Source organism: Gigantopelta aegis, chromosome 4 (genome assembly GCF_016097555.1).
Source record: "Gigantopelta aegis isolate Gae_Host chromosome 4, Gae_host_genome, whole genome shotgun sequence".
Taxonomy (NCBI): domain Eukaryota; kingdom Metazoa; phylum Mollusca; class Gastropoda; order Neomphalida; family Peltospiridae; genus Gigantopelta; species Gigantopelta aegis.
This window is the reverse complement of record NC_054702.1, coordinates 82,396,079-82,669,123: the sequence shown is the minus strand read 5'-3', so window position 1 is coordinate 82,669,123 and position 273,045 is coordinate 82,396,079. Positions and strand designations below refer to the sequence as shown.

General features: G+C 35.9%; 5 protein-coding genes and 1 long non-coding RNA gene across 13 annotated transcripts in view; 2 read left to right on the top strand and 4 right to left on the bottom strand.

The window, feature by feature from the left end:
• LOC121371216 (RAC-gamma serine/threonine-protein kinase-like) overlaps nucleotides 1-38,739 on the bottom strand; it is a 41,483-nt gene extending 2,744 nt beyond the window's left edge. The window contains exons 1-12 of one of the 5 annotated variants that reach the window (XM_041496941.1): nucleotides 20,602-20,739; nucleotides 17,558-17,634; nucleotides 16,462-16,587; nucleotides 15,398-15,509; nucleotides 13,509-13,605; nucleotides 12,314-12,445; nucleotides 11,599-11,664; nucleotides 10,411-10,602; nucleotides 10,057-10,185; nucleotides 9,216-9,430; nucleotides 8,188-8,275; nucleotides 2,658-2,902 (exon numbers count right to left, since the gene is read on the bottom strand). In XM_041496941.1, coding sequence (XP_041352875.1) covers nucleotides 2,675-2,902; nucleotides 8,188-8,275; nucleotides 9,216-9,430; nucleotides 10,057-10,185; nucleotides 10,411-10,602; nucleotides 11,599-11,664; nucleotides 12,314-12,445; nucleotides 13,509-13,605; nucleotides 15,398-15,509; nucleotides 16,462-16,587; nucleotides 17,558-17,634; nucleotides 20,602-20,621 — 1,482 coding nt within the window. In that variant the 5' untranslated portion in view covers nucleotides 20,622-20,739 and the 3' untranslated portion in view covers nucleotides 2,658-2,674. Of the gene's footprint in view, nucleotides 1-2,657; nucleotides 2,903-2,923; nucleotides 3,132-8,187; nucleotides 8,276-9,215; nucleotides 9,431-10,056; nucleotides 10,186-10,410; nucleotides 10,603-11,598; nucleotides 11,665-12,313; nucleotides 12,446-13,508; nucleotides 13,606-15,397; nucleotides 15,510-16,461; nucleotides 16,588-17,557; nucleotides 17,635-20,123; nucleotides 20,466-20,601; nucleotides 20,740-38,626 lie in introns of those variants that run through there. The other 4 variants (XM_041496944.1, XM_041496942.1, XM_041496939.1 and 1 more) reach the window with 4 other exon arrangements.
• On the top strand, nucleotides 20,799-61,547 carry LOC121371217 (AP-4 complex subunit mu-1-like). Of its 3 annotated transcripts, none has more exons than XM_041496946.1 (15): nucleotides 20,799-20,899; nucleotides 42,746-42,903; nucleotides 43,723-43,811; nucleotides 44,780-44,886; nucleotides 45,305-45,401; nucleotides 47,295-47,408; nucleotides 48,193-48,264; nucleotides 50,269-50,334; nucleotides 50,649-50,769; nucleotides 51,806-51,912; nucleotides 54,996-55,087; nucleotides 55,613-55,711; nucleotides 56,196-56,313; nucleotides 57,930-58,079; nucleotides 59,572-61,547. In XM_041496946.1, the coding sequence occupies exons 2-15, from the start codon at nucleotides 42,846-42,848 to the stop codon at nucleotides 59,635-59,637; spliced, it is 1,356 nt and encodes a 451-aa protein (XP_041352880.1). In that variant the 5' UTR covers nucleotides 20,799-20,899; nucleotides 42,746-42,845; the 3' UTR covers nucleotides 59,638-61,547. The 3 variants fall into 3 exon arrangements, with proteins under 3 accessions (XP_041352880.1, XP_041352879.1, XP_041352881.1); XM_041496945.1 differs by lacking the exon at nucleotides 20,799-20,899 and adding an exon at nucleotides 41,261-41,382; XM_041496947.1 differs by lacking the exon at nucleotides 20,799-20,899 and adding an exon at nucleotides 41,261-41,382 and having other exon boundaries at nucleotides 57,930-61,547.
• Nucleotides 61,548-62,103: 556 nt separating this feature from the next.
• On the bottom strand, nucleotides 62,104-72,453 carry LOC121371215 (DDB1- and CUL4-associated factor 5-like). The gene is made up of 9 exons (XM_041496938.1): nucleotides 72,102-72,453; nucleotides 70,664-70,807; nucleotides 70,043-70,079; nucleotides 69,454-69,593; nucleotides 68,295-68,424; nucleotides 67,842-68,055; nucleotides 66,582-66,648; nucleotides 66,235-66,353; nucleotides 62,104-64,852 (listed from the first exon to the last, which is right to left on the bottom strand). The coding sequence occupies exons 1-9, from the start codon at nucleotides 72,322-72,324 to the stop codon at nucleotides 63,371-63,373; spliced, it is 2,556 nt and encodes an 851-aa protein (XP_041352872.1). The 5' UTR covers nucleotides 72,325-72,453; the 3' UTR covers nucleotides 62,104-63,370.
• A 4,354-nt stretch (nucleotides 72,454-76,807) lies between these two features.
• LOC121371214 lies at nucleotides 76,808-82,014 on the top strand. The gene is made up of 2 exons (XR_005957779.1): nucleotides 76,808-79,035; nucleotides 80,039-82,014. It is a non-coding gene; the product is annotated as an uncharacterized LOC121371214 (long non-coding RNA).
• A 419-nt stretch (nucleotides 82,015-82,433) lies between these two features.
• Nucleotides 82,434-101,497, bottom strand: LOC121371213 (serine/threonine-protein phosphatase 2A regulatory subunit B'' subunit gamma-like). Of its 2 annotated transcripts, none has more exons than XM_041496937.1 (13): nucleotides 101,162-101,497; nucleotides 98,051-98,163; nucleotides 97,296-97,345; nucleotides 96,440-96,494; nucleotides 95,840-95,952; nucleotides 93,704-93,872; nucleotides 93,302-93,346; nucleotides 92,632-92,775; nucleotides 91,724-91,860; nucleotides 91,097-91,172; nucleotides 90,688-90,825; nucleotides 90,196-90,323; nucleotides 82,434-85,286 (listed from the first exon to the last, which is right to left on the bottom strand). In XM_041496937.1, exons 1-13 carry the CDS (start codon nucleotides 101,169-101,171, stop codon nucleotides 85,178-85,180), a joined length of 1,287 nt encoding a protein of 428 aa, XP_041352871.1. In that variant the 5' UTR covers nucleotides 101,172-101,497; the 3' UTR covers nucleotides 82,434-85,177. The 2 variants fall into 2 exon arrangements, with proteins under 2 accessions (XP_041352871.1, XP_041352870.1); XM_041496936.1 differs by having other exon boundaries at nucleotides 101,353-101,497.
• A 2,319-nt stretch (nucleotides 101,498-103,816) lies between these two features.
• On the bottom strand, nucleotides 103,817-186,934 carry LOC121371212 (cytoplasmic dynein 1 heavy chain 1-like). The gene is given in 94 exon segments (XM_041496935.1): nucleotides 103,817-104,913; nucleotides 106,110-106,206; nucleotides 106,605-106,662; nucleotides 107,376-107,486; nucleotides 108,401-108,543; nucleotides 109,002-109,194; nucleotides 110,501-110,515; nucleotides 111,035-111,201; nucleotides 111,864-111,967; nucleotides 112,593-112,714; nucleotides 113,086-113,187; nucleotides 113,810-113,980; nucleotides 114,322-114,435; nucleotides 114,921-115,105; nucleotides 115,531-115,642; nucleotides 116,073-116,233; nucleotides 117,078-117,138; nucleotides 117,794-117,865; nucleotides 119,925-120,027; nucleotides 120,498-120,592; nucleotides 121,418-121,549; nucleotides 121,931-122,096; nucleotides 122,751-122,838; nucleotides 122,997-123,057; nucleotides 123,508-123,597; nucleotides 124,255-124,401; nucleotides 124,631-124,700; nucleotides 124,983-125,167; nucleotides 125,940-126,179; nucleotides 126,409-126,624; nucleotides 127,183-127,300; nucleotides 128,670-128,865; nucleotides 134,897-134,957; nucleotides 134,959-135,051; nucleotides 136,608-136,787; nucleotides 137,237-137,428; nucleotides 137,900-137,993; nucleotides 138,202-138,293; nucleotides 138,913-139,125; nucleotides 139,657-139,920; nucleotides 140,319-140,505; nucleotides 141,429-141,592; nucleotides 141,900-142,065; nucleotides 142,452-142,605; nucleotides 142,883-143,057; nucleotides 143,801-144,034; nucleotides 144,800-144,964; nucleotides 145,445-145,648; nucleotides 145,952-146,179; nucleotides 146,458-146,614; nucleotides 146,931-147,016; nucleotides 147,307-147,459; nucleotides 148,399-148,611; nucleotides 149,028-149,211; nucleotides 149,972-150,212; nucleotides 151,661-151,829; nucleotides 152,244-152,344; nucleotides 152,815-153,097; nucleotides 153,636-153,836; nucleotides 154,304-154,489; nucleotides 155,015-155,180; nucleotides 156,100-156,273; nucleotides 156,825-156,991; nucleotides 161,834-161,980; nucleotides 162,265-162,474; nucleotides 162,976-163,086; nucleotides 163,398-163,543; nucleotides 164,043-164,166; nucleotides 164,686-164,925; nucleotides 165,286-165,405; nucleotides 165,867-165,977; nucleotides 166,323-166,395; nucleotides 167,018-167,121; nucleotides 169,122-169,259; nucleotides 169,682-169,828; nucleotides 170,330-170,488; nucleotides 171,400-171,579; nucleotides 171,850-171,933; nucleotides 172,224-172,295; nucleotides 172,711-172,845; nucleotides 173,778-173,906; nucleotides 174,605-174,760; nucleotides 175,081-175,167; nucleotides 175,552-175,768; nucleotides 176,361-176,452; nucleotides 177,027-177,177; nucleotides 177,683-177,852; nucleotides 178,227-178,277; nucleotides 178,656-178,876; nucleotides 179,401-179,587; nucleotides 180,005-180,260; nucleotides 180,769-180,942; nucleotides 185,101-185,191; nucleotides 186,618-186,934. Coding segments are annotated over 94 exon segments (13,923 nt in total). The 5' UTR covers nucleotides 186,844-186,934; the 3' UTR covers nucleotides 103,817-104,741.
• Nucleotides 186,935-273,045: the final 86,111 nt, after the last annotated feature.

Sequence of the window (273,045 nt, the reverse complement as noted above, 5' to 3'; positions counted from 1 at the left end):
TTGACTTTTTATGGAATATTCTTCAAGAGGGGTGAAAGGATAGGACTTAATCTAACAATGTCATAACATGTTAGATATAAAAGCAAACGTGATGACGTCATATTATTTATTATTATTATTATTATTTTAATGATTACACTAGAGATAATTGATTTCATATTAATTCTGTCACATACTTTGGAGGCTTTCACCCCTCTTGAAGACTATTCCATAAACAAGCAACATGGCAGACGGCAGAAAACTGCATGTATTTTTCCCTATGCAATCTCAGCAAAGACGATATCGGCAACATCGTTGTACTTCATTTGTGGAATCTGTATATTTGTAGTGGGTTTTTTTAGATTTGTGTCTGGACAAACTTTGGAGGAAATCTAACGGCAATTTAAAGGTATGAGAGTAATTTTTCGTAGTTGTTAACAATTTGGATCGGACAATAGAAGTTCTATTCTAATTCAGATACACTCTTTAATACACTCTGAGTAGTAAATGTCACACATATCATAACTGCGACACATGCTCTAGAGTTTTAGAAAAAAAACCCTGCTACTTTCTATCTAGCAGCAAAAGTTTGTTCAGTTTAACGACACCACTAGAGCACATTGATTAATTGGCTATTGGATGTCAAACATTTGATAATTCTGGCACATAGTCATTAGAAGAAACCCGCTACATTTTTCCGCAAGGGATCTTTTATATGCACTTTTCCACAGACAGGAAAAGACATATCACAGCCTTTGGTGCACTGGTTAGATTGAGATAACCCCTAATCAGTTGAATGAATTCACCGAGGTGGTTCAATCCTGCAACACAAGCACCTCAAGCGAGCACTCAACCGACTAAGGTAAATCCCACCCACATCAAGCAGCAAGGGATCATTTCTAGCTATTATTCAAAAGATAGAAAGTTTATTCAATTTAGTATATCGTTTGGTATACTAGTCATGACTGGAACATGTCAGGTCAATTTAAATTCCATTTGAAAATAACCCCTGCAATTGCCCATGGCAATTGGCAATGCTGTGGACATTTTAGTTCTCCACAGCACTTTTTTTGCCTTACACTATTCAGGGTTTTTATTCAATAGCACGTTTTTTGTCGTGGACATTTTCTTAACTGCAGGGGTTGGAAAGCATTTCATAAAAAGAACATTAATCAATAGATATTTATTACATATCTCAGTGGATGGTATATTAAAAAAGAAAGAAAAAAAGAAAGAAAAAAAGAAGAAAAGAAAGACAATAATAATACCCCCCCCCAAAAAAAACCCAACCTGCCTTCGTTTACACAATATCCAAGAATTCTACACAGCCAAAGTATCATAATGATACTAAAATACATTTTATTACAAACAATGACATACAGCACATTTTCACAAATCCAAAACACCGAGTACAGCACTTGCACTCTACAATGACTTACATTTGACAGGAAGATTTGTGAATTTGGATACCCACCTATGAACCAAAGCATGTCAGAAGATTTGCAACAATGGGCACAGATGGAAGAGTCTATATCTATATATATACACTGTATTTAAAAAAAAAAATGTTTGTGGCTATAAAAGTTTATTAATGAACACTGCAATGTTATTATTGTTTATTGGTTAGGATACTGTTATTTTACATAAAAACAAATATGCTTGTCAAAATTGAAATACAAACCAGGATATAATTTTGTATGGCCAGCAAGCCTAATTCAATTTTTTCTGTCATTTCTTCAATATTCTGTCTTTCAAATACATATACAACCATATTCTGTACTTTATAAATATATACACAATCAGCTACATCATTAGTTAACAAGATAAAATATGTGTTATGTTAATATACTTTGTTTTTTCATTCCTCTAGGGAAGTTAAAAGGTTTTAAACAACATGTTGGGATAACTTAACTTAACTTAAATCACTTTTCCCCCTGCTGAACCTTGGAAACTTACAAACATTATACCCATTTAACACTTTTCATGTTAAATGTGTGAGGTTTGCAATGCTCTGTACAGGATATACTATGCATACACAGTAGGAGGATATACTATATGTGTATGCTGATGCAAACAGAAAACATGCAGAGAAAAAATGTTAGGTCATTACAAGTATATTTTAAAAGAAATAGCTTCATGTAAATAGTACGGTATGCATAAAAAACATTGAGCTAAGTATATAATTTAGTAAAGGTATATACAGTACACAACATTAATAGCAAGCAATAACAACCCAGGGAATTTGGACCATTGAGCAACAAATAAATGGTGACTGAACGCAGTCATCACTGAATTATGCAACAGCTTTTGCAGTTACATTACTGATTGGCACTGTGAATTTTGAAAGCTGCAGCAGTTAGTTGTTGAGTTGTTAAAAGATGCAGAAATGTGTTTGCGACAGAATCAAGGCAAAGTAAGCAATAAAAATAGTTTTGCAATGAAATTTAACAATTTTTGTTAGTGAATTAACAGAAAACAACCAAAACCAAAAACTCAGTAAAGAACAAGAAAAAAAAGAAGAAAAAAAGAAAAGGATTACGATACAGACTGTTCATACAAAATTGTGAAACAAATGGATTAAGGTCTAGTAGAGGAAAATGCCCAATGTGCACAAACTCTTGTAAGGACTCCCCACTATTTTTATCTTATATGCTCAAGCTTCAAGCTGGGCTACCGACCTAGGCATTATCTAATCCTAAGCGGTCCAAGATGTTTCAAAGCTCATTCGGCTGCTCGCTAAACTGCTGCGGCTTCCGTGAAAGGAAAACTGCTCGAAATAAGGCATTGCCTCCATTTCTTCAGCCACTGGCTCCAGGTGTTGATGCATTGGTGGTGTCAGTTCGACGGGCTCCACAGTAAAAGTGTCATCAAAGTAGCGAGTATCCGTCTCAGATGTTACTTGGGGCTTGAAAGGTGGCTGAATCTGAGATTGACAGCATGCGAAAAAAATTAGGCAAAAAAAAAAAAAAAATGTTAAAAAAAATTTGAGAAAGCAGAAGCATACAGATAATAAAGCAATCTAAGGCAAAAGAATCCAATGAACCAGTGTTTACTGATGGCATTACAAAACTGATTACTCAAAGACTACCTATAGCAGGGGTGTACAAGCTAAAGGTCTGGAGTCCTCAGTGGAATGAGAAGGATGTCATACACTAAATGGATTGAAACACAGATTGCAATATTATCATAAATCAATAATTGAACACTAATAATAATCTTAACTAATGAAAATCTATACTGTCGTAATTTCTTCGTGGTGGTCATCAGTAGTGGTTGTTGTAGCAGAAGACAGCAAAGGAATACATGCTAAAATTACTGCTTAATTCATTACTACATCAGCTACTGGATATCAAACATATGTAACGGACCCTTGGTATAATCTTTAGAGACAAATCCTGCTACCATTAAACAGGCACCACCTTCCTAACAGGAAAAGAAAGAAAAACAAATATTTGCTTGACATTTTAAACTACCGATATGCCTATTTGGTGTATATCATAAAATTATTTTGACTGAGGCAATGATTGGAATGAGAATAAAATCCAAGTCCATCCAGGGCAATCAATCCTACGACCCACCGCACCTCATCATGTGGGACATAACCACTAGACTAAATCCAGTCCCTACCTCCAAATAGATGCAAAGGATCATTCATGTGCACATACTACAACTTTTAAAATACCAGCTAAAAATGTTAGTTGAAACAGAAAACCAGAGGGAATTGATCCTACAAATGAACACACCTCAGAAGAGTGCTCTACCACTGAGCTACATCCTAATTGTTAGTTACGTAAAGTGTCTCTGAACTGAACAGTCTGAGATTAATCTTAGGAAGAGGAAAAATGCAGACAAATTAATGAATAAAAAAGGCCTCCAGCCTGAAAGATTGCACACCCCTAAACTACATGTATATAAGAAAAAAGATATTTAAATATAATCAACTCAAATGCATGCACAAAAATAAGAGTGCTGTCAAAGTATTTCAGAAGAGATTTTGTTTAGTGGATTATGTGACCCATTCTTTTTTTTACCAAAACAATTAATCCCAAAAGATAATTATTTCCTAAATGTTTATAACTATGATCACAAAAGGACAATACAAATTGTGAAATCCTAAATGTAGCCACTTCCAAACTCATTAGGAAGCCTACATTAGACAAAATTTAATTATACTCTCACATAGTTTGACTTGAAAATCATCTGATTTGTAAAAACCTTAATATTCTACTGTATGATAGTTTCAAATGTGATAAACTTTTGACAAAACCAATATACTATACATCCATAAAATCTATACTGAAAGGTGGTGGAAGAAAAATTTTGCATTAAGTGTGTTACAATTGTTTGTTACGCGTGTTATGCCATCTTAATTTTTATTTGGACAGTTACTTTCAGAATACAGAATAACTGTATTATTTCACTTTTCAAACCTTCCATATATATCTTGATTATCTTTAGTGGTGGCTGAACTGATACCACCAATGGAGTATGGGCATCATCTTGTTATTTTCACATCTTATTGGCACATCTTCAGAATTCAATCACAAGTTCAGGTTAAGCTACTTTCCAGTGATTTCCAGTAAGCTTGACTGTACTGTAAGCTGGCAATTCCTCACATCATCGCATCAAAAATGGGTATTAGATGGAATAGGTGCGTTTGCTAAATCACTGGTCAGATCTAGTAATTTTGTGACTGTACAGACTTCCCAGGATTTTAACACAGTTGTCACTGAATGACTGCATCAGGTACATGTATCTTGTCTCCAAGGATGAGATTTTTCAAATTATTAAGGAGACTGACTGATGGTCACAGGTTGAAGACTGTCCAGGCATCAGTAAGGTTCATTCAATAACTTGTGATGAACATGGCAATGTAAAACTTGGAATATCAGATGGGCTCAAACTCCTACATTTTAGTACATTATAAACAAAAGAAGGATCATAGTGTTATGAAAAGAAAAGGAACATTTGTTTAGTGACATATCAACACACTGGTTAATAAGGGTTATAAGGTTTCTAACACAGAGTGTTAATAGCAACAAAAGAAACTAAAGCAGAGACAAGAAAAGAAACCTACTGCTGCTGCAGAAACTATACCCGATATGCTGCAAGGGCGCTTTCATATACACCTTCCCACTATCATAACAGCATTCAAAGTTTTGAATGAAAAAACAACAACCCACAACAGCTTCACAAAAGTGGTTTGATCCTGCAACCCATCATAATATCATATCTCATAATTTTGGTGGACAAAGGAAAGGAATGTAAAGGTCAGACTTATGGTTAAGGACCACACAGATATTGAGAGAGGAAACCCACTGTCACCACTTCATAGGCTACTTTTTTCGATTAGCAGCAAAGTATATTTTATATGCACCATCCCACAGACAGGGTAGTAAATACCACAGCCTTTGATATGCAAGTCGTGAAATAGCCCAATGGGCCCACCGATGGGGATCGATCCCAGACCGACCCCGCATCGAGCAAGAGCTTTACCACTGGGCTACGTCCCGCCCTGTTACAAAACAGTTGCAGATCTAACAGGAGACTTGAGTTTTCTGGAAATTTCAGTCTTTGAATTTAAGAATCTAAAGCCACTGTCAACTTTATTCAAACAAAGCTGGAACTAAAACTGACGTTTAGTAATACTATGTTGAATGATCTATGGGTACTGCAAAACGTAAGGTAATGCTGTTATTTAGGTTTTACAGTAAATAAAATCAATGACAAGATGCTACCTTGTGGTACACTCATCACATTTTCTTATGAGCCCTGAATATATAAAAAGAACAAGGGCAACCCAAAAGAAATCCCGAAAAAGTTGTAAAATAGATAGATTGAATAAAGGTGTTCTGCAGAAATGAAAATGAATTCTTGAAATATTTTTTAACACACCCATTGGTGAGAACACCATTCATTATTTATGATAATACCCACTAATAACACACATATCAATTTAAAGATGACTGGCTGCTCTTAGGGTGATGACCCGGGTCACCACAGCCATACCCTCCAATGAAATAACACAATCAAAATTGATTGGTCTGTGACATAGAAGTTAACTTGAAACTCATTGCTTTGAAATGCATAAGTTAATGCAAAGCGCAAGTGCTGTAAATATGTTGTAATTAGAAAAGATGTCTATTGTTTTAAATCTGGTTTTTAAGGGTAAGTGAAAAGCAGAATACTGAATTTGTATCCATTAGATACCATTTATCTGACCACTCATTGTTTAAAAATGTATCCAACTTGCTTTCACTCCTGTGAAAAACTCGTAAGATAAATGGTATTTTATTGCAAATCATGTAGTATTCACTACGGACCATAATCCAAACAAATATTTCCGACAAGCCAAGGGCAACATATAATTAATAAGTAAACTAATTAGTTCACTTTATTAAACTGTTATTGAATAATAAAATGAATATTTCACTTGCCATAAAATAAATCTACTTACTAAATTATAAATCTGTATTTGTTGATTGTATGGGAGTTTTTTCTTGTTTTTTCATTATTGCTTTGTTATTCAAGGGAAATAACTCTTCAAGTACAATTTAGTACTACAGAAATTTGTTAATCCACAATTTCAGAAAAAAAAAGCACTGTCTGGATTAACAATGTTGCACTGTACTACCAAATTAAACATTTTTTTTTAAATAAAGAAGTTAGTTAATATAACTCTACATGGGCAGAAATTTTATTTAAAAAATAAAAAAACACAAAAATAAACAAGCAGAAATCGATTTATGGCATTTTGGAAAAATAGCTCTTCATATCTACTTGTTTGTACGTTATACATGTGTACATGTTTGTGGTTTGTACCTTATATGTAATTCTTTTTTAAAGTTAATAATAAATCACATGGGATAACTTAATGCTAAAAGGACAGAGTGCAGACACATGTTATTCAAAAAGTTAAAAACAGGCTTTGAGAAACAATTAACAAGAAAAAAGTATAGCACTAGATATAGACCTACCACCCCTAAAAATACTGTGACAAATAAAATGAGTATTTTCAGTAAGGCACATGTATCAACTTCAAGAACTAATGGTAATAAAATGCACACACAACTGTTTTACAGACAGAAAAAGCTTCTTTATTATTAGTCATTTGTTTAAAGCAGCACAAGACAAACTCAAATCAAAGTGGTAAATGCTCTCTGCTTATTATTATTTTCAGCAGCCTGACAATTACTGTCTTCTTTTAATCACCAACAGCGCGGGACGTAGCCCAGTGGTAAAGCACTTGCCTAATGCACGGTCGATCTAGGATCGATCCCCATCGGAGGGTTCATTGGGCCATTTCTCGGTCCAACCAGTGCACTACGACTGGTATATCAAAGGATGTGTTATGTGCTATCCTGTTAGTGGGATGGTACATATAAAAGATCTCTTGCTACTAATGGAAGAATGTAGTGGGTTCCCTGTCTATGACTGTCAAAAATACTGTTTGACATCCAATACCCGATGATTAATAAATCAATGTGCTCTAGTGGTGTTGTTAAATAAAACAAACTTCTTTTTTTTAATCACCTACAGGTATAACAGTAAGAAACCAAGGAACTTGTTACTTGCACTTTAAAATGAAGATCAATAAAACACAAACATATGTTCACAATGCTTTATCCATTATCATTCAGCCTCTCATACAATTTGGGTGTTGGAATCTTGTTCAGTTGACAGAGCACTTGCTTTGAGGTCCCTCGGTCATTGGTTCGAACCCCCTTGATGGACACATTCTCTGCCTGGTCCTTTCCCATCCCAACTAGTGCCCCATGACTGGTATATCAACAGTTAGTGTATGTGCTGTCCTGTCTGAATAAATTCATACAAAAAGATCCCTTGCTACTAACTGAAAAATGTAGCAGAATGTCTATGAAGACTGTGTCAGAATTCTGAATGTTTAATATCCAACAGCCAATGATTAATTAATCAATGTGCTCTAGAGGTGTTTTTAAATAAAACAAATTTCAACTCAGATAATTTGAGTATTAAACTATAGAACTGTACATATATAATGCCAAATAACATGTGTTTTCAATTAATACATATCAAATTGCCTGTAATTTAATATTTTCAAAAAGAATAAAGGAAACGTACTAAGGGTTGATAGGTTTTCAGGAATATCCAACTGTGCTTTTTTTTAAATTATTACATGCAAACAGAAAAAAATTATCCTCAAAGAAATACAACATGTTGTCTTCTCACCTTTTTGTCATTGAGGTCCTGCCAGTTGATACATGAAAAGAATGGATGCACAACAATTTCTTTAATATCAGCTTCACTACCGCCCAGTCTGAAAAACAGGTTAACATAATTAGCAATTACAGAATTCAGAAAGCTTTTAAGGTCCATCATTAGTAAGACAGACAGGCTGTTGAATAAAAAGACTTCCAAAGCCACTGAGCAAAGTAGCTAGCTATATCTACTTAAGTTTAACTATGAATACTACACAAATGAAAATATGAAACAGGTGGCAGTGGCAGTACCTGAGGGAAATTGACACCTGCCACCTACTAATTAGGGGATAACCCTACTGTGCTTTCCGATTTGCAGACGTATATCGGTGGTTTTACTGTCGCAAATTTAGTTTTATTGGCTCCGCTAACATGTCGCCAATAAAACGGTAAATTTGCTACTGTAAAACCACCGATATACGTCTGCAAATTAGATAACGACTAATAAAGAATAATATGTTCATTTCTGACATAAAAACCTCTCAGTATTTAACGACTTCTGTACGTAATATGAACCTACAGAAATTGTCTTTATGACGTCATTACAAAACAACCCTGTTCCTCGCTTAACCTATGACGTATTTCTGCCAGAAAATTTGCGACCGGTATATCGGTGATTTTACCACCTGAAATTTTTAGCAGGGATCCAATCAGATTCGTTCTTACAAATGTGCTGAATTAGAATTAAAACTGAAGATCAAAATGATATGACATTTAGTTCGAAAATTTACCATACTTTAAAATAAATCATAAAATTATTGCACAAACATGTCCAATAATTACTTTATTTATCACATTTACACTTACAATCTCCCCAACAAGTAGCTGTGTGATAAAAATAAAATAAAATATATAAAACACCAAAATGTGAGCATTTTTACAGAGTATTCAATAAACATTGGAAAAAAAGGTGAAGCACTGAGGCACTAATAAAGTGATATTTAGAGATGAAATGGAAAATATTGCTGAGACAAGAAGTAAGATAAAATATATTAATACCTATCTCTAGGGTTTTTAGCTAAAAATCCACTAAGCAGTGACTTTGCATCATCTGATAAGGTCCGAGGAAATTTCACAGAAGTGGTCAATATTAGTTCAAATAACAAATCATGGTCACGATTGTAGAAAGGTAAACGTCCACACATCATTTCATACATAACAACACCAGTACCCCACCAGTCCACTGCACGGCCATAATCGTTGTCTTCCAACACCTGAAATAACAGACGTAGCTTTTTATTAGAAATATAATAATAACAATTCCGATAAGTTTCCATATGTATGAACAAATTCAAATTAATGTTTAAAAATACTGCTTTGATTCATTACAGATATTTGAAAATATAATAAAACAAAAATGTCAAATGCAGTAAAACATCATGAATCCTCTGGGCAAATGTACAGAGGCAATATCCGATTCCAACATTTTTCTTAAATACAGACGTTTCTTTAATAGCAAATATGCATATTACTTAATCACTGACTATTTGGTAACTATGACAATCGTAATGTATCTAGTAATAAAATCAAACCTGCTCCTACCATAGAAGCTTTTTTCCCCTCACATAAACTTCACTTTCTTACAAAACACATAGCACATACCATAGCCTGTTTAGCTCAACAAATTTAAATTCAAGCTAAATTTGAAGTAATATATTTCATAATGTGTCATAAAGCTAAAACAAAAATATCATGCTTAATGAACCTACATTGTGTTGAATTTTGTTTGAATAAAACAAAATAAAGTGGCTACATTTTAAGCCCCATTTTAAGAAGAAAAAAATGCAATGAACCAAACATAACTTAAGTAAAAGTTTAGTATCTGCAAACACGACATTACCTCTGGTGCTAGGTATTCTGGGGTACCACAAAATGTACTTGTGCTTGCTCCAAAGTGCATCTCCTCTTTACAAAGACCAAAGTCAGCTATTTTGATGTGGCCATCTTTATCAAGTAACAAGTTCTCAAGCTGAAAAACAATTTGTAAAAATAACACTAAAACCGTATAAAATGTTATTAAGTAATAAATGGAATTCTAACATGATGATCCTATATGTCTGTGCTTGAAGCCATTTATTAAAAACTATACTGACTAAAATCTTTGGTGCAAGACATCAACCTGCATAAAATAATTTTTAACATTACTAAATTTTCAACTTACAAACAAATAGATGAAACAAACCGTTGTGCTTACTTTCAAGTCTCTATACACAATATTATTTTCATGAAGGTATCCTAGTGCTGATATGATTTCCGCTCCATAGAACTTTGTCCTCTCTTCGGAAAACACTCTCTCTCTAGACAAATGGAAAAACAGTTCACCACCATTCACATACTCCATCACAAAGCACAACCTATCGGCAGTTTGGAATGAATATTTCAGTTGCTGAAAAATAAAACATAAAAGATTTTATTTAAACTATTAAAACATTTACAAATATGACACTAGTTGAGCGGATATGTAGTATATGTTATTTATTTAGGTTTGCTACAAAGTAAAGAGAAATCTAAAATAGATTTAAACCATTAACCTAGCATGCCTCATATTTACTGTGAATGCTGAGACTCAGTATACCTAGTATGAAAAAGGATGGTGCCAAGTATAATTATTTTAACCATAAAAAACTCTTGACTGCTGATGTATTTATATCAAAATATGTGTACTTTGTATGAGGTATATTCAGAAGGGAAATAAAAAAAGCAATTGGTTTACTAACTCCAAAGAAACAACAACATAATTGATAAACAAGAGTACTGGTAAGGTACATGATATGCCCATCAGGAGTTTAATGGAAAACCATATCTATATTAATTAATATGTTACGTGTATGATTCAATTCTAATTACGTGAAATGTTTGCAATGAGATGGATGAACAGTTTGTTTTGGACCAGCCACCATCCCAAGTTGTTCCTACATGTGGTTTAAAGGTCCTGTATGCAAGATGATATGATCTGGACAAGGATTAAAAAATCTATCAAACTGGCCCAGAAAAGTATGTTATTTTTATTAAAGTAATATACAGTTGAATCCGGTTAGCTTGAATCCCATTGGTGCTCGAGAAAGTGTAAGACTCATTGCGTAGTTCGACCTAACCATTTGGTCAACATCGTGTAAGTGTAACTCGGGACTTTACTTTTGGTTCATGCGTAGCGGTGTATTTGACCCTTCCGAGTTCGACTCAAAGATATTCTACTGTAGTACCGAAGTAAAACAAAAACAAAAACACAAAAGAATAACTATATCATGCAAGCAAGATCAAGTGAATTGCAATAAGCTAATAATATTATGTTAGTTCTTCAAAAAAAGAGACATATTCAACACACAAGAGGTATTGTTTTATTGTGCAGCTGTTGCAATTCGTAAATCACTTATTTGCTTACCGTTAGAAATGGATGTTTTGTATGTTGGAGGACTCTATTTTCTGTTAGTGTGTGTGCAACTTCATCCTACAATTAAAACATTTTCAACAAATTTTATAGTCATCAAAAAAAAAGAAAAGAGAAGAGACAAAGCATTACAAGAAACAAAGGCCAAATCTTCTAAAAAAACCTATTTTATTTAGAACATAAACTGGTATTTAATCTTTATGTACATTTTTCAAACTAATTATCTGAAACTGTTCAAAGACCAAGAAGTAAATAAAACGTAATACAAAGAAACAATAATAAACCATCAATAAAGATTTTGTATCAGAGTTAACTTTGAAAAATATTCATTATGATCATTCTGAGGTAGATAATTATATGAAATCAATTAAACATAAACAATCATCAAGGATTTTCAAATGGAAATATTTACTGAAATCATGGGAAGAAATTAAATGTGCATATTCAAAACATTAAGTGACATGTGTAATAACTGATCAATTGTTTTGATAATAAAATCCCCCACTATCTGCTGCATATCCAAAGATTTGAAAAATAACTACAGAAAACAATAATAGTAGTTTGATGAATAAGAAATCAAAAAGGTGCAATAACTAAAAAATTGGAAAAATTATCTTAATGACTTTCGACTCATCCATCAAAAGCAAAATATTAATTTGTACTATTAAAAAAGGTGAATGTTTTGCATCATTTATTACAGGACACTTACTTTGGCAATGATAACAGCTTTCTTCAATATCTTAATGGCATAAAGATGATTTGTTGATTTTTCCTTACACAAAATCACTTTTCCGAATGTTCCTTTACCCAACACTTTGAAGAATTCGAAGTCATCTAGGCACTTTAAAAAAATTAAAAAAGAAATTTTAAAATCCACAACAAATCTTATATAGAAAATGATGTCGTTTTAGTTGATATAAGAAATATATTACTTTACATATTCCATCATTAAAACAGTAAAACAATATCTGAAATAAACTAAAGTAAACTTCTATTTTAAGTTAGCCTAAACTAGAAAAAAATAGTAGCAAAATATTTATTTTAGGAGCAAAACTCTGCTTAATAAAAATAACAGTAATTTATGACACTTTACTAATTGTTTAAAATTATTTTGATATATCATTTGCATCAAATCTAAACTTAAATCAGTTCTGATACACAAGATTACAAGTAGTTTTCACTGAATAATATTAGAGAGATGGACAAGACCATGTGTAAATTAAAATTCCTGTGTTACATGCTACAAGTGCTTTTGGCCGTGCAATTGATAAACATACTTGAATAAATCATAACAGAACACTCAAAGTTTAGGTCTAAATCAATTTATTTAGAAAGGAAGGAAATGTTTTATTTGACGACGCACTCAACACATTTTATTGACGGATATATGACACCGGACATCTGGTTAAGGACCACACAGATATTGAGAGGAAATCCACTGTCACCACTTCATGGGCAACACTTTTTGATTAGCAGCAAGGGATCTTTTATATGCACTATTCCAGACAGGATAGCACATACCACGACCATTGATATACCAGTCGTGTTGCACTGGCTGGAACGAGAAATAGCCCAATGAGCCCACCGATGGGGATCGATCCAAGACCGACCGCGTATTAGGCAAGTGCTTTACCACTGAGCTACATCCCCTCAGATCCAGATATCAGATTATGATTGCATTATCAACTATATAGTTGCTAATTTGAGTCAGAAACATGGTACCAAACATCTGTAAAACTTTGCAGTATCTTGTAAATTAGAGGATTACTATGAATTTTCCTCAAATAACACAGAATAGCACTAAAATAAGAAAATCCAGAAAAAAATCGTTGAAAAAACTATTTTGACTTTCACCATCTTGTCCATATGCACATGTCAAGAGACACCCGTTACAAATGACCTACCACTTTCTTTTTAGACAAGGAGAAATCTCCTTCAGTATCTTCTTCTGTGACTTTGAGATTCTCTGCAACCGAACAGATTGCTTCAATCCATTCCTCCCTGAAACATGAATCTTGATTGTAATCAAAATACAAATTACTACAAAGCAATATACAGTCAAACCTGTCCCACTTGTAAAATCAGCGGTCACCTGCCGTAAGCGGCCACTTTTTTCCCTCACAAACAATTTTTAATGTACAGTAAATGTACTCGTAATAAGCGGTTACCTGTCTAATGTCTAAAAAATTGGATCCCAAATCACTAAAATACCTTTATTAAACGGCCACAGTAAATGTTTACTATTATATAACAGGGATATTTTAACAACAGCGACACGGTGCAGCAAATAAGCAATCTTCATACCTTTTGGAATACTAGTACCTATTCCGTCCCGACAGCTCTACTGTGTATCAATTAAGAAAGTAAGACTCTGGAATGCATCTATTTGCCTCTAGATAGGCTAAGTTTGTCATTTGTAGAGTCATTTACTATGACAATACACTGCAAGAAGTAGGAATTAAATAATTAAATGGAAAAAGAAAACAAACTTGCTGAGAACAGTTAAATTAATACATTCCAGTTACATTAATTCTGAAGGAGGCGACATGTTGAAAGTTGAAAGCTGATTTATAGTCAACTGAGGAGAACACATCTGTTAACTAGAAGTTAAAAAAAAAAAAAAAAGTTTCAAAGACTATATGTGGCAACATGTAATCAGGGGCCACCTGTCTTATGTGGTCACTTTTCTTTACTCCTTTGTATGACCGCTTAAGACAGGTTTGACTGTATATACCGTATTTGACCGGAAATAAGCCCAGGGGGCCAAGACAACTCATTGTGAGCTTGGCATGGGGTGGGCTTATTCCCAGACAAGGGGCCAGTTTTGTTGAAATTTTTTTTAATAATTATAATTAAAATAAATAACAATATTTAAATGAACTAGGAAAAAAACAAAAAACGTTCAGTAGCACATCTATTAATTAGTGTTCCATTTGTTATTAATAAATAATAATTGTTTATTAATTAAATTGGTTTTTTTTTTACTAGTATCTAATTATCAGAAACACACCTTCTATGTTACAATTACTTACCAGTGCTGTTTATTTACATCCAAAATTTAATGCTGAGAAGACTTGAAACAACAGCAATTAACAACAAACTCAATAGCCTATACACACGTTTCTGACACGGGCAGCTAGCTTACACTGCAAAGAATTGTCAATCTAAGGTCATTGTTCTTAGCCAATCAGAATACGGTATTTGCTTAATTAGCATTAACTGCGGACCCAGTGTGGTGGTAAAAATAGACACTGGTTTTTAGTTCATACTTGGCTTGGATACTTCAGAGAAATACTGCAGGCATGAAATTGAAAACAATGTTACACACTGTTATTGTTAGACTGCTAAATCTCACTGGTGGTAAAATATTGTGTTACATTTGTGTTTAATTATCTGCAGGAGGTATGACCTTTTAAATGAACTTTGAGCAAACTTGCAATTTCATGTTATTTATAAGGTGACGAAGTTGGGGGTGGGCTTATTTACGAATGAGGGCCTAATTTCTTAAATGCTATCAAAATGGAGGTGGGCTTATTCAAAGACATGGGCTTATTTCCGGTCAAATACGGTAACTGGTCATAAAATATATTTACACTAAGGTAAGGCTATGCTTTAAATCCATGTTATCATGTTTATTTAAATACTGTGTGAAACAACAAAGGAGAACATGAAAAATAGGCCATTTTGATCATACAATCCCAAAACCTGTGGAATAATGACTATATTCGCTGATAGTGATACACTGTCTAAATGGCAAGTCGTTTATGTCTGAGAAGCAAAGTAAATATAGTACCTTTCTTCAGGAGTATCGACACAAAACATCCGTTCAACCACTGTTGTCCATTGCAATCCACGGATTATAAAGGTGTTTGGTTTTGGTCTATCTAGTTTCATCAGCTGACAGTCTAACAAAAATAAAGCAACAAATTGTAAACAAATCTGACAAGGCACTAAAAAAAATTTAAAATAAATAAATTATATATATATATATATATATATATATATATATATATATATATAAAAAATTAAATCCATAAAAAATTGTCAAAACAACAAATGATGAAAAAGTGATTGGCTATTAATTAATAAAAATATTTAGTTTCAACTGTAGTTAATTTACATGTAAGATTGTTTTCTGTAAAGAAGAAAAAAACCCAAAAAACAAGCAAATAAATATACATACACACAAAACTTGTATTGCTAGGGAAAAATAAATGACACATGTATAATATATTCCTTGGCTTTTTGTTCCAGGGTTTAAGCATTGTGATGTCAAGATGTTCTGGGGAAAATCATCTTCATAAATCAAGGCCAATATTCGTTCCTCATATTCAGCCTTGATACATGTAGTCAAGATTACAGATATCCACTACTAGCGCCCTCTATTGGAAGAAAATTTGTAACACCGATTATGTCCCTTACACGATGACATCGCTGACCAATCACAGCATCGGTAACATGTGACAATCTTGAAAGCAATATCAAAAATTAACCGCTGGACGCTGACGCTGCCATCTTTGTTTACAATAACAAGGGAATCTATAAGGAGCGTTGCAATTCGTTGCAATCAGATCTCATCGCATCCAATGAAATTTAAGCATTTTGTGCACGATTTCTTGACGACATGTATCAAGGCTGAATACGAGGAACGAATATTAGCCTTGATTTATGAAGATGGGGGAAAATATACTTTAACATACTTTTACTAGCAGTGAACTTGTGTAGACATATATTATATATTCAGCACGATACAAAACATTCACTGACATGGGGACAGAATTAATTTTATTTTGACTCATCTTGAGTTATGTCGTGTCATAATGAAATTTAATTATGTATGTGCTAATTTACATGTACCTTTGACTGTAAAATCATTCAACGGATCACTGAGAACTCCACCCTCTGGCTTGGTACGAAACCCCAAGAATGATCCATCTTGGCGCAAAATAAAGTAACGTTTGCGCCAGTTCTTGATGTGTTCACCTGCAAGTCAGAACCAATAAACTGTATCAAATATTTTAAAATAAGATATTCAATGAACATCATCCACTCAGTGGTGTTCATTTAATATGAATAAATGCCCCTTGAAGACTGAGTCAATAATTTTTACCTTCCCCATTATCTCATTATGATGTTACTATTCACAAGATGATTCTTACACATTTGTACATAACTCATCTTCATTATTTTTAAAGTCGCAGACCATAGTTTGAATCCGTGGAAACAAATTGAATTAATCTACAAACCTGTAACACATCTGAATAAAGTTTGTTTGTTTTATTTAACGACGCCACTAGAGCACATTGATTTTTTATCTTATCATCGGCTATTGGACGTCAAACATATGGTCATTCTGACACTGTTTTTTAGAGGAAACCTGCTGTTGCCACATAGGCTAATCTTTTATAACAGGCAGCAAGGGATCTTTTATTTGCGCTTCCCACAGGCAGGATAGCACAAACCATGGCCTTGTTGAACCAGTTATGGATCACTGGTCGGTGCAAGTGGTTTACACCTACCCACTGAGCCTTGCGGAGCACTCACTCAGGGTTTGGAGTCGGTATCTGGATTAAAAATCCCATACCTACCAGTCTGTAGACCAATGGCCTAACCACGATGCCGGTTCTGAATAAAGATACAACAGTATGTGACACTGAAACAGGGATATTCACTCCAAAAATATAGTAGAGTTCGTCTCCACAACCGATCCTTCTCAGACGCAGATGCGTTTTTAGAATAATGAAAAATATAATTTTGTAGCATTACAAACACCAGAGTCACCATAAACACTTTGCATCTATGGAAATGGATATTCTAAATAATAAAATGTAAATAATGTCCGATATCAAAGATAAAAAAAACACTTTAATAGTAAAAAAAATCTGCCGTTTTGTTTAAAAACTAGGGTCAGTCACTTTAATGAGAACCAACAGAACATAATATTGGTACCAACCTCTTTTGGATAAATAGCCTTCTTTGATAATGGGGATGGGAATCCCATCTGTATTCATTGCGGTGGCTAGATCAGCCCTGAAATTAAACAAATCAGTAAATATTTATTAGGATACTACCACCAAAAACTACTACATTATGCATTAATAAATTATGAACATATGATGCCATTAGTTTATTCATTAATCCATCTTCAACCAGATAATATGGCAATAATTAAGTGTTCATAAGTGGAAATGTTTGTTATATCTTAACAACTTGAACCTGATATCAACCAAAGAGTGAGATGCTCAACTAGTAATGCAATTAACAAAATATTTTTAAAAAACCCCAAAACCCCAGTTTGTGAAATAAAAAGGAAAAATAAAAGGAGGGTGGGGTGGGGAATCAACATCACATTCCCCCCCCCCCCCATCTACTTTTTAGTGTTTGTACTAAAACAATTATCTAAAATGATGTCACATATATTATGAATAATGATAAGTCCTGTTTGTTTTCTAATAAAGTTTGTAACTTTTAGCATTAAAAATAGATTTAAACTGTAGAACTCAAGAGTGAATAATTTTATCATAAAGTTAACCTTTAACTCTATTTTTCACTGAACTTAAAGTTTAACACTGACCAAGGTGTGTGCATGGTGAAGCCTAATACATAAATTATTTTGATGTCCATATACAACTGTATATATATATATACATGTAGTGCAGTCTTGGTTTAATTTTTGGGCAAACTAAACTCTCAAAATATAGCATGCAAGACTGTCTGGATAATTCAACTACGTACACTGTATACACATTTACTTGATTAATGAACCACATACATACCAATAAATACAATTACAATTATTTAATTATGCTATTTAAATAGTTTCAATTAACATTGTGCAGATGTCTAACAAACTTCCTGGTCAAATGGTTGACGGATGAAACTGCACAAACAAACAAAACAGGAAGAGGAAATTATATATATATATTTATATATACATGTAGATAAATATATTGCTACTTGGCAATACAAAATGTCTTTGACTTTATATATTTTATATATAATAAAAGAACTGTTAATATTTAACAAGAGAATTACAATTACAAGTTGGATGTTTACAAGAAGTACATTATACAGACACACTCGTAACTACCGGTACTACCATCTATTATGCAGAATGGGGCAGGATGTAGCTTAGTGGTAAAACGCTTGCCTCATATGCGATTGATAACCATAAATAAAAATGTGTCGAATGCATTGTTAAATAAAACGTTACATGTTATAAACTGGAAGATTAATCAATTGAAAACAAAATTCAAATTAATGTCATAATAAAATGAATTCTAGATAAGGACCTCCCCCCACCCCATCTTTTTACTGGCCAAAAAAATAATAATAATATGGTCAGACATTTTTTTCTCAATTTAGAATAAAAATAAATTTGAAAAAGGTACCGTACTCATTTTATACCAATACCATTAATTTATCAAATGCATAGGTTAAATAAATTTTTTTAACAAGTTAGCATTCTTCGGACACTATTTCGGAGTACATTGATTTATTAATCACCATAACCAGATGAATGCAGTAAAATGTTATATTGCTTAGGGAGTATATATTATTTCAACTTTTATATTATATGACATTGCAATTTCCTGGTATTTTAAAATAGTTTTTATTCTGATTCCAGACAATGATTTATGTACCAGTAAGTATTAGCCAGTAAAACATAAAATACAAAATGTCGGGCCCAAAAATAAAACTTTTTTTTTTTGCTTGATGTGCAGTTATTTCCAATGTCTTGAAAATATAAATAAAAAATAACATCTTAAACTCACACCCACTTTAAAAAAAAAGCCCAAAACTGATAAAATCTAGCATCAAGCAAACCTGAGCACTTATTTTAGAGAAAAAATAAATATGAACCATATCAGTCTGAGAATGTATGGAGAAGGAAGGAAATGTTTTATTTAACGATGCATTCAACACATTTTAATTATGGTTATATGGCGTCAGACATATGGTTAATAATGGAGAAGACAAATACATGTAGATTGAAACTGGAACTAAATTGTGTTTCAATTATTCTAACAAATAATTTGTGAGTTATTATAAAACCCCTCTAAATTAACCCTTAAAATTACTTATTGAAAAAGGCTAATTTTGCAATTCAGATCCCACACCATGTCAATGACCCTCCCCCCCCCCCCACCACCACCACACACACACACATCACAAGTTTCAGTCATCTAAAATAAATTAAAATTATTCTCAATTACAATACCATGCAAAATAATCAGGGCTTAAATGCTAAAAAAAATTATTCTCGAAACCCCATGCTAAATCATTTGATAGCAATAGGATTTTGGTTAGAGTATGGCCTTGATATATGTAAGTCAAACTAAGTAGTATTATCAAATGAAAGACCGACAGTTCACACACCAATAATTTGAGTAAACAAAATCATCATCATAATGCTGCATAAGGCATAACTTATGATAACCATAGGCCTACTAGATTTCACACTATTACATGTATGACAAATGTGTCTTATCAGTTAATTACAGAAAAAAAAAAGTTACCTAAGCAGTGACAAGACAAGACAATAAAGAGCAGACAAGTACTCCCACAACCTATGGAATGACTGATTATCCACCACCAAACATTTGTGGTTAAAGAAGGCTAGATGTAGGTCAGAGATTTCTAGGAAAACAACAAGATCAATGCAAGTTGCTGTGACCCAGTAATAGCTGCAAGCCAAACACCAGCTAGTGTTGTCTTACAACAACATCATCTTCATACCAGGCTACACAATGACAGTGATATACACACCAGAGAGTATCCTCCTCTAGCCACTCAAATGACAGGATCAGGGTATTCAATGACAACACAAAACGACACTACACAAAATACACATATGCACCCATTTATTAATATAAAGACTCCCAATACATGGAAGTTGTTGATCACAATTCTTCCTTCTCAGACGCTGCACATAACGAAAATCAATATTTGAACAAAATACCAGATAATGATTACAAAAAGATAGAAAATCCTCACCTTGTTACATCTATCTCCATTTTGTAGAAATGTTATGCACACATCAGTGAAAATAGTTTGACAATTAACCACATAGAGTCAACATGTTTACAACCAATAAGACCCCACTGCCAATCAGAATTGTCCACGAGATGCAGTAATGAGCAAGAACTATCTAAAATCCTGCAAAACTCAACGGATCATTATCAGTGAGGAAATGGCTCCATTCAGCAGAGTGCTGCATGTACGTTTACACAGTGGCTAGACTGCAGGGCCCTGTAACATAAAGAAGTGTAGCTAAGTGACCAATACATGTGTGGTACGTGGACTTAATTATCGTTTTACTCCAGTAACTAGAAGAATGTGCAGAGCATGTTCGTAAAATACTGGCGTGCTTAGTGGCTAAGAACGTGTAAATATCGCTTTACGATGCAACAATTGGCTCTCTCCATGTAATGTATGTATGTATGTACGTACGTATGTATGCATGCATTCTTTTTAGCATGTAACTATTCCACATTTATACACGTCATAATCAGAAAAAACAAAACATGAATTTACCAATGTCAACAGCCTCCCCCACCCTCACCCCCCAACAAAAGAACTAAATTTTACAGCTGACGACAGCAATTTGTCGTCAAACATAACGGTATATATAAATATAGTATATTAACGCCCAAACATGTTATAACTTAAACAGTTGGGGTCGTTCAAATATCATGTAACGCTCGAGGGGTTGGTGGGTTTAGGTCCAAAATGCTATGTATCGTTACAGGGGTGGGTGTATTGAATAGCATTACATAACACACTTTTTTCATAAACGCTCTCACAGCGACAATGCTTGACATAGGTAGTTTTAGCTGGTGTTCGGTCCGAATATTCGCTCGCCAATTTGCTATGCGAAATATTCAAACAGTATTTTCAAGTATTTGAATATCTGAGGTTTATTAGTTCATATGGGGGAAATGGCTCTCAGGTGAAATATTTTTTGGGGTGGGGGTATAGTCTAACATTACGGAGCGTTACAAAGAGGCAGGGTGTTTAATTTTGACAAAGATGGCGTAATATTTGAACAGCCCCATTGAATTGGATTTTATTATTTTAAAAAGTATATCATAATATATACATATATATGTGTGTGTGTGTGTATGTATGTGTGTATGTATGTACATGTATATATACACAACATGACTGCACGACTAGTATATCAAAAGCCGTTTTATGTGCTATCCTGTCTGTGGGATGATGCATATAAAATATCCTTTGCTACTAACAGAAAAATGTTACGAGTTTCCTCTCTAAAACTATATGCAAAAGTTACTAAATGGTTTACATTCAATAGCCAGTGATTTATTAATCAATGTCATCTAGCAGTGTCATTAAATTAAACTTTAATTTTTAACTGTATATAACGGCCAAAGAAAGTTTGTTTTGTTTAACGACACCACTGGAGCACATCGATTATTGGATGTCAAACATTTGGTAATTCTGACTCGTAGTCATCAGAAGAAACCCGCTACGGTTTTTTTCTAATGCAGAAAGGGATCTGTTATATGCACTTTCCCACAGACTGAAAAACACATACTATGGCCTTTGTCCATTTGTGGTGCACTGGTTGGAACGAGAAAAAACACAATCAGCTGAATGCATCCATGGTTCGATCATGCGACGAAAGCACCTCAAGCGAGCACTCGACCGACTGAGCTAAATCCTGCCCATAATGGCCATTAAGAACAGGGGGCTGTTATATACTGATAAATAAAAACAGATGTGAAATAGTTTACTGTGAAAATTGCTACTAAAGTTGAATAAACAGTTGTTATAAAAATATAAAATAACACCAAAAAAAGAAAGAAAAGTTTTTTCTACGGTAGATAAAAATATATTCAAATGCTTTGAATAGCATTTTTATGTGGTAAAAATTATTTTTCTTATTTTATATTTTTGTGACGTTTGTTGATACTTTTATGCATGTATTCCACTTTAGTAGTAGTTTTCATAGTAAACTATTTCATATCTTTTTTTTTATTTACTTGTATATAACAACCATCTGTCCATCATGGTCCATTTTGTCGGGTCCTTTGAGCGACTGTTATATACAAGTTCGACTATATTGTAACATTCCACACAATATATACATAATTAATTAAGAAACAATTTGGAATGTTTAAATCAATTCTGGTCATATTAAAGCATCATTTTAATAACAAGAAAAGTACAGACATAAAGCATCATACTGGAACTGAAGATAAAATGATGTGAATATATTTACATGTCATAAACAATGTGTGTAGCCGGTTTTGATACTTACATGTATGCTACACCACCTTCAAAGCAGATGTAACTTTGTGGACATTTACTAAGCACATGTCCGTAAGAAAGTGTATGTTGAGATACTGTTTAAATCCATAAGTGTATGTCCAACATCCAACATAAGAGTTACAGTGCTTTATGTTTATGTTACCGGGGCCCAGGCTGACTGACGCATGCACTTGTTGACGTTCAAACTGGCTAGGTCATTCACCTTCAGACAAGCCTGCCAGCTACATGTAGCCAATCCTCTGGCTGGAGAGGTTGTGACCCAACCCTGGCATTAACAGCTAAATCAAAGGCTATTAAATTTCAGCACATTTCCACTGATACTTAGACCGTTATTAATCTCTGCTAAGACTTCACACCCGTTCGCTAGATTCCTGGTTGGTAAACGGCCAAATGTTATTACCAGTGTGTTCCATTATTGCTTGACTGGTGTCCATGTATTGACCAGGCAGAATATTATGTAACAAGACATGGTCTAACTGCCAGCAGAAAATGCGTAAACAACATGAATACTATGACCATAAATAACATCACAGCTGTCAAGGTTAACTGATCACCAAAGTTGTAAACATCCAAATAATAGAAGCTTTCATCAATGAGAAATTGATTACAGAGCATGTTTTAGAGTGTTTTTTCCCATCCAATACCACAAATTATGAATTATGTATGCATAACCATAACAAAACATCCATTAAATCCAACCTTTTAAAACAAATGTTTTGCTGTAATAATAACCATACACCTTTTTAAACAAGATCTATGGAACTAACAGCCACCTGAGTAAATTGTTCATCATATCGACCAGACTAAAGGGAGTGCACAATGCCCTTTTTCAAAGGGGGGGGGGGGGGGGGGAGGAGGAGTGTGTGTGTGTGTGTGTGTGTGTTTATCATGTCTTTTGTTTCTCCAATGATCAAGTTAGAGCTTTCTAAACAAATTGAGTTTGAAATGGTCTAGACACTGTGAAGAAATCATAGTTTAAATGCATTTCTCTAAGCAACTAGTAAACTTCACCCCTCCCGAAGCTACATTAATGAAATTCACAAGCTTGAAAAACCATCTAATGTTGCAATGACCTTTACATATGTGAAGATTATTCTGGAAGTAGCAGGGCTCAAACTTAATGACAGCATCCACCGCAATTGCCATCATTGAAGTAAAAATTGCCATTATTCACCAATGGCACTGTTGTGACGCTGGATAAAAATTATTGCTGTCGGTAAAGCTCCTCAACGACTGCAAAATGAACACCTGGTGTACATTATCTGATGATATTTAACAATATTTGTACAAATGATGCATTCTGCAAAATAACATTTCAGTCATGTTAATATGGTTGCAAAAGTCACTTTTTTAAAATTTATGTTGGCAGGCTCAAAACTGCTGTCAGTGGGCCGTTTCACCCACAGGATTTAAAAAATATATATTACCATGTACAACAAATTCTTAAGTTAGACCTGAAGTAGAGAAGGTGATTTTTTAAGATTTTTTTTTTTTTCCTTTCTGAGCTTTGCCCCTAAAGCACTTATGGGGTTAGAATGACCAGTTCATACATTTGCTTCTTTACATGCCAAGGAAGCTTCCAACAAAATTTGGTTGCAAATGCTGAAGTAGTTTTGCGAAGAAAAAAGTAAAGTTTGTTTTATTTAACGACGCCGCTAGAGCACATTGATTTTTAATCTTATCATCGGCTATTGGACGTCAAACATATGGTCATTCTGACACTGTTTTTAGAGGAAACCCGCTGTCGCCACATAGGCTACTCTTTTTTACGACAGGCAGCAAGGGATTTTTATTTGCGCTTCCCACAGGCAGGATAGCACAAACCATGGCCTTTGTTGAACCAGTTATGGATCACTGGTCGGTGCAAGTGGTTTACACCTACCCATTGAGCCTTGCGGAGCACTCACTCAGGGTTTGCAGTCGGTATCTCGATTAAAAATCCCATGCCTCGACTGGGATCCGAACCCAGTACCTACCAGCCTGTAGACCGATGGCCTGCCACGACGCCACCGAAGGCCGGTTTTTGCAGAAGAAGTCAAAAATGTGAAAAGATACCCACGATGACAGATGAAAACTGATTGCAATGTGTCACTTTTAAGTGTTCAAGAGCATTCAGCTTGGGTGACCTAACATTATAAATCTTTTCCCACATACCCTTAAAAAAATTACAATAAAATAATCAACACGCATAATGACACGACTGCTAAAATACTTGGTAGTTATAAAACAAAAAAACAACTTTATGTTCTCTGATCAAAAACTGTTGGAAACAGATATATATGTTTAATCTTTTTTTAACCCCTTCCAAAACACAATAGAACATATTAAAAACAAATGTGAAGTTGTCATCTGAATACCATATATTTCTTTGTAACAACATTACATATTCAAAATTCCGACCAATGAGGCCACTTGTAACTTGTTTTCAAGAACACAGTCATTTGTTATTTGATAGTCTGTATGTAGACTCATTCAAACACTAAATGTTTATGTTTGAAACAAACCATGTTTACAACACTCTTTCCAGGCATGGGACTAGCCCAGTGGTTAAGTGCATGCCTGATGCACGGTCAGTCTATTTCTCATTCCAGCAAGTGCACCACAACTGGTATATCAAAGGCTGTGGTATGTGCTATCCTGTCTGTGGTATGATGCATATAAAAGATCCCTTTCTACTAATGAAAAAATGTAGCTGGTTTCCTCTCCATGACTTTGTCAAAATGACCATGTTTAACATCCAATAGCCGATGATTAATAAATCAATGAGCTTGAACTCCCCTCCACCCCACCCCTCATGTCTATTACACTGAGTACTAACATATTTCAAAACAAATTTGTATAAATTTATTACTTTATCAAGGTACAATATTACACTGGTAATCCTTTCCCCATCTTTTATCAACAGTATTTTGACTAACATTCTACAGACTATCACTATGAAATATTATAACCATGCTGCCAGGGATCACAAATGCAGAAAAAGTTAAAATTAATTTTGTTTATTGACACTAAAAAATGATTTATTAATTAATAGCTATTGGGTGTCAAACAGTCTTAGAGAGGAAACCCACTATATTTTTCCATTTTTCCTTTATATGCACCAACCAAGAGAGGATAGCACACACCAGCACCTTTGATATACCACTTGTGGTGCAATGGCTGGAACCAGAAATATCCCAATGGGTCCACCAACTGGGATCGATCCTAGACTGACCATCCAATACAGAAAAATGCTTGTTTTTTTTTTCTTTCTTTCAGCATTCTACATTCTATTGAGACTTCCAGCATCCACCTTACATCATTACACACTTTGTACTCAATGTCTAAATATATATATGTAGGTTACTTTAGTAAATAATTGAATATTACATCTTGCTTATAGAAGTCTCAGCCTGAGGCTGGAGAGAACTTTCAGGATTTAAAGGTCTTTAGAAATCAAAAATAATTAATTTTCTTAATTATAAAGGCAACTGAAATACCAAGTTTTGCTCATTGTGAGTTTCCAATAATCCTTGTCATCGTAATTCATTATTTTACCAATTACAGAATGCAGCTTGGGTGGATAGTATTAAGTACTACTACTAGTATTAGCATCTGTTGTTGTTTTTGTCTTTTTCTACATAAGAAACTATACAAAACCCAAAAACAAAAACAAAACAGAGTAGTATTGGAACCTACAGGGTAAGCCAGCAAAAAAAGATGAGATGGATCCATAGTTTCAGGCTTTAATTTCCGAAATTTTTAGATCCTGCTGCCTCTGTTAGTAGTATGTAGTTACAAGTCCTTAACCATATGTCTCATGCCATATAACCGTAAATAAAATGTGTTGAGTGCGTCGTTAAATAGAACATTTCTTTTTCTTTTTTTCCTGTTACAATGTTATCGACGGCACACCCAGAATGGTATAGACTACACTTCAGGTTTAGAATACCAGACTGGAACACCAAACTTTTAACAGTTAAATAATCTACACATATGGCACACAAAAGGTTTTGATTTATTTTTATAAATAAGTATGACTGAGAAGAAGAACTTTTTTCCACGAGTATGTCTCTTTAAATTTAGCATCATGCAATATTAGCATCTTGTATGGCCTCAATAAATTTATATAAATTTTTGCTTGCCAACATTTCCTGATTTACAGTATTTTCACCCTAATGTACATATTTAGAAATAAAATAAATAAAATAACAATAAAATTCATGTCAGAAATGTTTTGGACAGTATATGTTGAGTGTACAAAATAATGTGCACACCTGTAATAAATAGCAGGAATTTCTAACTGCAGAAGCATGCACACACTGCATCTTGTTTTCTCCAGCCAAGTGCACTCAACTCTCTAACACCTGAAGATCTGAGATCAGACTCAACACTGCAAACACCAACCAGGTCATGTTATCCACACCTTTTTTGGCTTTTTCATTCATTGACGAGGATAAAACATAAATAACTGTAGAGCAAACCAAAGTCTACACATGGCCTGGATATTACATTACAAGTGCAACTGCTATTGTTGACATTTGATTAGTAGTCAAAACCACAGTAGGGGAAGGTTTTAGGGTACAAATGAACTAATTTTTGGCAAATATTTATCTGGGAAAATAATTTAATATTAGCCATAAAATGTACTAGATCATATAATCAAAATGAGCCCACTTCAAAAATTCTTAGTGATGCCCATAAATAAGGTACAAGATCAGCTAAAATCTTGGCATCTTCTGACTAAAGTTAATTTGTCTAATTAAATCACCAGAGCACATTGATAATCATCAGCCACTGGAGGTCATACATGTGGTAATTCTGACAAATAGTCTTCAGAGGAAACCTGCTACATTTTTCTACTAGCAGCAAGGGATCTTTTATATGCACTTTCTCACAGACAGCACAGATTTACCAGTCGTGCTCTAGTTGGGATGAAAAAAACAAACAGGTATGTCAAATAGATTCAATTCTAAGAGCACTCTACCGACTAAGATAAAATCCCACCCACTTTTGCCTGAGAACCGATACTATTCAAACCAGTCTGTAGCCCTGAAAAATGCAAGCATCCTTGTGAAGCTAAACGTAATTGGTTTACAAATTACAGCTCCTAATTGAGGTTCTCCTCCCATAAATTATATCAACAGATACACCCTCCTGCCCCGGAATTGGTCACTGGCGAAGTCAGAGGCTAAATCCGAGGTGGGCGTGCCTGAACCTCTGTGGATATGGGCACGTAAATAGAGTTCCCATCTCATCAACAGATACACATGTTCTAAGGCTAGTCTAAAAAAAATTAAAGTAATTTGATCTTGTGACTATAATGTTAGGGACTCTATTTCTTTCATTTTTGTTTTCAGTAGGTATTTTTCAAGGGTGGATACAGGATGTTTCCATGGAGGTGGGTGTAAAGTTTCAAAAGGGCACCTACAACAGCCTATTCAAGGAAGAGGTGCTACGTTTAAATAAATGAAGTGGCAGTGTACTGCATCACATTGTTTTAATGTATGACTGAATATAAAGAAGACCACCCAGTGATGTCATTAAGAATAGAAATAAGAGGTGCAAATGAAATTATAGCTGCCCATTATGTTAAAGTCATGTCACTAGGTTGATACTGAACCCAAGAGTGATGCAATTTCACTGGTTTATTTTAAATTTTAATATAACATCATACATTAATAATAAGCTAACATTAACCAATCAGGAACAAGCTTATAACAGGGTTGTCACGGTGCAAATTTGATTGTAAAATATATGTATCAATGTGTTTATTACAAAGATGGCAAAATATCACCACCTGCCATCTATTAATGACATCCCTGCTACCCCAAATTAATTTTATTTAAAATCTTAATAAATTAAAAATAAATATTAGTTAAAGCAATGGGATATTTCCATTTGTTTTTACATTGCTATACATGAACATAGCCAATCAGGGTCACACATTGTCTTGAGTGTGTTATGCAGTTTCAACTCATGTAATTATGTGTATTATGTACCGGTTCTTCAGAAATGTACCTCGTTACATTGTTGGGATTTTGTATTTCAATTAACAGATAAACCAGTAATAATGCCCAACCGTATAATATCTGATAAAAATAGCACACACAATATCAAGCTCAGCACACGTTAGTCTCAAACATTTTACATTGGTCATCATTAACCAAGAACATATAATCTTCCTCCTTTTTTTAAAACTTTGTTGACATTGGTCCCGATAACGAAGACAAAATGTGAAGCAGTTCTAAAATGTACACAAGAGCCTCAGGCCTGTACTATATTCTCTTCATATCAATCAACAACAGAAACTGCTTTATAATTGTACCATATTCAAACTAAGGCATATATTAAAACCTTTATTTTTAAAGTTCCAGTCTTCATTTGTTTTTGTTTGATACAAATTCATATTAAAAAGAGATATACTAATCCGACAGGCAATCTTCTTTGTTTTTGACACCTGTAAACTTGTTTTTTCCCCCACTGAATCAGTGATTTTGCATCAGCCATGTCAAAATTCCTAACTATTCAAACAAACTGTTCAGAATTATGACAAAATACACAATACATGTACCACGTTGACAATAGATGACTTCAGAGTTCCAAATTGTGCAAGCACAACATTCCGGAAACAGAGAATCAAATGTCAATACTACCTAGAAATGACTTTTGATTGAAAAACATATTTTATTACATATATATATATACACACAAAAGGATTGGGCACAAGTTATTCAACTTACGAGGCCCTCTCCTAATTACAAACATTAAATTGTACAATAAAGGTGACTACAATTTTCAATAAATCAATCTATCAATCAATGAAAGTAAACATTTTTGAAAAATGATTAAATAAACTGAAAGGACAGAAAACAAAAAATAAATAAGTAGGAGTAATCGATGGTTTAACAGTACTCATTATTAACATTTTATCTTCTCACACAGCCCAACTGGTAAGTAATAACAATATAATAGTAAACATAACAATAAATAAATAAATGAATGATTCTTAGTCAAATCGTTGTCTGTGAACATGCTCAAATATTTGATTATTGGTATCATCATTAAATGGGACTCAACCGTTTAATATCACATGAGATGTTAAAAGAATGTGTCTTTAATGGTTTTAAAATTAACATTCAAAGAAATAATGATGAGTGTTTTCAAAGTAATGTCCACAATTACATGAGGGATCCACATTAAGAGTCTAAGACCACAACGATATAGATCTGCATTCGAGTTTCGCATAAATGGAATGAGGATACTTTGTAAACATCCGGTGCTACTGCCTTTTTAAAAGATTATATTTGTTCAAAATGTCATATTTCCGCTTTCAGACTATTCCAAAGATCAATTGTTGAATATATAAATGATATTTTTAACACATTTGTTCTAGAAATTGAAATAGATATATTGGTTTGGTTCCTCAGACTATAGTGGACACGTTGTTCAACCCTAGGTGGTACACTGCTGGCTAAGATGTCAGTAGCCATACCATTCATTAGTTTGAACATAGTGTTGCCAATCCTGTTTCTAAATATAACATGTTTCTAGATGCAAACAATGGTAGACCGGTTAATAACCGTTATTATCCTTGCTGCTTCAAGTTGAAGTTTTTCAAAATTTTCAGAATCTATTACTGAGCACCCATCTTAAACTTCAGATGCATATTCAAGTAGTGGTCGAATAAAAGTTGAGTATATTTGCATCAGTATTTGTCGATCCAAAGAGCTTTTGTATTTCCTTAGAACAGAGATCATAGTTGAAGTTGAATGATATATATTTTGAATGTGATTTGTCCATTTTCCATCATTTGTGAAAGTTAAACCTAAATACTTAAGAAATACTTAGAAATTATTTGTTTATGTTGAAAGTATATTACTGATGTGTTTTGAATAGATAGTTCTGTTAAATATTTTCGGGATGCAACTTGAATTTTGTAAATATATATGAAAGAAATTTTTTAAATGTTCTTTACCAGAATGTTTCAAAATTTATTGTTTTGTTAATTAAGGTTTAGGCTTGAGTTTGTTTGCCATGTGATGTTCATTGGCCAACCAAGTGTCTGTAATAATGTTTTTGTCAAATTTGTATCTGTCATTTGAAGGGTATATTATAATATTGTTAAATAATAATATATTGTTCTGTGGACTGGCGGACTAGTAAAATTACTGTGGGCTAGTAAATTTTAGTTGGTTCTGGTCCGGTGGGCTAGTGAAATATTTTCCATTTCTGCACCCCTGTATATAGAATTGGGTAAAATTTGAAACTCTTGCTGAATAATCTATTGGATACAAGTCATAATGTATCCAAACCAAAATTTATCTATCATATTTGGTCAAAACGTACCCTTACTTTCATCAAAATGTACTCATGTTTATAAACGATTAATAAAAATATTATGCAACAAAGTTTAGTTTTTGGTACCAGGTTTAAATACCATGATGATGTTTATAACAAAGTAATAAGTAACGTGAACAACGAACAATGTACATTAGTCCCAAACGTAACGTATGTTATGTTACAGATTACTATACCCGTACACCTGACTAAATTGTTAATATGTTATGTACTTCTATGGAATTCACAATTATTAGAGACTAGCTATTATATAACATTTAGAATAACAACTTATAATTTAAAAAATATTTTCTCGTATTTCATATATAAACTGATTTTATTACCCAAGAGGAACAGCACAACAGGGTTCATATTTATCGTACAACTTCCCTCATATGTCATAACATGTCCGCTTACTTTGTCATTTAACGATCTTGCTATAATAAAAGTACACCACCTCCTGATTGGCTGATACAACATTCCTGAGTCTTTACATATCCATACATCATTTGAATATCAAGTAATAGCCGTTTACCAAAAAGATGTTGTATTAAGCTTGAGATTATATTATAATATGACGTCACTTTAGATCTGGACCCATATTCTCAAAAAAGTGTAAACTTACGTCTACGACTAGCACTTACGTGTGCTGTAGATTTACGTGTAAGAAGCACCTTATTCTCAAAGATGGTCGTAAATGTAAACGTAACTTAGTTGGACGTAAATCTACGATTTAACATTCTCACTGGAGTAATTAATAAAAACACATTAGAAACGATGGCTACCGGGTAAATAACAAATGCGCAAAACGCAATTTTGTTTGTCGTCTGCTAACAATAACATTGCGAACAGTGAACCATGGCATTTTGGTATTGGTGAGGATCCGCGTTTTGGTACGAACTTGAGGACATTTCTTAAAAAGGAAAAGATAATCGCCGTTATTTACTATTATTTACGGAAACTAGCAGCATTTCCAATAAATGAAGCAGTTTGCTATGGCGAACCCCACGGATTGAACATATTTTTGTTCGTGATCGAACGGATGTTTTCGACTTGGCCAATTTCTCCTGAGTCGTGCTTGATTTATTATATGTACACAACTTACGTGCAGCGTTAGTTGCAACCTGAGGCACTCTTATATTTACGTCCAACTTTACACGTAACTTACGTTTTCGTTGTTTCGTGAATAGCTCTTCAGTCGTAGATTTATGTTTACGTGTAAAACTAGGCTTACGATATTTTGTGAATATGGGTCCAGGTTTTTAAGATGTCCAGGCCTAATCTTGCCAACGGAATGAGCCTTGTTTTTGCCGAAAGTCTGCTCAAGTCGCCGAGTTATTAGTAGTAGTGAGAAGTCGAAATCACCGTAATATTTTGGACCTAATCCGATTTCAAAAAAGAAATAACACAACAGACGTCAAGACCCTGACTTGTTTAAATGTCATACTCCCTTGGCACCTTTTTCACTGTATGTCGGACTGTATTTTTACTTGGCATCAGACTACACATCAACATGTCGCACAGTTTGCTGTGACCAGTCAAGTCTTGGTAATCCTCGGCCACATTTATTTCAGTAATGCCAGAAAATACTAATTAATGGGTCATAACTCGTTAAAAATTGATAAATAGCCATGAAAGTCAAACTTAATTTGTAACAGTACATAATAAAGCTATACACAAAATTTCAGTTCAATATCTTAAAGGAAGGGACAATTAAGGCATTTGGCCTGGTATGCATAGTCAACGATATATAATGCACATTATTGCTTAATATTGATCAACAAGTATAATCGTATAGTTAATTAATAAAACGGTTAAATGTGACGGCTATTATATATAAGAGGCGCAGCCATTTTACCATCCCAATGAATATGCCCTCTGGCGAGCTGGTTCTTACGTAATACCTAATGTGTCATGTCAGGAATTAATCTTCAAACTGAAGAAACAAAACATACCTGATTTTTGCAAATGCATCGAAATGTTCTGCAATAGTATCCATCCCAGTAAGCCAGCAACAATTATATATTATTTTTCAATACAAAATAAACCACAATTGTGAAAGTGTTGAAATAACTTTTATGTTTTGTACATAAATTAACCCACGTACTGAAATAATAATCGGAGTGTTTTCTTGGTTAATTGGTCTTTTCTTTCCGTGGCCTGCACCTGTGGTTCCTGATTGGCAGGTGTATATTTAGATGGTCCCCAGACACTGCGTCTAGACACATTAAAAAGACGTGCCTCTTTTATTAAGATAACAGGGTATTGTGTAATAACCGTGCGGACACCCTTAACATCATAATGAACATTATCAGCCGTCCTGCTTTATTACTGTAAGTAATTCTGTAAAACTCTTGATTAAGTAGACTTTCCCATCTAAAATCACAAAACTGATCAATTGCGTAGTCACAAAGGAAAAGAAAATTATCACTTGAGTATCGTAAGTGGTCGTTTTTGCTTGAACGTACCCTACCAATAGGCCTAATAATATGTATTTTTTCTTTGGATTTTATAAAAGAGAAAAATACTGTAACTCCATTTCGTTCTATTGATGCAAATTGAAATAAATTTAGTTAAATAGTTTATTATGCTATCAAGTCATTTATGTTGTTTTTATGGCTAGCTTTGGGTGTACAAAACGTTTCGCCAAATTATGTCAAAAAATGCAAAACTCAGTTATTTTCCAACAAATATCAATTATTGCATGAATATTTTTTAGCCAAATTAAAATAAAATTCGCCAATTGTTCATAAAATTCGCAATCGGCAAATTTGGCGAGTTGCAGAGCTAGCCCTAGTTTTACAAGTCAGATTGATGAAAGCGAAGCGCCTTATCATAAATTTGCGTTTTGACGCCTCCCCACCCCCATTTATCTGCGCCCCTCTTTATTTTTCTGCATCCTGCTATATCTTACAGCATCCATCTGCGCTATTTCAAAACGCACACTTTTTTCACACACTGAAAGAAATCGATCAGTCTGCATACTAGATATCAATGGAAACAAGCTGCGGTACGTATGAAAACGGATCTGACGAAAAACTCCAGTAGCTTACGAGTTACGTTACGTAATTTAACAGTATTTTGAACAGTCTCTATTGTGTCCCATACCAGTATCCATTTATATGTTTAATAATAAATAATAAAAATTATATATTATTTGAGCAATAAAAACGATTTTTATCAATCTCAGCAATCTCCGACAAAAAAAAAACAACCTTATATGTCGTCAAATGTATCACGTAATCAGAATGATCATTCTGTCTTTTGTGTCCACTGACTCTCGTCAGATATTTTGACCTCTTTGCAGATTTAAATGGTCGTAACTGACTATTTTTACTTACTGTCATTTGTTTATTCCGAAATCCCTAATAAAATATAAGAAACTTTTAATTCTGTTAGGGATATCACCACTTACGCTAACAATGGAAGCATTAGTGTTCATCATTAAAATAAGTTATCTTGGGTGCCAAATAATATATACACTGCCTTTACAAAAACGGAACTACTATTGTCGGATCGATTCATTCGATGAAGATAGAAATAAAAATATAGAAAAATGTAATCCCACATTTGGGATTCACTTTGGAAAAAATCGTTGTTATTTTTCAGATATATTGAAATCTTTATTAAAATAATATTAAAACTGCGATTGGTTCACCAAAACGAATGCCTGAGAATGTCAAGACCGACAATATCTCTGGTTCAACTACATAAAAAATGAGTCAGCTTGTACATCGTACCACCTTGTTTGTAACAGATACTTCGGTACAAAATAAGGGGTAGATCTTTCCATAATCTTTTGTTTTCTTTCTTTCTTTTTCTTTCTTTCTTTTTCTTTCTGTTGTTTTTTGAAGAGTGGGGGTGGGGCGAGTCGCACAGTAGACCCCTTTCAATTTTCACCCACTGTATTGGGTACCCTGTCCAAGCTTTACATCTCACCAATTTGGGCACAACAGGCTTTTTGTCTGTTCTGTGTAGGCTATACTGGGGTCTTTTTAATAAAGTAATGTTAATAATAGCTAGTACATATTCAGAAATGCATTTCAAGTTATTTTAGTCTAATTATACCTTAAAAGGACACGCCATTGTTTTTCGCTATTAAACCCATTTTCTCACAAATAAAATTGCACTTTACTTACATTTTATTATTTAGAATATACATTTCCATTCACCTGAAGTGTTTTTTGGTAATCCTGGTGTTTGTAATACCACAAAATGCATTTTTCGTGTTTCTTAAAAATGCACGCACGTCTGAGAAAAAAACAAGCAGACAAGGTCTAATCTATTTTTAGAGGGGATCTTCCCGTTTCAATGTCATAGACATACCATGTGACCGTTATCATTTTGGTTCGGTTTGTTTTCTCGTGCACGGTTCGCGCAATCAACATCCGATTTGTTGTTGTTTGCTTGTCATTCATTTGTGAAATTTTTCTTCACAATTCATGAAAATTTTCATTAACAATAAAGTTCAGAAAAGTAAGTATCTCAATACAAAATGTTACAAACCCGTAAAACTAATAATTTTGCTAAGTCTTAAGATACAACCTTGGGGGGGTGGGGGTGGGGAGCACAAGCTATATTGTTACCTTTATTTAAATAGATCAGGACAAAAAAAACTAAAATTTTCGTCCTGGGGAGGGGAAGTGCCTCCCAACCTCTGGTTCCTACAGACTGTACTACTACTACTACTACCACCACTACAACTACCACTACTACTACTACCAACAATAATAAACGGTGCATCTAATTGCCAATAACAATAGGTTAGCCACTAGTACCTGGTGTCGAATAGCAAATGTCCAGAACAAAACAGTTGGAACAAACCCAGGAGAGGTGAAAGGAACGCACCCCAAGTCTGTGTGCACTCTGAGAAATTTGTCGTGACATAGGCATTTCTGTGCTTCGAGCCATCTACCGGTGACATCAGAATACTAACTTTCAAAATTATTTCAAGTAATTGGGTCACAGGGATTCCCATGGTATTTATTGATATAAAAACTGCTTTTTTACTCTATTTTATAAAAACGTGATCTAAGTGTGTTACAGTTTTGTAGATTAACCAAAATTATAATTAATCTGTGGGCCGGAGTCTGTTACCACAGAAGTGTGCAGCGTAGTCCACTTGTAATGCATATAGTTGGTGAAAATGTTGGCCCAAGAATAGAACAACTCATTAATTTTCCGTTTAAAAAAAAGAAGCTATTTTCCGTTTCATATTTTTGTAAATTCCATTTCATTTCCGTTTCAGACTACAATATGCAATTACTAGTAATAATTGAACTAACACAAGTTGTGACAAATTAAAGGGTCCAAAAATTGACTGAGTGACTAGTGTCGACATGCATCGCTATTTCTCATTAAATCAAAGTAAGCCTACATATTAGTAGCGAAAAATTACATCAGAAGCAAAGGCTACGATTATAATAACTACATAAAGCATGATTGTCCAACAATTAAGTGCACTGCTTTATTCAACGAGGCTTAGGGTTCACAAAACGTAAACATTTATTTTATCATCTCTTCGACAGTCTTAACGTTGTCTGCAAATTGAAGTATGTGCATGACACAGCAGAAATAAAGTAACATTGCAACGTTCAGCCAGCCGTTTTTTTGCTGCTGAACGTTTGCAAACATATTTTGACTGGTGGTTCCCGAAATAGTCATTTCGGTTTAATGTTTAGTGTAAAAATCTGTCTTACAAGACAAGCGTTAGCGACAAACGGCTGGCTAAATTTACTTCTGGGGAAAAAAAAACTGTCCCATCTGCGCAGGCGCAACAGACTAAGCAGTAAACCAGCCCCAAGTTCAGCCAGCAAACATTTTGCTAACGTTCGCGAAGTATTTGATTGGTTCCCAATGTGACCATTTGGTTTAACATGAAGCGCATAATCCAGTCTAGCGTTATCGTCTGCAACACAGACATCTGACCTGCCAAAGTTAGACGATATACCATGTGATCATTACACTGAACAATAAAAATTATAGAAGGCTGGTTGAGTTACCTCTTATGTCATTCACAGCAAAGTTCTTTTCGGTAATTCTGGTGGGGGCATGTTTACATGTGCATTTACATTTACTACAAATAAAGGTGGTTTGGTGGAATTAGATTTTTTGAAAATATACAATTCTGCATCGCTATCAGAGTACTTAAGGTGACAATCTGAATTTTGGTGCTGTTGACAGAGCCCTTAAAAGTACCCGGTCTCCGGTGGCAAATCGCCGCCTCAAACAGCTTTTGCCGCCGCCTACTTTTCATTGATGGTAAAAAAAAAAGTGCTTTCGCTTCTTTAATAAAGTCTCCTACAAAAGGGATCCAAACAAGGTGCCAAAATAGTTGTTTATTTGTCTTGATTTGCGCTAACAGAGGCCATGAGAATGCATCTCAGAGGTTTGATTTTTCAAATGTTTCTAGGGGAGGGCCCCCAGACCCCCCGCTTTGCCCCCTGCTATCATCACTGTTGTAGCCTACTACTTCTTAAACTATTGAGGGCGCTGCGTTGATACGTATAACAAGATGCTTAGACATTAACCTATGACGAAAACCTAATGTAAATATGTTTTCAGTGAACACGGTCTATTGGTCTGAAAATTATTCAATATTTTTTTTACGAGAACTTTACAAACATTTTATGATTTTATTTTCAAAAGAAGATTTTGATGTAAATTAATGCACGAAGTATAGACCCTATACTACCATAACATGGACAAAAATAGACAGCTAATGAAACTATCGAAAACATATGACGTTTGTGAAAATATAGCATGAACACCTGTACAACTTAGAAGCTAGTTTTTTTGTGAGAAAAACTTGGCGTTCATGGGAAATTATCAGTTTTTTACAATAAACTAATGTGACTTGAGAAAAGTAAAGTATTGTTACATGTACGTAGTATTGTTTTTATTATATTTTAATTTTTTGTTTATCGTATTGAAAACATATGACGCCAGGATATAATCATATATATATATTATGTATCTATAGTATTTGTATTAGGGGTTTCTGTTTGTGAGTACCTGTGGTTAGAACTTTCAACAGTGAGATTGGGAATCTCGGAATGAGACTATTAACCACCATTGGGGCATGGTTACAATGCATGGTAGTATTTTGGGGCGAGTTAACCAGCATTCATCCTGATATTTTAATGCTTGTGTATTATTTTTAATTAGTATTATTACTAACTACTAGAAAGGGTTGGGTGAGAAAACTGTGTATTCATTCCATACGGAATACCAGGAAGAGTTTATAGTTATAATACTAATAGATGCCAGTACTCAGTAGCCGAGTAGGCCTACGGAAATAGGTTTAATGCCCGAATCGGATGCAATTCAGCAAACCTTTTCAGGATTATAAGATAAAATAATATGGATTAACAAACACTGTAAATTTGATAGAGTGTATATTTACCTTGTATATAAAACAGATTTCTAGTCAGTGGTATAATTACTTTATCATTATCTTACAAATTTACAACTATTTTCAAGATATTTTTTTTCAATCCTACATTCGGTTTCTCTCGCAATATCTCGAGATCTCTCGTGAAATGATCTACGTTCAGCCAGTCGTATTTCGTTAAACGTTTGCAAACTATTTTGACTGGTTCTCGAAGTGTCATTTGGCTTATGTAAAAAGGAACAGTTTTTGAATCTTCAGCTAAGATTAATAGTTTCTGGAATAAGTCCTTTTGTAAATGGATTTTGCGATATGAGTAGCAGGATTTTTTTTTCTTTTTTTAATACGAGTATCAGAAAAACAACTTTAAAAAGCAGCTGCGGGGCCCATAGCAGAACGGTAGCATATTTATAACGCCACCCACCCTTCATACTCCCCGATGACTGCATTTTTTTTCAAACATATTAATAGTTATTTCTTTGACATTGTAATCGTTTCTTAACATTATTTTGTGGTATACTATAACCAAAAAAAGTAAAATAGAGTTAGAATTCAACATTAATATCCAGTTTTTATTAACTGTTTGTATTCATTATCTCACATGTCACCATGTGGTAAATAAGTAATGCAAGCCTCCGCGTCGGAAGACTTTATTATCCCCCCCCCCCCCCCGTCATGTTCTCCTTCAATGGCGTAAATTCTATTCAATGTACCCTCCCTCGTCACATCTTATCCCCATATGCCTAATAACCTCGAAATAAAATAAAAACTCGTTGTCTTCAATTCCAATTTTTAATTAAATGTACATTAAAAAACAATTCAACAAAACAACAACTGTCATTCAAAAGTTAACATATTTAACTTAGGGAAGGGCTAAAGATTATCTTTATTGGGCATATTGTACTAAAAACATCCTACGACATGTAACATACAGGTAGTTAGCGGTGCAGCTTTGGCGTGTTGTTTTAGACGCTACTGGATCCAACTTGGTGAAACAAGCTTAAGCAGTAATGAGCCTGCATTGCTAATTACTTTACCACATCATAATAGAGGACACCTGTACACTTAATTGGTAAAGCAAACAGAAAAAAAAATACGGGGTAAAATATATCTAATAATTTATTTAGCCCCCACGTACATGTAGTACACATTATTTAGTCCGTGGACGAAATGTACTGGGGAAATAAAAACCCAGTGGGCGAATCGTCCGGAACTGATTTTGTTTTAGTGGACGAATCGTCTCGAGTTCCTCAGTGGACGAATTTTCAGTGGACGAATCGACTGCATCCCCTAATATACACACTATACATGTATACAATAATGAAATTATATCATATTACTGCAGTCAGTAGGCCGTGTCAAAAATAAATAAATATATATATATATGTTTATTTGTTTTAATGAGTCGATTCGCGTAGTCCCTGAAAGCGCAGGATCCGTAGCATATGCTACAACTGGTACGTTGTTAATCCGGCACTGAGAAAAGGATGGGTCCCAGAAATATTTTCTAGTGCAATTATATAGTCTTATATAATATTTCGTATAATTAAATATAAAATTCACTGCATTGTTTTTGTAACAATGGTACCGCTCCCGTTCTAACCTGATATCATCTATATTACGTCACAAATAGCCTATCAATTAACGTAATTACGCAACAACAACTTAGCAACAGCCATGTAACACTGGGCGACGAGCTAATCATCCAATGAAAAGGGTGCTTTCACGAGGGTTTGTTTGTTTTTTGTTTGTTTTTGTTTTGTTTTTTGCACACCTAACTATCTATAACTGGAATTATATGCATCAGTCTCGGGCATCATAATTTAAGTATAACGGTTAAAAATCTGGGGGCAGGCACCAAATGCTGCTCAAAATGCGCAGTATGTTTGCCAATAATTGGTTTCGTAAGCATCTTTGCTTTCCATGTTATTTTGGAAATATTTAAAATATTTCGAGAATTTCTCATTTTCAAAAGCGATAATATAAATCATTATCTAGTCCATCCACATCTGACTAATATACAATTTTGAAACTAATTTCTAGAAATGCTTCTCACTTTCTAGCATAATTCATACTTCAATATATATATATATAAATAAAAGAAGAAAAAAGTGTTTTCAAAATATTTTTCTTTATAGTGAATTTTTTTTAGTCTTCACCTTGACCCATACAAACCATACCCAAGTATGAGTTGGCGGATATGAAACATCAATTAAAGAAAAATTATTTAAATAAAAATTATGCTATTAAATTTTCCCCCACAAAATCAGCTTGGTTGAACATTAACCCCCCTCTCCCCCTTTTTTTTTTTGGTGCAATATAGTTTAAGGAGGAGCGTGTTTTAACCTCTCTATACACTTCGCTCGCTACAGTTTGGACCACCGCTCCCCCACCCCACCACCCATGTAACAGAACTACGCACGAATAGGTCTTCGCTTCTGGTGAAAAGCTAAATGTAGCTTTTACAAATATCTCCTAATTAGCCACCACTAAGCTTACGGATTTATTTCATATTCCTAATAATTAGCTTTCAAACATGGATATCATATATGCCAAAAACAAAAGCTCTCTAACTGCTACCTACAATGTGTAGCGTAAAAAAAAGAAAAAAAGAAAGAAAATAAAGAAAAGCGTGTCAAGCGTTAGCGACAAACGGCTGGTTGAACGTAGCCTATAAAATAAGTGGACGTTTGTCAATATGGACCCTTTACAGTTTCGACCAGTAGCGATACAACCCTAAATGCCTTTTTGTTTGATGTTATGTTTTTACAGTGAATATATTATTTCTATACTCATTTGCAACTGATATCAAATCTCTGTATAATATACATTATTCTAGTCTGTCTTAGTTACCTCCCCTGCCTCTCTCTCTCTCTCTCTCTCTCTCTCTCTCTCTCTCTCTCTCTCTCTCTCTCTCTCTCTCATGTTTATTATTAAAGGCAATCATCGCCGCAATGATCATTTAAATTATAGTCCTTCCCACTCCCAGCCTCCATGAACAGTTTCTTTTTTGGTAAATAATTTCAGTTAAAATTTGACAGAAAAAGAAAATTACAAGTGTTTTGGAAATGACAGAAAAGAAACCCCACTATTTTTGTGTAAACCAATCAGTTAGAAATAACATGACATTCACTGCTGGGAAGGTCTAGCCTACAGACTCATAACATTAAGGTCAACGAAAGTAACTTTTTGAATCCTTGTGTTGGCATCGTACACAATTGCACAAATATATAATAAAATATACATGATATAATAATAACGGACTTTTTTTTTTTTTTTTTAGGTGTGCGTGTGTGTGTGTGTGTGTGTTTTCTTGTCCTACAAAATTGGATAGAAATTGAAGGATGTCACAGAAATTATTATGTTTTTGTTCACTAGTAAGATAAACCAATCTATACAGTGAAACTCCTTCAAACTGGATACCCATGAACCTAGCAAAAAGTCTGGTTTAACAGGTATCCGTGTATTGAGGATCTAGGACCTAATTCACTAAACTCTCGCAGTGCAATGCAAAAAGACTTGCAAAGAGGATTCTTTGTTGTCTAGCACAGCCTAAGAGATCTTTGTGAATTAGGCCCCGGGTTTTGAGGGGTTTCACTGTATATATTTAGGCACTGAATTTGAGAATTGTTTAAAGAATACCACCAAAATTGTAAAAATGATGCAATGTAGGGATTAAATATTTGGCGTTTCCCTCTCATAATCTTAAGCTTTCAACCAAAAATCTTGAATTCTTAGAAGTTATAACTTTGCAGCCTAATATATATGTGATAAATACTAGCTAGCATATCCAGTGTAATCAAAGTATGTGATATTTTTTCAGATCACATGTACTTTCAAAATTTGATAACTTTGCAAATTAGATGTAAATTAATTGAGATGTACTAAGGTGACACTCCATAACTGATATATGCATTCATAATCATCAAAAACCCCATTTCAATAGCAACTTTACACTGAAATGTTAAACACCTATATATGTATGGACATCATAAATGACATCATTCGAGTTTGACATCATTTCCATGATATATGTATGAATATGATAGATGGGATATATTACAGCATAGTCATTGCTTGTTAGTGCTTTTTGAGTGCCAAAACAATATATGTTTTTTCTTGTTTATTTTGCAGATCTACATGTGTGTGAAAATCAAGAGGAGGATGGATGAGAACATCACAGTATTGCCATGTAACAATGCTCTGAAGCTGTAGAAAAACAACTGAGTTGACAATGATTTCTGAAATAATAATATTATCCTCTCATTTGGAGCCACTGCTCAAGAAAGCATGTATCCTTTAAAACTGTTATAACACAATCCTGTCAATAATTGAACCTGGCATGCAATTCATCTCTACACCATACACTGGCATGTTTCTAATCATTTATGGAATGATTTTGATAGTAAATTGAACAAGATAAAACATTATTTCATCAAAATATTTGTACATTAAGACACGCAAAAAAACATTTCCCATTAATAGGTTGATTCATTATCGCTTCAAGATACCAGGTTACTGATTTGGACGGGAAAAAGCTTAAGTCCGCTGAGGGTGATCGATCCTGCAACCTATCACACCTCGGGTGAGCACTCTGCCACTGAGCTGCATCCCACCCCAGGTTTTTGTTGAAGAAGGAGCTCAAGTGACATTGTTATAAACATACATACAGGACAAATGTTCATCAAGATGTTAATTCAACTGAGTAAGAATTGTGAGAAACCATACACTAGCTTATACTAGCAGTAACTGTCTTCAAAATAGCAACTTCATCTCCGTGACACCTACCACTGACCTTGCTCATCTGCATGTTGAATGAGAACAAATTGTAAACATAATCAGGGCTGTAGCTAGGATTTTTTGTTTGGGGGGAGGGCAACTGAGTAGTTAATAGTCTAAAACTCCTTAAACGGTTAAGAAGATAATTTTCTTTAAGTTTCTATAATGCTTTCCGGATTTTTTTCTGGGGGTGGGGGGGGGGCAATTGCCCCCCTGCTAGCTACAGCACTGATAATACTAGTACACACACAAACAGATAAAAAAAAGTTCAGTTGTAGTAATATATCCATATATTACAATTTTAGCAGTATGCTTCTTTAAGTCTCCTTTAGATCGTAATGATGTAATTAATGCTAAAACAACACAGTTATTCCAGGAGAAGCTAAAAGATGAGGGAACAACACATGTTCCTCCACATTTTGTAAGTATTATGAATGCTGTTATTTTACTTACACTTTTGAATTGACAAATGACCTGCTACTTTCAAGTTCAGACCCCAGCCAGTGTTTCTGCCAGAAATAATATATAATTGAATGCAACCACAGTCAACAGAGGGTATGGGGGGCTTCCCCCAGAAAGAAACTGGGTTAAGTTTAGGGTTAGGGTTAAGAAAATAATACAGTAACAATAAGAGTAATTAATTTTGTCAAAAGGTTAACTTAAAAAAAATCTGCAAAAATTGTGAGTATGGGGCCATACTGTACTGGCCAACTAGAAACAAACAACTGATGATGTATGCCATTTATATTTTAGCAAAAATGTTTCCGAGTTCAAAACTGGTGTAACTGAATTAATAACAAAATATGAAGGTAAATTATGGATTAAAGCCAATATCACATTTTGCTGTAGTAATTTGAATCAATGTTTTACGTTTGTATTACTAATACTTAGCTAAACACGATGTCTCAATTTGTAGAGTCATTAGACTTTATGTATGACATATATTGTTTTTAATTAATAAATATGTACTACTACACCATATTGGTATATATACAGAAAGACAATGGTAATCTTATTAATTAAAAAAAAATGGGATACATTTTTTTACTATGTTCTCTGTATAACTTTTATACACTGTCCAAACAATCATCTATGTAATCCAAATTTCTGTCTAAACCAGCACCACTGTATCTTAAAATTTTGTCCAGTTAAAATTAATTTATAAAAATCTGTCTAATCTGGCTGTGTAAAACTATGCATTATGTCAGTCCAACAACATTTGGTTTGTGCAAAATCCACTATGTATGATAGTAAATTGTTTATAGTAAACATGTTACCAAAAAAACAAAACCCAACAAAAATACCCCAACTTCACCATACTAATACATATATGACATTCATTTTTATTTGTTTAGGGATGTAATTAAATATAACAAAATTGTTTTTCAGAAAGTTGGCACAGTCTTTTTTTTCTATGTTAGACGTAATGGTCTGTACTTCGTAGCTACTTCAACTAATGAAATGTCACCTGTTTGTGTCATAGAGCTCTTGAGTAGGCAAGTATTAATTTAGACATCATTTCTGTACCACATTACTCTTCTCGCCTTGATCATGAGGACTTGTTGATAAATAGTTGTTGTACTTAACAGAGAATATTCATGCATTTTTTATTCAAAGGCTGATTAGATAGTTCTTTAAATTACAATTTTAGTCATAAAGTTTAATATTTTTGTGATTTTATATAAACAAAATTTAACATCTGTATGTTTCAAATAAATTACATGATTTTCTGCATTACCATGGTATAATATTGTATTTGTATTACCTGGTAAATAACGTTTATGAATGATTGAAAAGTGGTGGTATTACTATATGTAATGCATATGTGCACATAATAAGTACACTGTAAATATGCATTGTTCTTGTTCCATTAAACTATTTGTTAATACATGTAGTTTCTATTTTGTTTTCAAGGATGTATTACATCTTTAAGGATTTTTGTGGTGTTGTGAACGAAGAATCTGTCAGACTTAATATTCTCCTTTTGCTTGAGGTTCTCAATGAAATTTTGGTAAATATACTGCTTTTGTACCTAGTGTTGTCAAAGAAAGTAACACATTTTTTAAATGTAAAATTTGAATATTAATAATAATATTTAAAATAAAAAAAGATATTCTGATTTATATAAGCTACATATAATATTTTATAAATACAAAAATACATTTTTGAATGTGTTCATATTTCCTACTGAGTTCGTAAAGGTGTTATATCATATTTATAAGTGCCATATTTTACTCTTTTACATGTATTTGTTGAAATAATCAGGGGTTCTAGAATATTTTTAAAATTCACTTGCCATGGAGCTCAGTAGCTTTGAAAATTCACTGGCCATGGTGAACAAATTCACTTGCCCAATTTTAACTGTTGATAAAACAAAAAAACAAGTAAATTAAAATAATTAACTTTTTAATGGACATTTTGCATACTGAGATCATGTTTAATCAATTTGTCAATTTACACAACAGATAGGCTCATTAGGCATACTTTATCGTTTGTTTAGAAAAACATGCAAACAATTTTCATCAGTTTAGAATAAAGTTACCAATTAAAATTTTAAAATAAGTTATGAAAATAATCCCTTTTACCTATTACAACAGTTAACAGCATTAAAAGCAAATAAATATTTTTTCATTTATAAATGAGTATATATTTATTTACTATATATATTTATTATGAATGGGAACTCCTCCCTACCCACCCACCTCCCTCCCCTCAAACAAACAAAAGAAAAAAGAAGCAACAACCTTTATTAGTATAAAGTGTACATGTATTACAGGTTAAGGCTCACAACTCCCCACCATCACCAAATTAAAAAAACTTCAATGTATGTACTTAGTTAAATTTATCTATTTCATTGTGCACTTAATTATTTTTATTTTTTATTTATTTTTTGTTTTTACAATTTAGGTGATATTTTATAAATTAAATTAATCATTTACAGTTTTGCAAACATAAATGGTGACATGCAGCCTTAAAACTAATAAAAGACGTTACCGTTTTGCATACTAGTATTACGATTGCACTATATTACTATTAAGAGTAACACATTTTTGGGTTCCAGTGTAAAGAAGAAAATGATGTTTTTAATGTGGACACTATAACTTGAATAAAATTATATTGGTAGGTATATTGATGTCATGGATGGGTCAAAGGTTACTGGTGGCCAACTATTTGTTAGTGATATGTTGCATGTGACAGCAAATCGAAAGATGTGACTTGTAGATGTTTCTTTTGTTTTCGTATGATTGTAGCGTTGTAGATTTGGTTTTTGGATTTTGATTTTTGAACCACTTGCCATTGGGATCACACAACATAATTTTTAGTGGCCCAAATCTAAAAACCACTGGCCTCTGGCATCGGGCCACCGTATTGTAGAACCTCTGAAATAATTACAAATTAATTAATCTCACAAATAAGCTTTGCATACATAATTTGTGAATATTGAAATTGTAATGTGCTTGCACGATGTGTAAACAGTTGTATTTAGTAGAAGTACATTCCTGACTGATCACTTCATACCAAATCTTATGAAATCTATGAACATGCTGGCAACATGCACCTGGCATAATGTTACAGAGTATTCAGCACAACTAAATGTGTTCAGTTCCATTGGTAATCCACTAAAGATTCTCCAGTAAATGTTTTTTCTTACTACTGAGTAAATTAAATTATTTGACTGTAATATGTTTTATAGGTGAAGGTATAATGTTAACATCTCAAAGCAAAACTTAATAAATACGTTTTGGCGGGAAGCCACCATACTGGTAGCATCATTAAAACACATTTCTGTATATATATTCTGGGGCATACTGTATTATGGCAAAATTTGTTTTATATGTCATGCTATAGATTCTTATTCAATACTGTTACAAAAAATTAAAAATCATATTAAATAATTTTTCAGGATTCTGGTTACATTCAGCTGGCTGTTACAGAGAAGATAAAGCCATACCTGACATGTGAACCAGTTGTCATGGAAACCAGCAAATCTCGACAGGATGATGTAGCTGCCAGACTGGTCAGTGTCATTGTGTCATCTCTGATATACAGGAACAGAATTTAATTTGATGATGATGATGCATCTGTTGAAAGTTCATTGTGATAGGAATATTTGTTTAATGACCCATCAGTGCTCATATTTTAAACTTTGGCTATTAGGTTACTAACATTGTTATTTAAATTTGAGAGAGAGAGAGAGAGAGAGAGAGAGAGAGAGAGAGAGAGAGAGAGAGAGAGAGAGAGAGAGAGAGAGAGAGAGAGAGAGAGAGAGAAAAAAGAAACAGAGAGAGACAGATAGACAGAGATGATGAAAGTCAGAGACAGAGAAAGATAGTGGTGGGTGGGGGGGGGGGGGAGACCAGGAGAGATCAAGATCATACCTCAGGTGAATGCACTACAATGTGAGCTACATCCTGCCTACAGACTGAAAGGGTCAGTCCTATATTATGCTATTCTGTCTGGTGGAAAATGCATATGAACAGAACCATTGTTGCTAGTAAAAGAATCATGTATTTTGACAGCATTTTTATTTTATCACACTAGACAATTTACCACCTATTGGATACAGCTATAATATATTTTTAACTAGAATTACTAGAAATATATTTCAGTTATAAGTGTATCTATGATAGGTACTATGTCATTTCTAAAGATCTAAGGGAGACAACTATAGTTAACAATTCTTACAGGATATTTACCAAAATTGGTGTTTATAATGTGTTGGTTCATAATCTAATAAATAATAGAATAAAGTTTACATCCAACAGTTCTTTGACAGAATTGTTTTTGTTACCATTTTTCAGTTTGGTATTGAGAACAAAAATGTTCCTTCGACTGCTGCAAACAAGACAGTGATTCGTTCAAGCTCAGACCTTGTGAGTGTTAACCAGTTTTATTTGTTTTGAAATACAGTACATACCTTTGTATTGGATCATTTAACATGGTAAAAGCTTAGTTTATCATTTGGCTGCATAATTTATTTGGGATGTTTTTTGTTAAAAAAGAAGCGTTTATCCAGATTTTAAAATTGAATACATTCTTATCAATTGATCGTGATTAATAAAAAAACAAGTGTGTTTATTTATGGGCTTTAATACGGTTTGAAAAAGTTGAGGGGTGTCAGGGTTGAAAATTAACATGAAAACCGTGGTCGCCAGCAGGGCCAGTTGAAGAAAAATCTTACTGGCCCTTCTCAAATTAAATAGGCCTCCAATTATCACATTGAAATTTTAACTGCGCAGCCAAATTCAAACTAGTATGTACTTTGTTAAGTAATAACAGTGGCATAGGAAGGTACCAAAAAATGTGATGGGGCAAACACACACACATATATTATATATAAACCTTCGCTGCTGCTACTGGATCAAGAAAAGTGGTGCTTCCTACACCAGTGAATAACCATATATAGTTTGTTTGGACCAAGAGAAAACCGATAATAAATAAATAAATAAATAAATAAAGTAAAAATTCATGTAAGAAACATGTTATTCAGTTTTAAACCCATAGCAATTTAAATAAAAAAATTTAAAAAAGAAATCCAGTATAAATAAAAATGTTTCTTTACAAATTAATATTAAATTATATACAGATTAAATCTCAGTTTTAATATATAGGGGTGAAGACTAAATGCTAGAACAACCAAGTAAAGGATGTCCTCGGGAGTAGCTGTCCTATAGATGAAGCATTAGAGATTCATGGAATCATCCCCTATTTTGCCAAATGCCCATTCGAGAGATACGGTCTTGATCATGTATTACAGTTTTGTCGTTCAGATTACCTTGAACGTTCCATCAATTGCCTTAAAACATGTATCAGAAGAGAAGATTTAACCTATGCAGTTTGGTGGTAATTTGTAAAGAATTTTCTTTTTAATTTACACTGAACCTTTTTTCCAATTTTTTTTAATTTAAGATGGTATGGGTTTAAAACTTAATGAATTAATTTGTTTTTATATGAATTTTATCTTTATTCATTTTGAAGTTACATGCCAGTTCATTGGTTCCCTTTTGACACAAATGTACAATAGTCTCAAATTAATATTTTCTGCCTCAGTAAAATGTAATAATACATGTGTGCGTGTGTGCGTGTGTGTGTGTGTGTTGGTGCACGCACACATGTGTGTTTAATATAGATACTGTAAATGCTACAGTAGTACGGTAGACCACTAATAAAATAAATTTTAAAAAAAACAATCTGTGAAAAATTAAAACTAACATTTTACCAAAATATACAATGTACTGTTTTTTTCATATTACAAAGCATAAAAGCGTACATATTGTTTCAGATTTGAGGCATATTTTTTACATATTGTTTATTACAGTAATCTTAGGACGGTTATGTCATCATGTCAGTCTTAGTGTCTTATTTCATGTTCCATGTCTTCTGCGGCCAGATCTGTAGTTCGTGACAACATAGACGCAGTGTGTTTTGTCACATTCGATTCAGTTTCAGTGTGTTTCTTTTTTAACTGGCACCAACCAGACCCTAAAATCGATAGTCACCCAATGAAATACCTTTCTAAAATTCTTTGTCGCCTTTAGCCAATAAAGGTCACCACGGGCGACTGCTAATTTTCAACCCTAAAACTGCAATGAGGCTGTTATTCTTTGCTTCTTCACATTTTGATCCATAGTATTACTTCACTTTGTGATATATTCTACGAGTGATGTGTTCAGGAGGCCAACAATTTGTTTGGTACATTGTCTTCTTTCACATCACATTTGCATACTGTTAGATGCGTAAACCAGACTAGTGAGCAACCGTGATTGCTCGCCCTTCTGAACATGCCTCTGATTAAACAATATCCTGATCTGATAGTATTTACGTAACTGTTATTTTCATGCTTCAGTAATGATTCACTTTAAATTATTGTTTTTCAGGAAAACAGAAAAAATGAAATATTTGTTGACGTTGTTGAGAAACTCACTGCTGTTGTTGAGTCCAATGTAAGTTAAAGATTGTAAATAATATTTCTATAGAGAGATTTGAGGCATATTTATTCATTCATTCATTCACATAATTAACCTGGGGTTTTTAATTTTTTTTTTATTGATTTTGTAAATAGCAACAGCATTACACAAATTTATGTTTTAACGAGAAAATGTTAAAAGATAAAAAGTTCATAAATTCTTAAATTAAAAAAAAATATATATATATTTATATATATATATATATATAAAAGTAGAATATGTGTACTATGTTATAAATATTTATAGCATATTGAAAAAATGTCAGACTTTTTTTTTCCATTGAAATACAGGGTACACCAAGTCATTTAGAAATAATTGGTTCAGTAAATATGAAGAATTTTGTCACTGGAAGTCCACAGATTAATATTGCTCTGAATGAAGATCTTGTAGTGAACAAAGGACAAATTAGAGGTAATTTTAAACTTATTTGAACTATACAAACAAGGTTCTTTTTCCTATGACAAATACCATATTGTTCCTATTTGTAGCGCCCCCTCTAATATAAGCGCCCCCTATGATCACGAGAAATGTATCATGAAACGGTACCCGTAAAATAGTAAAACTGGCTTACCTGACTGCCGACTTGCAATGATTATAATCGGTAAACAAATAAAATCCAAACAGGTGAAGCACTACGACACTAGTATGGGCGAACAGTATGTCAAACATGTCGTTTATCAAATGTATGTTGCTGTTATCTCCACGCAGAATGAACGCACGACACTCCGTTAACGCTGTTCAAAACCGGAAGTACAAACGTACCGGTAGGTATTTATACCGACACCGTAACACTCCGCAGGCCATATATGCCTACGTGCACAGTACCATGTATTTCGACAAATCAGCTGACGATGTACGCTACGCTACGTCATTTCAACAAGAAAACGTCACTGGTGGAGTGACTCGGCGGCAAAGCTTTTGATGTCTCAGCGAGCCAGACGCATTGACAGTTTGATACGAGGATTTTTCACACATATTACGAAACGTGTTCTAGTACTCTAATTAGCGCGCCCCCTTTGTGTTTTGCATCGTGCCCGGGCGCTACAAATAGGAACAATACGGTATCTACTTATCTATGGATGGTATGACTATGTCTTTACAAAATGTTAAATGGTATTTCTCGTACAAAATACTAAATAACCTGTAGTCCTCGAACAAAAAAGAAGGGATGTGAAATGTTTGCAGTTTGATTCTATACCGTATACATACACTTTGAGCATGATGAATTTCTAATTTTTATGAGCTTTAGTTTAAAAAAAATTCATTTTACAGCTGTTTACAGTGTTTTATTAATTTGTTTTCACATTGATTTTAATAATGTATTTTCATGCTTGGATGTCATTAAATAATACATTGATTCCCCCTAGAAATTTTGCATCATGAATTCTTGATGTCGGACATTTTTACTATTGTAAATGCTCACCTATAAATTGCCCTATATTTTCAGGTTTTGGCCACAGTGTTCAGCTAGATCACTGTAGTTTTCACCAGTGTGTCAGGCTAGATGACTTTGAAAGCAAGAAAATTCTAAAAGTTTATCCTCCTGCTGGCGAGGTAGGGATATACAGTAGTTAAAAAACACCCCAATCTAATGCCTTAATCTGATTAACACAGATTAATAATGAAAGTTAAAGATTTACCGTAGACAATCCCATGTAAAAGTTTGTGTTATTTACTTACATACTATTAAACACCCTAGGTGCATATATTAGACGAACGGTTTTATTAATTTGTAAAATCCATTGAACATGTTATAACCGACTTGGTTATGGTTTGTAGTGGCTTTATATGCTTTTCAGGGCATAAAATTTGGCACGAACGATTCTGTCGTTCGTCTGTCGGTTATGCAAAACCAATATCAACATAAATGACAGATCGTTCGTGCAAAAGCTGTAATCGCTCGTCAGAAAATTAAAAAAACCCGTGTGTTAGCTAATATCATCAATGTTTTGGAAAACTTCATGTGGTGGGAAATCCCTGACCTAGATGTACGTCATATGACAAGTGCTTGATGGTAATGTTCTAACCAGCTTTCCATCCGTCGTTCATCGTGTCCAGCTATTTTCTTCATGACTACCGTCACTTTCGTTATAAAACACTACCTACATTGGCATGTCACCAACATATTTACAATTCGCTGACATTTGCAGTCGTCATGATATTCGGTGTTTGAAGCACGTTACAGAACTTTTATGAGTAGTTTCTTAGAATATTACATTATATACCGATGCAATTTAATGACACTGATGAAAACAAAATATGTTTTGAAAATAAAAATAGACGTGTGTCATCATAAGTGTACGAGACGGGGGAGTGCTGGAGCAAAACCTCAAATTCGGGTAAAAATGGTAGAGATAATTGGGCAAAATGTGCTAACCTGAGACCGTTTTACCATATTTCCATCATTCTACCATCAAAATTAGTTGTAATCGTTTGCAACCCTATAATTGTGATTCATTTGCAACCCTATATAATTGTTTGGTAGTAATACTAATATAAATTAATGATGTTATTACATACCCATTCATTCTTAACATATAAATACAGCCCTGAATACAAAAATGAAATACACTTTTCCGTATTCAACTCAACTGCCGGAACTATACCGTATTCAACGCTACTATTTATAGCACATGGTTCCGGGAATGCCCTTCGCGATATGTAAACAAAGTTGGTGCTTGGTTTGAATTGCCTAGTAAAACATGTTTAAAATGCTATTTTGTGAAAAATTTGAACTGAAAACAGACGAAAACGGTGACAAATATTTACAATTTAATGAGCGCGATACCAAAACTTGAGACGGGAACACTACTAACCAACGAGCTTTTAATCCACAATAGTTTAGGTCGATGACAGTCACTTTTTGGACCCTTGTTTTGGCTTCGTACACAATAATTAAAAATCTCCAACCGTAATTTTGTGATATGATATATTTGACAAAAGGTACTTTTTATTTCTCTCATCTTTTAAAACTTCAAATTAATATTTTGTCCAGAATTATGAAAAATAAAAACAAATACCGACCTGTAAACAGCGTTGTTTGCTTGTTATAGGAATTTGACAGGGGTCAAGGTTAGTAGACTAGTTTTTATTTTAATGTGGCGAAGCATTGTAATAATACAGCTAATTTTGAATTTAAATGACGTCAGTATTCCAATGACGTCACTTTGCATCTCCTTACAATAACTATAAACTGGGTACATGGCGTTTCCTTTTTGGAAAAATTCCAATGTAAAATTGCTATTTTGAATTTTTGTTTTTAACATTACTAATGCACCTGAATGAGTTTGAACAAAATCTTGTGATTAAAAAATTGTACATTTTACGAAATATGGATTTCTAGTGAAATTACGGTAAGATATGCTATATTTATTGTGTACGAAGCCAAAACAAGGGTGTGAAAAGGACTTTGGTCGACTTTTGCAACAATGATGTCGCATGCACCGTCTCCTCACGTAGAAAACTTGGATGAACTGACAACCGGATTATTCAGTGGTGCGATGATTTATGGAGGCACATTTAATATAAACTTAAACTTTTCAGCAAGGAATAATTCCATGAACATCAATAAAAGAAAACACACCGCTACTCCAAGCCATCAGAATAAGTCGGCTGATTACGGATTTTTCTAGGAGTTCAACACTTGTAGCTTCTTCCAGACTGATTCGAGTCTATTAATAACAAACGTGATGACATTCTAGCGACTGTACCTAGTGTCGGGACAAAATGACTGCTATTAACCGTGCAGCTACCGTTAGACGGATTAGTTTAAAATCCATTTTGCCTGTCACAAGAGCATGTAGTATTATTAACATGCACCGCGGTGCGTGAGATCTCATGGCAGTCGTGTTCTCGTTACTATGAATAGCATTTTACAGAATTATTCCTCGAAACGAGCTTAATTTTTATTTTCGCCTGGCAGCTTTCAAGTTGGTCCTAGCACACAAAAAGTATATTTTCGTAATAGAGAAAAGCTACAAAAATCACTCTTAGATTCTCGTTTGATTATCGTTGCCCATTAACCTTTTCATTTTGATCTAACTATTAAAGAAAATCGTTCATGTAATCACTAAAACCACACGAACGACATATTGGTTGTCTGAAAAATTCAAATTTGATGCCGTTTTTTTAACAAAACTGTCTGTAGATCCCATGTCGTCATAACTTGATATGATGTAATGAATGCTTCATTGTATATTTGCACACAACTGTTTTGTTTAGTTTCAAGCATTTCTTTATTATTAGTCACCTACCGGTCCAACCAGAAGGGACTATAGGTTTCATCTGTCTGTCTGTCTGTCTGTCCGTCTGTCCCACATATGTTTTCTGGATGTTTTTTGCAGAAGGCTTTGAGATTTGAGCTGAAATTTTGTGTATAGTTCCATCATGTGTTAGCTGTTACAGATTGACTTTTGACTTTCATGATGATTTACCCATCTGTGATGGAGTTATGGCCTTGAACTTTGGAGATGTGAAAATTTGTTTTCCGGACTTTTTTTTCTCCAGAAGACATGTATTCCTTTAGCAGTACTCTCAAAATGCTTGTTAAAATAAAACATTGATAAATATTGCATTATTGTAGTTTGTTAAATAGAAATGACACTGGTAATTTATTATTGTTTCTCTCTATTTAACAGTTTTCTGTAATGACATATACAGTGTCTGGAGACATTCCCATAAACTTGCCTATCAGAATCATGACATTTATATCGGATATCAAGGACAGCAGGTTTGTTGTATTCATTATTTTGTCTAATAATACAATTATTCATCCATTTGGAAACATGTTTTTATTGAAAATATGCTGTAGTAGATTAATTTTCCACACGTGCCTTCAAATGCATTGTCCCGAGCATATTTTCTGTAATGTGTGTTAGCTCACACCTTGGAATGCCAGTGTGTTGCATATCAAGATAAAATCACTGACCTACTTTTGAACTTTAAAATCCAATTAAATGTACTCTATTTTCAGAAGAAAAAAACATGGCAAACCTTCACACAAATAACATTTTTGCATTGGTGTAGCCAGAATTTTATATTGTGGGAGAGAAGCAACCTAAAATGTGTTATGGAGCAACAGACAAAGGTGTTTGGGAGGGGGGAGAGGTGTAATTGGAAGAGGGGCTGTGACCTCTCCCCCCCCCCCCCTTTGGTGTATTAGTCAATATTTTTAATGAAATAGGAAAATGTATCTTACAGGTTATAAAGTGTATGTAATTAATTAGTTTCTATATGACTGTTTGTGGTTCTTTAGAGATGTGGATCTGACAATGAGACTGCGTTGTGAAATTCCTACCAGCTGCCATGCTGTCTTCGTTACAGTGAAGTTCAAAGTTCCAAAATCAGTAACCAGGTCATTCATTTTCTGAAATTTTTCCAATTACTGGTAGTCTGATTTGTAACATTAAAGTCACTGACTCTAGTTTCTGAGATATGTACATTAAAAATGCAATGAAAGATACTCTAATACCAGGATGGCCAGAAAGAAACTGGATTCATCAAAGTTGGTAATTTAACATTAAAAAGCTCTAATAACCAAATATATTTTACATTGCCTTTAATTATTCACAAATTATATAAGTTGAGCTTTCAATTTCTCAGTAATAATTGATTTGAGTTTCTGTAAACTTGTAAGTAATGTAATTAACTAGATTATTTGGACTTTTTATACTACACTTAATTACTTTCATTGTGCTGTAATTTGTTGTATAACATGAGGATTTCTTTATCATTGAAAAAAAAAAATTCTCTAGCTTTATGCCTGTTATTATTTATTTTCAAACAGTTATTTTAAAACTTATTTTTAAAGATAAACATTTTGAAATGTGTATTTACAGTATTTCTCAGCACCTTAGCCACCCAGAACAATATGCAGAGCTAAACAAAGGTGACCAGTTCATTCTGTGGAAGACTAGCAAACTGCGAGGAGGAACAGAAACAACATCTCAGTTTAGGGTTTGTATTAAAATGAATTCTTATCCACAAACAACAGCTCAATTTAGGGTTTGTATTAAACTCAATTCTTAGCCGTAGCTTTATCATGCACCATTACAGATCAAGTTTAACATTCATGGTAATTTTCCAATTGTTAACAGAGTTATGGCCCTTTAGAAGATAAAAAAAATGTGTTGGACTCGATAGGGGACATGTATTGCTTTAGAAGCACTCTCAGAATGCTTGTTTTATGGGCAACAACAGCTGACTGCAGTTCTTTTTAATGAAAAAGGTCACAGAGTTGCATTAATTCCTGTATCAAATGAAACTTCTTGCTGTCGAAGTAGGATTACAAAAACAAAAGCACACAGTAAGAGTAAGATGCAGACTTGTTTATTGCCAAATAGTAGCGTTCGTCACACCGTGTGGGGCTTTGTTTGATTTATTGCCAAATAGTAGCGTTCGTCACACCGTGTGGGGCTTTGTTTGATTTATTGCCAAATAGTAGCGTTCGTCACACCGTGTGGGGCTTTGTTTGATTTATTGCCAAATAGTAGCGTTCGTCACACCGTGTGGGGCTTTGTTTGATTTATTGCCAAATAGTAGCGTTCGTCACACCTTGTGGGGCTTTGTTTGATTTATTGCCAAATAGTAGCGTTCGTCACACCGTGTGGGGCTTTGTTTGATTTATTGCCAAACAGTAGCGTTCGTCACACCTTGTGGGGCTTTGATTTATTGCCAAATAGTAGCGTTCGTCACACCGTGGGGCTTTGTTTGATTTATTGCCAAATAGTAGCGTTCGTCACACCTTGTGGGGCTTTGTTTGATTTATTGCCAAATAGTAGCGTTCGTCACACCGTGTGGGGCTTTGTTTGATTTATTGCCAAATAGTAGCGTTCACCGTGTGGGGCTTTGTTTGATTTATTGCCAAATAGTAGCGTTCGTCACACTGTGTGGGGCTTTGTTTGATTTATTGCCAAACAGTAGCGTTCGTCACACCGTGTGGGGCTTTGTTTGATTTAGCATCAGACTAGCCATCAGCACATACACCACCACCTGGTTATCACTTTTATTTTAATTTACTGAAACATATCTACAATATTGCATGCATGGCCATTTTATCTTCACTTCACATTTTCATCTTCACAGCTAACCACCTTCTTTGTACTTACACTTTGCAAGGATCTTTGCTCAGGTTCTGTCGACTACCATGCATACATTGTGCTACATTTTGCATACAAAGATGAATTCACTAAAACATTAAAGTGACAGCTGTGTATATATAGGGCTGGCTACCTACTATACAACAGTCATATTTTGGGGGCAAAGCCCAGTAAAAGGCCACCACACCCCATCTAAAATCAGGTTAGTGTTTAAATACTACACAACAAATAAGAAATCCTTATTTGTTCTTTTTAACTTCAGAGTTACAAAGACTCCCACAAATTCCTGACTGTCTTAAACTGTTACTATCTATCAAGGATACGTAACAATAGCAGGGTTTCTTCTACTATGCTGTTACATTTTTCATTTCAGCTAACACTTTAATATTATTTCAAACTCACATATATACTGTAGACTTGTTTAAAGAAATCAGATGTTTATTGCATTTTCAATATTCTGTCATTGTTTTTCAGCTGATTTCACAAACAGGAGACATAATAAACAAGAAAGAGTTGGGACCGGTTATAGTAGACTTTGAAATTTCTGCGTACTTGTGCACAGGATTACAGATCCGGTTTTTGAAATGTTCTGATCAAGATCAGTCACATGTACCATGCAGATGGGTGCGCTATATAACTGTTAATGATTCATTTACTGTCAAACTGTAGTTATGACTTTTGTATGTTTTTGAACATAGTGAATTAACTTGTGCAAAATGTCTTGTCTGAATAACGAATTATGGAAAGTTGAACTTTCCACATTTGTAAGAATGAAAGCATGATCCCTTCAATCCAATCCCTGAAAAATAAATTTAGGTACTAATGAAGTAAAAAAAAAAAATACTATTAGCAGGGATGGAATGCTAAAAGATCACCATTGAGTACAAAATGTGTAAATGTTCAGCAGGGAATTGTTGATCAAATTGCACAGTGATGTGGCAGCAATTTTGCCGATATTGTTTTGCTAGCTATTGGGGCACATTGTAGTCTGGTGGTAGAAAACCTGCCTGAAGTGCAATGGGTCACAGGATCAATCACCCTTGATTGACTCTGGGGTCTTCCTCATCCCAACTAGTTTCCAAAAAAAAATGGTGCATCAAAGGCCATAGTATGTACTGTCCTGACTATGTGAGCATGCATATAAAATATCCTTGCTGTGTTTGTGGTAGCTGCAGTAGCTGGTTTCCTAATTCTTTCTCTTAACCAAGTGTTGAAATGATCATGTGTTAGACACCAGCAATAATTTAAAATGTACTGAGAACATATGAGTTTATCAAATCTATTGTCTAGGAAAGTAAACTCACCACCTAAAACAGTGTCTTCTGTTTGAAGTTGCCGATACTGTAGATTATGGTACATGTTTTTTGATAAACTGGTTTCCAAAGGTTTTTAATTTCCTGAACTCTTTGGGGACACAGGAATTGAGCTATTTATGACTTTGACATTCCAATTGTCTTCAGACTCTTAATCACAAAAATGACCCCCCACCCCCCAAAATGGATATATATATATATATATATATATCACAAAAGTAACATTTCTTATACAAGCTACTGTGTGTCAAACAATTGTAATGGGCACAATCCAGTTGCTGTTATAATGACCACTCTTTTCTATTACTAGTAACTAAATGTGGCTGTAAGCAGTTTTTTGCAGATACACTAGTCAGATTAGATGATTACGATCGAGTGCATTTTAGCCTTTTTTGTTAACAAAATGTTGACTCATTGATCGGCCATTCCGTGGTAATGATTTAAGCCAGGACGTGACATTCTGACTTGTGATCTCCTCAACTAAAAGTCCTTTTTAAATGGAAATGCAGTTTTATCATTTATAGGCTCATTACATATAGTAGTATTAGCATGTCAGGCCTAATTTAGTTTTTTGTAAAAAAAATTGACTTATAAAGTGAAAAGTAAAATGTACCAGGACGTGACGAAAATGGACATGACTTTTTTAACATTGCAGTAAATTCCAAAACTCTGCTCTCCTAGTAGAATGTTTGCTTATTGAAATACACTGTTTAATACAATATCCAGTCTATTTCTAAATGGCATATAGCAATTTACTAAAATAATATTCTTTATGATGTAACATTTACTTTTTAAAATTTCAGTACAAGCCAGGATGTGACGAGCCAGAACGTGACTTTGTTCAGTTCACTTATACAACTAATAAATGATATGTATATCAAATACTACTTATGAAAGCAATGATATTTACTGGTTTTAAGTATTTTTATCATCAAAATAAGTGCATAAAATCCCAATTAATTGATCTGTTGTTGTTCAAAAAAAAATTATCATACAATATTCATATAATATACTTTTATAACCAGTAACCATATCATTTGTCAACAAGATTGCTTATCCTCATGTTGCTAAGTCTGGTGATTTTTGTCCTACCTGTACAAACTAAAAAGATACACTTTTGCATTTAGCTCAACATTGATTGTACAAATGTAGCTTCATTTCTCATAAATTACATGTCCTGCATCAGTAAAGCTTCATTTATATTTCAATCTATGAATGTTCTCCTCAATGCAAGTCAAAATTTGTTTTTCAATTTTATTATTTAAAAATTTTAATTTAATTTTTTGAAGTTTGATTTATTTTTAATATGCATTGAGATGGATATCTACAGATGTACTATCAATGACACTGAATAAGTTTATGGTAGGCAAGACATTTAATTCTGAAGAATTCTTGTTTGCAATTTACCACGTTTTAGAATTAAAATATATTATATTTTGCCTTTTGCTGGTATTTTTATGATCATCTGATTTAATTGGAATTCAAAATATGAACCCCAGTCAGTATAGAAATTAGTTTTTGAACAGTTTCTTCTTTCTGCCAACAATGTATATTAATATAAACTGGTGATGGTTGACAATAGCAAAAATCTCAACAACACAATTGATTTGAAATCCTCCAACCCAAGTTTTATGATCAACATGTATCTTTACCAATTACATCTTTCACTGGAGGAATGTTGGTTTATATATATTCTAATTCATGTTTGGATACCCGTATCTGCCAAGGAATAAACTTAAGATTTTAGCAGAACATTCTATTTGAACAATTCTTTTACACAATATTTATTGTATGTGTACACCAGTTTGGATTTACAAAATGGAAAATTTAATATAAATACAATATTCCTTAAATTGGTAGATTATCAATAATTCACTGTTTGGTCAAAACATTTTTTTTTTTATCATAGTATTTTTTTTATCTACATAAATCCACGTTAAAATATTCGAACATGCTCCCCCGAACATCCACTTTCTCTGTTTCTGATTCTTAATGGTGAAGGCAAAAATATTGAAAATAAAAGTAATTTCTTTTAGGTACATGTGCATTAACTAGTCGGTTTTGCCAATTTCTTTATATAGAGATATTTAATATATTTTTAATCTTTACTAAATTTAACTTGCCATCTTGAATGTCACGTCCTGGCTTAAAGTTTGAGGTGGTTATTTTAATCATTTAATACAGTCATCATTATACCTTTTATTTATACTTGGAACATTGAGGAGAAGGAGGATTAAAAAGGATTTTTATTTCTGAAAAATAGTTTTTATATAAAACTAACTTTTATATGTCAAATCAGCCAGGACGTGACATTATATATTTTGAAAAAATAATTTAATATACTAATTATGATATGAAAGAAGGCAAAGTAGTATTTTCATGTGTAGTATATTTTAGATGTGATGTCCTGATACCTAATTTTTAAATTTGACATAACAGTAATGAAATATTACCAAAAAACAAATGTCACGTCCTGGCTTACAAAAACTATTTTTTTCCAATAAAACCGTCATTAAAACCCACAAAACATAAGTAAATTGGCAATAAAAGTATATTTGTATGATCCATAAGGGTGTTAACTTTAAGTTATAATAAAAACTTTGTTTAACAGATCATTTTGAAATTTCCACACCCATGGACTGGCCCTGATATGGATTGACGAGTTGTTTAAATGTTAGCAATACATGTATTGAATACAAATAGTGAAATATTAAATGTTTTATGGTAATTCTGTTGTTTTTTTATATTGTAAATTAATAAAAGGTTTGAAGTAAGCAAATCCATTTGTTTGGGTTTTTTGTTTATGTTTACAACTTTTAACAGCAGAATTACAAACAGTACAACATAGTTAAATTTTTATAAATTTACATACATTTCACTACACATTACATTTGTTTGTTTTTTAATTGAAGGTACATGTATCTCAGCACATTATAATAACAGCTATTGAATGTCAAAGGGAAATATGTTTTCTTTCCCAGAAAGTAATGATACCAGTAAAATATTAGTCCTGAAGCATTCACTGAAGAAAGAAAATGCCATGACTTTTAAAATAAATGCAAACAAGTGAAAAATAATGGGGAGGCAACTGGGTTCATAATCTTGATTTACATTATGTTGAATTCTGTCCATCCTACATTATATATGATGAATTCTGTCCATCCTACATTACAATTTAATCATGTTATATTCAAATACACAATTCTTTTCCAACTTCTAATATTTCAACATTACACAAAATTTAGTTTTTTAGGTATTATTAAAATATGATATTTTGGGGAACTGGCTGCTGCACTATATCTGAATTTGTGCAATAGTTCTAATAAACAATCTGCTGAATTTTTAATATTTATTGCCATTTCATAAACTTATTCAATTAAATATTACAATCTGTGATCAATTGTGAAAAGGTCAACTATGAGATGTTAAATAAATGACCATTTTACTTTAAGTATTGAATGATCCACATCAATCAAACTTAACAGTATGAATTAGAGCTAGTATGAATTAGAGCTGCAACAAATGCACTAAGTGTTCAAATATGATAAAAATATAAATATAGTGTCTGGAATACAAATAATAATTCATGAATATGAATAATTTAAAAACCTTAATGAGACTCCATAGGGAGTTTAATAAATTAAATATGTTTAAAATGTTACTGCATTCTCTCAATGGTATATTTCACAATGACATGTTTAATACCAGTACCCCTCACACTTCCAATTATCGTTTTCTCAAACTGTTAACACCAAACAGAAATGATATCATACAATATTCTTACCATGTTATTTCCCCACATCATCAGCCAGAAATGCAGAGGTAATAAATTAAACATCTTAAAAATGTGGCTGCTCCCCAGTTAGCCGGAATAATCATGATTTTGGGGTTTGTCCAGGTATACATCTTCTCAACATGTATGACTCATATTTGACCCGATTCTCCCTTTAACCAAGTTTTAACTGCATGTAAGTTTCTAAATTAATAGTAAAATTAAATTTACAGGGTGCAAAAACGTTTATGATATATGAACACTACACAACACATACATTTCATGTGAATTAATGTAACATTTTATGCATATCAATTCAGGGTTTTTTCCTGCTTTTCAATTACTATGCACTAATAATAATATTTTTGGTACAATCAGATAATTTTCCATGAAAATAAAAGAGCCTTGTAATGTCATGAACAATACATTTGAGAATCTGGATATAGTCTGCATTCGCCAACTGTTAACTTGTTTTCTACTTTATGCTAATGATCTGTTTGCCTGCTGCAAAACTTCAATTATCTGAAAAACACATGGTTGCAGTTTGTTCTTTTGATGACCATATTACTGCTCCAGAAGCACAATTTAATGCTTCCATTTATACAAAGTAAAATTTAGTGGAGGGGTGGACGGGACTATTTTGCCTGAATCAATTAAGTGTGATCCCTATAATTTATTATTATTACGTTATAAAAAAAAATGAAGTTTTTTTTTGTTCCAAATAATGAATACATATCGCAGACAGCTGGTATTCAATTCACCAAATATGTAAGTGAATTATTGCAGCTCTAGTTTGGGTTACATGTACCCAGTTTATTAAGGTGAGTAAACTACTGTGTATCATCATCACTGGAAGTGTGTTTGCGGTAATACCGTCTCGCTCTCTCTACCTTGTTTTTAAAGCGTTTGAACTCCGACCACACTGGCTGCTTACTGTCATTGTTGCTGGTATTGTTTTTAGGTTTACTGGTTTTCTTGTAGCTACATGATTCACTTGTCCTGGTGTTATCACTGTTACTGGTTGAAGGATCTGCACCAAGTGTTGATGATGAGATATCGTTATTAGACACTCTAGTCTGTGCTTCAATGAACACATTGTTTGCATTCATTTGGCCACTGTTTGCATTCATTTGGTCACTATTTGAAACAGGTGTGTTTGAATCACAGCTTCCTACTTTACTGGGTATTCCAACAACAGTACTTTTGGTATCAACAGAATTACTTTCACTGCAAGGAGGATTGTGGTTCAAATCTAGTTCATTTATATATGGGCCAAGTCTTGATCCATTGATATCTCTGCAACTGTTTGAACAGCCTGGAATTACTGAAGGTGATGCGTCTTCATTCACCATTTGCTTTTTACTGGTACTTGCACCTGCATCACTGCTACCACAATCTGTTTCAAGTGCTTCATTTCGGAGGTCTCTTAGTCTTTTTAGGTGACATTTCACAGAATTATTTGGTATTTTAATAACCGAGTCTGCTGAGCTATCATATGACACAGTCTGCCTTGGTTTCACACCAGCACTTTCTTGTTCCGAATCTGTGTCTGAACTTGTAGATGTCACAAACAGTCTTGACTTTGAAGAACTTTTCTTCTTGCTACGCAGTAATTTGTTTTTAATTTCCGTAACTCTTTGAATCTCCTGTCTGTTTTGGGCAATGATTTCAGCAATACTTTTTCTCTGAGAATTTGCCAACTGTCCATCGAGCACACCAGGTGCTTCTGCTGCATCACCTTCCAGTACGGCCTGTGTGTGAGTGTCCAGCAGTCTGTTGTGACTACTAGCAACACCTCCAGCTGTCTGGGCAGCCATGGCACTGGCAAAAGCCAGAGTGAAAGGACTGAATTCACGCTCCACCTCCTCGTCAGAGGATGTAGAACTTGGCATGCTGTCCTCCTCCAGCAGATTCACATGGTTTGCACTAGACTCTGGGTTCTGTGGAATACTCTCATTATTAACAACACTTTCATTCGGAACGTCTTCACTGGGAACACTTTCATTAGCAGCTGGCTCAGCATTTGCAGCTGGTCTACGGCTCGCGTACCTCGCTTGCATCATCAGCTCAAACATTTCTTCTTCATCACTGGAAAGTTCCTCCTCCGTGCTTCCATAGACCACTTCTCCTTGTACGAGACTGTCAAAGAACGCCATCATTCTCGGGTCTTCTTCCGTCGACTGGTGGGTGTAGTCGTGTGACATGATGTGTCCACTTCTCAACACCAAGTTGATGTATTCTTCGGGTGTATAAACAGGTCTGTCACTTTGTGAGTTGCTACTACATGCTGGAAGGACGAATGGACTCCACAACTGAAATGTAAATGATAATTTTTTGACAGGCAAGCATATTTATGATAATTAAAAAAGTAATACATGGGTGCAGAAAGTACTTGCCAAATGTGAGTAAAAATTCTAACGGACGAGTAAAAAAAATGCAACTACCAGTCCGATGGGTGATCTATTTTGTTCTTATTTATTTATTTTTACTATTATTATTATTATTTTTCTTTTTGCATTGAATCCGCAACTCCGCATTTGCCATGCAGGAATTCTAAACCATTCAAACAAACAGTTCAGAATGATGTCGAAATACACCACAATACATGCACCGCATTGCCAATAGATGGCTTTAGAGTTCCGAACTACACAAGCTCGACATTCAGGAAATGGGTTATAGTGAAAACGGGACCATGCCAAAACGGCCCCAAATGAAAATGGAACCAAACTGGATAAAACGGAACCTAGCGTTGGCTAAAACGGAACCAAAAAAACCCCACCAATATATGGCTAAAACTGTATGATTACAAGCTGTGAACGATGATATCTTCAATACAACAACAGCTATATTAAGCATTTATTACTTTGTTTTATTTTTATGTCTATATAGGAGTTCCCTTTTTGCCAACAAAAATGGTTCTGTTTTGATAGTGGTTTCTGAGGAAACAAGGTTGGTCAAAGGTCAATAGTTTTTAAAAATTATTTGTTTACGTTGAAAGTATGTTGCCGGGGTGTTTTTAATAGATTCTTCTATTCAATAATTGCGGGATGTCACTTGATTTTATAACCTATTTTGAAATCTATATGAAAGAAATGTGAATAAAGTAATCTTGATAAGAATATTTCAGCATGTATTGATTTGTCAATCAAGGTTTGGTTTGATTTCATGTGTTTGCCACGTGATGTTGATAACTTACCAAGTGTCCTTAAGAATGTTTTTGCTAAACAAAAGTATATTTTCTATAGGCTGGCAGACTAGTAGAAATTCAGGTGGGCTAGTAAATTTTAGTTTCTTATGGTCCGACGGGCTAGTGAAATATTTTCCATTTCTGCACCCCTGTAATGGTAGCCAGTTTAACCAACTGCTAATTTTAATACAAAGTAGCTGCAACATTTAGTCTATGGTGCATAAAATATTCCCTACATTAACCACATTTTAAAAAAAAAGAAGAAAAATTTCAAGATATCCAAGACTGGCTAAACCAAAACTTTTTCCAATGTGAGCCCTGAATGAAATTAATAAAAATAAATAGTTTACAGATATAAAATTAAGAACTAAAAAACTTAAATATGAATAATTAAAATAAACAAATAAAACATTTGTAAAAATGCTTTTTATAATTACTGCTTTTTACAGTGCCATTTGCACTCAAGTTACATCATTTAGTAAAGCATAAAGATGGGTAATCAGTCACCTTGATAACTTTTTCAACACCAGAGGAGATAATAAGACTGTCAGCACTGCTGTAGCGCACTTGGTTCACTATAGACCGGTGACCCTTCAGAACTGCATGAGCCTCGTTCACAGTCGTAGCTAAGTACATACAAAATTATAATTCAACATACAAATTCAACAGTTAAAAATTACATTCAACAAAAATATTAGACATCAATTCAGCATACAAAATGATTTAAAACAAACAAACAAAAATAGCAAAAGATAAAACAAATTTGCAAAAGGTAAAATTGTCATTTAAGATTGCACTAATTCAATTAAATGTTAGCTGAGATTTTTTACACCATAGATAACAATATGGCTTACTTTCTTCCAACTCCTCTGGAATCTTCCACATGTAAAGATTGAAATCATCAGACCCAGATAAGATATACTGAAATAGAAAATAACATGTAAATATTAAAATTAAAAGGCGTGCTACTGGTAGTACTGAACCAAATAACTTCTGACTGGGTCGAAGTTCGAGGTGGACCAAACGTTTAATAGAAAATTTAACACCACGAGTCCTGTGATTGGTGATAAATGTGAGTGTGTTGGTTGTAAAAAAACCAACAAAAAAACCCCAGTTTCATCTGGGCAAAAAATGTATGTAATTTTATTTTATCTAGTACCACTGTGTCAAGTAGCCTTGTGCTTGAAACATATATGGGGTACCTGTTAAAAACCCAGTACTCAAATTTTGTGCAGAACTAGGGTAGTCACAGACGCTACCCGTTATCTCTGAAATGAGCAGCTTCACCTCCAATTGTTTTTTGATTCACTTTAAGTTTGAGGGGTGGTAGTATTTATATGTGGTGTTTATACAATGCAGGTAGGAGTTTTAGCCACATGTTACTACTGTCATCTATGGGATTTGATTTGGTGGTATACACCCTACTAAATGACAAATTATCTTGTGTGGTTATTCCTGCAATAATATAATACTGTTATTTGGATTTGCAATAAGTTTTGACGAGGATTATATCTCACTATTCTAAATGTCCACTACTTGGAAACTGTATCAATACTGTTTGTCATAAATGTCAAGTCATGTCCTGAAAAATGTCTGATATTTCTTATATATTTTATGTGTACATGCGACTGGAACAGGGTTAAGAGTTTTGTGGTAGTGGACCTTCAGAGTAACAGATCTGCAGAATATAGACCTGCCACCTTTATAAGATAAGGATGGGAATCTTAACAGTACAAGTCAAACGTGAACATTACTTTGGACAAACAATTCAGACACATTGGCAGGTCAGTCTTGAAAAGTAAGAGATAGAAGGTTACTGTCATCTTTCAATCAAGAAACAAGGAAAAGGGTTTTCGGGTGGCACTCAAATTTGGAAATCCAGAGAATTTTCATCTCTGATTAATATGGCTGTTTAGCTTATTGCTGCATAGTGTCAATGTTTTATATATTTTTTTAAACAAGCCACATTTTATGGATGTCAGAGGAATTAAACTGAACAGCTTAGTTCATAGGATACCAGGAGTAATTTAATTTTCTGAGATTAAGGGCATATAAAATTTCACAAAACTTTATAGGATTATTTGTAAGATGCTGGAGATAATTTGAAGATTTACCTGGTCACGGTCTCCAGCAAAAGAACAACTTTTCATGGTACATGAGTTGTAGTATCCATTGTGGTCGAACTCACAAGCTGCCTTTGCACTGTGGATGTTGTACAAGACCGGAGGCTGGCGTCGGTGAAGAGCAATGATGTGAGTGCCAAGTTTACTGATTCGAACACTCATACAGCTGTCTTTTACATAGCTGCCACCATACCGCAACAGACAGCTATAAAATAAAGACAATCGGTCAGATCTGCTATCAGTAATAATTTTAAATATTAATTTTGTTGAACATTTAAAAAAAAGGGTAAACATAGGCAGCTTGCATGCATGTTACACAATTGCATGTAAAGCACTGTAATTTGCAATTATTACTTTAATCATATACAAACATACAATGTATTTTTCTGTTTAATATAGTTTCCACAGAATTATAAAAAAACCCATCCACAACTGCATACATACGTTTTAGGTTTTCGGATATCCCACAATCCTACTCCCTCCCATGCATTGGCAATAGCCAGCAACCGTGGCTCCATGGGGTTATACGTCACAGCATGCATGGATGAAGTGTAGTTTGCCAGGCAAAATGGATCTGTGGAATTAAAATACATTATGATAAATTGATATAGTAACAAACTTAAATCTGCAAAAACACTTTTAAAACTTACTATGGAAGCATGTTCAGCATTAGAAACAGTACAACAATATAATTACTAGATGCAATTTTTTATCTAAATACAGCGCACAATATGTCACATGAACCTTCATTCTGTTTGCATGTCGGTTATGCAATTGTAAATTACCATGAACCACCAATCGCTTATATCGTAAACCGTCACACATTCTGAAAGCCACTTTACCATGTATCAAATAAACTGTTTTTCAATGATTGCAATAAAATATTTTAAGTTCAATGCAAGTTTGAAGTAAATCATTAGGTTTCGCAAATATAATGCATGTAAATATAGCCTGGAGCTTCTGTTACAAACATGGACTTGGTTATCTATCTGGACCTGGATGTATCTCAGTGGTAGAATGCTCGCTAGAGGAGCCATAGGAAGGAAGGAAATGTTTTATTTAACGACGCACTCAACATATTTTATTTACGGTTATATGGCATGAGACATATGGCTAAGGACCACACAGATATTGAGAGAGGAAACCCGCTGTCGCCACTTCAAGGGCTACTCTTTTCGATTAGCAGCAAGGGATCTTTTATATGCACCATCCTACAGACAGGATAGTACATACCACGGCCTTTGTTACACCAGTTGTGGAGCACTGGCTGGAACGACAAAAAGCCCAATGGGTCCATCAACGAGGATCGATTCTGGATCAACCGCACATCATGTGAACGCTTTACCCCAAGGAGCAAGTGGCAGGATTAATCATCTTGGTGGACTCTGGGGTTTCATCCCCCAATTCAACCTGTGTCCCAAAACTCCCAGTCTGGGACAGTCAAGGTTGTGGTATGTACTATCCTGTGTATGGAAAAGCTAATGTGATGGCAGCAGGCTTCCTCTCCTTTTACCAAATGTTGAAATAACCAAATAGCCATAGTTTCGAATGAGCTGAGGGGTCATTATACAAATATTCAGACTGATTATCTAACTATCCTCACCACTGTCTGGGGGTTCTCTGATGTCAAATATCAAAACACGACCATCGTCACAAGCACTGGCAAAAACACTGTCATTGTTCGGATCGGCCGACAAGCCATACACAGCATCTTCATGGCGGAACACATCAAGGGTGGCACCACTATGTGAAAATAAAACAAAGCATATATATATATACATTTTTTTTTAACAGGTTAAATGCAGTTTCATTTCTCTTGAGAAAAATAAATTAAAATCATAACGTAATATAGCACTCATCTTAGCATACAAGTAGTCTTATTAAATGAAATTAAGAGGTATTCTCAATGATAGACTTGTTATAACAACTTGTAGTAACGACTTGTAGCATGTAATCAAACTGCATACTTACGGTAATGATTTTAAACATATACTACAATTATGCAGCATGAGAATTATGAAAATCACATGCTACAAGTTGTTATATGATTAACACATTGCAACACAAAAAGGTAGACTGCAAGGTGATTTGCAAGTTACTGACAGTATAACCATAAAGCATTATGGTCATTTTAAGGAACATTTATACTTTTGACAGTGAAATCAAATTCAAACAAATGTTTAAATACTCACGTCAGTACATCATGAACAACAACTTGCTCATCATTGCCTGAAAATATATTAAAATGTTAATTAATTTAATTAATATAATTAATTAAATACAAAAATTGGTTTAAGCAAGGTTGCCTATACTGGTACATGTATATCAAAATTAACCAATATAATAAAATTGCAAATTCATAAAAATTAATTTGCCCATATGTAGCAGAATAATATTTCTGAATAAAAAGTAATGTTTGTTTTGTTTAACGACACCACTAGAGCACATTGATTAATTAATCATTGTCTATGGGATGTCAAACATTTGTTAACACATAGTCATCAGAGGAAACCCGCTACATTTTTCTTAATGCAGCAAGGGATCTTTTATATGCACTTTCCCACAGGCAGGAAAGCACATACCACAGCCTTGCACCAGTTGAGGTGCACTTGTTGGAATGAGAAAACCCCCAATGAGTTGAATGGATTCATTGAGGTGATTCAATCTTGAAAATGAAAGCACCTCAAGTGAATTTTTAAACACAAAGGCCAAGACAAAAATTAAATATTCTTCATGTGAGTCAGTTTGAAGCCATGTAACAGTACTTGATAGTAATACTTCTGTAATAAAACATGAACACCAAATACACATACCACCAGAAAAAATCTTCTTGTTGCAGTTGTTGAAGGCAAGACAGAAAATATTACTGTTGTGTTCACCTTTCATACTGATTGGTTGGCCAATATCATGAATTGCCTTATACACATTCCAAAGCAAAACACGACGGTCATCACCACCTGACAAAATAAACCAGATATACCGTACACATTTTATGTAGAACAAAAATAAAATGTTCCAGGGCTTGAACTTAACGACGGCACCAGCAGCAAGTGGAATTTTCATGTGATACAGAAATAAATATGATGACTGGATATGGCCAGTGGCAAGTTATATACCGGGTGCCTATATTGCCAACTTGAATTTATATATATTTCTCTACCTTTATTGAATAAAATATGGTAAATTCAATTAATCAGCATATTATTGTTATATTATTTTATTTATTAAGACTGAACTTATGTGTCACCAGTCCAGTAAAAATAAAAAAAATTATACAAGTTCACATGTCTATAGATAAAATGCACATTATTATTATTATTATTATTAAAAAAATATATAATAATAATAATAAAATAAAATAATTTGAGGATGACTATATCATAGATGGATCATATGGTTGTAATATGTCTAAAAGGAAAGTCCTGAATGTTTGTTAACAATCTCAGTAGGGTTTTGTGCTAATATTATTTAATCAGCCACGTCTAACATAATGTAGCATATGGTCTACAAAATCAGACAATAGAAACCTGCTGCTGCTGCTATCTACCCTTCTGTTCTGGATGCAATTTGTATCAAAGGGAATTTTGTATGTACTTTTCTACAGTACTACATATTACTGCATTGTATTTGATTTGCCACTTATGGACTGTGGCTAAAACAATAGGAATAATCCAGTCTACTTAGGCAATTAAATGTGAGATTAATCTCATGATCATTCAGCTCTATCAGTGAGTTACAATGACTGCATGCCACTCCCATCCGGCCTCGGTGGTGTCGTGGTTAAGCCATTGGACATGAGGTTGGTAGGTACTTGGTTCATAGTCCGGTACCGGCTCCCACCCAGAACAAGTTTTAACGACTCAATGGGTAGGTGTTCAACCACTACCTCCTCTTTTTTCTCACTAACCACTAACCCACTGTCCTGGACAGACAGCCCAAATAGCCGAGGTGTGTGCCCAGGACAGTGTGTTTGAACCTTAATTGGATATAAACACTAAAATAAGTTAAAATGAATGAAATGATTCCATCTAAAAAAACATTGCAGTTCTCTGAAAATTGCAAGAGCGATAGTTTCGTTCGCGTATCGCTCTCAAATTATTGTTTTGCGTAACCCATTTTTCGATTTTTAGAGACCTGCATTGAAGTAAATTATATGGGGCGTGAATCTTTGGGGCAACATACTTAAAATTCATTCTTTCTACAAAATGTTTTATCACAATACCAAGTACTGTTACTGTTATTCGTATGTACCTGAAATAATATATTCTTCCCCATCATTTGAAAACTCTATAGCATTAATGCAGCCAAAATGAGACTTCAGATCACGAGAAAATAGTGTTTTGGTCGATGAAATGCGTTGTTGTACAAAATCCTTCCCAATTTGGGCCTCGCAACTTAACACTCTGTCACTCAAGAGATTTAACAAACTAGGTTTCCTTTGACATACGTTCCTCCGAAAATATGAAGCAGCCATGCTTTAGAGGAAATGATTGCTTAATCAATAGAATGATATTTCAACCCATGAATCTATAACATTGCAGATCATTCGACCAATGCACCATGTCATCGCTCCTTCCGTATTCATGACATAAATGGCTACTCCTTCGACAATCATCGGTTGATATCGCAAATTCCGAAATTGGAGCTTAAAAGAAAGTTACCGGACTTTGCCGAAGTCAATATATTACAAGTTCTAAAAAGTTAATTAACAAAGTCTTTTGTTTTTGATTTAGCACAATTGTTTTGGGGGTTTTTTCTTTTCATCCAGTTAGTTTTAGCTCTGGACAGCCATCATAACACAATGTGTTGGTTGTGGGGTGGGTTTTTTTTTTATACGTATGAAACGGTGGATTCCGAGAGCAGACACCTCGGTGGTGTAGTGGTTAAGCCATCGGGCATATAGCTGGTAGGTACAGGGTTCGCAGCTCGGTACAGAGCGAGTTTTAATGACTCAATGGGTAGGTGTATGCCCCCCCCCCCCTCTCTCTCTCTCTCTCTCTCTCTCTCTCTCTCTCTCTCTCTCTCTCTCTCTCTCTCTCTCTCTCTCTCTCTCTCTCTCTCTCTCTCTCTCTCTCTCTCTCTCTCACACACACACACACACACACATACAACTAACCCACTGTCCTGGACAGACGGCCCAGACAACTGAGGTGTATGCCCAGGACAGCGTGCTTGAACCTTAATTAGATATAAGCACGAAAATAAGTTGAAATGAATGAGCAGACACCTACGCCCATGACAGGCGTGGCCTACAACAGCTTGTTCTGAATATGCACGTTAAACCCTATATGACCTGACCTACCCTGTTTTGCAGTGGGGACAAGGACGAGTCCAAGACTTTGTAAACGGGGTCCACAACATTTTTAAAGAGCAAGTTTCAATTTGCCAAAGGCAAATGAGCCGAGGTGCCAATGGACATGCTCCTAGTCAAGAAAGGTTTATTTCATTTCAACTTATTTTCGTGCTTACGGTTCAAGCACGCTGTCCTGGGAACACACTTCAGATATCTTGGCTGTCTGTCGATGACCGTGGGTTAGTTGTGAGTGATTAGTAAGAGAAGAAGAGGGTATAGTGGTCTTACACCTACCCACTGAGTCGTGAAAACTCACTGGGTGGGAGCCGGTACCGTGCTGCGAACCCTGTACCTACCAGCATTGTGTCCGATGGCTTAAACACGATACCACCGAGGCCGGTAGAAAGGTGTGGGTTTTTTTGTTTTTTTGTTGTTGTTTTTTTTTTTTTTTTTGGGGGGGGGGGATTTTGTGGGGGGTTTTAAATGCCCAAAGACGCATTTTCAGTGCAATTTAGTGTTGTATATTGTTGATGATACATTGTCTTAAAGGTCACCACTTGGGGTCAGAATGTCACAAAAGGTCAATTCAATTTTCTATTTTTTTTATTGACTTTGAGCTGGACAGCTCATCAGTACAACAAAATATATAAAAAGATGAACAGTGGTATGTGATACTAAACAATATAAATGTAAGCTAGGAGAATACCAATCTAATTAAAATTAGCTCCACTATTATATGTGGATCTAACAGCAGCCAGTTGTAGCTCATGTCCACCATTCAAAACCTTACCTCACTGCAAATATTAATTGCTTCGAAAACCTTTTACACATTATACATTATATTAAATACCGGTATTTAATTGACTTATGCACAAACATCAAAAGTTTTAACTTGCGATTTTTGTTTAACGACATTACTAAAGCACATTAATCATCGGCTTTTCTGATATGTACAGTCTCGGAGGAAACTCGCTACAATTGTTTTTATTAACAGCAGGGGATCTTTTATATGCATTTTTCCGAAGATAGGACAGCAGATACAACGGATTTCGATATACCAGCCGTCAGACATTTGTTTGGATGGGGGAAAAACGACTGAGCTAAATCCCCTCCCCACCCCCGCACAAATGAAATGGCAGTCTTCCTGGTAGCGCAACGTTAGTGACTCGAAGCAGTCATGATATTCTCAGATAGGACTGAAAGTTTTAGTAGTATTCGATCTAATGTATGACCTAGCCAAATACATTTTGCAAATGATTGATTAGGCTTAATGTTATATCTACAAAGAGACCTCCCTTAACTTTACTGTTTATTACTTACAGAAATATGTATACATGTACTTTAAACGAACCCCTTGTTTTCAGTTCGTTTGGTTTCTTCTGTTCTGTCTTTGTTCGTGAATTCTCATACTTGTCCGTATGTACTAGAGTACAAATCACCAATACTTGTCATGCTGTGCACAAAGAGGTTCGGGAGCGTGACGAAGCCCAGTGTTAAAGCGCTCGCTTTAAGCGCGGTCGGTTTGGGATCGATCCCCGTCGGTGGGCCCATTGGGCTATTTCTCGTTCCAGCCACTAGTATATCAAAGGCCGTGGTATGTGCTATACTGTCTGCAGATATAAAAGATGCCTCGCTACTAATTAAAAAAATGTAGCGGGTTTTCTCTCTAAGACTAAGGGACGGGACGTAGCCCAGTGATAAAGCGCTCGCTTGATGCGCGGTCGGTTTGGGATCGATCGCCGTGGGTGGGCCCATTGGGCTATTTCTCGTTCTAGCCAGTGCACCACGACTGGTATATCAAAGGCCGTGGTATTTGAAATCCTGTCTGTGGGATGGTGCATATAAAAGACCCCTTGCTGCTAATCAAAAGGAGTAGCCCATGAAGTGGCGATAGCGGGTTTCCTCTCTCAATATCTGTGTGGTCCGACGCCATATAACTGTGGCCGCGTGCATAAAGCACCCTCACACAAAAACTACACAAGTTCGATCTCGATTATATTCTTTAATCCATTATGATAACATATAGACAATGTATATGAAAAGGAGAGTTGGCCCCAAACGTCTTTCTCTCTTGCCAGATATTCTCTCTCTGTGTCTCTCTCTCGGTCTCTCAGTCAACTATCTTTCACCCCAGTCACTCTGATAATATCACACACACCTGACCAATACTGGCAGACCATTACTGTCCTGGGTTCCTTAAGATAACCCCAGTGACAGTGTTTACCATATATTAATGTCCCAAGTGTCTTGGAGGAATTTCCCAATACCTTAAGTCTAAACAAAGAGAAATAAACCTCAGACGCCTTAGTGGTGTTTATGCATGTTTACTATAATAACACATTATGCTGGGTGCTTTAGTTGAATCCCTCACATAACCATAAAATAAAATGTGTTGAGTGCGTCGTTAAATAAAACAGTTCCTTTCTTACTCTAAGACGTTAAACAAAAACAAACTTCAACTTGTAAAATGCTGGGAAAGGCCTTAATATACGCTGTAGTCTGTTGACCAATCCCAGAACAGCTTATTTTTAAACGGCAGAACGTTAAACTAGTTTACTTCCCTCAGCATTCCTTTTTGATAAATTATCGAAGTATTGTGTTGAATATCATGTACAATAAAAAAAAAGTCTTACACATAGCAGATATGTGATAAATCTCAACAAAAACACGTCCATTTGTAGACATACGTGAGCAAGCAAAACATAAAGAGCATGGGCGGATCCAAGGGGGGGGGGGACCAGGGGGACGCGTCCCCCCCAAAAATTGTTCAAGTGCCCTCAAAATGTCCAAGTGCCCTTTTTGTTTGTAGAATTTTTTTTTTTTTAAGTAAACAATAATTATATTGTAGATAAATGAAATCAAGATTTTCGTGTACATGCGCAAGCTTGCAGATATGTGTCTGTGTTATTGAGTCTCAATGGGGCCCCATTGAGGTTCTAACGCGAGTGACGCCAATTTACTTCATTATTGCTAGTATATTATGACGTAGAACTGTAGGAATTCATATTAATTGTAAATATCAAAACTTGTAGTAAGGTGCCCTTTTGACGAGTCAATGTGCCCTTCTTTTTTGGCCCCCCCCTAAAAATATTTCCTGGATCCGCCCATGAAGAGCTGAATCGTTGAATCTTACGTACGTACGTAATGTTTTTAACATGCTCATATACAACTAAGGTTTCGAGCATGTCTACCTCGGGTTCGGCCTCTGGAGGCCAGGGGCCCAATCCGGGGCACAAATTACTTAGGTCAATTTTGAAATTAAGCCAATGGGGGTATGGGGACTTTACAACTATATTTTTGATGCGCCATTTCTAATAAAAATAAATAAAATAAATAAAAAGTTTGTTAAAAGTTTTGGTCGCCATTTTTGATCGGGCGTTTCTAAATATAAAATTATACCATACATTTTTTTTTAAATTAGCCCTAAAATTTTGATGAAGGTTAATTACCCAGGGGGTTGGGCCATGGCCACAGGAAGTTTATTTAGTGGGGGGGGGAGGGGGGGGGACAGAGTGTTATAAGGGGCACCCATCGGGAACTTCAATGTGGCCGAAGCAGTGGAGGGCCCTGAGGGGGGAGGCAGTCCCCCGGACATTCCTAGCTCCCCCTACGGCCGAAACAGCCTACGCCTATGGCCCTAACCTACTTCCGGTGGCATCCGCGCGCATTCGGATGATCCTCAAGTCCAGAGGCGCTTCTCTGTTGACCACGGGAATCTTACACATATATTTTATACGGTTTTGATCACGATAACAGGTCGTTTTCACCACTTACATAATCTCATGATCTGTATTCAGAACAAATTCTCTCATCGCTTCTATAACGGCAACTGTTCCATTTCTGTGGATGTACAGCAGATAGTTAGGTTTATTTTCTATGATAGTTGCGTAAATAGTTTTCACATGAAATAGAGTGAACAAAGACTTTTCACTTAAGCCGATGTTGCAGTGATTACCAAGAGAAATCGGTGCAACTTCGAAGATTGTGGAAAAGATTTCCTCCATTTCTAAACATGTAGTCTTAAACTTTCATCAGAGAATTCAATTTCTCGCATTGTGTAGTTTGATATCGTCCGTTTGTTTTGTTGCATGGTAGTGATTTATAATTTGAATGGGAATAAGTTTTTTTTTTAAAAGCCAGACTAACGTCTGCGTCCGTACTTATAAAACTTTAAATCTATACACTCAAAATCTCTAATGAGGTCTACACACATGCAATTTGTCTGCCGTTAAAGTCCAGATTCTACTATTCTGGACCCTACATAGTTTAGGGTTTTTAAAAATAAATATTAAAAAAGTGATACAGGCAATACCACCTGCGTCGCTCATGAACATGAGGTTGGGGGTGGGAGGGGAGGCAGTAACAAATATTCAGAACCCAGTAATATAGTATTCGAATCTCCAGCTAAACAAAAATGGCATGTCTAAACTTAAAAGGACATGTTTTTTTTTTTTTTTTTTTTTTACATCTCTGCAACTCTCCCTCGATCCACCTAAGATTAAAATAAACAACAACATTCAAATATAATATTAAGCTAGTTTAACCCGTGATATGAAGCAGCCACTTACGAGGGTAAAGAATGTGGTCTTATTAGGACAGGTGGCTGCTTTATACAGGTCAGTTTATATTCATGATCCGTTCTAGATGATTTTAGAAAATAATACAGTGGCGTTTTCAGACAGGCGGTCGCTTTATACAGGTCAGTTTATATTCATGATCCGTTGTAGATGATTTTAGAAAATAATACAGCGGCGTTTTAAGACAGGCGGTTGCTTTATACAGGTCAGTTTATATTCATGATCCGTCCTAGATAATTTTAGAAAATAATACAGCGGCGTTTTCAGACAGGCGGTTGCTTTATACAGGTCAGTTTATATTCATGATCCGTCCTAGAAGATTTGAGAAAATAATACAGCGGCGTTTTAAGACAGGCGGTTGCTTTAGCAGAAGTATTCACTTCAGTAGTGTTTGAATGTCATATTGGGAACACCATGACCTGGACCTCCGACAACCACCCATGACTACTGACCTGTGTGTTGAAAGTTACATGTCACGTGATGTTTATGTGCAAGTACAATCAATGGTGTTATACTTTAACTAAAACAGTAACAAGGGGTGGTCTTAAACAACTGGCTGGACAATACAGATGAACTTGTATTATACACAATTTTGGACAATCATACATTAGCCTCACGTTTGATGAGTTACTATAATTTAGATTTATCAAGTGTCGCTTGAGCTGGTTTAACTGTAAGTGGTAGGTACACGTTTGGTGAAATATAGGACACAGCGATTGTCATGTAAGAGACGAAAAAATGTCATAACTGTGCAGACGGCTTGATGTGAAACTATAATGATCTATAGACGACGAACTAGAGAACTGTGTAATATGATGTCAAGCAAACAATTGTATTTATTCACTGGAACAAGTTAACGAATAACTGTATCAAGTAACAGGTGTTTACGTACAGTAAATTACTGTTGTTAGTTTGTCAGTTTATTTTTAAGTAGACGTATTTGGGTTTTTTTAAAATCCTGTCCTGGTGTTATTCCGACAACAAGGTTAACGTAAACAGATCATTGACCTCAGCTCATTGTATTCTATTAACTCGTATAGTATACAACAGGTGAAGAGTTCAAAGAAACATGGAAGTGTTTACAGCAAATAACGCTTCGCAAGAATCAGATTCTCATGAACACTGGAGCAGTCTGGATGCGGTGGTATCGTGTTCTGATAGCGAACCTCTTTTACACAGTGAAACCAATATGAAAATTACAGGCGGTATATATACGGAGAGATACGGAATTACACGGACCGAGTGTGTAGACGAACAATTGGCAGACGAACAATTGAGAGAACAGAAGAAAACAAAACGGATTAAAAACAAAAAGGTACCGTATGATCAAGTACAATACCTTAATGAATAATTTAATAAATAAAATTAAGTGATATCTATTTTTAATGGCATAACTTATGCTTAATCAGTTATTAATGAAATTAGTTTTTGATAATATATACAAAATGTTCAATATTGTGAAATAGTTTTTTTTATAGTTCGATACATAGATCCGTCAGTTTGGCAGCAGATGTATCAAACTATTATAGTTTCTAGAGCTTTGAAAATGTGTGGTAAATTGGGTAAAAATAGTATTATTTGATATGCAAAACAATTTGTTGCATGCCAATAACTAAAATTACTTTAAAAAAAATATAGCATGCAATATTTCAGCGTACGTTATTAGAATATTTGATGTCTGATATTGTGTAAATAGATCAAAGAGACGAATATCCTGAAGTGAACTATTTTTAAACAATATTTTTACAAGTGGTCCTATACATGTATTTGAAAGCGGCACTAAAATGTTCAATATTTTGATAATAAATTATATTAACCTATTAATAGTTGTTTTATCTAAAAAAAAAAAAAAAAAAAAAAAAAAAAAAAACCTTTAAAAAATTAAGCTAACTGAAATCAAACTGAAATCGGATCTTACTGTCACCATTGCTTCTGTCAATTTTGTCAGTGGTGTTTAATTGGGTCTAATGAAAGGCCAATTAGACCTCTAATAGCAATGATTTTGGCTAGACGGCCCTATAAGATATTAAGACTGGGACAATGTTTGCACATCTAAAGCATATTTTTTACCAAACCCGTTTTTATTCTTGTAAATGTGGGGTGGGGGGGGGTGGGGGGTGGGGGTGGGGGGGTGGGTGGAGTGGAGTAAGAATAGGATTGCTGTCAATGTTTGTATCTAGGATCATCATCGGTAGAGTCCTGTTTATAAACTTTTATAACAAAGTTTAGTCACTCCCATTATCCTTAACCCTTACTGTGATATTAAGCCTATTACATGATTGTGTCCAACATGTAAATTAATTTTGTTTTAATTTTAGCTTCGGAAACGATTAGGACAAGTGGTGCACAGCAGTTGGAAGTGGCTGAAGCGTGGTTTTGCTGGTTATTATCTCTCTGCTAACTGGATGTTTGGATTTGCAGTTAGCCCGGCAGACATTTACAAATCTGCTTATGACAAGACTTGAACTGAAATCACTGTGTGCAGCTTGTTTTTTTTGTTTTTTTAAATCATCAAGAAACTACTTGTATATTATTTATGTATGCATGAAATATAAAAAACCAAAAACGAGAGAGAGAGAGAGAGAGAGAGAGAGAGAGAGAGAGAGAGAGAGAGAGAGAGAGAGAGAGAGAGAGAGAGAGAGAGAGAGTGAGTGAGTGAGTGCTAGTTTTAACAAATTTTATTTATTTAAAAATATATATATAAAAATTAATCTCAACAAAAACCCACTCCCAAAACAACCAGACCACACCTGTTATAAAATTTAGATTAGTTTGTGTTTAATAAGATAAATATAAATTAATATATTATATAATACTGAGTATTTAAACAGATGCTACCTGTTGACAGGCAACAGGTGCAAACTGGTTGTTGAATATATTTTGTATAAATTTATAATTTTATACTACACTATAGTAGGGTCTCCACGAGTACTCGGGCACGGGTCGAGTCTAGCAAAGACTAAGTCCATTCACAGGACTCGAGTACCCGTACAAGTGAGACAATGTAGAGCAACTAGTTCAGCGGTAACTAATTAACGATACAAGTTACACAATAATTATATGACTATTTGCTAGTTTCTTTTTTAACCTGGCTGTCCGTTCGTCCGTCACAATACTGAACGTATCAACGGGTTTCTAAATGCAATACAATGGCATGATTTGGCATTCATGTTCAGTGCTGGAATTAAGCTATATAATGCTATTTGACGTTATATTCCTTTGTCTCATTATCATCTTGTGTAAGCGTCGGGTACTCGGGTCCAGGTCGAGTTTGACTCTCGAGTACTCGAGTCCAATATATTGGACTCGTGGAGGCCCTACACTGTAGTGTGCAGTTTCATGTTGTATTTTATATTTGGGTAATGTACCTTTTGACTTTCCCTAATGATACTTGATTTGTGTTGTATATTACATTTTATCACAAAAGAGTATTCCTTTTTTAATTGTTCACTCATACTAAAAGTGCACGTCAAGTTATTTTTAATGGATGTTTTTATTTTAAATTTTTGTATTAAAGCATAAACATTTATTGCACAAACATCTCAAACTTAACTGAATACACCATCTTCTAAGCAGTTAAGGCCTGTACAAAATGCTACATTAATTGAAGATATTATAATAAATTTAATTGTGATGCCTCTATCCATATGTTAACTATGTTTAGTCAGCTCAGCAATTTTGGGGTGAATTTCTTTTGATAATCTGAACCAATGGCATAGGGAGATGATGCAAACGTCCATAAACAAAACTAACTCGTTGGTTAATCTAATACCATATTGTAGAAAACTGCAAATAGGAATACTGTATACAATGTGTTCAGAAACATTTGCATCTGTGCCATCTGTTGGTAAAATACCAGTTCAACATGTGTGCAAATACATGTATGTGTGTTTATACCAACAGTTAATACATAACATGTGGTAAATATTGTACAATATAGCACACCTGTGCACACAGGTTTTATTCTTAATATGGCAACAATGCTGAATTCATTTACACATGTATTGTGAAAAATATTGATAACAACTAAGATATCATGATTATTTAGTTGAATGAATAAAAATCTTTGCCATACATATACAATTCATGTAACCATTCTAGTCTGACATTGTACATACTCCCCAACATATCATGTCTATTCCTCAGAATATGACAACATTCCAATGAGTTATGGTTGTCCAGCTACAAAGAAGGCAATGGAAATAAGAAAATTCAACTAAAATTGATGTAATGTTGATTGGAATGACTTTCAAGACTGTATATATTTTTACTGTTAATAAAATGTTGAACAATGTCTTGGGTTACAAATATTAAAATATAAACAAAACTAAGGATGTTTTTTAATGGCGGTTATGCTGGGTGAGCATATTATTTCCGATTATTCCAGATGCTCAATTTACTGGCAGCTGTCTTTCTATTAATTTTGAATACTAGACATGGGAGTTTTCACCTGAATAACAGGATGACAAAAGACTGGTATAAAATAATTCAGATAAATAAATCCGATATCACAGATATTGGTTACTAATCTGAAACATATTTCAAACAAACTTAATGATACAGGATGATTCATTCAATACATATTTTGCCATTATCAAATTTATGCCAAATATTTAAATGTGTATTAATGCAATCTTTATTCACTTTCATTGGGACAAATCAATTATTTTATGTCATGGTGCACAATCATTTTAAAATGCTGTTGACACAAGATAAAAATAAAACCAATTAAAATATATGTCATATAAAATGGCAGTGAGCAATGGCATGATCACAATTTATTACCCCATAGTATGGTCATAATGTTAAAAATATTTTCTTACAGAGATTGCAAGACATTACATACTGGCATAGTGTACCATCTTGTAATGTTATTTGTTTTTAGTACTGATCAATGACCTTGTTGGTATTATATATGATAATTCTAACTTGCAAACTTTCAACATAAAGGAAAATAATATTTATCACTTTTTAAGCTATGGCATTTGGTATAATTAAGAGTACAAACCTGTTGCATCAAATTGCAGCAAGTGATTTTTATATACTTACCTATAGATAGGACAACACATACCATGGTCTTTGACATGCCAGCTATAGGGCACCATTTGGGATAGGGGAAATGCTGATGGATCCACTAAGGCCAATTGACCACTGAGTAACACCAAACCCCACACTGTAAACATATTATGTATTTCATTTACTAGTCTATTGCCAATGCTAACCCGATAACAAAATGGGAGTTATTGGAGTGTTTTTTCTTTCTTTTACCTATTTCTTTAATTTAATAAACAGACTCTGGGTTAAAAAAAAACCCGACTTTGAACATGAACAAATCACAAGTTAGAAATACCACTTAATATGTAGATTAATTTTGAGTTTCTATATAGTAAACATAAATATAATTTAAGGAAACATAAATGTCTGGATAATAAACAGAAAATAAACCTGGCCTGGTGCGTATAATTTTTTAGAGTCTAGACTTGAGACTAATAGAGTCTGGGACAGTAACATCACGGCAACGCCATACAAATTGCATTCATGTGACATCATTTGAGATTGAGTCTGGACTCTTAAAAGTTTTAAAAGCATGGGCCCTGGTACCAGTTATTGTTAAACCTAAGTAATGTCCTGGTAGACAAGATGTTAAAGTCATGGTCTGTTAAATGACATGTGAATTGGTGCTGTAGGTTATAATCATGTCAGTTGACACTTTTTTTTTAACATTATATCCCAAGTGAAATTATTTTCATTTGTCACTTGCTAAAGCTCATAACTGTTAAATTTTTTTTCACTGAAATTATTATCCTTTGTATACATACAAATTCACAATACAGTATTATAAAGAAATGTAAAACCAAGGCCCTGTTTTATAAAACAATTTTAGGTACTATCAAACTTGGTGATTTTAATGCAATTGTAAATGCCAACTTACTACAATAATGATTCTAAGGTTAAAATCTTTGAATTGAAATAAATTTTTTTTAGTAGTAACCACTTAAAGAGTTATTTTCCTTTGAAGCACACATTGCTGTTAGGAAGATCTTAGTATGATTTGTAAATATTAACCAGACTTTGTAGGTTTGTTTAGCAAATAGCTTTTTTTATCATGGCGAACTGATCTAGGAAAATAATTTTGGTGAGCAGTTGGACATCGACTCCAAATCTGCCCAAAACCTGTGCAACAGTTGCATAATAGCATGCTGTGGCATCCAATATGTGATATTAGTTCCTTGAGTAGCTATATGCATGCTTCTATCACAATATAAATGTTCCTGGCATAGCAAAATTAAATTTGCCATTTTGATATCTGGGTGTTAATATGCACTCGCAATATTAAAATTAGATTGTAGTCATTTAGTAGATTGTAGGAAAACATTATGGTCACTACCGTAGACACTTCAGGTGATTTTAATACTAAAATTGCTTCATAAAACATAGCCCTGGAGTGTACTAGTCACTGCATATCAAAATACTGAATCATTAGATTTGGATTAAAAAAAAGAAGACAATCACATAGGTTTTATCACAATTAAGTGCTATAAAATATCCATGCAAGCTTTCCGTAACCGAGCTATGAAGTTCAAGTATCTATACAGGATTAAGCTATTTAACATAATCCAACATAAATGTAAAAAAGTATATATTTTTATAAACAATTTTGCATAAATTTTGCCTTTAGAATATCAATGCCATGTTTGTCATCAAGAATTTTTCAAGGGTGTTTATTTTCATAATGAACTAGTACATTTTATGGCTAATTATTTCAAGGTGGAAAAAAGAAGGAAATTAACTGACAAAAGGGGGTTCTTTCATCACTTGCATGAGGTATGTTAATTTATAGACAAACATTGTCTAGATAATGAGAGAAGAATCCTGCTTGCCACAAGACACTACTGGTTGGTCACAAGAGATGAGTTATATGAATTTTCTTACAGACTGAATAGCACATGTCAGATGTAAAACACTGGTTAGAATAGGGAATGATAGTGAGTACTACAAACTGTAGTCGATTCTTTAGCTATTGTAATGACTTAACCACAAAATTTGTGGAAAGATGTTACAAATATATTAACAGCTAAGTTACTTCTTTATGATAAAATCGGCAACAATTTTTCAGAAGCAGATTAACCACATTAGCTGTTTAATATACTTGTGCTTTTACCGTCTGCATTGAACTATTTGTAGCACCATGGTTTGCTCCCACAAACTAAAATTTACATAATAAAACATGATCACATTTTTTTGGCTAGTACTTCCATATTTTATGCTATGCTCACAGAGTGCTATTAAACAATAAAATACATGTTAAAACATGAGACAAGTCTCACACAAATATCACATCAGTACATCCTGATTGTCTTGTGTTTTGTAAACCTTCCAATGGCAGTAATGCTTTGCAACTATTTCACAATGAGTAAACTCATAAGAAAACACGTATTGATTTAATATTGCTTTGTTCAGATTTCTGCTTCGTCAGTCATCTCTGGGGCCAGATACTCGCGGTTTTCATATGTCCAAAAGTCATTTAAGTCTATCAGAATACTGACAACTGTATCACCTTTGCCACTGAAAATACAGAAAACAAACATTTCACCTTCAATATATTTTAAAATATGTTTTACATTTTGAAATCTGAAGAAACAAAATAATAAAACAATCAAAACTGAGAATTACTAAACCAAGCCCCACACCCCAGTATAACACTAAAGAATCAACACAATTTATTTCAAATTAAACATTTTAAACACAAAAACATTATAAAGACTTAACATAATTAATGCTTTTTAAAAATATTAAACCCAATACGTGCTGTATTAGAAAATTTATTTCTAATTTTCATTATTATTCATACTTACCTAGTACTAGCACAACAACAATGCTATACGACCCTGAGTTATAACCTCCACTGCAGAATTATCTCCCCTTGCTGGATGTATAACCTACACCCGCGCATGGGTAGACCGTATATCCTCGTTATCGATTCAAAGTCCGGAATGACTGAATCAAAAACAACCTCCATCAGGGCGGGTGGGAGGTAATGGTTGTTGTACTAGGTGAGTATGAATAATAATGAAAATTAGAAACAAATTTTCTAATAGTCTTATTCAACTTACTGTACTAGCACAACAACAATGCTATAACAGACGTGATATAACACCGTTAAAGCACGAGAATTTAACATTAAAGGGAGGAGGTAAGAAAACAAGGAGGACTTACCCATTCAACCAGTAATGTTTGTCTCAAGTAATGAAAGTAAACCAAGTTAACAAGGTGAGGAAACCCGCACACCAAGTAATGGTAAAAGACACTTGACTGCCCCAGATAGTCAACCATCCACCCCCCCACTCTCCAAACAGGAGGTGGAGAACTATCTCCCAGAAAGAATGCCGCTAGCGACCGGACGAAATAAGGGTCTACTCATGGCCCTGCGCACCGAAATGACTTGCTGCCCTGCAATGACTGATAGAATCTGCGGAGTTCTGTCCGGACCAACAGCCATATCACGGAAATAAAACCAGTCAAACGTGTGTCGACCTTTCCAAAACCCCGCACTCATGACCTTGAAAATGTCCAAAGAATCATGGAAATTAAGGGAAGCAGAAATCGCCCGAATCTCATGAGGTCGAACAGAGAAATTCCGCAGAACATGATCACCCGCCTTCTCATATGCCAGTCTGATGGTTGCAGCAATCCATCTCGACAAAGCATTCTTCGTAATGTCTCCTGGTTGGTGTGTGAAAGAGATAAACAGTCTCTTAGTGTTTTGCCGGAGATTTCTCGTATGCTCCAAATAGAATTTCAAAGCCCGCACCGGACAAAGAAGTCTATCAGAATTATCGGCAGAAAGCGTACGAGATAAACACTGAATGATGGCCGGAGGAAATTCCTCCCCTGGCACCTGGTTCTTAGCCACGAAAACAGGATCAGTACATAATGTAACTGACCCGTCCGTATTGTAATCCACCAAATCATGCAAAAAGCATGAATCTCACTAATACGACGGCAAGCCGCTAGTGAGACCAGAAACAAAGTTTTCCACGTCAAATGACGAAGACTGGCGAATTTCAAAGGCTCGTAGGGCTTGCCTTTGAGTGCATGCAGAACCAGAAAAACATTCCATTTAGGCAAAATGGAAGGCTTCTCAACTGTGTTTTGCAACGACTTAAGCAAGTCGTGCAATACGAGATTCGTTGAGAAATCTTGATGTCCACACTGCCTCAGAGTAGTGAAAATGGACGACCGGTGACTTCTCACTGTTTGAACCTTCAGCTGTCTTTCTTGGACAAGAGCCAGAAAGTACTCAGCTAAGTCATTAACAGTAGGCGACAAGGGATCCACGTCCCTCTCAGTCGCCCAACGAACCCAAGCGCGCCAGTGACACTGGTAGACCCTCTCCGTAGACTGGCGCTTCGAAGAGGAGACGAGCTCAGCAACCCGTTTAGAAAAGCCTCGGTTTCCCCGACAACCGCCATGCGTGAAGTCGGAAAACCTCCGGCTTCGGATGCCACTCTGTCCAACGCAGTCTCTGAGCAGCAGGGACGAATTTCGCCGCTTCTTGGTCCATGACCAAGTTAAAATTGGTCCCAAAAAGTAAGGTTTCCCTTACTGAGCGACTACGAAAGTAGGTTTTAACCACACCCGTCGCTCTCAGTCCTGCCAGGTAGTGATCCCGACACAGAAGTAGACTGTTGGCAAAAACACGCCCAGCAAGCTGAGCGACGTGATGAGAGGCTTTAGAAGCCACCAACAAACAACCCTTAGCCATCGGCGGAAGACCCGTGACTACTTTATCTAACCCAAATAGGAACATACCTAAATGGTTGACTTGAAAAAGAAGTTTAGATAACCTCTCCAAAGTCTCTAAATCCATGAGTGGCACACTGACATTAGGAGATGGGTGGCAGTCTGCCTTCACCCTAGTGGAAACGACCGCTGGATGTGAAAGGAAGGAAGCTCCCAATGTCTTATATGAACACGTGGACAAATCCTTTGCCGCAGACAACAGTTTCCCGGTAGCTAACGCTACCGGAAACTCTTCCACCACCGCCCCCAAAATACGACCGCTACCTGCAATCAAAGCATCAATCTCCGCAAGAGATTCATGCGCCTCGTGCGCTAACGGCAAGCCGAAATCCTTCCGCAGAGCGTCCGTCGCTAAAGGCCGGTTTCCAAACGAAACACCCTTGTAAGACTGAACAGCCTCCTCCGACGGAATTGCATCCGCGCACACCAGTCGGACCTGTTCCCGTACAAAACCAAGAACTGCCTGGTAATCATAATCGCCGTCTGGCGTACCATCGGCCCAATTGGGAATCTCATAGCACCGAACCTGGCGCCGACCCTTCCCCCGAACCACACACTGATTAGGAGGGAAAATCCTCTTCCGAAGAAGAAATTTTTTCAAACGATGCGCCATGCGCTGACCGTAACGGAAACGAAACTGCATGGGCAGGACGATGCGGACCGGCCGAATCTGCAAACTGGTCCAAAGCCCGGTCTTGCTGGAAACCCCGGCGGTGGAGGGACTGGTGGAGGCGATTCCCCATGCTAGGCCATGAAATTCTCAAAAAGAGAAACATAGTCCCCCCCGAGTCCGCCCCTGAGGGCCACCCGAAACCATTGGACCCTGAACGAAAGGTTCCGCCCACGCAGTCGAGGGATAACACCTGGAACCTCTACCCCGATCTGACAGGTCCGGATTGACCATCGGTGTAGACACAGGCGCACCCAAGAAAGCGCCGAATTCTGAACCCAACGTACCACGTGTGGATTAGCCAACCCAGTTGACGCAGCCATATGCGAATGATCTAAAAGTTGATGACGCTGTACAGGTGCCCCAACAACAGAAGGGACGCCCACTGGCGTCGCACCCGTAACAATGCCACCCGCTCCGTGACTGAGACAACGTTGTGAGACTTCACGATTTCGCCAAACCCTGCACCAGAAATCTGGTGAGACAAACAGCGCCGCGAAGCAGACTTCATTCTAGAGCTAATCGACCCCTCCACAGACGGACCGATAACCCTGCCCCCATCAGCAAGATGGGAGTCGGAACTGAGAGACACAGTCATTCCTGCCACGACTGCACTCCCTCCGACTGACGCCTCCGTTACAACCGTAACAGGTGCCGCCTCCACCAACGGAGGCAAAAGCAAATCCCCAGGTGGAACGGAGCCCGACCTGAAAGAAACCTTCCCTGCTTCAGCAACAGCGCCCCCTCCGTGCCAAGTGGCGCTTCGGGTTTACTGGTATCACCATGAAGATGGCGAACAGACAAGGAGGCGCCATTGCACCTACCACTTGTCCGTGAGCTCTTTGAACTGGAGCACGACCCCGGAGGTTGCCACTGTGCTCCGCCCGTCCCGTTCACATCTAATCATCCTCTTAGCTTGGCGTCTTTTGACAGCTTCTTAGCCTTCCCCCATGTGGAGGGAAAGAAAGAAGTGTTTTATTTAACGACGCACTCAACACATTTTATTTACGGTTATATGGCGTCAGACATATGGTTAAGGACCACACATATTTTTTTAGAGGAAACCCGCTGTCGCCACATAGGCTACTCTTTTTTACGACAGGCAGCAAGGGATCTTTTATTTGCGCTTCCCACAGGCAGGATAGCACAAACCATGGCCTTTGTTGAACCAGTTATGGATCACTGGTCGGTGCAAGTGGTTTACACCTACCCATTGAGCCTTGCGGGGCATTCACTCAGGGTTTGGAGTCGGTATCTGGATTAAAAATTCCATGCCTCGACTGGGATCCGAACCCAGTACCTACCAGCCTGTAGACCGATGGCCTGCCACGACGCCACCGAGGCCGGTTACCACGTGGAGGGGGACCAATTTACACAGATATGACACTGGCGTTCAAAATAACAAGAATGACATAACAAATGCTGATCAAACTGGGGCAGTCGTTTAAGACAACCCCCCTCGGCACACACAACCAACCGGTTGGAGCCCGAGGAAGCCGTGTCAGACATTAACCCCCTGTGTAAATCACCCAAAAGACCTCGTATGACAGAGTAAAACAAAATTACAAATTAATAAACAATTTAAGAATTTGACAAAAAATTTACTACAGAACTCGAACACGACTGCAATGGAGGACTGCAGAATCAGAAACGAGGATATACGGTCTACCCATGCGCGGGTGTAGGTTATACATCCGGCAAGGGGAGATAATTCTGCAGTGGAGGTTATAACTCAGGGTCGTATAGCATTGTTGTTGTGCTAGTACGGTAAGTTGAATAAGACTATTCACAACTCTTGGACAAAACCATGAGAATGCTGTCATCCCTGCACCATGAGAATGAATAGCACACAAATACAGACTGTGATAATTATTTTCCATGACTTTCCAATACTTTATAAAAAAATTTAGTACATCAATACTAGAGTCTATAAAAATTATTAAAAAATCCCATAACTTTCCAGGTTTTTGATAACCATATTGTATTCATAAATGTACAAACCTATTGATTAAATCTTGTAGTGTCAGTTTAAATGGGTCATCTGGTTTCACCATATCAAATATCTCATCCTTCACATCATGAAAAGACACGGGTTCCTGACCATGTAACTTCATCTGTTCTTGTATTGCCTGCAAGTAAACACCAAGGTACAATTATCAGTAAACATCAAAAACCAACAATAATAATGTACAAACATAGTTGTATCATTACCAATGATATACTAGGGGGAAAATAATCTGTTTGCTGAGGGTTAAATGCTTCCATTTCTCAACTTGTACAAATAACATTTCATGAATAAACAACACAAAGTCACAGATATGGCCAGAACATCTCTGAATAAATTCTTGACATTGTAAAACTATAATGTATAAAATAAGAGCCTAAATCGCAATACTTTTAATTGTAGTTTAAATCATGTACAAAGAGATTACTTTAATTAAAAATACAACTTATTGCTGAATTTTGTGTACTTTAAATACTGTGCAAACCTACCCTAAAGAAGAAGTTGAGAGAAAACACATTCAGATATCCTTTGTGCTCTAAATCAAGGATTCGGAACAGATATCTAAGTGCTTGAGGTTCGCGTCGATTCTCCATGGCCAAAATGAAATCCAGGTATGTCTTATAGTCCTAAAAATAGAACAAATTTTATACAATGACTAATATGACATTAGAAAACAACTGTTAGATTTAACTAAACACTTTAAAAAAAAAAAAATGTCTTGCTGAATAAATCAATGTTACTGTTTTTAAGTAAAACCAAATATTACCTACCACCTGATTATATATATATATATATATATATATATAATAAATAGTCGGGAATTCTGCAATAATCGTTTTTATTTACGCACACTAATTCACATAACAGGAATTTTTATTTAAAAAAAAATACCCTTACCATTTCACCTTCATAGGTCAAGCATTCCTGGAATACACGATCCAAGAAAACATCGGTGAGTGTACTTGTACCATACCTGAAATAAAGAGCAGTTGTTACCATAACATGAAAACCCCCCAAATCCAAAGTATAATATATACTAGTTATTAAGAACAGTATATTCGATTAGTACATGAACAAATCATTCCCAAATAAAAGTTATGACAAAATTACAATATGCTAATTGTGTAATTTTTATCGGTTTTCCAATCTTTACAAAAACAAGAGAGACATAAAATTAGGTTTTAATTCATATAGAGTAGGGGGGGGGGGGGGGGGGGGGAGAGAGAAGTAATTATTGTAAGACTTGTCCCACTAAAGCCTACACACACTGATGCTGGATATGGGTCTAGTGAGTGTTGCACTGTATATAGTGCTTATTCTAGGTTGTCTGTTACCAGATCTGTAGTTGGCGCCAGCACAGACAGACAAAGTTTGTTTTGTCCTGTTCAATGCAGTGTTTTTGTGTTTTGACTTGATACCATACTTGCCAAACCCAGCTCTTTGTGTGTTGGGCCTTATTTGAACATTTAATCTTCAATGCAAAAAAACCCATCAAAACAATTCAGTAATTTCCTCAAAAAATACCTGGCCAATTCTTCTTTGCTGAGCATACCATTGCGATCTCTGTCCAGGTTCAGATATTGGCCGTACACTCGGAGAGCTGATGGAGCAGAGAACCAGTTTGACTCTTGCATCTCTTTAGACAGCTCTTCATCACGTAACTGTAATGACATACAAAACATACAGCACACCTGTAATTAAAGATCGATTAAAAAAAAAAAAAATGTTGGGATATGTCCAGTAGGATTCCAACACATTCAACTACAATTAAAGTTCTGCAGAAATTCCAAAATGTTCAGGTATTTCAGTTAGTTTATTTTTTTAACGACACCACTAAAGCACATGATTTATTAATCATCGGCTATTGGATGTCAAACATTTGGTATTTTTGACATATAGTCTTAGAGAAAGCCTGCTACATTGGTTCCATTAGTAGCAAGGGATCTTTTATATGCACAATCCCACAGACAGGGTAGCACATACCACATCCCAAACCGACCGTGCATCAAGTAAGCGCTTTACCGCTGGGCTAATTCTCGCCCAGGTGTTTCAGAACCCTGTATGAAGGAACTATACCTACACATCAGATGTCGGTGTTACTTGTTCATGATAATATTCCTGACAGTAGAGTTTAACAAATATGCCAGCCTGACAACCAAAGCTGGTGCTTTTTCAAGTGCTGTTAGTGACACACGCTAACCTACTAGCCTGATGGGCTAGTGCTTAACAAACAGGTAAAAAACTAAAGTTTCAGAGCTTCATTACTGAATATTTAGCCACCAATAATTTGTGATCCATCACCCGTCTATTATGGTTTCAAAATACATATTTACCTTATTTAATCTATCCTGTACTATAAATTAATAAATAATATATTAAATATAAAACAATTCTCAAAAATAGACTGTATAATCAGTTAATATTACAGTTACCTCCAACAGATCATCTAAGAAACTACAGGCAAGTATATCCTGGATCTTTATCTTGCCAGTTCGTAATGGGTCGAGGAAAAAAAAGAACTTCCGGACAGCAGTACACACATAAAATGAGTAGAAAGACTTCTCTAAACCATTCAGCTGAAAATACAGAAGTTCCATAAAATCATATATGTTTGATGGCGAATTTTGATTTTCCATATTTAAAAGTTAAATATTAGAGGATGTTCTTGTCACTTTCTAAATGTTTACTGACAAAGAAATTAACGGATCTACATAAACTATGATTTTTTTTTTTTAAGTGGCAAATTAACTAGTGGAGATATTAACTACATTCTTATTGTTATTGAATCTCTAATGAAAATATATTGTACACTACCAAATAGTTGGATGTTGGTGCTCGATAACATTGTTATATTCAACCAAGTTTCTCCAACTATACATTTGATTTTTCTTTTGTTACTTTTAGCAATGACTTATAAATGATGGGTCTGACAATTTAGTTAAAGAAAATAGCTTTAAAGAAAATAGCTTTCAACTTCAACCTTCATACATTATAAAATACTTTACTCAAGGAAAATGTGGGACATTGTTCTTGGTACTGAGTATCAGTATATTAAATATTTCTGCATTCAAGCCAACAAGATACAAACAATAAAATTATTACCTGAGGCAGTGTAGGAATGAGTTCTAAGATATAATTTTCTAGATCCTAAAAGTAGAAATGATTGCCCTCTTTATTTGCAAGAAACAACAACAACAACAAACAAAAAAATCCTTCAAAAAAGAAAAATATGCAAAAGATTAAGTATAAATATAAGATTTCTGGAGACTGAATGTATGATGAGAAACTTTGGCCACCTTAAAGACTTATTATTATTCTGCTGTAACAAATATTCCTTGGAATTTAACTAAACAGAAACCATTCAAATTAGATATTTATTGCAATACTCTATAATGGGACCAAAATACTACATTTCTCTCAATTGAAACAGACTGCAAATGTTGTATCTGAACCACCCCAAACACACACACCCCGCCCCCCGATGTAAAAATACCAAGAACTTACACACTCTTTTAAATATCCTTGACCAGCAACATCATAGAGTGACAACCCTATTCTTGTCTGGTGCAACCAAACCTTTCTCATTACATAGTTGAAAAACTGCATGATTGATATTCTGCCATATGGATCTGTTTGAAGTAATTTGCCAAACACTACAGCTCTGAAGAAAGGGCTGCAAAAAAGAAAAGAAAAAGAACATTAAATTTTATTATTATTATTATTATTATTATTCAGTTTCAATTAGCAAAGTTGATGACTAAACCTTTGTTAGAGTAGCATAGCTGATACACATGTATTAAGTTTTGGACATTGCAAAAGAAAAATGAGTCTAACTTAATGGCAAAACATTAAAAAATGTTTAAAAGATAATTATATTTTGGCATTAATGGTCCAAATAAAATGGATGATATTTGTGAAAAGTCTGGTTTAAAAAATGTTATTTCTAAATTGCATCAGTGCTCCATTTAAGTGGGGCGGCCTGCCCGCTATTGCATTTTGCTGCTCTCCTTTCGCATTTTACTGCTTTCCTTTATTTTTCTGTGCCCCTCTTTATTTTCCCACACCATACTATATTTTATAGCAACCATCTCCACTATTTCCAAATGCACACTTTTTTCCACACAAAAATGAATGGATCAGTCTGCACACTGAATAACGGAAGTGATAGTGTTCTTCATTAAAATCATTTATCTTGGGTGCAAATAATATATACACCGCCTTCACAAAAACAAAACTTTTTATCAGATGGCGATATCAATGCGATTGATTCAATGAAGATGGAAATAAACTAAACAGAATTTTTTTTATCCCACATTAGGCGATCACTTTACAAAAATCTTTAGTTTCTCATATATCTGGAAATCTTTATTAAAATAATAATATTAAAAGTTTGATCGATTCAGCAAAACAAATGCCCATGAATGTCAGACCAACAACATGTCCAGTTCAACTAAATGATAAAAGATGAGTTGTCTTGTGTTTTGTACCAAATACTGAGGGGCAAAATAAGGAGTATGTCTTTCCACAAAGTTGACCAACACTTCCTCTATATGGTAACCAAGCTTTCCCTTTTTTTCTTTTTTCTTTTTAATTTTTTGAAGGGTGGGGTGTCTTACGGTCGTCCTCCTTTAATTTTCACCCTGTTAGAACACTTGTTACATCTATGCACTGAAAAGTATGCATCTATTACAGTTGGGTTGTAACCAAAAAAAGAGAAGACAAAAAAGAATCTACAATGTATACTGGAATAAAATAAATACAGTCAAATCTGTCCTAGTGGCCACCTGTACTCAGTGGTCACTTTTTTCCCTCCCAAATGATTTATAATGTAAATGCACCTGTAATAAGCGGTCACCTGTCTGACGCAGCCAGCAAAATCGGATCCCGAATCGCTAAAATATCTGTATTAAGCGGCCACAGTAAAGTTTTACTATTACATAAAAGGGATATTTTAACAACAGTGATAAGATGCAGCAAATAACTGATCTTCACACCTTCAGGAATACTAGTACCCATTCAGTCCCAACATCTCTACTGTGTATCAGTTAAGAAAGTATGACTCTGGAATACATCTAATTGCCTCTGGGCAGGCTATGCTTGACATTTACACCGCATGAAGTAGGAATTAAATAATTAAATGGATATAGAAAACAAACTTGTTGAGAACGGTTAATTTAATACATTTCATTTGCATTATTTCTGGAGACATATCAAAAGTTGATTTACAGTCAATTGTGAAGCACACATCCATTGATTAGCACTATAGATGGTAAAACAAGAAACAGCAACAAATGTTTTAAAGACCATATATGTGGCAACCTGTACTCAGCGGCCACCTGTCTAATGCGGCCACTTTTATCTAACTCTCTTGTGACCACTTAAGACAGGTTTGACTGTATAAACATAAATATACACAAATCTCTTTATAAAAGTTTGTCAAATTTTCTTAAATTTCCCAATAGTTTGTGTTCACTTTTGTAAAACAATTCCCCATTATGTTCATTTGGTCAAAAACGACCCTTAGATATCAATAAAACCCATTCATTTGCATTCCTGGTCATCTTCATTAGAGGAAAAAGCTCCTTAACAGTCCTCTTTTTAAATAAGTGCACCAATGAATAGCAAAAAGAAAAGACTCACCGACATTTGTAACCAGCTTCTTCACCAACTTTCACAAAATCTCCATAGTTAATCATCTGCTCCTCCCCAAACAAAGGTTGGGTATGATGCTTGTCCAACAAATACCACAATTTCTGAAAAACAAAACATGTACAACTATTTAACACAATCCATGAGCATGTCTTTATCATTACAGTAACTTTAAAAACAAAACAAAACCAAGCTGGGGAAGACAGACATTTAATACAAAATATACACAATGTACCATTATTTGTATTTACACTTATTAGATTTAGTTAACAGAAGCATAACAGACTTTGCTGATTATATAATTCTAAATATTTTTTAACATTAAATCACTGATTCAATTAAGACTGCTAGCAAATATTACAGTTACATCACTCCTTTGTGTTAAGATGAAATTTATCTTTTAAAATTTGAGCACTAGTTTTTCATGTTTCTTTCTGACCCACCCCCAAAAACCCAATAACAAAACTAATATTATGTGTGTGTATGTGCGTGTTGTGTGTGTATTCTAACCTTAATCATTAAATCAATTCACATGTTATTATCAGTGTGATAATTACGAAATGTAATATTAATCATTGATAATAAGTTTACCTGTAATTCGTCATTGTCTAACAGTTCACGACTCCTTCTTTGCAAAAATATTGCCCTGCAAAATAAACAGTCAAAACTGCACAAATGTAACAAATATAAATACTCAATTTGTTATTTTCAACCACATTTTGTTTGACTTGTGATCATAATGTATCAAATATAAAAATCAAACCAGATCTATAAAAATAAGCAGACAAATGCACAATTGTTATTTTCTATGAAGAAGTTTGTTTTGTTTAACAACACCACTAGAGCACATTGATTTGTTAATCATTGGCTATTGGATGTCAAACATTTGGTAATTTAACATATATTCTTAGAGAGAAAACACACTACATTTTTCCTTTAGTAGCAAGGGATCTTTTATATGCACTATCGCACAGACAGGATAGCACATACCACAGCCTTTGATATACCATTCATAGTGCACTGGCTGGAATGAGAAATAGCTCAATGGGCCCATGAACAGGGATCAATTCATCAAGCAAGCGCTTTACCACTGGGCTTCAAAACACCAAAAACCTAACATATACAGTAGAATTCCGTTGGGTCAAACTCGGAAGGGTCAAATACACCGCTTTCTTGAGCACCGACGGGGTTCGAGCCAATGAGATTCAACTGTATATATTAATATTTTTCTGGTTAATACATCATAATCATATATCAACGGTGATGAGATCGAATAGTAAAGCTGTAATTTTCTGTTTCTTGTATCTACTTGACAGGGCTGGGCTACATGCTTGCTGTCAAGTAAATGGTACCATTGTATCACCCAACACCAGAAGCTGTAGTGTCTTGTGGGTAATCATGGTTCTTCCTTTCATGTGATTATACACTTGGGAGTATTTATACACACCTAGACTCCTCTCTCAGTTTCAACAATATAGGCTCATCCTCTGTAGGAAGCTGAAACAAATGTGGTACAAGAAATAAAAACATTTAATATTTTATAAATAAAGAGCAGTTCATAATTATCAACATTTTAAAGAGTGTACAAAAATTACTCTTTTTTTTTTTTAACTACCCTCATTTTATTTCAACTCCAACGAAAGACCTCTGTAGTAAACATTATAAAATGTGAATGCAGGATATGTAGCTCTATTAAGATTACACTAGGTCATTTCATGCATATATCTAACCAATGACTTCTGTCATACAATACAACATATCCAGATATTCACCAGATTAGTAATAACTGTATTTGCTAATATACATCTATATATCAGGCCATAGGAGTTCAAACTTCATGGAAAACACTTTTTTGGTTCCGTGTCTTGTGATTATGGGAACCCATCAGAAACTGTTTATATTATTTTCGTTTAATAGTCGTACTCCATATAATATATTAATAATCATGGGAAATGAAATTTCGGTTCCATGATTTTACCGACACAGTACCGGAAACGATCTTTACCTTGAAATCCGAAGGCCTGTATATATTAAATAAAATAAAAAATTCAAAAAGTAATTTTATTGAAACCTGCAAATAAAACTTTATGTTTAACCTCATTACCCGACTACAAAATATTTATGGCTATTTTAAAGGTATAATTTTTTGGTAAAATGTAATTATGCAATAAATAATATATTAGAAATAACAAATAAGTGTACCTTTACATACAAGCTGGGGACATTCTGGAAATCATTGGCCAGTCCTTTGTACTTCTTGTACAACTCAGTAAAGATATCCTCTTCACTGTCAACTTCTTTTGATAAATTCTTAACTGTAATCAAATTATTAAATATGCTGTAATAATTATATGTATGAAACAAAGTTTACCATTTAATAAATAATTTAAAATTCTACTGTACCAGTAAACTGATAAACACATTTTTAGTATAGATGACTGTTCTCATTAGTTATCTCCACTTTATTTTAATGACGTTTTTGGTAAATCTAACCCAAAATTAACTTCCGATAAGTATGACTTCTGATTATTTATGATTTAAGTAAGTATTGCTGTGTAACCTTCTTTCATGATATGACAGATATGATTGTCAGCATTTGTTTCTTTGTTGAACTGAAAATAAATGAAGACATTTACCGGTATCTGAAAAAGGAAGATAAAAACCCTGACAAAAGTATCTGAATAGTGTTGCTTATGAGTAGCCTAGACTGCATGCATTTTAAAATACATTCATTTATAATTATGATTAAATACTGTTGGAAGAAAACACATTATATATGTAGTAATTTTAATATTGAAAATATTCATTACACTGCAAACAAGTGAGCCTTTACATAAAATTTACTGATTTAGATGGAACTGCTATCAACTTTAGAAACAAAGCTCGCTCGTGCGCTCTCTCTCTCTCACACGGACACAAAAAAGATGGAATTTTGTAAATATTGGTATACCATTAATTTTAAGTTGTATCCTCCCCAATAATTTAACGAATGAAATGCCTAACATAGCGAAATCCAGGTATTACAAATTCCTGCAAAGTTATCGTCTGTAACACTAACATCTGACATGCCAAAGTTAGACAATATACCATGTGATCATTATACTGAACAATAAAATGTATGGAAGGTTGCAATGTTATGCAATAATATACATCCTTGTAAGCCAGCAATAAGTATATATTATTTTTCAATACAAAATAAACCACCATTGTCAAAGTGGCTATACAACAAGTCGAAACAATTGTACTATGTTTTGTCCATGCATTATTAACCTACGTACTGACATGATATATGGAGTGTTTTCTTAGTTAATTGGTCTATTCTGTTAGTTGCCTCTACCTGTGATTCCTGATTGGCAGGTTTAGATTTGATAGGTAACCAGACAAGCCAATTAATTACTGCTGTGTAGACACAAAAATACATACCGGTATTGTGTAATAACCTGTTGCCCCTAAAATGGTAATGGTTTATTACTGTAAATAGTTCTGTAAAACTATTGATTAAGTAGACTTTCCCATCTAAAGTCACAGAACTGACCAATTACATAGTCCCAAGGAAAAGAAAATTATCACTTAGGTATTGTGGGTTATCGTTTTTGCTCCAACGTAGCATACCAATAGGCCTAATAGTGCAACCCCTACAATTGCCCACAGCAATTGGCAATGGTGTGGAGTTTTTCATTCTCCACGGCACTTTTTTTTCCCACTGCTTGTTTTTTGCCATGGACGTTTTGTTAACTGCAGGGATTGTAGTGTACATTTTTCCTTTGGATTATTCAACAAAGAAAAATACTATAACCCCATTTCGTTCCGTTGATGCAACTTGAAATATATTTAGTTAAATAGTTTATTATATTATCACAGTGGAGGGTGGCTGCACAGCACCACACCCTTCACCCCCCCAATAAACGAAAGGAGGTTGGTTACCATATTGTTGTGTGATGGTAGACTTGTGGAAAGACATACTCCTTATTTTGTCTATAAAAAATTGCAAAAAGGTTTATCAAAATACAAGCAGACTCGTCTTTTAATTGATCCGAAGATGTTATCAGTCTGACATTCATGGGCAGTTCCGGTTTTGCTGAACCGACCAAAGTTTTAATAATATTATTTTTAATAATTATTTCAAGATATACGAAAAAACAATAAAGATGTTTGTAAAGTGATCCCCTAATGTCGGATAAATGTTTAGTTATTTCCATCTTCATCAAATGAATTGATTGCTGTGATAAAATATTATCGCCAGTTTCGTTTTTGTAAAGGCGGTGTATATAATTATTATTTGGCACCAAAGATATATGATTTTAATGATAAACACTACCACTTCCATTGTTTTTATAAGCAGTGATATCCCCCAAAATGAAAAGTTTATAATATTTTATAAAGAACTGCTCAATAAACAGAATGACAAAAAATAAAAATCATCAGTTACAACCAATTATATCTGCAATTGAGGATAAAATATCAGACGATAGTTAGTGGAAACAAAAGACAGAATGACCGTTCTGATCACGTGACAAATCTGGCACCAAATAAGTGAGGTATTTTTAATTGGAGATTGCCGAATACGTAAAAAAAAAAATGTTTTCATTGCTCAAATAAAATATAACTTTTATTGTGTGTATTAAACATACAAATGGATATAGGTATGGGACAAAATAGAGGCTGTTAAAAATACTGTTAAATTAAGTGACGGTAACTGTTGTAAATGTTTCATCAATTGCTTTTTCGTACACAATGCGGCTATTTTTCATTGATGTCCAGACTGATCGTCGGTTTTTTTATGTGTGGAAAAAAGTGTGCATTTGGAAATAGCGGAGAAAGGTGCTGTAAAATAAAGAGGGGCGCAGAAAAATAAAGGAGGGTGGTGAATGTAAAAGGAGGGCGGCAAAATGCAATAGCGGGGCGGGCCGCCCCGCTTAAATGGAGCACGAGAACACTGTATCATGTCATTTATGTTGTTTTACAAGTGAGGTTGATCAAAGAGAAGCACTGTGTCATAAATTACTGCTTTTGTTTACACTGTGCATACAGGAGTTGGTCAGAGCTGACGTCACTTCGCCCCAAGCTAAAGTACTGAACGCCTCAAAAACAAAAGAAAATGGCTGCCCCCAGTTAGCAGGAATAATCACGTTTTTTTTTATTAACTCTAAAATGACATGTTTTTTATTTTTAAAGTGTCAGTATGTGTTGGTGGTCCAGGTATGCATCTTTCCAACACATAAGGCTCATGTTTAAGTTTACACTCCCTTTAAGTTTAACAACAACAAGAACCCCAAATAAGCAAACACCAACAATTTGAAATGTGTTACTTACTTGCAAACATATTTTTTTCTTCAAAGCTGAGGGATATTAACAATCTGCTATATTCTTGAGATTTCTAAAGATTACACTAATTGCGAATTTAAAGGAAATAAAGAACAAAAACTAAATATATTGAAACTGGGGCCAGGCACCCGATACCTTCCAAGCAAATGGCTTAAACTAAGATGATGGACGAATCGCACCTTGTTTAGAACTTAAATATTTCCGTAATGTTTGATTCCACTCCATTTTGTATTTCATGCCACTATTTTACTGTCGTAACAATATAACTCAATTCATATTTGCATAAATCGGCACCATCAATAAACTTTTTTGTGTTTACTCCTCCATTTTGTATTTTCCAGTACCGCTTTGCATTCATTGGTCAATTTTGTGAAGAGTTTTTAGGGGGAGGCAATTTATGTCAAACAACGTGCATCAAGTTCAGACATGGTTTTAATTGTAGATTTGTAACAAATCATGCCATGACATGACATTGTGTTTACTTGTATACATACACAACGATAAAATATCACAATGCACATTGATATCGTTCAAAAAGGGACCAGGGTAACGATAGTAAAGCAGTACACGCTGAGATTAATTAACTAATTTACATTACAAGCACATATTCACTTAAGCCAGTCACGGTTCAGGCTTTCATCGTGGTATTTAATCACCTCATTGACCCCACCCCCCGTACCTGGCCCAATGCACCATAGCTGATGTACGGTATCCAAGGTTGTGGTATGCACTGTCCTGTCCGTGGGGAAGTGCATATATAAAAAATGTGGGAATTGCTATACCAAATGGTCGACATTTTATATCCAATGATAGTAAATCAGTGTGCTCTAGTGGTGTTATTAAATAAAACAAACTTTAAAAAGAACCCTTTCAATACTATGCAGTATTGACACTGCTAGTATGTGCTGTCCTGTCTGTAGGAAAGTGCACATAAAAGATCCCTTGCTGCCAATAAAACAAAATGTCAAATGTTTTTTCTCCAAGACTATACATAATGTCAGAATTAACAAATGTTTGACATCCAGTAGACAATGATTAAGAAAACAATGTGTTCTAATGGTTACACAAAATATATATTTTTTTTTTCTTGTCGATCAATGAATATGTGGGACCTTCAGCAAATTTTGCAAAAAACATTCTTGATGATACTGTACCTGTTAGAATTAACTTGATTATTTTTCCTGTACACCAGGTCATGGCAGGAACTTGTGGGATTTGACAATACTGACACTAGAAAAACGGTGCAGCTCAGTGATAGATGCGTACCCGAGTGACAGTTCTACAGTAATATCATTAAAGGGACATTCCCGAGTTTGCTGCATTGTAAGATGTTTCCCACAAATAAAATATTTCTATGATTAAACTTACATATTAAATATATTTTCTGATTTAGAATATCAGTGTCTGTATATTCAATGTGTTTCTGGTCGTCCTAATATTTGTAAGTAGTCCAAACTGGATTTTGTCTTCAAATAATTTCGTACGTACGAAAAAATTATATTTTAGGAAAAAAATGAAATTTAACCTAGTACAAATATTATAACGATCAGAAAAGCATTTAATATACAGCCACTAATATTTTATGCAGAAAAATGTATTTGATATGTAATTACAATCGTCAAAAAGTCTTTGTTGGTCGATAACATCTTACAATTTGCAGCAAACTCAGGAATGTCCTTTTAATGGACATACTCATAGATCAAATTGTCCCCAATTTAACCAATATTTCAAAGGCTCTGTTATGTACTGTCCTATCTTGGAAAATCATATGAAAGACCCCTAAAGGTCCGATTCAACTTGAGCATTTTACGTGTAGTGAAACGACCAGCAAGCACGAAGCATTTAGCACTTCGGTCAATGAAAAAAGTATGCTGTGTGAAGTTTTGCAATTACCTAATGGGCAGAGCCTAAATATACTGGGGATTTACAATCCTTTTTAATCAGCATTCAGGAATGGACCAGTGGACTAATAGTTCAAGCATATTTCCTCAGAACTACTTTTCTACCATTAGTATTTCAGGCTAAATTAATGGAGTGGGTAAAAAGCCCACTAATTTCCACTTTTCAAAGATGCATTGAAATTAACAGTTGTCTTCATCAGCGCATTTCAAGACACTTGCAATAGTCTGAAAAAAATAAAATTACAGCATATTTAAATAATCGATATGATGCACCTCTGCTAAAATAGTTAAATTCAGCATTTCCAAATTTGGAGTAAGTTTGTGACAGTTTGCATTTTTTTTACATTGTTCCTAAAGTGGCATTCTCACTTGTACTGAGAAATAGAACATGTTCTAATCAGTACGACCAACATGGTTTGTCGTATATGACTAATGTCGTTCCAATTCCATCACAAGTGACAAGTTGGTGTGACCAATTGCATGAGAACCTCTTAAGCAAGTTAATTAAAAACAACCATACATTTTCAAGCATAAATAACTACCATCTAGCTTTCATCACAGTAGTCAACAATACCACAATTATAAAAAGACTTTTGTAATTGAGCATACTGATGACAAATTTAAGTTTCATAAGAGTATCTTTCTTTTCAGAATACAAATATTTGGTATGCATGCATTTGTATTTCTCTCTCTCTCCGTCTGTCTATCTCTCTCTATATATTTTAAAACGTAACAACATAAGCTTTTATAGATTCTTTATTAGAAGCACAAAGCATATATTAAAACAAAAAGTAAATCGCCCAAAACAAGTTTCACATAAAATAGATTTCACATCTGCTGGCTCATTTTATATTGTGGAAATTTTAATTTGTTTTACACCATCATGATAGTACATGACCATGGTACACATTTTCATCCAATACCTAAATATTTTTGTATTTGGGATAGTCATTATGCTTGTAAGACGTCAATTAAATAACAAAGTTCCAAAACTATTTTCTAAATTAATATTTATTTAGCATTTTTTCCCCCATTAGGTTTATTATCTTTTAATCACTCTAAAACCGTCACTGAAAGCAGAATATCTAGTATGCAAATATTAAAACATATACTGGTCTTCAGTCTAAAACAGTCAAACAAACATATAGTATCCATAAGATTGAAAGAACAAATTATATGGTACACATTTTGTCAATATATATATTTTTAATATAAACAGTCTCTACTAGTAATTATTCAGAGATAATAATATATACAAATAAAAGCAAAAGCACTACCACATGATACCCCATCATAAAAGTTAACAATCTTAAACAAATGATGACAGAATTACAGCCTATATTACAATATCAAACGAAGTTCAGTGGTGTCAGAATTAACAAATTCTCTCTTTTCTTTTAAAATAACAGTGAATTTCATATTTCTCACCACAGAATGAACACCAAGGCATCTGCCTAAATTTTCAAGAACAAATATTTACTAACTTGTAAATAAGTCAAAGAACAGAAAAACATAATTTGTCCATTTCATAATTAGTCAGCAAAATGTTGAATCACAAAAGAACACCACCACAAAAGCACATCTATATATCATGATTTCCTCAGAAAAACTATTAGAATAAGAACTTGTTTGTTAAACAACAAATGTCCAAAGTCTTCAAAGTGTATCTAATTCAAATCTGAGGTGATAATGGCGACACCACGCTCATAGAAGCTGTAACCCTTGGCCTCAGGTCCATCCACAGATTCAAAGTCGAGTGTGAACAGCAACTGCTCTCTTGTGGCATTCAGATAGACAGGTAGCACAACCTTTGATTTGGATGGGTCACTGCCGTCATTTCTTAAACAAAACAAGCATGAAAGTTATTGAAAACAATCTTGTCTAAACTACATCATGGTCAATCATGTAACAAAATCACACAATACTCCCCCCCCCCCCCCCCCCCCCCTCCAAATTGAATATTTATCAATTGTTATTAAAGCTTACAAAGCAGTGATTATTTTAAAAACAATACAATTCAGGACACTGATAAAAGGATGTCTGTGTAATGTACATTTCCTCATGAAATGCTATGTAAATGTAAAATAAAAGCATACAAGTTTAAAGTTTGTTTTGTTTAACGACACCACTGGAGCACATTGATTAATTAATCGTCGGCTATTGGATGTCAAACATTTGGTAAATTCTGACACAGTCAGAGGAAACCTGCTACATTTTTCCTAATGCAGCAAGGGATCTTTTATATGCACATTCCCACAGACAGGGTAACACATACCACAGCCTTTGATATACCAGTCATGGTGCACTGGCTGGAACGAGAAACAGCCAATGGGCCCACCGACAAAGATCGATCCAAAACCGACCACGCATCAAGCGAGCGCTTTACCGCTGGGCAACGTCCCGCCCTGTGTAGCATACACTACAGCAAAAAGCCAAATTATTCTACACTGCATCCTTCATTGTGAGTCTTCTCTAAACCTGAGTGAATCAATTATGAAATTTATTAAAACCGCTGACTCCTTTATTTCAGAGGCATATACCTTTTTTTTATTTTGTATAAAATGTAATTTGTAGTACTACAAACACCTGGGCCCCTAGCTTATAAAACTTATAGAATCTTGACTCAATCTTTAATGACGTCACATGCATTTCAATTTGTATGGTGTTGCCATGACATTAAAGTCTCAGACTCTTTATTAGTCTTGAGTCCAGATTTAAAACGTTTTATCAGCAAGGGGCCAGAACAAGAAACACGTTGGATTTGTCAAACTTGATAATAAAAGCAATAAGCTTTAAATAATGAGTAAATTATCAATAAAGAAGCTGTAGTAACTAAAACTATTTTACACTGCTTAAAATCTAGCGTCAGTAGTTTTGAGAATCGGTGAAACAAGACTTGAATTATACTACAGAAATCAATGTGTTTACAAACAGATGGAATCATAACTTTTAATGTGGTACCTTGAAATAAGAATGAATAAATATTCAGTCTATTTGTATAGAATATTTCTAAAAAACACTTTTAAGCGTGCTACCTGATCCATCGCAGCAATGTCAAGGGCAAGTCAGTGGAGATGGTGGATGACAGCTGGAGTTTGTTTTGCTGGCATACAGCTCCTTGTAGTTTCAATCCTGCAAAAAATAATACAATTTTTTTTATTTTTATTATTATTATTTTTAAAATAGGAAATGACATTGGATGAGAACAAAATAACAACACTCATTCACAGATACATATCTGCAATCTAGGTTTAATGTCGAACAAGTACATTAGTCATTAAAAAAAAAAAAAAAATTCTCCCTAACAATAATATTCTAAAACAAATTCTACATGCTCTTCTAAAAAGGTTTGTTTTGTTTAACAACACCACTAGAGCACATTGATTTATTAATCATCGGCTATTGGATTTCAAACATGCTCTTCTGTTATTTTCAAGAAATAAGATGGATTAAGAGTTAATTTGAGATAAATATACGAAGGCATAAAAACTGATGAACAGGGAATAAAGCAGATATACAACTCATCACACCTGTTACTCCAAAGCTACAAGCATCCAGTGAACCAGACTTTCCTCCAGTAACAGTCACCTGGAAACAAAAATACAAGTCAACCAATTATAAGACAGTGTTAGATTTTGAAAGAATTGTTTTTTTTAAAGACATTAACAACCACATAATATTTAACTATTAAACAATAGTAATGTTTCTGTTTAAAACCACAAGTTTAAAATCTCAAAGTTTCGTCAACTAAATGTTGACATCATCAGAAGAAAACTAAACATAAAAACAGGAGTTCATCCTTTAAAACCAGTAGGATAAAAACAGTTCAAGTGAAATATCAGAGTTAAAAGATTAATCACATCTAAAGATAGGCCGACTGGGAAGACTGACAAAATAAGGATATAAAAACAGTTAACATAAAATAATGATCTATTACCACATATATTATTTTAAAACTAGCATTAAAACCTTCATGTCCAGATAAGATTTGTATGCATGTATTTTCCTATATTGTTTGTTCCACAATTAGAAAAGACAAACACCCTGTTCACTATTTTAACAAGAATATGTTGCATGGTACCATTTTAAATTTTTTTTAATTATAATTTTTATTTTTTTATTATCGCCCAAAACAAAAGCAATGTCAAATTTGGGGTCTTATTATATGCTTTATGCTTACAACAAAGAGCATTTCAAAGCAAATAATTTCAATGTGCACAATTTTTAAAACATCAGGCATGTTATAAGTTATGTTTTTGAAAATGATCATAATAGTGCAGTATGAAAGTCAAATAACATACGTCCAGGTAAAGTTCCTCCAGAGACCAGCTGTTAGCTTGTGCTACGTACTGCCTAGTTGCAGTGATGTATGCTTCAGGGATGAACAAACCGCCAAGCCAGACATTCAAATTCTGAAACCACCGAAACATATATAACTGTTATTTGAATAACACACAATACAAGAATAAGATAAACTAGTGTTAAAGATAATCACAACCTGCACATTTATATGCTTGTAAAATTAATATATTTGATAACTAAAATACAGCTTGCTATGATAGCAATCACTATCACCTGATCCAGACCCAACAAGCTGTTTTAAGATAAAAATTAGACTTGGACACAATCAACCTTGTATCTAAATGTTCAGTACATGACACATATTGGATGAATGTGATGTGATAGAAGACAATGGTACCAGTCAAATTGTTCGTGAGTGCTCAGCCTCCTGAACATGTCAGTGGATTGCCTAGAATGAATGACTCTTTTCTTCAGGAAATGTGATGACTGTTCATAAAGTTCAGTAACTAATCTACCAAGAGTGCCATTATCCATGTTTAACCATAATTCTGATCACTAAATCATATATACATTTACTTTTTGTCAAATTCACTCAGTTTTGATCTGCTATATTTCAACATGGTTTAAAAAAGTTAAAATTTGTTTTGTTTTAATGACAAAACCACTAGAGCACTTTGATTTGATTAATCATCGGCTATTGGATGTCAAACATTTGGTAATTTTGACAGTCTAAGGAGACCCGCTAGGTTTTTTAAATTAGTAGCAAGGGATCTTTTATATGCACCATCCCATAGACAGGATAGCATATACCACAGCCTTTGATATACCAGTTGTGGTGTACTGGCTGGAGCGAGAAATAACCCGACCCCAGACTCACCATGCATTACCACTGGTTAAAAAAATTAATCCTGTTCTGTCGGTCAATCTGAGTTGATGTATTGCTAATTAAAAGTTATTGAGAGCAAACTTATAAATTGTTCAGTTGTGTGTTTAGTTTTGGACAAGTATTATAGTACTCAGTTACCTTCAGCTCCTTGGTTCCATTGGCTTGAGTGGAGTGCACAATCTTCTGTAACTGCTTGATGCGCTCGCTGAAGTCGGTTATCCACTGGATCACGGTGAGTACTCCAGGCACGTTGTACCGACGCCAAAAGTTGGGAATGATTCCTAAAGACAGAAGCAGAAGTTGTTATCATCTGAATACTGATACCACAGTCAGTGTATGACATTCAATCTTTTCATTTTCATGCAGACCTCCAAGCAAAACAAGTTAAGCTTGTCTGTTGAAATACAAAAAAATTAATGGAATTCAGGTTTTTTTAATAACAATTTAGTGCATCAAAACATACACTTTTCATCTTGAAAGATGTAAAACTAAAAATAAATTGATACAAATCACAGGATACCCCAAAGCATTGGATAAAGAAACACCCTTCTCCAAATGACTGTATAAAATAACAAAACAAATGTCATGCTAATATAGTCTATGATACAAACCTCATAATTTCTTTGAATAAAACCTCAAACAAATTCTATGAAAGGGTCAGTTGCTTTAATTTGATGATATAACAAACAATAAATAAAAATAAAACATTTTTACCATAAACAGCTAGTGTAAAACACACCTTTAACGAGGTCAGCCATCATAGACCGATGGTGGTTGGTTGGCTTTTTCTCGCCTTGACAGACCTTCATGACATCTTCCATGTCTTGTCGTACATCATGCAACAAACGTGCTCCAGCATTGACTTCACGCTCAAAGAAGCGAAACAATGGATCCTTGATGTTTTCCACAGTTCTTTTCAATGCTCCAAGAGTCTAAATGAAAATAATAGAAATGCATGAAACAGCACTGGCTTCAAGTGTTGATTTAAATAGAATAAAAACCAAATGATAAGACAAAGTTAATGGATGTTTTTTTTCAAAACTCATAAATGTTAATAAACCGTAACAAAATAAAATCAACTACTAATCAGATTAGACAGGGCATCTAGATTATGGTAGCCCCACTCCCATGGCTAGTGATATTCAATGTTGGGCTAGTAAATAACTACTACTGCAATGCCCGATGGCTAGTAAAAAAGGAGTTGTCAAATGCTTCATTTTGTAAATTTTATATGAATATCCTGCCCCCAACACCCCCAATCTTAGTGTTTTTAATCGCTATCTCCCTCTTTAGGTAACATATCTGATTATTACTATTAGTAAAATTGTATAAAATAAAGTAGGGCAAGTGAATTTTTAATCATGGCTAGTAAATTAAAAAAATCACTGATTCTATGGCTAGTGGATTTTGTAAAAATTCTAGAAGCCCTGGATTAGACAAAAACAACTAATCGGTATTGAAATAAAAAGTAATTTTAATTCAACATAAATTTAACACACTTTTAGCAACAAATACTTCACAATTTAAATTTTTTTAAATAAAGGAGAAATATTCCTGTAATTCAAAATATGTGTAGTAGCAATAATACTCTTAAATCAAAAATAAATTAAAATTACAATAATAGCCAAAACTAATCACCAATGAAATCATATAAGACTAACGTGGAAAAGCAGGTAAATGAAGGGAATGGTAAACCAGTTGTCTCCAATGACTTGTTGGGAAACAGGTTAAATCAATGACAGCAAAATAAAAACCATGTTTGGAAAGAAACTAGGCAGTAAAGTGCATTATAATTTACCTAAAATCATTGACTACCATTTATCAATTACATGCAGGCGTGTGTTGCAGAAGGGAGGAAGAGGTGTTTGGGGGGGGGGGGGGGGGGGGGTGTCAACCCCTCCACTACTCAAAGCAAGTTTTATTTTTAAAATATATTTTCTGGGAAGCATGACCCAAACCCCCTAGAAACTGCTTGTCACAGTCTTGACCTCACTCACTGCATAATTTTCTGAACACACGCCTGACATGCAAACACTTCAAATGTAAAATCCAAAATAAAAACATTTTAAAAAAGAACCTCCATATGCATTTATAATAAAAAGCATTTTCTTTGTAAACAAAGTTATTCATCCATCATAAAATCTATCATTAAAAGCAATCACCGAAGAAAACCCAAGCTATTTTAACCAGTTAAGTGCTCTTGGGACAAATCTAGGAAATCACTTTCTGTCGACTTACCACTGCTTCACTGGGCTGTATGAAATAAGTAACATGACAATAACTATAACACTTTACATCACTCATTCATATTGCAAATTTGATATTGAAATAATATTTCAAAACAAATTACATAAATTAAAGAAAAGCTCTAATGTAAGTATGAGATTTTGTCTACGTTAGTTACACCGGCATCAAAATAAATTGAAAATGGTTGCACAGATTATCAGATCACCAGATTATTAAGGAAGTCAAGAATGGCACTCTGCATTCTTAAGCAAACATTATTTTATGTACAATTTTCACATTTAGTTTTTGTACAAAATTGCACCAATATTTTGGCACACTACATGCTTATTTCGATGCCTGATTATAGATCTAACGAATCTTAGATAAAACTATTGTAAAAATCTAACTAATTCTTAAATGAACAAAAAATGTGAATAAAATGTTCAGTGATTATAATTAACACAGACAAACCTTTTTTTAAATTAACACCGAGTTGTATTTTAAAGTAAAGTGAAGTTCTCTACACAAGTACATTGATATTCTTACTTGTGGTACAAGTTGAAGCCAAGTAGTGACAGATCCGTGCAAGGTTCTGATCCAGGCTGGCCGGCCATCAGCCAGTTTCTTAGTCTCTGGGTCTGAATCAGCATCAGGAATAATGTCATCATCCTCTAGTAGCTGCATCTTCATCAGCTTAGCAATCATGTTACTGCCTGTAAATAAAGATTGTTAATTATATATATTAATTTGTGAAGACTGCCCCAAAGAGTCATAATTCCAAGTTTCCGAATTATGAGATCAAAACTGTAGAAGCAAATAGACGTAAATTTTTAATATTAAATTTTGATTTAAAGTGTTTAAATTTAATAACAATTCACAAATTCAAAATATCTGTTAGTTTGTGAAGACTGCCCAGAAAATTATGATAGCATGTTTCATAACTATCCAATCAAAACTCTAGAAGAAGGTAGACTTTTAAACTTTCAATTTAAATTTAAAACAATTTAAAAATAAAAAAAATAAAAATGTCTGTATCTCTCTATTAGTTTGTGGAGGGTGCCCCAGAGTATTATTGTACCAAGTTTTAGAACTGAACAAAAACTGTACAAGATAAGACTTCAAAGGAAATGTTAATGAATGCCAAACAATTCAGTATCAGAAAAGCTCCATTGACGAACATCATAGAAAGAAAACCCCACTTTTACCTACCCTACTCGCTATAAGTAAACTTCTCAATCATGTAAGATAAACACAATCAAATAATGAAAACATTCCATACATATTATACTTGATAAAACTGTCTTTCACAGATGAGTAATTGAAAGAAAGTTTGGATATAAATATTCTGACAATTAACTGTATCAAGGCGACTAACCATATGTTGTCATAAGAACATTTTCTGCATTGTTTGGCAGACCCAACCAAGAAGGGGTCTGTCGATCTTCCATGTTGTCCACAAACTGAATGAACTGTTCTCGCCTGTGAAAAAGAAAACATTTGAGTAGTTTCCTAAATATAGCTATAACGCACAGTCATCTTATTGTAGATATATATTACTAAGAAATCTTTAGACAGGTGGATTTAGCTCAGTCGGTTGAGTGCTCGCATGAGGTGCTTGTGTGACAGGATCAAACCACCTCAGTGGATCCATTCAATTGCTTGGGTTTTTTTCTTGTTCCAACCAGTGCACCACAACTGGTATGTGCTTTCCTGTCTGTGGGAAAGTACATATAAAAGATCAATGGCTGCATTAGGAAAAATTTAATGTGTTTCCTCTGACGTGTCAGAAGTACCAAATGTTTGACATCCAATGCCAATGATTAATTAATCAATGTGCTCTAGTGATGTCCTTAAACAAAACAAACCTTAACTTTAAACTTTAGGAAATCTTTATTGTTTGTTTCACATTTGATTTCATGAAATGTTGAAACAAACATATATTGAAACAAACTTAATTGTAATAACATTACAAAAAGGTAAATACAAAATCTTATGAACAACAGGACTGCTATATTAATTGACAAGCACACACTACTTGTTATCCAAAACACTTTATGTTTGACATATAGAAACTAGTTATATGTAATTAAGTAAAACTTTGTACCTGACACCATCAGGCATGACAATATGTTTTCCCTCCTGTCCATCAACATTGGTCACCAGTTTGAAATCTCCTTCAAAACTCTTTGGTGTGAACAACTTGGCAACAAATGCATTTAGCAATCGCTATAAAAAAAGAAGACAAAATTAACATTTAACCTCTGGTTTCAATACTTCTAACATCACTATGTTGAGCCATGTAGTTAATTTATATTTAATATGTAATACATTTTGGCCCTGCAATACATTTGATTTTCAAAATTAATAAACCCCCCATATATAACATGGAATTAAGATTGATTAAACTATACATATAATTTAATCTCATTTTAATTTTATGCTGAATCCGTGGCTATATTTAGATCAATGACTCACAGAGTTGCATGATGCTGGTGCCAATCAACTAACCTTTCCATCAATTTATGCCAGAAACAGTAATTACCCACAGAACTTAGAAAAATTACCAACACGTGAATGACATCTCAACAATTACAAACCTGATCAAATTCATTGTCAATTTTGCCACCATATATGCACTGTGAGAGTAAAGTTCTGATGGCGTCCCATGGCACTTTCTCTGGTGGCAGGTTTGTACGGCCCTAAAAGACAAAATAGAAAATCACAACTATAAATATATATTGATGATAACGAGTTAAAACTTACACCAGTTAAATTAGTTCAGTATTATAATTACAAGTACTGCAACCTAAATGTGAAGTCTAAACTGGATTCAATGCATATTGTTGACAATTGCTGGTATACATGGATTGCCAGATTACACAGATTTCAACCAAGCTATTGGGCCTGAATGGGACTCATTGATCATGCTTGTTTACATAGAAATCTGGAGTACACAGTTTGTACAGAGTTCACTGTATATCACAGCTTTTAACCAATCATGTGTAAGCATGAAGATACAGAGCAAATGAGACACTACAAGGTACGTTTTAATAACGTAATTATTTGTCGATGGAATAATATTATAAGCAATAAATTAAAAAATTAATAAACCCGAAGTTATAGTGTGTGGCACAGTTAACCACAAAAGACAAACACTAGAAAGAGGTGGTGGACAGCAAAGTGCTGCCACAGTGGGAAATGAGATAGAATTCGAAACAAGAAAAAAGAAGACAAGAAAAAAAAAGAGAAAAAAAAAAGAAGAAGAAAAAAAAAGAGAGGCCAACGTGAAGAAAGAAGGGGTGGGGGGAATAAAAAAATTACCTTTGCCACAGAATTAATCCACACGTCCAGCATATCACATGCCACTTTGAGATCAGACTCTGTGTACTCATATTTCTTGGACCAACCAAGAGGAGTGTAACGCATCCGTTCCTGGATTATAGCATGGAGCCAAGCCAAGAGGAAGTACAGTCTTGCTCTTTCATTTGGAGCCTAAAAATATTTTTAAAATTAATAAAAAAACAATCTAACTTTTAAAAGGTGATTCTCAATTTACATTATTTTTAATATTTGTTTTTTTACCTTGACAGTATTAAATAAACATTAGTTATGAATTAAATGAAGATAATTTGTCACAGTTGATGATCGTCTTTCAAACTGTTACCAGAAATAACAAATATTCTGCTGAAGCACCTTGAATGCATAAACTAAAGTATTCCAGGCATTTTAGTTTTCGGGTTATTCACAGAGTCAGCAAATACACAGCAATATATGGAATTTATTTTAAATGTTATTTATTTTAAAACAGAAGTATAAGAAAATGTTACAGTTACCTTGCACATTCTGGCAGCAGGAACCGAGCTGAATGTCCTGGTAAGGTTGGCAGGCACACCAGGTGGAGGCTCAAACACAACAACACGACCAGCTCGCAGTAAATTGGTGGGCAACTGAAATAACATTTGTTTTTGTAATGCAAATAAAATATTGCATATACTGGAGTCATACTGAGCACAAGACAATCACTGATACTAAAATTAATCTATTAATTTTATTTAGTTTGACAATGATAATACCTAAAAAAAAAAAAAGAAAAAAAAAAAAGCCACATAAAAAACCCCAGTAACCCACCAACAAAAGAGACTTGTCAAAAAGAAGAAAATTGTATTCTAGTAGTTAAACATTCTCAAGTGGTTAACTCTGCTAAATGCATCTAGTATAGTACAAAACATCTTAGATTAAGTAGCCACCTGTCTTGAAAGGTCAACTTTCATAGCTCTCTTTGGTCACTGTACCTATGTACACAATATAAATATTTGCCATTTTAGTAAAAAAAAAAAAAAAGTCAGCCGAAAAAATACAAATTATATTTCATTGTGAACATTTTGCAAAAACCTATTCTAAGACACAAGATTCCAGTGATGAGGCAGCTAACCTTGGAGTTGATTTCCATGGTGAGGAAAAGCCTGAAGTTGGTGTGCGGTGTCAGGTTGTGCACCTTCTTCTCCAGCTGGATCAGCCACTGCGGTGCCAGGTGAACGTTCTTCAGCATCACCCACCGGCCAGACTTGCTCGACGAGTTGATCACCTTCTCGGCCTGGGTGAAACCCTCGGCAGAACCTAGAATTGGTTTCAAGGTGATCACAATGTGATATTATTAAAAATCAATTAATTTAAGCAAGTAATTTACATCTCATCACCTGCAGTAAGCAATACAGGTTTATAGAATACATCTTGTCAATTATTTGACTTAACATTTTTTTATTATTGTAAAAATAAATGGATTTGCTACTGGCCGACAGGCTGATGTCTATATTAATATATATGTCACATTCTTAGTTTTTTCATCCTTGATTAGAGGATGGATACGATTTATATTTCATCTTCTGTGACATAAAAAGGTGAAAAAATGCCCTCAACTTATGTCCATATGACAAGTTATCAACATTAATAATCTATCAACAAAGGAATAAAAAAAACAGTACTGTTTTACTGACAACAGCAAACATAATGAATTATTTTGTTAAATTAAATAGTGTTAGTACCGATAGCAACTGATGTCAACTGTTTGCCGAGCTCTGCAGCAAGATCATCAACACGCCCACTGGCATCAAATCCTGGCATAGAGCACATCAGAACTGGAGTGTTCGCCTTTATCTGTTCAACAAAACAATCAAACAAAATAAACAAAGTCCTGACCACATTGTTAACTACTTCGATAAATTACTCTCCTACTGTTAGATTTTCCTCACAAATTGTAACCCCCCCCCCCCCCACCAAAAAAAAAATCACCCATTACAATGACACAGATTCCAGTAAGAATTGTAACTATGTCACCTATGTAAAAATTTTATGAAAGCCTCTTAGGTATGTGACATAATTGCTGATGCCATAACAACTGCTTTATAACTTAGCACATGTCATGATGTTAGTTACGTCACATCCTTCCAAGATGCAAATTTTAAATTTTATAAACTCCATAAAAAGCAAAACATTATTTTTAAGTGACAATGTTCTGAATTGTTCAACACCACCTTTGTCAAGTCTAACAATGCTTAAATTCTGACGGCATTTAACTAACGCATACCTCATTTTCAACAACTTCTGACAGATTGAGTTCTTTTTCAGCAGCGTGAACAAACTCCGTTCCGAGGGTCTTCTCAACAAACACTCGAGCCATGGCAACCAACCGATCTGGTCGGAATGCCTGGACTACCAACAAACCATACACTGCTTGACCAATTGGACCTTCAGAAAAAATACATACATATGTTTTTGGTGTAATCTGATAAAACTATTTTAAATGGATCAAGTACAATATACACATGCATGCACAACATGCATGGACACACACAAACCCCAAAACTACAGTTGGTAAACCCGATATAAAAACAAGTGATCAACGAATTACAAAAAGAAAAAAGGAAAAAGAAAAAAAAAGAGGAAAAAAAAACCCAACAGAAAAAAGAAAGAATAAACAAAATTCAATTATGTTTACAAATGTAACACAAAATATTGTCAGTCAGTTCATGAAAGTAAAGTAAAGTTTGTTTTATTTAACGACGCCACTAGAGCACATTGATTTTTTATCTTATCATTGGCTATTGGACGTCAAACATATGGTCATTGTGACACTATTTTGAAGAGGAAACCCGCTGTCGCCACATAGGCTACTCTTTTTTCGACAGGCAGCAAGGGATCTTTTATTTGCGCTTCCCACAGGCAGGATAGCACAAACCATGGCCTTTGTTGAACCAGTTATGGATCACTGGTCGGTGCAAGTGGTTTACACTTACCCATTGAGCCTTGCGGAGCACTCACTCAGGGTTTGGAGTCGGTATCTGGATTAAAAATCCCATGCCTCGACTGGGATCCGAACCCAGTACCTACCAGTCTGTAGACCGATGGCCTGCCACGACGCCACCAAGGCCGGTAGAGTCAGTTCATGAATTCACAATGTTAAAAAATAATATTTGCAAAGTATTTAGAATACCCCAACCACACTATTTCTACAATGTGCGATGTCTTCATACATTTTGTTTTCAATTTATTCACCAACATCAAATGTGCTAATGATAATATGTAAACTTACTAAGCTCCTTTTCCCATAACTGTGGTACCTCCAACTCTGGGTGGTCACTATCCAGCCATTTCTGGAGAGAAAAAATTTAAGTATCAAGTATTTACTTAAGCGTAGGAGACAGGGTATCTGGTCAACTCCTCTCAAGTGCTGGCGCAGTCTATGCATTCGAGCAAAAACGATGTAGACATATGAGCAAAATGAACTGGCCTGAAATGTTCTCACCATGTATTTCCATCATTCTACGGACAATATTAGTTGTAACTGATCTAAAAATCAGACAAACATCAGCCTGCAGCCCCACCCACCCCTAAATTGGGAGCCAATACACCAGTCAGGGTTCTGCCAGAGGGTAAAACGGGTATGATGCCATACCCAATTTTTTAAACATTTTTCAAAGTTAACCGTTTGACAAAATTAATTACTCTTATCATTAATGTATGATTTTCTTAACCCTAACTCAATTCCATAGTGCCATACACAAAAATTTCTTCCTGATAGAAACACCGCCGACTTTATACATATTTTTGTTATAACTCAAGTTAATTAATATGTAACAGTAATGAAAAGTGATTCCAATCACCAACAGATATATAGATTTAAAAACTTAACCTTATTACATAAGAAAAGAGAGGCAAATCCTGAACATCTATTTGTTTTATTTAATGACTAATCCTTTAAACAATTCAGATGGAATGTCATTAAACTACCAAGTATAGAATTCTTACCATGTTGGCTTGAATATTCTTTCCTAGCATCCTGAAAGCTGGCATCTTGCTAAGTCGCACAAGATTGGCTTGCTGTTAAAGATATAAGTGGAAATTGCAATACAGATTTTTAAAACATTATATAATTTTTTTTTATGAAAAACTTATTATTCTACTAATACAAAACTGGATACATACTAGGCAGTTATATAAATAAATGTAAAGTCAAAATAAAATTGCACAAATAATTCAAGAATTTAAACTATGTTTATGCAAACAATACAATATGCACAGAAGTTGTCAAATAGAACTGAGTGAAATGACAGGTGAGGAAAATATATACAAATATTTAATGATGTTTTGCATTAGCAGAAGGCTTTAAATTATTAAAACAATGGAGAAAACTTGGGGTGTTTTCTCTTTTTTAGATACTTCAACTGTCTTCAACACAAATGCATATTCCCCTATGAGTTGTAGTCTGGTTTGAACATCCCAACAGCCAATGGGATGGCCTAAAATTCTTCTACTATATGCTCCCTCTTGTTCCAGTTACGTGACTGTAACTTCCTTCTTTTTCCTGAGCAAATCACATGGAGAACAGTAACTGGGGAGGCCTGGGGTGGTATAAACCCTCGAGGACAGGTGAGGTATCTAAAACAGATCAAACACCCCAAGTTTTCTCCATTTCTTTTCCTCTTCTCCTGTATGGATCTCAGACACTCTCGCCTCTGTAGCAAAGCCCAAAAGGAACACTGTCTTCCTTGTCAAGACATCTAAGGTTGCCGTAATTAAAGGCTTGAGACAAGGCCCTCAGTGCAAGATTCAGGTCCCATTCCGGTGGACAAACATGTTGAACCTGGTCTTCGTGTTTGAAACCTTTCATCATAGCATGGATCTCAGGAATTGCTGCCAATTTGGATCCTATGGCTGAATCACGGACTGTAGCTATGAACGATATGTAGCCCTTGAGTTTCAAAATTGTCCGGAGATACAGCAAAAACTCTGCTAACTTCTCCACATGAATGGTTTGAGGTTTTATCTTATGATGTAAGCATCATTGGTGAAAGCATAGCCAACGAACATTTTATGCAGCAGCTGTAAATACTCAATGCTCTTTCAATATCGCCTTTCTTTCTTTAAAAATTTGAAGATTAGATCCAAGCATTTTGTTGAATAAGCGTGGATGTGGATGGTGCCTTCTCGATGTGGTATGTATTAATAGAAGATCCCAATCAGGTAATGGCAGAAGAACTGGGTCCGCGAGACGTATGAGATCGGGATACCAGACACCGTTTGGCCACATCGGAGCAATGAGTAGGAATCGACAGCGATACTGCTGGAACCACTGCAGAATTCTAGGAATCAGGATTGATGGTGAAAACGCATAATCGTCCAGGTTTTCCCAACTGATGGCCAGTGTGTTCAGATCGAGTGCTTCTGGATACGTAAACCCGAAGCTGGCAATTGATGCATGCCATGAACAAGTCGACATTTGTCGCTTGTGGTGCAGATGGACATTTGTGCCAGTAAATTTGATACCCCAGGAATATGATGGGCTCGTAGCTGCAGCGGAATGGTGTTGACCAACTCGTACAGACAATAGGTGAGATGAAGCAAGCTGCTGGAATGTGTTTCGCCCTGCCGATTGATGTAAGCCGCTGCCATCACGTTGTCTGTGGCTACCATGAGACATGCATGTATCAGCAAATGGCACCAATGATATACTGCACTGAAGACTGCCAGAAGCTCTAGCACGCTGTTGTGGAGACTGGTTTCATCTGTGGACCACAGCCCCGATGTAGTCTGATTGTTGAGAGGTGCTCCTCAACCTTCCATCGATGCCTCAACAAACAGATGGTGCATCACTTGAAATGGCCACAAAGAGATCTAAGATGTTTGACGGGATCTGCCCCCACTGGAGACTGTGAAGATAGTAACAGTATCTTCCCTCTTACCTCAACAGCGACATCAGCAAACTGACTGTCAATGGTTGATCTTGGAAAACTGGCTGTGTTCTGATGATCTCAAGAATGATTGGCGCTGCACAGAAAAATCAGCTGTCAGATAAAGTGTCTGTGGCGAATCAAGACTACTACCCGTAGGAGAATATATATTTGTGTTGAGGACAGGTGAAGAGGAAAAGAAAACTTACTTGCTGCGGGTTCAGGCCTTGAATGGAGCTTGAAGGTTTTCCTGTTAAGAGATTTTCCTGGCTTCTCAGGAAATGATTAAATTCTTCTGTGTATGTCGACTCACTTAAAAAACAACGACAACAACAATATAAGGCTATATATACTCATATATAATACATTTTCCAAGACAACATAAAAACCCATTATTAAAATTATGGTCAAGCAAAATTATGTAAATTTAATTTAGCTAATTAAATTATCATTGTTGCCAATACAATCATGCACGTCTGTTTCCACATTAAGGAGCATTTACACATGATGATCTGCAACACACTTCAGCTGTTACAACACATGAAATAATGACTGAACTGTATAGTGAAATACATTTTAGTTTTATACCTTGGTCAATAGGGAGCTGAAACTATAAAAAAAAATCTTCTATCTTAAAATAGAAGAATGTTTGAACTAATCCAACAAAATAATACATAAAAAGTAAGAAAACCAGAAGCTGCCACATAGGTTACTTCTACCAATAAAGAGGCAAGGAATCTTTTGTACAGAATATATAATATAGTGGTCTTCACATAGAGTACCTTGACATTCCCTGCAGATGAATACGACACAGTTGTATTCCAAAGGTGATGCGATCCTCATGCAACATGCCTCTTCCGACACGGCTGTAAGTTTCCTGAAAACAGTTATAAACTTATTAAAATCAAAACACTCAAGATGTTTTAATGAAATTTGTAATACTCTTTCGTACACACACACTGGATCAAACACCATTGACATTTTTAGTATCAAATAGCACTGGCGTAGGAAGCGGGGGCAAGTACGCCCCACTTTGTAGCAGCAGCAATGGTTTTTATATATGTATACATATATAAACGTGTGTGTGCCCCACGGCACTTTTTAGCACCTTCCTCCGCCCATAAATAGTGATATCCGACTAGTGAGAAATCAATTTAAAGATATCTGATTGGCTGCGCCACAGTTATAACCTGGATGCCAAGCCATACCATCCACTGAAATATACACAACCAAAAGCGATTCTCTGTGAATATACTTGTAAATTAAATTGGAACTGACATTTTTTAAGACTTGATTTTTGAAGATATGAAAACAATAGAATACTACACTCATTTATTAAATGCAATTTATCTTACAGCTTAACATATTCCTGTCTGTGCTAACATGATGTCATGGACTGAGCCTTTTTATTGATGTCAAATTGATAGTGGCACGCAGCGTGCTATCAAGTCCACAATATAATTAAACAAATGGTGTACCGCATGCCATCTTGCTATATACGGGTACCACATGCCATCTTGCTATGTTAGGGTACCGCATGCCATCTTGCTATATAAGGGTAAAGTTTCTGACTGGACAAAAGTGTCAACTTCAAAAAGGTTCTTCCAAATAGAACAATCTTTTTCCTAACATAAAGTTGTTCATACAAAAGTCAAATTTCTGAAATTCAAGACATTTATTACCGTTATTAGTAAATACACACCTTGAATAATTCCTTTGTAATAATGGACAGTCTAGGAGCATATTCTTTGACATTTTTCAAGGCTGAACACTTCAGAACATCGTGGAAAATTTCCAGGAAGAAATGCAGTGAATACTGATACAGGAAATGAACCTAAAGAGTTTTAAAAATATATATTTACCACAAAGTATGCTTGAATAACACTGAATAAAAATGTCACAAATGTTTTATTCAACTTCCGTTAGAAAATACCTTCTATTTGAGGATTTCCCCAATTATCCAGACAAGTGTGTGGTATTGGTCTGCTTATATCATGTTAACTTCAACAATTATTAGCTAAACTTCACAAAATTTAGGAAAATTACCCCATTAAAACATTGCATTCTGAAGTACTTTCAAAATTAATCTTTAAAGCTATGTTAACATCAATCACAGGTGAAACTGACGAAAATGTATGATTAAAACTTAAAGCCACCATAGAGTACACTGGTTTGACCCGACAACATCTGTTTAGTGTGTGTGTGTTATATTGACCTGTTTGAGGGCCTCTTGTGTGAAGTAGATGCTGCTGCAGGACTTAGCCAGCGGCATGTACTGCTGAGAAACTCTCTCCACTTCAGCCATCACCACGTCAGTCTCCTCCACTTTCCTTGCCACTTCAGCAGCTTCCGTTTTCAATGTTTCCAGATGGGACAGAATTCTGTACGCAGAAAAGCACCCAGGTAATGGGAGAAAAACAATTAGGAATATGGCCATGCCAAACTGATATCAGAACATTTGTTGAATGTAAGGTTTAAGCCAGACTCCCAAAATTAATAGCAGTTTCGTGGATTTGATAAAAAAATCTTATACCAAATTATGGTTTTAATTAGCCAAACAAAATATAATAAAATTAAGGCTCTTCTAAAAAATATATTCATCCGATCTCTCTAAATGATATTTTAATGTGTTAAAGGCTACGGTGTTATGAATGAACTTTTGTTAGATTTCTGTGTTTTCAACTGACACATTTATCCTAGGAAATAGCAAAATTAGTAAAGTGTCAGAATTTACAAAAATTATATCAGGTACAAAATTATCCCAGGTGATCTGAATAACGTTATTAATGTATGTTAGCAAATAATGATACAAATGGCAACTGATTTTCGAATTAGCTTTTTAACGACCGACAGCTTAAACCCTGCAATGACAAGGCAAAACCCAATCCTAAAGTAACATGTCTTTAGAAATGTCATTAAATCTAATATTACTTACTTAAACAGACACAAAAAAAGTTGTTTTTTAAGAACACAAATAGTTGTAGCCGTATTAAAATGTTTGCACCACTTGTACATCATCTTCAGTGTTTTTTTACCTGTCATCATCCAGGATCTTTCCTTTGACATCATTAAGAGCTTGCAGCAAAGACTTTTCAAGTTGTCTCAAACGAAGCTGGAATTCACCTAGAAGAAAACAAAATGTACAGTAGTAGCAAGATCTTATAAAGATAGAAAATGATCAAATTTATTAGAACCCCACCTCCCATCAAACTTTGTAGATAATTCAAATGATCAAATAGTTATAAAATGCAAGTGGAATAATATAACAAAAAATAAATTACCTTGAAGTTTCAGAAGGTCAGACCTCTTTTCATCAACATCAGGTCTTTCAGATTTGAGAACCTAACAACACAGTAAGTATTTTCAATAAAATAAACACAATTATCAGGAAACTAGTAAACTGTTCTTAAAACTCATGTAATGAAATACACTACAGTTTGCCTGTCCCTTAAATATGCTGCCACTGGAAAAGTAACAACTATATATTTAAATTCCCTCCTATTTAGGAATGTTTGTTGCAAATAACAGCCAACATCATGATACAAAATATTTTTGTAAACTACTATAACTAACCCAGACAAGAAAAATCTTAATGTGAAGTGAATGCCATTTTAATATAATGTTAACAATGATGCTGATGATATAGCAAAGTTATTACAAATTATTATTTTATTCCCTTTACATAATTAACTGTTTAGCAGGCAATACCCCATAAAAACAAACATAAGTATTAAACTGCTTTAAAATATTTTATATTTTTTCTACAGTAAGAGAAGCAAAATGCTGCTGTACCTGGTTCAGACACTGACTGTGCAGACTGCTTCGTGTGACGGTGAAGTTCACAAATGTTACACGTGAACAGATGTCTGGTGGAAACTCAACCTGATAACAAACAATATGTAACATGAAAGCAACAATAAAAATCAAAGCATTAAGACAAAAATACTTCAAGCTTATAATTTAAGAGAAACAAACCATTCAAAACCATGTAAATGCTGTCCAATGTGCAAAAATTACAATCATTGTTACTGCAAAATATGAACAGATCTCCTCACATTTAACACACATTGCTAATATATTGAACAAATATATACAGCAGAATACATAACTTGATACACTATAAATAAAACACTATTAGTCATAGCAAATAACTGTTTTGGGCTCCCTATAAACATTAGCAAACAAAAACATTAATGGAAAAATAACAATCATGGAACATTCATTTGAAATTCCATCCCAAAGCCTTTAAATTAGACATTCCACTGCCGTAGCAGTACATGCTTAGGCCTATATCCCATGAAGGATGCACATACCTGTCTGTTTAAGACATAGTTCTGGTTAGTGAGAGAAAAGTCCAGGCAGAAGTCTTACATAATGCCCAATGCACTCTGGATTGGAACCAGTATTGAAAACTTAACAAAGAACACATTGGCCTGAAACCTAATGGCTTAACCACAGTATCAATGAGCTTGAGAAGACGAGGACAGGACAACGAGCCAGCAGCAGTTTATCACTATATATCATTGTGAATCATCTTACGTTAGGATCTCGGGTGGACAGGAAGATGGTGAAAGACGGCGACAGATCGATGTCCTGATCTCCGAGAGTGATGAGCACTCGGCCACCTGTTCGCCGCAGTTCACGGTTCAGCACTGGGTTCAGAATCGGGTCGTAATTCTCAACATCCTGTGCAACAACAAAAACAGTAGTTTTAGCTAAGTACACGGTGATATAATGACCATGAAAACAAAACTAGATCTATAAATCATTAAGGAAATGCTCTAAATATCATAAACATTGGACATAAACATTTCTCAAAGACATTTCAAAAATGAATTTATATAACAAATATTTAACTAAATTTAATAATACATAAATTAGAAAGATAATATCAAACTTGATTATTTTTACATACCTGCACCAAGAGTGGGTTTCCAAATCTCAATGCACTTTCAAGATTCTTCCTAAAAGCATCATCCAGGAAGCTAAAGAGAAGAAAGCAGGTACATACTGATCACCTTGATATCATTATTAACAACAATCAAAAGAGACAACTAGTTGCCCATTTCAAAATTTTCCATCAAAATGATACCACAAATGTATTTAACTTTGCTATTATTTTTTTTCAAAGCGGCTCAGAATAAAGACTATATAATAAAACATACACATAAGGATGCAATTAAAAAATAATAATCATGTCACCAATATCAAATACAAAAAAGAATGAAATTGTGTAATTTGACCAGTGTTAACATTTCTCAACTGACCTAGTCTTGGTTATTTTCTTTTCCTTGAACTCTTTCAAGAGGAAATTTGTGGCTTGACCTGATGGGTCAATAATCAGTGGGTAGCGGTTGAATCGCTTCAGCATTATGGCATTTTCTGTGCAGAGGTCATCAGTGGGCAGGTCATTAGCTTGCCATCGCAGCCTCTCGTCAGGATTGGACAGGTACTAAAACATTAACATTAAACACTTGAAAATCCTCAGCAAATCCTCATGCGTATTTCAAAAAACTGTAAAGTAACTCACAATCACGATATGATATTGTCTTTTACTGCTTTTATATATGAAAAGTTTAAGGTGTATAAAAATGATTGGAATCATATCAACAGAAAATAAAATAATATTTTTTTTATTTTTTTTATGACACATCAGCACTTTTCAAACCGTGGCTATTTAGTGTCTAACATATTTGTGCCAATGGCTTTTCATTCCCAAAAGCAGCAAACAATGTTTTATATGCACTTTCAGAAAGACATGACAGTACATATTACGGTTGTTGATATACCAGTCATGGAGCAATGGTTGGAACAGGACAAAACTTGTAATCTATCATGGTTGATCGATCCTGCAGTCCTTCACGTTTGAAAATATCATAAGCTCCAGGAAACATATTGTTTTGAATTGCACAAACATAAATGTAAATGATCCCAACTTATATTTATAATAATAATAACTCAAAGATGTGTAAATTACTGGGGCCAGCTGGCAGCATATTAAAGCAGCTTCTGTTCAAACAACCAGCAGAAAGAATGATTTTACCATATTTTTAGGTGGCCGCTAAAACACTCTCCTGAGATGAAATTAATGCAATTGGGCATACAAGCAAGATCGTGTACCTCAGATGTGAAGGACTGATCTTGTAACCCAATACACTTAAGGCGAGTACCATACACTAAGCTACCTCCGTCCCTCATAGCAACTGAGACAACTATTAGCCCACCTCTGTCCTTGCGAGGTCTTGTCTGTAGTGCAGGCTGCTCTGCTGCAGCTGGTTACACCACATGGAGAAGAGGTTGCGTCTCATTGACTGGTCGAAGTAGCCCGCGTACGCCATGAATGCCGACGAGAGCAGCACGTCGCCGATGATGGTGGCCATCTGGTTCTTGAACGTCTCACTACCTGCCTCCCACCGCTGTTTCTCACTGCTCAGGCTGCTCAACAGGGAAACACTTCTCTGGACCTAAGGTTAAACAGTTGTGAGAAATAATTATTATTAAATGCTTTTTGTTGATTAAAAGGTTACATGCATTTGGAAGACAAAGCCTTTAGTAACATCATTTCCATAAAAACCAAAATATTTCATTAAACAAATATTAAAAAAATTGCTCTTTCAACTAACTAAAAAAACATTTTAGTTCATTTTTTATTTCTGAGAAATAGTTAAATCCACTACAAGACAAAAGCTATACCTTTGCTTCCACGGATGCGAGATCTGCCTTGATAGCCTGGGCCTGGCTGATGAGCATGGCGTACTCCTCCTTGTATTTGGCAATACTTCTCTCCAGCTCGACGACCAGCTTGTTGACCTCGTCTCCCTTCATCCGGTTCTCCTTCGCCTGGTTCTCCAGCGCCAGCAGCTCGTTCCGCAGAGGTTCCACACGCTTCAACATGTCAGCGTAGCTGATCTACAAAACACATTGCAAGGTTTTTTTTTTACCAACCAGGGCCCACATTTTCAAAACTATCTTAACTCTACGATATCTTCAAACCATTGTAGGCTATGACATCACTATGGTGTGTCATAATGACGTCACGGTTTTATGATATTGTAGCGCTAAGATTGCTTCGAAAATCTCTAGCCAGGATGTAAACTCTTTCAGTTGCATTCTAAATCTTTAATTTGGGTTTTTCTATGTTAAAATAAAATTTGTTAACTAAAAATATACCCTTACATTTGTTTGTACAATCAAATGTATTAATACTAGTATGGCCATTGTAAAGTCTATACTCAAGGTTTCATTAATGCATTGCCCATATAAATAGTGTGCATTTTGTTTGAAAACTTTACAAAAGTAAGACTCTGGACTTAACTTTCATGCTATCTACCATTTGTATCATTCTATGGTAGAGGCAGAAAAAAAATGTATTCAAAGTAAACATACATGTTACTTTTGACAGTTCCGTAATAACAAACATTTCTTATTACTCTTTAAAAGAGAGGTGTCCAGGAGAACCCCACAAACCTGAGCTATAGCCCATTTGACCATAGGTCCACAAGCCAAACTGGCGCGGTTCACTTTCTCGTAGTTGTAGTCTGGGTTGGTCAGATACTTTGTCTTCATTTTCGTCCGGATTTCATCACTGAAATTTAGACATGTTACTGAATCAAACATGTTTGCACAGAAAGGGATCTCTATAGTTTTAATGCATGTCACTTCAAACTGAATTAAAATACCTTAAACCGGATTTTCATAATTATATCAATAGTTTTATAATACTGAAATTACCACTTCACAAAATGCCCACAACTATTAAATAACTGCAGCAATTTCAGGCTATTTTGCTGCTGGTACAGGTAAACTTGAACTATGATGCAAAGCAATTGTACGGTAATCTAACTACTTCGTTAACAATTAATGCTGTCTGTGCTAAAAAGTTAACATTTCCTTCCTTATTATTCATTTTACAACAGCTCAAATGTGATTGTTGGTAAATGAATTTTCTTTCTTATGTTTGTGTCAAAGTTGCACATAATATAAACAAGAAAAACTATGTTTTATCAAATGCCAAGATCAACTGCATGAGCCTAGAAAATATTTTGTGAAAATTAAAAAAACATTATCATTTAACTTTCATTTAAAATCTATGTTTAATGACTTACAAATGCCCCAGGCCTAATACAAAGTTGTATTTAATGCATAACGTATTTATGACAACAGTAAGCTATTGTTATGACCTGCAAATCACTGTCACATGTAACCCCGCCCCCAAGAATGTTGTTACAGTAGGTACATACAATAATGGTAGAGCTAAAGTAGTGTTGAGAATTATGGCCCGAGTCATGATATTCCCCAAACAACTTATGGTGCATTAAGGGGTAGGGAAGTAATATGTCAGGCTTGCTGACAGATTAAAATTGTGCATTTCATTTTTTTTTTCAATTTACAATTTACAATTTAAAATAAAACTACTGACCACCAAAAAGCTACCAAAGAGCAAGTGAGACAACACCATACACATCACTTACGGGATATCTTCAATTTTCATATTCACAATATTAGTGATAAAGTTGTCCTTCATGATGGCCGCTCTGATACCCTTCCAGTCCGAGATACTCTCCCCAAGGAGGAGGAGTATTCCTTCAAGAGCCAACTTAACCACTGGGGGTGGGTTACCCATTGTCCGAATCTCAACCAAGTGTTGCTTCTTGATTGATTTCACCGCTACGTGCAGCATGGCAAGGAAATAAGATACACCATACACTATACAGTTTATACAATGGGCGAATTTGGGGATTGCAAGTGACAAAATGGAAAAAATAGTAAACAAAAATATACTGCTTTCTGAAAAAAAGAGAGATTTTTAAGATATTAAGATTAATACTTGTGACAAGAATGAATTACACCCAATTGTTCAAATTATATGTTTGCCAAAAAAAAAGAAAAGAAGTCAACTTTTAGCATTATGTCACCTGCAATCAGCAAGAACCGTATTCCAACCTTTAACTTACGTAATATCGTCAGTTGTGAAGTTAACAATAGTGGAGATAAAATTGTCTCGCATCAAAATTCCTCTCTGTGCTTTCCAATCGAGGTCTGCTTCCCCAAGTAAATCACAAATAGACTCTACGGCCATTTTGACAGCAGCTGGAGGGTTGGCAAGGGATCGTACTTCAACAAGGTGTTGTTTCTTAATCGATTTCACAGCTGAACACAAAACGAGTAAAGCAGTGCAGACACAGTAGAGCAAAGCAAATTATTAACAGAAAGTAATGCAGTCCTCTTGCAAACTATTTCCACATTAAATAAAAATAATAAAAGAGAACAGCAAAATCAAAATAATTTGTAAAAAATAATTTGACAAAAAAAAAGAGGAGAAATGGTTAGAATGTCACTGCTACACAGAATTCTCTATAAATTTTATCATGCAAAAATCCAGACCAAAAAACAACACATTTTTGTTTGACTGTAGTTATTAGTGTTAAGTAATCACTTCAGTCACAAATTGGTTTTACTGTTAAAAGAAATGAAATAATCACATGCTACATATGTAATGATGTTTCATTGTGGTTATTACTGTTAAGTGGAAAATAATCCAGTTGGACCAGTCATTTCTGATCAGTGATAATTTAGTTTTTCTGTTTTGACTAGTGTCTATGCCAATAAAAGCAGATTGCTCTATTGTAATTTCTGCTCAGAAAATTTGACATCCATTACTTTACTTTCAGCTCAGACAATTCAGCAATTTTAAGTGGATTTTTATTATGCTACATTTCTAATCTTGTAAAAAAAAACAGTATTCAAAGCAACAAAATACAAGCTTTTATATCTCAAAAGAATATATGAAATGTTCAACTCAACTGGAAGTATTAAAAACGTTTGAGAAGATAACTCAGTTGGAAAACAGTGGTTTGTACAAGAGCACTGCATACAGTAACACTATTTTACAAAAAAACATTTACTACTAATAAAGAGTTATGAAGAACAAACACAAAAACAAACATTATTTAAAAATCAAAACCTCCCATCTAAGAAGTAAACTTCCAAAACACTAAAATACCATGCAGTATTACAAAACATTTCAAACATTATAAAAAAAATTCCCATGCCTAACACAAATACAATTAAAGAAAAAATAAAATAAAACTACCAGAGATAGAGCACTAGTTAAATGAAAGACTGATCCTGGTCCTTTCAACAAGCCCAAGGAATCACAGCCATAAAATACTATCAGTGAGAAGACTGTGAAAACTTCACTAGTGAAGGAATAGGTTTTGCAATCATGTTTAGAAAGGTGGTTTAAACCCACGCTTGCAGTGGGTCCTACCGACAATAAAATGGGCGGAGCTTCAAGCCAGAGATAATGATCACGTGATCTAAGTCTAGCGACAAGGTCACATTCTATGAGTTATAATTAAACAAATACACGTGGCCTCAGAGAAAGAAAGCTGTACTCACGCAACGTTAAAATGAAGAACCACATTCCCGTTTTTTTTTGTTTTTCATCATTTAGATTAGACAACAGAATCCCAAATATCTCGTGCAAAGTTGCGAGTCTTCGGTTTTAGATTTTTTTTACCAACTGTTCTGCGTGGACAACGTGGAACTTCATAAAATGTCACCGAGGTAAAATCGCGACCAATGTTTTCATTCCAGTCTAAGATGGCTAGGTTACTTCTTCGTTTATATTCCTTGTCAGAGAAGGAAATGCGTTTGTCATGGTATACCAGACAAGCATTGTTGAATGATTCCATGTGACGTAGTCTTCCGGTGTTTTGTATATGACAAGTCGCTTGATTGCGCAATCGAAAAGTTTGATGGCGATCGGGTCTCGCAATATGATTTTGCTGGGCTCGTAGTTTTATCAGTTTTGCATCTTGATTCAGGCAAACAGTTATCGTGTATATTTTGATAATGTAAAACTATATTGTCAAGAAGACTTCTCAGTTTTTCTGGCGATCCACCACAATATTTCATGGCGTAATAACAATGCGTTTTCACCGATGCCGCTTTGTCAGACAATTCACCGTGCCATTTCACAGCATGGAACTTAACAGGGCCAGTATATCACTTTTTTCACTTCTTTCCTAATTCCCTTTGTTGCATGTCGTGTGTCATTTGTGTTAGTAACACCAACACGGTTTTCTGACAAGTATTTATTTATGGTGACATTTCGGTCGTGTCCGTGGATGTTGACATTGATTCCACATTTATCGAAATGGTCGTATAATTTCTTTACACCGAATGTGCTTACTGGATTGTCATCTTTGGAGACGACTGCCAGTCCTATGACCTTTTTTGGTTCAAATCCAATGGCAACCACGTCAGAATGCCGTGCATTTTTTCGCCACCCATGCCTTGCGTCTGTCAGTATCGTAATTCCTTTGAAGTCAGAATTAATATCAGAACATTGAAGTGTTGTGATAGCCGTTTCTTCGTCAACAGCATCTTTAATAGATTGATCAGCGATGTTATTTCTTTTGCAACAGTATAAATCTAAAAATCCACTGATGAAAGTCTTTGATAACTGACCAAATCCTGCAGATGCAAAAATTTGCGAGGAATGATCCACCCGGCAAACGGGCTGATGTGTCCACTTTCATGCTGTGTTGATTCTCACAGTGCAACGAAATTTTTCCTGTGTGCCCTGAGTATTCTATGGTTTCAATTTCCATGTGTTTTGAACATTCATGGGCAAGCACCTGTAATCTGACACAAAGATTTTTTATTGCCGATTCTGTAATGAGACACATCTTTTCTGTACTCTGTTCCTTTGGACATGGTAAATATGTTGAACATTTGTGAGCGGTTCCCAAATCATCTGCATTGGTGTTGCTTGGTGGCAATGCATGTTGTTGAAGATAAAAATCAAAAACCTCGTGTAGAATTGTGCTGTTGCTTGTATTTGAAACCCTGTCATCCAATAATAGTTTTGCGTGATCTATTTTGTTGAAGAGCAAAGTTTTGTCATCATTAAATTGGGCATAGAATCGAATGTTTCTTGTCACCAGAGGAATGTCTTTTAATTTTCTTCGTTTATTTCTTATTCACATCTCATCACCCTCATCTGACTTACTTTTCTTTCTTCCGAATTCTTGTCTGTTTTCGTCTTTTATACGCTGCATTTTCGATTTTTAAGTAAGCAAGCTTCTAACTTGGAATATGTTCACATTGAAGAAACGTTTTGATTATTTTTAAAAAGGCGCCACAAATACAGGTTGGTGTTAATATTTAGTTTAGTCTATTTTTCTAAAGGGCAAATTTTCTTATCTACTGACAAGATACATATGAGAAAACAACAATATTATTTTATTTAATAATGCACAGTGAAATTAAACGTAGTACATATACAGTATAACCTCGATTTAACGCCAACCAATGTTCCAAAATAATTTTGGCGTTATATCGAGTTGGCGGTATAGGGTGCCTTGGGTTTACTACCAAACTTAATTTTTTTTTTTAAATTGCTAAATGTCAAGAATATGACTCTTCTTCCTAGTCATCAGTCGTTTCGTCGTGAATCTGTTTAACACTTTCAAGAATCTGCTCGTCGCTGATATTAGCAAATGTCTCTGCTTCGTTGTCAATGTTGACAAACTCATCAACATCCATTCTCAGCTGTTCGTCGATTGAAATCCGCCCCGTGACGTCACCAACCAGATCTCGCAACGCTGTCGTTTCATTGGCTGGTGGTTGGTGCAAGTCGGAAATGAGGGTTCCGAGGAACGACCCCTGTGTGAATCCAACAATTTTTGATGGTGGTGGCACTGACGATATCCCAAGCATGTTTCACAAAACGAATGCCGTCACAACGCTGAAAAGTGATTGGCTATATCTTGTTGACTTTTAGTTGAATCTATCTTCGAGTACTGAACAATTTATCTTTTTTTAACCGCGTCTAATACGATACGTTTTCGATTTGAATCCATTCTGCTGTAATAAAATGCGTTACCGGTGTCGTCGCATTTATGCCAAAGCTAAATAGCAACTTAACATGAGGCCATGGTAGAAATATGTTTGAGCATAATAAAACTTACCTAAAGTTTGTTTATTAATTAAACTTGAGTCTTTGTTGCCAGAACTTCAAAGACCCAACATAACAATCCGCGATTGAAATAATGAATCTAATGCACCCCTCTGTCATGTGATCACTATAGCGGCTGTTCTTTCTATACCGAGTGTTGATTGGACATAAACACCGCGCCTGCCTAAACAATTCTAGCATTTACATCCGTTAATTGCTAGACAATAAACAAAAACAGATTCAGTGTGTACTGCCAGAGTACAACGGAGTTAGGATTTCCCCATTCAACAGATCGCTAGTAATTATGTCACTATAATCAACTTTGTGACCAGACCATTGGCGGCAAAATCGAGGGAATTATAATGGCTAAATGGAGTTCGGTTCAAAAACGTCGTTGGCGAATGGTGGATACCGAGGGTGGCGTTATATCGAGGGAAATAAACATGAATGAAAACGGTACTTTAAAGAAACTTGGCGGTATGCGAGGTTGGCGTTAAATCGGGGGGCAATAAATCGAGGGTACACTGTACATGCATATATTTGTTTTTATTGCGACACTGAACTCACATTATTCGAGTCAGAATATAACATAACGGAAGAAAGTTTTAGTAGCTTTGTCTCGTTTACAGCGGAATGTCGCACATTCCTGGTAATTAAATTATCGGGGCTATTGTTTTAGTTTCCATCAAAAGTGTGCCAACGTTTGCTGACAAATCATGAGTGAAAAAGGAGAATTATGTTTTAAAATAACCAAGGATCAAGCGGAAGCTCTATTGGCATTCTGTCGTTTTAGCGATTTTGATTTAGACAATGATGTTATAAAAAATGAATGGTCAGTTTGTGAGGACGAAGGTAGTGCTCACTTTGAAGAAGCGTCGGAAGCGCACCGGTTGACAGCACCGGACCGGATTGCTAAAAAAATACATGTTCTGGCTCTCGGGAAGGGTCGCAGAGAATTCTCGAACAAAGTGATGGACACAGTAGAACCTCGGCCAGATAACACAGCACACCTACTGACGATGAATGTTCATCTTGTTTTTGTGTGCCATGTGTCACGTCCGATAGACAGAATTGGTTAGGAAATGGCGATGCACCCCATATTCGTAATGCTGGTTTACGGAAAGAACGTTATAAAAAATTCTGGAAAATGTTGTCTCGCCGAGGTGCATGGCTTGATGCCTGATACCAACAGAGAAATTTTTTTTATCTTTAGATACAGGTACCACCCACTGAGAGAAATGATGCAGCACTGTGTTCTGTCGTTGGTCAGGTCATTATACCCAAACCCCGATGGTATATTGTATATGGGTCATAAGTGGCAATAAACGATGAGTAGACACCTGTAAAGGCATTATTATTAAATGTATTTTGCAAATAAGACGTTTGCTACCTTGCAAGTGAGGGGCAAAAATACTATTATTCCACGTGAGCCTTGTTACTCATGGTTGTCATGTAACATAAACAAGCTACGTCACATGTCCATATACGACTATTCAATTCTACGCTTCGGAGTTATAAATTCCAGTTTACCTCTAATTACAATAGCTTTGTATAGAAATTAAAAGCATTCTTTATTTCTCTTACATTTATCTACAAGCGTATCAAATTTGGAATTATAATATGTTCTAATTGTTCTATAAATATTAAAAATGTACCCCCAATAAAGCTGTGTCTTCAAACTGTCAAACTTTCAAACATTTTGGATTGAAACTCCGCCCACTCCTATTTATATCAAAGGCACGGTTTAAAAGTATATGAAGAATAAAAACAAGGACAGTATAAAGAATAATAACAACAAAACCTTGGTCTGTGGATCCCGCCTACAACTTGGGTCAGCAGAAGATAACCAAGTACAGACACTTAGGAATTTCTTTAAGGAGATAATACTTAATTGTCTTCGCAACAAGATGTAACTCTTTTTAGTAACTATGCTACACTTCCCGACTATATTATCCTATGACCATAACAATAAAATCAAAAGCATTCACAAACAATCTGACATAATCTCCCTCTTCTTCAACACCCTCAGAAAGTCATTTCATGAATTACATTCTATACAATATATCATTTTGATTAGTATTCAATTTACAATTTACAACCGTTCCCTAAATTGTTTTAAGTATTACATAAACATTTAAAAACACAACATTTATTTCGAAGACCACATGGGTAATCAATAAGTTAAAATGATGATGAAATGACGTTTAAGTTTACCCTGTTGGGCTTCAATAACAGCTGGCTCCACCTTGGCCAGATCCTCTTTGACAAAGGCCTTGCTTCTCTTGGATTATGGCAGTTTGATCTTTCAGAGCTTGCTGTATCTCCTGTGATGTTACTTTTTTCCTTTCTGCCTCTTGTTGGTCTTTTACCTGTTAACAAAGTCATTTGCATTTTTAAAATTTTATATATGTTTTTGTTACACTGCAACAAACACTCCTACCCAAAACCCACCCATTTTATTAACAGTAGACCTTAAAATGTATACCTACATATAAGCCAAATCCAAAGTATATGCAACTGTAAGCAAATGATACTTAATACAAACACAAATTCTGTCAGGATTAAGCTGACATTAGCCAAATTGCAAAATGTGAATTAAAGTTGAATTTGGTGAATACATTTCATTATAAAATCTCCAAAAGCTATCTTGAGTATCTATCACCATTTTGTCCAAAAGGCCAATTGAAAACTGAAATGGACTTCAGATTTTCTGACCAAATTTACTACATGAACCCTGCTGTGTGCATACACTGTTTAAGTATATTTACCCCCCCCCACCACCCCCCAAAATACCTTTTCTAGCTGAAACAAAACACAAAGTAATACCATAGAATACCATTTATTGAGTTTGGCATTAGCAGCACAATGATAATCTACATAACTTACCATATGTTTGAGTTGGCACACAACAGTAATCTGACTTGCTTACCATCTGCTTGAGTTGAGCAATGGTGGTTGTAATTTGAGTAGTTTACCGTTTGTTTGAACTTGTTGTACACCACAATAATCTGAAGAGCTTACCATTGGTTTAAGTTTGGCACACAACAGTAAATTTGAATAGTTTACCATTTACATAGTATGACACACAACACTAATTTGGGTAGCTTACCATTTGTTTACAAAAAAAGAGACTCAAATAACATTCATTTTGCAGCAGGAGTCTAAATGAAAAGACATTTTTGGTAATTTTGAGTTTGGCACATAACAGTAACCCAAGTAGCTTACCATATATTTGAGTTTGGTACACAACAGTAAATTTGAGTAGCTTATCACTTACTTGATTATCACACGTAACACTAATTTGGGTAGCTTACCATTTGCTTGAGTTTGGCACACAACAGTAATCCAAGTAGCTTACCATATATTTGAGTTTGGTACACAACAGTAAATTTGAGTAGCTTATCACTTACTAGTTTGGCAAACAATAATTTGGGTAGCTTACTATTTGCTTAAATTTGGCACACAACAGTAATCCAAATAGCTTACTATTTGAGTTTGGCACACAATAGTAAATTTGAGTAGTGTACCATTTACTTGAGTTTGGCACACAACAATACTATGGGTATCTTCCCATTTGTTTGAGTTTGGCACACACCAATAATCCGAGTATCTCACCATCTGTTTGAGTTTGGCACGCAACAGTAAATTTGAGTAGTCTACCATTTACTTGAGTTTGGCACACCACAATACTTTGGGTAGCTTACCATCTGTTTGAGTTTGACACACCACAATTCTTTGAGTAGCTTACCATCTGTTTGAGTTTGGCACACCACAATACTTTGGGTAGCTTACCATCTGTTTGAGTTTGACACACCACAATACTTTGGGTAGCTTACCATCTGTTTGAGTTTGGCACACCACAATACTTTGGGTAGCTTACCATCTGTTTGAGTTTGACACACCACAATAAATTTGGGTAGCTTACCATTTGTTTGAGTTTAGCATTGGCAGCTGCGTTCTTCTCCTCGAGCTCGATGCGCTTGATGGACAGCGACTTCTGGAGCTCCTCCACCTGGTCGACCGTCTCGTGGATCTTGTGCAGACCCACATTCAGGTGAAGCTGCTGCTCCTCCAGGTCAGAGCGCTTCTCGTGGTACAGCTTCGCCTGAACACACAGAACACAGACAAAATAACACAGGGTCACAGACACAACATGGAAAACATAACCGTAAGACAATGCCAGGAGTATTCAGTCACAGAACGGAAAGTTTGTGAAATCAATGAAATGTTCCTGAACACCACCAGTGAAAAACAGTTGTGTATAATTTATGTATTTATATGTGTTTTTTGTCAAAAATTAACCCAGTAGTCTAAAGGTTAATTTCAGAGCAATCAAAATAAAAAGGAAAACAATTCAGAAGTCTTGATTTTAAACACAGTGTGATTTAGTAACATTCCTGAATTAAAACATTCAGAAGAAAACAAAATAAATGACAAAATTTCCCCATCTTGTGGACAAATACACAATTCTATTGACAAGAGTTTATGGAATATTAAATATTGTAAATCATAAAAACATGTTATGGAAAAGCACATATTGAGCTGTTCACTTACAAAATGGTGGATGAAATCGAGGTAATGTCTAGGAGTGATGGCCATCACTCTGCCTCCCCGTCGAGCCACTCTGGCATTGGCTTGATACAGAGAGATGTGGACGAAGCAGAATGCGTTGACCACAGCATCCCGGTGACACGGGGGCATCGGCAGATTCTCATAAGCAATAGGGAAGTTGCCTGGTGGCATGTACTGTGAAAAAGATAAAAATATGAAGATACTACATTTGTTAAACCTAAGACTGGATACAGGCAAATGTCCAGAGCACTAAAAATCCCACCTGGCCACCATTTTTCTTCTTCTCTATATCAAAACCAAAACTATAATGTTTGTATATAATTAAAAAAACAGGATATACTTTGAAATCAAGGTTGAAGATATGAATACAGAAATCAATAGACTTTTCCTGAACACTACCAATGAAAAAGTTTTTTTTATTCATTATAAACATGTCAAACCTGAGTAAGCATTCAAGTCAATAATTTAAACCATATACGAGACAATGCAAGCAAATACTCTTAAATATTGGAAATGAAAACTTCTTTAAACTTTAGGTTGCTTTATCTTAAGGTTTAAACCTTAGGATGCTTTATGTTAAGGAATCATTTACATTTTAACCAAGGAATACTAAGAATGTGAAAATATAACTGAAACTAGACTTACATTGCCTCTCTCCAGGTCTATCTTGTTTGTGAACTCCCTTCCCACTTGGTACAAGGCTCCAGTTGACCAGTCTCCAAACCAATTCAGCACACATCTGAAGTGATACAGCAATGTTAGACTCTTTCCGGCACATTCTGGTTAAATATTTAAGGCTACTAAATATTACATTACCAAAAGAAAGTGTACAGTAACCGTAGTTATCACCTGCTTGCTAGTGCAGGTTAGTAATGGTATTGTAAAGTAATTCACGTATGACGATAAGAGATAAAATTGACAAATCTGAGTAATAACTAAATGAGTACCTGTTGAACAGAGCTGGTGATGTAGCTGCCCTGTCCTTCAGTCCTTCTGACGATGGGTTCATTGTGAACACAACATGCAGGTTTTTCAGTACCTAGAACAGACATATTTATAATCAATAATAAACTCACCTGAGGAAAAAATTAACAGTCTTACGCAAACAAACCATAAAACTAAAACCACATTTAATCAATTTTTAGATAGCAAATTTTCTTTTAATTAATATTCCCCAACTATTCCATAAAATTTACATCTGCTTTACACATTTGCATGTTTCTTACAAAATTTCAAACATTGTCACTTTTTACTATAAGATGTTTTTTAAAAATCCCAATGTTGCATCCATAAAAACTTTAAGTTTGTTTTGGTAGAAAACACTTAATCACTGGCAATTGGATGTCAAACATCTGATTATTCTGACATAGTCTTCAGGGGTAGCAGCAAGTGATCTTTTAGATGCACTTCCCATAGAAAAAGACACCTTGCAGCTAATGACTAAATGCAAAAATATTTCTGATAACACAAACTAGTAGCTACAATTATGAAATTTTAAACAAATACAACACCTATGGAGAAAAAGGTGCAAAATAATGTCAGAGTAATAAACAGTACACAAGCAACATTTTGTACATTTTGTTAAGTTTGTAGCCAACAGCATCTGCTGTTATGGTAGTAAAGGCACTGAAATATATTTTAATGACTGTTAGTCATACCTGCTGTGTGAACCATTTGTACAGCTCCTCTCCCGAGTCCAGCATCAGACCTTCCCTCTGGGCGCCCTCCTTGCACTGGGTCATTAGTGTGGTGTATTCATCTCCCTCAAACAGACCGGGCACCTCACCGTTGGCCAGCAGTGTATTCATACGCTCAAGGAAACTAGAATCCAGCACGTTGGACTCGTCCATGATGAAACACATCTTCTCATCCTAAAACAATCAAATATAATGTTTATATGATGGTTGTACTCTGTGTGTTTTTCGGTTGAAGTATCATTTCAGTTCATATGTTTTGTCAAGAGCACCACAGAATGATATTACAGATTTCACCCTATCACATTTACTTAATGTTAAGTGCAAAAATCAGACTATTAAGTGTTTTGTAATACCATGGAGTGATAACATTAATTGAATGCAGGACTGCTCCAATGAATTTCATGGCACTTACAGTCTTATGGTATGCAGATGCTTTTTAAAAATCTCTTAATACATACAGTAATACTATTAAAAGCTGAAATTGTGAAATTGCTTAAGGTTGATATTTTGAGATTCTTTCTCATAATCTCATGTTTCCGTCAACAAAATCCGGAATTCTCAAAAGCCTGCTAAATTCTCAAAAGCCTGCTAAAAAAAGTGACCATCTATTAACCATTGCCATAATTATTCCCATATTTTATTATCTACAGCCACACATATCAGTAATTTTAATATTATTTACTACTGAAATTTGTAAGTAATAACCTTGCAGCCTGATCTTCTAAGCACAATTCTGAGATCCTCATCAAAGTCGAATGCTGTGTACTTATTATGTACTTTAATCTGGTAAACAGTCAAGCCATTCATCCAGGCTACAAATCGAGACAGGGTGGTCTTCCCTGCTCCACTGACGCCAATGAGCAACAAATGTCCCTGAGGCTGTCGGAATATTCTGTCAATTCGCAAAACATGATCCAGCACTTCGTCAAAGAGAACCAAGGGAACATCCAGTTCTTCTTCATAGAACACCTGTTGGGCAAAAACAAAACAAAAAAATTAATAAGATAGGGCCTTCAGTGTTATTTTATATATGATGTAAATATTAAATATGGATTGATATTCAAAATAAATACCAAGTAAAGATAAGAAGAAAACAATTAAACACTTTATGACTGATCCTGAATATAAATATTTCCAGTCATAATTTGTAATTTTGGATAACCTTACCATTGTGGATAAAACCAAAGTAAACGTTTTACCGATATATCAATAAAAATACACACTTTGTGAGTCTATTTATCCCAAAATAATATTATCAGGACACATTCCCCTCCACCCCCTCAACATATCTCAGTGACCAGAAACTGAGAATTAAGAATCCTGCATTTAATTTTCTGACTCAATTATTATTATAAAGTTTATATCACCTTTAGCCTAGCCTTTGTGTATTCACGCAGCTCTTCTCTGTCAACGGGTATGTAATCCTTGGACAACCAGTTACTGAAGAGGATGGGGCGCGTCAATGCCTCATCACGATTTATGTTGGGAAAGTGCTTCAGTGCCACCATATCAACATTCTGATCTGTCCACAGTCTCTCATCATCTTCAATTAGTCTGAAGTAAAAATCAAAACAAAAAACTTAACTGCAAAAACAGAAGGGGAAAAAAAGAAGAAGACCAAACTATATCAAGATATTTGCAACGTTTTATGAAATTAAGTGTTTATATATTTGATATTTTTTTTACTCATGCTGAAATGATGTCAAAGAATGCTTGTAAGATATAGTTCAAATAATTAATGACAGAAAGACATGGGATGGTGTTACACACTATTTACTACTAATGGTGACTAGGGTATAAATATAGAATATCAGGTTACTATGTTTTAATATGGTTATTTGACATGGTCTAGATAATGGTGTATCAGGCAAGTTTCAGTGAGCCAGTTACATCATTATCAAACTGAGCCAAATCACCATGATATCAAAATGTAGTAACCCGATTTTTCTTTTAATCATGTAATGCCTATCAAGCTATATTTTTTACTTTTTTTCTGTGAAAATAAACATAAGTTTAGGTGTGACTGGAGGAAGATCTATGTCACTGGCTGCTAGTGACTATGTTATGTCAGATGTTAGAAATTGGAGTAATCAGAATTCCATATGAACTATGCAGAATTCAGTTACATCAAGTTCCAACCTAGAGGTGGTGTAGGCAGAATCAAAATTAGTGGATGTTGGTGTTTACTTCTGCCCAATGCAGTGTTCACTTTTCTGTGTTGACCACTTGTTAACATTCATGAATGTAGATGTTTGTGGTTTTTAGCATTTTAAAACTGTGGTCTCTTTTGATAAACTCATTGTTATCATCAGCAAATATGCCCAGTGTTATACACAATGTATGCAGTACTCAAAAACAACAGTGGTTATAACAGAGTTCAAATTTAGTTCAGAGTGATGGAATTTCAAAAATAGTTTTCCGTAAATCCTGATGGTCCATCTAGTACTCCCAATATTTAATATTTAATCCGGTCTCACCTGTCCTGGAACAGTCGGAGCGCCTCGTGAACGTAGATCCTGACAAGTCCTTCAATGGGCAGCGACTCGAGAGGCCGCAGTGCTTCACAGATACCACGTACCCACCGCGTCATCTCACGAGGACTGTACACGTAGTGGGGCTGCATGTCTTGGGTAAACCGATCCTAAACATAATCAAGATGAGTCATCACATTTGACAGGCAAACCAGTGCACAACATTAATATAAAAACAAAATAATCACTATTTACACTAATGATTTCAGTAACTTGCTAAAATATTAGAAATCAAAATGCAGAGATTTTAGATAAAAAGAGTACCAAAAGATTGGTGGATATAATATGAATTATTCTTATTCAAAATGAAGAAAAACATTTAAAATTTAATGTCAAAATAAAAGGCTGTATTAAAAATAAAGGGCCTATTATAACTATAAAAGTGGTTTTATTTTTATAGTATTCATTTGAACTTACCTGTGATTTCATGTAGAATTCAACCATGGCGTTTGTGAGTGGTTCGGCATACGGTTTGAGGCTTGGCACCAGACGCAGCATGGCACGATTGAATGTTCCGTAAATCTGTTTCAAAGATGTCTCTCCAGGATAGTCCACATACACAACAGGAACGTGGCGCAGGAATCTGTCAGAGAAAAATCAATGATAATAGATTTAGACATTTAAAAAAAGGTCTTATTTCAACTTATTTATCCTGCTGTTATGTGTTAGTACCAAGCAACTCTGACAAAAGATTATTTGTTTGAAGCATATTTTAATTATTTTCCAGCTGCACAAAAAAAAAAAAAGAAAAAAAGAAAGTTGGATATATGTGAACATTCTGTTGATATGCTGACATTAAAATCAATCACAAACTTTGACTTATTTTATACTGTAAAAAAACCTCATCACATTCTCTTGATATGGTGGGGGGGGGGGAAGGAAAGAGAGAGAAGAAAAGCAAAAAAGGCAAATCATTTGTCAAGTATAAGATAACAAAATCATGATTCAGGAAGTGTTTATTGTGGTTACCTGTGTGAAAGAGGCTTCCTGCCAGGATCTGTGGGAGGATTACAAGCTCCAACGAACTGAATTCTTTCAAACTTCACAAATGTCTGGTCTGACGTTCGGTAGAATCCTCCTTGTTCCATGAGTTGTCGCAGGAATGATATCACACGCTGGGTTCCTGAGACAAAAAATTAAATAAAATAAAAACTAAACTAACATATAAAGCAATTGCAAATTTCAAATAATATATAATGACTAATTATACAAACATTGTTGATAATACAAATATTTTAGTAGCACTTTAAAATCACAATTTTTTTTGTTATTTGTAATTATGTTTTAAAAATGTGACAACAATTAACTAGTGTGCTTACAGTAACACAGGAATGCTATTACACTGTCTTACAAAATCAGTTTTCTCAAATCAATAAAAATATTAAAGAAAGCCATTATACCATATTTGTCCATGTCAGGCAGGTTGATCTCATCACAGAAGAGAATGAGCCACTTGTTGAGCTGTATCGGTGACAGAACCACTCCGTTTGGTGTGCGACGGAACTCACAGTAGTGGTCAAATGTTTTCAACAACAACTCGGGGGTTGTGGCACTACTGAAGTTCAAGCCCACAACCTAATTAAAGGAAATCAAGGAAAAGGAAGATCAGATGCAATTTCTACCTTGCAAGTTACTTTCTGCAATATTTTAATACACCTCAAAATAACAAAATTATATTGAGATAATAAAATACGAGAATAATTTAGTATTAATTAAAAAATACTGTACAAAAGAATTTTTTTTACGTGAACATACAAGGCCAATTACAACTCTTGAATTCAGTACATAGATAGTACAGAGACAACAATTAATGATGGCTTTATTGTTTAGACCACAAGTGGAAGCATGCACTTTAATATAATCCAGATTAAGCATGATATTTTTAGCCTTTTCAACAACCTGAAAATTCTCCATTAAAGGGACATACCCTAGTTTTTAAACACTAAGGCATATTTTTTACTAATATAACCGTTTTTGATAATTAAATCATACTTTACTTAGATTTTATGGTTTAGATTATCAATTTCCGTACATTCGAAGTGTTTTTGGTCATCCTGGTGTTTTTAATATCACAAAATGCATTTCTCATATTTTCAAAAAACATGTGCATCTGAGAAATAAGAGTTATAGAGTCGAGTTTTAGTCCATTATTAGAGGGCATTTCACCATTTCAAAGTCACAGACTCATGTTTTACTCAATTGTAATTTTATCCAAATGTGTTATAGGTTTGTAGATTAACTAAACTTAGTGTTAATTTTCATAAGTTGAAACTAGGGTCTGTCCCTTTAAAAACAGCATGTAAACAAAGAGTACAAACCTCCATGTCTGGCAGTGCTCTCAGTGCACTGAACAAGGTCATAGTTTTTCCTGAGCCTGGAGGTCCACACAGAACCAGCGGTTTGTGTTCTGCCAGCCAGGTGTACAGCAAACTCTCGTGTCGCACAGTGTCAATTGTCGGAATCACAACATCAGGGGAGGCAACTTTGTGTGTCTCCACTTCCACTTGGGGTACTTTGGCAGTCCATGGCTGCCATTCGCCACTGATAGCAACCTGATAAAAATAAAATGCAAATCATAAAACAAATATTACATGAAAGATATGTTACAGGGAATCAACTGATAATAATGATTGATATGAACACATTTTTGTATTTCAGCACCTTGAATAGTAAAGTAAAGTTTGTTTTATTTAACGACGCCACTAGAGCACATTGATTTTTTATCTTATCATCGGCTATTGGACGTCAAACATATGGTCATTCTGACACTGGTTTTTTTTAGAGGAAAACCGCTGTTGCCACATAAGCTGCTCTTTTATGACAGGCAACAAGGGATCTTTTATTTGCGGTTCCCATAGGCAGGATAGCACAAACCATGGCCTTTGCTGAACCAGTTATGGATCACTGGTCGGTGCAAGTGGTTACACCTACCCATTGAGCCTTGCGGAGCACTCACTCAGGGTTTGGAGTTGGTATCTGGATTAAAAATCTCATGCCTTGACTGGGATCCGAACCCAGTACCTACCAGCCTGTAGACTGATGGCCTAACCACGACGCCACCGAGGCCGGTACACTTTGAATAGATGCAAAGCAAAAAAAATTCTGTTGGTAACTAACTTGTGACTGGTTCTTCTTAAAAGTATTTGAAATGTACACATTAAAAAAAATTCAACACTATATTTCAATAACTTTTATGATATAAAACAATTTTTAAATACATATATTTAATACCATTATTTATAGGACACAAATAAAAGGATAAGTAACAAACAATTCATAAGATCACTTTCTATAAAAAGCAATGCTAATAAAATTACCTCAAAGTCAATAATTGACATGTTGGATGGTGGAAGAGGAACAGTTGTAGTTCCTCGGATAAAATCTCCAAGATCTTGTCGCATCTTAATACGTCCATCGCCAGACATCGACCAAATCAATGAGTATATCAGGTACTTGGACAAGTAGCGTTCCATCTGATCTTGCTATACAGAAAGAAATGAAGAAAATTATAAATTTATATTAAGATTATTATTATTAGTGTCTTTTTATAATGTTAATTAGCATGGTGAATGTTAAGACTGCTAGTCTATTTCAATCAATAAATATGCCAAAAGAAACAGAGGAATTTAAAAACTTTTATTATTACTGTACTAATAATATAATTACAACCGATATACAGTACTAAAATTGGTGCTTTGTCATGTTTGTCGATTACCATCAATATATTAATATATATCTGTTCATTACAGAAACTATTGAATTAATTTATAAACTATAGTTATTACAAGCTCCCCCCCACATCCTACCACAATTAACTATTGCCCAAATATTAATTTATATTAAAAAAAACCCTGTTGTACCATTTTTTCAGAATGTGCATGTTTAGTGTCCTATTTATTAATGAACAGGATTTAATATTCATGACTGGGCTGCTCTGTGTTGATTACATATAAAAATCGCACCTGCATTGGGAAGTCACAGTGGTTGCGGTTGTAAGCTATAACATTGCGCACGCCCTGGTTGAGCAGAGAGAACAGTGAGGTGAGAGCTCGTAGGCGGGTGAAGTCCATCACATGCTCTAGGGTAGCAGCGTACTCGATACTTTTGTTGATCAGTCCATTTGACGCAAAGAATGGAGTGAAAACAGCCTTAGCATCTTGCTGAATCTACAAAGAAAATGAAACATAAAACACAGATCCAAGAAGTCTGGCAGACATTTCATAAATCTAACATGACTAATTCAATCACAAAAAAGTGTATAACAAAATAAAAGCTGACAAAAATGTCTTTGGATCACTTATTAATTAAACGTAACTAAATTAACACACCTTTAGATGGTAGTAATAAATGTAAATTGATAAAAAAATAAAAGTCAATGGAACTATTTTGATTTGTTGGTGTTTGAAAAAGACATAAATAATTAAGTAGCCATTATTCATTTGACTGTAGAGTTATTAAACTAATTATACCCTTAATGTTGGTGACAGAAGATCGTCCTTGCCATCTCCACCACCTCCCATTCTCCGCCACGTGTCATCCTCAGATTCTTCCACTGGCACGTACATCAGTTTTTGGAGGTAGTAATCAAAGATCATATCGGTTGACAGAACGTCTTCACTGAACCACACCATTCCACAACGACTCACTGTTGCCAGTGTAGCAAACTTGAGATCCTGCACTTCAAACATGATCCGCACCTGATTAAAAGTAACAAAATAATAATTAAATTTACAACAGCTACTACAGTGAACTCTTCTAAACCGGACACGCTTGGGACCAAGTAAAAAGTCCAGTTTTAAGAGGTATCCGGTTTACAGAATTGAGAGAATTCCGGTTTTGAGAGGTTTCACTGTACTACAATCAGAGAGATTCAATGAATATACTTGCTGCATCATTTTAAGCTGACATCACAAAAACAATTCCTACCAAAATGTAAAATGCAATCTTGAACAGCCTAAGAATTGAAATGGCTTACATTGGGAGGGATGCCAAGACGCTCTCCATTGGGCAGAGTCAGCAGTTTGTTGTCATCAAGGACAGAGTTCAAATTTTCCACCCATTCAGGATCCACGTCACCATCAAAGATGATCCACTGCACTTTGCTCAGCTCTCCTCGCACATTGTCAATAATCCTGTAGAAAACAATCATAAAGGTCAGTGAAAATTCTTGGGTATATTCAGGTAATCAGTTAAATTAATTACCCAACATTTTTAAAAAGACACAAATGTCCCAGTGATTTTTTTCATGTTCAATTACTGGCTTCATTTAGTCCAGTCAAGTTTAACTGAAACATATATAATTTATTACATAACTTGAAAATGAAGGGTATTTTTTAAAAATGACAGACATTAACCCATGAAATTATTGTGCATTTTTTTTATGCAGACTTATTCCTGAAACATCAGTCACTAGCCAATTCAGAGCATAAAGTACAAACTTCAACTTACTTTCTCAGAATGTGAGTAAACAGACCATCTGTCCATTCTCTAGTATTGGGATCCAAGTTTCCATACAAAGCTTCTTTTGATATTGACTGGAAGAAAAACAAACATATGACAAACTGAATTTTAAATTTTTCTAAAATCACCAGACACACACAAGTTGACTACAACTTACATAAGTTAAAAATTAGGTCAAAGTCTCTTTTCAAAAGATTTGTGACAATATAAAAATTATTACAGACCACTTTTGTCAAATATTTGTGAAATATACTTATATATTAACAACAAGAGTCTTTAAAATTAAATTTCTTAGAAAATCTATTATATTGAAAATTATCTGTTTATACTATGTTTATATACGCAATTTTAAGAATCAACATACTTTTGGATCAATAACATGTGCTACTCCCTCAATGCCATTGAGTCGCTCCAGTGCTTTCAAGAGGACCTGCCAAGCTGTGGACTTGCCACTGCCACTGGGTCCAACCATCATCAACCCATGATGCAGCAGAGTGATCTGGTACAGTTGCAATACCTAGAAACAAAAACGAGTTCAGATTTAGAAGATTTGTAAATAATGATGGTATAATAAAAAACAAACTCAAGAAAGTTAAAACCAAAATGTATTTGCCGTAAACAAGATTTATACCTAAATTTATTATTAAATATGTTCTGTCAAAGAAATCTGAAAGACAATTAATAAAATAACAAAACAAAAAAGAACACAAGGAATAACAACACATTTACAAATACTTGTTTCTCTCTATTATTAATCACAATGTAATCAAAACTGGTTTTCACTAGTATTCATTCTTTTACACACAGGGCCCCATGATACAAAATGATGTTAGTGCTAAGATCTTCTATAACTACCTTAGACCGCTTCATAAAGCAGGGCTCTGGGTTGTTAAGATTTTATGAAACAATACTAGCACTAAGTCTTCAGCAACAGGAATGCACTACAGGTTTATAATAGTGATATATTTATAACAGGTTTATAATTATAGTGAATTACTCTTAACAATTTCAATTTTAACCCCCCCCCCCCCCCACACACACACACACAATATATGGTGACACACTGATGATACCAACAAAAATGTTTCTCTGAGTGATGAGAATCCATACAATAGTTTTAAAGTCCAATAATAAGAAAAATGACGACAAACAGGAGCATGTGACAAAGAATGCTAGTAATGCAACTTGTGGTCACAAAGCATGAATAGTTCATGCAATTGACAGGACACTGTAGGAATATCAACGGGAGTGGTTACATGTTTATTTACTGAAATTTGTATGACCAGATTTCAAGTAAATTATATTATTTATGCAATTATTTGGTGCACAGGAACTTTTTTCCACGAGTATATATATATATATATATACACACACACACACACACACACACAAACACACACAAATATATATATATATATATATATATATATAAAGACAGAAAGATAAAAGTATCCACCTTATCGACCCAGTGAGCTCCCTGTTCATCTCCTTCACCATACGACAGATGCATCTCCTCACAAACTTTCTTGATCTCTTTCCTCAGAGCCTTCATCATGTTGGGCGTGTACTGAACGCCAGGGAAGACGTCCGACAGCAGACTGTGCAGCAGTGGAATGTCCTCGGCCACCAGTTTGGGAACCATGGTCTCCATCACACTCTGGATCAGAATCTACAAACAAGCAATATAGCGATAGACCAAAGTAAAACTAAAAGATAAAAAAATATATCTGATTAGTTTTAAAACAAATTTAATCTTGTATATTTTAGTGTATAAATTTCACAAAGTAAATGAGTTTGATAATGATACAAAATGTGTTTTTCAGTGAGACAAAATGAAAATGAAAATAAATATTTGATTGGTCTTCAACAACAAAAAATCAAGTAGAATTTAGCGCCAAAATTGCACAAAAATATATGCATTTAATCATGAGATATTGCTTTATATTGGTTAACAATTTAACACCAATAATGCTCAATAAATGCCACCCCAACCTGACAAAACCCCCACATCAACATACTTATTTTACATTATTTATTTCAGTAACAGTATACCCTTTGAGTTTCTAACAGTGAATAATATCAAACCTCTTGTTCTGGGAGGTTTTCAGCAATGGATGTTTCGTCAACTGTCTCTCCACGTTCCACAATGTCCTCTTTAACCTTCTGTATGCATTCTCTCTTGATGTTCCCTGCACTGACCAGCACACTCTTCAGTGCTCTCAGACCAAAATCATAGTGAGATTGTGGGGACAGTTGTTCATCACACAGTCTAAAAAAAAAAACCCAACAAGATAAAACAAAATAACAGCAAAAACAAAACAAAAATATTATTATAAACTAGAACTCAAAACAACATTAACACAAGTAACTTTTTGTTGGTTTTAACCTTTCTAATATTAAACACAAAACATAGAATACTCCAAATTAACAAGAACTGTATTGATAAATCCATTAAACATCCTCATGGCACATCAGTTGAATATTGTTTAATATTCAATCTGACAAAGGTAAAACACAAACATTCCGCTGAATTAAATGTCTTGCCTACCCTAAAAGTATTACATTTTTCTTAAAGTTGCATTGATAGTTATGCATCTCAATGTACATTAAGAAAAAACATTCATCAAATTATTCGATTAATTTTATCGAAGAAAAAATTTGTAACGTAAATGCATGATTTAATTCTTAAAAAAACACCCAGGTAAAAGCGTAAATTTTTTATTTAATCAATTAAAAATTGTTTAAATGCACATTGAGTTAAACCAACATAGGTGGAACAATAAACCAAGTTTCATTATCTAAGACTTATAGCTTATGAGAATGAATGAATGAATTGTTAACGACACCCCAGCATGAAAAATACATTGGCTATTAGATGTCAAACTATGGTAAATGTATAGCTTGTGAGATATGAAGCTAAACACAAAAACTTAATGTTGGCACTAAAAGTTAAAGTTGTCATTAAAAAGTAATACCTATATACTGCCTTTTGACTTCATCAAAGCTAGACAATTATAAGTACTACTTACTTGAAGAAAGGTACGATTTTGCTGGCCAGTTTCTCAGCCATTCTGAATCCCTGTGAGTACAGCATAACCTGTGCGATGAGCTGCCGATCTGGCTTATTCATGGCCAGACTGCGGAACAGTTTCTTCAAGTTGTCTGGCAGGTTGGATCGGCCTGCGTAGCCTGGGTTCATCGTGATGAAGATAGCCATGTCTGCGTTCACCTTCACCTGCTTTCCAATGATCTCGGCAGTGATTGGTGGAACTATATTGAGAGAAAATAAATTCACTAACACCAAGTTCTGAATATGCAATTCAATATTCAAATCCATACCAAGTGTAGGTGCAATGTGGGTAGGGATCTAAAAAAAATAAAAAACCACACAAAACAACTGTGCTTTTTAGTTTCAAATGCTCCTTTTGCCTAGCTAGAAAAGACCATATATTACCATGTCCCAATTCTTTTTTACTGATCCTGTAGCTACTTCAAGTATGGCCCTAAAATTTAAATGGATCTAGTTCTGAAATTATATTTAAAACACTAATTTTTGTTTAACCATGTATATGTTACAGTCAATTTGTGAAACCAGTCATTACGCATAATGTCTGAACAAATCAGTCATTTCGCGAAGTGCCTGTGACCACCAGGCAATACGCGAAATGACTGAAAATTCCAGACATTTTACGAAAAATGACTGAAAATCATGGCCAGCCATTACGCAAAATGACTAAAGTGCTATCTATAATACCACACCACTCGAGTCCTAATGTAACGCTTTATTAACTCAAATCAAATTATTTCAGAAGTTGTACATGAAGATGAAGTTGAATGTTACCAAGTAGTCGGTGTCAAATTATGAAAGTAACATATTGGTATAGAAAGGTCACTTTAATAGCAGATAGTATCCATGTCTGCTTTTTATTCCACTATCAGCTGCTGCTGTTTTAAGATCTTCTTGCATTGTGAAATATGCATCTTTTGGAATGAACACTTTTCTACAAACTTCATACTTTTTGTAAGGCTCAGTTTTAAATTTATCTTCATAGGACTCTGCCATCATATACTGGTTGCAACAGAAGAACTTATGAGTAAATCACAGAAACATGTTTAGTTTTATAGAGATGAAAGTCATATGGTACTGTAATCACAGATTTGTACTAAAGGATTAGAAGAAGCCACTAAAAGTAGCCATGTCTTAATCCATTTGCTTATACAAATACGAAGCTCCTAGATAACAAGACATCAACAATATAGCAGATAATTCTGTGTAGTTTAAGAATAAATGAGAGAAACATTAATTATCAGAACCGTTTGTTAGTAATATTCAAGTGGTATTAAGCATATTTTTTATATGAATCTTTAATCTGAAACTATAGCAAAATTTGAATAATAATTAATATTAAGTAGTATTTTAAATCGTGTAATCAATATAGTTATCCTTGTTTGTTCTTAAAATGTGATTTTATCAATATTTAAGACCAAAAGCTTGTATACAAGTGTCACGAAATGACTGATTTGTTTAGGCATTACGCGTAATGACTGGTTTCACAGATTGACTGTAACATATATAAATAACAATGTCCTATTGTATTTCTATTAAAATCAGGTGATAAAATAAAGATTATTTGAAAAAGTTGTAAATATATTATCTGAGAAGTGGTGCTACATAAAACTTAACTTTATTGTGTCTCCTAATTACTTAATTATTATACCTCCTTTCTCGGTCTTTCTCTCTGGATCACACATTTCTTTGAGAGCCTCCTGAATTGTCTGAATCTGCTGTGAGACTGCCGACAGCATTCGTTCTTCCAGTCGATTGAATTCGTCAAAGCAACCCCATGCACCTACTTGACACAGTCCAACAAAGATGCGGCCCATAGCCTACAAACAGTTAATTTAAAAGACCTGTTACCTGACTAAACTAAAAGCTTGGACATTATGGATGAATGAAAGTAATATATCAATTGTTTAACATTATGAGAAAATATTTTAATTATATTAATGTCATGGCAGTTACATAAATATATTTTCTTTTTATGATAGATCAACATATTTCTGATGTTGTATTTGTAAGAAAGAATGTAAAACCAACATTTTCAAAATATACTCATTAGAATAAATTTCAAAATGATTTTAAAAAGATTTGGTTATAAAAAGTGTTTTCTTGGATCCTTAAAATGACAAAACCATATTTCTAATTAAATAAATGTTGTGAAATGCTATCAATTAAATCCCACTATATTTTACAATTCCAGAAGAAAAAAAAAAGAAAAAAGGAAGGAGGTATGCATTTACCTGGAAATCAAACGTTTCATCACAATTGAAGACCAGTACAAAGCGACCGAGCTGATTTCCTAAAGCTTTCACGGATTCAGTTTTACCTGTTCCAGCAGGGCCTGGAAAAACAAATGAAAATTGATATAATGTAAGTTTAGGTGTGTAGAAATGGAAAATGCTTCACCTGTCCAACGGACTAGCATTATACAACAGGAAACACATTGCCAAATAATTACCAACAGATGAAAAGAATAAAGTGGACAGTGTTAACAAGTTTGTGATTAACGAGCGAAAAACCCCAAACATGTCTTATTCTCTTTAATGTACTGGCAACATAGATAAATACCTATACTTTTTAACATGCCAAGAAATGCCAAGGTTCATGAGGAAACAAGCCAAGTAGAGAAATTGCATTTTTCCTTGTTTGGAGTATGGAACAAATCTAATGCTACTGATTATCTTTCATTGAAAAATGCTACTGAAAGAAGACTGCAAGAAAGATAAGAATGAAGAAATCCAGTATCAGTGGCTAAAAAATGTGTAGGGTATTAGACGATTGCTGGTGAAACAGGTATATCCCTAGACTTACCAAATGGTGAACCTCCAAGCCTGGCCTCGAGAGCCTGTGTCATTGTCAGATAGCACCTGTCAGTGAGCGGTGTTTGAACAAGCTTGTCCTGAACACCCAGATACTCAAAGCCATAGTTGAACTTCGCGTTGGCCATTTGTATAGACAGCTGCTGAAGCACATCAGAGTTCTTGGGGTCAAAGTAGAACCTCATCTGAGACAGCCAATCAAACGACTTGGGGGAAATCACATTGTGTTTCACCAGCATTCTTGTTATGTCTCTCTGATGGACCAACTCGGTGATCTGAAACAATCCAACAGACGTGTATTATTATCAAAGCTACTTCTAAAACATTAAACTAACAGTTAATACAGTGCTGGTTATTTTTTTTTATTATAGTTTTTTATTTCACTTTTATTATTAACTAAAGGCAATAATTCTCTACTATGTAAAAGCAGCAACAAGAAATGAAATAAATAACAGTAATTAAAAACTAAAATCCCCAACGTAGTGTTGGACAAAATGCTTATTTTCAATTTTTGTTTTTGATCAACAATATTTTAAGATACATAAAACTTAATTAGATTAGGAAAGACAGATACAATTATTAAGTAGAAAAACAACACCTTCCACTTACTCCTATAAAATAGTACACTAGTTGGATGAAAGATACTACACTGTACCGAGTATCTATACTGAGTATCTGATCTGAGCTGTTAATTTATAATATACGCATATTTTGTTTTATGCCTATAAGGTATAAGATGCAATTAATTAGAAATATATAACAGTAAAAATATTTGTGAACTTGTGGATAAATAAACTACCAGAGATGACATACCAGACTTTCGAGTTTCTTCCTTCTAACTGGGGGTTGCTCATACAGCACCATATCAGCGAGAACGTTCAGTGTGGATTCAACACTTCTCAGGACGTCTTTCAGTGGTGTAATATCGGGCTTGCCGCTGTTAGCAATATTCTGTAGAGCTGCTTCAACACTCTCGGACCAGGATATCTGAGCTGCTAGCACCACAAGTTGTGACTAAAATATGACATGAATGTTCACAGCAAAATCTCCGTATAAATGTGAGAGAGAAAAAAAAACTGAGAGAAAAAGTTTTGTTAATAATGATTCCAATTACATTTTCTAATTATGCAACACCAATAAAAAAGGAAACTAAGCATATTCTAAAATACTGATTGTAACACTATTAAAAAAATCAAATGGAATTTGGTTACTAATTGGTATCTCACACTAGTTTATGCAAGATGTTCAGTGATCTTCACTGAAAATCACCACAACCAATGAATAGTTTATTTACAATCTGGATGTGCAATGAACAATGTTACATCTAACTTTAAACATCAATTACTTATGTTGAAATAATGGGTCGTATTCAAGTGCAGGTGTTTATACCGACTAGACAGTAAAGATATTTAGTTTCAAGAGTATAAAATTACCACACAACGTTAAAACTGATACTACTGTAATACACAGCAACTACATACCAGATATTTGTCAACCCACTCGATGTATTTTTGGGTCTCTATTTGGCCCGATTTGAAAGCTGTCATATCAACAATGGCTGATGCTAGTAACTTGGCCAATGTCACTCTCATCTCTTTTTCTGTTAGTGTGAGCCACTCATTGATCTTTGGGTGGGCAGCGATGGACACTGCTGATGCAAAAACGACCTGAAACAAAATAATTGAGACTTGAAATATTTCTTTTTAAGTATACTGTTTTTTAACTGATTACTCTAGTTATTACTCTACATCAAAAAATTTAATGAAAAGAACTTTTAACTGATTTGTCACAACATTGTTTTGTCAGACAATGATTTTAGAATGGAGAAATATTGAACAGACTAAATAAATGAATGAAAAATCTATTTGCAATGCTCAATCTGATGTAAGACCAAAAGTAAAATCCATATTCAACACCAAGATCTAACATATGAATTGAAAATTACATCTGAGCATGATGCAGTACACTACCAAAATGGTTAACTGTTCAACCATAAAGAACTTCAATATTCATAAATTCACATCAGTATTTACTGTTTACATAATGATAGCAATTAATATAAAAAATACTTAATGCACATGCACAAGAGCCTCAAAGTTCAGTTAAAACATAAGCTGTAGTAAATATTACTAGAATATACAACTATTCATATTTTATTCCATTAAAAAAAAAGGTTTTTTTTCCATGTTTACCTCTTCTCCTTCTTTTGACATGAGTCCTTTCACTTGGGAATCATCTTCGTTCAGTACGATGGAGTAAACGCCAGCAAACATTTTCTTGAAGTGTTTCTGCAGACGGGGAACGTTCTTGCTGTTCCCAATGATTTCTAGCAAATCTTCATCTCCAACAAAGTAAAATCTATAAAAAAGGAAAATAACATTACTCTCAACTTTCACATATCCAATATGCAAAACAAACCAAACACTGACTACAAACAGTGACTACATTTCAAGTGAAACTTGTACCGATAAACTGAATAAATTTTTATCAAACAAAACTGATGACCCATGTCATTTTTGAGTTTTAAGATACCACCATTTAAGGCAATACGCTACCATTTGTGATGCCATTACATGTTGTAATAGCTTTATATAGACCTGTTTAGGAAATAGTTCCTCATAAAAAAAATACTAAAACATTCTGCTATACTATTTGAAATTTTTCTTTGATGATTACACGTAGGTTGATCTCTGTAGTATTTAAATAACCCATTGGTTTGAAGTAACTTGTTATATGTAGTACTAACTGATAACAACTGCGCAAGTGGTATGGTGCCACTAGTATATAACAGCAACACAAGACGGTCGCCAGGCACAGGGGCCATTAATTGAAAATTTTCGTGATCGACCTATGTTGATTTTTTACAAGGTACATGTCAGTTGAGAGTACTCCCTAAAATTAGTAGTCACATAACCCTCTTGACAGTGTTGTGTTTTTCACAGAATATATTCTGACATAGAAACTGTATTGAACTGCATGGAGTATTTAATGGTGATGTGTAACCTTAAACAGTTTAATTTTCTGGCTGTGTGTTATTTTGCATGTTAATAATTGATCATGTGACTCCTGAAAGTTTTTAATTACAAAAACATGACTGTTTTTTTTTACTCTTTATCTATTTTGAATGGGTGCAGTTGCTACATTAAAACACTTGTTGATATTGGTCTTGTTGCCCTGCCTTCTGGCCATAACACCACCCACCTCCCCTCCATTTCCACTGGACTAGGCCAAATGGCCTTGCCCTCTTCTTTGCCAAATTTGAGGCCTGATTACGTACCTTGGGAAGGAGGCTCTCTCTCTCTCCAAGTATTCTCCAAGAGCCTTCTGTATCTTTCCAAGCAAGTCGGCAAGTCTTTCCAGCTGTCTCTGTACATTGGAAATGTTCAGCACATCCATAACAAGAGGTGATCTGGTAACTTTCTTCATGAGACCCAGGAACTCTGTGCTTACACTGATAAAAATACACAAATACAAGTCTTAAAGTCATAAAGTAAACAATAATTTTCAAGAACATTTATTTGGCAACGCAGGATAAATCTAACATGCATTATTATTATATTTATTCTAATGAATTGGACACGAGAGATAACCTATGTAAGTGTGCCCATATATGTAATACAATCAAATTTCAAACAAACTTTGTTTTATTTAACACCACCACTAGAGCACATTGATTTATTAAACATTGGCTATTGGATGTCAAACATATGGTAATTTTGACAGTCATAACCTGCTACATTTTTTCATCTTTTATATGCACCATCCCAGACAGAATAGCACATACTATGACCTTTGATATGCCAGTGGAAGTGCACTAGCTGGAATGAGAAATAGCCCAATGGGCCCACCAACAAGGATCGATCCTAGACTGACTGCATATCAGGAGAGCGCTTTCCCACTGGAGTACATTCCACCCTCAAATTTCAAACACTAAAATAATACTAATAAAAATAATGTATTTAATTCCAATCCATAGCTGTCTATACATCAGTTCAGGCTTACCCTTGGAATCTTGTAGTTTCAACTGGCAGAAGGTGTTTGATGTCAGCACTTCCAGTGAATATCCCCTCCAGGTACACCCATCGTCTTTGCACATCAATCCACACATCAAACAGAGCATTGATGCGGTTTAGTTTGTCCTCCCAAGACTGAGCTTCTTCTTCAAATTGCTGCAGATAACACAATTATAAATTTTCACTCCTGAATGTTTTCACTTATTACATACATAAATAAAAGCCCAATATGAATTATAAATACAGTAGAATCTCGTTGGCTCGAACCAAACACGAAGTCCCGAGTTTTTTGTTCGGTAAACCCTTATATTAACTAATGATGGGTCGAACACGTCCAGGGTCGACTGTAAGCCTTCGCTCGAACTAAATCATTGCAATTATCGGTCCCTTCTGTGTTATTAGCTATATTTTCCTCGAACTGGTGATCCATCAAATATCAAATGGAAAACCATTGAAAAGGATAACAATTGCTGTGCTTGTGCAGGCGGAACGAGCTATAGATGAATCGGAGAATTGCAACAATAGCCATGCAATCCTTTCTTTAACATACCTGTCATGTTGTGTGTTAAGCGGCCATCGGTAATGATCTTTCAAGTACAGCTAGTGGTACGGTACCTGTTCGATGAACTGTGATACCAATCAAACAATTAGTGCACAAAATGGTCTCGGCGTGAAGCGTTACTCTGAACACGTCTACAAGACCAGTTTGAAATGAAACAATGGGCGAGTTACTCAGCTGTCATCACTTCAGCAACCACACATTTAATTAATACCAACAAGGGCTTCGGTATCACACAATCGGAGTAATTTGTGATAAATTCTTTCACTCTGATATTTTGCTATATAACACCTTGATGAAATTTTTAACTTTGCAGTTACCAAAATAATATGTATCTAATTCAACTTTCTAACTGATGTTACAGAAATATCCAATGTTAACCAAATGGTTTGGTCAAACTACCCGATGGGTTGAACACTTTCTCGAGCACCGATGGGGTTCGAGCCAACGGGATTCAACTGTATACAGTAAAACCTCGATAATCCGGACTCCAGTAGTCCGGAAACCCCGCCTTACGGACAGCAAAACCAAAAAACTAACTTCTTATGTTGTAAATGTGTTCGTTAATCCGGAAATTCGGCTTCCGGAACCGGACGGCCATTATTCAAAACGAACTGTAAAAAATAACAGCTTAATGCTTCGTTTAACCGGAGGCCATTTAAGAACTTGAAATCATTTGATCGCAGATTAATTAGTAACTGCACCATTATTGTGTGAACCGTAGCCGTCAACATGGCTGCACAGGGTATCACACATCGGTTTTGTTTGAAGCGTTGCTGCGTAGTGTTCACTTATCTGCGGTCGTTAACACATGCCTTTGAACAGTTAATTAATAGGAATTGTCTATGCTTGGTAATGCTGGTTTGAGCAACAGTAATCAACTGGAGATTGCATCCGTGGATGTTACTTTGACACAAATCACTTTTTATTGTCATGGCTAGCCAACAGAAAAAACGAAAACATCACGAAATTACAGCATTTGAGAAACGAGAAATATGTCAGTACAAACTAACGAATACGAAAGCGAGTCTAGACAGCATGTCAAAACATTTTGGTAACACCTTTGGTCACAAAATCGGAAAATCAATGATTGGTGACATTCTCAAAAATAAAGAAAAATGGCTGAAGATTGCAGAGGACGAAGCGTCACTCTCACGGGCTCGAAATGCCAAAAACCAAAAGTTAGAAGAGGCGTTGTACTTATGGTTAAGTGACATGTCTAGCAAAAATGCAGCTATAACGATCAAATGTTGATAGAAAAAGCCAAAAATCTGGGAGAAAAAATAAACATCACTGATTTTGCCTACTCCCGGGGGTGGTTAGCACATTTCAAGCCTCGCCATAATGTTACCAAGCGTGTGTATGAAGGTGAAGCGGAAAGCGCTGACAAAACTGCAGTTGTTAAGGGAAGGGAAGAACTGAAAGAAGTATTGAAAAGTTACGAGCTTCAGGATATTTTCAATTTGGATGAAACTGGACTTTTCTTCAAACTAGGGCCAAACTATACATTAGCGTCTAAACCAGTGAAAGGTGTGAAACGTTCAAAAGAAAGGATAACAATTGCGTTGTGTGCTAATGCTACAGGGGATATCAAAATCAAACCGTTTGTGATCGCGAAAGCATGATGGCCACATTGTTTTGGCAGTGATTTTAATCCGGACTTGTATATGCGATACCGAAACAACAAAAAGGCGTGGATGACTTCAGATCTGTTTTGTGATTGGCTGAGAGCGTTTGATCGGCAAATGAAGTCACGTGGCCAACATGTGATTCTCCTTGTTGATAATGCCACCAGTCATTTGTGTAAAGATACGGCATTGTCTCATGTGAAGGTGCATTTTCTTCCCCCAAATACCACTGCACACATCCAGCCAATGGATGGCGGTATAATTCGTGCGTTCAAAGCTCACTACAGAAGGTATTTAATTCGGCTCTTTCTAAAATGTGTTGAAGATGGGGAAGCGCAAGTGGTCAACTTGAGACAGGCGTTGAGATTTGTTAAACAGTCGTGGGGAGAGGTGACAAGTGCAACGATCCGCAACTGTTACAAGCATGTAGATATCCTTCCCGATACTGACGACGATGACGAAGATGAAGATGATTTGGTGCTTTCTGAGTTACGTGATTTGTTGAAGTCCTATTAAAATTCCGCTGACGAAGGAGGTTCTGTTCTGACAGAGGAGGAATATGTGGACGCCGACATCATGGAAGAAACCGGCCGCTCACTGACAGATGGTGACATACTGCAACTTGTAGGTGAACAAACACCAGATGAACCGGCTGAACCCAGTGACGACGATGACGATGACAATGATGTTTTACCACAACAAGCCCCTTCAACAAATGACGCAAGACAGCATATTGAATCGCTTGTGAGGTACTTTGAAATCATTGGAGATGAATCGAACTTAGAACTTGTATTAAAGATGCAGATGTCGTTTGAATCAAACTGTTCGGTTAGACAACCAATCATCACAGAATATTTTATAAGAGAAACTACAGGAACCCAAAGCTGTGTACTGTGTACTGTATACAATGTATGTTTTAAAAATAAAATGTGTAGTTGAATTTTATATTTTTTACTTTTTTATTAGTGGTTTGTAATTCAAGGGAGATTACTCTATGGACGATTCAGTACTCCGGAAATTCGTTAGTCCGGACGTTTTAAAAAATATTTCATACTATCCGGATCATCAAGGTTTCACTGTATATATATATATATATATTAAATAGAATCACACCGTAATAAAAATAAAACTTCAACTGACTGTGAACACCAACATATTTACCTTTATACAATAGGGCAGATGGACATATACATGGAAACATTGAGATGTTTAACACCCATACATTTTTAAAGAAATATATACTGAACAAAAAAAGAAACTTCCGATTTGTACATATAATATTTGTTGTGTTAAAGAATTCATTGTGTAATGAAATTATATAGGTAGTATTAGCCTTGAGCTGTATTATCAGGATTCATGAATTTTATCAATTATTTTTGCACTGTTAATCGTCGACAACGTGAAATTCAATTTGCACATGCATGCATGGTTCGACATGTCCCGTGTAGTATTCGGTCAATTTTTTTTTTACTTGTCTTACTGACATTGTTGTCAAGTGAACGAAAACACTTCAAAATTAAAAAACAAATTAACGTTTTTTACATTGTAACATTTTTAGTATGCCAATAATTTACGCGAACGGGCGATTGGCATGCTTGATGCTGGCATGTCGACAGAAGACGTTGCAAGGCATGTTGGGAGTTCTCGTCGAGCGATACGAAATCTTTGCGTTTCCAAACTGCCACTGCTACTGCTGCTAACACACCTGGGCTTCACAATAACCGAATCAGTGGGCAAACTGTTCGTAATTGTCTGCGAGAGAACGGTTTACATGCACAACGTCCTTACGTCGGATGCGTTTTAACGCAACACCATCGTCTAAATCGTCTTAATTGGGCACGTATACACACTCGTTGGATACGGCGATGCTGGAATACCGTTCTTTTTTCGGATGAATCCAGATTTTCTTTACAACGTGGTGATGGCAGAAATGAACGCTATGCTGACTGTTGTGTTCTTGAACGAGATTGTTTCAGGGGTGGCGGTTCTGTCATGGTCTGGGCAGCCATTGCCCATGGTTATCGTTCACCACTAGTCGTCATTGATGGCAATTTAAATGCTCAACGTTACCACGATGACATTCTCGCTCATCACGTCATTCCTCTGTTCCATAACAACGCCAACATCTCGATTTTTCAGCATGATAATGCCACCTCTCATACAGCTAGAGACACTGTAAATTTTCTTAGGACAAATAACATTGATTTCATTGATGACTGGCCCACTAAAAGTCCTGATCTCAACCCCATCGAGCATGCCTGGGATAGTCTGGACAGACGATTGAGGCGTCGTCCCAACCCACCCGCTAACATCAACGAACTTCGTCAAGCTCTCATTCACTGCAGTGGTCAATTCAAGAGGTGGTCATACCAGTTATTAAGTGGGTGTTTTTATTTTTAACCCCTACCACACTTGGTCAAAATTTCTCCCAGTTTCTGTTAACCTATGGCCATGATTTTTGCACCAAACGATGCATCATGGAACACTCTTTAAATGCATATATAAGAATTATTCCCCCAGTTTGTTTTCATCAAGTTATGTTCAAGCAAAGTTAGCGGAAGTTTTTCATTTTGTTCAGTATATATTGTTAAAAATTATATAAAAATTTGACCGCATCAAACAAGTTCATAAAAAAAAAAACCATGGTTTGATGTCGGAATAAACTACACTTTAATAACAAAGGTGTTAAATAAAATCTAAAAACAATGGTTTTGTTTGAATCGGACATGGGCTCAATTAAGATAATAGTCTAATTTTTAGATAGGAACACTCCAGTCATCTTCAAACATTCATCTATTATTTTTGGTTTACCTTGTAGTATGGTGAGAGTTTCATGGCTGTGACACTGTTGATGTGTTCCTTGACTTTTGTGAAGAGCTCATCCCAGCCACGGATGAGTCGACATTTGTTCTGGTAGCTGATAAGGTCCAGTTCATAGCTACGCCACACCTCACTGACCTAATGAATATTACATACACAATGTAGATTAACTTTACAGCAATACCATTACCAACAATGGATTTGTTACTCCATAGTTTTAGTTTAATGCATATAGATCAGTTATCATTTTATGGTTATTTCTAACTCATGTGCAGGATCACACAGAAAAGAACAAAACCAATGACAGATTTATCTTTACTGATTAATTTTATGATCTTAAAACAACTCAAAACATAATACAAAAATTACAAACCAAAATAATGGAAGTGCAGTAATTAAACCTAACAAGCATTGATGCATACCTGCTTCAAAAATTCCTCCAAAGCCATTTCACCCTGAGCAACCATGATGACATCACGTACAATCTGTTCATGTTTCTGGAGGTTGATGTCCCAGATGTGTCCAAGTGTGAGCTCAGACAAAACCCAATTCACGCCGAGTCTTCTCATCAGCTGTTTCCAGTGACGTTCCTTCAGAGCCTCAGATTTCAGCTCCACAATGATGACATTTACCTGCAATACAGAGGCCATGATGGTAACCATTTGTACAGTTTTATTAGTTTAGAAAGTTGATCATAACTTTTAAGTAGGCATATCGAGTCTACAAAGTTAAAGCACTAATATTACCTTTCAATAATTTAACACCTTTTTTTTTTATTACCATAAGAATAAAACAATGGAAAATGTGTTTGATATTTTTCAGGGCTTTAAATATTTCTGCAATTATTTTTTTTAACTGTTAGCTGTACATTTGTATTAATTAGCAGGCATTCAAAATTGTCAAAATTTTTACGAATGTACAAACCGTACCCTTGCTGGAAAGGGTGTTAATTTTATTATACTCTTTTAAAACAAAAAATGTTGATAAAAAAAAAAAAAAAAAAAAAAAGGAAAGAAAGAGAGTATAGTTTGTATGCTCATAAAAATGCTGATAAACTAAAATCAATAAATGCATTTCATAATAGATATACAGTAGGCTACCTATGTTTGTGAATTAATCTGCAGTATGAATACCTTGGCATAGCCTTGTAGAGCTTTCTTGACATGTTCATAAGATCCATATGCTCGGAGTCTGGCTGGCAGTTCCTTCAGCTGACTCAGCAAACCATCAATGGACTGCCGCAACTAAAATATAAATTAATGAAAAATTAAATAAATGTATTTCAATAGAACAGTGAAAAATATATTTTATGTATTCTCACATGACTTTATCAAACAGATATGTAAATAAAAATCAATAATTTCTGAAAAGCATAAGGTAATTAAATTATTATTCATGAATTCGTGATTTTATACATTTTTGTTTTTGCAACATGATTAATCATTAATTTTTCAGTTTTTCTCCCCCCCCCCCCCCCCCCCCAATCCACATCAGTTTATAGTTTACCACATATAGTCATATTTTAAATGTTTCTACAATTAATAATTCTGTTTACTTTTCTTGGTGCCACCGACAGCCATGGTTTCTCCTTGAGTTCATCAATTTGTTCCCAGATCTTGGCCAGTTCAGACCAGACTCCTTTCAAATCCTGCAGCTCTTCCAAGGCAACCTGCACTCGCTCCTCACTGGGACTAACTTGGCCTAGTAAAATAAGAAAATGAAGAATGGTTGAATGTTTTCTCTTTCTATGAATACTTAACCTGACATCTCTACCAAAGTGCATATCCCCCTGTTACAATTCATTTCATTTTAACTTATTTTATTGCTTATATCCAATTAAGGTTCAAGTACAGTCCTGGGCACACACCTAAGCTATATGGGTTAGTAAGAGAGAAGAGGAGGTACTGGTCTTACATCTATCTACCCACTGGGTCATTAAAACTCGTTCTGGGCGAGAGCCAATACCAGGCTGCGAACCCAGTACCTACCAGCCTTATCTCCGATTGGCTTAACCACAAACATCACAATCTTTGATTGTTCTGGTCATGTGATCACCTCTTCCTTCTTTCTTTCAAGGTCAGGGTTTGTATGAAAAGAACGTACCAGCACTTCTAATGTTAAACATTAACCTGTATAAACTTTTCAAGAGTTAATCGTACAGAGAATATAACTCAGCAAAAAGTAATAAAGCTCCATTTACCTGGTTCAGCAAGTTCGAGTGCTTCCTTGGCTTTTGAAACATTGTCTCGCTCTTCTTTCAGCCGACAAAATTTTCCTTCAAAGATGGTCAGAGCCTTGATGGCTTCATCCGGTCGGATTTCACCCTTAAAGTAAATATCATCTAATTAAAAAATTATGCCTTCAAGTATTTAAATTTACTGTGAAACAAAATGCAGCATCACAAGGAAAATATTTTAAAACAGCACTGTGCTTCCATACAACAAAAAAATTATGGCATAGTCCACATATTTGTTTTCAAATATTTCACCAATAATTTAAATATTTCAGACTAAAATAAGAAACAGCATTGTGCTTCCCTACAAGGAAATGATGGAATCAACAAAACAAAAAATTCAAATATTTCACCAATAATTGAAACGTGAAATGGCATCTTACAGTCAGTCCCATCATTCTATAAAAAATGTTTTTTTGTGTAAAGAATTTCATTTTGATTTGACGTAAAAAAGAAAGAAAAAGGAGTAAAAGTGTTTTGGAAATAAACAAGAAAAATACTATTTTTCTGTGTTCAATTTACAAATCAATAGGCTCAGAAATAAATAACTTGTAGTAAATTCCATAGTATGAAAAAAGGCATTCCCCGTGGGACGGATTATAGGTATTACCTCTACTGGTTTCTCCTTCTCCCAGTCTGTCAGCAAGTCGTGTGTCTTGCTCTCCACCACCTTGTCCTCTGACACAATCTTCATCTGGAGACTGGCCACCTGGGTCTGAATAGACGAGTCCTTGCGTTTCATGATGTCGCCGAATGCACCCCATTCTCCGTCAACATTGTCAATGTACAGCCAGTTGGAGGGGAACTGGAAGCGCTGCCTTTCCAGTATACGCTGTCCTTCTTTGTACATCTACAACAATCAATGTTATTATTATTAATATTTTATTTTTACAAATGTAAACAACAGAGTATTAATAATTTTACTCTGGATAAGAAAAAAACATTTTATTATGTTAAAAACTGATCTGATATTCTTGATGTTAAAATAATATAGCATAAAATACATTTACATTTCTTTCAACATAAATTATGATTGCTCAGCTTATATATGCAATGGTCAAGGCAATTAACAAGAAATAAATTTTAAAAGGTCATCAAAACCCTCCACCCCCAACCAAAACACATACCTGTACCATGGATTACATGCTATGTTAAAAGTAAACTAATCTGTTACTTAAGACTAGTTGACAAAATGATATATTTTGCTCACATCCACTTGTTTCTCCCAGTTCTTCATCTTCCTCTTGAGAGACTGCACGTGAGTGATGAGTCCAACAGCCTCACTGGTGTTTGCCGTGTCAATGGACTGCTGTTCAAGATCACTTCTCGACTGCAAATAACAACAAGACAAACACCATATTAAATAAGAAATTTAAAGCTAAATTTATTACTATATAAGAATAGTCAATTTTAATGACCTGTAAATAAGAAACTGTTAGCAAGCATAAAATTTTAGCAAATTCAGCGAGGCCATAGAAGACACTAATATATGATGATGCTAAATTTAAAGAGGAGTACAACAGACTGTTCCAAAACAACTTTAACACGATTGTTCTGCTGTTGAACAGACAACAATGGTTACATGTTACTGATTACACCAAAAGGATAGCAAATAACAATTGTTAGTTAGCATACACAGTACTGCAATTTTCTACTAAATTTAAGTTGTCTATAAGCTGTATAACGTCAAAATTCATAAATATTTTCTGATTTTGCACTGTACATTGACTGAATTAAAATAAATTTTAAAAATTTGTTTGATTTGAAGCCTTATTCACCAGTCTCACATACTTTTGAGATTTGTGCATGGAACTCGGACATCTCATTTCCAAGCAAAGATCCAAACTTGGTGAGCACCTCCTTGTGCCACGAGTCATATTTCAGTGTCACTTTAGATTGAACCTGTCAAAAAGACAATACATTTCATTGTTAATATGGACATCAAATATTGAGTGAAGGATTAACAAAGACCACTAGATCAGATTTGCTTGTACAATGTGAAATAAAAAAACGTATCATGCCACCCATGTACGTGGTTATCAGCTATTAGCCATCCTGACAAATGGTCTAAATAAATAAGAAATTATGTAGCATTTCAATAGAAAAAAGAAAAAAATTCATTTTTCTAGAGACAAAACATATACCAATGATCAATGATATGTCTGAATAAACCTAGAATTTCTCTTGCACCTATTCTCTAACACCTATTTAATAAAAATGTAAGAGACAATACAATAATGTACATACCTTTAAGAACTGTACAACTATTGGTCCAATTTCCTTGGCAGTTTCTGATGTGTCAAAAGTTTTTCTTGAAGCTCTGCAAATAAAACAAATATTACTTTTACCAAAGTGAAAAAACCTGAAATATATCCATTAGAAATTTATGACTTCTAAAGTTATCAAATACAAATAAAAATAAAAATCAGCATTTTCTGGTCTTAGCAAAAGAAAACCAGCCAAGAATAGTTTGACTGATCAATTACAAACAGTGCGATATGTGTTCATGTCCAATCTGAGACCAATGAGACTGACCACGTATACAAAGATTAAGCATGACACAGGCACGTTTGAAAGGTCAGCATGTTACAAGGTGGCAATAAACAAGTTGGTCAATTCACTTCTATGTGTGATTCTGTTTTTGAAATTAGATTAGGTCTAAAATTTAAAATAACTTTGATGTCTCACCAACAACTCAGCGAGATGAACCAACTTTTGGCGAATAAAAGAAATGCCATTTCAACAGACAGATTAGTGCTTGGAATGAATGAATGAATGAGTGAATGTTTAACGACACCCCAGCACTGAAAAGTACTTGGAATGAGTAATGATGATGATAATTTTAATGTCTTTTGAAAACTTTATGGAATAGAAAACAGCTTGGTTTTACTAATAATTACAATTAGTGAACTTGCTGAAGTAAAACATAAAGCAGTACTTACTTTATCTCCTCCAGTGTTGACATCCACAGTGTGAGGTTTGATCCCAGCCGTCCATACAACACATCAGGGTTCAGATCCCACAATGACTGGTACCGCAACCACACCTAGTGATTCAAATTTAAAATAAAGGAACTCAGCATTTTGTGAGACAAAAGGACTAGTACAACAATACACCTAGTGATTGAAATTAAAAACAAAGAAATTAAGTATTTTGTGACACACAAAGAAATTAAAGGGACATTCCTGAGTTTGCTGCAATTTTTAAGATGTTATCGACTAACAAGACTTTTTAACGACTGTAATTACATATCAAATATATTTTTCTGCATAAAATATTAGTGGCTGTATATTAAACGTGTTTCTGATCGTTCTAATATTTGTACTAGGTTAAATTTCATTTTATTTCCCAAAAACTATTTTTTCGTACGTACGAAATTATTTGAAGACAAAATCCAGTTTGGGCTACTTACAAATATTGAGACGACCAGAAACACATTGAAAATACAGATACTGATATTCTAAACAATTTTTTTTATTTAATATGTAAGTTTAATCTTAGAAATATTGTAGTAGTCGGAAACATCTTACAATGCAGCAAACTCGGGAATGTCCCTTTAAGAATTTTGTGACATACGAAGTCTAGTATCACAACCACAACCTGCAATTCAAATCAAAGAAACTTAGCACTTTGTGTGACACAATGACTGGTATTGTAAGCACTAAGAAAAGTATTTTCTGACTTGTACAGACCTCGCTGTGAAAAGTTGAGGGGAATCATTAACTACTCCACTAACTTAGATTATAGGGAGCCATACTGCTAACAAATTAATTCACGTGTTAAAGAGGAGCTACAAATTATTCAGTGGAGAGAGAGAGTGATAGCTCTGCTTAAAGGTTGAGACCTGCATACATGAACATTCTTTATTAATTATTCACCGATTCAATATAACAGGCCTTCTAGAATACGGTGGCCCGATGCCCGAGGCCAGTGTTTTTTGGATTCGGGCCAGTAAAAGTTATTTTGTGCAATCCCGATGGCAAGTGGTAAAAAAAAAAAAAAAAAAAAAAAAATCTACAACGCTACGTCCTACGATCATACAAAAACAAAATAAACATCTACAAGTCACTTCTTTCGATTTGCTATCACATGCAATATTTCACTAACAAATAGTTGGCCACCAGTAATCTCTGACCCATCCATGACATCAATATACCTATTGACATAACTTTATTAAAGTTATAAAATGTAAACATTGGAAAAACAAAAGTTCATTGTTTTGCCGCCTTTTTGTTTTTGACACTGGAATGCAAAGATTTGTTACTCTAATACTAATAATATGCAAAACGGTAACCAGTCTTTTATTAGTTTTAAAGGTTGCATGCCACTATTTACAAATTCTTTAAACATGTAAATTATTAATTTAATTTATAAAATATGACATAAATTACAAAAAGGTTTTTTAAAAAGCTTAGGAACACAGTATCATGAAATAGATAAATTTAACAAAGTACCCAAATTGAAAAATTATTATTAATATGGAGTGTGCGAGTGTGTTGGGGGGGGGGGGGGGAGCCTGAAACTGCAATACATGTACACTTTATGCTAATAAAGGTTCTTAATTGTTTCTTTTTCTCTTTTTGTTTTTTGAGGGGTTGGGGGTGGGGGTGAGTTCCCATTCATAAGTAAATAAATAATGTTGTTAATTGTTGTAATATGTCGGTAACATGGATTATTTTTTATAACTTCGGTGGTTTTAGTGGAAACAATTATTTTAAAATTTTAATAGGTACGGTAACTTTATTCTAAACTGATGAAAATTATTTGCATATTTTTCTAAACAAACCATAAAGCATGCCCAATGAGCCTATCTGTTGTGTAAATTGACAAATTGACTAAACATGATCTCAGTATGAAAAATGGACATTTAAAAAGTTAATTATTTTAATTTACTGTTTTGTTTGTTTTATTAACAGTAAAAATTGGGCAAGTGAATTTTTCACCATGGCCAGTGAATTTTCAAATCCACTGGCCCTATGGCAAGTGAATTTTAAAAATATTCTAGAACCCCTGAATATAATAAGTAATTACAAGAGCAACACTTACGGTAACATAGTTGTTGAATTCCAGCACAATCTTCTCAATGGCAGAGTAGGCATCTTCGAGGATGAGAGATCCCTGTGGTAACTTGGTCAGCACATTCCGATAGGCAGTCTCAGAAGCAGATTCAGCCTCCAACCCAACCTAAATAACAAATCACATGAAAGCACAAACACTTTTCATTTTATCTTCACGGGAAGAGTAATCAACAGATCACCTCTTTACTAAAACTAACAATGTATTTACTGAAGACAATGATGACAGATGATACGACAATTCATAACTCCATACATTTAGTTCTAAAAAAGAATAAATGCAATATTTTTTAAAACATAACAGCTATTTGCTATAATTATATATTTCAGGGATAGTGTTATAATATTAACTGTACTTGGGACACTAATAAACAAACTGAAATTGGGACACTAATAAAAAAAAAATATAAAAAAATACATGAAAGCAATTCACGAACAAACAAGTATAAAATACCAATAACTTAGGAAGTTTTGTTTGAAGTTGTCGTCTGAAAATCTAAGGAAAGATCACAAGGCAACACTGCAACAAACCTGGTATCTGGAGTGTTGTATTCTTGGCAGACTTGTGATGACAGCTTCCCACGCAAACAGCTCCTGCATGATGTTGGAACGTGCTTGAACAACTGGAGGACTGACATAAATCAGTTGGTTCGTAATCCTCAATTCATGGATGAAAGGCTGAAAAATCAAGAGTGATCAATTGAGCTAGACTCAAAAAAACTACTTTTAATAATAATTAAAAGCAAAATAAATTATGCATTATTTTCCTGTTTTTTACCTTTTGATAAAATACTATATAAAACATAAACTTAAATGTAAATACTATAATACCAATATTGCTTATTCCATAAATTGTTTGTATATGTACCATTAAATGGTTTTGGGAAAACATTTTTTAATTTTTTTTAATGAAAGAAGTGTTCAATGAAACCTGTCTAAACCAGCCCCTCCACTAACCGGAATCCTGTCAAAACCTGCAAAGTTTCACAGTCCCAAATTTCTCAATTTTAAAATGTGACCCTCTAAAACACAGGATCCTGTCTAAATCTAACAAAATTTAGATCCCAGGAATGATGCGATTAGACAAGTTTCACTCTACAATATAAGAAAACTGTTTGAATTTGTTTTACAATACGACCCCACCCTCAAAACAGAACAGAAAAAGAAAAAAGACTGTACCTTGATCTGTGGTTCACCACCTAGTTTGTGACCAACTTGTTTTGGCTCAGTGTCGGTGTCCATGTAGGATTCCATCTGTTCCTCTTCCTTCTTGCCCAGCAGACATTTTGTCCACGCGTCCAGACCAGCTTCCAGTCGGACAGCAAGCTGGTTTTCAACCTGAAGCAGCAGAAAACACATGTAGAATACTGTCTCATTAAACATGACAATATAGCATCTATATGAAAACGGTGAATACCTGCTATAAATATTTTATTAATAACAGTAAATTTTGCACAGTTTTATTTTTAAATATTTAATTTATTGTTTTGGAAGACTTAATAAAATCCACTGGTATTAAAATAACTGCCACAAAAAACCCTGCAAGTTAGACATAGAATATTGTCTTTAATCAGACAGAATACAGTGGTAAATACATTCTTCTCATTATCGTAAGTTTTTTTTGTTTAATGACACTGCTAGAGCACATTGATTAATTAATCATCAGAAATTGGATGTCAAACAGTTGGTAATTCTGACTCGTAATCATCAGAGGAAACCCGCTACATTTCTCAATTAGCAGCAAGGGATCTTTTATATATGCACTTTCCCACAAACAGGAAAGCACATACCACAACCTTTGACCAGTTATGGTTCACTGGTTTAATGAGAAAAACCCCAATTAACTAAATGGATCCGCCGAGGTGGTTTGATCATGCGACGTAAGCACCTCAGGTGATGCTCAACCGACTGAGATAAATCCCACCCTTAACACAAAACATGACAATGTAACATCTATATGACAAGAGTCAAAACTTGCTCTATTTTAATAACTATAAAAGTTACTAACCAAGTTTTATTTTTTTTAAATATTGTTTTAGGAACACAAAATAACTCTCAAAAAGAAATATTCCTGGCATAAACAGAATGTTGTCTTCAATCAGATAGAAAACCATAATAAACACATTCTATCAATTTTTTTTTCTTTCTAACTGAAGTATAATGCATTACAAATTTCCAGTATCCTCTCCCATACCCCTGCTCCAAAACCAAACTATAGTAAAAGCTGACAAGATCACTGGCCCTGTTACCTCTTCGTCCAGCTTTGAGACCCATTGTGGTAAATTGGAGAATGCGTGCAAACTGAGGTTGTCCACAGATTTCTGAATCTTGCTCAGAATCTCGCGGAATGTACTGGCATTGTAAGCACAGGTTTCCAGGGCCCGTAACTCCAGGGCTATTTCCTCCTCCATCACAAGAAGATCATCCACCTAAACAGATATATTGTATTGAAAAACAAAGTTTACAAAAAACAAGTACTAAATGTGTTTAATTCAAATCACATATATGTTCAGAAACATATCCTACACTGACTTTACTCTTTAAATTCACAATCACTAACAATTAAAAACAAAGAAAATCATGTTAGTGTACTTGCCTTTGTCCTATTTTAATGGAATTCACAAAATTATACACTAAGTTCTTGATGAATTATAAAACATCACACGCTAGTCATCTAACTAAAGTAAGTAAGTGGTTACCTTTTCTTGGAAATTGAAAACCGTGTCTGCCAGTCTCTGCACATAAGGATCCAATTTGTATGACTCCCACACCAGAGCACATCCCTGCAACAAAGACATCCTGCATTTTACAATATCCACAATTATCGTACCAAAAACACCGCTAGAATATATCAAAAATACTTCGTTTGACTCAAACAATATGATTATTAAAATGATAAATATTTGACTAACTTCTGTGAATGAATGACACTAACTGTATGAATGGTTTTAAACATTCTTGAAAAAAATTCATCTTTGTTTTTCTCTCTTCAGTAAGTATAAATCTATGTTATTGGGTATCCCTTATGTTAGATCATAATCTCTAAATGATCTTAAAGAAATAAAATTCTTACATCAGCTACCAGGTTTTGAACCTCCTTTCTGAGACCAGCCAGCAAAAGAGAAATGGATGGCTTAGCTGCAACCTGAAATTAAATAAGTTATATAAACCTAAAAACCAAAACCCAAACAAACATTAAAAACACCCCTAATCAACAAGTTACTATTCTAACATAAATTGAAGTAAGCACTTAATATTTCACAAAGTGAAATTTAAAAATGTTTTAAAATTATGTCTTTTTATCAACATTTGCGTGGTTCTATATCAAAAAGTTTACTTTTAACAGATGGAACAAAACAATTTAATGGATTTGCCAAGAGCTGACCTCACAGGATTGTTTTAAATCATAAATTTTTATTGTTTTTTTTACAACTGACACCAAGATTTATAAAAAATGAACTTAAATGTATAAATATCTTTTAACAGGTCCACTTATGTTAAACAATTGAAGTCAATAAACAGTGTATATGCCAAACACAGTATTTTCTTTTAATGCAAACCTTTTCCAATGTGCCCTCGTATGTGCGAACACTTTCAATGAGAGAAATGGCAAATGGGTAAAGCTGATTGGCCTGGTGAGCCTTGTTCACAATGGCCAATGGCACTCGGAATCCAAGCCATCTCAGGTTGCGCACCTAAGAAATATATATTAAAATATATTAACAAATCATAATAAGATGACCCAATATTTTATTAAAAAGACACGATCTGAATTCCTTCTTTTTACAAAATTAGTTGAGCACATTTGACTATCATCCGTGACTACCTTGTGATGGAAATATACGTCAACTATTTAGCAAGCAAAACATAATGGGCTGAATTTACAAAGCCTGTTTATATCTTGCATGTGTGTAACTACATACATTTACAATACTTAAACATCTGCATGTAACTACATACATTTACAATGTTTAAACATCCGCATGTAACTACAGACATTTACAATGTTTAAACATCTGCATGTAACTACAGACATTTACAATGTTTAAACATCCGCATGTAACTACAGACATTTACAATGTTTAAACATCCGCATGTAACTACAGACATTTACAATGTTTAAACATCCGCATGTAACTACAGACATTTACAATACTTAAACATCCGCATGTAACTACAGCCATTTACAATGTTTAAACATCCGCATGCAACTACAGCCATTTACAATGTTTAAACATCTGCATGCAACTACAGCCATTTACAATGTTTAAACATCCGCATGCAACTACAGACATTTACAATGTTTAAACATCCACATGTAACTACAGACATTTACAATACCTAAATCTTTGTGTTTAAGAGACGGGCTTTGTGAATTTGGCCCATTGTGTTCATCTGGTAACAATAAGGATTACCAACAGCATGCATCATGTAAAAAAAAAAAAAAATCAGCTTTTTACCTCCAATGTATCCAATTTTTTTTTTTAGTAAAACGATTTCGCTGGCTTGTTATTTTAAGTTATACAACATTATTTCTTTCTGTGTATGACATGACTAACAATGCAATTTAAATTTTTTTAGTTTATATTAATGTAGTTTCTAAATAAATTGCATATTTGTCACGTACCTCCTTTGAGAGCTGTATAATTTCACGCTGAAAGTTCACCACAAGTCGAAGGACATTTCCCTTGTTTGCTTGTCTTTGAGAAACTATTTCAAAAATCATTCCAACAACGTTCAACTGCCTATTTGTAACCTGTCATGAAAAAGAAAAATAAGACATTGAGGTTTTCATAGCCAAAATACTCTTCTAACTAATGAAACTTAACTCTAAATTAATGGGTAACTGTTTTGTAACTAGTTGAAAAAAGAAGAAGGGTAAACCACTGGGTTTCTTAAAAAAAACTGTCTATGTGCAAAAAGCAGAATTAAACAAGCAATATATAGAGGATACCTCCAAGTGTCTTGTGATGATAAATTATGATATCACAAAACACGAGGGTGTATTCTTTTTATCATTCTTTTTATTTGTGATAATTGTAAACAATGTCAGTAATGTGGGTTGAATGTCACTATATTTGGCAGCGGTAGACTCGTTATCTAGCAGAACGACAGTGGCGTGACGTCACTAATGATAGGTTTAGCGCTGAAACATACAGTGACGTAACAAAAGAAGCGATATCTCCTAGAATATCACAGAAGTTATCGCAAATAATAGTGCCAACGATATCTCCTACAAAAGCCTTTAATGGATGACAAAATAAGATGGTTTACATTATCATAAATACTCAGCTTATATTAAAAAATAGTTCTCTAAATTTGACACATTTTTATATGTATATATAATCAAATTTTAACAAGTTAAATTTTGCTAACTCAGTGTACTTGATAATCCTATACGTATCAGTTTTATACTATGGTCTGTAAACCTCAATGAAGACTATTGCTGCATACCTTTCTTGTCCAGTCTTCAAAGAGGTCTTGTGTGTTGAGCTTAGCTCTGAAGCTGTCACCGTCATTCTTCAGTTTCTGTCCTTCCACATGGTTCTCCCAGCCTTTGCCAAGAACATCCTCCACACGTTGCATGAACGCATTCAGCTGACGCTCAATCTGAGGAATAATGAATTAATTAATATTTAACGACACCCCAGTATGAAAAACACACCAGCTATTGGGTGTCAAAGATATTTATGTATTAGCTTATTAAAACTTGCAATTGATCCTGTGTGTCAAAAGAAAATGAATAGCCACCTACATCCTCTGCAAGATTGATATAGTAAAGCAAGCAACATGAGCATAATCCTTTCCAAGATGTCCTGGGATCATAGGATCAAGATAAACCCTTACCTTTAAATGTAACCTTGACCCAATTACTCTGAAAATGTTAATCACAAAATTATATTGTTAATAATAAATTATAGTTAAATTACCTGTCTTGCCCAGATGATGGATCCTGACACTGGAGGCAAATCTCGCACTTTGCTCATCCGACAGGCTTTACTTTGTGCATACTGAACCTGAAAGAGAAGAAAATCAAAGATGAATGAAACAATCTGCATTTAAAATTAATCCATCAAAACTGTTAAATGCTAAGAAAATAAAAATGCAGAAAAGAAACCTGGGTCAAAGCTTATACACTCAAGACAACAGATATGTTCACATTTTAACTACATTTGATTTGTACGAAATTAATAATCTTGAGTCTAAGACTTAAAAAGTTTAACAAGCATGGAGCCTGATAATACTCACTATTTAGGTAAATTATTATTATGTGTAAGTAAAATGTTTTGTTTGAATACAAACTATGTTATGATGACCATTTACCATTAAATAATGCTATGTTTCTTTCTTTGTTTTTCCAAATTGTATGAACTACAACATACTAAAAAATGTATTAATACCTTAAACTTTTCATGCAAGGATTCTATGTCATCTTTGACTCTCTGAATCAGCTGTGTCTGATACTCGCGTATTGCTCCACGAATGTGAGGTCGCACAAACAGAGCATTGAAGCGAGAGAAAATCCGGAACATCTCATTTGCATTTCTTGCTGTTCCCAGTTGGTCTCTCAAGCGAGCTGTGATCCTGGTTTCAACTCTATCTATTCTTTCATCATATCTGAAATAATAAGACATTACTGTTAAAAATCACATTATTAATATATCCGCAGTCAGTTTACTTAATTACGTTATCTAAAACCTCTTGTTCACAAACACATTATTTTCTCGCTCAATGTCCAGAGAAAACAAGATGAATAACTGATAAAGTAAATGATGACTGCCTGGTAACATTATACACCATCATTAAATCACCACCAACTATTCTAGGATGTAATGACAGAACACATTTTTAACGACACCACTACAGAACATTAATTAATTAATCATCAGCTATTGAATGTCAAACATTTGGTAATTCTGACTCGTAGTCATAAGTAGAAACCTACTACATTTGTCCACAAGCAGCAAGGGATCTTTTATATGCACTCTTCCACAGACAGGAAAACACATACCACATTCTCTGACTAGTTGTGGTGCACTGATTGGAACTAGAAGAAAAACAATCAGTTGAATGGATCCACCGAGGTGATTCGATCCTGCGATGCAAGCACGTTGGGTTAGCTTCAGCCGACTGAGCTAAATCTGCCCTGAAAACTGACAGAATACTATGCACACATGTGGAAGATGATAAAAGTTTTCACTGTTGTTACCTTTTGATGGCTGCTTCCCATGCTTCTGCTCCTTCCTTGGACGTGTCCACAACATCAACCTCCTTCACATTCTCATATGCAAGATTCACCTCCTACAAAAAAAAAAAAAAAAAATCTCATTCTCTTAACTAGTCACTTGCATGCATAAATCTGTATCTTTTTACAAAGTACTTCAAAAATGTATATGGCATGACCAGTGCAGTTTGACAATAACTTCAACACAACATATTTACAAAAAAAAAGAAGAAGCTCTGGACACAATACTTTCATAATTTCTCAAATATAATTATACAATTAGCAAGAAATAATTTATGTGAGCGGTCACCAAAATATTTTCCTTTAATATGGAACAGGTAGTGAATTAAAGTTTGTTTGTTTTGTTTAATGACACCACTACAGCACATTGATTAATTAATCATTGGCTATTGGGATGTCAAACATTTGGTAATTCTGACATTTAGTCATTAGAGGGATCTTTTTCTTTTATATGCACTTTCCCACAGAAAGGAATGCACATACCATGACCTTTGATCTTTTGTTGTGGAATGGTTGAAATGAGAAAAAAACCCCACAAAAACAACTGACTGGATCCACTGAGGTGGTTTGATCCTGCGACACAAGCACCTCAAGGGAGCACTCAACCAACTAAATCTTGCCTCTTCTCACCTCAATGGCATTAACATCAGCTGCTTCATCGACAAGTGGATCTTTGTTGTCTGGCTCCTCAACCATTGGAGTTCCAGCCCGCCCCTTGCTGGTGGATGGACGCAGCACTCGCATGATCACGGAACGCAGCTGCTCATGTTGGTGCCGGAATCTAAAACACCACGTGTAGTAAGCTGTTAAAACTATTGCAATCAAAGTTTAATGTAATTAAGTATTCTGGTTTTAAAGTCTATTGTATTTAAGTATTGAACTAATTTATTACCAGGTTGCCATTCTCACTCCTCGTGTCACCATCAAGTTCCCACCTTTTCAGTTGGTAAGTTGGGTCTGAATGCATTAATAACTTAATCTATACAATACCTTTCATTTCACAGAGTTGGAAAAAACCCCATTAAAAAACCCCACCCCACATCAGAACACTTTGTGTTACTCAGTAGAAAATTATAAAAAAACAAAAACAACATCAGTTAGTTAAAAAGTACAACAAATATTCAGTCATTTGTAAGTAAAAAGTAACAGTATACTAATAAAATACTTAAGAAAACTTCACTCATAAAACTGTAAAAATTACAAGTTAGGACTACAAATTCAAGCTGGTTTCAACTTTAGTTCCTGACATTAAAATATCTTTTTATGTACGTTTCCAGATCACTTACCTCCTCATGTGATCCAGCCTAGCCTGCAGTTTCTTGTGAACTGGATTTATCCTCCAAACCATGCGCAGATGTTCCTCCCTCTTCTTTTTGACAAGATCACGCAACATGCCCTGAAGCTTGTCATATTCATCATCCCACATCGTGAAGACCTCAAAGCAGGCACTCAGCACCTACAGGAAAAATCAGATGAGATTATATTTGGAATTAAAACAGCTGTGAGTGGCAGTTGTTAGTTTAACGTAACAATTTGCAGTGCCTATGTACTATGTAAATAGTATATTATTATCATCATCACCAAAAATCATTTTAATTCAATATTACTGCTATAAAGTTATATATTTATGTAATGTTTACAATTTAAGAACTATAAATGTTGTTTGCCATCACTTTTGCTCTGTTGCTGGGTTTTTTCCCAATATTAAAAAAAAAAAATCTCTAAAAGGCATGCTACATGTGATGCTGTTTTCCTCATTTTCATACATTTATTACAAAAAAGTTGAGGTTTTTAATTTGTATGTAATTTTATTAAGTTAACAAATTTTACCTTTTCAAACTCATCATATGGGATGTGCATCAACCTCCTGGTACCAAGCACCTAAAAACAAAGAATGCATATTTTATTGTATGCCCATCATGTTTCAAATAATTTTACTGCTAATCATATAACTACAGACTAACATGTTTAAAACATGATAGTAATAATGTGTTTGCTGTGTAACAATGCATATAATTCTCACATTTCACTTTTTTTCTTACTAATTCTGGATGTTCAGTAAAGTGCAATATTGGACACATGTCTAAAGCAGATAGCTGGCATTCCACACAATCAATATAATTATCTATAATGAACATTTATCATAAAATGCATCAGAAACAAAACACCAGTTATTGGCTTATTTGACAAGCATGTTGGTTACTTAAATTGTCTAAATAAAATAAAAGACAGCTACCAGAGATGTTGTCATCTCATTACCTTGAGCAGCTGGGTCTGCAGATCACGTGATATTGCCTCTACGAGTTTCAGGGCTCGCTGAATGGGATATTTGGTTGGCCTGATCTTGCGAAGGTGAATGAAGATGCCTTGTAGTGCAATGCGGATCCTGTCCAGCTCGGTGGCGGATAGCAAGTCATTGATGGGGAAATCTTTCATCAGCTGGTTGTAATCGTTCACTGTAGCCATAGCTTGCTTCAGTCCTACAGCATGTAATAAATAATAACATGAAAGGAGATGTCTACCATAGAATAACAAACAATTTCAATTCAATCATAAGGACTTATGTATGTAAACAGAATATTTTGTGGATTAAACAAAATTATTTTAAATAACTGATCCATTTAAAAAAATATTAGTGTGGCACCAAAGCAGTAATGTCACTTACTCAATGACCATATTTTCTACGACTGAGCATAGGCAATCTTTTCAAGTATATTCATATTCTGGTCAGAAATGTATGGTGGGTCAACATGGAGACTTTCATGGAGTGAAAGAACTATGGAAATTTCATGCTACTTAACTGAATATGTCTTATGTAAGAAAGGTACTTAAAAACTGTCTATTTTTGATGGGAACTATATCTACTATGGAACTGATGATAAGGGTTTAGTCAATATAATCTTAATCCCTATCAACAGCTTTTCAAAGTTAACAGCTTGGTTTTTCTTTTAATTTAGATCAAAGAAAACGTTATTTGAAAGATTTTGTAAAATAGTTATCTCACCAGTGTCTGTGTCAAAGCTGACTGTTGCATGAAATCTCTTGCCATGTTTGAGGATGTCCAGAGTGAGCACAACCTCAATGCTTTCCCTCTTTTCTTGGATACGCAGCAGCGCCCTCTCCAGGTTGAGCCAGAAACTAATCTCCTGCAGGGCCGTTCCTGAAGCTGGATCGCGATCAAGCTTGGTAACCTATTTAGAAAAAAGAAGAAAAAGATTTGCCTTTATATGCAGATAACAATTATCAATATGTCCATGAGTGTATGCCTAGTCAGCAAAAATCTGAAAAATGTGAGACGGCTTTAAAAAACTAAATTTATTTTTTCACTACATTTTCTGGGAAAGCATGACCTGTACCCTCTCTTAGAAACCAGTCTGGAGTCCCTCTAGCATAATCTGCTGGAGCTGTTTATCAAAGAACAAGGACAGGAAGAGTTTTCTGAATGATTTTCATCTTGTGTTAATAAAGATTTAAATCCATGCATTGACTGAAATCATATGACACTAAAGTAAAGTTAATTAATATCAAGGCAAAATATCATCAAAAACTAAGATGATATTCCACTGTTTGCTCTCCCACCACTATCTCCAACTACCATGCAGCAGTACCTTTTGGATCTCCCTAATCCACCGGTTGACACCACTCTGAAGGCTGTTCAAAAACTGAGCATCTTCTACTTTATCACCGAAGTCCTCCACCTTAGCCTTGCGGTTTTCCTCGGAACACTTCTTGATGACACTTGACACAACTGGGTTGATGGGCAAGGTGATCTCAGGGATGTCTATATTCTGCTGAAGGTGAAGTAAGCCCATCTCCAGTTCTGCAATTTTCTTCTCAACAGTCGGTGCCATTTTGTCTCCATCTCTGTTGAAACAATGCAAAAATTAATACAATGAAATCATGCAATATTGTTTTAACTAGAACTGCAAAGCTTAAATAAAATTCTGGAAATGCAAACAAAATATTCCAAACATATATTACATGATGTCTGCAAACACAGGGACCATAGCAGAAGTGAATAAATGGTCATTTTGTAACTTTAACCAGAATTTAACCAAATATTGACGTCAGTTAGCCAGTTAGATATTGTCTTTCTACTGATTCCCATTGTACATTGCATGCAAAAAATTAACTATATTCTCTTAAAATATTATGACGTGAGCTGCATCTCTATTATCGTACTAAGCAATTTAAAATAGCTGATGTGACATAATTTTTAGTTAGCCATAAGATTGCACTGCAATGCATTTCTTAAAGTCATCCACAATTCATTTAATAAAAAAAACCCCAACATCAGATCAAGATGTCTAATCCACATATAGTGGTTAGTAAATCCAATCAACTGTTCCAACTATAACAGTTTCCAGGATACCTTTCTGCTTTTCCTGTCTCGCGAATGTAAGATTTGAAGTACGGTCCCATGGCGTTACTGACATAGGCATGCAGCGTCTCATACGGCGACCCCTCACTGAAGTTCATCACACGCAGCTGTGAAGGGAAGCCTTTGTCAGCCTCAACAATCGGTCCTCTCTTAACCAACACCATACTAGAACAAGAGAAAGAGTAAAATTATAATTTTGAAACATACTAACTTAAGATAACAAAAATCAACCACCCCTGAATTTATCCAAGTACAGTGAAAACCCTCTAAACCAGACAACCACTGGACCAAGTTTAGTTACAAGAGGTAAACTATACAATTTACAACAGTCGACATACTATATACTGTATACAATGCATTCCCCCATTCCCCAATTTACAACAGTCGACATACTATACTGTATACAATGCATTCCCCAATTCATATTTTCCACCGTTTTGCACACGACACTCAATGGAAACGAAAATATAATAAAAGATTTTTTTTTCTCAAAATGGTGGCTTTTGTTTTGATTTTTTCGGCAAGTACTTTCGCTTGATCGATAGCTGATTGTGACAGCTAATTTGATAATAAATTTAATAGTTTTACCAACAACGAAAATCACCAAATATTGCAATATGAATTGTAGTTTGGGTTTAAAAAAAAAAATCTGGTCAGAAAACCACTGTTATTGGGAATAATGGACAAGTACTGGACAGCTGGCCACAAATGCCCGTAAGTAAATGCAACTTTTTCGATTTTTTTGCCTAATTTTAATCACCATTAGCTGATCTAAAAATAATAAAAATTACGAAAGCCCACGAAATTAATACTTACCGTTTCATATATGAACTTTATTTCATGTATTTATAAAATATTTAAGTGAATATATACTCTTCAAAAGAAGAAACGCAAAACCACATTGTCGTAACATTTGGAGAATTGATTTAATTATTGAATGGTGAGTCCGATAATTACCAAATGTTGCAGGATTGTTCACAATTCACTCTAGTCCATTGTGAGTAAGTGATAGGACACACCACCAAGGTCAAGGTCATCTGGAGTCAATACTGGGTGTGGCCTCCACGTGTGTTGACAACTGCCTGGCACCGCCTGCCCATTGAAGCAACCAGAGTACGGATGACGTCCCGGGGGATGGTGGCCCACTCGGCCTGCAAGGCTGCTGCCAGCTCGGGCAGGGTCTGGGGCTGTGGTTGTCGCTGTCGGTCCAACTCGTCCCATAGATGCTCAATTGGGTTCAAATCCGGTGATATCGATGGCCAAGGAAGGACATTAATGTTGTTGTTCTGTAGGAAAGCCGTTGTGAGACGTGCTGTGTGAGGCCTGGCGTTGTCATGTTGGAACACTGCGTTGGCGTTGGCCATAACTGGAACGATGTGTGGCCGGAGGATCTGGTCAATGTAGCCCTGTGCATTCAGGTTGCCCTGCACGTGGACCAGGTCAGTTCTGCCAGTGTGTGAGATGGCTGCCCACACCATGACACTACCCCCGCCGAATCTGTCCACTTCCTGCACGCAGTTTGCCGCATAACGTTCACCACGACGCCTATACACGCGACATCTTCCATCATGACGTCGGAGCAGAAATCGGGACTCGTCACTGAACCATACCTGTCTCCATCGCAGTTGGGGCCATTGTCGATGAATCTGGCACCACTGCAGTCGGAGTCGACGGTGTTGTGGTGTTAAGATGACACCTCGAACTGGACGTCTGGCACGAATTCCTACCTCACGTAGACGGTTCCGTACGGTCTGGTCGGATATCCTGCGCAAACCTGGTATTGCTGCGGCTGTGGAGGTGGCAGTAGTCAATCGTTCCCGAAGGTGGCGTACCCGGATGTAGCGGTCCTGCCCTGGGGTAGTGACCCGTGGTTGACCGGATCTAGGGAGGTCACGTGTTGATCCATGTTGCTGGTAACGGTCCCACAGTCTGGAGATGGTGCTTGGGGACACATGGAATGCCCTGGCAACGGCCGTTCTGGATTCGCCTGCGTCTAGTCGGCCGATGGCATTGTTTCTCTGCGGTTCACTGAGACGTGGCATGTCCTGGATTGTCAACTGTCGGCCAGATACAGAGGCCAGGCAAGCGAACACCCTGCACTTTTATACTGTCGGTGTTCATGTTGCACGTGCAGACAACGCACGTGCAGTGGTGACATGGTTTGCACGTGGCTGCGTTTTTGCGAATATTCACATTTTGGAACTTTATTGTACAGTAGCTGCGTTTTATCGAATGTAACCGTGGGAATGTGTTTGGGACATGCAATGACCTTATATTCACAAAGCATGAACCGGTAGGAAACATAAAATCGGAGGTATAACCCATTTGTACCCTTTTGCGTTTCTTTTTTTGAAGAGTATATCTGAGTAAAAATTATAAACTTGTACCCACTCAACGTGGTTTTTGTTAAAAATTAATCCAGTAGTCTAAAGGTTAAAAAGGGACCAGGAAAAAAAATCACTTTTAAAACAAACTGCCATATATAGGGAGGCTCAAAATTGCTGTTGGTGGGCCATTTCATCCGCACAATTAAAAAATCAAAATTGCCATGGGTGATAAATTCTTAAGCAGGGCTCGCGCTGTCGGTAGCCAAATTAGCCATTGGCTAATTTTTACAAAAAATGGCTAATAAAATTTGCAAGTGGCTAAAATTTTGGCTAAGCCATGTTCTATCTTCTGATGTGAACAAACGGTTACATAATCTATCCGACACCTCAAACATAATAATACTAGTAATACTACCAAATATTCAATTAGCGTAATAGCCATCTCGCGACCGGTAACGAGAAACGGTGTCGTGCAGAATACAGCGTAGGTCTTATAATGTTTGCTTATGTTAATAATCACGGTTATTAATTTTAACGGCATGCATTCAACATGTATGACAGCAATGTCTGGAAGATCTGTAACTTGTTATTTTCACTTAGTAAAATCATTGAACCAAAGTAATAAAAACAGACCGACAATGCGTGTCAATTTGAATACACATGCCAGTTCAGGGCCGAAAGACATGTAGGCCATCTCAAGGGATGAGTTAGCCAGACTGAACGAAAACAAAACGTTCGCTAAACTGGTTTGTGCGCTTCACGTTAAACCAAATCGACACGACGATCACCAATCAAATAGTTCGCGAATGTTAGGAAGAACGTTCGTTGGCTGAACTGAGGAAAGCTCTCGGCGCGAATATACGTCACGCTTCAGGGTCAGCCGACACCCTCATGTCAAGAGACATTGTTGCAGACATTAAACAATACGATTACGTAAAAGTAAATCTTGATGTAAATTTGTAAAAAAAACTAGTTGTTCGCATCAATGAATACCTAACTGCAGTTTTTGTTTATTCCTTTGACTTTGTTAATTTCGTACCCATGGTCGAGAGCACACATGCAGATCGCGATCGCCGAAAATGAAAATGCAGTATTTAAATTGTACAAATTGCAGTTAAATGTACACTGAATAAAATTAGTTTACAATAATCATATTTGTTAGATAATTTTAGATATAAATTTGTAAGACTGTGAGGTGACATTTAATAAGTTAGCTGGATTTTAAGAAGACCGTAAATTTTAATTTTTTTGAAGGTTGGGATTTTTTTTAATAAATGGAGTATACTGTGAAGTCGGCATTCTTAGCCGAGGTATTTTGTAAGCATAAATCACAACAAGCATTTAACACGACGCTGAAATCAACAGCAACAACATGGCACAAATTATGAAATTGTTTGGGGTGGGGAATTGATGGGTCACTTTAAAAAAATGTTTAAAAAAAAAAGCAATTCAAACTAACATAAAGATTGCTATTTAAAGAAATAATGAGCTCTATATATAAAATAATAATAATAAAAAAAAAAGCTCTCAAATTTTTATTTGGGAAAAAAGGAAGAAATAAAAAAAAAAAACCTCCATAAACATCCACCCACCCCCATATTTCTGTATGTTTGTTAATTTAATGTCATAGGCCTTAGAAGTGGGGGTGGGTGTATGGGTACGGGCTTCAAACTGAGGATATTGCATAACCCCATTCCAACCCCACCCCCGCTGAAAAACTGAAGTAATATATTAACTGCCCCTACCCCCATTGAGGTTTTGTTATTCCAATTTATTCCAGTTTGTACACAATTAGCTGAAAAAGATACATTTTCATATATAAACAGTACTGCGTAAAACAAATTTGGCTAAAGCATTTTCAATATGGCTAATAAAAATTCCATTTGGCTAATATTTTGGCTACAGGTATTTTTGATCCAGGGTGAGCCCTGCTTAAGTTCGAGCCTTGTAATGCACTTACTTTTAAACCTTGAGACTACTACAATACAGCACATACCTGGCCACCTTGGAGCTAATGAACTGGACACCAGTAGTAATGGTGTATGTGGTTGTCCCCTCCACCTCAGCACCACCTTCTGCCACCTCATCTGAAAACATGTTAATAAGGAAAATTAAGTTGTGACATACATATTAAAACAATGATGGATATTTGCATAAACTATTTGCATAACAATTGTCTGTTTATAAACAGTGAAATACTTTAGAACCAAATGCTTATGTCACCAAAACTGGTCTCCTGAGATTATTATTATCTTTAAAACAAGGCGCAAAGCAGCACTTTATATTTACTCGCCAACTGGCTAGTATTTAAATAGGGGTGGGGTGATTAATAGCAATATATGGAAATTGCAGTTTTAGGCCCACAGATCAATGCACCATTTTCCAATTTTTATTTTTAAAACAAGGTACATGTGTCAGCATTTTCACACCTTGCACTCTGCTGATAATCCCAATGAAGCAGTATGTTATTTTGGTCAATCACAGTGCTCGAATCTGTTACACCTGACATGTCTGCATGTGTGACGGTGACCCCAGGACCTGCACTGAACCTGTTAATTTTTTTGCCAAGACCATAAAAATTGTAACTCCCAAAACAGGAACTGACCTCTGTGATGAATCTGCCGATTTTAGGCATTATGCAGGGTGTTCGTTTTAAAATTTGACTTGATGCCCATGGCCTTGTTTTACAAAAAAATTGAATTTTCCTTTTTAATTTCAAAAATATCTCTTTAAGTTGTTAGAATTTAAAAGAGTAATAAGTACTATAATATATATATACTTGTATTTATGCAAATTAATATATTTTACATTAGGAAATGTTATGGGTGAGGGTAGGGGTGTTTGTCAAGTGTTATGTATGGTTTTCAAAATATATCTTTATATAATAATAAACAAAAGGAATATTTACATAATTTAGTCCAAAATTGGGAATATAAAAACACATCGCCTTTAGGGAATGGTGTGTTTAATGGTGTTTATCGGAGTCTACAAACATAGGTGATAAAATTCTGCTATGAGCTTTATAAGTATTAAAATGCAGTATCACCTGATGATCCACTGCATGTCCAAGTGGTCAGACCAATCGGTTACAGTCTCAACTTTAGCACTGTTGTTTGAAGTGTTTAATACAATATCCAGTTCATAATGCTATTTCAATATCCCAAAGGGTCATGGAAGTCTTTTCATTATTAATGCAGCATGCAAGTAGAAATCCACAAATTGATTTTAAATGTTTTAAGAATTCATTTACAATCGGAACAGTTTGATGACTCACAAGACTTTCCAAATGTGGTAAATAAAGCATTCAAAACACTCAACCTTGAAATATATAACCAATAAAGTGTAACAGGTGTTAATTATAGTGTAAAATGGGACTAGGACGAGTTGACCAATCATTACTGTGAGCAGTTTTGGGGCAAGATAACCTGCTCTGGCCAACAATACTTACTCCACCTCTTCAATTAGCCATAACACACCTACAAATAATTAAACATAAATAAAAATAATAATAACCTTTGGTCGATGTTCTCTGTATTAACAGAGTTGGACATTGAGAATCGCTCAAAAACTTCTTTATAACCTCAATAGTTTGCTTGTCGGATACCGCCTTTTGGAGTGCTGCCAAGTCTGGATCATCGTCGTCCAACAACACTGGAACTACTCTCCGAATGTAGCCTAAAAACTCAGAAGTGTCTGCTACAGACTGCACTGACTGATCTTGGTCAGTCGTTTCAGCCATTGCTGCAGCAAATGGCTGCTTAATGGGTGTACACTGTAATTAGCTTTTATAAACGGTCTCCTGACAAAAATTTATCTGGGCACCAGCATCACCGCATCAACACGTCACTTCCTATGAGATCATCGTCCGATATTATCTCCCCTTGAACACGGTGCAACATGAGGTTGCATAATACCATATCACTTCTCATTGATGACAAAGTAAAACCTTCTGAAAAATATGACACCTGAGATGCTATCGATCGAATATTCTCCCTTTTTTTCTCATACTATTCATGACTGGTATATCGGATGCTCTGATATGTGCTATTGTGCCCATGTTTTACATTACGTCTACTGTATGCGTGAAGGTGTGAAGACTGCTTATTTGCTACACCTTGTTATTGTAAACTTAATTTTGTGCTTATAAGGTTCAAACACGCTGTCATGGGCACACCTCAGCTACCTGGGATGTCCGTCCAGGACACTGAGCTAATTGTTAGTTGTTACTGGGTTAGTGAGAGAGAAGAGGGTGTAGTGCTTTTACAGGTCTGCCCTGGGTGGAAAGAAAGAAAAAAAGAAAGAAATGTTTTTATTTAACGACGCACTCAACACATTTTATTTACGGTTATATGGCGTCAGACATATGGTTAAGGACCACACAGATTTGGAGAGGAAACCCGCTGTCGCCACTACATGGGCTACTCTTTCCGATTAGCAGCAAGGGATCTTTTATTTGCGCTTCCCACAGGCAGGATAGCACAAACCATGGCCTTTGTTGAACCAGTTATGGATCACTGGTCGGTGCAAGTGGTTTACACCTACCCATTGAGCCTTGCGGAGCACTCACTCAGAGTTTGGAGTCGGTATTTGGATTAAAAATCTCATGCCTCGACTGGGATCCGAACCCAGTACCTACCAGCCTGTAGACCGATGGCCTAACCACGACACCACCGAGGCCGGTGCCCTAGGTGGAAGTCAAAATACCACTTTACACCGGTAGGCCTATCGGGCTGCGAACCCTGTATCTACAAGCCTTATGTCCGATGGCGTAAACACGACACCACATTGTCCGGTTTGTCAGTGTTGTTTAAAATAACCCTTTTATAGAACAGTAAACATTTACTGTGGCCGCTTAATACAGGTATTTTGGCGATTTTGGATCCACTTTAGATAGGTGACCGCTGGCCGCGTTAGATAGGTGAATGTTTATTACGATCCCGTGATCCCCTTTTGAAAAAGGTTATTGATCACAAACCTGCTAAGACCCCTAAATACTGTTTGATTCATCTAGACATATTACTGACATATATTGCATTTTAAAAATTCTGTTCTTCAGTCCATTCTCAACAAATTGAACAAACACCTAAATTAGAAATGATAATCGACCTTTTTTCCTTATAGGCTATATTTCGTAACACATCATAGATACCCATGAGTGGATACAGACGGGGGCCCCAAAGGGCCCGCCCCCCCCCCCCCTTATTTTTGGTCAAACAATGTATATTACAGAATACCCCCAAAATGCAAACTTATCCCGACCATCTGTCAAGGACCTTTAAATTATATTTTTAAAAACAAGAACGGCTTTTGGGCCCCCTCCATTAAAAACAAATCTTAGAACCGCGCCTTACACCCGCCGATGTAGACGGACACCATGATAGTATTCCACGTATGTCACATGGGCGTCAATCCGACTTTAAAAGTTGGGTGGGGGGGGGGGGGTGGGGGTACGTATTAGTGTTTTTGTGAGTGTGTGTACTGTGTGTGTGTGTGTGTGCACGCACGTGTGTGCGTGCGTACAGTGTGTGTGTGATAAAGGAATGTGAATGAAAATAACAAAGCTACACATTAATGGTTAAACTTTTAATTCAAGAAAACAAATCCAAATTGCAAATCAAAACGTTGATGTCTGACAGTTTAACAAAATAGTTGTCTATGTTTTAAAACCGACCAAAAACAGTACGTCGTGTGTCGCTTCTTTTTTTGGTTTGTTTTTTGTTGTTGCTGTTGTTGTTGTTGCTTTTGCTAAACGAAAAAGTGCGGGGGGGGGGGGGGGGGGGGGGACATTTATATAGATTGTCCCCCGGCGTTAAAAAGTGAGGGGGACGCTTCCCCCCTGTCCCCCACCGATCGACGCCCATGGTACTATGTCAGATCATTAACACACATTTCATATCAATGGCATTTCAGCATTCATACATTCATTTATATTAAAGAAGGATTCTCCACCCAGAATTAATTTAGAATTTTCAAAAACATTTTGATTTCTATACAGTTTTAAAATATTGATTATCGTAAAGTATGCTATTGTACATTCACCACAGCAAGGGGCGGGATTTAGCTCAGTCGGTTGAGTGCACGCTTGGGGTGCTTACGTCGCAGGATCGAACCACCTCGGTGGATCCATTCAGCTGATTGGATTTTTTCTCTCGTTCCAACCAGTGCACCGTAACTGGACAAAGACCGTGCTATCTGCTTTCCTGCCTGTGGGAAATGCATATAAAAGATCCCTTGCTGCATTAGCAAAAATGTAGCGGGTTTCCTATGATGACTACATGTCAAAATTACCAAATGTTTGTCATTCAATAGCCGATGATTAATTAATCAATGTGCTCCAATGGTGTCGTTAAATAAAACAAACTTAAAACTTTCCCACAACATTTACACTGTGTTTTACATAATTATACAATTTCAATTTAAATGGAAAAAAAGAGTAAAGTTTGTTTTATTTAACGACGCCACTAAAGCACATTGATTTTTTTATCTTATCATCGGCTATTGGACGTCAAACATATGGTCAAACTGACACTGTTTTTTTTAGAAGAAACCCGCTGTCGCCACATAGGCTACTCTTTTATGATAGGCAGCAAGGGATCTTTTATTTGCGCTTCCCACAGGCAGGATAGCACAAACCATGGCCTTTGTTGAACCAGTTTGCACCTACCCATTGAGCCTTGCAGAACACTCACTCAGGACTTGGAGTCGGTATCTGGATTAAAAATCCCATGTCTCGACTGGGATCCGAACCCAGTACCTACCAGCCTGTAGGCCGAAGGCCTAACCACGACGCCACCGAGGCCGGTCAATTTAAATGGAAATAATTATATTAATGTACTTACCTTGTTTGACGATCTCTATTTTTTATGCTGCGGTGTCGTTAAACAACCATTCATTCCATTCATTCCATTCAACGTTTTCCGTCAAGTTACGAAAATTGCCGGAAACGTTACCATGAAAACGTCAACATCCCTTTGACGGTGACGTCAACAATGCTTAATATGATTATTGATGTCAAAGCGATAAGTTACGTACATTCTTCTGAAGAGAGCTTAACTTCAGAAATGTGCAAACAGAATCGCTATTTGTCATTTATAAGAATGTTTATTTTAAATATGTATAAATGTAAAATGTACATGCATGGATAATGACGACTGTTAACTGCTAACATTGTGGGTAGAATGATGGAAATATATGGTGAAAAGGTTAGAGGACAGCTAATTGTATATATTGGCCTCACGTGAGGTCAAAATTATTGAGCGAAGTCACTTCTCTCTCAAACTTTAGAGAGGGCGAAGTTTTTAACAGCAGGGAGACTAAAAAAATAAAATACGCAAAAAGAAGTTATCTTAATATAGGTGCAACTTCTACAATTTGTATTTTAATTTATATTATTATTATTATTATTATTTGTTTGTTTGTTTACCGTCTGTACTGCTAATTGATGGATATGCACTCTATAGTCGTTTTTTAAAAACTTTTCCGCATGTCGTCTTCTTTAGAAATAATGTAATGTAATTGAACAGTACTAATTTAACCGTTTAGAATTCGTTCTCTCACAAATTTGTCTTCTCATTTCATTTAATAACTACTCCATGCAGAGTATTGTCCTAGTAGATTAATCTACCACGGTCAAGCGGGTGTGTGTGTGTGTGTGTGTGTGTGTGTGTGTGTGTTTTAAAGGATTTACCCTGGTCGCTTAAGTTTAGCGACTTGGGGATCCAGTTTAGTCTAGATCTCCACCCTTGTACAGTTTCCAGCACATTCGCCTGACAATACGCTTCAACAGTCAGTAGCACATTTAGGCAACTATTAGTGCCAGACACGGATGTGGTCTGAGCTAGACAGTCTACCGGTATCTGTGAGCCTGTCGCATGATTTTTTTGCGCCAGTCTCTTTTCAAACTCTCAGACACTTCACACTTAATTATTATCTATGAATAGGTGCTCCTCAAGTTCCTCGCCATTCATCCGTTATGTGTACATTGGAAGTGATGACTATTTTTAAAAAAGGCGACACAGATTTCACCTTACGGTGACTGGCACAGCGAAGTCAGACTGGTCAGAGCGAAGTTTGAGGAAATGACGTCATTTACAAAAATCACCTGATTCAAATAATTTAATTATAAGATTTGACCGCAATTATTTGTTGGTTCATGCAAGTATGAACCGAAAAAAAACGATGTTCACACTACGCGGACTCATACAGTGTGCACATCGTTTTTTCGGTTCATACTTGCATGAACCAAAAAATAACTACGGTCAATTCTTAAATATATATATAAATAGCTAATAGTTAACTAGGCGTACGGGCTCCCATTTGTGTATGGAGTGTATTCCAGATTATTATTTTAAAAGTTGTTTCTTTGTGTTACAATACATATACTCTAATCAGAATGATTAATAATTTTATAGACTAAAAACGTTAAAATCTCGTTCGACCACAATCTGTAAAATAAATACCACCCAAGTCTAATACTATACTGGTATATTATTAATTAAAAGAACATTATAATTTGTTCACTGAAAAAAGAAAGAGTTTAATATCAAATCTGACAAAGGCAGGGCTTGAAATAAGGAAATAAATACGACCTGTTTTTGTTTTGTTTTTAAATAGCAGGCCAAAAGAAATGTGTGTGCTAAAAAATAAAATATGGCCTTCTGGAAATAGAAAGGTTGGTGTGTGAAAAGCTAGAACATTATAGAATTAAAATATTTTAGAATTATTTAAATTCTAATTTTTATTTAAACCATATAATTTAAAAAAAATCAGTTTATAGTAGCTAGATTGGTAAGTATCCCTGAAATGTTTTTTCAATTTTACTCCTGTTTATGTTTTATAACTGCAATCAGGCTAGGATTGCAAAACGTTTTTCTTGTTTATAACTGCAAATATGACCACATATATAATTGGTAAACTTCACAAATTATTACACAAAATGTTCGAAACAGAACAGTAGCAAAACAACACTATATTTCCTCGAAAACGCGTCTCTAGGCATCTATATTTCAAAATTTTCATGGGGGTGCACGCCCCCTAGACCCCCTTTATATCTAACTCCCTTCGGGATCTTGATTCGTTTGCCTTTGGCAAACTCAGTGTTGCCCTTTTTATAATTTTTGAACCCATCCCTTTTCAAAATCCTGGATCTGCCCCTGGTTGGGATCATGCCTCCAGCATATTGGGAGAAATTTAAAAATGCATAAAAAAATTATCACGTTAGCACTCGCATAGCCCGTCTTTTATAAAGGAAAGTTTGTTTTATTTAATGACGCCACTAGAGCACATTGATTTTTAATCTTATCATCGGCTATTGGACGTCAAACATATGGTCATTCTGACACGTTTTTTTTTATAGAGGAAACCCGCTGTCGCCACATAGGCTACTCTTTTACGATAGGCAGTAAGGGATCTTTTATTTGCGTTTCCCACAGGCAGGATAGCACAAACCATGGCCTTTGTTGAACCAGTTATGGATCACTGATCGGTGCAAGTGGTTTAAATCTACCCATTGAGCCTTGCGGAGCACTCACTCAGGGTTTGAAGTCGGTATCTGGATTTAAAATCCCATACCTCGATTGGGATCCGAACCCAGTACCTACCAGCCTGTAGTCCAATGGCTTAACCACTGCGCCACCGAGGTCGGTCCGTCTTTTATAGTGCGACGAATGCATTGAGCACCCAAGCAAACATCCACACTAGTAAATCCTGTTAAGATTTTAAGACAGGCCAATATATAAGATAGGGGCGAAGATATGGCCCCATATCCCCACCCTCCACCGGCTATGCCAATGCATATTAATAAGACTATTCGAGAAATGTTCGCGAGGTTAATTTAGTTCAGTTTAATTCAGTTTAATATTTCAGTTTAACCATACATAAGTACTACCCTCGAGGGACTGCACACGTGAATCCGAAGTGCCCCGTAAAATCCATTGTTTAACAAATGAATATAATTAATGCAGAATTTATTGTATTTTAGTGTAGAACATTTAATTGGTCAGCTTAATGTCTCTAGACCCCCCCCAACCCCCCCAAAAAAACCCCACCCACCCAAGGTATATGTGTCAGTGTGTCTGTATGTGTGACGGTGACCCCAGAACCTGCACTGAACCTGCTAATTGTTTTTGCCAAGACCATAAAAATTGTAACTCCCAAAACAGGAACTGACCTCTGTGATGAATACCGGCCTCGGTGGCGTCGTGGCAGGCCATCGGTCTACAGGCTGGTAGGTACTGGGTTCGGATCCCAGTCGAGGCATGGAATTTTTAATCCAAATACCGACTCCAAAACCTGAGTGAGTGCTCCGCAAGGCTCAATGGGTAGGTGTAAACCACTTGCACCGACCAGTGATCCATAACTGGTTCAACAAAGGCCATGGTTTGTGCTATCCTGCCCGTGGGAAGCGCAAATAAAAGATCCCTTGCTGCCTTTCGTAAAAGAGTAGCCTATGTGGCGACACCGGGTTTCCTCTAAAAAAATCTGTGTGGTCCTTAACCAAATATATGTCTGACGCCATATAACCGTAAATAAAATGTGTTGAGTGCGTCGTTAAATAAAACACTTCTTTCTTTCTGTGATGAATCTGCCGATTTTAGGCATTATGTTCGTTTTAAAATTTGACTTGATGCCCATGGCCTTGTTTTACAAAAGAATTTGAATTTTCTTTTTTAATTTCAAAAACATCTATTTAAGTTAAGTTAGAATTTAGAAGTTAGAAGTACTATACATATACTTGTATTTATGCAAATTAATATATTTTGCATTAGGAAATGTTATGGGTGAGGGAAGGGGTGTTTGTCATGTCACGCATCACGTAATCATACCATGAACATATTTAGTAGACATCTGAACGTTAAAGCCATTGCCCGTGATCAAGACCGTTTCTCTGCATAATGATTCCTTCATAATACTAGGATATCATTTGTGAACTAACTGATAGAAACGACGCGGCGTTCTTTTTCATTAATAGTATTCCGTACTGTGTTTATCTGATTTGTGACAAATAAAATGATCAATACTGCATAGAAATTAAATAAGAAAGGAAATTAATTTAATTAATATTTATATATTCATTAAAATAATGTTTTGTTCCCTTTTAGAAAGAAAAGAAGAACATACCCATCCTTTAAAACACACACACTATAAACAACAAACAAACAAAAACAACAAACACATTTTGTTTTTGTGGGAGTGTGGAATACGCCGGTATTAATCAGTGCCACAGTGATACCATTTTTATAGCTAAGTTTTCGGAAATTCAACCACATAAAAAACCTACAATGGCTGAGTTATTGATGACACCAACAAAATGTGGAAATTAAATAGCATTGGAAATAGCTTGAAAATGAAACAATATAAATTCAACCAGGTATTAGCCGTGTAGTTTTAACGATTTCAAAGGAAGTTGTAAACAGAACAGAACAGAAGTTTATTACACTCAGACCGTTATGCACGGCGTAAGAGGAACAAGATGGTTTACAGGAGGGTACAAACAATAGGAATACATTGCTTGGTACATGTATGAATACAACTACAAATACAGTACATGGCATTACATTATAAATATATGTGTATTAACAATATGGATACATGGTATTACATTATAGAGATATGTGTATTAACAATATAGATACATTCCGCCATGTAACAGAGTAGAGATATATTGTAAAATATAATTATTCAGAATATTTCAGTTACAGCTGTGTACTTTACAATTCTTGATATTACAATATATAGATATAAATATTTAGTGCATTTCAATTTTTATAAACGTATATAATTTGATGTAAAAATGATAATAATAAAACAAAAATAATAAAGTTTCATAAATTAACACTAAATACGTAAAATAATGTAATACGATTTAAAATATATCAAGTATAGTTGTATGTTGACCTTTAGTTTCATTAGCTGGTTAAAGTATGGTAATTGTGATTGTTGTTGGGTATTGTTGTTGTTATGGGCGTTTAAATACTTGAAAAGTAATATTCATGAATTTAGCTATTTTTTTAGTGTGCTTATTCTTTTACTGCTCATAAGTTCTCTAAATTTATATATATTTGGTCGGATATAATAATATGGACGTAAATATTATTTCCGGGTATTATTGAAAAAACCCTACATACAAATAAATAATGAAATTCGTCTCCTATATCGTTTTCATCACAAGTAGTCTATCATCTAATAGAATTGTATTCCAACGTCCAGTCTCAACAGGTAAATAAATAGAGATTATTATACGAGCTTGTGTGTCATACTGAATTTACGAAACGAGTGTCAGGATTTGTGTATTGCCCGAGTGAGAGCGAGGGTAGTACATGAATCCTGACACGCGTTTCGTAAAACCAGTACGACTCACACGCGAGTGTAATAATTTCTTTATTATCCATATTATAATTGTTGTTTTCTTTATAAATAACAAGACCCAACTCAAAATGTTTCAGCCACAACTGTCAGTCGATTCTTGCAATCGATTTTTGCAGTCGATTCTTGCATTCCTAATTCTTGTTACGATGAAGCAGGACGTATGTTCATGCTCTCTGGAGTTACCCCCCCCCCCCCCACCTGGGGGGACTCATAACAACATATGGAGTGCTATTGGAGTACCGCGTCGCGTACACCGGGTCACGGGCAACCGTGACTTTGGTGTACGGCGACCCGGTAAAGAAACCAACTAGGAGGAGAAGGAGGAGGAAGACGGACGCGCCAGGGGCGGACCGGGGGAGGTCAAAACCGGTAGCTCAACTACCGGCGGCGACTTTTCCCGTTGAACCCCCCAAGCCCAAGTCAATACCAGCGAGGCCAGCTGATCCAGCTTTGCAGGATACAGTCGTCGACCCGCCAGTGGCGGACACGGTCCCTAACCAGGCCCAGATGGAGTCGCCACCAACAACTCCGACTACTTCAACCCCCGGGATTCCAGCGATGCCACCCCCACCCAGGAAGAGTGGCGCTGTAGAGACCCAGGCCCGACTGGTACTCATTGGAAAACGAAAGGCGATGGTGTCACCAGGCGACCAGACAGCCAAGCCAAGTCCGCCGATACAACCGCCCCCACCTACATCATCTCCAGTGAACGACCAGCCCCCTGAAGAACCTTGGTCACTGCAGGCCGGCAAGCTCCCAACACGCTACTCCAGGCTGGTCAAGACCAACATTGGGGATGTCCGTCAGCTCCTTTGTGGACCGACTCCGGAGTCCTACCAACCTCTGCCACGAACTGAGGGAGAGTTCTCGGTGCGTAGGATCACGATAAACGATGGGCGAGGGATCTGCCTTACCGTTCGCCGGAAGGGACTTTTCAACCAAGGGATGCTTCTCGATGAAATGGACAACCCGACCATCCACCGCGTCATCAAGACCGTTGCCGGGGATGACTACCGTCCAATCACCGAGAGCATCGCCAAGTCCGCAAACCGGTACGCCCTCACCCATCTGGACTCGTCCCTATTCATCGCCTCTCCGTGACGACATCCCCGCTTACAACCTTTCCTAGGACAGGTAACAACCTCTTTTTTTGGGCTAGTTAGACTTTAAACGTTTTGGAAGCAGTTCTAAATTCTTATGTTTATTTTTTTATAAATAGTCTAACGCATTTTATTTTGGCGCCCGTTCAATTGCTCACAATCACCTTAAAAACCTTTTGGCTGAGCAGTCTTAACTATTTTTGGTTAAATTTTAGAGTCCGGACATGTTTTGGATGCAGTTACTCTTTGTAGACTTAGGTAAAATACAGGCTTCACCGAGGAATCGAAATTCAGCCAATCAGAGCACGGCTCCCACTCGGTGTACTTCAAGTTTACGAAGTGTCTGCTATTTGGTCCGCGCTCGCGTCGACCTTACTAAATGGCTTTATTCCAAATTCCGCCCACCTCAAACTTACCCCCCCCCCCCCCCCCCTGCTCTGGAGTTAGTCACTGGCGAAGCCAGAGGCTAAATCCGTGGTGGGCTTGCCTGAACCTCTGTGGATAGGGGCACGTAAAAAGAGTTTCCCAGTTTCCCAGCCACAACTGTAGAAGCAACGTCATGTTATGACGTCGCTTTCCAAAATTACGTCATTACACTTGTTATTACACGTGTGCTTCGTATGATTATTATTAACTCGGTTATGTTGAATCATATGGATAATAATGGTTAGAAGTCCTAAATTTTATCATAACGGTCCATAATTTTTCAGGAATAATATTAAGATAATTTTCAAAATTTAGTTGCTGTTTGAAATGCTCGTACACCGATTTTCCTATCACTAATAACTGACCATTAAACCAGTGTCATGGACTGACAGATCATATTCATATTCTTATTTACTTACCTTTGTTCGACTCTCAATAGCCAAGGTGTATTTTTTTATGTTGAGGTGTCGTTAACCATTCATTCATTCATTTATTCAGAAGGACGGACCGCTTAGACAGCTGTAGTTGCAGCGTATATGAACTTTAACTGGATATAATGACGACAATCAAAGTAAAAATAAATAAAATGAGATGTTATTAAAATAAAACAAATTGCAAATGACACACACACACACACACACACATACACACACACACGCGCGCGCGCGCGCGCGCGCGCGCACACACACACACACACACACACACACACACACACACACACACACACACACACACCATTATATATTTATGTCTAAAACGTAAGGGACTATCCTGGTTTTGTAGCCATTTTGACAAATACAATATTTTTACATTGTTAAACTGACAATTTATTTACAGTTTCTTGATTAGGATATGAATATCTCTATAGCTAATACATTTCTGGACATCTTAAAGGCACACTGTCACATATTTAAGGACCTTATTTCTCTTTTAATGAATAATAAATAAAAATTACATTAATTTTTACAGACCAAATCTAACTATTGCATCACTTTGACTACATCATGATGGAGTAAAATCCATGTCAACCCTCTCAGCAATGTTAGTTTTTGAATTATGGACCATTGCCATAATTCAATTATTTTTACAAAATATCATTAATAAGTGGAGTATGGTGGTTACGTAGATGGTTGAATAAAGTACCTTTAGGGACAAATCAAATATATATATATATTTTAAGTAATACTTTGTTAGGCCATGAAACAGGTCAGTGGTCTGTGACAGTATGGCTTTAATGTTTTGTACGTATGAATTTATTATTTCTTCCAACGGTCAAACGAAATTTGAAATAAGTCGACCACAGGTCATTCCAAATGTATTTATCCGTGTAATGCTTTATATGTAAGATAGTGTTTTAAAAACAGGAAACCCCCCAGGATGTGTTTATTTTATTGGGGGGGGGGGGGGGGGGCAAACGGAAGTCTTGATAGGGCTGAAAACTCAGGCTTGTCCCTTTAATCTCGTATTTGAAATGGTAATTTTCTCATTTTGTCTTGTGAAGTTTATGTCTGAGTGTACAATCAACTATAAATTCGTCTGGCATTCCACAACTTAAAATGTTCAAATCTCATTTCGAGACGAGTAAATGATTTATCATTTCAACTGATCAGTTGACGTGTTCCGAATTTTCATACATCCAGAATACATGTAGTTACAAAATTCTGGATCGCGCCAGTCACTAATCAGTTCATCCATGCATTCACTGTTTCATTCATTCATTCATTCATTCATTTATTAATTTCATTACCCAGTAGCCGATGTGTATCTATGTGCTGGGGTGTCTTTAAACATTCATTCATTGAAGTTTTATTATCTGTCCTGAGAAAAACAAATAAGGGAACACTTTTTGTTTATTGTCCCAGATGACAAACAGCAATGTTAGGGAATAAGGGACACCAAATTTTATTCACCACTAGCATAGTACTGTCTGTATATAATAAAAAGATATATTGTGGAACTAAGTACTATGGAATTATTATTGAGTGTAACACGGCTAACGTCGTGAAACCATGGGTGAAGGATTTGTTTGCAGCCACTCTCTGCTGTCAGCCTTTCTGTGATCCCATATTTCTGTCCAGCAATATATTTACATACTAGAAAATCTTCAATTCAATGACGTGGGATGAGAGACCACTGGGAATGGCAGGCGTATCGAGAATCTGGCGAGGCGTGTACGCCCACAAAGTGGAGAATAAATCACACAGCACGACACGCCTATTTCTCAACAGTATCTCTTGTACAGCAGAACATGGATTATCACACATTTGGACTAGGGCCTCCACGAGTACTCGAGTACTCGGGCACAGGCCGAGTCTAGCAAGACTCGAGACCGTCCACAGGACTCGAGTACCCGTGTAAGGAAGAGTACTCTCATTTAATTATATATTTTTAGATCATTTTTCCATATGCTTGCCGCTGGTTAGATTATAGAGCTATGAGACATGGAGGGAAAACAAAAGTCGAATGTGTGGAATGTATAACAATGGCATGATTTGGCATCCATGTTCAGCGCTGTAATTAAGATGCATAATGCTATTTCACTTTATTCCTTAGTCTCATTATCATCTAGTGTAAGTGTCGGGGACTCGGGTCCGGGTCGAGTTCGACCTTTGAGTACTCGAGTTCATTTTGCACACCATCATTACTTACTCCGTGTAATTCATTACAATTTCTATGTCAGAATATATATTCTGTGAAAAATACAACAAGATCAAGAGGGCTATGTGACTGCTAGTTTTAGAGTACTCTCTCGTGACAACTACCTTGCAAAAAAAATCGACAGTGGTTGACCACCCGTAGCCACCCGTATGCCAAAGCATTGCTTTATTTTGCTGTTATACATATGGCAGTATACAACTTGAACAGTTGTCATCAGTTAGTCATAAAAATAAAAAGTAACTTCAAATCAAACAGGGGAGAGAGACACGTTTTAAAGTACCGTGGCGAGCTCCATACTGGAAATGGTTAAGTCACCGGATTTAAAATTCGTAGGTACTGAGTGTTGTTGACTCATTTGGTAGGTGTAAGGCCACTAGACCGACTTCTCTCTCACTAACCGCTAACAACTAACCCACTGTGTAGGACATTCAGTTCATATCACTGAGATGTGTGTAGGAAATTGAGCGGTTGTACAAAATACATGGGAAAAAAACAAACAAAATGTTATTGGAGCGGAGAGTTGTTCGACCACAAAACTCCTATGCACACGCGCCTGATGTGCCACGGACAGGCTGCTTGAACCGCAACTGCATATAATCAGGCGGTAACCGTTCAACATACAACTAACTCCCCAAGACACCCCCCCCCCCCAAAAAAAAAAAAAAAAAAAGAAAAAAAAAAAAAAAAAAAAAAAAAAAAAAGAACGAAAAACACATTAAAACAAAACAAAACACAACAAAAGTACAACAGCATAAACGCAATATAATAATTAAGCCTACATATTTTCACTGAACATGTTCATTGTCTGCACGCCAGCAGCTACCATGTCATCCATTAATCCACTTTGACAATTGTTCTGACAGTTCACCAAGTTTGAAAAAAGAACTGCTCAAAAGGTTGGACACCATCATTCTACTGACATGTTTAGTGCCCACGCATATAAGACCAGCGTGCTTTAAAAAAAAAAATACAGCCTTCTACATGTTCAATTAATGCTTCTCTAACATTATTGTGGAATCTTCTAAAGTTTTAAATGGATTTGTTGAATTTGAAAACTAAATGTGCCCCTGGTGTTAATCAAAATTGTGTTAACGTGACCTCACTGATGTTTCCTATAATCGATGAGCCTGTGAAAAACGAGTTGAGTGTTAATAGAACAAGATTAAATCATGTAATTCCTTGAAGGTGTAGCGAACAGACGTACAATGCGAAAGCAGGCAGAGGCAGTATGGTTTTGGAATTAAAAAAGGAGGGTTTCATAGAATTTTTCCCACAATACTTTAGCAAAATCCAGAACTAGACAGATTCAACAGGTCGGCTAGGGGGCATATTTACAAGCCATGACTTGCGAAGAAAAGTAGGTGGATGCGTCCCAATCATAACTCTTTACAATAACTATATTCGTTATGTTTTAATGCGTATAACCGTTTTGCTCCATGAGCTGCTGGCACCGTCCGACGCTTTTGTTTTATAATAAAATAGATAATACTCCCTCTCGTAAAAAGTAAACTACGGCTCTTATAAACTGACTACAGTTGGTCCGCAAGGAGGAAGTATAAAGAAAACTAAAAGTCTTGACATTATTGCGCCTGTAAAATAACCTACACCGTGTTTAAATTTTCCCAGTATGTGAAACATCGATGTCAGATGCGACAAAAACGCATTTAATGCCATGAGGTAATGCCGCGAAAAGATAGGCGTTTCTTTTTGTAATTTATGCTGAATACAGTGGGCGTGTACTCGTCGATACGCATGCCCATTCTAGTGATCTGTGATTGTACATCACTGATTAGAAGAAGTTCTATTAAGAAAATAGAAAACAACGATTCGTTAAAACAATATACGCTAAAATGAATGAATTGATAAATGAATGAATGAATGAATGAATGAATGGACGGATGAACAAACGAACGAACCAACAAAAAAACGTTGACTATTGGGTATGGCAGAAAAACATCAATGAACTAATTAAATACACGCAAGAGGAACTGCCACATCATAAATAAATAAATAGATGAATTATTGTGCACAGTTGTACGACCAGTTGTGAAGAACGTAATAAAGAATTTTCTTGCACACCCGTTGGTGAGAACACCATGCGTTATTTTGATAAGACATAGTTGTTTACACTCGTACGTGTGTTAATAATTTCAAGACATACGACTGGCTGCTTCCAGGTGATGACCAGATCACCAATGTCATATGTCCAACAAAAAAGACACAACAAACCCCCCAGCACGGTGGAAATCGATTACACTGTGACGTATAGTTAACATGGCAATTGTGTGTCTGTGACGCGTAAGTCAGCTACAAGTGCAACGGCTGTAAATAACTTTTAGTCGAAAAAGATGTTAAAATTAGCTTAAAACCTGTTTTTTTTTAAGGATATGTAAGCAATAGAATAATACATTCGTGTCTGTTAGATACCATTTATCTCACAACTCGTTGTTTAAAAACGTATCAAATTCGCTTTCGCTCTTTAGATACATTTTAAAACAACTCGTTGTGAGATAAATGATATTTAACGGCCACTCATATATTAATCTCTATGTAAAATATAATTTTACTGGTGGACCCATCCTCTAACGAAAGGTTTTTTTTTTTTTTTTATTTTTTTTTTTGGGGGGGGGGGGGGGGGGTGTGGGGTGTGTGTGTGTAAATAATTTTAGTTTGGCTTGACGTAAAAAGAAATGGTGTTTTGGAAAATACAATTTTTGTGTGCAATTTAGAAATTAACCGGCTCAGAAATAAATAACTTGTAATAAATTCCATAGTACACTGTGGGAAGGACTATAAAATGTTAATTCCCCTGCGTGTGCTGTAACCTCACCGTGGTGCAGGGGTGTAACATTCTCTTTGAGAATGGCCAATACAGCACAAAATTTAAGTTTTGAGTAAAATTCAGTATCCGTAAAATTCTGTGATATTTGTGTTTTTGCACAGTTCTTTAACACTGTTTTTGTTTTAAGTCTTAAATTTTTATATTGATGTTGATCATCACTTTATTTATTTGCATTACCATAGTTTGACACCCAATAGCCGATGTATTTTTCGTGCTGGGGTGTCGTTAAACATTCATTCATAAAATGTTAATTAAACACAAAGAGTCAATAATTGTCAAGAAAATATTAATACATTTGAGGAACTTAAAAAAAATACACAGAAAAAGAAACATCACTCCCAACCCCACTCCAAAAAACCCACAAAAAACCAAGACAAAACAAAACAAAACACCCGCCCCACCCCCCCCCCCCCCAAAAAAAAAAACCCCCCCCCCACCAAAACCCCCCACCTCAGCTAATATTATTATAGTTCCATTCTCGATGCGTGGATAAAACCGGCCTCAGTGGTGTTGTGGTTAAGCCGTTGCTCCCACACAGAGCAAGTTTAACGACTCAATGGTGTCAATGGGTAAGGCCACTACACAGACGTCTCTCTCACTAACCACTAACAACCAACCATTGTTCTAGACAGACAGCCCAGCTAACTGAGGTGTTTTCCCACAATAGCATGCTTGAACCTTAATTTGGTATAAGCACGAAAATAAGTTGAAATGAATAAATGAACGTGGATAAATGTGACTGATGACTACCGATAAGAGAAACGTCTAGCAGGTTTAATGCTTCCTGTAACACTATCAGCGCTCCAGTTGAACACAAACATTGCCCAATAATACACAGGTTTGGTCGTCTTGGGAAATCTGGCTCCTGTTTATGTCTTCTCTCCAGTTAAAAACCCTAACCATAAGACAGGCAAGCGGTACCAACATTACGAGAACACTGATCAAGGCTTCAGTAAATGATACCAGTTCCGCCAACTCAGCAAAAAGCCGACATAGAAGCTTATGGGGTGTAACAAAATTATTCTGAAGCCAACAGAACGAGAGTAATTCGTCAGGAGGAAAGAGGGTAGACATCTTCTCCATGCCATTCCTGTCTGACAAAAAGTCCCTTGACAACAAGCTTTTTAAAAGAAGAGGAAAACAAGTTAAATGAATTTAGTCCTTGTTTTCGAGGAGGTAGGAAGAGTCTGACTTATTAAGACGAAGCAATTTCGTCTAGTTATCTCTTAAGTCTTTGTTAATTTAATTTAATTTAATGTTCGGCGAGACGTAGCCCAGTTGTAAAGCGTTCGCTTGATGCGCGGTCGGTCTAGGATCGATTCCAGTCGGTGGGCCCATTAGGCTATTTCTTGTTCCAGCCAGTGCACCACGACTGGTATATGAAAGGACGTGATATATGCTATCCTATCTGTGGGATTGTGCTTATAAAAATCCCATACTGATGCAAAGATGTAGCGGGTTTCCTCTCTGAGACTCCAAGGCGAACGCCCTACTATTAAGCTACATCACCCCATTTCTGGTTTATAGCTCTTTTTCTCGTCTGCTAAGTCCAGCGGAAATGAGTTTGTTTTGTTTAACAACACCACAGAAGCATATTAATTTAATAATCATCGGCAATTGGATTTCAAACATATGGTAATGTTTTTACATATAGTCTTAGAGATGAAACCCGCTACATTTTCCCATTAGTTCCAAGGAATTTTTTATATGCACCATCCCACAGACAAGATAGCACATACCACGGCCTTTGGTATATCAGTCGTGGTGCACAGGCTGGGACGAGAAATAGCCCAATGGGCCCACCGAAGAGGATCGATCCTAAATCGACAACGCACCAGGCGAGCGCTTTGCTACTGGTCTGTACCCCGCCTCCTTTCTAGTTTATATGCTCAGCAGGTCTAGCAATGACACTGATTGAAAACATACTTTATTGCTTTCAACAAAATGATTGAGCACAAGTTATACATGGGCTCTATTTCTTTCCGACACATAGGCATTGTCGTCAACATTAGATTAAGAGAATTCACCTTTAAACTATAGTATGCAAAATGTTGATGGACAATGTGAACACCAAAGCGGTTAAAGCGTATGGGGGGGGGGGGGGGGGGGGGTGTTAGTTAATTTTACATAGTAGACATTGCAGAAACAATAACCACACTTATTATACGACAGAAAGAAAGCTGCAAATAAACGTCAACTGAAAAATGAAAAGATGTAGCCTACGTCAAAACTCCCCAAACATAACAAAAAATAGTCTACAAAATATTCAATGTTGAAAATGTTTCCTCATAAATTGATATAAAAACTTTAACTTTAGTTAAATCTTTCACTTTTTTGTATTGTTTTACTTCAGACAAAATCTTTTATGCACGGCATATTATGGTTATAACTGCACATGCCTTTTGCTGTTGAATACTAATTTAAACGATGTATCGCTAAAGGGTGGTATGGGTGGAGTTGGATTTGCATAGTATATCTTGCTTTTGGCTGTTTGAGTTGCACGTCATTTCTTTATCTTAATGCGTTTCTTTTTAATAGCGGCGAAATTTGATATAAATTTGAATAAATCGATAGTAAATCATTTAAAAGGAGCCCGGCGGTGACCGTCTGTCCATACAAGTTTTGATTCTCCCGGAACATTAGTTAGTCATAATTTCATATTGATTTTAAAGGTGGGTATACACTGGATGAGTTGTATGTACATGATCTGGTGAAGGGGCCGAGGTCGTGAACAAGGTTTTTTCCTCAAGTGTATTCATGTTTTAAGAGGTTTTAGTCAATAGTTTTTTGAATGGTGATATTCTGTGATGGGCGTGCACTTATATGTTAATTAATTTTACATATGTAAGAAGTGGATGCTTGAGAAAGTGTATTATGTCTATGGATTGTGGTATGAGTAAACCGGTTTGAACTGCTCAGGCCCGTGTACAGGACTTTATGCGGGGGGTGGGGGTGGGGTGGCGGGGTGGGGAGTGGGGGTGTTGCGTATGTCTAGACTGTGGCTAGCGAAGATTATAGTCGGATCGAGGTATGCTTCCCTGGAAAATATATTGAAAAGAAAACAACATTTGTTTAAGCGGGGGGGGGGGGGGGGGGGGGGAGGGTTTCGACTCCCGATGTAATTTTTTTATGAATAGCAATCAATATATGCGTTTTTGAAGTAAACATTTGCTTTTAATAACTATATATAGCTATATTAATTCAAAACAGCTAATACTCATACACAAATATAGCAAAACAAATAACCGTTTAAAACAAAGTAACAAAACAAAACAACCACTGAAAGATATTTCAATTTGTAAAATTGTGGTGATTTTATATTCCAGTTTTCTAGTCGCTTTCAAAATAGTTTTAATTTAATAATTTTTCGAAACGAATCTTCTGTCTGCCAATTAAAGCAATTCCCATTGCCGAAGTAGTGCTTTTTGTGTAAAATGGCTGTACTCCGGCCAGGTTTAGAGGGTGTGTCTGTTTAAACCAATATGCTGGGAGAAAGAGCTGGACAACAGGGGTTGTCCTTTTCAGGCTGTGTGTCCCCCAGGCAGGCACAGGTACATACAAGAATCCACGGGCCTGCTGATATTAATAAAAATGTTATAGCCACTAAGGCTATATAGAAACATATAGCGAAATTAATTGTGGTCTGTGGCCAGCTGTCAGAAAGATAGAGGGTATCCAAGGTGAGATAACTCTCTGGAGACAACTGGCGTATTAAATCATTCCTGGTTGTCTGGGCACAACAGGCTATCAGAACAAGTTAACTGCGCTGAAAGATTTGAATTTATATGATGGATTCCTTGATTCTAAATTAAAAGGAATGGGATTTATGTTTTTTTTTCTTGTTTGTTTTTTTAACGACGGCTCATTGTTGCATCAGTGGCAGATATTTGGGCTAGAATGTTGAAACCATAGGTCGTCCTTTCTGATTGACAGAATAATTTTATTTATGTATTTATTTATTTATTTATTTATGTATTTATTTATTTATTATTATTTAAAAATTATTTGTAAAATTATTATTATTGAAATTTTGTTTATTAACAAAAATAATATTGTAATAAAAATGTTGGAATAGTATGAATTCACACTATGCAACATTTATTTATAGCTACACGAAGGCCTACGATGCTTTAATTGGCGCCGTCTTCTCTAGGGAGGATTGTGTTGCCTGCGCTGAAATGACGATATCGAAATAAAGTTAAGTCGTTTTAAATATTAGTTTCTTTCCTTATTGCATTAGTTAATAACACTGATAGATTCAACATACATGTTAGTTACAATTGACAGATTCAGCAAATTTTTAGTTACAAAAGTAAGAGATGAAAATAATTTTAGACCTATCTTCACACGTCTTCGCTTTCATATTGGCAGTTTTGTGCGATTTAATTTTTAAATGAAATTCCACGAGTACACATTCGTGCCGATCATTACAGTGTTAATTTCAGTTGTTTTTCATACTGGACGTCAAAATATAAAATATGTAACTTGTTACTTAGGTAACTCTTTATCCGTTTCCTTTCCATTTTGATGGCATACTATTCCAGCCGATGATTAAGTTTGAATATATTAGGATATCGTTATCTTTTCATTTATTAATGTTATCCATTAATGACAAACTGAAATTTGTTTTTGTTTTCATTATCAGACATCAATAATGCACATTTTAAGAGCGGTCTCAAGGAATATTATAGGGAGGGGCCCAAAGGCAAAAGGGCACATAAACCAAATCCCTGAAAAGGGCACTTCAGTGAAAATTGTAAACAAAGGGCAATTAATTTTAATTTTAGGTAGAGACACAGGTCTTCTCATTTGGCTACGCCCTTGCTTTTTGAATTATTGAATGAATTTTGTTCATCAAATATCAGAGATGCCTTATTATGAATATTTATGCCTTCAGATGTTAAAACAGTTGAAGGAGCGACACCAAAAAAGACAAAAAAGAAAAGAAAAGAAAGAAGTTTGTTTTGATTAGCGACACCTCTAGAGCAATTATATATTTTTTTAATCATCGGCTATTCGGTGTGAAGCATTTGGTAATTTTGATATAGTCTTAAAGAGGAAACCCGTTACATTTTACATTTTCCCATTAGCAGCAAGGGCTCTTTTATACTCACCATCCAACAGACAGGATAGTACAAACCACAGCCTTTAATATACCAGTCGGTGTGCACTGGCTAAAACGAGAAATAACCTAACAAGGATCGATCCTAGATCGACTGCACATTAAGCAAGCGCTTTACCACTGGGCTACGTCCCGCCCACTGGAAGGAGGAAAACGGTACCAAGCAAGAGATGGAAGTGTGAGGTCCCATGGGCTAATCGGTCACATCTAGATCTTCCGGACTTTATCGAAACGTGAAATGTTATGTTCCGTGATCGATGACGAGTCGCATACGAGAATTAATAGTTTTATTACCTTCTCCACACTAAACATATTTCTTTATCACATGAATGCATTTGTTTCTCCCTCAGGCAGCACTTCCTATTATTAAAGCTCACAGCTCTGAGCTCAGTGTTTGTGTATCCTATCGCTACAGATGCTCTGACATGTCGCAATGCCCATTACTTGTGATGTGACTTAAGTTTGTGTATCCTATCGCTACAGATGCTCTGACATGTCGCAATGCCCATTACTTGTGATGTGACTTAAGTTTGTGTATCCTATCGCTACAGATGCTCTGACATGTCGCAATGCCCATTACTTGTGATGTGACTTAAGTTTGTGTATCCTATCGCTACAGATGCTCTGACATGTCGCAATGCCCATTACTTGTGATGTGACTTAAGAAGCAAAAACAAGGTTGAAGTTTATTTTGTTTAACTGCACCATTTATTAATCATCGGCTACTGGATGTCAAACAGTTGATAATATAATATAGTCTTAGAGAGAAAACCCGCTACATTTATTAATCATCGGCTACTGGATGTCAAACAGTTGATAATATAATATAGTCTTAGAGAGAAAACCCGCTACATTTATTAATCATCGGCTACTGGATGTCAAACAGTTGATAATATAATATAGTCTTAGAGAAAAAACCCGCTACATTTATTAATCATCGGCTACTGGATGTCAAACAGTTGATAATATAATATAGTCTTAGAGAGAAAACCCGCTACATTTATTAATCATCGGCTACTGGATGTCAAACAGTTGATAATATAATATAGTCTTAGAGAGAAAACCCGCTACATTTATTAATCATCGGCTACTGGATGTCAAACAGTTGATAATATAATATAGTCTTAGAGAGAAAACCCGCTACATTTATTAATCATCGGCTACTGGATGTCATTAACAGTTGATCAAACAGTTGATATAATATAGTCTTAGAGAGAAAACCCGCTACATTTATTAATCATCGGCTACTGGATGTCAAACAGTTGATAATATAATATAGTCTTAGAGAGAAAACCCGCTACATTTATTAATCATCGGCTACTGGATGTCAAACAGTTGATAATATAATATAGTCTTAGGGAGAAACCCGCTACATTTATTAATCATCGGCTACTGGATGTCAAACATAATATAGTCTTTACATTTATTAATCAACTATGTCAAACAGTTGATAATATAATATAGTCTTATATAGTCTTAGAGTCAAACAGTTGATAAAAAACATCCTACTGGATGTACAGTTTAATATAATTAATAGGGAGAAAATCGGCTACTTAATGTCAAACTGGATGTCAAACAGTTGATAATATAATATAGTCTTAGAGAGAGAAACCCGCTACATTTATTAATCATCGGCTACTGGATGTCAAACAGTTGATAATATAAACAGTTAGAGTACATTTATTAATCATCGGCTATGGATGTCAAACTTAGTCTTAGAGAAAAACCCGCTACATTTATTAATCATCGGCTACTGGATGTCAAACAGTTGATAATATAATATAGTCTTAGAGAGAAGACCCGCTACATTTATTAATCATCGGCTACTGGATGTCAAACAGTTGATAATATAATATAGTCTTAGAGAGAAGACCCGCTACATTTTTCCTTTAGTGGCAAGGGATCTTTTATATGCACCATCCCACGGCCTTTGATATATCAGTCTTTGATATACTAATGGGCTCATCGACGGAGCGAGCGCTTTACCACTGGGGTACGTCCCGCCCCTGTGACTTAGCAATGCCGTCAGCCCCAATGTATGAGTAAAATTATAGACAGGGTGCAGGAGACGCCACCTCCGACTGGTACAGTCGTTAAGCCAAGTGGAAGTCAGTTGGACAAGTTGTATATTAAAAAAAATTGCGCATGGTGAAAAATAAATCTAAGCACAGTGGCTGACTACTCATTGCAGATGTATGCCTCTTTGACTGTTTCGTTATATGCGCAACTCTTTGCGAACATTGTATTACAATAACCAGATTCGGTCGAATGATTTTTAGAAGAAAGTACATATTAATATTGTTATTATGTTTAAATCTTTACCTTGGGTCAGGCCATTGGTCATATCAGAGACTGGAACCAGAGTGGACTGCCTGAAACTAATGAATGTGGGCATGGAAAAACGTTTGGATATGTTTAAATTTGGCCAAAAGTTCTTAAGGTTTAAACAGCTTGACTTACAGGAGTGTGTGATCAGTGTTCCAAATGCGAGTCTCACACAATACGTATTGGTAAATTCTAACAAATCTGGAATGCGTGCGTATTGATATGTCCGACTTGTGGTAATCTGACAACGTCAGTGTTAAGCGAATGGCCCTGACATCGTTTGGAATGTTCCAGAAAGATCCTTGAGAGATGTGTGGGAATTTGTAATACTAATTAATAACATAAAATAAATAAATGACCCACCAGGCATAAAAAATAAATATTTCAGATGCAATCACTTCACGTGCTAGTTCTATAATGGCTAATATGCAATTTATTTTATACTTCTGCTTGTTCTCGTGATTATATTGTCAGAAAGGTATGAGTCAGTGGGTGTAGTCCCAGGTCAACTCACAGGGCCGCTTTGTTTCTTCCAGAAAGAAATGTTTGGGTATGGCGCTATGGAATTGAATGCAACCATAGTCAACAAGGGGTATGGGGGGCCTCCCCAAGAAAGAAAATGGGTTAAGTTTAGGGTTGTGGTTAAGAAAATCATACAGTAATGATAAGAGTAATTAATTTGGTCAAAACGTTAACTTAAGAAAGAAAATCTGTGAAATGTTTTGGGTATGGCGTCATACCCGTTTTACCCTCTGGCAGAAAGCCCCAACCCATGCCAGAGACCAGAACTGGGATGGACGTGCCTAAAACCATTGGGATACATGGGCACGTAAATAAAGTTCCGAGTCCGAGTGGGTGTCATCTGTAAATGCAACATTCATCACTGCATTGTTTATTATATCAATTCGTAAAACAAGAGCAATTTTATCAAGATAAACTAGACAGAAATTAGAATGTTTTAAAGATCTAATTACTGCGACAAATATATAATTATTTTTTTAAAGAAAAGCTTTCTAGTATAAAGTCGATTCTGCCAGTGAGCAGCGTTTGTTTCACAAGCTGTATATCACGCATTTAATTGCTCGCACGCCATTGCCATTGTTGTAAATGTTGGTGTATTTAGCGTAAATTGCTAAAAATTAACGCGATCTCAAGGGATTTATTGGTTATCAATAGTAATCAATATAAAACAGCAGTGTGTTGGCAAAGAGACACGGCGTCACAGGATAGTCGCTGCTTCGCTTACCATTTAAACGCCTTGTTGCGGGACTAATTCGGTACGGGTTTGGCAAATTCATTGTCTCTTTGGCTAAACAGCAATATTTTGTTACACCATTGTGGTTCATAGTTATAAAGCGACAATGATTCAAATTCTTTGTCAGATAAGGATCTCTTTGAGACAATAATGTAAGTTTCGTGTTTCAAATGGGTATTCGGTATACACTGGTGTTAGCACGCTCAGACGAACCAGTATCAGAAAATGCGATACCGGAAGAGTCTAAAGCTGTTGAAGAGTCTTTGGGATTCCCGAATGACTTGCGTGCTTAACGCGTCAGTATCATCTAGTGCAGTCATTAGTCAGACTATTCACAAGTAAAAAACCCCTCCCACCTACAAAAAACCAACCCCACATTGAAATCCAAGTTAATTTTTGTGTGGTTTAACGGAACGTCTTTAAAGGGCGTTCAAGATAAAAGACAGATCTGAATTTTTAACAAAGATATTTAATCGGATTGAGGTTATTAATCAGATAATTCAATCATCTAATTTTAATTATTTCATTTTATTAAAAAAAAAATTTAGCCCGTGAATTGCAGCCTTGACTTTTCACATACATATTCACCCATTTATTATTAAATTATTTAAAAAGAGCAGAATCAGCATACTGGTATTCATGTTATGGTGCTGTAAATTCCCATGGGCGAAGAATTCACACCATCACTTTGTCAGGACACCTGAAAAATGTCATGGTCAGTGGTAGATTCTGAGTCATCAGTGGATGGTATTATCATCTTGTTAACATTTAAGGATTTTTATTTCATACCTGCATATGCACCCCTCCCACACGCACACACACCACAAAACCCCCACCTCATGTAAAAAAAAGTCATGTGGAATACGTGTATCATTTCATTTCAACTTATTTTCGTACTTATATCCAATTACGGTTCAAGCAGACTTTCCTGGGTACACATGTCTCAGCTATCTGGGCTGCCTGTCCAGGACAGTAAGTTAGTTGTTAATTGTTAGTGGTTAGTGAGAAAGAAGAGGGTGTAGTGGCGTTACACCTACCCATTGAGTCGTTAAAACTCGCTCTGGGTGGGAGTCGGTACCGGGTTGCGAACCTTGTACCTACCAGCCTTATGTCCGATGTCATAACCACGACGCCACCGAGGCCGGTTACGTGTATTCTACACGGTTACCCTTAACAGTAGGGGAGCTAACTCTATTGATATGTATATATACTCGTCATTAGGCGTGAATAGGATAAAAGCGATATGTTTGTCCAAAAAAATATTATATCCCGCAATCCAACAATACTGTTCATATTTGGTACAGCAATCTAGATAACAAGCACGTTACGAGTTGTTGATGTGAAGTCGTCAGACAACAGTTCCAGACAGATCTTAAATATTAACACATGCTTTATAAAGGTTATCTGCTTAATTAGTAGGTTTAATGTTTATTTATACCAACCTGTTATATTTGATTTAATTAAGATAACACGATCAAATTTAAAAGTTACTTTTTCAGTCATCTTTGTCCGTTCGTATAAAATAATAGTTTATTTACCAAATGGAAAAAAGGATTCAATGATATGTAGTCAGATGGAAGACAAAAAATAAATCGTCAAATTGTGCCCCAGGTAAAAAGTCCAACATTTCGGGTGTACTTTTTCTATCCTACATGCCTGGATATGATGGATTCTTTTTCTGTTATCCAATCGCATTCGATGGATTTTCATAGTTTTCTATCCATTGATCATAAGAATATATATATTTTTTAAATCGTAGAAAATAATACGCAAATGCGCATTTGTTGATAACAGACAAAACCACAAAATAAGAGGTCATTTTTTTTAACTAACCTTTTAAAGAACGAACTTTGTGTATATATTTTATATGCAATAAAATATGTTTTCAATCAACGTTCTCAGAATCCGTCAGCAGTGACACATACTAGTATAATAGCCGTATTCAATAAAGTTTCGCAAATGATGAACAAAGTTCTTAAAAATACACTTTAAATAGACGATAAAACGATTTGAAAAGGAACAAGGTTAGTGAAAAAGAAATCCCATGTTTCTTATATTATAATTTCGTCAAGTCAGTAATTAATATTATTCAGTTCTGTATAATATTCCTTTTTCCCATTAAAATTATACAAATGATAACATTGATAGTATAATTAATTTATCTTAATTCAACCTAAACTTGGATATTCGATCAAATCTAAATCAAGGCAAAATTGATCACAAAATGATTTTTTTTTTTTTAACAGATATTATTTAGAAACTAAAATTACTGTATAATATGCTCTTTTCAATTAAAATTCTACAAATAATTGTGTAATGAATGTTTCTTTATTCAAACAAAATTATGATATTCGATCAAATCTAAATCAAGACAAAATTAATGACAAGTGAAAAGGAAAACATTTCTTGAACAAATATTCTTTAAAGAATACGATTTCACAATAATTTTCACACACTTACACACTCGCACACACACACGCTCACGCATGGGGCACATACACATTTTGTACCTATTAATTTCGAAACTAAAAGAGATTTATTTCCCATTTCTATTTTTTGTCAAAAAATATTATAAAATCATTGATCATTACAGGAACGACTAAATAGACCAAACATTATAAACAGTGGTACGTGGGTTAATTTTCATTAATTCAAATGGTTTTTGCTATTTCCTTTTTTGTTACCTTTTAAAATACCGGCTTCCCGCAAAAAATATTGAAATACCCCTTTCTTTGAAATGTAAGCATTATACCTTCAGCTATACGACTAAATAATTTAATTTAATAGTATAAAACAATTTGGACAATCTTTAGACGACTATCGATTGACTGGACTCGTACATTTGAGGCGAACATTCCGTAATGCTAACCCAGACGACGGGTGTTGCCGATTAATTTTCTGTCACTGTCTTTGACGACCCTATTTATTGTCCGTCCCACAGGGAACGCCTTTTTTATACTATGAAATTTACTTCAGGTTACTTATTTCTCAGCAGATTGTTTGTAACTTTGTGTTATTTTCAAAACACATTTACTTTTCATCTTACGTCAAACCAAACTGAAATTATTAACAAGAAATATTTTTGTAGACGGATTTGACGGACTATAGTCAATGTGTTAGGTTTTGGGGAATCATTGATTTAATAAGATTTGTTACCATGTGAAAAGACCATTAACATTTCGACAGGTAACGTCTTTTTTCATACTATGGACTTTACTAAATGTTATTTATTTCTGGGCCGATTGTTTTCTAAATTGCACACAAAAATAGTGGTTTTTAGTTACTTCCAAAACACTTTTATTTTTCTTCTTAAGCCAAACCAAACTAAAATTATTTACATAAACATTTATATAGGATGATGGGAAGGACTATAGTCGTAATGTTTACAAGGCGTCTAAGCAGTAAGCACATTGCAATTTCCATATCTCTGAGTTATTTATGCAAACATTACTCATCCCTTCCTCATCACACACGACCAAACATTTTCACACAAAAACATTACTGATGTAGCGAGTATTTCGTTGATAACTAAACTGCAGTAAAGTAATTTTCCTAGAATCCCCCCCCCCCCCCGTCATTAACACACTGAACACTACTTCCAAGGGCTGCGATCGGTAGTGAAAGCTTTTATTCTTCTCTCCCGGCCGAGAACTCTCAACACCAGCAACATCTCAATTACACAAGCTGAAGAGGCTGGAGAATCAACTTGATCCAACGTCAACAGAAGCTTTACGTTCTATACCGGAAGTGCAAACGATGGTCTGCTGCTTTCTGCGTTAACTCTGACGTAATGGCCCATCCTGTTTGTGATAGGAGTAGACAGAAACTGCAGTACACCGTTCACGATGGTCGACACACAAGAAAACGACTGTTTTGAATGAGTTATCCAATGCATGCCGAAACAAGCAACAATAACCTGTAATGTATATACACCGGATCATGGTGGGGACGTAATATCTATCCGATATTTAGACACGATCCGGTGTTTAGAGGATCGCGTTTTAGAATTTAGAAAATTCGGAACCATGATTCTGTATAATGTTATTTCAGTAATTTTCAAACCAGTTCGTTATTCGGTGCATCACAATTAATGTTCAGTTCAGGTTTAGTCTTCATAGAGTTCTTCTCTTTAAAAATATAAGTCGACCTTACGACCTACTGCGTATCAATCAAATATCCTGGTCCCGTCTTTAAAAAACCTTTAGAGTCTAGAATAAATCGTATGCATGTGACGTCATTGGAGCTTGGAGTCTAGGCTCTAAAACGTTTATAAGCACTTAAATATATCCCGATGGGACGATTTTAACTTCAGTTTGGACATAGGTATTAGGCGTTCTCTAATGATAGAAACACTTGAACACTGTAGCAGGAAGTGTACATACAACCAAAGGAAATTAATTATATGGAAAAATAAAAATACCGACGTCCACGTCACGTAAGTAGTGCTGGTGTGCGTCAGAGTTGTAATTACATTGTATATATTATTATTGTCCGTTATGACCTTTGCATTCAAAATCGCCAAACACTGATGGATTATTTCCCAGATGATTTCGTCAAATGGTGGTAAAATATTTATTGTATCGCATGCTCCACAGGTTTACTGCTTCCTGGGTCACTGAAAGCGTACGATCCGAGTCACACAAAGTAGCAAGTATATTTCTTATTACCCTAATAAATCACAATGGTATATAGTCTGCATCTCTGCAAATGCGATGTGGGCGTATTATGTGAAGTTATGAAAACATTTGTAGACAACTAGATCTTGGACAAAATTACAAAGTATGATGCTTCTGGTCAAACAGACTCAAGTATCGTTAAACAGTCGATAATAGTTCGAGGTTTAGTAAAACTAAAACAAAGACCAATGGAAAACCAACTAGCCAACCAGCCAAAATTAGTGGAGGAATAATATTCTTCAATAAATCTGAACAACAAAACCGTGTTCCGCAATCAAAATCGTATCTCTGCACAAGGCAAAGTCTACCATAATCCACTATCAGTTGCTCGTCCTTAAACTTACACACACACACACCCACCCACCCACACACACACCCACACTACACACACACACTACACACACACACACACAAACACACACACACACACTACACACACTCTACACACATACACATACATATATATATATATATATATATATATATATATATATATATATATATATATATATACATACACACACACGCACACACACACATATATATATATATATATATATATATATATATATATATACACACACACACACGCACACACACACACATATATATATATATATATATATATGTATATATATATATATATATGTATATATATATATATATATATATATATATATATATATATATATATATATATATGTATATATATATATATATATATATATATATATATATATATATATATATATATATATATATATATATATATATATATATATATATATATATATATGTAAATAGAGGTTATTACCAGAGTGTTTTTCGGTATCATCAATATCATATATTAGGAATAAAAATTGTATTATGGGAGCCTCTGGCGAGCATAATACATTATTTTTATTCCTAATATATGATATTAACGATACCGAAATACACGAGGGTAATAATCTCTTTATCATATAAGCTCAAGCTTAATACAACGTGTTTTTGTAAACTGTACACGCAACTTTAATTCCAGTCCGCCATTACTAGATATTCAAATGACGTAAGAACATGTGCCGCGGTGTATGTTTGAATGGAAATGACGTCAAACTCGAATGACGTCATTTTGGATGTCCTTACATCAAAATAAAGTTATGCCTAACGTTTTTTGTTTTCTGAACGCTGGACAGCTTTCAGTGTCAAATTGCCATTGGAATGTTTTTATTTGATGACTATGAATGCATACATCAATCATGGAGTGTCACCCAAGTACGTTTGCTTAAATGTCAATAAACCTAGTGCCGAGACCTCGACTAATTTACATCTAATTTGCAAAGTTATCAAATTCTTAAAGTATGTGATCTGAAAAATATCACATACTTTGATTGCACTGAAAATGTAAGATATTATATGATAAATATAAATATAAATATATATATATATATATATATCTATATATATATCTATATCTATCTATCTATATATATATATATATATATATATATATATATATATATATATATATATATATATATATATATATATATATATATATATAACTATAAGAATAAAACCAGAAGATATGTGTTATTATCGTGAACTATGACAATTTATTTAAGAATTGACCGCAATAATTTTTTGGTTCATGCAAGTATGAACCGAAAAAACGATGTGCACATTGTATGAGCCCGCGTAGAGGGTCATACAAAAGTGTGCACATCGTTTTTTCGGTTCATACTTGCATGAACCAAAAAATAATTGCGGTCAAATCTTATAATTAAATTTATATGCATACTTTAACAATACATAACTGAATTTATTTTGTTTAGCTTTAAATACGCCTGTAGTATTGTTTGTGTCAACTTCGTTGATACTTATGTCGCGTAAGAATGCGAACGTTCATTCACTATCATTTGAATCAGGTGATTTGTTTTGTAAATGACGTCATTTCCTCTAGCTGCTGTGCATTTTTACGGATCGTTTAGTTATATTGGAAGGAATTGTCCTATTCGTGTTTAGTTTATATTTTATGAAAGTGAACGAAGACAACGTGTCTAACATCACTGCGTATATAATATATATCTACATGTCTACTCTGCTATAGCATTTTCCATTAATTTATCGTGTATATTTTTTGTAGCTTTCACGTGTGTTTTCTTCAAAATATCTAAATATGATTGACAAAATAATCCGGCTTGTTGCACAGAAGTAGTGTGAGTCGGGGGGGGGGGGGGGGGGGGGGGGGGTAGTAGGCGTGGCTTAATTTTGTTTGGTTCATCGAGATATGAACAAAAAAATGTAAGCACCTCTGGGCCAATCAGATTGCCGTGTAGTGTATAGACGCAAAGAAAATTTAATTATTTATTGATACTTACAGCTGTTCTGTTTTTGATATTAAAGGTTGTGAGTTATGACTTTTGAAATTCTTGTATACTAAATGCTGCATCTCTCCCTCCCCCCCCCCCCCCCCCAGCGCGTGCTGTAACCTCACCGTGTGCAGGGGTGTAACATTCTCTTTGAGAATGGCCAATACAGCACAAAAACCCCTTTTGTTTCGAGATATAATTGAAATTTTGAGTAAATGTCAGTATCTATCTGTGATATTTGTATTTTTGCACAGTTCTTTACACTGTTTTTATTTAAATTTTGAATTTTTATATTGATGTTGATCATCATTTTATTTGTCTGCATTACCATAGTTTGACACCCAATAGCCGATGTATTTTTCGGTATTATTCATTCATTCATTCTCTCCCTTTTAAGCTATCCACACATTATGGAATATTATGTAAGAAAAAAATTGACAAGGCAATATGTTCGATTTTTAATAAAACATAATATTGTTTATTACTCGGTGTGACGGTACATGCTCTTAATTTTTGTTTTCGCCTGTGGCGTTATTAATTGTTTTAGAAGGCCGTGTGCAGTTTCATTGCACTTAGCTAGGTGGGCAACTTGTTACGTAATACTTCTGCGCGATGGTCGTCTAATACACACCCAGAGCAGTGGGGAGGCCATGTGGCCAGTAGTTACGTAATACCTCCGCGCGACCGTGGAATCTCTAGCGAACTGGCGACATTAAGTCTGACGATCTGAGGAAAAAAATACCGCTTGGTCGCGGTGGAAATATCAGATGATAAGATTCGGTGCCGCGATTTACCCCCAGGCGATATTTCGATTTATAATAAATAGCTAGAGTTTTAGAGTTATGGGGGAGAACCAAAAAGGAAGGTATCCCGGGGGAACGTGTCCGTCCGGACTGGTAAATATATTATTTCTGCTCTGTTGTATAACCTTGATGTGATTGATGTGACTTTTAATATTTAATACTGTATTATACCAATATTCTTTAGACAGTGTCTTCGGTCATCTGACGAAGTAAATCGTAGACTTTTTGTTCTAACATTATACGAGTATTTGGTAATATAAAGCTTAGCCAGTCATCCTAGAAGACCTAGGTAAACTGTAGGTTATTGTCTTTATTGTGATAGGTACCAGTATTAATTCTGTGTTACAAGGTTACTGAATGAGTAGTTAAGGGTTAATTAAAAATTAACCAGTTAGGAATAGTGTTGTAATTCCTTTATTAAATTAAGTTCTCCTGGCAGCGTTTCTCAATTATCACACGTTACTGAACGAGTAGTAAGGGTTAATTAAAAATTAACTAGTTAGGAATAGTGTTGTAATTCCTTTATTAATTAAGTTCCCCTAGAAGCGTTTCTCAATTATCACACGTGTGGGTGTTGTGTCACGGTGAAGTGATTCGCATATTGTGTAACCTAGAATTAAGTGATCAGTTCTGGGTTGTTATTATTGTTGTTATGAATTAACTACTACGGCTGTACATTTGTCAGCGTAGGTTAATACAGATTCGAAAGAGTATTGTGTTTTGTTGTGTTTTCTAGTGAACTAAACGTGCTATAATAATATATACTTTATATAAGATCGTATCTCTGATCATACCTAGACGAGCCAAAGCGGTTTTGAACTGCCTGTTACAGAGAGATCTAATAGATATACAGTTAGGAGAGATATTTTGATAATCGTGTTTTATTCAGTTACGGGTATTATAGAATCCCCGTGACACTCGGATATACTCGTTTTGTGTACAAACGCCATATAAACATGTAAGCATGACCCTTCTAGCTACAGCGAAATAAACTATCTGAATAATTTTTAATCGATGGGTTACAAATTTCCTCATCCTTACCAATGTAGGTTTAGAGGAAAACCCTGCAAGTGTCCAGACTAGCGACCCAACCTTAATGGAAGGCGTTGTATTTAATGTAAGGGATTCAAGAGTATTTTTGTGCTTGATCGTGTGTGATTTTACGAAATTTTAAAGCTTGAAATGACTTGCCAATTATGGCAGCGTTTACATTTGTCATATAACTCAATGCAGTCATGTGTTAGTTATGGTGGTTATAAGTCATATTTATTTCATGTAAAGCATGGAGTTGGCCCAGGCATAATCATATCTGCATGACTGTTTACGTTTTACATTAATTATTTATTAAATGAGCTTAATAATTCTGTTTGTGTACTGATATGCTTGCTGATGACACAACGATTACTTATAGTAACCCAAGAGCCATTAAAACCTACGTAATATTATGAAGATTAAGAAAACAAATTATGGAAATTACACTATTATGAACATTAATTATTTATATATAAAAAAACCAGTATTACCCATCAAAATTGCACCTGGGCAAAATTATGCTTCCTGTTAAAGAATCCAGTGTATATGCTTGTGGTTTTAGTATCCACAATATATGCAGGTGTCGTTATTAGTACAGCTACATTAAAACAAAAAAATCGAACTTGTGTAAGTTTCCCAGTTAAAATGACGTCATCGGTTAAATTATTTTACCGTGGCTAACATCCGTTGGATGAATGATTCCTAGTCTGGAGCTCTCTTCGGTAGTGGTGCATGTGCTTTTTGAGTGCTTGACTGTTCACTCGGGCGTCCCTCATTTTTGTTTTGACGACGAAATTGATTTGTTTTGGCGATACATGCGGTCGTTTTAACGGCCTGCATCACCAGGGTGGATTTTGTTTCAGCAAGATTCCTTGTCACCAAGTTATTTTCCGGCTGATTTTAATCAACTAATCCTTCCTTCCTTCCATCTCGCACCCTCCAGAAGCTGGACTGTCCGCACTACAATACCAAACACGACGACTAAATTATGCCCTAGTATGTTTCTCTCTAGTTGAACGAATCCTGCTTCTCAAGGCCTGTATTTCTACTGACTATAGTTTTTTTGACGTGGTGAACCACATCTCGTCTCTACCAGCCGTGCACCTTAATTTACCAGAACACCAAATAATATTTCACTGGGTTAAAGTTGGAACTGCACCCAACTTTTCATTCCACAATTAACGCTACCAGTCCTGCCATTAATAATAAATATGACACTGTTTGTTGTCATAGAAATGTTGTTTCATCCGTCCAGTAAATTCCTGTAATTTAATCTGAACTAGTGTCAGTGTACCAGCTACTGTTTTGCTCGAAACACATGTATATATATTAGATACATTTTTATTTTGTCCTAAAATATACATTTTGTAGGCATACACACATTTTTATAAATAAAATAATATGTGCACATTGCGGGAAATGGTAAGTAGCAACGGATTAGAATCGATAAAAGTCAACAATAAATTGGTTATACATACATAGTAATAATAACCAATATAATAACACATACCATGTGTCAATGTTGTCTGTTCTATGCGTGGTAGCAGTGATAAAATATTTTACATAATTTATTCAGCTGTTTTGAATTGTCGTTGGACAGTAGTTGCGTTAATTTAAATGTTGATGGTTATTATTATTACAATAAGGTTCAATATATTTATATATTATGGTACAATAGAAAGGACACACTAGAACAAAGTGATATTCGTCTTCTACTACATTCATATTGCAGAGACTACAAATTCTAGTATTCCTGTCAGAATTGCGGTAACTGCAGGTATATTATTAACAACAAATATATTTAAGAAAATATATATATATAAAAGGTAATAATAATAATAGTAGTAGTAGTAGTAGTAGTAGTAGTAGTAGTAGTAGTAGCAGCAGCAGCAGCAGCAGCAGCAGCAGCAGCAGCAGCAGCAGCAGCAGCAGCTGTAGCAGTAGCAATAGCAGTAGCAGTAGCAGTAGCAGCAGCAGTAGCAGCAGCAGTAGCAGTAGCAGTAGTAGTAGCAGTAGCAGTAGTAATAGCAGCAGCAGCAGCAGCAGCAGCAGTAGCAGTAGAAGTAGCAGTAGAAGTAGCAGTAGCAGTAGCAGCAGCAGTAGCAGCAGCTGTAGCAGTAGCGGTAGTAGTAGTAGTGGTAGCAGCAGCAGCAGCAGCAGCAGCTGTAGCAGTAGCAGTAGCAGTAGCAGTAGCAGCAGTAGCAGCAGTAGCAGCTGTAGCAGTAGCACTAGCAGTAGCAGTAGTAGTAATAGCAACAGGAGCTGTAGCAGTAGCAGTGGCAGTAGCAATAGCAGTAGTAGCAGCAGTAGAAGTAGCAGTAGAAGTAGCAGCAGCAGCAGCAGTAGAAGTAGCAATAGCAGTTGCAGTAGCAGTAGCAGTAGAAGTAGCAGTAGCAGTAGCAGTAGCAGTAGCAGCTGTAGCAGTAGAAGTAGAAGTAGCAATAGCAGTAGTAGCAGCAGCAGTAGAAGTAGCAATAGCAGTAGCAGTAGCAGCTGTAGCAGTAGAAGTAGAAGTAGCAATAGCAGTAGTAGCAGCAGCAGCAGCAGCAGTAGAAGTAACAATATCAGTAGCAGTAGCAGTAGCAGCAGTAGCAGTAGCAGTAGAAATAGCAGTAGCAGTAGCAGTAGCAGTAGCAGCAGCAGTAGCAGTAGAAGTAGAAGTAGCAATAGCAGTAGCAATAGCAGTAGCAGTAGCAGTAGCAGTAGCAGCAGCAGTAGCAGTAGAAGTAGCAGTAGCAGTAGCAGTAGCAGTAGCAGCAGCAGCAGCAGTAGCAGTAGAAGTAGCAGTAGCAGCAGCAGTAGCAGCAGTAGCAGTAGCAGTAGCAGTAGCAGTAGAAGTAGCAGTATCAGTAGCAGTAACAGCAGTAGCAGTAGAAGTAGAAGTATCAGTAGCAGTAACAGCAGTAGCAGTAGAAGTAGAAGTAGCAATAGCAGTAGCAGTAGTAGTAGCAGCAGCAGCAGCAGCAGTAGAAGTAGCAGTAGCAGTAGCAGTAGCAGTAGCAGCTGTAGCAGTAGCAGTAGCAACAGTAGTAGTAGTAGTAGTAGTAGTAGCAGCAGCTGTAGCAGTAGCAGTAGCAGTAGTAGTAGTAGACGACGAAATGATCACTAATAAAGCCACAATTTTATTATTGTTTAACGAAAGAAGAAAAGAAAAGATGAATGTGCTTGATTCTATTATTTTAGATCAATGCTTAAATCGTCAAGGACACAAAACAACAGTATTTTCTCCTAAAAAAAAGAAAAGAAAAGAAAAAAGAAAAAAAAGGTTCACTTTACTATGTAAACTGTTTTATATTCACCTTGTCCGTGCATGGTATCATATTTTAATTTCCAGCTTCAGCTTCGTCCTCGTTAATTTTTGCAATCTCTCTAGTACAACCGAATACCAATGTCTCGTGTTTGACGCTTATGCTTATGGAAAGTCTTTAGTATTAGTATTAGAGTATTTTTTTCTACATGAAATTTAATATTAATCAGTTATGACAGAAAAAAAACCCATCACAAAGGCTGTACCAGAATATGTCATTTATAAGACACGGTTTCAACAGACACAGTTCATAAAATACCTCCCCCACCCCAAGTAAATAAAAGTAAACAGAAATAACAATGTATTTGAAAGTTACTTGAATAAATAAAAAATATTATTAATTACTTTTTTGACTTCAATGCACAGTTTACTAAAGATATGAAATCAGTAGCAGATTTGAGAGTGAGGATTTGGTATTTTATCATAAGAAATTCATTTATAGTTATTTTCGTGTTTATATCCAATTAAGATTCAAACATGATGCCCTGGGCACATACCTCAACAATCTGAGCTGGCTGTATAGAACAGAAGGTTAGTAGTTGATGGTTAGTGTTGAGCAATACTGTATGCAATAAACTTTCTTCTTCCTATGGTTGCTTCAATCGCCGTATAATCTCACATATTGCCCACCACATAAATGATAGAGGTTTTCAACTATCTCAAGTGAGGGTAAGAATTATAACACAAACGACCGCATGGAGAGGTAGATAATCAAATTATTATTTTATTGGTGCTAAATGTGCGTGAATATTTAGATTGCTACTACTGTTAAATTTCTTTATTCCATTGTACATGTGATGAGAGTTGGAGCATATTGCCTCCAATCCGTTGTGACAATTTCTGGAGTTACTCTAGTAAAGGACAGACAAACTGACGGAAAGGAAGTCAGCTAAAGGAATGCTTAAGACCGAGGTATCGTCTTCTTGACTTGAACGTTTTGAAGTGTTTCCTTTGAATTACGTTTTATAAAAGTGTTAGTCTGATTTCGCTCACACTTCACCACCTATGGATTTGAACAAGATGTACGGTCTGTGTACTAATCAGATGAAAACAGTAATTGTTCGTTTTGTGGCGTTACTTGCTGCAGCACTTTATAAAATACTTCTACATTAAAAATAATATAAACCACTGAAATGCCTGTTCAAATCTTTCCTTGATGATTACATGTAAGTTGACCTTTGTAGTGTTTAAATAACCCACTGGTTTCAAGTTACTTGTTATTTTTAGTATTGTTATTTATAGTCCCTGGTTCATGGTCAACTTGTGTTGATTTGTTTTTCAGTAGTTTTAAATGAAAATTACTTCCTAAATATTGCAATCACGTATCCTTCTCGACATTGCATTTTTTCCACAAAATATATTCTGAAATAGAAATTGTTGCAATGTATACAAAAATGAATTGTATTGTGCAGTCTTAAAGAAACGCAAATTTGCAGTTAATATATAAAATTACGTTTGTGTTGAATTTAAAAAAAAAGTATTTTAAATGATGTATGTATGTCTAGGTCGGGATTGTGTGGTGGGGGTGGAGTAAAAGTCTGTAAGCGTGTGTGGAGAGAAACAAGAATCAATCATCTAATAAATCACCATTATCAAACAAAAAGTGTACACTGTTTGTAGTTTTATGTATGCATTTTTAATTTTTTTAAAGCTTTTTATACCAATGTCAAATGTTTAGTTTGAGTGATGTGCTGCATCATGAAATGACACCCGAGTATCCCCAAAGATCAATAACTCATACTCAAGCATTAATTACACCAAGCAGAGGATGGTCTTACACGTATGGAGTGGCTGGTGAAAATGATCTGTCGCAGTGCGTTACAAAAGCGTGACAGACATCTATCCCCCGCAGACGGCAGGGGAGAACCGTCGGAGTGATTGCCTTGCTGTTCGCCATTGAAAAACAACTTGAATGTGGACCCTAGACAATAGAAACCACCAACAACTGACAGACGAAATCATTTTAATCTCGCGTTTTATAAAATTCAATAATCTATACTGTATGATGGACGTTTAAAACGACACATGTTGGTGAAAAGTTGAGGCATAATTAATGTATTAACAAAGAGTATATATTATGTAAGTAGTGACTGACAGCTATTTACTGTTTTGTTACATATCATCAAAGTAAAAGCAAGTTGTCAGAGAATGAGTAATGATTTAGCTCACCATAAAATTGTTTTATTTTTACAGAAAAAATCCAATATTAAAGAAAAAATATGTATTATGTTGAAATTAATTTACTGAGACAGAAAACATGGTCTAGTTGACACTGTACTCTCAATTTAATTATTAAGGTCTGACTACACAGATGCCATCTGACATAGAAATCCATGTTAAATTGCCCAACTTCAAATGGAGATTGCCAATAGAACGGGTTCTCGTTGGAATTAACAACATACACCATTGCGAACATACATCATATAAGCATTTATTTTCACTCTAAAATTGAGAACATTTCATTCTCATTATTTTTTGCTATATAACCGCATCTGGCTGTAGTACCGGTCCAAACCACCTGTTTAGGAACCGAGTCACATCGGCCGCCTCTTTCGCTATACATCCATGTCCCAAAAAGTCAATACACATTATATTAAAAAATAACATGGGCAAAATCCAGCCAGAAGACTTAAAAATACGAATTGTTTAATACTTCCCCAATTACTAGATGTGAATATGTGAAAGACAACACATAATTATGAACTATAGTGGGCCATGATGAATGAACTTTCACCCGGAATTGGACAGTGTAGTGAGACCTAAAACAGTTCTATAACATTCATGTAAACAGATTGCTTGGGTTTTAAAGAATATTCATACTATAATACGATAACAAAGATTACACAGCACCCGGGAGTAAACAATAGCGAAGAATGGAACATAGTGTTTCAAAAATCAAAACTTGATTATTAAATACTCTTGCCATGTTCCATAACAAACACTCAAGTATATCAGTCAAATTTGTAGAACATGTGGCATGTTGAATATTTGATGGAAAGTTGTATTCACGATAGGGAACGGCCTACATCATTTGTTTACCCCATGATTACGGCCTCGGTGGCGTCGTGGTTAGGCCATCGGTCTACAGACTGGTAGGTACTGGGTACGGATCCCAGCCGAGACATGGAATTTTTAATCCAGATACAGACTCCAAACCCTGAGTGAGTGCTCCGCAAGGCTCAATGGGTAGGTGTAAACCACTTGCACAGACCAGTGATCCATAACTGGTTCAACAAAGGCTATGTTTTGTGCTATCCTGCCTGTGGGAAGTGCAAATAAAAGATCCCTTGCTGCCTGTCATAAAAGAGTAGCCTATGTGGCGACAGCGTTTTTCTTCTTCTAAAAAACAGTGTCAGAATGACCATATGTTTGACGTCCAATAGCCGATGATAAGATAAAACATCAATGTGCTCTAGTGGCGTCGTTAAATAAAACAAACTTTACTTTACCCCATGATTTGACAACTAGTATATATGGCTTTTTATATGCAATTTTTTTTCTCACCACATATTATGTCGTTTAGTAAAAAAAATTATCACTGAGCTTTATTTTAGCTGTTCTACGCTCCAACCATCATATATACTTATTATTAAGCCGGGAATAATACAGTGTTTAGACAGATCAGTGCGTTACAAAAATACTAGAGGACCGGAATTGAGTTTGGTTCACGAACGACACCTAGCGGAAATTCCGGCATGGTTCCCTATTGGATAAACCAACAATACGTTACTATTCCACTTCATATGACATATTCTGTATTTGAAAACGAATTCGTGGAGTTGGATATCTTTACGTTCTGTTAGTTTATATCAAATATGTTACACACGCATGAGCTGTCTTAGCGACACGTCGTGTAACAACAATGGGCTCATAAAAAATTGGAAATGTTAAAGCATCTCTCAGTTTATATTTTAACGGCAACTTCAGTCAACATAGCGTTTTAATCTGCTTTCAACTTAACATCCGGTTTGTTGGAAACGGCAATCAAATCAAAGAACATATATATAGTGTTACATTGAACATCGGCGAACAATACACAAACAGCATTATTATATAAAAGAAACCCCACAAAACCCCTAACAGAATCGCTATTTGGAAATATGTATTCATTTCCCCAAGCTCTGATTTGGATCAATATACATTTTTATATCTTTATTATATTCTTTTCATCCAACTCACATAATACTAGGATAGCAGCAAACTGCAAATATGACGAAAATCTGAATATATTTGCTGTCTGTGGTATTATTATTGTGAATTCAAGCGTCCATTACTGAATCGGCGTTTACACATATTCGCTTTTTTTGTCTGTTGAAAGCACTTAGAAACACTTGTATATGAACGGTGGGCGGGCTTTCACAGTCTCTCTGTATACATAACTCGTTAAAAAATACGTCATCCACCTTTCGCCGACACTCCTACGAACATTCATCAAATTTAGAAATGTCAGAAAAATACTACAGTTCAAAATTTAATATCCCATTTTTGTTGCATAAAATAAATATTCATTACATTCGATCACTGAGTAGTTTATCTTATTAACAACGTCGTTACGTCATTCTTTGACATAATGGATAAACGGGTAAATAATACAAATACAAATAAAATAAAATATACATAAATAAAAAAGTATAATTTATTTACACTTTTATATATTTATTAGTGGTTGTGTGTTTGTTTGACCCCTCTCTTCTCCCTCACAATTTCTGGATCCACCACTGCGACACAATAGAAGATACTAAGATTTATCCCAGCAACTGGGCACGTACTTATAAAACGTTTATAGTCCAGACTCGATCTTTAATGACGTAACACGCATACAGTTTGTATGGCGTTGTCATGACATTAAAGTCTCGGCCTCTAATAGTGTCTTGAGTCTAGACGCTAAAAGTTCTATAAGCACCAGGTCTGGTTTTACAAAAGTGCGTTCTTCCTGAACCAAATGCACCAACTGTAAGTACCGCTATCGACCAAACAGTATTACATTCAAAGCACGTCATCAAATTAACTGGTTGACAAGCTCGCCTTAAACAATGTATTCAAGTGTATTGCAATCTTGTCAAATGTTCTCGAAAATTATCCTGTGGACGCAACAAAGCCATGGAAGTCATCACCGACAACAATGTGAGTATTTCTGACCTCTGTTCACCAATTGTACCAAGGCACTTGTAAAGAGGGTACATCTAATAACGCTGAAGTTCAAGAGTATTGAGACAGACGCTGAAACTAGTTTTCCTCTCAGAGGGTCGAGTTTAAGGCGCAGACGTGGATGCTTCGTATTAGATGTTCCTTAATGGAGTATTCTGTTGATGGAGTTCTGAGGTGCAATTACTGATGTTGAAACTATTTGCTGAAACATTTGCTCTAATTTACAGTTAGACAATAAGTTGATGCAATATACAGAATACATTTAAACTTTTGAAATTCTTCGTGAATCGGGTGAAACATATTTCATTACTAATGTCGACAAAACGGTATGCACCACATCAAACACATAACCTCCTCACAAAAAAAACAAACGAACAACAAAAAAACAAAAAAAACAAAAAAAAACAAAAAAATCAACAAACAAACAAACAAAAAACACAACAAAAAACCACACAAAGAACATGCCCCCCAACCCCCCTGGTTGGGACGGGGAAATCCCAACAAGAGAATTGGCTCCACTGAGGTAGTTTGATCCTACGACGTAAGCACCTCAGGTAACACTCTACCAACTGATTTTAGATCCCACCTTGAACCTTGGTCAAATCAATTTTGTAGCCGTCAACAAAAACTTGTCAAAAGTGGATATACTCCACTTACATGGAGCTTTCGAGACATTGATGAAAATAATGGTTTGTATGTTGACTCGTGCAACACGCTCTACCACTCTGTTTGAATGGCAGCGATTCATATGGCATCGTCTATGAACCGTGTATAATTCCGTTTTAGTTAAATGTGTGGTGCAAAAGCAAATATAAATGTTTGTTACAACTGGCATCAGCTGATGACAGAATCGATATTTTTTAGTAGGAAAAAACATCGCTGCATGTCTCATAAAGCGATGTGAAGGGAGCCCTGTCAGTTAAAACAAATACAAGTTGTTTTAATGCGCAAATATTATTACAAATCGTAATGGTCATGAAAATTTCTGTAAGATTTAGCGAGCGTGTCAAAATTGACTTATGTTTAGTTGTTTGTTTTATATCTCGCTACATTAGAGAACTTGGATGTCGAAACGTGTACTGTCCCGGATATGTTAGCTTATTTTGACAGATATGACTTTGAACAAGAAAGAAAGAAATGTTTTATTAAACGATGCACTCAAAACATTTTTTATTTACGGTTATATGGCGTCAAACATATGGTTAAGGTCCACACAGATAGAGAGAGGAAACCCGCTGTCGCCACTTCATGGGCTACTCTTTTCGATTAGCAGCAAGGGTTCTTTTATATGCACCATCCCACAGACAGGGTAGTACATACCACGGCCTTTGATATACCAGTCGTGGTGCACTGGCTGGAACGAGAAATAGCCCAATGGGCCCACTGACGGGGATCGATCCCAGACCGACCGCGCATCAAGCGAACGCTTTACCACTGGGCTACGTCCCGCCCCCTGATTTTGAACAGGGATGGGGAGTAGAAGGAAAGTGCTGGCCTAACTAGTCTTAATAGTGAATACACGGGTTACATTACCAAGAAAGATTTAAAAAATATAAAATCATAAGTGCTTTTAAATGATTTTATGGGACATTGTAAATAACATTTGTTTTCTTACACACCCGGTGGTGAGAACATCATTCGTAATGTTTTTTGTAACACATTAATAACACACACTTTAATGACATACTACTGGCTGCTGCTAGGTGATGACCCGTCGCCTCAGCTACTTCATCCAATCAAAAAAGGCACAATCGACATTGATTACCGAATTGATTTCTCTCTGAAGCATACGCTAACCAGAAGCGCAACGGCCGTAACTATATTTTAATTGAAAAAAGACGTTCTAATTTATATCAAACCTATATTTTTGAGAATATGTAAGAAATAGAATACTAAATTTGTGTCCGTTAGATATTATTTATCTTGCAACTCGAAGTTTAATCACGTGTCTAACTCGCTTCAACTCGCAGTATGCTGAACCAACTCGTTATAAGATAAATGGTATCTAACGGTCACTCATGTAGTATTGTTTATTAATTTAATAGAAAGTAAATGTGTGGGATAAGGTATAAAGTAAAGTAAAGTTTGTTTTATTTAACGACGTCACTAGAGCACATTGACTTTTTGTTAGAGGAAACCCATTGTCGCCACTACATGGGCTACTCTTTTACGACAGGCAGCAAGGGATCCGAACCCAGTACCTACCAGCCTGTAGACCGATGGCCTAACCATGACGCCACCGAGGCCGGTGCCACTCATGTAGTATTGTTTATTATTTTAATAGAAAGTGAATGTGTGGGATAAGGTATAATACGGACCCATAGAGTCTTACGGCATTACATTACAATTTACCCATGAAGCTGAACTAACAGTCTGTCAATGAGTCGCGATCGACTTTACAATCAGAACTTAATGGTTTCTTCAAAGATTAGAACATTGCGAACACATTGTCGAACACGTTTGTAAATGTCAAATTTAAACATCGTATTGGTCTGTGATGCATTATATATAACTGAACTGCCTCTAAATCAATACCATATAAATCGAATTTGATTTAAAATGTTTAAAGCTGTTACATCAATGATCACCAGTGACAAAACTGGTTTAGTAAATATCAGCCAAGTGATTACTATACATATATTAAAAAACCCATCATCTCATCAGTATACTGGTATAATACCGGCTCTGGGTATTCGAAAGTGCAATTGATGGAAGAACACATTTCAAGTTTAATTCATAGAAACACGAACATGCTAGTATTGACGCTTTTGAAAAGGTCAACTGTATGTTTAATGAGCATTTAGCTAATAGACGAATGCCCACAGGAGCTCACATGCTCGTAGATGTTATCAGAAGCAAAATTATGGTATATATACTGAGCGCAAGTAGAAACTTTACAATCATATTTTTTATCGTAAATTATTTTGGAGGAAAACAGTTGAAATTTGCGTTACATAATGGATGATAAAGGTCTTCCTGATGATACTGCACGGACGGGGCGGAGTGAAAACGCACATATTGCCTTTCTGCACGTCTAAAGCGCAAAACCTGACAAACACGTGCACAGGGTCACGTGATCAACACAGTGAACGCGTATGCCTTCAAATCAATTCACACGTGTATTGTTTAACAGGAAAACACATTAAAATTTCTGGTGACAAATTAGTGACTGACTGCCACGCCTCACAAATGCAGAACGTGAGCGTGCTGTGGGTAGGCTGCACGCAGGACAATCCGTTGCAGCAGTTGCTCGCACACAATGATGCAGCCGACAGACAATTCATAATCTCAGAACCCGTGTGCAACAGACAGATGTAGTAGCGGATCGTCCGAGGCCAGGACATCCGCGTGTGACGTCACGCCGAGAGGATGAACAAATCAGATTACGTCAAGAATAAGAATAAGAATAATTTATTTGCATAACACCCGAATATGGGCAGAGCAAAAATAACAATATAATATACATTTATCTGCAGTAACAGTAACATAAATATACATTAATTACATGAACAAACATCTGAATCAACAAATACATATGTAATTTAAGCCTTAATTAATATTTAGGTAAAAGCAAATATTGTCAGAAGTGCAGAGCCATAAAAAAAAAAAAAAAAAAAAAATAATAATCGGTTCGAGACGGCCGCGTCCACAAGCAGACAATTGTTCAGTGGTCGGGTATCACAATCCACCATCAGGAATCGACTGCGGACTGCTGGTCTGCGAGCTAGGAGACCATACAAAGGACCCATTTTCACGTCATTTCACCGTCGTCAACGTCTGGAATGGACCCGACGACACGTTAGATGGAATCAGAGACGCTGGAATAACGTTGTCTTTAGTAACGAGTCACGTTTCACACTTAGGTTTGCTGATGGCAGGGTACGGGTGTGGCGTAGACCGCGAGAACGCTATGCGCAGTGTTGTGTTCAGGAGGTCGACAGATTTGGTGGCGGCAGCATAATGGTTTGGGGTTCATTTTGTTCCCATGGTCGTTCCCGATTGATTGTCGTCCAGGGCAACCTCACTGCCGCACAATACCGTCATCAAGTGTTGACACCGGAACTTCTGCCGTCCATGCAACAACACGGTCCAGGATTGCCATTTCATACAGCGATCTTGACGCGCAATTTCTTGCGAAACGCCGGTAACAACGTCATGGATTGGCCGTCCCGTTCACCAGACCTGAATCCCATCGAACACATTTGGGATGAATTGGGAAGACGACTGAGACAGCAGGTCAACCCACCGCAGACCCTTCAAGCTCTTGGACAGGCACTGATCAACCAATGACGACGACTTCCGGTACGGATGTTCAGAGGAGTTCTTCGGTCGATGAGAAGACGTTGTGCGGCTGTGGTGGCTGCGCGAGGCGATCACACGCGTTATTGACTTCAGAACGTGCCACGATCTCATCATGTGAAAATCGTTTTGGGGGGTCACATGACATCAGGCGGTAATACGCAATAAATTGATCCCCACATCGACTTGTGTCAATCTGTATTGCTTCTCAAATGATATCGACATCCTTATATAGAAGTTTTATAGTCATGCACCCTGTATTTAATTTGTGCGGTCAAATTTACGCAGTGTAAAGTTTCTATTTGCGCTCAGTATATATTTGTGGCAAACAAGAATCGATGAATTGGCATATAACTCCATACTTTTAATGTATAGATGTAGCTCGTGCTTAGCACGGGGGCGTTTAACATGTGAGTGTTGTGGCCTGAAACTCAGCTTTCCCCTATAGGTAGTATTAAACCAAATAACATCCGGCTGGGTCAAAGTTCGAGGTGCACCCAACTTTTGATAGAGCAGTTAATACCACAAGTCCTGTCATTGGTGAAATGTGAGTGTGTTTGTTGTAAAAACAATTAGTTTTATCTGGGCAAAAATGTATGCAATTTTATTTCATCTAGTACCACTGTGTCAAGTAGCATTGTGCTTAAAATATGTATGAGGTACCAGTATAAAAAATGCTAAAATTTTGTGCGTGTTGTAAAAACATCTGGTTGTACCGAAAATGAGGCATGAAAGGTACCATTTTCTTCAGTTAATACTTTAAAGGGACATTCCTGAGTTTGCTGCATTGTAAGATGTTTCCGACTAATAAACTATTTTTACGATTAAACTTAAATATTAAATATATTTTCTAGTTTAGAATATCAGTGTCTGTACATTCAATGTGTTTCTGGTCGTCTTAATATTTGTAAGGAGCCCAAACTTGATTCTTACGAAAAAAATAATATTCAGAAAATAAAATGAAATTTAACCTAGTAAAAATATTAGAATGATCAGAAACACGTTTAACATACAGCCACTCCTATTTTATGCAGAAAAATATATTTCATATGTAATTACAATCGTTAAAAAAGCTCTGTTAGTCGATAACACCTTAAAAGTTGCAGCAAACTCAGGAATGTCCCTTTAAGGTAGAGATTGTAGTACTGATATTTATGGGTCATAGTTTGATTGATATGATATTGCATATAGTGTGTTTTAAACACAAACGTTAACATGGTTTGCCTATGGGATTTTATTTGGTATAGTACAACATATAGCACATATTCAGTGCATAATAATAAACAAAATTATGATATTTATTTGGTAATTTAATTCAATTAAACTATACTGATTGGTCGGCCCTGCAAGTACACAATGGCCTTGATCTTGACAATAACCACTGTGCATGGTTCTGAATAGAGTTTGAATAAACGTTAGCACTGAGGAAACGTTGGTTTTGGCCTATAATTCATACTGTAAAGATTTGAATAATTTGTTTTTACATGGTGTTTGAGTTGCCATATATAGAACTGTTCTTAAATATGATGATATATCTAGGTAACCTAAACTTAGATTTTAATAGCAATTTATTTTTAAACAGAACATGTGCCAATATTGGGTTAATGTCTTTAAATTTTATTAACATAGTTAATTTTTATAGTATGAAATTCTGAAAACGAAATTTTTTAAAGACCTTGATTTTTATTGTCATTTTGACATATTTATAGGGAGCTAAGTTCTATTTTAGACACATTAGTAGTTTTATGCCAAATGTTATTTAAATTTAAAGAAAACTTTACCAAAGACACATATTTTGTTTGGTCACTATTGTGCCTTCAGTTCTTATTAATACATAAACATAAGCTTGTCAAACATTATTAGGTCTCCAGATGAAATCTTAAAAAAAGAATTACTTTCTAGTAGTTTGCTCCCATGAAATGCATTTTAAGTCTATACTAGATTCAGAACCAATGTTTCCAGATTTGATTATCTGCCTTCGTGTAAGTTGATAATTTATCTTATTGTTAAAGGTGTATTACCCAGTGTTACTAACTAAATAATATTTACAGATTGTAGGAATACATCAAATATACATATTGTATTCAACTGGATTAGAAAATAATGCAAGAACATAGATGATCAGGTAATTATGTAAGTAAAATAAGTTATTTTAAGTAATGAATCAAAAATAAATATGTGAAAACTGGATGATAATTCGAGATATCACAAATATTTAAAACCTCCAACTACAGTACGCTATACATACAATATAGTCAGGAATATTGGTGGTTGCCAATGGTTTTGATGGCCGATTATGAAGACCAGCATGGCCGATTGATTCGAAATTCCCGCACTTGGTGACTTGAAAACACCCATACTCAGCACACAGGACTCCCCACCCCAACAGTGACGTGCAGGACATTAAGTCATTACTTCATACAGGACCCCCACCACCACAGTGACGCGCAGGACATTAAGTCATTACTTCATACAGGACCCCCACCCCCACAGTGACGTGCAGGACATTAAGGCATTACTTCATACAGGACCCCCACCCCACAGTGACGTGCAGGACATTAAGTCATTACTTCATACAGAACCCCCACCCCACAGTGACGTGCAGGACATTAAGTCATTACTTCATACAGGACCCCCACCCCCACAGTGACGTGCAGGACATCAAGTCATTACTTCATACAGGACCCCCACCCCCACCCCCACAGTAACGTGCAGGACATCAAGTCATTACTTCATACAGGACCCCCACCCCCCACAGTGACGTGCAGGACATTAAGTCATTACTTCATACAGGACCCCCACCCCCCCAGTGACGTGCAGGACATCAAGTCATTACTTCATACAGGACCCCAACCCCCACCCCCACAGTGACGTGCAGGACATTAAGTCATTACTTCATACAGGACCCCCACCCCCACAGTGACGTGCAGGACATCAAGTCATTACTTCATACAGAACCCCCACCCCCACCCCCACAGTAACGTGCAGGACATCAAGTCATTACTTCATACATGACCCCCACCCCCACAGTGACGTGCAGGACATCAAGTCATTACTTCATACAGGACCCCCACCCCCACAGTAACGTGCAGGACATCAAGTCATTACTTCATACAGGACCCCCACCCCCACAGTAACGTGCAGGACATCAAGTCATTACTTCATACAGGACCCCCCACCCCGAGAGTGATGTGCAGGACATTAAGGCATTACTTCATACAGGACCCCCCCACCCCCACAGTGACGTGCAGGACATTAAGGCATTACTTCATACAGGACCCCCACCCCCACAGTAACGTGCAGGACATCAAGTCATTACTTCATACAGGACCCCCACCCCCACAGTGACGTGCAGGACATCAAGTCATTACTTCATACAGGACCCCCACCCCCACTTTGACGTGCAGGACATTAAGTCATTACTTCATACAGGATCCCCACCCCCCCAGTGACGTGCAGGACATTGAGGCATTACTTCATACAGGATCCCCCACTCCCACTTTGACGTACAGAATATTAAGTCATTACTTCATACAGGATCCCCACCCCCACAGTGACGTGCAGGACATTAAGTCATTACTTCATACAGGACCCCCACCCCACAGTGACGTGCAGGACATAAAGTCATTACTTCATACAGGACCCCCACCCCCACAGTGACGTGCAGGATATTAAGTCATTACTTCATACAGGACCCCCACCCTCACTTTGACGTGCAGGACATTAAGTCATTACTTCATACAGGATCCCCACCCCCCCAGTGACGTGCAGGACATTGAGGCATTACTTCATACAGGATCCCCCACTCCCACTTTGACGTACAGAATATTAAGTCATTACTTCATACAGGACCCCCACCCCCACAGTGACGTGCAGGACATTAAGTCATTACTTCATACAGGACCCCCACCCCACAGTGACGTGCAGGACATAAAGTCATTACTTCATACAGGACCCCCACCCCCACAGTGACGTGCAGGATATTAAGTCATTACTTCATACAGGATCCTCCCCCCACCACTTTGACGTGCAGAATATTAAGTCATTACTTCATACAGGACCCCCACCCCCACAGTGACGTGCAGGACATTAAGGCATTACTTCATACAGGTGCAGTTATGTTGATTCTTTCTTCTTCAGACACTGTATCTTTTTAATAGCGATATTTATTTGATGCGCCTGTTAAGGTCTTCATAATCTGTGTGTTTCAATGGAATGATTTTAAGGAGTTAAGGTACATATATAGCTGAGCACACACTCCCAACTGAGAGTAAATATCTTCAGGAGTATTACTTGTTTAAAAAAACAACAACGTAAATTGAATACAATATATACACAAAGAAACAAGTTAAGCACCCCCTGTATTTTTCACAATGACTTGTCTTACGAGGTTTGGCGTTGAAAGCCTGATAACATAACCTCGGAAAAACAAATGTGTTTTGCAAGAATACATCTTTGACAGTAAGAAAACATAAGAAGTGTATAAAATTTTGAAATTTTAATCATGATTCTGAGAAGAATTCCAATATGCTGTATGGAGGTGCAGAGTCAGAAACACAAGTCATCATCATGATTGATGATGAAAAATGTCATTTGAAGTTCACAGATGACATTCATGACACAAATCATCAATAGCGGGTAAACCCACCACATGCCCTGATGACAGCTTCCACCCTTTGTCTCATCCCTCCAGTAAGTCGTCTGATCTGCTGCATGGGCAACTGCTGCCATTCTCAATGATGAGCTGCTTTTAATTGTGCCAGAGTCTGTACAGGCCTGTACTCAACGCCCCAAGCCCCAAATATGCTCTAGTGGGTTTAGGTCAGGACTCATGGCCGACCAGGGCACGGTCGTCACTGCTTCGGTTTGGAGTAAAACTGTTACTACTCGGGAACGATGTGGCCTAGCTTTGTCATCCATGTACAGAGGTCTGGTGGGGAGTGGATGGTTGTCAAAATGCGGCACAACAATTGGTTGCAGGACATTACGAATGTACCGATCACCATTGAGGTTGCCTTGGATGGTGACAAGATCCAGCTTACAATCATGTGATAGGCAACCCCAAACCATTACTGAACCTCCACCATACAAGGTCATAGGTCGTATGTTCCTGGGTGTGTAGGCAGCATTTTTATGCCTCCAAACTCTCAATCGGCCATCTGTGACATGGAGCAGGAACCGGCTTTCGTCGAACTAATGGACTCTTCGCCAGGATCTCAGATTCCAACCTCCCCGGGCCAAACACCACGCTAAATTGCGTCTCTCATGATGATCAGCAAGAAAGGGACGCTTGATGACCCTTCTGGCCTTCAATCCCACAAATTTCAGACGATTCCTCACTGTTCTGGCTGACATCCGTCTATTGGGTAACCATTGGCTCTTCAGAACAGGAGACGTAACCCTTTGACGTATGAGCCGAAGCAGGGCCCTGTCCTCGTGTTGTGACGTCAGCCGCGGTCTCTCTGACCGTGGGAGATCCTTTACAGCATTGGTATGCCCGTGTTTTCGTATCAGTCTGCTGATTACGGTGTAATGAAACCCCAGTTGACGTCCTATACTTTTGAAGGTCATGCCGGTCGCATACATACCAATAACACGCCATCTTTGGGCCTCTGATGACTGTCGACGTGCCATATTCAACGATTAAACTTCAACAATGCAATACAGTGATGTAAAATGGCAACAATAGCAGTGTATTGATACTGTATTTTGAGCAAAGCATGGGTGGCATGATGCACGTGCATGTCGTTCTGGTGTGGGACGTCACAGTTGTCATTGTACTCTCGTATTATTTCGATGGAACACCATTCTTGACATATTCGTCACGTAATTTGCAGTTTTTACGAACGGAGCTATTTCAGTACTAATTACATCTAGGGGTGCTTAACTTTTTTCTTTGTGTGTGCCTTATGAGGTGTACATTATATTAGTTTGCATTGCAGAAAGAACAGTTTCAGTGAGGTTGTCAGTGTATACACCAGATCCTGGTTGTTATATAAACATATGATTTAAAACCTTTTGAAAATGTATGTTATCAGTATCATAGGTAGTACTAAACCAAATAACATCCGATTGGGTCAAAGTTCGAGGTGCACCGAACCTTTAATAGATCAATTAATACCACAAGTCCTGCCATTAGTGATACATGTCAGTGTGTTTGTTTTATTTGGGCAAAACATGTCTGCAGTTTTGTTTCAAATGGTACCACTGTGTCAAGTAGCCTTGTGCTTAAAATGCATCGGATGCACCAGTGACACCTAATAGCCGATGTATTTTTTGCTGGGGTGTCATTAAACATTCATGCATTCATTCATTTCGATACCAGTGAACAAACATACTGCAATTTTGTTCGAAACTAGGGGTGTTATACAGAAAATGAACCATTTTTCGGTTAATACTTTGAAGTGGGGTTTGTAGTACATTGACCTATTTCACTAAACATCGCAAGTTTACGTCTGCAACTAGCGATTATACCGGTCGTACGTTTACACGTGTTTGGCATCTATTTCACGCAGAAAATTACACCATTACGGAAAATACTACATTTTAAGGACAAAAGAACATGAAATATATGAACTTCAAACTATATGAGTGGTACTATTAGTAGTAATATGAATTGTGATTTAGTCGTAGATTTACGTTTACATGCGAAACTAGGCTGTGAAATTATGAAATTATATTTATGGGTCATAGTTTGGTTGATATATTGCATATAGTGTTTGTCAACACAAACATTTATAGTGTCGCTTATAGGATGCTATTTGGCATAGTACAACCAAAACATATGACGGCCGTGTAGATAGCCATCCCATAGCCATTTCCATTTCATGTAACAAAGATGGCGGCCTCCATTGCCGGTGATCATCTGTGTACGCAGTATTTACCACGATGTGTGTACGGTAGACGACTGGACCTGACCGCAAAAGTGTCCACGCGAAGTGCGACTTCGGTGAAGTACAATAAGGCAGTCGGCAGTACAAATCAAAAGAGGAAACACGGTCAGAACGACTGGAAACTGTTAAAACGGCTTTACTAAAACTTGTATAAAGACAAACATAATATTAAATTTTAAACCCATACCAACTATCATAAGACTCCCCCCCCCCCCCCCCCCCCCCAAGACCGGTGTCAAGGGGATTCTATAATTCCCGTAACTGAATAAAACACGATTATCAAAATATCTCTCCTAACTGTATATCTATTAGATCTCTCTGTAACAGGCTGTTAAACCCTAGTATGGCTCGTCTCTAGGTATGATCAGAGATACGATCTTATATAAAGTATATATTAATATAGCACGTTTAGCTCACTAGAAACACAACAAAACACAATACACTTTGGAATCTGTATTATCCTACGCTGACAAATGCACAGCCGTAGTAGTTAATTAATAACAGCAATAATAACAACCCAGAACTGATCACTTAATTAGTTAATCTCTAGGTGTCTAGTTACACAATATGCGAATCACTTCACCGTTACACCACACCCACACGTGTGATAATTGAGAAACGCTTCCAGGAGAAGTTAATTAATAAAGGAATTACAACACCATTCCTAACTGGTTAATTTTTAATTAACCCTAACTACTCATTCAGTAACCTTGTGACACAGAATTAATATTGGTACCTATCACAATAAAGACAATAACCTACAGTGTACCTAGGTCCGCTAGGATGACTGGCTAAGCTTTATATTACCAAATACTCATATAATGTTAGAACAAAAAGTCTACGATTTACTTCGTCAGATGACCGAAGACACTGTCTAAAGAATATTGGTATAATACAGTATCAAAATATTTAAAGTCACATCAATCACATCAAGGTTATACACAGAGCAGAAATAATATATTTACCAAAGTCCAAACGGACTAACGTTCCCTCGGAGCCTTCCTATTCGTTCTCCTCGATATCTCTAAAACACTAGCTATTTATTATAAATCAGGATTTTGCCTGGGGGTACAAGGCGGTACCTCACGTATCATCTCATAGTCTACCTCTACTAGAGTCGGTATTTTACTCTCTGATCGTCAGTCTGGCTGTCGCCAACCGCGAGCAATCTCCTGGCCATAAACAGCACTACCGGAGATATTACGTAACTACTAGCCACATGGCCTCCACAGCTGGACTAAGTGCATATTGGAATGTCCGATCGCGCGAAGTATTACGTAACAAGTGCCCACCTTGCCTACGGGCAATAAACTGCACACGGCCCTTTAACACAATTAAAATCGCCACAGGCGAAAACAAATTTAAGAGCATGTTCCGTGACAACCGGCCTCGGTGTCGTCGTGGCAGGCCATCGGTCTACAGGCTGGTAGGTACTGGGTTCGGATCCCAGTCGAGGCATGGGATTTTTAATCCAGATACCGACTCCAAACCCTGAGTGAGTGCTCCGCAAGGCTCAATGGGTAGGTGTAAACCACTTGCACCGACCAGTGATCCATAACTGGTTCAACAAAGGCCATGGTTTGTGCTATCCTGCCTGTGGGAAGCGCAAATAAAAGATCCCTTGCTGCCTATCGGAAGAGTAGCCCATGTAGTGGCGACAGCGGGTTTCCTCTCAAAATCTGTGTGGTCCTAAACCATATGTCTGACGCCATATAACCGTAAATAAAATGTGTTAAGTGCGTCGTTAAATAAAACACTTCTTTCTTTTCTCTCCCCCCCCCCTAAATTTTTTTTCTCAAAAAAAAAAAAAAAAAATCCAAAAACAAAACAAAACAACCACCATTTTATGGAAATAAGTTTCTTAACACAATCATCATCAAATTGTATAGGATTAAAGGTAGAGTAAACTCAAACAAGAGATTTATGTGTTGGAAAGATGCATACCCGGACCACCAACACATACTGACACTTTAACAAATGAAAAACGCGTAATTTTAGAGTTAATAAAAAACCATGATTATTCCTGCTAACTGGGGGCAGCCATTTTGTTTCGTTTTTGTGACGTCCGGTGGTATAGCTTGGGGCGAAGTGGCGTCAGCTCCGTCCATCTGCTCTAATTTACGACAAGGCACTTCGCTTTCATCAACCTGACTTGTAAAACAACATAAATGACTTGATAGTATAATAAACTATTTAACTAAATATACTTCAGTTTGTATCAATAGAACAAAATGGAGTTATAGTATTTTTCTTTCTTTTTTTAAATCCAAAGAAAAAAATGGATATTATTAGGCCTATTTGTATGCTACGTTCGAGCAAAAACGACCACTCACGATACCCAACTGATAATTTTCTTTTCTTTGAGACTACATAACTGGTCAGTTTTGTGATTTTAGATGGGAAAGTCTACTTAATCAAGGGTTTTACAGAATTACTTACAGTAATAAAGCAGGACGGCTGATCAAAAACGATTAGAGGGGTCTCCGTGCGGTTAACACACAGTACCCTGTGATCTTAATAAAAGAGGCACGTCTTCTTAGTGTGTCTAGGCACAGTGTCTGGGGACCGTCTAAATATACACCTGCCAATCAGGAACCACAGGTACAGGCCACGGAAAGAAAAGGCCAATTAACTAAGAAAACACTCCGATTATTATTTCAGTACGTGGGTTAATCTATGTACAAACCATAATACAGTTATTTCAACACTTTGACAATGGTGGTTTATTTTGTATTAAAAATAATATATAATTGTTGCTGGCTTACTGGGATGACTATTATTACAGACGTGACACATTAGGTATTACGTAACCACCAGCTCGCCAGAGGGCGTATTCACTGGGATGATACAAAATGGCTGCGCCCGTTATCTATAATAGCCGTCACATTTAACCGTTTTATTAATTAACTATACGATTATACTTGTTGATATTAAGCAGTAATGTGCATTATATATCGTTGAATATGCATACCAGGTCAAATGCTTTGATTGTCCCTTCCTTTAAAGCTCAGTTGTAATACAGTGGTGAGGATAAAATGTTGGAACAGCCAAGGTATGCAGTTTCAGCTGAAGTAATGTCCAAAATAAAACAAAACAACCACCAGTTTCTCAACAAAATCATCATCAAATTGTATAGGATTAAAGCTCAGTTCTAATACAGTGGTGAGAATAAAATGTTGGAACAGCCACGGTATGCAGTTTCAGCTGAAGTAATGCCTTAAACAGAGATACTAAAGGCAACATTGCGGGTGTTTCACATTGGCTGTTCCATTAGTTGTGTTCATCTCTGTATGAAAAAAGATTTAACCGATATAATTGGTAAAGAAACGTTTTTATGTTTCTGAAGAAGAAATACGCAAAACTCATGAATCTGTCCTTCACACATTTGGCTTGACTTTAAAATACAAAGGATGCCCTTATGAGGTATTGTCTAAAGGTGATCGAGACAAGTGGTATTAATCACATGTAGATGATCAACATTTCCAATGATATACTTGAAAATATTCACTCTCAGTCCAGATCAAAGTTCACTAATATTAAAACATTTGATTTTTCAACATTATATACAACCACATCCCCTACGACAAGCTTAAGAAAAACTCGTTTTTTTAATCAATGAGGCATTTGTTACAAAGAACGGTCAACGAAGATATAAATGCACAACTATCTTCACGGATCTGAACAATTCGCAAACAACGAGAGTAAGACAGACATATGCGATATGATGAATTTCATCATTGATAACATATATGTCAAATTTGGAATTAGGAAATAGGAATCCCAATGGATACCAACTGTGCTCCACTACTCGCCGATTTTTTTCTCTGTGCATATGAATCAGAATTTATGACTAATCTGGTTAAATCAAAACAAAGGAATCTGGCTAAATCTTTTAACTTCACTTTTCATATATTAATGATCTTATTTCATTCAATAATAGCAGGATTATGGATTACCTTCCATTGATTTACCCACGAGAATTTGGAATAAACGAAACATATGAAGGTATTAAATCAATTTTCAACCTCGATCTAAGCATAGAGATTCAGAGAAACAATGGACACCAAACTAAGCTGTATGACAATAGGGATCACTGCAATTTTCCCTTTATGTTGAGTAATATACCTTCTGCTCCAACTACATATCGCAACTTCTAATATACCTTAGAGCATGCTCATTGTATGCATATTTCTAATAACGCCATATCATACTGACACAGAAGTTGTTCCATCAATGATATGATGCCTAGGGACTCCTGATGGGATTCAACATTTGGAGGCAATATCTACTAAATACTATGCATCAATGACCAAAATAATGGCTGATGCTATTCCATATTTTGAATTTTGTTTTTACTCTTTTTGGTGAAACTCTTGCACTTTTATTATTTTTGTCATCGTTTTAGATGAAATGGCACACGACAACTGTGGTGGCAGTACTCATGACGGGTTCCACCGGTGGGGCAGGATATGCTCAACTTTCGCGAACACCTGATATCATCACTTTTGACAGTGATTCATTAGTGCATGTCATTACAGATGCATTTATTGTAATGAACTCTGTCTCGTGCAAATTATCATTTAGAAAACTAGTTTGGGAGTGGCAGTTCTCTTTTGGCGGTGTAGGAAGGATGAAATCTCCAGTAAAGCATGTCGGGAGTGGCTGTCCTCCTATAGACGAGACACTAGAGATTCATGGAATCAACCACTATTTTACCATATGCCCAATCGACTCTACATTGTGCAGAGATACGGCCCAGACTATATCGTTCAGATGTATTTACACTGGTATTTAAACAAAATACGTTTTGTGAGTTGGTATGGGTTTAAAACGAAATCATGTTTTGATATGAATTTTGATTATCAATTCATGGGTTATCTTTTGACGCAAACGGATTATAGCGTAGAAACGAATGCTGAACTTAAATACATCTGCTCAAAATTGCATTCAGTTCCATTAGTTGCTTTCATCCCTGTATCCAAGAAAAAAATAAAAACAAAAAAAGAGAAAAAAAGGAGAAGAGATTTACAGATTTAAAAAAAGGTTTTACGAGTTGGTGTGGGTTTAAATCGATATATTTGAAAAGTAATTATTTTAACGTTATTGATTATAAAATTACATGCCAATTCATCAGTTCCCAAACGGACTATAGTACTGAAACGAACACTGAACTTAAACACATCTGTTCAAAATTGCACAGAGATTATTAAGCACATGGTCCTTTCATCAATTACATTAATGTAAATTAACATTACATACATTTCTTTATAAAAATAAGTATTTGTGGAATTTATTACTATTTATGTTTTGCACTTCTGATACACACCTGGTATTTTTACGACACACTCAGCTAAGAGAACATTTACCACGTAAATTACATTGTAACCTTTAATTCCCGTCGGTGTGCCCACTGGGCTATTTCTTGTGCCAGCCAGGGCACCATGACTGGTATATCAAATGCCATGGTATGTGTTATCCTGTCTGTGGGATGGTACATATAAACGATCCCTTATACTAATGAAAAAAGGTTCCTTTCAAAGACTCTATGCCAAATTACCAATATGTCTGACATCCAACAGCCGTCGTTCCAGCCAGTGCACCACGACTGGTATATCAAAGGCCGTGGTATGTGCTATCCTGTCTGTGGGATGGTGCATATAAAAGACCCTTGCTGCTTATCAAAAAGACTAGCCCATGAAGTGGTGACAGCGGGTTTCATCTCTCAATATCTGTGTGGTCCTTAACCATATAACCGTAAATAAAATGTGTTGAGTGCGTCGTTAAATAGAATATTTCCTTCGTTCCTTTCAATTTTGAGCACCGTTTGGTAGACACAGATTGTGCAGTTTTGATATGTACAGGATTTTTTTCTGGCCATAATGAGAGCGTCATAACTGTCCAAGTGTCCGTCTTGCTCTCTTACGGTCAAAGTACTCGGGGTTAGGATAGTTGATGGAGCTTGATATGTTTTCCACATTTTATGTGCATCTTTTTACACTACTCCTTTTCTCATTCGAGGCACATTTTCTATCGTGTTTGAACATTAATTTGATATAAGCACGTTACATTTTGACATTTTATCTGATGGTCACACGTGGACTTACATAACTGTACATATATATTTGTGTTACTAAGACCAGTGCAGCACATACATCAGCAAATCGATTAGAATTAAACTGTTATCCAATCTGGCGAACAGATTAATCCAAGTAAATTAATATAATATAAATCTGCATCTGTTACATGCATTTCGTTCTAGAAATGTCCAGCATTTACCAATAATAGCAATACAGTCATAGACAAAACCATTATCCACGACCAAGGCCAAATAGTGGCAAAACAGTGGTTTATTCCATGAATCTCTATATCAAGTGCCCCGACTATAGGAAGACAACCACTCTGGAGGAGATCCTTTACTGGCCAATTCAGTGTCATCCTTCCTGCACCGCTCATAAGAGGACGGACACTCACAGACTAGTTTATTAAAATAAAACTAGAACAGGACGAACTAAACAAAAAGCAATTTTCGTATAAAATAATTTCTTACCAGTGATTTTGAATGGCCACACAGGCTATTCCTATTAAAAAGGTAGCAAGGGATATTTTACATGCATTTTCCCATAAATAAAACAGTACACACCAGTCTTTGATATACCAGGGCAATGCTTGTTGCTGTGAATGCCCAGAATGTGGCTGGAGAAGGACCTTTTTCGACTCATTTAAATAAACTAATAGCTTCTTAAGCAGATATTTTTCTTTCTTTTCATGCGACGGATATTGTGATGTTTTGTCTTTTTAACCATATTAAGAATATTCCAGAAAATATGACTAAAATTATTAAATGCACTGAAAGCCGAAACACCGAAAGTGTCATCCTCTCACAAATAAGAAAACCTGGACCCTCGTCAGCTCTTTATTTCTGGGTTAGATAATGGACACTTTCTCATGCAAACTTTTGGATAATACATTGGCCTATTTTGTATGATTAAACATGTAAATGACAAAATATTTACCTTTTTGTCCGTACGTCTGTTCGTCAATATTTGTCTGAATTGTATGTATGACATGTTAATAGGGGGTAAGTATGAAACGTCATGTAAATGCAGATCATTATGAAATTAACATATGCACGGCTTAACTAATCGTTCGCTAAACGCGATTTCACCAAAAAACAAGATTAGACAAACAAAGAAATACAATGCTTCAAAGAGCGTTCATTTTAATTTATGAAACTTTCCAAAATTCCCAAAGTATTAATAAAATGGAAACTCTGCATCAGTATCAAATTCACAATTGTAGGTTGAAGATAATGAAACCGGCAAAACCAACATAATATAGGGAATGTTAACTAAATGTAATATTTTTTATTTCAAAGATTTGATAATTGTAAAACAGTCTTTAGAGGAAACCTTCTATAGTTTTCTGTCAACAGCAAGGGATCTTTTATATGGAGTTCCCCACAGACAGAACAACACACAACTTGGCTTTGATTGAGACTGTTTGGGACGAGAAACAACCGAAATGGGTCCGGCTAAGAGATTCGATCCTATGACCCAAGCATCCCAGATGAGTTGTCTTCCATCATACTACAGAACAGTCTATGGTCCATCAGAAACGAGAATGTTTAATGCAAGTCATGTTCTACTACTGCTAAAAGGAACTGAGGCAATCGATTCAAGTTTTGTACAATTACCGAATTGGATTAATATCAACACAAATAAACTACTCGTGTAGTCCACTATGTAGAATCATTACAGCGACAAAAGATTACTACGATCATAAGGAGTGCCATAGGTGTCAAGGACATCGTTGCAAGCTCCAATATACCAAACATACTTTCTGTAATATAATTTATACATTACCACCATCACGGGATTTCCAATTCATACGTTGTCCTTAATCAACAAGTGGTCCTAGAGTTGATGAAAAACTTTACTGAAAGCATTTCCAAATAATGCTTATCTTCAAAAATAAACCTTTTGTTTTCATTATGGCATCCCCCGCTGTTTCGCGAGTGTGCTAAATAAGATGAGGGGGGGGGGGGGGGGGATAAGCATGGGGAAATATATATTTGATCCCAAATGCTTAGCATATGTCTGACCGTATACTAATAATGATAATAATAATAATAATAATAATAATAATAATAAAAAAAACACCCCCCAAAAACCCCAACACCCCGTCAAAAAAACAAACAAAACTCCCAACAAAAACAACGTAGGCAAACGTACTCTTAATTTTAAAATTTTAGTATAAATCCTTAAGCATCAACATTTCAAAAACATACCCAGGACTATAAATGTGTTTTTCTGAGAACCCGATCCTACCTAGAAAAAAAGGCCGATTCTAATTTGTTTTAATCTTGTTGTTTTTCGATTTATAGCTCCGCTTTGACGTTCGTCGTCAACATTTCATTTGAATTCCCAACTTCTTTCACAGTTTTGACTGAATTATTACAGTGATCCACTGGGGGCACCCTTCACAAACTAACAACGATATGTATAGAACATTTATTAATTTGTTTAAACAATTTAAACAGATAATTTCAAAGTATCTTCTCGTATAATGTTGATCGGATAATTCTGAAACTTGGTATTATGATTCTCTGGGGCAGTCTTTACAAATTTATCTTGGAAATTTAGAATTTTTATTAAATTTAAACATATTAAATAGGAATTTAACACTGAACATTTAAAAATCAATCTTTCCCTAAAGATTTGATTGAATAGGTCTGAAACGTAGCATAAGTATTCTCTGGAAAAATTGTTCGTAAACTAATAGAGATATATTTTGGAAACTTTGAACTTTTCAATTTTTCAGTTAAACAAATTTAAATAGAAATTTAACATTGACAATTTAAAAGTCTATCTTCTCCCAGAGTTTTGATAGGGTAGTTCTGAAATGTTGTACTATGATTCTCAAACTATTCTTACTCTTTGGAACAATTTTCGCAAACTAATAGATAGATATTTTGAAACAAATGTAGTAGTCCCTTGCTGGCCCAACCGGAAGGGACTATAAATGTTATCTCCGTCCTTCTGTTTGTCTGTCTGTCCGTCCATCCGTCTGTTACATATTAAGTTTGTCTTTTATGGCGATTTACAATTTTTTTTTCACATAGTTATGGCCCTTGAATTTAGGAGATACAAAAATTTGTTGGGCCCAGTAGGGAAAGTGTGCTACATAAAAACACCCGGACGATAATTTGCCATATGTTTAGGGCTTGATCTCCATAAATTAAGCAAACTAAAAGTGTTTTGGTGATATACGTTAGGTGGTTAACATGGTTAGGTTCATGTGAAGACAACTTAATGTTGACAGTAAAAGAACAAAAACGTCTCCTTTTGTGGCTGGTCTCCTGTGTAATAATAACAATATATTTCTACCAAGTATCGTGTTTTGGCTCTTTCCTATGGACAGAACAAACCACAGCATTTAATATACCAGTCGTGGAGCATTGATTGTGGCGATCGATCCAACCCATCTACCACTGACCAAAATGATGGCTGATGCATTTCCATATTTTGAACTTGTGCATACTTTTTGAGCTGTTTGGTGAAACTCCTGCACATTAAAAAAAAGGTTTTTGACGATGTTGCTGTCTTAACAGCTATGGTGGCAGTACTCATGCCGGGTGCCACCGGTTGGGCAGTGTATGCTCACCTTTCGCGAACACCTGATGTCATCACTGTTTTGATAAGGATTCATAAATGCATGTTATCACAACTATATTTATTCCAATAAGGTCTGTAGTTTGATTTAGTAAACTAAAGTCCGAACCAAAATGTTAACAACTACGAAAAATTGCTCTCCTACCTTTATTTTTCGTTAGATGTTACCCACATTTTGTCCAGACAGAAATCTTGAAAAAACATTACAATGACACAGATTCTACATACTAAATAATAACCATGTCACCTATATCGACTTCGCTGAGCTCGCCTAGGGTAAAAACATGTAATGTTGTGCCGGCTGCCATTTTGACTTTGTATGGAATATTCTCCAAGAGGGGTGAAAGGATATGACTTAATCTAACAACGTCATAACATGTTATGATATAAAAGCAAACTTGATGACGTCATATTAATTTTATTTTTATTATTTTTCTTTAATGATACCACTAGAGAGCATTGGTTGTATATACTGACACACAATGAAAATGCAAAAACAACTTTTCATTGCAAATAACGAAAAATTATTAATGAATTGATGGATAATGTAATATGACATTAATGACTGGTATTCACGAGATACATTCACATGGAAACATGGCCAATTATCATCAGTAATCGAGTTGCATTCGTAATCGAAAAGTTCAAACCTCCCATATCAAGGTCTGTATCTAGTATGTCCGCCATTGGCCCGTGAGCATGCGTGAAGACGACGGGGAAAGGATTGGCACAAACATCTCAAATAAGCCACATGAATGTTCCTCCACTCCTCCTGCAACGCCTGTGCAAGCTCAGCGACGTTACGCGGTGGTGGCTGGCGGTGATGTACACGACGTCCTAACTCATCCCACATGTGTTCAATTGGGTTCAAATCCGGTGAAACGGCGGGCCAGTTCATAACGGTGATACCGACTTGTTGCAGGAATGCCTGGGTCATTCTTATAGTATGTGGACAGGCATTGTCTTGTTAAAACAGAAGGGGACCTCCTGGTCTTCGGTGACGGCGCAAAAGTGGCTGGAGAACTGGTCTTAGAATAACGTCAACATAACGCTGGGCTGTAAGGGCATTGTGGACAATGATGAGATCACTCCTGAAATCACAGTTGATTGCTCCCCCCCCCATACCATCAGACAACCGCCGCCAAACCGATCACGTTCCCTCACACATCCGTCAGCGTACCGTTCATGGAGTCTCCTGTACACACGTGCTCTTCCATCGGCAAAGGAGACAGAGAAACGGGACTCATCAGAGAAAACAATGCTCCGGTAAAAGGCTGGTGGATGATTATCATTCTGGAGAGCAAACTGTAGTCTCGCAGCACGATGTCGCGGTGTCATGATGTTACCGTTGTACGGGCGTCTGCATCTGAGTCCAGCCGTTCTGAGTCCTATCGTGTTGCTTGCTGTCATCGTCGCAGTTCTGAACCGGTCATGGAGGTGGTGTCTCGAATCTGCCGACCTTGGCGTGGGGTCGTAACGGGACGTTGACCAGGTCGAGGTCGATCACGGACACTCCCGGTCTGTTGATGACGTTCAACAAGTCGTCCAATAGTTGATGGATGGACTCTGAAGATCCTAGCAACTTGGCTTTGCGAAGTCCCCCTTTGAACCATGCCCAACGCTCACTCCCTTTGTTCTTCTTGGAGTCGTGGCATTCTTAATGTGACGAGGAATATGACACCGTTACGTGACTTTTATATGTCCACATACTGGCATTGCACGTGCATTGCATGCAGCATGATTGAGCATGTAGTGAACGCATTTGACACCATTTTGTGTTTCTGCTATTGTATGTGTAACAAGAACAAAATCAGGATTAAAACCCAGACAAAAGTACTAATCAATGGCTTCTTCTCATAAATTGTTATTTTAAGTCCAATAAATATATTTTTCATTAATCACAACAAAATATTGAAAAATATCTGTTTTGCGTTTTCATTGTGTGTCAGTATATATTAAGTTTGTCACATACTTTGGAGGCTTTCACCCCTCTTGAAGAGTATTCCATAAAAAAAACAAAATGGCAGACGGCAGAAAACTGCATGTATTTTGCCCTATGCTATCTCAGCAAAGTCGATACTGGCGACATCGTTACAGTCTCATATGAGAAATCTGTGTTACTGTAATGGTTTTTTCACAACTTGTGTCTGGACAAAATTTGTTAAAATGTAACGGTAATTAAAGGTAGGAGAGTAATTTATTGTAGTTGGTAACAATTTGGTTCGGACTTTAGTATGAGAGTGACGGCGAAAGAAGGATGTATTGTCCAGTATAGGATCACTTCGAGAGAGGCTGTCCTCCTATAGACGAAGCACTAGACAGATTCACGAAATCAACCACTATTTTCACATTCGACTCTGAACTGTACAGAGATACGGTCTTGATCGTGGATAGCGGTTTTGTTGTTCAGATTTGGTATGCGGATGCACTCTAATATTGGAATTAGACACGAGAGCGCCAGTTTCGTGTTTAAACGTTTATTACTTTGACTGTCGTCAAATATTGCATCTCAGGAGAAATCTTGGGTAGACTAAAAATAATCCCCTTACTTCCAAAACGGCCATATTTGTATTACGTGGGTGTGTCGCAATTACATTACCGACGTACGAAACAGGATGCAGGAGATAGGAGACTCGAATCGACACGTTTTGGAACTGGAGAAACTATTTTTGTACCCCAGTTTTTCAATCCTAGGCTTTTTATACACTGTTAATGATAAGCTATGCCTATTTTTCAATTTGTTATGCTTAATAATACTGCACACTCTTACTTCTTTTTCTTTTTTAATACAACGCTACAATTGTCTTGCCATTTATTAGTCTAAAATTACACGAACAATGCCAACATCTTTTGAGACCATCTAGACGTGTACCTAATCACGTAGCTTCAGGGACTGTTGCATGTTTAGCAGATCTTTATTGAAATGTATATTTTGTTAAAAGGTTTGCTTAAGTGAATTTGTTTTTACTATAGACAATACATCCTAAATATTATTACAAAAAAAATAAAATTGCAAAAGTAACTATGGGCCGAATTTACAAATCCTGGGTTTTTTTCTCCATAATCGCTGGTGTTTAAGCCTTATAAATGTTTGTAGTTACATGCTGGTGTTTAAGCCTTATAAATGTGTGTAGTTACATGCTGGTGTTTAAGCCTTATAAATGTTTGTAGTTACACGTGTGTAAGAGAAAAACAGTCTTTTAAAATTCGGCCCAACTTATTTACTTGTATTTATTCCTATTTATTCCTTGAATATATAAGTTCCAGCAAAACGAAAAGGAAACACTGTAAGATAATGATCTTGGAAATGTAATTTAAAAACATACTGTATATTATTTATATTCATGCGCTGTTTAAAAATAGTATATGTTTGTTTTTTAATTAAATGCACAAATCATATACCAAGTTACATATTACTGAGTAACTTTAACAGTTTATAAGATGTTATAACCAACGCGTTTGGAATGATAGCATTGCTATGGACAGAACTTGGAAGCCGTTGTTGCAAGCTAAACAACTGTACACTTTGCCAAAACCAACAGCACTCCAAGCTTTTTTTTTTGCAAGAATCAAATGCATTCGAAACACTTTGCTAGAATAAAAAGCATTCGAAACAATTTTCTAGAATCAACAGCATTTCAAACACTTGAACCATGTAGTACACAAGTATATACTAAATCCATTCTCAATTTACAAACACTTGAACCATGTAGTACACAAGTATATACTAAATCCATTCTCAATTTACACTTGAACCATGTAGTACACAAGTATATACTAAATCCATTCTCAATTTACACTTGAACCATGTAGTACACAAGTATATACTAAATCCATTCTCAATTTACAAACACTTGAACCATGTAGTACACAAGTATATACTAAATCCATTCTCAATTTACACTTGAACCATGTAGTACACAAGTATATACTAAATCCATTCTCAATTTACACTTGAACCATGTAGTACACAAGTATATACTAAATCCATTCTCAATTTACACTTGAACCATGTAGTACACAAGTATATACTAAATCCATTCTCAATTTACATGCACGTATTTGTTTTAATGATACACTTTATTTTAATGCCAATGAAAACAAAACTAACTTCGTATTCGTGTTTAACGTTTAAAATTCTGGTTCTTTTATTTTGTATAATAGTTTTCCGTAATTTATCACATTTATATGTGTTTTCGTTTCTTTAAAAAAACAAAAATTAAAATCCAGGAATGAAGTTAGCAGATCGAATGTTGATGTACACATATTCTACACACAGCAGTAGTTTTCAAACACTTTAGCGGTCATTAGCCAAAGTAACTTAAGATGATTTATTGAAGAAAGTTTATAGATCTTAACTATAAATTTAGCTTAATATTACATGAATCGACCGATGCTTCTGTTCAACACAACTGTATTAGTCTGCATTAGATTTCTCGAAACCGTTTGTGGTGGGTGTATGTGGAGCGCAAATAGAGTTTTTAGGCATTAATCATTTGGCTGTTACTGATACTGATAGTATTACATCATGATTAAATATGTTAAATTTGAAATACATAAATACCGAAGGTCTAGTGGGCGTTTCAACAGATGGGACACCAGTAATAAACGGATTCAGATTTTGAGTAGTTGCAAGACACGGTAAACTATATTTGCTGGATATATATTAGTTTGTACATAGATTAGCTTTAACGTATAGGCATCTGGAAATAAAAATAGATATAAGTTTATACCTAAATATAACACAAATGTATCAGAAACAAAAGTAGACAGATTTTTTTCTAGGTAGGGTTGGGTTCGTAGAGTAACACAATTTTGTTTCAGTAGTTGTTGTAGGAACTTACACAAATCACCCAAAAATATGACACAGTTAGAACAGATTCAGAAAGTAGTCAAAACTAGCGAAATTATTAAATTTAAACTTAAGTATTCCATACCAGATGTCTTAGATATTAAAACTGTGATTGATGTGCATATCTGGTAAGCAAGAACATTTACAATAGCAGTATCTGTGTTCACGGAGAACAGAAGTGTAAAACACCTATCAATGCATCATCACTTTAAATTATTGCAGACTAGACAAGACAAGACTTTATTAGGAAGAATATATACATTAACGTCTTATATTTAGCACACTTCATTGCTAACATTCTTTCACATCTGGCTGTCTTGTGCAAATTCTTCCAAATATCGAACTTCACAGTACAGATAGACGGGGATCGATTGGCAGTAAATAAAAGTTAAAGTTTATTTTGTTTAACGACACCGCTGGAGCACATTAATTAATTAATCATCGGCTATTGGATGTCAAACACTTGGTAATTCTGACACATAGTCATCAGAGGAAACACGCTACATTTTTCTTAATGCAGCAAGGGTTCTTTTATATGCATTTCCCCACATACAGGAAAGCACATACCACGGCCTTTGTCCAGTTGTGGTGTACCAGTTGGAACGAGATAAAAAACAATGAGATGAATGGATAAACCGAGGTGGTTCGATTCTGCGAAGTAAGCACCTCAAGCTAAATCTAGTGGGTAAGTCTGGTCTCATGTATACTGCAGCAGTCTGCAGTTTGTTTATTTCTGCTTTAATTGGCACATTGGCATCTTGTAGGTAATTTGGTAGATAAATGTATAGGGAGATTTACAGAGAAATGGAATTCTCTTGTGCTGTAGTACAGAACTATGCTGACTGAAGCATCACTTATTGTTTGTAAAGAGTGAACTTTGAAGGTTTTAAAATATTTTGGCAATTCGCTGTAGAAATGAAATCAGAACTAGAGTATGTTTTAATTAGTGCAGCATCCATTGCAATTGCAGTTGTTAGCAGGATCATAGTTTATCCTGAAATGTGCGAAGCTGCCCAGAGGCTAGTGGTAATGCGGGCGTCAACAGAAAACTGTGACCGAGGTTTTAGCTAACAGAACCAAACAGAAATCGCCTCTACCGAAAATTATCATTGAGTGGACAGAATGAAAGTAGAATTGTCATTACAAATATATTAATCGATGCTGAAATAGAAAAAATGATTTGAATAACAATTATGGCTGATAAAAAACACCACCAACACCTCCCCACCCCACCACCACCATCGCTCACACACAAACTGATTTTGATAATTCTGGTTTCGATACATTTTATGATTTATTCAGAAATAATAAAAAAAACTTTATTATATGCTATTTATATGTTTTGAATTATCTCTGAATGGGAATTGGATGGACATTGGTGTGTGTGTGTGTGCGTGTGTGTGTGTGTGTGTGTGTGTGTGTGTGTGTGTGTGTGTGTGTGTGTGTTTACTGCGCTAACAGTTATAATGAATATTATAAATGTGAAGAGAATTAGAGATCTTATATTGAAGTAATTTATGTACGAGTGTATAGAAAGGTTCATTTTAGTGCTGACTTAATTAATGACGAATTATTTTCTCTACAATAAGCGATATTTAAAAATCACCCAAACTGGAGCATCTTGATTGAATTTAGGTAAACCGAGTCTTTGACAACTTTTATTGTTTTGACTACAGTTCATTGGACATAATTTAAATTATCCCTAGTTGTCAGGTTAAGACCCAAATACCCAACAGTTGACCCTTTGACTTTCTATATATTAAGACCTATGAACTAATTATTTTATTTGATTCATTAAAAAGACCCCTCGGAACCTGGGAACATGGTTACGGCTAGTGTTTTTATATGTGATATCACCGACTCGCATTAATCGTAATTGTACCAGTCGTTTCAACGGGTAGAAAATGTTTTTATCTCAGCTGACAAAAGTGATGAAATGTATTCCACTTGCGTTTCAATGATAAACATTTCAATAAATTCTGCAGACAAATAATATTCTCTAAAATTTCTGTTCAATTTATTTCATACATTTCGGTTTTCATTAGACTGTGTTAGACTGGTCTCAGTTATTAATTGCCTAACCGTACTGATCCGGAAATTAGATTGTCTGATTGGAAAATAAATCACCTTCGTTTGCTTTCCTTCTTCATTTTACATTATTTATATATTTATTTATTTATTTAATTGTTCATTATTTGGTTTATTTATTTATTTATTATTATTTTTTTCTTCTGTGTTTTGTTTTTCTCTCATGTATATACTTCTCTTTGAATATTTTTTTTTTGTATATTCTTGTAATAGTTGTAGTCGCCGTTATTGTAATATTGTATTATTCATTATTGTATGTTATTAGCAGAGGGCCTCGTAAGTTGGATAACTTATGCCCAATCCATTTGTACTTTATATGCCATATATATGTTTCAAATCAATCAATCAATCAATCAATCCGGAAACCTCTTTTACAGAGAAAGGAATACGGTTACGGTCACGGGTAGTTAAACTGAGCAGTAACCGTGTTCGTAGTGTTGCGTATATATATATATATATATATATATATATTAATAGCTAGACACTGCGATTGCTGATAACCATCTTACTTCCAAAATGGCCATCTCCGCATTCATTTGGTGTTATCACATTTACAACATAGACGTAACAGATGGGATGGAACGGCACGACTTGGCCCCAAACCTTTTAAACTGGACATTAGTATTTTTGTCACTGCATGCATATTTAATAACTAGATGGAGCATACGTCACATAACGACGTGACCCGTGCACATGCTGATGTATCCATGCAGTCTGGACCGATTCGCAATCAGAGAATACCCTGGGGTAGATCTCGCATAAAAACTGAATGCTATTCTGACACATCAGTTAACGGTCAAGGTTTAACCTCTGTGTTAGTATGGAAATGTTCCATGTGGGATTACTAGCAAAGCAATTAGCTTAGTGTAGTATTGTCCGAGTAACAATTCATCAAACAAAATGCTTCATTAATTAAACGATCACTCCCTGTGACTTCACAACAGGATTTAGACCTCGGAGCAGAGCGAATTAGATGAAATTCTACACAGATGAAATATGTGAATCGTTGATATGTTAATAAAAAAATCCCCAGTGAAATGTAATGTGCCATCACTGTTACAAAAAAATGCATTTAAAACAATTACTATTATTTATACAGAATACGTGATTAAAATCAGCAATTTCGCATTGAAAATGCAGTTTATAGATTATTATCCGCAGATCTGTATATACAATGTGTGTTTTTTTGACCCCACAATGACCCTATATACCATTATCAGAAAATTTGGTCAGTCCTACGAACATTGAACGTTCCGGTGTAATTGATTATAGTCTTTTAACTGATCCAATCGTGTCACTGTAAACTGATCCAAATGCATTTTCATGATATGTATATCATGTTCTGAAACTTAGATGATCGTCACTTCACTGCCTTTTGATAAAGCTCAGCTGTGTGATCATTCATCTCTGTGGTAACGATACATTTGTCAATAATCAAAATGAATACAATTTGGTCAGGTCAGACATTCGAGATATTAAATGTGATCTCTCAGTACTCTAATATGTAGTACATACTCAACGAGCAATTGCGATAAGACACAACATTTGGTTTCACACTTTTATACTGCAGACATAGGCTACAACAGTACAAGGAATACGTGTGCCTGGTGTGCGAATCGGCTGCAATTTCAATGCATTAATAGCCCCTTGGGCACTGGCCATTTGCACATTAATCAATACAGCGACTTGACACAAGTTAGGCCAAATACAGATTGATTTGAAATTCAATATGTCTAGCACTACCTCTCACTGGGTAGGTTCGAAACTGACCATGTGTATTGTGGTTTTATTCGTTTAGCTGATTTAAGAAATTATTTTGCAGCGATCGTCATTATTATGTTTTACCCATATATGCGCGGGGGGCGGGAGTTAGCCCAGTGGTAAAGCGCTCGCTCGATCCCCATCAGTGGGCCCATTGGGCTATTTCTCGTTTCATCCAGTGCACCACAACTGGTATATCAAAGGACGTGGTATGAGCTATCCTGTCTGTGAGATGGTGTATATAAAAGATCCCATGTTACTAATGGGAAAATGTAGCGGGTTTCCTCTCTAAGGCTATATGTCAAAATTACCAAATGTTTGACATCCAATAGCCGATGATTAATATATCAATGTGCTCTAGTGGTGTCGTTAAACAAAACAAACAAACCATATATGGGCGTGACGTAACTTACATAAGACGGACAAAATGGCTTGCGGATGTAGCTGATATGTTCATTTGATTCATCGGTTTAAATGAGTTTTCCAACACTCATCTAGAGGTAGAAAATCTATTCATAGTGCTCAATAAATGACTGAAGTTTGTTTTGTTTAACGACACCACTAGAGCATATTGATTATTAATCATCGGTTATATGTCAAACATTTGGTAATTGTGACATATAGTCTTAGAAAGGAAACCCGCTACATTTTTCCATTAGTAGAAAGGGATCTTTTATATGCACAATCCCACAGACAGAATAGCATATACCACAGCCTTTGATATACCAGTCATGGTGCACTGGCTGGAACGAGAAATAGCTAAATGGGCCCACCAACGGGGATCGATCCCAAACCGACCGCGCATCAAGCGAACGCTTTACCACTGGGCTTTAGTCCCGCCCCCTTCTCAAAGGACTGATACCCGTAGACAAATGTCAGAAAAGTCATCTACAAAAGGATTTTATTCTAGTGAAATCGTCTGGTATGAAAACATTTTGATGTAAATTGATGAAATGAATATAACTGGATAAACGAATATGGGAAATTACCTCTAATTTACTGGAACCACTGCTCGGAAACACTTCACAGTCTAATAAATTTAATGAGAAAGATGAAAAACTGTTACAAGTTGTTTCCTTATCAGATCAAAGTATACAACAAAATATGAAGTAATTTACTGACAACGTATTCCCCGCCCAAATATGTAAAACATGGCTATATTTTTTAGCAGTTTTTCGATTTATTTATTTTCAAGTTTGGAATGAGTTCAGCTATTATGTTTGTGACAACATATTCCCCGCCCAAATATGTAAAACATGACTATATATATATATATATATATATTATTATTGTTTTTTGTTTTCTTCAGTTTTTCGATTTATTTATTTTCAAGTTTGGAATAATTTCAGCTATTATATTTGTAACAACATATTCCCCGCCCAAATATGTAAAACATGGCTATATTTTTTTTTCTTCAGTTTTTCGATTTATTTATTTTCAACTTTGGAATAATTCCAACTATTATGTTTGTGATAATAAAGATCCACCGAGTTGTACGTCTGTGTTAACGAGGTGAGTATTTACTTGACAAACACAGTCTTTCACAACAACAATATGCCTCGTACGATTTACGAGATCTGTCTTTTGAGAAGACGGGCAGTTGGTTTTGATTCAATTATTGTGACACTTAGACATACGACGCGGGGTTAGTTCGAGCTCTATGGTCCAGAGAACCCAAGGCATGGACCGAGCGGCTTGAATACGCTGTAATTGGCTCAACTGTCAATTAAAATGCGATCACTTCATAAACAGGATATACGTACATCCACAACCATGTCAGCATTCGTTAGTCTTTTAAGCTTAACGCTTTTAAGCATTCAAGAAGAGAGGATAGGGCATCTAAAAACCTGACTGCCTTGGTTATTTGTGCAACCATGGGCAAAAACCTTTAAAGATAGGATAGCAAAAGCCTTGTTATTTTATTATTTACTTTTTTTTTTTTTATCCTTCTCATTGTTTTAAATGGATGTTAAAAGTTAGGTGATAGCTCTTTTGACTTAAGTTAAGTCACAGCACCAATCACATAGTTTTATGCGGGTTCATGTTATAGTTAATATGGAGATATCATTCATCAATCTCCACTTTCCAATTCTTAACATTTCCATTAACATTTCCGTGGTGGACGGGACGGCCTAGGGAAATGAATTAAAATGGGGCAGACCTTCCCGTCTACTCTCCTCCGACAGAAATACCAGATTAACCAGACATATTTTATTGTCAATATTCTACTTTTTACGTAATCATTTGTAGAAACCCTTTTTAACCCTTTGTATAAACACTTTTTAACTTCCTTGTAAATAAAGTTTATTTAACCATTAATTAGTATTTTTATCTAATCAAATGTATAAACGTTTTTAATTTTAATTTTTTTTTTATTTTTTTTTTATTTTTTTTTTTTTACTAATACTCTCCCCACCCCTCTCGTTGTGAGCACAGTTTCTGGCCCTAGTCAGAAATCGTGCTCGCAACGAGCGTGCTTGAACATTAAATTTATATAAGCACGTTCATTCCCGACATCTGACCTGACAGTCATTTGTTGGCATACATACATACATACAGCCTTGAGAATTCATTCATTCATTTCAACTTAGTTTCGTGCTTATATCCAATTAAGGTTCAAACACGCTGTCCTGGACACACACCTCAGCTATCTGGGCTGTCTGTACAGAACAGTGGGTTAGTTGTTAGTGAGAGAGAAGAGGGTATAGTGGCCTTACACCTACCCATTGAGCCCTTAAGAACTCGTTCTGGGTTGGAGCCGGTACCGGGCTGCGAACTCTGTTCCTACCAGCCTGTAGTCTGATGGCTTAACCATTGCGCCACCGAGGCCGGTTGCTTTGAGAATACGAATTTCTTTGATTCCCCTGAAATTATTTTGCCAAATGCCCTTTCGACTCTGCATTGTGCAGAGATACGGTCTTGATCGTGGATAATGGTTTTGTCGTTTAGATTCGTTACACACGCTTTAAATGGCACAAAGTTAGTAAAATCGCACTTTAATGTATTTATATTCAAGGGGAGAGTGTTGGGGGTGCGAGCCATATGAATGATACATCATTTGACAAGACCAATTTGATTATCCCCTCCTTCATTTGACCACGCTTTGCAATATATTCTACATGTAACAATATTAACTGTATGGCTGGCTTTGAGTGAATAATAAATAAAGCATTGATAATGATTACTTGACACCAATGGAATTATCTGTTCCATTTCTTCAATGGGCTAGTCAATAATTAGAAATCCACTTTGTGAAAGAAACAATAATGTGTCTGTAACAAAGTTTGTTCCCGAAATAGTGAGACAGGACAGTAGTTTTGTTGTTACGAATATAGTAAGACTATTTGTAGCAACACTCGTTGCGGACTTTAGTTCGCCTAACACTAAAATGAAACACACGAAGTTTACCAAATTGTGAATATGGGTATTCCATTTTATAAGGTTCAAAGACATTTCTGATACTTCTCTAAAACAATTTCTTATATATTACACTGTTCTGCAACAGCGGTAACCATATTAGAGACTTAGCATGTATCAGCAAAGTAACAAACAACGTTTAAAGGTCAGTAAATAGTTTTAATCCATACATGTGACGTCACACTATTCTAGTTGTAGATTATGTTTCAAGAATCAACACCTGTGAAACAATGCAATTTGAATTTGTTTATGTGTTCAGGTCAGGGATTCGAACCCACTACTGACAAAACGTGTACATTGTAAACAAGTAGAACGCTTTAGTCGACGAGGCCAAACATCTGCATTATTAAATACACATGTAATTTATGCCTTCTAAACCTGATACTAGTAATAGTAATTTTTCAGGGGGCAATTAAATCGGAAATAATAAAGTACACATTTAGCACGTACAACACGCTTAAAGGTCCTATGTCAAAGTTAAAACTACAATATTTCGTTATTTTCACATTTATTTGTAATAAATAACTAAACATTAATCGATCCCACGCATAATCTTTCCATAATTTACTCTAGAATAATAATCTTAAAAAAGTCTTGCACTGGACGACAAAAAGGATTCCCGAATAATTTGTAGTTAAATACAGAATGGCCACCATCTTTGTTTCATGTTTCTGGTGACCGCAACAAATTCTGGGTAAACGTAGTGTATTGAATGTGTACGCACAAAACAGTGACGTCACTCTTAAGATCCCCCTAAAGTATTTTTTTCTACTACTAAATGAATTATTTGGTTGTCATTTTTTTATAGGCTGAAGGTATACACAAAGCAGAAATTTATAAATATTGTTGGTGGGAACAGTTATTATTGCAACTTCGATACAGAACCTTTAATGCTAGTCATCCACTGCTGAGCATTTACTGACAGAATCGTTCAGGTTAGGTCCAAAAAGATCCTATCGTTTCGGGTTATTATTATTTTTTAAATATTCTTTACCATTTTCACTAAAAAGATAAAATAGAAGTTTAATTTAGCAGTCATGTAATTCTAAAACAAAAATGAATAATGGACTAAGTTGGATAATAACATCGAAGAGTAGATTCATGAAAAATAATGGGGCTCGTGAATTATTTCCCACGTATCTACACCTCCTCGTACATTCCCCACTACACAATGCACTGGACATAATGCTGGTATGTACAGCGTTCTCATCAACTGTGAGAGTCAACGATTCATTTGGGTGGCGTAAAGCTATTAAATTGACTTGAAAAGACAGTTTCCAGATAACTGAGGTGTTGCCAGGGCAGCGTGCTTGAAGCTTAATTGGAGATGAGGACGAAAATCAAGTTTAAAAAAAATACAATGAACGAAATAAGATGCAAAAACACGTAAAGACAATTACTTTGGTCAACTGATAAGGACTCTTCTGACGGACTTTAGAAATAAAATGTCATAGACTTAATTTCTGCCACATGGTTAAATGTCTTCCTGTTCGTATTGGAAGAGATTTAATCTTGTCCGTTTTCCCTGTTTAGTGCTCAAAGGACCAAATGCACCTGCTATCGGTGGTCAGTTGTACTGGCGATAATATATGATAATTATCCCCCTCAATGCGATGTACTGGAATATTAAAACAGCCAGAATGTCCAAATTGGCTGTTTCCTGAGCTCAACTCCAAACCGTTCAAGATAACGTCACGAAATGCTGTTAACATAATCGAGTCTAGTGGTGCAGTAGTTAGGGTCTCCACGAGTACTCAAGTACTCGGTCACGGTCTGAGTCTAGTGGTGCAGTAGTTAGGGTCTCCACAAGTACTAGAGTACTTGGGCACGGGCCGAGTCTAGTGGTGCAGTAGTTAGGGTCTCCACGAGTACTAGAGTACTTGGGCACGGGCCGAGTCTAGTGGTGCAGTAGTTAAGAGTCTCCACGAGTACTAGAGTACTTGGGCACGGGCCGAGTCTAGTGGTGCAGTAATTAGGGTCTCCACGAGTACTAGAGTACTCGGGCACGGGCCGAGTCTAGTGGTGCAGTTGTTAGGGTCTCCACGAGTACTCGAGTACTCGGTCACGGTACTTGGTCACGGGCCGAGTCTAGTGGTGCAGTAGTTAGGGTCTCCACGAGTACTCGAGTACTCGGTCACGAGCTGAGTCTGGTGCTGCAATAGTTGGGTTTCCACGAGTACTCGAGTACTCGGGCACGGGCCGAGTCTGGTGGTGCAGTAGTTAGGGTCTCCACGAGTACTCGAGTACTCGGTCACGGGCCGAGTCTGGTGGTGCAGTAGTTAGGGTCTCCACGAGTACTCGAGTACTCGGTCACGGGCCGAGTCTAGTGGTGCAGTAGTTAGGGTCTCCACGAGTACTAGAGTACTTGGGCACGGGCCGAGTCTAGTGGTGCAGTAGTTAGGGTCTCCACGAGTACTCGAGTACTCGGGCACGGGCCGAGTCTAGTGGTGCAGTTGTTAGGGTCTCCACGAGTACTCGAGTACTCGGGCACGGGCCGAGTCTAGTGGTGCAGTAGTTAGGGTCTCCACGAGTACTAGAGTACTTGGGCACGGGCCGAGTCTAGTGGTGCAGTAGTTAGGGTCTCCACGAGTACTCGAGTACTTGGGCACGGGCCGAGTCTAGTGGTGCAGTAGTTAGGGTCTCCACGAGTACTCGAGTACTTGGGCACGGGCCGAGTCTAGTGGTGCAGTAGTTAGGGTCTCCACGAGTACTCGAGTACTCGGGCACGGGCCGAGTCTAGTGGTGCAGTAGTTAGGGTCTCCACGAGTACTAGAGTACTCGGGCACGGGCCGAGTCTAGTGGTGCAGTTGTTAGGGTCTCCACGAGTACTCGAGTACTCGGTCACGGTACTTGGTCACGGGCCGAGTCTAGTGGTGCAGTAGTTAGGGTCTCCACGAGTACTCGAGTACTCGGTCACGAGCTGAGTCTGGTGCTGCAATAGTTGGGGTTTCCACGAGTACTCGAGTACTCGGGCACGGGCCGAGTCTGGTGGTGCAGTAGTTAGGGTCTCCACGAGTACTCGAGTACTCGGTCACGGGCCGAGTCTGGTGGTGCAGTAGTTAGGGTCTCCACGAGTACTCGAGTACTCGGTCACGGGCCGAGTCTAGTGGTGCAGTAGTTAGGGTCTCCACGAGTACTAGAGTACTTGGGCACGGGCCGAGTCTAGTGGTGCAGTAGTTAGGGTCTCCACGAGTACTCGAGTACTCGGTCACGGTACTCGGTCACGGGCCGAGTCTAGTGGTGCAGTAGTTGGGGTTTACACGAGTACTCGAGTACTCGAGCACGGGCCGAGTCTAGTGGTGCAGTAGTTAGGGTCTCCACGAGTACTCGAGTACTCGGTCACGGGCCGAGTCTGGTGGTGCAGTAGTTAGGGTCTCCACGAGTACTATAGTACTCGGTCACGGGCCGAGTCTGGTGGTGCAGTAGTTAGGGTCTCCACGAGTACTCGAGTACTCGGTCACGGGCCGTGTCTGGTGATGCAGTAGTTAGGGTCTCCACGAGTACTCGAGTACTCGGTCACGGGCCGAATCTGGTGGTGCAGTAGTTAGGGTCTCCACGAGTACTCGGTCACGGGCCGAGTCTGGTGGTGCAGTAGTTAGGGTCTCCACGAGTACTCGAGTACTCGGTCACGGGCCGAGTCTAGTGGTGCAGTAGTTAGGGTCTCCACGAGTACTCGAGTACTCGGTCACGGGCCGAGTCTAGTGGTGCAGTAGTTAGGGTCTCCACGAGTACTCGAGTACTCGGTCACGGGCCGAGTCTAGCACGAATCGAGTCCGTTCACAGGATTCGAGTACCTGTGCAAGGAAGAACACTCTCGTTTAATTACATTGTTTACATCATTTTGCCATATGCTTTCAGCCGGCTACATTATAAGGCTATGAGATATGAAGAGAAAACAGAAGTAAAATGTGTGGAATGCAATACAATGGCATGATTTGGCATCCATGTTCAGCGCTGGAATTGAGATGCATAATGCTATTTTACTTTATTCCTTGGTCTCATTATCGTCTAGGGCAAGTGTCGCGTACTATGGTCCGGGGCGAGTGAATCACGACTGGTATTTCAAAAACCGTGGTGTGTGTTATCTTGACTGTGGGATAGTGCATACAAAAGATCGCTTGCTACTAATCGAAAAATGTAGCGCATTTCCTCTCTAAGAATGAATGTCAAAATTACCAAATGTTTGACATTAACTGATGATATTAACTGATGATTAATAAATTAATATGCTCTAGTGGTGTTGTTAAACAAAACACAACTTTAACGGGGGTTGGGGAAATTGACATGTATACGTCTTCTTATTAAACATGATCGGTGGCACACACACTCACTTAATTGTGTTGCATGTCTATGATGGTGTACCGTAAATCAACACCTACATGCTCAGAAACATCTAATAAACTTCCGATTACCCATTAATAAACGCCTACATCACGATCATGCGAAGTATGTGTGTTGTACTGTGTTGACAACCCTTATTACAAGGATATTTAGGCAAAAGCTTTTGGACTGGTATGAATATTTACTGATATTTAAAGGGACCCTAGTTTTTAAACTCAGCAGCTTATTTTCACTATTAGAGCCGTTGATGATCATTGGCATCAAACATTATTTATATTTCATTCTTGGGATTATCCATTTCCGTAGAACCGCAGTGTTTCCGGTCACCCTGGTGTTTGTAGTACCAAAAATTACATTTTTCATATTTTTAAAAAACGCACGTGCGTCTGAGAAATAGCGGTTTATTGATTCGAGTTCTAGTCTATTTTTAAGGATACTTCCTGTTATAGGGTGTATACTACCGAATCAAATCCAGTAGACGACGACAGTAACATATGTGGCTAAAACTCCTACCTGCAGCGTATCAATCGACATAAACGTCACTGATATAAATACTACCACCTTAAAGTCACACAAGCTGCTCATTTCTGAGAGAACGGGTAGCGTCTATGACTACCCTAGTCCCGCACAAAATTCGAGTACGTTTTTACAGGCACCCCATACATGTTTCAATCACAAGGTTACTTGACACAATGATAGTAGATGAAATAAAATTGCATAGATTTTGTGCCCAGATGAAACCTTTTTTTTTTTTACAACCAGCACACTCACATTTGTCACCAATCACTTCTCTATCACAAGTTGGGTGCACCTCGAACTTTGACCCAACCGGAAGTTATTTGGTTTAGTACTACCTTTAACGTCACAACTCTTTTTTCAGACTATTGTAACTTTATCCAAGTGAGTTACATGTTTGTAAATTAACTAAACTTAGTGTCCATTTTTTACGTGTTAAAACTAGCGCCTGCGCCTTTAATGCCCATTATTTCTTAATATGAACAAGTGCATCGATATATTAATTTAATAAAGAGGTAAAAAGATAAAAACTGTTATATATAACGGGTGTAGCAATTTTGCGTGATCCCACTGAATCCGCCCTCTTGTGAGCAGGTTGTTACGTAATACTTAACGCGTAACGGTCTGTTGATTTTTGTTTTGTTTGAAAGAATAAAACGAACATGCTGTCATGCTGCGTCATAATATTTTGTATTCGAAAACAACTAGCATATAATCTTATTTTTTATTGGTTATATTTCGTGTTAAATCGGACGATTTATGTACGCTGTGAACCAGAATTTAAAACAATAACTAAATTTCGAGCACTCGTTCGATCTGCTTTTGTTTTTCGAGTTTTCCGTTATGTTTAGACATTGATATACCGATCCGATCCGAATTTTTTTTCCATGCTCATATACCACTAAGGGTTCGAGCATGTCCCCCCTCCCCCCTCCCCCGGGTTCGGCCTCTGGAGGCCAGGGGTCCAACTCGGGGCAGAAAATTAATAGGGACAATTTTGACTTTAATCCAAAGGGAAGGTTTTTTTTATATAATTTGTTTGCGTTATGTTCAAAAACTTAATAATAATAATTTAAAAGTCTATATATAGAGGGGGGAGGGGGAGGGGGGAGGCAGGCCCCCGGATAAACCGCCTACGCCCTACGGCACCTATCCTACTTCCGGTGGTATACCCCCCCCCCCCCAGCCAGTCCAACCGTCGCGCCCTCCAATTCCGATGCTCCCGTGTTGATAGTCCAGCGGAGGGGCTGCTAGGAGAGCAGCCCTAATACAAACTTCCGCTGGTATATTGAAGAAGGGTGAAGTTTGATAGATAGCGTCTGGTGAGTCTGGTGAGTCCAGAGGCGCCTCTCTGTCAACCAAGAGAAACAGAACGTTATGTCATTCAACAGACGCTGGCACTACTTTAATTTAGAACACTAGAGGATGTAAACGGGGTATAGTACCAGGTTCCACCAACTAGGATAGGAGTAGCGCACCGCTCTATTGGGTTCCGAATTGATATACCGGTACATAATTTGTGTAAAAATTGCTAACGTGGGGTAAAAGTAATATTATTTTTAACATTTCGTTAGCAACAAGGAACACCCACCCACCTCAAGTACGGTCCGGCTGCCGAGTGATCGCAGCTGTCAGTTCGATCATGTGACTTGTCTCCCGTTCTTCCAGTCTGCGTTCCCAGAATGGCAGAGTCAGGTTTATCGCAATTAAATGTATCAAAATCTAAAGTACAACATTATTGTCTAGACGTTTTTGGAAAAATAATGAAGACGAAATGGAAATTACACTATTGATTTTTTTTCCTAATTTGTTTTTAACAATATTATCTGCTCGAAAATAATACTTACCGTTTTTATAACGGTTTTGTTTAAGAGAGATTTGAGAATTAGGCCCCTGGCTCCATATTCATAAAAATACTTAAGTGAATGTATGATATTTATCTATGTACTTTAAGTATGTATTTAGGTATCATACATTGACTTATGTATGTTTATGAATACGGAGCCTGGACAGTAGATTTTTTTCTTAGAAAGCATTCACAATGAATGTGACGGTACATGCTCTTAATTTCTTTTCGCCTGTGGCGATATTAATTGTTTTAGAGGACCGTGTGCAGTTCCAAATGCACTTAGCCCAGATGGGCAACTTGTTACGTGATACCTTTGCGCGACGGTCGTCGAGCTTTTCTAATACACACCCAGCGCAGGTGCGGAGGCCATGTGGCCAGTAGTTACGTAATACCTCCGCGAGTGCGGTTTTTACAACCGTGATTTTGGCGACTAGGCGTCATTAAGTCTGACCATCTGAGAAAAAAATACCGCTTGGTTACTGTGGACCATAAGATTCGGTTCCGCGTCCTGTCTCCGGACCAGTCTGGGATTTTATAATAAATAGCTAGGGTTTTAGAGATATCGGGGAAAAACATAGGAAGGCTTCCAGGGATCGCTGTCCGTCCGGACTGGTAAATAATTTTATTTCTGCTCTGTGTATAACCTTGATGTGATTGATGTGACTTTAAATATTTTAATACTGTATTATACCAATATTATTTAGACGGTGCTGCCGGTCATCTGACGCAGTAAACTGTAGGCTCGCTGTCTAAATAAATATATAAAGCTTATCCAGTCATCCTAGAGGACCTAGGTAAACTGTAGGTTATTGTCTTTATTGTGATAGGTACCAGTATTAATTCTGTGTTACAAGGTTACTGAATGAGTAGTAAGGATTAATTAAAACTTAACCAGTTAGGAATAGAGTTGTAATTCCTTTATTAATTAAGTTCTCCTGGAAGCGTTTCTCAATTATCACACGTTATTGAACGAATAGTAAGGGTTAATTCAAAATTAACCAGTTAGGAATAGAGTTGTAATTCCTTTATTAATTAAGTTCTCCTGGCAGCGTTTCTCAATTATCACACGTGTGGGTGTTGTGTCACGGTGAAGTGATTAGCATATTGTGTAAACTAGACAACTAGAGATTAACTAATTAAGTGATCAGTTCTGGGTTGTTATTATTTGTTGTTGTTAATTAACTACTGCGGCAGTACATTGGTCTGCGTAGGTTAATACAGATTCCAAAGTGTATTGTGTTTTTGTTGTGTTTTCTAGTGAACTAAACGTGCTATATTATATATACTTTATATAAGATCTTATCTCTGATCATACCTAGACGAGCCACAAGCGGGTATAACTGCCTGTTACAGAGAGATCTAATAGATATACAGTTAGGAGAGATATTTGGACAATCGTGTTTCATTCAGTTACGGGTATTATAGGATCCCCGTGACAATGAATAATGTGAAAAACCCACAACGTATATGAACTATAATATCGTGAACGGTATATAGGAAAATTATACAACGGCACTTAAAGGGACTGTCCTGAATTTGTCGCTGTTGTAAGAGGTTTGTGACTAACATCAGTGTCTGCATATTCAAAGTGTTTCTCGTCGTCCTAATCTACTTCCTAATATATATATATTTATATTTTTTCGTACGTACGAAATTATTGGGAGGTAAAATCTAGTGTCGGCTTCTAGAAACATTCAATTGACCAAAAACACTTTGTATAATACAGACACTGATATGCTAAATAAGGAAATGCGTTTCACATGTAATTCTAGTCGTAAAATTCTCTGTCGGTCGGTCGGAAACGTGTATTACAATAGCAGCAAATTCGGAACAGTATCTTTAAATACATATGCCAAAACCCATGATGTTTATTAGCTGGATAACAGTTAAACAGTTTGTTTTGTTTAACGACACCACTAGAGCACATTGATTTATTAATCATCGGCTATTGGTTGTCAACATTTGGTAATTTTGACAGTCATAGAGAGGAAAACCCGCTACATTTTTCCATTAGTAGCAAAGAGATCTTTTTTATGCACCATTTCACAGACATGATAGCACATGCCACGGCCTTTGATATACTAGTCGTGGTGCACTGGCTGGAACGGGAAATAACCCAATGGGCCCACCAACGGGGATGAAACGAACGCTTTACCACTGGGCTACGTCCAGAAACAGAGGCATACATGGTCCAAATGCGCAGGAAGGTTGTTCCAGAACTAATAACAAGGACCGATGGAAGGTGCCATGCTAGTTTTTGTTTCGCCCGATGAGTCTGCGGTAATTGTCAGTGCATTCATGATTGAAATAAAATTACAAGTATGAATGCATATATGCATGCTGTTACATACATATGTGCAAACACATACATACATACATACTTACATACACACATACATATATAATACATGTACATACATATATACATACATACAATATATAGATATTCATACATACATACATAAATATACTAGTATACATACACACGTATGTACGTATATACATATATGCATAGATACATACATAGCTATATTTTACACGAAATGTACAAATAATAGCAGTGTGTTTTTCTAAACCCAAATTCATTCATTCATTCATTCATTCATTCATTCATTCCTAACCCCCAAAGAATGAATAGATGCATGTGGGGATAGATGGATGCACTGTTACGCCGGAAAGAGCCCCTAACGCACAGAGCTTTCCAGCGTAACAATGCATCAATGCCAATGCATAGTATACTTTTTTTTTGTTCTAAAAGTGTACGAAAGGTTTTGATGCCAGCAGAACTTTATACAAAATGCAAAATAAATGTCACAGTAGAAGTTCGGAAAATAAAAATAACACGTTTTTCGATTACTTTCAAATGCAATATCCTAATATTTTGTTTATGAGATTTTTGGAATTTAATCAGGTTTTATAACTTTAGCAAAAACATCAGATTCTTTTTTTTAGAATAATTTCGATGACACGAACAAATGATTCATTAAGAACACAAATCGTATGCCTGTAATATTATGTTTTTGATCATAATTTTAAGATAAATATTTTTTTTTTTCAGGATCTCAGAAATGTGTTTTAAATTATACAAATACATGTTATGACAATTTATGAAAAATGAGCGTGACAAAAAAGATCTCTTTTACAGAATTGATGAGGCATATTTCTATAAAAAAAAATCATTAAAAAAATCCCAATGAATATGAAACGAAGGAAACCTCTGATGAGAAAGTAAGTCTGTTACCGACAGGATGCCATCAGTTAATTAGAAGCAATTACGTCACGTTGTTGGGAGATCCTTTCAGTTTACAGGAACCGCGGCCATTCTAATGGACTCGGTGACGAGCTTTCAACTCACTGTCTCCAAGACAAGATGTCTACGGAGTAAGTGACAACAGAGGAAGCCTGGTTATCGCACAACGGACAGGACACCGTTTCATTCATTATTTAAGATAGCGTGTTGGTATTTAACTTAAGCTTCCTTGCGTGATTTCTGAATCGAATTTTACTTCAACGTTTTAAGAAAATGTTTGTTTTTTGTGTGTGTTAAACGTAAAACACTATTTTGTATTAACATTACTCGTTCTAGTCATAAGACGAGATGTTTATGTTGCTCGGTGGTGGAGCATTATGTCTGAGGCTCGATGGGTCATAGGATCGATTTCCCTCAGCAGATCAGTTGAATTTCCCATTCCATCCCAAGATTGATACATCAAACGCCATGGTATGTGCTCTCCCATTTCTGGTAACGTGCTTATAGAAGAGTCTTTGATGTTCGGTACAAGTAGCCTGTTGTATTGCAGCAGCGGGTTTCCTCTCATTCTGTAGACCACGTTTCGCATCGGTGCTAAATATAACCAACTGGTAAGTCAAAAGGGGAGAGGGATGTTGAGACTAGTAATTTTCCAACATCTGCTCATGTCCATGAAGGGACTCCAAACATCTTGTTTTGACTTGTTGTAAATGCAAATGAAACAAATGAATCAACCTAACATGATCCGGGTAATCCACACATGAGGTGCCTACCGAGAACAACATGCGTGAGTCGTACCTGGGACAAAAGTAAAGTTTGTTTTATTTAACGACGCCACTAGAGCACATTGATTTGTTATCTTATCATCGGCTATTGGACGTCAAACATATGGTCATTCTTATAGAGGAAACCCGCTGTCGCCACATAGGCTACTCTTTTTTACGACAGGCAGCAAAGGATCTTTTATTTGCGCTTCCAACAGGCAGAATAGCACAAACCATGGCCTTTGTTGAACCAGTTATGGATCACTGGTCGGTGCAAGTGGTTTACACCTACCCATTGAGCCTTGCGGAGCACTCACTCAGGGTTTGGAGTCGGTATCTGGATTAAAAATCCCATGCCTCGACTGGGATCCGAACCCAGTACCTACCAGCCTGTAGACCGATGGCCTAACCACGACGCCACCGGGGCCGGTTACCTGGGACAAAGACTAAAATACACCATTATTAAAACCCCCATAAGCACTCAACAGCTCACAATTAAGGAACTAGGACCCTCCTGACCTAAACAAAATCCATTTTTTATGTTACCAAGAGTCTTGTTACCTTTCACAGTTGTGTGATGTTTTCGCGGTGTTAAATCAAAACAAACAAAATATCAATTATATCTTTGCAGCAATGCCATTGGTTTGAAATTAAAATCCGTATTGAATTATGCTGCAAACATAAAAGATGCAATAGGAAACGAGAAAAAAGGTAAAAGATGAAAATAACTGAAATAAGGTAAAATGACATAAAAAGAGTAATTCCCATTACATACGCCATCGTCTTGTAATCAGACGTTTGGACGTAAATGCATCTACTAGGTTTGAGT

What these genes read in the sequence shown, in the direction of transcription:
- LOC121371217 (XM_041496946.1), top strand. Translation starts at nt 42,846, where the DNA reads ATGATTTCTGAAATAATAATATTATCCTCTCATTTGGAGCCACTGCTC. An exon ending in GTCATAGAGCTCTTGAGTAG is followed by an intron (nt 44,887 to 45,304) that starts GCAAGTATTAAT and finishes TTTGTTTTCAAG; the next exon opens with GATGTATTACATCTTTAAGG. An exon ending in GTTCCAAAATCAGTAACCAG is followed by an intron (nt 55,712 to 56,195) that starts GTCATTCATTTT and finishes GTGTATTTACAG; the next exon opens with TATTTCTCAGCACCTTAGCC.
- LOC121371215 (XM_041496938.1), bottom strand. Translation starts at nt 72,324, where the DNA reads ATGGCTGCTTCATATTTTCGGAGGAACGTATGTCAAAGGAAACCTAGT. An exon ending in TCCAGAGGAGTTGGAAGAAA is followed by an intron (nt 66,354 to 66,581) that starts GTAAGCCATATT and finishes GTATGTACTTAG; the next exon opens with CTACGACTGTGAACGAGGCT. An exon ending in GTGTTGAAAAAGTTATCAAG is followed by an intron (nt 64,853 to 66,234) that starts GTGACTGATTAC and finishes TTTACATTTCAG; the next exon opens with TTGTGGAGTCCATTCGTCCT.
- LOC121371213 (XM_041496936.1), bottom strand. Translation starts at nt 101,410, where the DNA reads ATGAAATACAAAATGGAGTGGAATCAAACATTACGGAAATATTTAAGT. An exon ending in TCCCCAGCTTGTATGTAAAG is followed by an intron (nt 97,346 to 98,050) that starts GTACACTTATTT and finishes CATTTGTTTCAG; the next exon opens with CTTCCTACAGAGGATGAGCC. An exon ending in AAACTGAGAGAGGAGTCTAG is followed by an intron (nt 96,495 to 97,295) that starts GTGTGTATAAAT and finishes TTTATTTTGCAG; the next exon opens with GGCAATATTTTTGCAAAGAA.